Source organism: Lactuca virosa, chromosome 4, assembly GCF_052849685.1.
Source record: "Lactuca virosa cultivar CGN04683 chromosome 4, Lactuca_virosa_CGN04683_v6, whole genome shotgun sequence".
NCBI lineage: Eukaryota > Viridiplantae > Streptophyta > Magnoliopsida > Asterales > Asteraceae > Lactuca > Lactuca virosa.
In genome coordinates this window covers 414347175-414635532 of record NC_136429.1, presented here as the reverse complement: position 1 = coordinate 414635532, position 288358 = coordinate 414347175, and the positions used below count along the sequence as shown (strand labels likewise).

Genomic DNA, 288358 nt, shown 5'->3' with positions numbered 1-288358 from the left:
AAACGCATTGGTAACTCGATGTTATAAAACGTGCCTTTGTGTATGATTCAACAAGTAGTAGAACAAGCCATATGAGTCGAAGTTTATCCATTCCTTTTACCTTCGAGATAAAAGCGATATCTGTGGGCCCCTCGATGATTTAAAGATGATACATGTGAGTGCTTGGCCAAGCCAGGACTGATTTGATTTGTTCAATCAGTCAGTCATCATGAATCGCAAATCGGGAAACAACAAATGGACGGAGAGAATGATTGATAATCCATGTCTCAGTCCATATGATATCTAGAATGGAGGAATATATGATCCCTTATCTAATGGAAAAGTCATTGACAAAGGTCAGAGTTCATCGACAAGGTCAGAGTTCGACAGAAGCTTTTGAGAGCTACGATTGATGATCGGTTCCTGAAGTCATACGCAATAATAGTTTTAGACTTATCCAAGTGGGAGACTGTTGGATTAATGTCTAAGTCCATAACTATAATTGGTAAGACTTGACCCGACCCGACATGGTCCATTTGGGTTGCATGGCATCATGCATTTGGATAGACTATAATGAGAGAAATAACACTTAAGGTTGGTTAATATATTAAAAGTTCTAATATATTAATAAGGTTATTTAATTAGTATTGATCAAGAATTAATTTGGAATTAATTAAGTGATAAAAAGGAGACTAATTAAATATATGGGTTGATTGTGTAAATCATTCATTCTTATATATGTGGGCTTGTGATCCAAGATTCCTTATGTTGGACTAAGTCCATGGGGTGACCCATGGATACTCCATGGAGGTTAAAATCCATGGAGCATAAGGAATGGGTAAAGTTATGAGTTACATGGTGTAACCCTAATAGCCACCATATAAAAGAATCCCATGGCTCAAGAAATCGTGCACTAATATGTGAGTGTGAGGCTAGACGATTTCAAGGAGTGTTCAAGTTTCTCTCAAGTTATTCCAAGTGTATTTGGTGTTGTGTGAACCATTTGAGGTGTCACACTTGGGGCACTAGGCACTCAAGCTTCATGAAGACATTCTACATCAAAGAGGTATGTATTCTATCTTGTTATATTTATTATTTTGTATGCTAGATTAGGATAATACCTTGGATGTTCATAATTGTATGTATAATAGAGAAAACATAGATCCAAGGTATTTAGGGTTGCATGTACACTTAGGAGTGTTAGAATGCTCATAACCCAACAGGAATGCCATAGGCTACCCCCATGGTGTTGTATCCAAGGGCCATAAGCTCCCCCCATGGTCTTCCCAAGTGTCATGGGCTCCCCCCATGGTCTCCAAATAAGTCAGCACATATACCAATTAGCAAAATCATTGCATACTTAATTACTAAAAATCTCATATCAATTAATGGGACGGCCTTGTTGCCTTCCACCCATGAGTGTAGTGAGAAGACTCACCTCAATCTGTTGAACAATAGCTACTCGACTACCAGTCCCAAATCTGACACTGAAAATTATTCAAATAATCCTAATTAGAATTATAACACAACCTAGCCAAAAGGCCCATAATCCTAACTCCAAAAATCTCCATGAGGGCCCAAAAGTCTATCCTTCATTAATGGCCCTAGGGTTAAAGTCTGAGTCTATAATGGGCCACATAGCCCAATAAATCTCAAACATGACATCAATAGCCAAAGCAATTCTTAAGGCCCAACATCTCCAAACGGTCCAGACCTAAAGCTAAGCGAAGTCCAATTAGCCTAAAAAGTCTACCGAAGCCCAATTCCCACAGCAGAGCGAACGCCCGACGTACTACAGAAGTACGCTAAGCGTAGTGGATTCCTCGGTTGTACGCACAGCGTACAGGTCGGTATGCCCAACGTACAAGCGGAAAAAGCACATCCTCCCAACAACTCATTCAAACCGATTAAGACATTTCCAAGGGTATTAACTCATGCATGGAACCAAAGAAACCATCAAGTTTGCATTTTTATGACATAATCAAGCTAAAGGACCTCAGATCTATCTTTTCTATCATCTGGAGTTGCCCAAACTCCCAAGAGATGATTTATGAACTCAAAAGAGGACTCTTAGAAAACCCTAGCTCAATAAACAAGAAGGATTATCAAGGAGAAAGCTTTTTACCTCCACAAGCTTCCTAAGTTGCTCTAAATGCGAGATGCAAAAGCTTTTCCCGTGATCAAGCTTGCTTCCTCTTCCTTCTCTTTGCTAACACATGAAAAATGAGGTATTTGAGGAACTCACAAGCTCAAGAGGTACACACAAAGGTTTTAGGGTTTTTGGGAAAATTGAGAGTGATGGAGGCTGGTTAGGGTAAGTTCCAAATGACTTAAGAATGTTTATATAGGACACAAATCAGAATATTAGGGTTTTGGTCTTCAGGCACGTACGCCCCGCGTACGTGGTACAACTCCGCGATACGCCCTCCACAGTATGCTAAGCATACCCTTACGTACGCCCAGCGTACGAAGGGACCAATTATGTAATGAAATTTCATTCTAAGAGAAAGAAAGGTAAATACCTGGATTCCGACCGTTTACTTTTCCTCGAGATTTTGCTTTGTCCCTTCCCACTGGACGAAGAGGTGGGCGTATTTATTCGATGTTCTAAGATCAACGCCATTGTGACCATCCGATGATATTTGTTGTGAGCTCGAACATGAAGATGTTTGTCTTCTTTTTGGCGAATTAGCAATGTCTTCATCTGTTGCAAATTCCTTCCACCTAATGCTTCTTTTGAAAACTTCCCACACATGAATGAACTTAAAAGGCTTTAACATGTCATATTGGAATGTCGCATGTGTTATTTTCAACAAACTCGCTTCACTTTCACCACTATCCCATTGCTTTTCGAAGTTTGTGGAAATTCCGTTTCAATGAGTCATGATTGGCCCTTTTTCGAGTTACATTGGTCCGCCACCAGTAATTTGGAGCTAGACACATACCCTTACAAAACCGCTTTGTAACACGTAACCAAAACTAATCATGTGATTGGCCCTTTATCGTGTTGCTATCTTCGGATATGCTGACCCATTCCTTTGCTAATTTTGTCTCTTCTTTTTTACTCCATATTCTCGGATCGGTCTTCCCTTTTTTTGATTGAGGTTGTGTTAGATGCCATTTTATGCATCTTATAGTGTAGTATTTATTATCATTTTAGCATCATATTTTGTACATTTTCATTTCATTTATTTAAATAATGTTCAACTCATATCTTTTTTCAGAATTCCCGTACTACTCATGTTTTTATGTCAATTTCAGATAGTTCGAGTGGAGCAGTGCTTTGGTAGCAGTTGGATGCGCGTTTGTAGCTTAAATGGTGCTTGGATCTTATGAAGGACTATGAGGAATGCTTGCAAGATGCTTTGGTCAAGAAACTTTCAATCGAATTGATCACATGAAGATAGAATCTGCAATCTAAAGTTAAAAGAAGTTGCTGGCAGCTTTGACCCCCTATCAGTATTTTGACCATATCTCATGAAGCGTAACTCCGATTAACGCGATTTAAAATGATCTAAAAAGTAGACGAAATTTTGGACGTCATAGACTAAACATGCGATTGCATGTTGTCACTATACGATCGCATAGGGCCTTTACGCGATCTCAACTTTGGTCACTGCTTGTCTTCGAGGTTTTTTTGTGCCAAAAATTCATCCGGAGTGAAATTTCAAAATATGCGATCGCAGGTTGTGCCCATGCGATCGTAGGTTGGCCAAAATTTCTCGAAATGGTATTGTACTTCATTAAAAAGGCCCGGGACGCACTTTCTTCATTACATGTGATCGTAGGTTGTCTATATGTGATTGTCTGCGCGTCGTATTTGCTGATGGACGTATAAATACACCCTCATAGCCTTCCAGTAACCGAAGTTGGCGATTCCAGAGGTACCAGACGACGAAAATACGATTTTGGAGGCGTTTCTTCTCCGATTTCAATGATTGTTGAAGATCTGAAGACTGTGAATCATCTCCTTCAAGTGGATTAGTAAGATTAATTTTTTGATGTCTCTTTTCATTTGTTTTTATCAGTCTTTAGCGATGTCTGGCTAAACCTTAGTTTTCAGTTCTGCAAAGAGAAGTATTTCTCATGAGATTGATCATTAGATCTGGTTTTTGATTTGTGTTTCTATCTAGATTCTTCAGTTTTGTTTTTAATGAATATTTGATTTTGATTCTTGTTAGTCTGATCACCTAATTAGGGTTTAATCATTCCTGTTAATCAGTTATAGAATCCGTAAATTTTCTTATCAACTGGTAATAAGTAACAAGTAATAAATCGGTTCCGTGTTTGTGATTTGACTTTATTATAAACTGTAAAAATCATATCTTTACGCTTCCAAGCTTGCGAGAAGTATTGGGTATTGCTGGGAATTTTACAAAGAACTTAATGCAACTTTTCTAATCGTAATTAGGAGCTTGTTTGATTAAACAGTAAAAAGTTAGGGTTAAGTGAAGAGTTTGTTTTGATTAACTAATTTACGTAAAAGAGATTATACTAGAGCTTTTTAGTTTTTCTCAGTACCAGCTTAGATAGAACGCAACTTAAATAATCAGATATGGGTTAGTTGCATGATTAGGAAAGTCGCAGCAGAGCTGAAACCATTTTTATTATTGATTTTCGTTTACTTTATTATCACTGCATTTCTAGTTATTAGTTTTAATCAACCCCCCCCCCCCCCTTTATATTATGTTTCTTGACTAGATGTGTCTGATGCAAAAAGGCATTGACTTTTAGGCTGTGTCCCTGAGGATTCGACGATGCTTCCCTGTGCTATCTTTTTAGTGCATTCCAAGCAGTGATAAATTTATTTGTTTAATACGTGCGCGATAACGTGTTAAAAAATTGGTACCGTTGTCGGGGACACGGTACTGCTAATTGTTTTGTGCCAAAATCTTTACTTACAGGTAATCTAGTCTCTAGGCATGGTTGAGCCAATGACCTTAAAAACGGGTGGCTTTCCGGGAGGCAACCCGCCCGATGAGTAGTTTTTAGTTTTTATGCTTTCAATAAAGAGATGGTCGCAGTTCCAAGCAAGCTTGGGGAAATCAGAGGATCTTCAAAGTCGCTGAAATTTAGATTTTTCGCCACATTGTCGTCAAAATCAAATTTCTACCAACTTATCAGGTGCATTCACTCTTAACTGCACCTTTTTGCTTTTATTTTCTTTATTGAGCTGTTCATTCCTCTCTAAGCATTGAGGACAATGCATCATTTTAAGCTTGGGGAGGAGGTTAGTGTAAAAACTTTGCATTTTTTGTTAAAATTTTAATTTATCAGTTTTTCATTTAAAATTTTCAAATTTTATTTTTAGTTTTGCAATTTATACTGTTGCATTTGCATATAAAAAAATCGAAAACCCAAAAAAATATATTCTATTTTCTATTTTTATTTTTCTTCATTCATAATAAAAAACCCAAAATGATTTTATTTCTGGTTATTTTTATTTTTATTTTATGCAATCCAAAAAATACAATCTTTAAAATTTTTTTACATGAGATGAGGATATTATTTACATTCGATAGCTTTGTTAGTATGAAGTGTGATATATACCGAAAATAACGGTCTAATTACAATAAATTTTAAGAATTATCTTTTCAAGTGCTTTAAATGTTTTCAATATGAACCAACATAAAAGTCGCATAATCTTTACATTGGAAGTGTCTGATGAAAAAACGAACAGTGTTTTGAAAATAATTTCCTTGAATTCCTTAATAAGAACCTAGATTGGATAACCCTTATCATTCCTTGAAGTACTGAACCCTATAGTTTCTGCGCCTTTTGAGGTTGGGAGGGAACTCTTGTTATACCTACAATATATTATCATTTTTGAAGTATTGAAGATATGGTGGGCCTCAAAGTAAAATCTGTGCCCAGTCAATATATATATGTTAGAAATGGTACATCAAGCAACTTGTAGAAATCTGCAATTCAAAGTTAAATCCAAGTCAAGTTCAAGTCAAAATCAAGAAGAAAGCAAGTTAAATCTAAAGAGTTAATGAAGACGAAGAATATGTGTGGTATAATGAGATTGATCCCTCGATGGTGGAATCATAGGGGAAAGCTTTGATTTTCTATCTAAAATGGAGCTTACCGCGTTACTGGACGAGTTCGGAAAAAATGAGGGCTTAGTCAAGCTAAGTTTTTATAAACAAATTTTCGTGGAATGATTTTTAAAAATACACTGTTTTCACAAATTTAATTCAACATAAAAGTTATTTTCTCAAGCTTGGTTTGACTTATTAAATATAATTATCAATCATTAATATAAAGTATTGTGACTGTTGACTAGGTAGTGATTTCATTGGAGCTTCCTCGTTGTTAAATCTGGTCATGTGACAAAAAAGAGTGAAGTGTCTTGATAAAGTTTAATTTTTAGTTTCCTTATCTTGTTTTAGTTTTTATTCTAAATTTCTTTTTAGGTTATCTACATCTTTCCATTTGTTTATAATGTTTTATCTTTTTCTTACTTGAGGGCAAGTAAGGTTTAAGCTTGGGGAGATTTGTTAGATGCCATTTTATGCATCTTATATTGTAGTTTTTATTATCATTTTAGCATCATATTTTGTACATTAGCATGTCATTTATTTAAATAATGTTCAGCTCATGTCTTTTGTCAAAATTCTGGTACTGCTCATGTTTTTTTTTGTCAATTTCAGATAGTTCAAGTGGAGCAGTGCTTTGGGAGCAGTTGGATGAACGTTTGGAGATTTAAATGGAGCTTGGGACTTATGAAGGACTATGAGGAATGATTGAAAGATGCTTTGGTCAAGAAACTTTCAATCGAATTGATCACATGAAGATAGAATCTGCAATCTAAAGTTAAAAGATGTTGTTGGCAGCTTTGACCCCCTGTTAGTATTTTGACCATGTCTCATGAAGTGTAACTCCGATTAACGCGATTCAAAATGATCTGAAAAGTAGACGAAATTTCGGACGTCATAGGCTTAACATGAGATCGCATGTTGTCACTATGAGATCGCATGGGGACTTTATGCGATCGTAACTTTGGTCGCAACTTGTCTTCGAGGTTTTTTTTTTGTGCCAAAAATTCATCCGAAGTGAAATTTCAAGACATGCGATCGCAGGTTGTGCCCATGCGATCGCAGGTTGGCCAAAATTTCTCGAAATGGTATTGTACTTCATTAAAAAGGTCCGGGACGTGTTTTTTTCAATACATGCGATCATGGGTTGTCTATATGAGTTCGCATGCACGTCGTTTTTGCTGTTGCACGTATAAATACACCCTCATAGCCTTCCAGTAACTGAAGTTGGCGATTCCAGAGGTACCAGACGACGAAAATACGATTTTGGAGGCGTTTCTTCTCCGATTTCAATGATTGCTAAAGATCTGAAGACTGTGGATCATCTCCTTCAAGTAGATTAGTAAGATTAGTTGTTTGATTTCTCTTTTCATTTGTTTTTATCAGTGTTTAGCCATGTCTGGCTAAACCTTAGTTTTCAGTTCTGCAAAGACAAGTACTTTTCATGTGATTGATCATTAGATCTGGTTTTTGATTTGTGTTTCTAGTTCGATTCTTCAGTTTTGTTCTTAATGAATGTTTGATTTTCATTCTTGTTAGTCTGATCACTTAATTAGGGTTTAATCATTCCTGTTAATCAGTTATAGAATCTGTAATTGTTCTTATCAACTGGTAATAAGTAACAAGTAATAAATCGGTTCCGTGTTTGGGATTTGACTTTATTATAAACTGTAAAAATCCTATCTTTACGCTTCCGAGCTTGTGAGAACTATTGGGTAGTGCTGGGAATTTTACAAAGAACTTAATGCAACTTTTCTAATCTAAATTAAGAGCTTGTTTGATTAAACAGTAAAAAGTTAGGGTTAATTGAAGAGTTTGTTTTGATAAACTAATTTAGGTAAAAGAGATTATACTAGAGCTTGTTAGTTTTTCTCAGTACCAGCTTAGATAGAACGCAACTTAAATAATCAGATATGGGTTAGTTGCACGATTAGGAAAGTCGCAGCAGAGCTGAAACCATTTTTATTATTGATTTTCGTTTACTTTATTATCACTGCATTTCTAGTTATTAGTTTTAATCAACCCCCCCCCCCCCCGCCCCTTTATATTATGTTTCTTGACTAGATGTGTCTGATGCAAAAAGGCATTGACTTTTAGGCTGTGTCCCTGAGGATTCGACGATGCTTCCCTGTGCTATCTTTTTAGTGCATTCCAAGAAGTGATAAATTTATTTGTTTAATACGTGCGCGATAACGTGTTAAAAAATTGGTACCGTTGTCGGGGTCACGGTACTGCTAATTGTTTTGTGCCAAAATCTTTACTTACAGGTAATCTAGTCTTTAGGCATGGTTGAGCCAATGACCTTAAAAACGGGTGGCTTTCCGGGAGGCAACCCGCCCGATGAGTAGTTTTTAGTTTTTATGCTTTCAATAAAGAGATGGTCGCAGTTCCAAGCAAGCTTGGGGAAATCAGAGGATCTTCAAAGTCGCTGAAATTTAGATTTTTCGCCACATTGTCGTCAAAATCAAATTTCTACCAACTTATCAGGTACATTCATTCTTAACTGCACCTTTTTGCTTTTATTTTCTTTATTGAGCTGTTCATTCCTCTCTAAGCATTGAGGACAATGCATCATTTTAAGCTTGGGGAGGAGGTTAGTGTAAAAACTTTGCATTTTTAGTTAAAATTTTAATTTATCAGTTTTTCATTTAAAATTTTCAAATTTTATTTTTATTTTTGCAATTTATTCTGTTGCATTTGCATATAAAAAAATCGAAAACCCAAAAAAATATATTTTATTTTCTCTTTTTATTTTTCTTCATTCATAATAAAAAACCCAAAATGATTTTATTTCTGGTTATTTTTATTTTTATTTTATGCAATCCAAAAAATACAATCTTTAAATTTTTTTTACATGAGATGATGATATTATTTACATTCGATAGCTTTGTTAATATGAAGTGTGATATATACCGAAAATAACGGTCTAATTACAATAAATTTTAAGAATTATCTTTTCAAGTGCTTTAAATGTTTTCAATATGAACCAACATAAGAGTCGCATAATCTTTACATTGGATGTGTCTGATGAAAAAACGAACAGTGTTTTGAAAATAATTTCCTTGAATTCCTTAATAAGAACCTAGATTGGATAACCCTTATCATTCCTTGAAGTACTGAACCCTATAGTTTCTGCGCCTTTTGAGGTTGGGAGGGAACTCTTGTTATACCTACAATTTATTATCATTTTTGAAGTATTGAAGATATGGTGGGCCTCAAAGTAAAATCCGCGCCCAGTCAATATATATATGTTAGAAATGGTACATCAAGCAACTTGTAGAAATCTGCAATTCAAAGTTAAATCCAAGTCAAGTTCAAGTCAAAATCAAGAAGAAAGCAAGTTAAATCTAAAGAGTTAATGAAGACGAAGAATATGTGTGGTATAATGAGATTGATCCCTCGATAGTGGAATCATAGGGGTAAGCTTTGATTTTCTGTCCAAAATGGTGCTTACCGCGTTTACTGGACGAGTTCGGAAAAAATGAGGGGTTAGTCAAGTTAAGTTTTTATAAACAAATTTTCGTGAAATGATTTTTAAAAATACACTGTTTTCACAAATTTAATTCAACATAAAAGTTATTTTCTCAAGCTTGGTTTGACTTATTAAATATAATTATGAATCATTAATATAAAGTATTGTGACTGTTGTCTAGGTAGTGATTTCATTGGAGCTTCCTCGTTATTAAATCTGATCATGTGACAAAAAAGAGTGAAGTGTTTTGATAAAGTTTAATTTTTAGTTTCCTTATCTTGTTTTAGTTTTTATTCTAAATTTCTTTTTAGGTTATCTACATCTTTCCATTTGTTTATAATGTTTTATCTTTTTCTTGGGGAGATTTTTTAGATGCCATTTTATGCATCTTATATTGTAGTTTTTATTATCATTTTAGCATCATATTTTGTACATTAGCATGTCATTTATTTAAATAATGTTTAGCTCATGTCTTTTGTCAGAATTCTCGTACTGCTCATGTTTTTTTTTTGTCAATTTCAGATAGTTCAAGTAGAGCAGTGGTTTGGGAGCAGTTGGATGAACGTTTGGAGATTTAAATGGAGCTTGGGACTTATGAAGGACTATGAGGAATGATTGAAAGATGCTTTGGTCAAGAAACTTTCAATCGAATTGATCACATGAAGATAGAATCTGCAATCTAAAGTTAAAAGATGTTGTTGGCAGCTTTGACCCCCTGTTAGTATTTTGACCATATCTCATGAAGTGTAACTCCGATTGACGCGATTCAAAATGATCTGAAAAGTAGACGAAATTTCGGACGTCATAGGCTTAACATGAGATCGCATGTTGTCACTATGCGATCGCATGGGGACTTTATGCGATCGTAACTTTGGTCGCAACTTGTCTTCGAGGTTTTTTTTTTGTGCCAAAAATTCATCCGGAGTGAAATTTCAAGATATGCGATCGCAGGTTGTGCCCATGCGATCGCAGGTTGGCCAAAATTTCTCAAAATGGTATTGTACTTCATTAAAAAGGTCTGGGACGTGTTTTCTTCAATACATGCGATCATGGGTTGTCTATATGCGTTCGCATGCGCGTCGTTTTTGCTGTTGCATGTATAAATACACCCTGATAGCCTTCCAGTAACTGAAGTTGGCGATTCCAGAGGTACCAGACGACGAAAATACGATTTTGGAGGCGTTTCTTCTCCGATTTCAATGATTGCTGAAGATCTGAAGACTGTGGATCATCTCCTTCAAGTAGATTAGTAAGATTAGTTGTTTGATTTCTCTTTTCATTTGTTTTTATCAGTCTTTAGCCATGTCTGGCTAAACCTTAGTTTTCAGTTCTGCAAAGACAAGTACTTTTCATGTGATTGATCATTAGATCTGGTTTTTGATTTGTGTTTCTAGCTAGATTCTTCAATTTTGTTCTTAATGAATGTTTGATTTTCATTCTTGTTAGTCTGATCACTTAATTAGGGTTTAATCATTCCTGTTAATCAGTTATAGAATCTGTAATTGTTCTTATCAACTGGTAATATGTAACAAGTAATAAATCGGTTCCGTGTTTGGGATTTGACTTTATAATAAACTGTAAAAATCCTATCTTTACGCTTCCGAGCTTGTGAGAAGTATTGGGTAGTGCTGGGAATTTTACAAAGAACTTATTGCAATTTTTCTAATCAAAATTAAGAGCTTGTTTGATTAAACAGTAAAAAGTTAGGGTTAATTGAAGAGTTTGTTTTGATAAACTAATTTAGGTAAAAGAGATTATACTAGAGCTTGTTAGTTTTTCTCAGTACCAGCTTAGATAGAACGCAACTTAAATAATTAGATATGGGTTAGTTGCATGATTAGGAAAGTCGCAGCAGAGCTGAAACCATTTTTATTATTGATTTTTGTTTACTTTATTATCCCTGCATTTCTAGTTATTAGTTTTAATAACCCCCCCCCCCCTTTTATATTCTGTTTCTTGACTAGATGTGCCTGATGCAAAAAGGCATTGACTTTTAGGTTGTGTCCCTGAGGATTCGACCCTGCTTCCCCGTGCTATCTTTTTAGTTCATTCCAAGCAATGATAATTTTATTTGTTTATTACATGTGCGATAGCATGTTAACAAATTGGCGTCGTTGTCGGGGACACGGTACTGCTAATTGTTTTGTGCCAAAATCTTTACTTATAGGTAATCTAGTCTTCAGGCATGCTCGAGCCAACGACCTTAAAAACGGGCGGCTTTCCGAGAGGCAACCCGATGAGTATTTTTTAGTTTTTATGCTTTCAATAAAGAGATGGTCGCAGTTCTAAGCAAGCTTGGGGAAATCAGAGGATCTTCAAAGTCGCTGAAATTCAGATTTTTCGCCACATTGTCGTCAAAATCATATTTCTACGAACTTATGAGGTACATTCATTCTTAATTGCACCTTTTTGCTTTTACTTTCTTTATTGAGCTGTTTATTCCTCTCTAAGCATTGAGGACAATGCATCATTTTATGCTTGGGGAGGGGGTTAGTGTAAAAACTTTGCATTTTCTGCTAAAATATTAGTTTTTCAGTTTTTCATTTAAAATTTTCAAAATTTATTTTTATTTTTGCATTTTATTCTATTGCATTTGCATATAAAAAATTCGAAAACGCAGAAATATATATTTTATTTTCTATTTTTATTTTTCTGCATTCGTAATAAAAAACCCCAAAATAATTTTATTTCTAGTTATTTTTATTTTTATTTTATGCATTCCAAAAAATGAAATCTTTAAATGTTTTTTTTACATGAGATGAGGATATTATTTACATTCGATAGCTCTGTTAATATGAAGTGTGATATATACCGAAAATAACAGTCTAATTACAATAAATTTTAAGAATTATCCTTTCAAGTGCTTTAAATGCTTTCAATATGAACCAACATAAGAGTCGGATAATTTTTACATTGGAAGTGTGGGATGAAAAAACGAATAGTGTTTTGAAAATAATTTCCTTGAATTCCTTAAAAAGAACCTAGATTGGATAACCCTTATCATTCCTTGAAGTACTGAACCCTATAGTTTCTGCGCCTTTTGAGGTTGGGAGGGAACTCTTATTATACCCACAATTTATTATCATTTTTGAAGTATTGAAGATATGGTGGGCCTCAAAGTAAAATCCATGCCCAGTCAATATATATATGTTAGAAATGGTACATCAAGCAACTTGAAGAAATCTGCAATTCAAAGTTAAATCCAAATCAAGTTCAAGTCAAAATGAAGAAGAAAGCAAGTTAAATCTAAAGAGTTGATGAAGACGAAGAATATGTGTGGTATAATGAGATCGATCCCTCGATAGTGGAATCATAGGGGTAAGCTTTGATTTTATGTCCATAATGGAGCTTACCGCATTTACTGGACGAGTTCGGAAAAAAGGAGGGGTTAGTCAAGCTAATTTTTTATAAACAAATTTTCGTGAAATGATTTTTAAAAATACATTGTTTTCACAAATTTAATTCAACGTAAAAGTTATTTTCTCAAGCTTGGTTTGACTTATTAAATATAATTATGAATCATTAATATAAAGTATTGTGACTGTTTTCTAGGTAGTGATTTCATTGGAGCTTCCTCGTTTGGAAATCTGATCCTGTGACAAAAAAAGAGTGAAGTGTTTTGATAAAGTTTAAATTTTCAGTTTCCTTAATCTTGTTTTATTTTTTATTCTAAATTTCTTTTTAGGTTATCTACATCTTTCCATTTGTTTATAAATCATTATCTTTTTCTTACTTGAGGGCAGGTAAGGTTTAAGCTTGGGGAGATTTGTTAGATGCCTTTTTATGCATCTTAAAGTGTAGTTTTTATTATCATTTTAGCATCATATTTTGTGCATTTGCATGTCATTTATTTAAATAATGTTCAGCTCATGTCTTTTGTCAGAATTCCCGTACTGCTCATGTTTTTTTGTCAATTTCAGATAGTTCGAGTGGAGCAGTGCTTTGGGAGCAGTTGGATGCGCGTTGGGAGCTTAAAATGGAGCTTGGGACTTATGAAGGACTATGAGGAATGCTTGCAAGATGCTTTGGTCAAGAAACTTTCAATCGAATTGATCACATGAAGATAGAATCTGCAATCTAAAGTTAAAACATGTTGCTGGCAGCTTTGACCCCCTGTTAGTATTTTGACCATATCTCATGAAGCGTAACTCTGATTGACGCGATTTAAAATGATCTGAAAAGTAGACGAAATTTCGGACGTCATAGGCTAAACATAAGATCGCATTTTGTCACTATGCGATCGTATGGGGTCTTTATGCGATCGCAACTTTGGTCACAGCTTGTCTTCGAGGTTTTTTTGTGCCAAAAATTCATCCGGAGTGAAATTTCAAAACATGCGATCGCAGGTTGTGCCCATGCGATCGAAGGTTGTCCAAAATTTCTCGAAATGGTATTGTACTTCATTAAAAAAGGCCTGGGGCGTGTTTTCTTCAATACATGCGATCATAGGTTATCTATATGGGATCGCATGCGCGTCGTTTTTGTTGTTGGACGTATAAATAGACCCTCATAGCCTTCCAGTAACCGAAGTTGGCGATTCCAGAGGTACCAGACGACGAAAATATGATTTTGGAGGCGTTTCTTCTCCGATTTCAATGATTGTTGAAGATCTAAAGACTGTGGATCATCTCCTTCAAGTAGATTAGTAAGACTAGTTGTTTGATGTCTCTTTTCATTTGTTTTTATCAGTCTTTAGCCAGGTCTGGCTAAACCTTAGTTTTCAGTTCTGCAAAGACAAGTACTTTTCATGTGATTTATCATTAGATCTGCTTTTTGATTTGTGTTTCTATCTAGATTCTTTAGTTTTGTTCTTAATGAATGTTTGATTTTGATTCTTGTTTGTCTGATCACCTAATTAGGGTTTAATCATTCTTGTTAATCAATTATAGAATCCGTAATTGTTCTTATCAATTGGTAATAAGTAACAAGTAATAAAGCGGTTCCGTGTTTGGGCTTTGACTTTATTATAAACTGTAAAAATCATATCTTTACGCTTCCGAGCTTGTGAGAAGTATTGGGTAGTGCTGGGAATTTTACAAAGAACTTAATGCAACTTTTCTAATCTTAATTAAGAGCTTGTTTGATTAAACAGTAAAAAGTTAGGGTTAATTGAAGATTTTATTTTGATTAACTAATTTAGGTAAAAGAGATTATACTAGAGCTTGTTAGTTTTTCTCAGTACCAGCTTAGATAGAACGCAATTTAAATAATCAGATATGGGTTAGTTGCATGATTAGGAAAGTCGCAGAAGAGCTGAAACCATTTTTATTAGTGATTTTCGTTTACTTTATTATCACTGCATTTCTAGTTATTAGTTTTAATCAAACCCCCCCCCCCCTTTATATTCTGTTTCTTGACTAGATGGTCTGATGCAAAAAGGAATTTACATTTAGGTTGTGTCCCTGAGGATTCGACCCTGCTTCCCTATGCTATCTTTTTAGTGCATTCCAAGCAGTGATAAATTTATTTGTTTAGTACGTGCGCGATAGCGTGTTAACAGGTTGTTCTTCAGGCTCGGAATCAGAAATAGTTTCGGCTACAGTTGTAAAAGGCGGTTTAGATTGAAATTGGCATTAAGTTTGCGTTTGGGTTTGGGATGTTGTTCGGGGAGGGGGGGATTGAAATTGGAATTATTATGGCATTTCGAATTGTGAATAATAGCTAGGAACACCACCTACAAACACTGGGTTTTGAGATGGATCCATTTGTGGCTGGTAAGGTGATGGTGATATCAAATCGTAACGTAAAAGTGTAAATGGGTTGGTGTTGGGTTTTCTACTTATTAAATACACTCTAAACTAGGTAGCGAAAAAATCGAAACTAGGATATACCTAAGTGTACATGCAACCTATGGATCTATGGTTTCATGCTAATTAGATCTACCCTATAAAACAAAAATACAAATAATAAAAACGTACCTCTTATGTAGCCCTTGATCTCCATGCTTGAGATCTCGTCCTCCATGAAGTTTCTTGGATGAGAGGATCCAAACCAGAATCCCTCTAATGGTATCACACCCAATGACAACAAAGAGTAGAATAAAAAATAACTAGGAGAAAGGTTAATTTCACAAACCTTAAGAGGGTTAGAAATCATCCCGTAAGACGGGAAGGAATAAGGGTTGGCGAAAGTTCAAGTCAAGGTGCAAGGAAGAATGAAATCCCTAAGGTCCTATTTATAGACTTGGATCCCTTTATAGGTTTTGTACTCCTTCCCATGTGGGATGAGGAGGAAACCACGAAATTCACTCCTTTTCCCATGTGGAATGGAGTGATTTTGTCTAACCCTAATTCCATAAGGGTTCTGGAATATTCCTGACTGTCCAAATTGGTCAGTGATATTGGCTTACAGAATGGATTGACAAGATTATCTTTCGATATGACTTATTGACTATGATGTCTTTACATTTGACTCACTATCAAATGGGATGGTACTTACTGAGTATGTGTCTTATGAGCTTGTGTGACGTGGGATCCATACTCAAGGTAAGTTCACCCTTAAAATCACAAAGAGCCTCGAAAAGGGCCATCAATGATTGAATTTCGACAATGATGTCACTAATGAATCTCTTTTAGACACATTGTTTTCTTTGAAATTTAACCAACTGCAATATACTCTAAGTTTGTTAAATCCACTATGGTGTATTAGTTGGTATTCTTCCAAGCTAATACATCACCATTCAGTAATAGCACGAATTCTGACTGCGAATGAAATTGTCTTAATCAGTGTGGAAATTAGCATCAATGTAACTTTTACAATGATCTCTTCCATATTGTCAATATCATTTCCTCTGTCCCCCTAGGATACTTAAGAATGTTCTTGATCTTGATTCGCTGATTCTTTCCAGTTTGATCTAATCCAACCTTTCATGCTCAGAGTATATGAGTCATCAAATCAGGTACATGTCATGGCATATTGGATTGATCCCATAGCATAAGCATATGGTACACGAATCGTAATCTCTAGTTCAATAGTAGAACTAGGACATTGGCATTGATCAATTTCATGCCATATTTTACTAAGCACAAACCTTTCCAAGTTCTGCACGTTGAGTTTCCTCAAAAGTCCATCTACTTTGGCTTAATCGAATGAATCAGTTTGATCTATCTCCATAATGTGCGTGTTTTGTATCTCCTATGTATATCACAGTGAAACAATTTGCATACCAAGCCAAGCTTTTACACTTGCTAAGTTAGAACATAGTTTCCTATGAATCGTACATTGTCTATGTAATATATATATATATATATATATATATATATATATATATATATATATATATATATATATATGGCTCATCTATGTTTCTCGAAATTCAAATTTCTTGAACTCTCTCATTGAAACAAAGATTCCAATCACTCCCACTAGCTTTGACATATGTATGGTTTATCTTTATTTCTCGAAATTCAAACTCCTTAAACTTTCTCATTGAAATAATGATCCCACTTGCAAGATGCTTATTTCAGTCCTTAAATAACCTTATTAAGCTTACACATCCTTCACAACTTATCTTGCTTTGATTATATGTTTGTTCCTATCCTTGCTTGTCTCTTCTTGAAGATCTATTTACACCTAATCGTTAAGGCCAAGTGCTTGATCTACCAAGTTTCAACATACATGGATTAAATCTTGCTTTCCATGTCTCTCTTTCATTTTGTAGTCTTTGGTGATGGGTTTTGAGCATCCTAACAACCTTAAGATGCACATACAACCCTAAATTCTTTGGATCTATGTTTTCTCTAATTATACATGCAAAATGATTTTCCAAAGAATTCTCCTATCTAGCATACAAACATAGGTACTTGTATAACAAAAATCTAGATAGAAGACATGCCTTTTCTTGTAGATTGATTCCTTGGACCTTTAAGAGCCTAGCACCCCAAGTGTGATGCCTCAAATGCTTCACACAACACCACCTACAATGGAGGACTTTCAGAGAGAATACTTGCACTCAAAAATCAGCTATAGCTCTTCCAAGAACATTAGGGTGCCGATTTTAGGAGCCATGGGGTCTCTTATATAGTGTGGCAAAACTAGGGTTACACCATGTAATCCCTAATGTGCATGACCTTCCATATTCCTTATGCTCCATAGGTTTAAACCTCCATGGATCATCCATGGGTTGTGACATTGGTTTAGCCCAACAGAAAGAATTATGGATCATTGGCCCACATTATAAGAATCAATGATTTACACAATCGATCCCCATATATTTAATTAGTCTCTTTGATCACAAAATTAATTCCAAATTAATTCTTGATCAATTCTAATTAAATAATATGATTTCATATTAATATATTAGAACTTATAATATATTAATAAATCATAAATAACCTCTTCTCAATTGTCCATCCTTCAAATTGTATCGATGCCATGCAACCCAAATGGACCATGCTACTCTCGGGTCAAGTACATACCAAATATAGTTATGGACTTAGACACCTTATCCAACATTTGGGCCTACCATAGCTTCTGATAGTTAGTAGCTCTGATTACTATCTACCAGTGACTCATATACCTTAGTAATATAAACACTTATACAAATAGGTGTATGACGTCCTCTATCAGATCTATAAGGAAAAAGTGGAAATATGTAAGTTTCCTCACTAGCTCTTTCAATCTCGAATTGAACGCTATGTCCAACTTTAGGTTCTTTGTTGGTTGACTCTTGAATCTTATCAATGTCAATATGGCTCCCACTAGCACTTTTGGATATTTTCTACCTTTCTTGGAAGACTACCCTTCGAGTGACATACACCTTGTTCTCAAAAGGTTGTTAAACAACTATCCAAAATGCTTAATAGGTTCTCCAACAAGATACCACATCTATATTCTAAGTTCTAGATTGTCGAGCGCTTCATGATGAGCGTAAGCCTCATAATCGTAGATTTCCATATATGCAAGCAAGGGGTGAATCCTACTTCATATCTCATAGAGTGTTTCTTGAACTTTCTCAGTTGGTACATAACCAAAGGACTTCTCATAACACTATTCATAATACAATCCATGAGTTCTTAGCAAACATAGTGTAACTCATCTAATACAAAATCAACGAATGATGTGTCTCAATATCCAACTAACACTCCTAGTGGCAGTTTTTAACGTGGAGATAGATCATGAGACTCTTTCACAATTCCTTAGGTGTTCGGCAAACTTTGGACTGAGATTCTCACTATGAGTGGGTCATCCTATTGACCAGCTGATACTTAAGTTCGCTTTATGAGAGATATGAACACCTTAAAATTTCCAGACTCACATTCATACGAAGTTGGTCATACCATGTATCGTGATTAATCTGAATGGTCCATTAGTGCAAACTAATTCCAACAGATATTCCCATCACCCAATGATGCATTCATCATCTATCTTGATAAACAAGATTTTTGTTTATCATAATTCATAAGACTTGCGGTCAAATGATATCCAAAATCCGATCCAAATGGATACTTGGTAATGCGTTTCTCATTTATGTATCCAAGACTATTGTAAAGACCCAAAAAACATTACTAGAATTTTTCATTTAAAAACCATTAATTTCATTCGTTGATTGTACCAAAAGCCATTAATCATTACAGTATTCCAAAACATCATAGTACATATACATCAAGTGCATCAAGTGCGAAAATCATATGGTGAGGATGTTGTGCCATCATGTCGGGACCTTCCCTTTTGAACTTGAAGTACCTGATACCATAAACATAAACCATAAGCATAAAGCTTAGTGAGCTTCCCAAATTACCACATACAACATACATATAGTATTATAGCATGTGGTTGTGTCAGGTCCGTATCAACCCCCAGGTCCGTATCAACCTAAAATAATAGCAATTAGGTATGTCGGGTCCGAATCAACCCCCGGGTCTGTAATGAATCTAAGTCCAAACTAGCTTAATACATAAATCATACAATCATATCATACAAAATCATACGATATCATAATGTTTTTACTCGTACAATACAGTGGGTCGGCCTTGGTGCCTTCTACCCACTTAAGGTGGTAATGAAGAATCGCCTCACAGACAGACGAAAAGTTGAAAAAACACTTTGCTCTGAAACCCATGCTATACGAATAATAGTAACCAAAACTCAGACTACCATTCAAATACGTAAAATACCCCTAGGTCAAACCCTAGTCAAAATCCAGGTCAAAGTCAACTGAGTCAACCGGGTTGACTCAGTCAGTACACAAGGCGTACTCCTCGTGTATGTGGGGCGTACTTTGTAGTTGACCAAGGATCTGGGAGCTGACCTAGTACTCGCAGTGTACCCTTCGGTACACCAAGCGTACGCGGCTGCTCACCACCCCTTTTATTAAGTGCTTAATCCTTTAAGCACTTACGTCCAAATTTCAGATCTAGGAAACAAAAGATGTTCTTAACCATAAAGTTTCCAACTTTATGTTTTATCATGGCTATTAAGATCTTAACATCATAAACCCTAGTTTGTTAACCCATTAAAACCATCTAGCACTTGCATGGAGAGAAACTAGACACCAAAAATCCAACTTTACGACTTAACACCCCTCAAAACCTCTGAAAGGACAACTCAAATGCCTTGGAGTACCTTTTACTCACAAAGACCAAGTTTGGGACCAAAACGGAACAACTTTGAGCTAAAACTAGATCCATAAAATTTCTACACGAAGGTTGAAGCTTTTTACCTCCACAAGGTGCACAAGGGGGACAAGATGTTGGATCCAAGGCCTTGAGTGAAACACCACCACCTTAATGCCCTTCCTTCTACTCCAAAAGCTAAAAATAGCACCAAAAATGGCTCAACAAGCTTCACAATGAACAACCACTCTTTAGGGTTTCGAAATAAGGAAGGAAGCTGAAGATAAGAAGGTGCTTGTGGTCATAAATGTGTTTAAATAGGGCCCAAACCCTAAAATTTAGGGTTTGCACCATGGCTGCGCACGCTCGACGTACCAACATACACGCAACATACTAATTTGATACAGAGTACGCCTTGCATATGAAGGTGTACGCCCCGCGTACTCCAGCTGATTCTAGAATTATGAAATTACCACTGGGGACTAAACTTGCAAATAAACACGTTTCACTCAAACCTTTTGGATGTATTTGAATTAGTATGTATTGTGGTCAATCAGAATGTTCCATTAGTTAAACGAATTTCAACCGATATTGATGTGTTATGAGCATTTGATTTGACATTCAAAATCGTAAAGAACACAATGAACATGGTGATTTGGGTGTCAAAGAGATGTATTTGATTATGAAAGGTGTTACAAAAAAGGTTTTAGATCTAAATCTACATAATTAATACACACTCACACTCTCAATGTTACATCTCTCAAGCACACTCTAATAGTGATATGCAAACCACTATATATAGAGGTGCTACAACTACTCTCTCTCTCTCTCTCTCTCTCTCTCTCTTTCCCTCATGTCACAAGGCTTTAGTAACCACATATGAAAGTGGGTCTTCTCAAGCCAAGCCTTCACTAGTCATCTAATGGAGAACTTTGTACCCAACATTCTCCCCTCAAAGTTACGAATGGATGAATCGGATTCGATCTCCAAAATGAGTAACTTTGAAAATGAAACCTCAAGCGTGGCAAATATAGAAATGAGAATCAAATCTTGAATCTTCAGTGATTTTCCAATCCGGGTTCAATAATGCGATACATTACAATCTGAGCGTCAAAAGGTAATTTGGAGAATCCAAAACTCCAAGGATTAATTACCCAAGTTTGAGCATAAAAACACACCCTAAAAATCTTCATTATGTCCAAACCCTTCATGAGACCAGGAAAACCCAAATCACTTCAAAATTTCCAATTCAAATGACTTCGTGATCTACTCCCCCTCAAGGTCTTATCAGTCTTCAAATTCACCTAATATGAAAAATCCTAAACTTTTGACTTCGAATTCCCATATTAAAATCTCTCCCCGTTTTTATAATTGAAAAACCAAATCACTTCAAAATTTTGATTTCGACATCGGTCTTCAATGTGGAATATGCAATACAATCCTCCCCATTGATATGTGGTATAAACATTTCACACAAATCCGAAAAATCGACAATTTTGACACTTTTAGTCGAATAATGAGATTATCGGATTGCCTTGGACCTAAAAATGAACAATATATGTTTATGTTTCTGAAAAACATCTTGCAAAAATAACACTCTTGAAATCCCCCAAAAAATATACAAAAATTGGAACAATTTTAGTGTATGGGTAAAAAGTGCCATTTTATGAAGTTGCAGGGACCAGTTGCGAAACTTTTGAGCTTCTTCCACAATTTCAATTCAAGATGAACACAAGAACACACACAACACCAACAGTCGAAACCTCACTTTCGACTCAAAGATGGTAACTTTCGATCCCGAGCCATTGAACTTTCAACTATAACCCTTGATTTCGATGATTCGACTTTAGAATAGGAACTATCCCATATGAAACTTGACTTTCGTATTCGGCCTTGTTCCAATCGTTCGACCCTTCACAGTTGGAACATAAGTTTCGCTATCAAGTTTTCAAATATTTCCATCAAAACGTTGAACTTTCGATTACATCCATGCCTACCAAAGTTTCGACCTCAATCATTATTTTCACTTTCGATTCTCAAAGTTTATCAGTAATCACAATCAAAAATAATCTTTTCAACTCCCTGATTCGATATCCAGTCATCAATTTCAACCCACAAAACCAACATCACATTCGACCATGACGTTCGACCTTATCTTTGATTTCCAGTTAGCCTTAAACATTAACCTTCAATCATGGGACATCCAAAAAACTTCCAATCGAAAATAATCTTTTGGACTTTTGATTCCAATTTCTAGTCTAAATTTTTTATCGTTTCTCAAAGACTTCTCACACAAAATACGATTTTTGTTCTCAAACAGTAACCCATTTTTCAACCTTCGATTCTCAAACAGCTAGGTCCTTCGATTTCCATATCCCCACAATCTCAAACTCACATTCAATAGTAAACTTTCGTTTCGATGAAACCTTTCGATTTCACTTTCCTTCCAGATTCATCAAGGACCCAATTTTGACTTTTGACGTTCACTTTTAATTGATGCTTCGCCAAATCAATAATCGTACCAAAACACTTCAATGTTTGATTTAATAAATGATTTTCGTCTTCTGTTCATAGTATCTAAAATCAATTTAACTCTTAATCTTTGCTCCTTCTTTCACAAACCCATTGAACATTTCTATTAAACCAGTATAACCAAATCACTTTGATTTCAATTCTACAAGATCAATTAAATTCTGCCATCGATCAACATTAAACAAGCAGAACTGATATTATCATTCAAATCAATTTCGATTACCAAGCTCATGAAAGAACAAATCAAATCGGATAAAATTTGAAGATACGATCTCAATAAAACTAGATTTAATCACCAATCATTCAATTTTCAATGTACTATAATAAGTATAAATCAATTTGAAAACTAATATCGAATCAGATAAACAGATCGAACAAACAGATCGATTATCAGACAAAGTGAGATCAATCATACGAAACAAATTGAGATATACAAACTAAAAAAAATTGGAACAAATTGATGAACAGTAACGAATTGATATATCGATTTTTGTTTTATCATTGAGTTAAGATTTGGGCCATACGAACTTGACTAAACGCATTCTTAACAAATTAAAACATTTGGGATCAAAATCTGAATCAATAATCAGTAAAGAATATGAGAATTGGGCTTAAAAGTTGAATCATGAGAATTGTATTATTGGACTGAAAATTTTGATCAAAAAGAATAGATCAATGAATAAATTGGGCTCAATTTTAATGAAAATAATTGGATCAACAAGTTTTGGAATGAAAAGCAAATAGACCCAATGGAATCAAAATTATCAAAAACGATTACAAAAACATGATTGCAAGATATTTCGAAAAATTATCGACAGACTCACCATAGATCGTTCACATTGTGTTGATTGTTGTCAAATCGAGAACCGTTTCCACGAAAAGATAGCTTGATCCTTTGATACCAATTGATGTGTTATAAGCATTTGACTTGACATGCAGAATTGTAAAGAACACAATGAACATGGTGATTTGGGTGTCTAAGAGATGTATTTGATTATGAAAGGTGTTACAAAAAAGGATCTAGATCTAAATCTACATAATTAACACACACTCACACTCTCAAAGTTACATCTCTCAAGCACACTCTAATTATGATATGCAAATCACTATTTATAGAGGTGCTACAACTATTCTCTCTCTCTCTCTATCTCTCTCTCTCTCTCTCTCTCTCTCTCTCTCTCTCTCTCTCTCGTGTCACAGGGATTTAGTAACCACATATGAAAGTGGGTCTTCTCAAGCCAAGCTTTCACTAGTCATCTAGTGGAGAACTTTGTACCCAACATATATTCACATAATAATACATTTTACTCAAATATTCGAATCAACTTTGAATTATTGTTACTATATTATCTTCATGGATTTCAGAACTTTCTTTTAACATGTTAGAATGCTCTACACTTAAATAAGTCGGAACGATCTCTTGAAACATTGTATAAACAATTTGAATTATAAGATCATAGACTAAACATTTAAGAAAAGATTTGTCTTTTGATCCTATGAATTGTAGCAAGGGCTTGGCATTCATGATCAAATTTATTTTCTTCATGCTTCAGTCTTCTTACTTCATTTTAGTCACTTCACCTTCTTGCAAATGTCAGTACTTAATTCTTAGAAGTAATTTTCAATGGTATTATAAATTCATATATATGATTTAACACCAAACATAGGAGGACCAATTATCTTTTGATCCTATGGATAGTAGCATGGGCTTGTAATCCATGATCAAATTACTTTCTCCATGTTTTAGTCCTTTAACCTCAAATATATATTGGGCGTGTATACTTTCTTAGTCCCTTCTTGTTATGAAAACAAATTGCTATCAAAACAAGTCTCAGAATAAGCCGTATTTTTTCCTTGGTGTTTGGGCCTAGATTAGGTATATCAACACTAATCACCTTTTAACTCATGGGCAATTGGCTTTCTTCTTCTTGACACTTCTATTCATAATAGTAAAAATATGGGAGTGTTTTGAAGTTCGAGTTTCTATTATTGGCCATTTTAGTTTCAAAATAAAACCTCAACATACTACACAAATCCTTCATGGACATTCCAAGTTGTTCATATCAAAATCAAAGTGAACTGATTATGTGCACACGTTATGTATTCGACTAACCCTAGTAAATTCCTAACTCAACGGAATTCCATTATACTTCATATGTAAGTTTACAATGTACACTTGATAATTGCTCTTTCTAATAGATTAGAATGCAATGTTTGGAGTAACCTAGGAAAAGATTTATCAAAGGCATGATATTTCCTTTCATTTATGAGAACTATTACCAAACTACGAATTTGTACAAGATTGATCATCGTAATAGCTAATCCTTTTAGATGTTTTAAAGTATTAGATTTTAGTGGATAAGTTTATAGACATCATTCAATATTAATTTCCGTTATAGTTTGTTTTACTTATCCTTAGAAAATAATTACCCTAAATTATTTAAGAAGGTCAGGATCCATATTTGGCTTCATGATGTGTAAAAGAATGTCGTAAACACACCATAAAGTTATTTAGGTAGACAAAGCCCTTTGCCAATTTCGATCACCACGAAATTCCTAGATCTTTAAGATTCGTTGACTATCAATGGCATATTAATCTCAGATTATTTTCATTTAAAATTAATTAAGGAGTCCGCGACTCAAGTCACGCTTGAGATTCACGAGTTCAACATCATTCACTACCTATACTCTCAAATTGACGTTCCGGTTAACCACACGAGCTCCATCAACAAGTTATAAAGAGAATATGCAACTTTTATGGATATCATAAGATTCACATTCAATAGATTGTGAATTAACCATGCGAAATCACATGGTCCCCGGCTCAATTTACGTATGAGATTCACCCGTTCCATTTCATTCTCAACTATACTCAAGATTGATGTGTCGGTTAACTACACGATTTCCACCAACGGAATGTAAAGAGAATGTGCAACTCTCATGGATAATATGAACTTCACATTCTATTAATAAAACATGATTTTGGTTTATACTTATATTTCGAATACTTTTAGATTGACCATTATCACTATCAAACCGTTTTGGTAACTCCATTCTCAAAATGCAATAGGGTGGTGAGGGTGGTAAGCACAAAGCATATTAAATACCGACCTCATTAGGAATCAAAAAGACCTCCTTAAACCCCTACATCAGAATGGGTGACCCTAGTAATAGTAAGACTGATGATGTCAATATTTAATCACACGATGACGCATGTTTTAACTTTCTTATACATATAATAAACACAATTCTAATATATATATATATATATATATATATATATATATATATATATATATATATATATATATATATATATATATATATAGTTGACGTACCCCACCGGGAATCCGTCAAATACAACGGAGCCGTTAGTCTGTCAAACGAATCCTAGTGACGCACAACTAACATCGGGTCCTCATGCTCGCTCCTACCCTTACGCTCCCGTGCTTATTCCTTAGCGCCCAAGAATCAAGGCCAGAGTCGAGACAAAACAGTACCAACCCACTCGCAGGGCGACAGGTGTGGTCCCTAGAGCATCACACTTGGAAAACCTACGCTAATGGCAGCCAACCGCTTACGGAACACAGTTCACTAATCAGAGTTCACCTGGCTCTGACAAAACTTAAAAAAGAAGAAAGTATTGTCGGGGATCTGTTCCCCCTTGCCAAGGGTATAAAAGGCACCCTTCCCCCCCCCCCCAAGAGAATGGACCAAGATCTAAAACCATTTAACACTTTCTTTATGCTTTGAACCCACTCTCTTTCAGACTCCCACTGACTTGATCGTTGGAGTCTCGTTCCGGGACAACCTCCCGGACGACGACTGACGGTTCTATTTTCTTTGTTGTGATTCTCAGGTTCTTCATTTCCACCCCTCGTAAAGACGGAGTCAAGACGGTGACATATCACAATAGTTGGCACCATCCGGACGTGCACCCACTGCGGAACAACCCGATAAACAACAACACGTTCCTACAATGGTGAGCACACGCACTACGCCGACACAACATGACAACATCGGGCCATACGACGTTGTCAGGCGTAGTACGGAGACCATCAGGTGCCAATCGATTACTTCCCTAGTAAATGAAGTGCTGACACCAGAGACATAACGAAAGCAAGATGGAGTGTTCACTGTTAACAGGTCATGCAAGAAACGTGAACGAACTCGAGCAAACCATGACGTGCAAGCGCTGACCCGGCGGGTCAATAGTATTAACTTTTCGCCGGACGACCCGAGACCGCCAGAGTGGGATCCCAGAGACCTAATCCTTATAACCGCATGCATAATACACAAACACATCCAACGATTATACATAAAAAAATATAATGACAGTAGCACAGACATCTTATACGGACATTGCTTCCGACAATTACCAGAGTCATGGAAGAAAGAGTTGAATCCCCCAGCAGGTGGACCCCTGGTCGACTTCACAAGGAATAATCAAATTCGGAACAAGGACGAGATCAGCAACCATCGTCACCGATGCCCCGTACAGACGGACGTGTCACCAGATCATGGCGGCGGCGGACCTGCTCAGCACCCCCAAGAAATGCAAAGAAGACCACCCGCTAGAAAAGCACGTCATACATAATGAAAACCCTGAACAAGCAATAAAGATCAGAGCTAACCTATCGGCGGAAACCAACGCCCAACTAATCATGCTACTAACACGGTTAGTCGAGGTCTTTGCATGGCAACCCGCAGATATGATAGGTGTAAACCGAGGGATCATCGAACACAACCTTAACATCTTACGGGGCAGCGCTCCGATTAGAAAAAAAAAAGGGGGCAGGTGAGTAATAGAAACAAAGCGATTAATGAAGAAGTTTCGAAACTCATGGCTGCGAGCATTCTCCGGAAAGCAATGTTCCCCACATGGATAGTAAACCCGGTAATGGTAAAGAAGCATGATGGCTCATAGCGGATGTGCTGGAGATAGTGTCTAAGTCCATAACTGTATTTGCTATGTACTTGACCCGACCCGGCATGGTCCATTTGGGTTGCACTTCACCCGAACAATTTACGGATAATATTTTGAGAATAGTATAAGTTATGATTTATTAATATATTATAAGTTCTAATATATTAATATAAAATCATATTATTTAATTAGTGTTGATCTATAATTAATTTAGAATTAATTTAGAGATCAAAAGTATGACTAATAAAATATGGGCTCTTGTATTTATATAGTGTGGGCTAATGCTTATTTGGAATGGGCTAGGCTTGCATGGAAAGTCCATGGATACTCCATGGAGCTTTAACCCATGGATCTCATGGAAATGAAAAGACATGGGTATTAGGGTTTACATGGATGTAACCCTAATCCACCACACTATATAAAGGAGGCTTTGGTTCTTGAAATTACACTAGTTGATGTGTGAAAACTAAGAGGGCCGATTTCAAGAAGTTTGTGACTATTCTCTCAAGTTTCCAAGTTTGTGGTGATTTGTGACTTCCATTTGAGGCATCCACATTATTGGTGCTAGGGTTTCAAACTCCAAGCAATCAACTACTACTACAAGGTAAGTAATTCTACTAGTTTTATTTGATTCAAGTACCCCATGCCATGCTAGTTAGGATAAGAACCTTGGAAAAATAATTATTTGCATGTATCTTAGTCAAACATAGATCCAAGGTTTCTAGGGTTGCATGTACACCATAGGAGTGTTAGAATGCTGAAAACCCATCAGTGGTATCAGAGCCAGGTTTGTTTATTTAATACATGATGCAAAAAAAAAAAAACTTGAAAATCGAAGTTTTGTTCAAAAGCTCGTATCAAAATTTCAAGCTTTGTATATGTACTTACGATTCTTGAAATTTTTGATATGAACATTCATAAACATATGAGTTTAGAAGATCATAGAAATTATGTGCTAATAATTGATTAGATTAATTCTTGATCTTTATGTGTTTTAATGGAGTCCATAACTAGTTCTTAAGTTATGGATAACCAAAAGTCACATTTATAAATAACCATTAAAAGAACACATAGGTTACAAAAAAAATGAAGAGTCTTCATTTTTAATAACCATTAACTCATAAGTTATGAGAAATGAAATGTTTTGAAAGTTTACAAAACTTGCCCTCAAGTTTTGGAACATGTAAAGTCATATTAAAAACTTTAGTTCCAACCCTTAGAATTTTAAAAGTTAAAATTCAACCCTTATACTTTATAATATTATAAGTTAATATATATATATATATATATATATATATATATATATATATATATATATATGTATAAGATCAAGTCGTCTTACCGCTAGTACGCCTCATTCACGAAGCCGGTCTATAAGGGGGGTATAAGGTTGTTGCGTATAAAATGGCAACTTAATGGGTGTCCACTCTCACCCACCGCTTCCTTGATCAGTGGAGGGTCGTTAGCCGAACGGGTAGGACAACGACTTATAAATTCTCATTAAAAGTATAATGATAATACTAAAGTAACTAAACTTTATTGAATTCCCAATCTTAGTTATTTTAGGAAAATGTGAATAAGGTGATAATCCATGAAATTACACTTTACACTTTGTTTAAGTCGTTAGTGGAGCGTGTGTGGTTAACCGGCACACTAACTTGAACTTAACAAGGTAGGTAAATGGTGACTTAATGTTTATCATAGTATCGATGGAGCGTGTGTGGTTAACCGGAACATCGATTGAGGGGTAATACATTAAGGGTACCAAGTAATTTGCATGGTTACTTCACACCTTGTTTTGTGATCCTCGGCATCCCAGTCACAAAACTTGAAGGGCACACTCGAGATTGAAACATGCTATTGAAGAAAGTTCAATGAATCTCAAAGAATCTAGGAGTTTCTAAACCAATTAAAACCTAATTAAATATTTCGTTTTTCATGGTGGAAATTGGTGAATCGTCATTCACCTACCTTCAAATATCTTATAGCTTATATTACGGCATCCCTCTTCTAAGTTATAAAATATTGTGTTGGGTCCTAGCCTTAATATTACATTTGGGTGTTTTGTTAAGGACTATCTCTATATCTAATCTAATCTATTCCCTCTTCTTTTCAGATGTCTTCCAATAACAATGCTTCTGGCTCAAACCCTACTAGCTCCTTCTCTCTCATGAATCTTTGTAGGAGAGTCATCTTTGATGGGTCCAACTTTACAGATTAGATCAGAAACATCAGGATGGTCACTCGGTATGAGAACAAAGAATATGTTCTCGACAAGGAGCTGAAGGTACCCGAGCCAACTGCTACTCCTGAAGAGCTTGCTGAATATGAGGTACATGAAAGAGATGCTACAAAAGTGGCATGCATCATGATGGCCACCATGACAGCCGAGCTCCAAAAGTCCTATGAGGACTATTATCCTTTTGAGATGCACCAGGACTTGATGGACCGCTACCATCAAAGTGCTCATCAAGAGCGGTATGAAATAATCTCCTCCATGATAACAACCCCAATGAAGGATGGTGAACCCATCACGGGCCACATGCAGAAAATGCAAAGGTATGTGGACCGTTTACTGAAGCTGGATGTGAACTTCCCTGAGGAGTTAGCAATAGACATCATTTTGCACTCCTTGCCATCATGTTATGATCAATTCCGCATGACATATCACATGAACAAGGAAGAAGTCACCCTCAGCAAACTTCAAGGACTCTTGAAGATCGTCGAAAGTGGTCTAAAGGGTAAGTCGGTTGTTACTACTCCTACTCCTACTCCAACTGCGGCCAATGTCTTGGCAATCGGGCATGGCAAAGGGAAGAAGAGAAAGAACCCTTCTAAGGGTACCAAGGGTAAGACCCTTGAAGGCTCATCTTCAAGCAAAACCAAGAAAGGTTTTGTCACTCCTTCTGCTAACCCTAATGAGGCTGAATGCTTCTATTGCCATGAAAAGTCACACTGGAAGCGAAACTGCCCAAAGTACCAGCAAGATTTGAAGGATGGGAAAGTAAAACCCAACCATGCAGGTATATACACTATATTGTCTAATAACTCACCTCATTCTAAGTCTTGGGTCCTTGATACAGGTTGTGGTATTCACATATGTTGTGATTTGCAGGGACTAAAAAGAAGTGAGAATGTGGAGCAGGGAAAGATAAACTTGATCACGGGAAACAGGAAAGCTTCACCTGTCACCAAGATAGGAGTTTATTCCTTAGTGCTAAATAGTGGGTTTACATTAGATTTGAATAAATGTTATTATTCGCCAGAAATGGCAAGAAATGTTATTTCCTTTCATGCATTGTATAAACAAGGTTTTACCTTTTATTTTGATAATAATAATGGTAGTATTGATGCTTTCTTTAATAATGTTCTTTATTTTAAAGCATTACCTTGTGATGGCGTGTATGAAACTGTATCTGTTGTAGATAATCTAGGAAATAATGTATTGTGTATTAACTCTTCCACTAGCTTAGATAAAGCATCCTTATGGCATTGTCGTCTTGGACATGTAAGCAAGAAACGCATAGGCCAACTCCAAAAGGATGGAGTCTTGGAGTCATTTGACCTAAAGTCAGATGATAGTTGTGAATCTTGTTTGCTTGGTAAAATAACAAAGTCACCTTTTACTGGCACTTGTGCTAGGGGTGAAGGTTTGTTGGACCTCATACACACGGATGTGTGTGGACCCTTCAGAACCGCCACAAGAGATGCTAATCGGTTCTATGTGACTTTTACTGATGATTTTAGTAGATATGGATATGTCTACCTAATCAAGCATAAGTCAGAAACCTTTGAGAAATTCAAAGAGTTTAAGCAAGAAGTGGAGAATCAGTTGGGCAGGAACATTAAGATGCTTCGATCCGATCGTGGTGGTGAGTATCTTAATACTGAGTTCCTTGAGTATCTTAAGGAATGTGGGATTGTCTCACAATTGACACCTCCTAGGACACCACAGTTGAATGGTGTAGCTGAGAGGCGCAATCGGACCTTGTTGGACATGGTTCATTCCATGATGAGTCGAGCATCGCTACCAATCTCATTTTAGGGGTATGCCTTAGAGACTGCCGCCCATATCCTTAATCTAGTCCCTACAAAGAAGGTTGCCAAAACACCTCACGAGGTGTGGACTGGAAAAGTTCCCAATCTAGACCACATCAAGATTTGGGGTTGCGAGGCTTTCGTGAGACGCGAGACTCACGATAAGCTCGAACCCCGAAGCGAAAGGTGTATTTTCATCGGCTACCCACAGAAATCCTTTGGTTACATCTTCTACAAACCCAGTGATAATGTGGTCTTTGTAGCAAGAAGAGGATTCTTTCGAGAGAGAGAATTCATGAGCCAAGGAGACAGTGGGAGGCAAATTGACCTTGAGGAAATTCAAGAGTCAAGTGGTGAAGGAACCTCAAACCCTAGCCCTCAACCTCAGGAGGAAACTCCTGTTGACCCGACGGAAGAATCTATACCTCTGAGGCGTTCCACCAGAGTTAGGAATGCACCTGAGCATTATTATGGTTTTCACATTGCTATGACGTGTACTCGACCTGATGTAGCCTTTGCTTTGAGCATGGTTAGCAGGTATCAGGGGAACCCTCGCAAGGCACACTGGACTGCGGTAAAGAATATCCTCAAGTACCTACGGAGGACTAAGGACTGGGTCCTTACCCTCGGTGGCAGTGAGGACTTGAGAGTTGTAGGGTACAGTGATGCTAGCTTTCAGACTGACAGGGATAATCTCCGCTCCTAGTCGGGCTGGGTCTTTACTCTAAACGGAGGGGCAATTACTTGGAAAAGTTCCAAGCAGGAGACAGTGGCTGATTCCACTTGTGAATCAGAGTATATAGCAGCAAGTGAGGCAGCAAAGGAGGCTATATGGCTAAAGAACTTCATCGGAGACCTTGGAGTTGTACCAGCTATAAAGGAGCCAATGGAGATTTTCTGTGACAGCAATAGTGCGGTTGCCTTAGCCAAGGAACCAAGAGATCATGGGAGATCCAGACACATTGACATAAAATATCACTTCATCAGACATCGAATAGAAGAAGGAATCCTCGTGACAAAGAGGGTATCATCGGATGAGAACCCAGCAGATCCCCTCACGAAGGGACTGACTCGGGCTAAGCATCTCCAACATGCTCGGAGCATAGGGCTGAAGGATTATATTAGTTTTAGTAGTTAGATAATCTTGAAATTTGTAAAATGTAATTGACATTTGATAATAAATAAAAGCTGTTATTTATGAGTAAAGTGTTGCTATCTCTTGTCAATCGTTTACTATTATTTCTTTTTGCATGTTTTGACTTCCAGAATAATTATGTTATGGTTTATATCATATTATTCAAACTCTCCACAGTCGGTCATATGTTGGAAGTAGATATGAATCAAGACTGTCATGGGTTGGCTTGTAGAGGTCTAAGATGTTAGACAAAGCGGGGCTACAACACTCATGAGTGCTCATAAGTTCTGAGTATTGGATTCAACCCACACTCACTTGTATCACTTCATGGAATTTATCTCGAGTGATCGTGAGATGGTAATATCATATAAGTCTTCAAACCTAGAGATATGATTTTTTGCCTATGAGTTGGTTATGCATTGATTGCACGAAAACGCATTGGTAACTCGATGTTATAAACCGTGCCTTTGTGTGTAGTTCAACAAGTAGTAGAGTAAACATATGAGTCGAAGTTTATCTGTTCCTTCTAGGATTAGAAGCGATATCTGGGCCCCTCGATGATTTTGTTTTGACCTATGTACCGGGCCCAGTCAGAACTAAATTGATGTGTTCAGTTAAGTTCTATGTCAAACAAATCAGAAATCGGGAAACAAATGTTGGACAATAAGCAAGACCATGTTCCATGTATTTGTCCGGCTGATATCTAGAACAGAGGATTATATGATCACTTATCTAAAATGGCGCTTCATAGTTCAACAGAGTTTTAAGAGCTACGATTGCTGATCGGTTCTTGAAGTCATACTTGCAACTATAGTTATTAGACTTATCCAAGTGGGAGACTGTTGGAGATAGTGTCTAAGTCCATAACTATATTTGGTATGTACTTGACCCGACCCGACATGGTCCATTTGGGTTGCACTTCACCCGAACAATTTACGGATAATCTTTTGAGAATAGTATAAGTTATGATTTATTAATATATTATAAGTTCTAATATATTAATATAAAATCATATTATTTAATTAGTGTTGATCTATAATTAATTTAGAGATCAAAAGTATGACTAATTAAATATGGGCTCTTGTATTTATATAGTGTGGGCTAATGCTTATTTGGAATGGGCTAGGCTTGCATGGAAAGTCCATGGATACTCCATGGAGCTTTAACCCATGGATCTCATGGAAATAAAAAGACATGGGTATTAGGGTTTACATGGATGTAACCCTAATCCACCACACTATATAAAGAAGGATTTGGTTCTTGAAATTACACTAGTTGATGTGTGAAAAGTAAGAGGGCTGATTTCAAGAAGTTTGTGACTATTCTCTCAAGTTTCCAAGTTTGTGGTGATTTGTGACTTCCATTTGAGGCATCCACATTATTGGTGCTAGGGTTTCAAACTCCAAGCAATCAACTACTACTACAAGGTAAGTAATTCTACTAGTTTTATTTGATTCAAGTACCCCATGCCATGCTAGTTAGGATAAGAACCTTGGAAAAATAATTATTTGCATGTATCTTAGTCAAACATAGATCCAAGGTTTCTAGGGTTGCATGTACACCATAGGAGTGTTAGAATGCTGAAAACCCATCACATCGACTACTCCGACTTGAACAACGCATGCCCAAAAGACCACTACCCCTTCCCCAAAATCAACCAAAAGGTCGAATCCCTAGAAGGTTTCCAACTCAAATGCTTTCTTGACACTTACAAAGGCTACCACCAAGTCCAGATGCGGCGGGAAGATGAGGAAAAGACAGTTTTCCACACCGATCAAGAAACGTTCTACGACCAGAAGATGCCATTCGGCCTTAAGAACATCGGGGCAAGATATCAGCGACTAAGGGATAAAGTATTCGCAGAACAAATTAGAAAGAATGTAGAGGTCTATGTTGACGACATGATCATTAAAAGTCGTGGTGAAGCAACATTGCTCCGCGACGTGGAAGAGACTCTCCAGACACTAACACAAGCCCAGATGAAGCTTAACCCAGGAAAATGCACTTTTGGAGTAGAAGAGGGCCATTTCCTAGGATATCAGATAACCAAAGAGGGAATCAAGCCAAATCAGGTCAAAAACCAGGAATTCCTCGATCCAAGATCCCTCACGGTATAAAATGAGTCCATGAAATCAATGGGAGGCTAACCACGTTAGGCAGGTTCATCGCCAAGTTAGCAGAAAAAGCCCTATCGCTCTTCCAAACTCTGAAAGGGTGTGTCGACAAGAACCACTTCAAATGGACGAAGGAGGCCGACGCAGCCCTCCAATGCTTAAAGGGGGCCCTACGTCAGTTGCCAATAATAGCAAGCCCCCTCCCAGGCAAAACCCTACAAGTATACCTCGCGGCCGCTGATGAAGCCATCTCGTCGGTTCTGGCACTAGAGAGAAACAAGAAGCAGTCGCCGATACATTTCGTGAGCAGGGCACTACAAGGTCCCGAAACCAATTACCCCATCCTGGAAAAAGTAGTAATGGCACTAATCTACACGGCCAGACGCCTACGACGCTAATTTCAGGCACACAAAATCGAAGTGCTGACCAGCCACCCGATAAAACAGGTCCTATTGTGACCCGAAAAGTCGTGAGGACTGGCGAAATATACAATAGAGCTAGGGGAACACGATATAGAATACCGACTGCAAGCAAGTATCAAGGCCTTGGCCCTAGCAGACTTCCTGGTAGAAATACCAAATACGTTTAGGGGAATACCAAAGGCCTTACCTGCAGACCCGCTGGAGCCCGAAGCAAGCAAAGACGTATATGAACTACACACTGATGATGCTGCGAGTAAGGAGGGTTCGGGCGCAGGCCTATTTCAAAAAAACCCAAGGGGGGACGAAATAATATACGCCCTAAGATTCGATTTTCAAGTTTCAAACAATGAGCCTGAATACTAAGCGCTCCTCGCGAGCCTTCGCTTGGCACAAGAAGTCGGGGCGAAACACCTCTGAGCGTTTAGCAATTCACTGCTAATAATAAACCAGGTAAATGACACTTATGAAGCCAAAGATCGGAGAATGCAAAGATACCTGGAAAAGACGCAGCAGCTAGCAAACTCGTTCAACAGCTTCGAAATCAAAAAATAGCCAGGGGAAGAATACAAGAGTCAACGCTCTTATTAAATTGGCCTCAACATCCTTTGACCATTTAACCAAGAAGGTGCTGGTAGAAGTACTCGGAGAAATGAGCATCGAAAACAAGCAAGTTTATGTCATGAAAGAACTGCCAGACTGGACTAAACCATACCTAGATTACTTGCATCATGGGATCCTCCCAGATGACCCGGAAGAAGCCAGGCAGATAAAAATCAAAGCCCGCCAGTTTGCGGTGAAATACGCCTCAACTGTACAAAAGGGGGTATCTAGCACCGTAGCTCAGATGCATCTCACGCAATGAAGGCCAAGCTCTCCTGGAAGAAAGCCACTCAGGTGAGACGGGAGTGCATGAGGGGGCATGAGCGCTCATAGGGAAAATACTACGCCTAGGGCTATACTGGCCCAACGTGTACAAGGACGCGACGGGAGTCACGAAGAAATGCCCGGAGTGCCAAGCATTCTCCCTGTTCTAGAACGTACAAGCGACAACCATGACCAGCATCAGCTATCCATGGCCTTTCCACCAATGGGGCATCGATATCGTGGGACCATTCCCAACGACCCCGGGGGATTAAAGTTCCTATTAGTCGCAGTTGACTACTTTATGAAGTGGATTTAAGCGTGGCCTTTGGCCACAATCACGGGTAAGCAGATGATCAGATTCATGTGGAAGAACATCCTGACTCGGTTTGGAACTCACAGAGTCCTAATAAGTGACAACGACACCCAGTTTGAGGGTATCCCCTTCAATGAATGGTGCGAGGAGAAGCAAATCCACCATCGCTTTACCTAAAATCGAGCACCCCCAGGCGAACAGACAAACCGAAATATCAAATAAGACCATCGTGAATGGACTTAAAACATGCCTAATGAAAAAAGGGGGCCTGGACCGAAGAGCTGCCAACAGTGTTGTGGTCATACTGCACCACTGAGAGGTCAGGAACTGGAGAAACACACTTCAGTCTAACATACGGCACAGAAGCAGTGCTCCCGTTCAACATTCTGAGCGAATCCCTACGGGTGACAGACTTTGACACAAACTCGAACGAGGAAGAGCGACGACAAGACCTGGATATGCTAGATGAGAAGCATCAGATAACACAGTTGCGACAAGTAGCCTACAAAGCCCACAGGGCAAGCTGAGTGTGACCTGGGAAGGCCCGTACAAAGTAGTGGAGACAAACCCAGACGGAGCGTACACACTGGAAGCACAAGACGGAAGACCAATACTCCGAACATGGAACGCACGCAACCTACGCCACTTTTACTTATAAAATAACTGGCAAATAGTATAGCAAAAACAAAAAAAGGGGGGATATTTTCGCTCGAACTTTTAGCCTCGGGGCGACACCCAAGTCAAAGTGACAACATCTAAACCTTCGAGATTTTCTCCAAGCACTTTCCAATTAGTAAAGTCTTGCAAGAAAATAAGACTGATTTTACTCATCAACATATACGCATACGTACGCAGATGCAAATATAAAAACCAAAAACAAAAAAGAAGGGTTGCACGAATTTGCCAAACGAAATCATGGGCCGATCACCCACGCCATTTAGGGGGACCAAATCGCCAACATGAAACCACAAATCTCGAAAGGAAATGATTCCTCAGGGGGCACGTTAGTTCGACCAAACAACAAGGCCTCTAAGCTCTCGAACCAGGCGTATTCAAAGGGCATGAAGGATCATAACCTTCCCCAAAAAAAAATCTAACAGACGCGGGTCCAGGGAGCCTCGAGGTGATGACCTCGGCTCACCTTAAGCGACCACAAAAGGAATGTAGTAGGTTACCCGGCTCAGGGCTGAAGTCTGGGCCTACAAAATACTCTATGGGGAGACGCTTCCCCGAAACAAAGTCAAACATGATGACATTTCAAAAACATACAAACATTAAACACTGAAAGCATCTTGTGGTGTCAAACAAACAACAAATAACAACAACAAGCGTACAAAAAACATCCAGTAAAACATTAACCCTAACAAGACTGGGTTCACACGCCGCCCTCAACGCCGTCGTGTGGAACAGCGTCCTCCTCCTTAAAACATAGTTGGCGGAGATCATCAAGACCAAGCTCGCCCAGTCTGAAATAAGATGCGAAGTCCATCTCAGAGAAAGCCCTAATGGCAGCGTGCATGGCGTCAGTAGACCGAGCCACGACGCCTGGTTCGGATGGGTTGGAGCTGCTACCATAGGACAACACCAATGCCGTCTATTTTCCCCTCTCCACACAAGTAGCCACACACGCGACCTTCACACGGCGAATCCCGAGTGCAAACTCACTGCTCTCGAAAACACGGTCCACTACACGGACTAACCCCTTTCGAAGAACCCAAGACAAATCAGTCTCCAAGAATTTCCTTCTTGAGACCTCGGCTGCGAGCTCACTGCCTCGCAGCGCCAAACGTTCCACTAATGTCGCTTTATCCATAGCCAAATCTTGGACCTACTGAGATAGGTGGTTGACCTCCCCATCGAGAGTCACCACCTGAGCCTCAGCAGCGGTTTTCTCTGTAGATAACACAAGGCAGTGTTCATCAAAGTTACGCTGCTCCTCCTCGAGGAGCCAAACCTTCTCCGCGAGCTCCTCAAGCTCCGATTTAACGAGAGCCAACTCCGCCCAATCGGCCCCGATGTACCAAAGACGGTCGACAGTCGCCACCAAATAAGGAGCCACCTGAACAGCGGCGTACTAAAGATCATCCGCCATATGGGAATAAGAAAGGAAATCAAGGGCCTCTAGGGTAGCAGAAGGAAATCCATGATGTCACCATTCACTAGCAGGACCCTTTTCCGATAGAAGAGAACTGAGTGTAAGGTTCCACCCTGGGAGATACACACCAGGGGCACCCGAAAAGGAAGGCCCCACCTTCGACGGGACAACATCCGAAGCCGAGGGTGAGGTGGAGCAGCCTCCCACATCGATTGTTTTCCCTTGACGGTATGAACAAACTGCCTCTGGCGCTGACAACTCATCACCATCATCTTTCTCGATAACAACAGGTGACTTAGCGAGAAAAGGTTCAATGTTGTGTTTCCAGAGTAAGAACCGGCCAATAGTACCACCACCAACATCCTCCCCAAGGGCAGAATCGAGACGACCTGGAAGCTAGGCACACCTGACCCCTTAGAAGGAGAGGCAGCCTCGGCTCTCGCCACGGCAGGAGAGGCCTCGCATTTGGGAGCAGGTCTGACAGTAGCAGGAGCAAGTAGCACCTCCACCATGGGAACCTCGTGATACTAGAGATCACCCCTAAAATTCCCCCGTAATACTTGCTCGAGAGAAAAAAGATTCTCATCACCTACAACAACCACAACGCAAGACCCGCTTCAAAATGAAAAATGAAGAAAAAAGAGGGAGAAACATGACGACAAGCAAAGAGGGGGAGAGGAAGGTAACACTTACTACCGTTACTCACAAAAAACTGAGGCATATTCCCACGCGAACGCCAAGCAGTGCTCATCCCGACTGCCGCCAATATGCAGTCCTGCCAGTCGTCACCGTTAAAACAATTTCCCCTCAGTGTGTGGGCCACAGATAAACCGACACCCGACATATGGGGCGCCCGGTCTGAAACCATGGTCACACGAGGATAACCTTCACCAACCAAATCACTGTTGACCCACAGCCATCGATCCTTCCGGTTTTTTCGTGGTGTTTTCTAGTTAACTATAAAGGAATGTGTGTTGTGGCGCTGAGAAAAAGTGTGAACGCCTGAATGAGTCGACGATCCTGAATGAGTCGACGAATTAAAAAAAGACTGGAACGGTTGAAAATTAGGAACTACACCCAACGCCCAACACCCCAACTCGAACCCAACTATCTTATTCATGGCGTTCGGGGTCAGATCGTGAACAGAAAAACAATACTCCCGCATGACTTCATCGAAGAAGTCAGAAACGGGAAGAGGGAACCCGGCCTCGAAAATCGCCACCGGAATACCGACCTTCCCTGCCGACGGTTGATAAATAGTAGATCCCTCCGACGGGAACTGGACCCTATGCTTGGGCATAAACCCAAACCGGAACTGAAGAGTCTCGAACACCTTAAATGTAGGGAGAATTGCAGATCTGATGGAAGCCATCGAAAACCAGAAAGAAAAAATGTAGGAGAAAAGAGAAACGAAGAAGAAGGTTGAGACGACAGATTATGGAGAGAAGAGGCGTGTAACCGTTCCTAGAAACAAGGGACCTTTATAAACATTTCAAAAAGAAAAAAAGAGATAAAAAACCGAAACGACACTCTTTCAACAAACAACTCTATTACGATGGAAACACCTCGTAAATCGCTCCCATCCGACGAGTGTCCACACCTAAGCTGGAACTACTTAGCTACCCTAAGCAAACGTTGACGTCTACTAGCCTGGGGGATTTTTTGGCGTACCCTATGTGGAATCCGTTAAATACAACGGAGCCGTCAGTCTAACAAACGAATCCTAGCGACGAACAACTAATGTCGGGTCCTCGCACCCGCTCTTGCCCTCGTGCTCCTGTGATTATTCCTTAGCGCCCAAGCATCAAGGCCAGAGTCGAGAAAAAACAGTACCAACCCACTCACAGGGCGACAGGTGTGGTCCCTAGAGCATCACACCTGAAAAACCTAAGACAATGGCAGGCAACCGCTTACGGAACAGGGTTCACTAATCAGAGTTCACCTGGCTCTGACAGAACCTGAAAAAGAAGAAAGTACTGTCTGGGATCTATTCCCCCTTGCCACAGGTATAAAAGGCACCCTTCTCCCCCAAGAGAAGGGACCAAGATCTAAAATCCTTTAACACTCTATTTACGCTTTAAACCCACACTCTCTCTCAGACTCTCACTGACTTGATCGTCGGAGCCTCGTTCCGGGACAACCTCCCGGACGACGACTGACGGTCCAATTTTCTTTGCTGTGATTCTCAGGCTCTTCATTTCCATCCCTCGGAAAGACGTAGTCAAGCCGGTGAAATATCACAACACACACACACACAAACACACACACACACACACACACACACACACACATATATATATATATATATATATATATATATATATATATATGTGGTAAATTTAAAACTCTTTAAATTTAGTTGTCTATTATTAATTCTAACTAATTGCGAGATACAATGTAATAATTAATAAATCACAAACCTTAAGAAGGTTAGAAATTATCCCTAAGAGGGGAAGGAAGAAGGGTTGGCGAAACTTCAAGCCAAGGTGCAAGGAAGAATGAAATCCCTGAGACCCTATTTATAGCCTTAGATCACTTCCTATGTTTTCTACTCCTTCCCATGTGGGAAAAGGAGGCAACCAAGAAACTCACTCGTTTTCCCATGTGAGATGGAGTGATTTTCGTCCAACCCTAATTCCATAAGGGTTTTTGGAATATTCCTGATCAACCAACTATTGATTAACTGAATATTCAACCATTTGATTAATTAAAATTTTAATTAATTTTCGAAATATATTTCCAATTAGTTTCTAATTAATTATTAACAATCATAATTAATAAACCAATTTTTCCATTATTTATTCTATTCAATTTGGGTCTAGAGGGCAACCCAAAATGTACTTGTTATTATTAAAAATATTATCAATAGTTAATGACCTTGGACACTCTTTTCAACAGTTAGAAGCATTTTGATTTGAAACATTTCGGTTGGAAGAGTTTGGATTATTGAAAGACATTTTGATTTAAAAAGTGTGTAAAATTAAATGAATGATATATATATATATATATATATATATATATATATATATATATATATATATATATATATATATATATATATATATATATATATATATTGTTAAATAGGTTTTAGAAGAAAAAAAAAAGGCTTTGCCAAACGTTCACAAGTCCCCAACGTTCAAAAATTTCAAAAGTTACCACCGGTGGAAACCCACGGTCGATACTTTATCGGCGGAAAAAAAAAGGCACGATGCAGTATTTACTAGCCGATGAAATGAGACGCGTAAGCTTACCGGTAATGAGATCGTTACGATACCATTTAGGCTTATTTTGTTTCTTCTCTGTTGATTAGACAAACTTTCTTCATTGAATACTTGAAGATGCCGATATCTAATGCATTTTATTATGTTTTTCCATGCAATTCTTAGTGATTAACTATTTTTTATGTTTTAGAAAAATTACTGAAATGGTCATTATGGTTTGCAAAGATTTCATGTTTGGTCTCTAACGTTTTAAATTTTTTTTGCACTCAGACGGCCCCTAACACATCAATTTGTTGCGTTTTTAGTCCCTTGTAGAGGTAAAAAGACTATTTTGCCCATTATATTTTCTTTTTCAGATTTTTTTATTGTTGATTGATTATTACAAAATACAATAAAAATTTAATAGACACATGAGTCCCACTCTCAAGCCTACCTAACCGTCGCACCCTCTTATCACTCATTTGTCCCCTTAATTCTCACTTTCTCACTCTCATGTCAATTAGATGAAGGAAATGTAACCAACACCTCTGGAACTCAGCCATCCACCACCAGAACGGTCAGCTCATGGATAGCGGAACCACCAGATTGCGACTCTGAACCACTAGATTCTGACAGAAGCACAAAAATCTCTGTAATTGCCATCGACTATGTATTTGTAGACTCTTTCTTCGCATCCCTTCTCTTTACTTCGCTCTCTCATTGGAAATCGTTGTCGTCGCCATCGTCAGAAACTTCTCTTTACTCCCCTCTCTCGCCAGACACGTACATCAATTTCTCCCTACTCAATCTTCCTCCCCCTTTTTCCTCGGTCTGCTTGTTCATCTCCTTACTGAACTAAACTTGTTTGGCAGTGGTAGATGCCAGTGGTGGTGGTAGTAGATCTGGATTCAGGACACAGTGGCAGTGTTGGTTTTAGGGTGGTGGTGGAAGTTGTTGTAATCCGATGGTGGTGGGTTCAGGGGACTATGGTGGTGATGGATTTAGAGGGAGATGGTGGTGGCTTCAAGGTGAATATGGTAGTAGTATGTAGGGTTCGCCGATGTTTTTGTCTTGTCGGACTGATAATAGGCAGGAAGAAAAAGCTTGAGTGAAATCTTTAATTTGAGTTGCAAGTTATGGTTAGAGGTATGGGTGACAGTTTTCTGATGGTGAGTGGAGGAAGGAGGCTGTCCGATAGGTTGTGGGTGGTGGAGGCTGAAATCTAGTGAGTTACGGTTATGTTTTAGATAGATAAAAGAGAACAAAAACGTAGGAATGAAATAGAGAAATTGGAATTAAATGGTAGATCATATATATTTTTTATTTTTTTATTTAAGTTCTAAAATAATTAAAAAAAAATTAAAAAGAAAATATAAAGGGAAAAATAGTCTTTTTACCTCTACATAAGACTAAAAACGCAACAAAATGATATGTTAGGGACCATCCGACTGCAAAAAAAAAAAAAAAAAAAAAAAAAAATTTGGGACCAAACATGAAATTTTTGCAAACCACAGGACCATTTCAGTAATTTTATTCTTTTTTTTTTTAATGATGAAGTAGGTTGTGCACTTGCATTAGTATGGTAAAATAATAATTATATTGTTCTAAACACGTATTTGTTGTAATTGGTAATGTATCTTAGACTAGAGAGAGTGGGTGTGGTTTGAACCGCACTCTTCTTGCCACATAAGCACAAACACCGCCCCTTGGATGCGGTAGAGAGTGCAGTGCGGCCTTCCAATGGAACACTCCTTCAAACAACGTAACTAGTTCATTTTTCTTACCTCTTTCTGATTGGTCTTTTTTATTTATTAAAAAAAATAAAAAAAAATACCCAAGCGTGACACCACTCCTTAGGTGTGGTATGAAACCATACTTTTGTGGTAACGGGTGAGGTGGCGCCTACGTGTCATTACGGTTTCTTGAGGGAATACAACACCACTCCCTCCGGCCTTAGATTAAAATAAAACAAGGCCGCTATTTCTAGTCAAAAGTAGTATAATTATTGACGCAAATAATTTGTAAATGGTTGGGTAGTTGGGGGGTTAAATGTGAAGAATGATTGGAAATAGCACAAACACATTTTGATGATCAAAAGTGCAAATAATATCACTAGTCACTACTACTGCTTTAACCCATGCTCGTTGTCGTAGCGTACGCACGCGTGCTCATACTGATGTGACCTTTTTGTTAATTAAATAAAAAACAATCAGTTTAATTAGTTCTTAAGTTTTTTTTTTTTTTTTTTCATTAAAAAATCGTAGGTTTTTAAAGAAATTCGTTGAAAAAAAAAAATTTTATAAAAAAAAAAAAAACTGATTTTTTTTTCAACGAATTTTAATAAAAAGCTGCGATTTTTTATAAAAAAAATTTTGTGATCTCTAAGTATTTTTTTTATCCATTTTTATGATTTTTAGAGTTTTTGGTTTTCCATAGAACCTAAACCTATATATATATATATATATATATATATATATATATATATATATATATATAATGTTTTTATGTATTTTAAATGTACAAATGTATTTTTTACGTATTTTTATGAATCTTTAAGTATTTTTATGTATTTTGGTATATTTTTCATATCTTTTAAGTTTTTTATACAAATTTTCTTCCATATTTTTGTATACTTGAAAACTATGAACATATCTTTTACGAATTTATATGTATTTTTAAATATTTTTAAGTATTTTTTATATTATTTTTACGTATTTATGTATTTTTTTACTTCAACTTCCATAGTAACCTAACTATAGACTTTGTAAATGAAAAAAAACACTTAAGTACTTTAAAACAAACATTTTTCAAAGACGATCTTTAGCAATCAATGTCATTTTTGCAAGTAAAATCTTACATTTTTTATTTCTTAAATTCAGTTTATAGATAAACAAATTTTACAAATATATTTAGTAACGATAAATATATTTGTTAAAATTGTTCATCTATAAACTAAATTAAAAAAACATGCAAGAATTTATCTGCAAAAATGACGTTAATTGCTAAGGATCGTCTTTGAGAAATGTTTCTTTTGAAGTGCTCTAGTGCTTTATTTTCTTCATTTAAAAGTTTAATAGTTAGTTTAAAATGAATGAAAAAACATCATAAATGGTCTATATGGTTTCACCAGATCTGAAGTTTAGTCCTTGTGGTTTAAAAACATCATAGATGGTCCATGTGCTTTCAAAACTTTTGATAATCGGTCATTATTGCTAACTTCGTTAAGTTTTGTCCGTTAACTGAATGGCATTTTCGTCATTTCACTGCCACAGGGACCATTTACGACGTTTTCACTTATTAAAAAAAATGAAATAATATGCAAAGGGGGTCCCATCCTCTTTATCTCTCTTTCTTCTCTCTCTCTCTCTCTCTATCTTCTTCTTCTTCTTCTTCTTCTTCTTCTTCTTCTTTTTCTTCTTCTTCTTTTCTTTACCTGATCCGGTCAGCCAAAAACATGAACTCTAAGCTTCATTTGTTCTTCACTCATGAACATTATGAACACCAAGTGTTCAAAGACTAGCTTCCACTTCCTACTTCCCACCACAATCACCACCACCGTCTGCCTCCTACCACATTCTTCCTGCGTCTTCTTCCACATAGCTAATCTTAAGAAATTGAACCTATAGGAACAATGTTCATGCCAGAGATCGAAGAAATTGAACCCACAAAACTCCACCCATCTGCTTCTTCATCCACCCCACCTTCATTTTCAGCATCCCGTCCACCAACCTGCTTGTTTTGCACGCTTGTTCTTGAACCCTTAGCCAAAACAAAAAGTTCAGAAAAAAAAACCCAAATTGTAAACAAAAATGAAAATCTCAAATCATACATAATCGAAAAATTATTACCCCTCGACAGAAAACAAAAACTCAAATTTGAAATCCAAAATCACAAATAATACCCAAATCAAAAATCGCAAATAGATTGATGAAGAAGAGGCAACATTCATGACTAATACACCATATTCATTTGGGTTTGTTTTTTGCATGTTTGAAAACTCATCTACGGGATGAACACATACACACACACACACACCGTTCATAGATGAGGGCATGAATGTTTTTCAGAATTCGTTTCAGAGACGAGCTGAAAACCCATATTAGATTTATAGGAGACCCCTCCCTGCATAGGTTTTCTCCACCACTTCTCCTTAATCAATATCTAGTGCAACAAGACCGCAAATTTTTTCTTTTTCTTTTTTTTGATTTTTTCTGGTGTAGTAAAAAACATCAGGGGATGTCGATTATTGAAGTTTATGGAGGTGGGTGAAAAAAATGATGACTGGATGGAGTAATAAGGGTGGATAGTTAAGGTCTTAAGGTCAAGCTTGGAATAGGTAAGGTGATGAAATTTCAAAATCAGGTGCTCTTCCATCTAATAATTAGAGATTTAACGACCTTGGTGTTTAGAATAACATATGAGAGACTTGGGGATAGGATTTACAATCAAGGAGTTTTTATGTAACACCCCGGTATTCAGGTACTTCCAAACCCATCCTTATGGTTTTAATTTATGTCAATTTGGTTCCTGTGATAGAAGAAAGTGGCCATGAGAAGCCCTAGTGGCAAAACCATAATTTTGAAAGGATAAAAGTACGCCATGTGTACGAGTGTACGCTTAGCGTACTAGGACGCGCCCTAGTATGCGAGGCATACATCAACGTACGCGGGGCGTACTCATCAGACTTGGAAAACCTTAATTTTTAGGGTAGAGCCTTATATAATCCCCTTTATAGCCTCATTTCCTCCACCCTTTCAGGCTGCATCCTGTTTGAGTCGATTTTGCTAGATTTAGCCCTTGTGTGTGTGTGTGTGTTCTTAGTGTTGAAGAAAGAAGAATGGATCCTTTGAGAAGCTTTGGTGTGGGATTCAAGCTTGTAGATCTGAGAACTTCATCTCTTTGGGGAGCTCCGGAAGGTATAAAGTCTTGAACTTTACTTGTATATCTTAGAGATCTAGAAATATGGAGTTTACGAGTTTGTCCCTTTTCTTGGACTTGATGATTAAATGCTACTCTTGTTGGGTTATGAGCATTCTAACACTCCTAAGTGTACATGCAACCCTAAATACCTTGGATCTATGTTTTCTCTATTATACATACAATTATGAACATCCAAGGTATTATGCTAATCTAGCATACAAAATAATAAATATAACAAGATAGAATACATACCTCTTTGATGTAGAATGTCTTCATGAAGCTTGAGTGCCTAGTGCCCCAAGTGTGACACCTCAAATGGTTCACACAACACCAAATACACTTGGAATAACTTGAGAGAAACTTGAACACTCCTTGAAATCGTCTAGCCCTCACACTCACACATTAGTGCACGATTTCTTGAGCCATGGGATTCTTTTATATGGTGGCTATTAGGGTTACACCATGTAACTCATAACTTTACCCATTCCTTATGCTCCATGGATTTTAACCTCCATGGAGTATCCATGGGTCACCCCATGGACTTAGTCCAACATAAGGAATCTTGGATCACAAGCCCACATATATAAGAATGAATGATTTACACAATCAACCCATATATTTAATTAGTCTCCTTTTGATCACTTAATTAATTCCAAATTAATTCTTGATCAATACTAATTAAATAACCTTATTAATATATTAGAACTTATAATATATTAACCAACCTTAAGTGTTATTTCTCTCATTATAGTCTATCCAAATGCATGATGCCATGCAACCCAAATGGACCATGCCGGGTCGGGTCAAGTCTTACCAATTATAGTTATGGACTTAGACATTAATCCAATAGTCTCCCACTTGGATAAGTCTAAAACTATTATTGTGTATGACTTCAAGAACGGATCAACAATCGTAGCTCTCAAAAGCTTATGTCGAACTCTGACCTTGTCGATGAACTCTGACCTTTGTCAATGACTTGTCCATTAGATAAGGGATCATATATTCCTCCATTCTAGATATCATATGGACTGAGACATGGATTATCAATCATTCTCTCTGTCCATTTGTTGTTTCCCGATTTCCGATTCATGATGACTGACTGATTGAACAAATCAAATCAGTCCTGGCTTGGCCAAGCACTCACATGTATCATCTTTAAATCATCGAGGGGCCCACAGATATCGCTTTTATCCCGAAGGTAAAAGGAATGGATAAACTTCGACTCATATGGCTTGTTCTACTACTTGTTGAATCATACACAAAGGCACGTTTTATAACATCGAGTTACCAATGCGTTTTCGTGCAATCAATGTATAACCAACTCATAGTAACAACTCATATCTCTAGGTTTGAAGAATATAAGATATTATCGTCTCATGATCACTCGTGATAAAATCCATGAAGTGATTCAAATGAGCGCGGGTTGAATCCAATACTCAGAACTTATGAGCACTCATGAGTGTTGTAGCACCACTTTGTCCACCAACTTGGACCTCTACAAACCAACCCATGACAGTCTTGATTCATATCTACTTCCAACATATGACCGACTATGGATGGTTTGAATAACTTAATCATTCAGGAAGAGCGACTTAGTTATTCTGGAAGTCAAAACATGCAAAGTGAAACACAAGAATAAATGAATCAAATATGGCATCAAACCCTATGAATATAAATAAACACTTTTATTTATCACCATACTGATTACTCATTATTCATTGTTACGGTTTTATCAACTTTATACTTGAATTTAAAACAATAGTTGTCCCATGCTCCAAGCATGTACACTATGTTTTCTAAACACTAGTCATGCCATACACCAAGTATGCATACTATGTTTGTCTATGATCTTTACTTTGTAAAATAGATCAATTGAACATCACTCCAATGATCCTCTTTTCACAGTCCCAAATCCTTACTGCAAATGCAAGAATTCCAAATTCATGCCATTTACTGAAATCTGTTAGATTCTAAACTTATATGCATTGATCCTCTTAATGTTTATGCACAAAGTCAGAAAGACTTGACAACAATCATTACAGAGCATTCCAAAGGAGATCAGCTCCTTGGAAACATCCTTCCTTCATTAAGTTTCCTAATCTTACACAGATTGAATAATTTCTAACTTTGAAACATTTCCATATTCCATTTTGACTATCACTTCTGAACAAGAGTTGCCTCCTTACAGATTATGTCAATATGGTCCTTCCAGAATTAACATTATACTTCCAACTGTCCTTGAGCAACCAATCTTTGGTAAACCTTAGATTGTCCTCGACAATTGCTTAATCATTTTAGTCATATCAAATTCTAGACCTTTTCCCTTCATAATGCCCAGGCATTTGGAAAATTTTAGAAAGGATGAATATAGCACATGTAATCGATCCTATATCCGAAGCATATGGGACACGATTCATGATGTCTCACATAAAGACTAAACCAGTTTTTTGCTATAATATTTCCATTTCAATTTGCCAAGTTCTCAAAATTCAGATTATGAAAAGGGATGCCGTAATCATAATCGAATTTTAGAACGCAAATAATGGACCTATATATAGAATTTCCTTATGTTGAGCCATTCCAACATGAAATTCATATATATATCCTTGATTAAATACGATTAAAATCTCAATCTAAGCTTTTTAGAATTGAAAGGAAGTATAATTTCCTCTCCCTTAATTATAGCAAAACAACCTTTTCAACCCCTGCAACCTCACGAATTGAAACTTTTGTTTTCTATAATTAACATTGCTAACTTGCAACCTTTGTCATAATTATCATGCTCCCACTAACATGATGATTATTAGCATATCACTTATGCTCCCACTAGCTTTGACATGTACTTAGAAATCAGCTGACTTTCTTACCAAAGTTCAGATTTCTGATACTAGATTGTTTTGATAAAACTTTATCAAAATCATACACCTCTCTTAGATAGCTCACATGTGTGTCTAAAAAATTTTAGAACTATGAAAAGGGATGACATAATCATAGTCTCAATTGTTTAGACCTTTGCCACTTCTCACAAGTCCATGTTAGTGTGCCGGTAAACCACACACGCTCCACTAACGACTTTGAGAATGCAAATATCACAATTGCTATCTAGCTAAAATCTACTTAGTGAAAGTGTTTCCTCACCATCATTTTCATGAATCGGAGAGAAACCTTATGACACTTAGATTTAATAGTGTATGTGTTCTTATCCATGTGAATTTGTCAAAACCATAATCACAAGACAAGGTTAGTGACAAATCCAAACTCATATTGATTAAACTTGTGCAATCTTAAATTCTTGCCATTTAGCAGCTCAGGTGCCTGCCATTGCTTCCAAGTAGTTGTGCAACCAATTGAGAACTCTCAGAACTCCTATGCAAAGCCAACTTGAATAGGCACAAAAATTTCAACACGATAGGTTATAAACCTCAAGTCGTGTGCTAGTGAAGGACTTTAGGTTTTATTCTTGATTAAGTCTTGAAACTTTCAAGAGCTTTAAGACTCCCACTGTCCTCTTGACATATAAGACTCCCTTGTCAAATATTCAAGAGATAGTGCGGATTCTTTATCAAGACTAACACTTTACACAATTGGCCTAAGTTGGTCTCTGTTTTATCCAAAACATCACAACTTACCAATTTCAAATGTACAAGAGTAGATAACCTTTTACTCTTACATTTGACTAGTGTTAACAAACCCTCTTTAAGATATGTCACTCAAGTTACAATCTTGGAGTATGACTCTAAGAATTGTTTTGGAACGAAGTATGACTCATCTTTTTGATTTAACCATTTCAACAATTCATGACTCCTCTTCTTGACTTTAGAGGACCAATTGTGATATGGTATCTTAATCATTAAGATGATCATAAACATGATACTAAAGTACTCTCCCATCTTTTCAGATTTGAGAAACTTTTATCTTTCTGCCATACTTTGATTCTTCTTATTCGTTCTGTCTCACATTGAAACTTCTCCAATGCTACAGACTTATACTTAAACTTATAAGTATAACCATATTTACTGAACTTAAGTAAATCATGACGAATAGTCTTCTTGATCTTTTGTGGTGGACTTGACCAGTGCACAAGAATGTGTACTCGATCCCTTAGTCCTTTCCTTATTCACATAAGGAATTAGTCTTAATTTTCCAAGCTGAAAGTTCTCATTCATCATACTATACAACTTGCATGATTCCAAGTTTCGGTCCAATTGAACCTTGGGTGATGAGAATCTTTCCTTATTTGGTAATATTAGACACTACCACAACCGAAAGAATCAAATCCATTTTTCCAATATTGCTATCAATGGAATCTTATAAGCAACAACTTTTCACAAATGCCATTGTAAGGATACTTAAAATAAATAGAATCAAAACCTTTTTCTTTTATTTTAAAACTTTGCGGAAAAACTTATCGTTACAATCCATATGAAAACCATGTTGTTATCTATTCCTAAGCAATATAAATATCATAACTCTTAAGTAATAGCCCAAAATTCTGATCACCGAACCATGCGATTGAAATCCATCTTCGCGATCAGAATCAGCATGTACTTAATAGAGTTAGACAATGGAATTTACCTGAAGTAGAGCCAAACTTAATGACTTTAACATCCTTAGGTAAATTTGGCAGCTTCGTAACCAATGCCCCTTCCTTTGGCAATAGTTACCTATGGATCCTTGATAATAGGACTATCTCAGACTTCGTCTCTCTCTTTACCATTGGGTCAACAGAGTTGACTATGGCCGATCCCTTTCCATTGGGAAGAGACAGCTTTACTGGATATCCAATGGCATCATTGTCAATGTCCATAGCGTTTTAGGAAGTTGATCTTAGCAAATAGATAAGATCATTAAGGGTCTTGTCTTAGTCTGTTTCATAGGATTCCCAAAAGAACTCACTATGTGACTTAGAAAGTAGTTGAGCCACCAACTTTCTCAAGACTTTGACACCCAACTCTCCCAGCTTGTCAATATGTGACTACATCTCCAAGATGTGATCACACCTAGACCTTGCCTTGCCAATAGGGCTTGAGTGACCTTAAACTTTTTAGGAACTTGTGGGTTAGGGAGAATAATTGGAGGAGGTGAAAGAAGTATGATATCCATGGGACATCATCTTCATTTAGGAAAGCTTGTTTCAAGAGATTTGGGAAGATCATAAATGTCTAGACCAGACATCTTTTTGGGAGATATTCAAGATAGTTGATTTAAAGTCCTTAATATGACACCCAATATGAAATATTAAGGCTAGGACCCAACAAACTATTTTATAACTAAGAAGAGGGATGCCGTAATCCAAGCTATAAAATATTTGAAGGTAGGTGAATGACGATTCACCAATTTCCACCATGAAAAACGAAATAATTTATTAGGTTTTAATTGGATTTGAAAGTCCTAGATCTTTGAGATTCATTGAACTGTTCAAAGGCATGTTTCAATCTCGAGTGTGCCCTTCAGGTTTTGTGACTGGGATGCCGAGGATCACAAAACAAGGTGTGAATAACCGTGCAAATATACTTGGTACCCTTAATATTTACCCCTTAATCAGAGTGCCGGTTAACCACACACGCTCCACCGATACTATGATAAATATTAAGTTACCCTTTGCCTACCTTGTTAAGTCCAGGTTAGTGTGCCGGTTAACCACACACGCTCCACTAACGACTTAAGCAAAGTGCAAAGTGTAATTTCATGGGTTAGCACCAAATTCACATTTTTCTAAGTAACTAAGATTGGGTATTAATAAGAGTTTAGTTACTTAGTATTTATCATTAATACTTTTAATGAAAGGAGAATTATAGTCCTTGTCCTACCCGTTCGGCTAACGACCCTCCACCAGTCAAGGAAGCGGTGGGTGAGAGTGGACACCCATTAAACTGCCATTTTATAGGCAGTAACCTTATACCCCCCTTATAGACCGGCTTCGTGAATGAGGCCTACTAACGGTAAGACTGACTTTACTCTTATACATATATATAAATATTATTAACTTATAATATTATAAAGTATAAGGGTTGAATTTTAACTTTTAAAATTCTAAGGGCTAACTTGGAACTAAAGTATTCATAAGTGAAAACTTTTCAAATTCCAAAACTTGAGGGCAAGTTTTGAAACTATTCAAAACTAATTAATTCCATAACTTATGAGTTTAAAGTAGTTTTAATTAAAAAAAAAAAAAACTCTTCAAGTTCCATAACTTGAGGACAAGTTATGGAGGACTTTAAACTAATTAATAAAAAAAATAACTTTTTTTTATTGTAACTTATGGAACTAATTAAGGTTACACTTTTTTTTTTAATTTAATGAAGAGACTCTTCATTTTGTAACCTTTGCCAACTTTTATGAGTTTTATGATTCTTAAATGTGACTTTTCATATAACTTGAGGACAAGTTACAAAAACACACTTTGGAATCAACTCTTAGATTAAAATGGATTGAAAACAACTATTTCACACAACTTTTCTATTAATCTAAGAACCTCATAAGAACAAGATAATTCAAATCATCAATCTTCAAGAATTTAGCATGAACATACAAACTAATACCAATCTTGAAATTATGACAATTATCTTAGAAATTGGATTAGCATGAACATTACCACATCAAAAACAATATTATAAGTCTAAAAACATCTTAGGGTAATGTTCCTAGTCCAATTCCAGCCAAAACAATCGAATATATGCATCCAACTCGATTTTTCAGCTACTTTTGCAAGTATAACAAGAAAACAAGCCTAGGCTCTGATACCACTGTTGGGTTATGAGCATTCTAACACTCCTAAGTGTACATGCAACCCTAAATACCTTGGATCTATGTTTTCTCTATTATACATACAATTATGAACATCCAAGGTATTATCCTAATCTAGCATACAAAATAATAAATATAACAAGATAGAATACATACCTCTTTGATGTAGAATGTCTTCATGAAGCTTGAGTGCCTAGTGCCCCAAGTGTGACACCTCAAATGGTTCACATAACACCAAATACACTTGGAATAACTTGAGAGAAACTTGAACACTCCTTGAAATCGTCTAGCCCTCATAGTCACACATTAGTGCATGATTTCTTGAGCCATGGGATTCTTTTATATGGTGGCTATTAGGGTTACACCATGTAACTCATAACTTTACCCATTCCTTATGCTCCATGGATTTTAACCTCCATGGAGGATCCATGGGTCACCCCATGGACTTAGTCCAACATAAGGAATCTTGGATCACAAGCCCACATATATAAGAATGAATGATTTACACAATCAACCCATATATTTAATTAGTCTCCTTTTGATCACTTAATTAATTCCAAATTAATTCTTGATCAATACTAATTAAATAACCTTATTAATATATTAGAACTTATAATATATTAACCAACCTTAAGTGTTATTTCTCTCATTATAGTCTATCCAAATGCATGATGCCATGCAACCCAAATGGACCATGCCGGGTCGGGTCAAGTCTTACCAATTGTAGTTATGGACTTAGACATTAATCCAACAACTCTAAGACCAAAGGAGCTACCTTTTCAAAAGATTTGATTTGTGTTAAGTCATAAAAATGCTTTCTTGACTCATTTAGTGCTTGCATGCAAACTGTAGAGGTCCTTAGTTGTTAAGACCAACTAGGAGGATGGTTTTGAGTCTTAATGATGCATGCATAACCATAAAGTTGGAAAATTTATGGTTAAGAGCACCTTCTTGGACATGGATCTGGTTTGTGGACGTTTGGTTTGTATGGCATAAGCCTTTTTCGAAGTTGTGCATCACCACCACGTACGCTGGTGGAGGTGGTTGGCATCACGTTTTAGTCAAGGTGGTGTACGTTGAGCGTACAGTTGGGTACGCCCCGCGTACTCAGCCTGTTGGGTTTTCGAGTTTGCGCTTCAAGCTTTGGGCCACCTTTTGGGCTTGGATGCTTGGGCCCTTATTGGTCCATATGATTATGGGTGTTTTGGGCTAAGTGAAGTGTTGGACCTTAGAGTAAGGCCCAAATAGGAGTTGGTCCCAATGTGTAAAATTGGGCCAATTAGGGGCCTTGGATGGTTACTTAGTGGTTGGGCCTTTTGGAACAAGATTTGGGTCTGGGTCTTAGCCCAACTAAGGAAAAAGGGTAAAGTGGCCATTTACCCTAATAATTGACTATTAGATTAGAATGTAATCCAAGTATTGATTGGATGACTTTTATGTTGTGATAGTACGGGGATTTTAGTGAGCTAGCAGCCAGAGGCTTTCTATGTGATTCAGCAGTGTGAGGTGAGTGTTCCTCACTGTGCTTTTGGGTCGAAGGCACCAAGGCCGACCCTTTTTTATTGTTATCCTGTTTATCATATGATTGAGTATTTTAGTGATATGTTACATAGGATGATGCTATGATTAGTGATCTGTAAGATCTGTCTGCTTGTTATTAACTGGTAAATTTTGTGATTTTCTGTTTTATATATATATATATATATATATATATATATGTATATATATATATATATATATATATATATATATATATATATATATATATATATATATATATATATATATATGTGTGTGTGTGTGTGTGTGTCGACACGGTGTATGTGTGGTTGGGTTGAGGCGGACCTGCTTTGTGCTGAAGGACAATAAACCAAGGTGTCCTAGATAGACTAAAGGCCAGTGGGGTGTACTAGTCAGGCCGAAGGCCCGGAGAACGGTCCAGATGGGTTGAAGGCCCGGTGTGGCGTACTAGTCATGGTGAAGGTTCTGTGAGTGTACCAAGTAGACTGTAGGCCAGTGGGGCATTCCAATCAGATTGAAGGCTCTGTATGCATGTTGTTTATTGTTATTATGCTGTTTTGTATTGGGTTGGTACTTTGGGGGAAACTCACTAAGCTTTGGGCTTACAGTTTTTGGTTATGTTTAAGGTACCTTAGATGATCGCGGGAAGGCGAAAGCTTGATCGTGCACATCCTCATGTTTTGTTTATGATTTTGGGAAAACTCTGATAATAGATATGTTTTGGAAAACTATTTTTATAAACAAGTGATGATTTCAATTGTTTAAAAAGTTTAAATTTTTCTTGAAATTTTTGGATGTTACAAGTTGGTATCAGAGCCTTGGTTTGAGAGAATTGGATGAAACACTCGTGTGAGTCCAGTCTCAAACTAAGGAAAGGATTTTTCAAAACAATTTTCAAAAGTTTTCAAAATAATCAAGGAGGATGCAATGTGTAAGATCAGCCGGAGCCAGTAAGTGACCCTAAATTACCACACTGTTATTTGATATTGTGATACGTTAGAACAACATGCTAGTGATAGGCTAGGGATCTTCAGGAATTTGCATGATAGAATTTCCTGATTTTATGATGCCTGATAGCCTAGGGTTCTTCTTACATTGAATTGACATCATTACTGTAGTTGCTTAGTGTATGCATCATTGTCATAACCGGGAATTCTAATGCTTTGTAAAACCCTTAACAAAGATAACATTGTAGTTAAAACTTGAAAACATGTATGGTGCTTATTCAATGACCACAAAATTCCATCAAATACTCTATACAAACATTCAAATAGTAAAAAAAAATTGGAAACCCTAAAAATCCCGGTTTAAGTCCATTTTGGACTAGGATTTTCTTATTGGACCCAATGGACCAATATGCTTCCAATTTTGACTATTTTGGGATTAGAACTCTTAAATAGGCTCTAATTGGACCCACCTTCATTTATTATAACATTATGGGCCATAATGGGCCTAGAATGAAATAAAATACCCTTATTGGGCCATAACAAATCTAATTAGCCCTAAACGCCCATAAAACTCATTCTTTTATACAAATTGGGCCGTAAAACCTCTTAACGGCCCATTGGGCCAAAAACCATTAACTTGGGCTTCACATTAAGAGACTTAAGCACAAAAGGCCCAAATCCTCTTTTCTTTTCTCTCTTTCTCGGCCCAAGAGGAAAAAAAATAGAAATTAATGAAATAAGGAGGGTTAGCCACCTCCTTATTACATTATGGATTTCCATGCACCATCACAAATCTCCATGCAATCCATCCTTTCACCTCTCTCTCTTCTCCTTTTCTCCTTCTTATCTCTCGGCCAAGGAAAAACACACACACACAATTCACTTAAGCTTCTCTCAAGAACTCACAACAACTTCTTCATTTCTCCTTCAAAATTTTCGAGAGTTAGGGCTTTTCAAGAAGGTTATTCCACAATAATCATCATCATTGGTAAGTTATTGTTTAGATCCATAACCTAGTCTTTTTAATTCATCAAAACTTCTTCCTAACTCACATAATTTTTGTGACCTACTCCTTAGAAGCTTCTTAAGTTTGAAATCAACCCAAGAAATCTTGCTAGTGCCGAAAAATAGCATCAAACTCTTCCCTTTCTTCTTCAAATCGAAAACAACAAGAAAATGTGAGTTCATACCCCTCTATTTTCGGTTTTCATAAGTTTTATGGGGGAGAATACAAGTAAAATGTGTAGATCTATGTGTATGTGTATGTTATGTGTGATTTCATGTATGTATGTGTGATTTTATGTGTTTATGTGGTAAATATGTAACAAAAAGGAAAGAAATCTCGAGATCTATGGCACAAGAAGGAAAATAAACATGATCTAAGATATATTACACTAAACAAGTCAAGAAAAATTACCCTCTAAGGTTATAATAAACATATTGCAACATAAAACTCATTTTTGGACTATATTTGTCAAATAAACAAAAGTTGGGTTAAAAAATTGTCATTCACAGTTTTCTTAAGGACCAAAAGAGTCAAAACAGTTAAAATAAATGTTTTTATGAATATTATGCTCTTCAAAGGACTAGATATGTAATTTGTAGCTTAATGGGCCAATTTTTGGGCTTTTCGGCCCATAGGCCCAAAAAAATTGCGAAAATATGATTATCAAGGGATTGAAATGGTACAACTCTCAAAACAGGGGGTAAAAGGGGTAAACAAAATTATTTCAGGGGTTAAAATGATTTTTTTTTCCAAAAAGGATAAAAAATGTAAAGTTTTTGGAATTTGGGCCAAAATTGTAAAAGTTGCGAAAAACATGGACTTTATCCGAAAAACTCCCTACTGAAGGGGCTGAAACTGCCAAAGAGTAAATTTTGAGCTAAAAACATTACTTAAACAAGTCTATAGGTCAAAAATGTCAAGAAAAATGGTTTAAGGGCCTAAAATGTCTTTTTTGTTTATAAGGGACTAAAATTGTCATTTTTATTAGAAAAAGGGCTGAATGGGTCAAACCAATATTTTGAGTCAATTATTTTATTATTAAGATATTTGGGTCAAAAATACCAAATTACAACTTATTAAAATAGAATGAAAAATATACATATATTTTCAAATATCGTTATAAACAATCGACAAGTTTCGTGCCGTTGCGAATTTAACAATTGTTCAATCAAACTTCCGACAATTATACTATACCTAAAACAAGTAAATATTCAAATAGTTGGGCTTAAAAGATCCTAATCATGCTTATTGGGCATTCGTGGCCCATCGACATGAATTTTGGGCCTAACAATAATAACACATGTCTATTGGGCCTCCTGTGACCCAATACATGTTTAAGGGACCCTCAATGGCTTCTATGTGTTATTGGGCTTAGTGGCCCATTAGCATTGCTAGTAAGGTCCAATTAAATCAAATGTGAAATGGGCCAACGCGTCCTTCGTATAACCAACAACCTTAAATAACACACATAACTAGCAGGACTTTGTAATCCTCTTCTCCTCGTTTGTTAGGCTTACCTTCAATTCAAGTAAACAAATACAGGTCGTTAATCAATGGTAATCAATTTCGTTTGGATTAAGTGAGTAATAACGGGCGACACCTCTAAGTGTCGTTCGTAGTCTGTAGTTATAATCAAAGTCTCCTGGAGGGAGAGCGAGAGTTTGTGTATAGATCTATACGGGGGTGACTCCCCCACACCTCAGCTGTTCGCTACAATTAGACTCGGCCAGTATAGGGTGACAAAATCTTAAGATCAATTCCGGCGTCCGCTAGAATGCGAAGACAGATGAACTAGTCATTATCATGCATGGTTATAACGACTCACATAAATAAATGAATCCAATACTATCCGAGTAATCAAGGAAAATCATAATCATTCGTTGTGACGGTATAACAATTTGAAACAATTATATTATATTATCGCAAAACATCGGGTTTTTCGAGGAAATCAACACCCTTCACTTGTACTTTCAATAACTATAATGCAAAACTTCTCATTTATACATGTTTTGAAATCATTCATGCACAAACTTATGGATCTTCACACTTTGGTATAAACAATTGTCTTATCAGAAAATATCGGATTTTCTGGGTATTATAAACTACACAAAACATTTTTATAACAACCCTGCTTATGAACTCACCAACATTCCATATGTTGACGTTTTCAAAATAACTTGTATTCTCAAGTAACAGGTAAGCTGAAGAGTAATACCAAGTATGTTAGGATGTTATGTTTTGAAAACGCTCAAACAATTTATGCTATGGATATGTAATATTTAGACAATGTACTTGATGTGAACAATGTCAGTTGTAATGTATTAATGCATGGTGAAGTTTATGTTGTGTTTCATGTATAATCATTGTGATGATATTCAATTTGAGTCACGCGAGCCCTCGGACGTTTCCGCCGTCTGGTTCGGGGGTGTGACAGGTTGGTATCAGAGCTCTGTTTATAGTGAACTTGCATATCTAACCACACATTGATATGCAACTATAAACCAAAGAGGGACTAAAACAACTCTGAACAAAACAAATAAAACACAACGATAAAACAACTCTACTTGTACGATATAGGAAAAAGATCATAATACCAAATCAAATAAGATAATACTGACATTTCGGTTAAGTCGGGACTGTTCCTAGTTGTATTAAGGGGTGAATGTAGCCTGATCAACTTCATTTTCTCCGAAGTACAACTATTACATGCCCCGGGGAAACCTCGATGGTCGGTAAACCTAAAAACATACCCCTTTGTTACCAAGAAGAGAACATCAACTCAAAATGCATAATAATTAGAACATCTTAGGAATAATATTAGTACATTTATACACTCTCGCAGACAGTATGACCGGCTTCCATCACCCCGGAGATCCATATTTCCCTAATCAGGGGGATAACGGATGGTTGGAGGAGGAACCTGAAGAAGACCCTGAGGAGGAGTCTGAAGAGGAACCTGAGGCGGAAGTCGAGGGAGGACCTGCTGAGCCAGTGGTGGACCTGGAAGAAGAAGAAGCCGAAGAGGACTTCGAGGAGGAACCCAACGATGACGGTGATTCGGACGCGGAGTCCGAAGTCATCAACCCCCCTTACCCGACTACGGTGCCCGCTCATCGGATGGGCCCGAATGGCCCTACACCCCCCTGGGGTATCGACCTTTGGAGGTGGAGCAGACAACAGGGACAACGACCCCCGTTTGGCATGACACGCGAGTTCTACGACTTGAGGGAGGGAGGACCGGCTGATCGCGCGCTTCCGGTCATGGTGAGACGATTACGGAACACTGGCGACCTAGCTCAGAGCACCGCCGATCAGATGCACCAGATGCGTACTAGAGTTGAGCGTGCAGAACAGGAGACGCGAGAGGTTATCCGAGAGTTCCACATGAGGCAGGTGAGGTGGGAGACTCGACTCCGAGACGCGGAACGACAGGTGGCTCGCCTTCAGGGAGCGTCCACTTCCTCAGCACCACCCCCTGGCACATCCCACCATGACTAGGACTAGTCATATCCGTCTTTAGTATTATGCTTATATGATCCATGCTATGTACCATCGACTCTATGTTTAAGTGATTACACTACTCATAGAGTCGTTACGCTGCCGAACTTGCACCACTTGTGTATGCTCTTTCGAGCAAATTTTCATGTATCAAAGTACGGATATTATTAATGGAAAAATATATGTGTTCTATTGTGATGTTGTTATCTGTTATGTGTTATGTATCCATGATTGTATGTTAACATGTGAAACTACTTAAGTACATGCAATACACCTAGTTTATAGGACCACAAACTCACAAAAATCATAGGCACTCAACATCTTTCCGTTCAATGACAGAAAGATGCCTCAACGACCAACCCGTGGAAACCCTGAGCCAACCCCACCAGAAATCAACTCAGCTGCATTTCAAGCAGCTGTATCTGCTGCAGTCACCGTAGCCATGGCGCAAATCCACCAAGGGAACAATGGTGGAGGCAATGGACAAGGGGCTGGAAGTTCGAACAACGGAATGAATCAAGGAACTACCAAGACATGCTCTTACAAAGATTTCTCCAACGCCAAGCCACGAACCTTTAATGGCACGGGTGGAATGATAACCCTAAAGAGATGGATTGAAAAGGTGGAATCGGTATTTGAGATATGTGAATGCCCCGAGGAGATGAAAGTGAAGTTTGCTGCATGCACATTCGTTGACCAATCTCTCACCTGGTGGAATGGACATGTAGAGGCCATGACTCTCCCCGTAGCCAACGCCATGCCGTGGGCGGAGTTGAAAGAAATGCTGATGGCCGAGTACTGCCCGCTAGGTGAAATTCAGAAAATGGAGAAAGAGTTATGGAATCTCATCGTCCGCAACTCCGACATTGATGCATACATATCAAGGTTTAGCGAACTGTCATTGTTGTGTCCTGGCATGATTACTTCAGAGGGAAAGAAAATCGAACGATTCATCTGGGGATTAACCTCCCCAATTCAAGGAAATGTGATAGCTGCAAATCCCGAAACCTTCGACAGTGCCAAGAGGTTGGCCAAGAAACTGTACGACCACAACAACAAGAAGGGCGAGAAGCCAGGGGAAACTGAAGGCAAGAAGGAGAGTGACAACAAGAAAGGAAAGAATAATAAGAGAAAGGGGCGACAAGGCTCAGAGACGTCAAAGAAGCAACAAACAGTGACAGTCAATGCTGCAACCACCCAAGTACCCTCCACACCACATGCTCCAGTCTCAGCTACTCCAAGTGCCCCTAGGCAGTATTCCAGGAATCTCCCAAAGTGCAACAAGTGCAGTCTCTATCATAATGGCGAATGCAGGGAGATGCATTGTACCAGTTGCAATCGAAAGGGTCACACGGCAAAATATTGCAGGACCTATCCTCCCCAGAACCAACAGCAAGGAAACAACAACAACAACAACAACCGCAACAACAACAACAACAACAACAACAACACCAACAGCGGCAATAATGCGGGACCTAGCCACACCTGCTATGGATGTGGAAAGACAGGGCATTTCCGTCGAAACTGCCCCAACATCAACAACCCTGGGAATGGAGGAGCAGGAAGAATGCTGACCATGGGTCAGGGAGAAGCGGTTTAGGATCCCGCTGTTGTCACCGGTACGTTTCTCCTAAACTACACTTATGCATGCATCCTATTCGATACCGGGGCAGAACGAAGCTTTGTAAGTAATAGATTCAAACACTTGTTAAAACAACAACCCCATAAGCTTAATGAAACCTTTACGGTGGAAATAGCTAATGGGAAAACAGAATCCACTGGGGAAATCTACATCGGATGTACCCTGACCTTGAACCATCACGTCTTTCAAATAAACTTAATGCCTGTATCCATTAGGAGTTTTGATGTGATTATCGGCATGGACTGGTTAAGCCCCCAGATACCACCAACTCAAAGTCCGGGAGGAGGATATCCCCAAAACCGCTTTCCGAACTCGTTATGGACATTATGAATTTGTCGTAATGCCCTTCGGTCTAACGAATGCCCCTGCCGCATTCATGGACCTAATGAATCGAATCTGCCGACCATTCCTCGACAACTTTGTCATCATTTTCATCGACGATATTCTAGTCTATTCTCGAAGCGAAGAGGAGCACGGACGACATCTCCAGCAAATCTTAGAAACCCTAAGAACCGAAAAACTATACGCAAAACTGTCTAAGTGTGAGTTCTGGCTCCGTAGTGTGAACTTTTTAGGTCATGTTGTTAGTCAAGAAGGGATACATGTGGATCCTTCTAAGGTCAAAGCCATCGAAGGATGGGCGATCCCAACGACACCCACATAAATTCGTCAATTTTTAGGTCTCGCAGGCTATTACAAGAGGTTCATTCAGAGCTTCTCCAAAACAGCCAAGCCACTTACCTTGCTTACGCAAAAGGGTGTACCCTTTGAATGGACGGATAAGCAAGAAGCTGCATTCCGAACGCTGAAGCAAGCACTCTTCAGTGCACCGGTATTATCACTACCAGAGGGAACAGAGGACGTCGTAGTTTACTGTGATGCATCGAATCAGGGTTTAGGCTGTGTACTCATGCAGCGTGGGAAGGTGATAGCTTATGCGTCCCGACAACTAAAGACACATGAGGTGAATTATACCACCCATGATCTTGAATTGGGAGCTGTGGTCTTCGCCTTGAAGATTTGGAGGCACTACCTTTATGGTACCAAGTCCACCATTTTCACTGACCACAAGAGTCTCCAACACATTTTAAATCAAAAGGAGTTAAACATGAGGCAACGAAGATGGGTTGAACTGCTGAACGATTATGAGTGCGAAATCAAGTACCATCCAGGTAAGGCTAACGTGGTAGCTGATGCCTTGAGTCGAAAAGAATACTCGAATCATCGTGTGAAGACTCTCTCCATAACCATTCAATCCCAACTGACCTCGCAAATCATAGCAGCCCAGTTCGATGCCATGAAGGCAGAAAACAAAACAAGCGAAGCGTTACGTGGAATGGAAAAGAATTTCGAAGTGAAGGAGGACAGAGCATATTATTTCATGAACCGCATTTAGATCCCTAAACTTGGGGGATTCAGAGAAGTAGTCATGAATGAAGCCCACAAGACACGATACTCCATCCATCCGAGTTCAAATAAAATGTACTTGGATATCAAGCAACATTATTGGTGGCGTAACATGAAGGCAGAAATTGCCACTTACGTTAGCAAGTGCCTCACGTGTGCTAAAGTAAAGGTGGAATATCAGAAGCCCTCGGTATTACTACAACAACCAGTAATTCCCGAGTGGAAATGGGAAAGGATTACCATGGACTTTGTGACCAAACTACCCAAGACGACTGATGGTTTGGATACCATATGGGTAATAGTTGACAGGTTGACAAAATCCGCTCATTTCCTGCTAATAAAAGAGTCATACAAGATGGAACGACCGACAAGGATCTATATCAAGGAAATCATGAGACTCCACGGAGTGCCAATATCTATCATCTCCGATAGAGATAGTAGGTTTACTTCACGCTTTTGGCAATTGCTTCAGAAAGCTATGGGAACACAACTTGACATGAGCACTGCCTACCACCCACAAACGGATGGTCAAAGCGAGCGAACCATTCAAACGCTAGAAGATATGCTTCGCGCATGTGTGATAGACTTTGGAAGGTCGTGGGATATCTACTTGCCTTTGATCGAATTCTCGTACAACAACAGTTATCACTCAAGCATCAAAGTTGCTCCTTTCGAGGCATTGTATGGGTGTAAATGTAGATCACCGTTGTGTTGGGCTGAGGTAGGTGACACTCAGCTAGCAAGAGGACAAACACCAGGCAATGCATTAACGGGACCAGAAATCGTACGCGAAACGACCGAGAAGATAATTCAGATCAGAGCCCGACTGCAATGATCACGAGACAGACAGAAGAGCTACGCCGATAAGCAGCGAAAGCCCTTAGAATTTAAAGTCGGGGATCGGGTGTTGTTAAAGGTCTCTCCCTGGAAAGGAGTGATTCGTTTTGGGAAACGGGGAAAACTAAACCCACGATACATTGGACCCTTTGAGATTCTTGCCCGAATCGGTCCAGTGGCTTATAGACTGCAGCTACCCGCTGAGCTCAGCAGTGTACACCCCGTATTCCATGTTTCCAATTTAAAGAAGTGCTTATCCGACGAAACTCTAGTCATTCCATTAGAAGAAATCGAAATCAACGAGAACCTCCTGTTCATCGAAGAACCAATCGAAATCAAGGACAGTGAAGTGAAGCGTACTAAGCAAAGTCGCATTCCGATTGTGAAAGTTCGATGGAACGCGAAACGCGGACCAGATTTCACATCGGAACGCGAAGACTAGATGAAGCAGAAGTACCCTCACCTATGCTCGCATTCTCAAAGCTAGCCGTAAAAAGAATTTCGGGACGAAATTCCCTCTAACGGGGGGATGATGTCACAACCGGGAATTCTGATGCTTTGTAAAACCCTTAACAAAGATAACATTGTAGTTAAAACTTGAAAACATATATGGTGCTTATTCAATGACCACAAAATTGCATCAAATACTCTATACAAACATTCAAATAGTGAAAAAAAATTAGAAACCCTAAATATCCCGGTTTAAGTCCATTTTGGACTAGGATTTTCTTATTGGACCCAATGGACCAATATACTTCCAATTTTGACTATTTTGGGCTTAGAACTCTTAAATAGGCTCTAATTGGACCCACCTTCATTTATTATAACATTATGGGCCATAATGGGCCTAGAATGAAATAAAATACCCTTATTGGGCCATAACAAATCTAATTAGCCCTAAAGGGCCATAAAACTCATTCTTTTATACAAATTGGGCCGTAAAACCTCTTAAGGGCCCATTGGGCCGAAAACCATTAACTTGGGCTTCACATTAAGAGACTTAAGCATAAAAGGCCCAAATCCTCTTTTCTCTTCTCTCTTTCTCGGCCCAAGAGGAAAACAAAAAAAAATAGAAATTAATGAAATAAGGAGGATTAGCCACCTCCTTATTACATTATGGACTTCCATGCACCATCACAAATCTCCATGCAATCCATCCTTTCACCTCTCTCTCTTCTCCTTCTCTCCTTCTTATCTCTCGGCCAAGGAAAAACACACACACAATTCACTTAAGCTTCTCTCAAGAACTCACAACAACTTCTTCACTTCTCCTTCAAAATTTTCGAGAGTTAGGGCTTTTCCAGAAGGTTATTCCATAATAATCATCATCATTGGTAAGTTATTGTTTAGATCCATAACCTAGTCTTTTTATTTCATCAAAACTTCTTCCTAACTCACACAATTTTCGTGATCTACTCCTTAGAAGCTTCTTAAGTTTGAAATCAACCCAAGAAAGCTTGCTAGGGCCGAAAAATAGCATCAAACTCTTCCCTTTCCTCTTCAAATCGAAAAAAACAAGAAAAGGTGAGTTCATATCCCTCTATTTTCAGTTTTCATAAGTTTTATGGGGGAGAATACAAGTAAAATGTGTAGATCTATGTGTATGTGTATGTTATGTGTGATTTCATGTATGTATGTGTGATTTTATGTGTTTATGTGGTAAATATGTAACAAAAAGGAAAGAAATCTCGAGATCTATTGCACAAGAAGGAAAATAAACATGATCTAAGATATATTACACTAAACAAGTCAAGAAAAATTACCCTCTAAGGTTATAATAAACATATTGCAACATAAAACTCATTTTTGGACTATATTTGTCAAATAAACAAAAGTTGGGTTAAAAAATTGTCATTCACGGTTTTCTTAAGGACCAAAAGAGTCAAAACAGTTAAAATAAATGTTTTTATGATTATTATGCTCTTCAAAGGACTAGATATGCAATTTGTAGCTTAATGGGCCAATTTTTGGGCTTTTCGGCCCATAGGCCCAAAAAAAATTGCAAAAATATGATTTTCAAGGGACTGAAATGGTAAAACTGCCAAAAAAGGGGGTAAAAGAGGTAAACAAACTATTTCAGGGGTTAAAATGATTTTTTTTCCAAAAAGGATAAAAAATGTAAAGTTTTTGGAATTTGGGCCAAAATTGTAAAAGTTGCGAAAAACTTGGACTTTAACCGAAAAACTCCCTACTGAAGGGACTGAAACTGCCAAAGAGTAAATTTCGAGCTAAAAACATTACTTAAACAAGTCTATGGGTAAAAAATGTCAAGAAAATGGTTTAAGGGCCTAAAATGTCTTTTTTGTTTATAAGGGACTAAAATTGTCATTTTTATTAGAAAAAGGGCTGAATGGGTCAAACCAATATTTTGAATCAATTATTTTATTATTAAGATATTTGGGTCAAAAATACCAAATTACAACTTATAAAAATAGAATGATATATACATATATTTTCAAATATCGTTATAAACAATCGACAAGTTTCGTGCCGTTGCGAATTTAACAATTGTTCAATCAAACTTCCGACAATTATACTATACCTAAAACAAGTAAATATTCAAATAGTTGAGCTTAAAATATCCTAATCCTGCTTATTGGGCCTTCGTGGCCCATCGACATGACTTTTGGGCCTAACGATAATAACACATGTCTATTGGGCCTCCTGTGACCCAATACATGTTTAAGGGACCCTCAATGGCTTCTATGTGTTATTGGGCCTCAGTGGCCCATTAGCATTGCTAGTAAGGTCCAATTAAATCAAATGTGAAATGGGCCAACGCGTCCTTCGTATAACCAACAGCCTTAAATAACACACGTAATTAGCTGGACTTTGTAATCCTCTTCTCCTCGTTTGTTAGGCTTACCTTCAATTCAAGTAAACAAATACAGGTCGTTAATCAATGGCAATCAATTTCGTTTGGATTAAGTGAGTAATAACGGGTGACACCTCTAAGTGTCGTTCGTAGTCTGTAGTTATAATCAAAGTCTCCTGGAGGGAGAGCGAGAGTTTGTGTATAGATCTATACGGGGGTGACTCCCCCACACCTCAGCTGTTCGCTACAATTAGACTCGGCCAGTATAGGGTGACAAAATCTTAAGATCAATTCCGGCGTCCGCTAGAATGCGAAGACAGATGAACTAGTCATTATCATGCATGGTTATAACGACTCACATAAATAAATGAATCCAATACTATCCGAGTAATCAAGGAAAATCATAATCATTCGTTGTGACGGTATAACAATTTGAAACAATTATATTATATTATCGCAAAACATCGGGTTTTTCGAGGAAATCAACACCCTTCACTTGTACTTTCAATAACTATAATGCAAAACTTCTCATTTATACACGTTTTGAAATCATTCATGCACAAACTTATGGATCTTCACACTTTGGTATAAACAATTGTCTTATCAGAAAATATCGGATTTTCTGGGTTTTATAAACTACACAAAACATTTTTATAACAACCGTGCTTATGAACTCACCAACATTCCATATGTTGACGTTTTCAAAATAACTTGTATTCTCAGGTAACAGGTAAGTTGAAGAGTAATACCAAGTATGTTAGGATGTTATGTTTTGAAAACTCTCAAACAATTTATGCTATGGATATGTAATATTTAGACAATATACTTGATGTGAACAATGTCAATTGTAATGTATTAATGCATGGTGAAGTTTATGTTGTGTTTCATGTATAATCATTGTGATGATATTCAATTTGAGTCACGCGAGCCCTCGGACGTTTCTGCCGTCTGGTTCAGGGGTGTGACAATCATGACCATGCATAACTAAGATACTATAGCCTTAGAATGTTTGATTGGGCCTTATTTCATGTTCTTGTTTGATGAAGGGCTTAGGATAGGATCAGATATTCGACTGTCTATAGGGTCCAACGTTATGTAGGACTAGAATACACAAGTTTCCAGGGTTGGTGGAAGTTTCACGGATAGGTTGTGTGGGGTCAGCAAGCCAATTTTGAGATGATTAGGCTTTCCTTTAGGGTGTGAGGATCGAGTGTATGTTTATTCTAGTATGTATCGTTAGGTTTGTTGTGATGATCCTCTGGACTAAATGTGGGTTGGTGTGGAAGGTAGTATAGGCCCGTACTACTGGAACCACAGGACCCGTACACATAACAAGGAAGTCACAACCCCTCGGGTTTTATTGGGAGTTGGTTCCCTGTCTTGATATGCGTGTTATCTGATATTCCCGTGTTTATTTTCAGTATGGTGACGACGAGGTGAGTTGAGACAGGGTCCAGATCATGATTAGGAGCTGGCGGTCAGGGTGGGTCAGCTGCATTGGAAGACAGGATTAGGGAGATTCTCCGTGAGGAGGTTGTGGCTATTGTCAGGGATAAGATACCGGAGTTATTTGGGTCTATTAAGAATGCGATGATGGAGTTGTTTGATGAGAGATATACAACCATTGCTGAGACTACTGCTGCTGCAGCCTCAACAGCCATTGCAGCTGCAGGCGTTGGATCGGGTCGGGTTTTTCTGTATCGGGACTTTGACAATACGCTGTAAGAACAAATCAAAAACCAAGTTATAAACATAAGTTGTAAGCACAAATCATTCATCAATTATTCAAAATCAAAATTTTCAATTAGAAGTCTATCAAATCGAAGTACCTAAAACCCTCAACATAAGCTGTAAGCACAAAGCTTACTGAGTTCCCTAAAGTACCACATACCAAAACATACAATTGGGCTTAACCTGTGGTATAACCAACCCGATATACATATATGGGCCCTGCCCCGGGGTGTATTTAAACTCGATCAACACGTATGGGCCCCGCCATGCGGTTTATTTCAATCCATCAAACAAACTCATGTAAGCCACACAACAGCTAACACCCTAAATAACACAATAATAGGCCAGCATTGGTTCCTTCAACTCATGGATATTGTGAGAAAACTCAGCTCACATGTAGATGAAAATTGAATAATATGTTGCTCCCGAAATCGACCATATCGGTCAACTTCATGAATAAGAGTGACCCAAACTCCGATTACATCTCAAAATACCCAAAATAACCCTAGGTCAAACTCTTGGTCAACGTCAAAGTCAAAGTCAACAAACTCAACTTGTCGATTACACTGGGCGTACTCAACAAGTACGCATGGCGTACTAAGCGTCTAACCAAAAAACGAGGGGCTGACCATATACGCGCATCGTAGCCCTTGGTACGCCCAACGTACGCGACTGCCAACAAACTTAACCCATTAAGTGCTTAATCCTTAAGCACCTTTGTCCAAAATCCAGATCCAGACCTTAAAAGGTGATCTTAACCATAAATTTTCCAACTTTATGGTTTTGCATGACTATTAAGACCTTAATAATAAAAACGTAGCTTCTTGACCCATTAGACAACCTAGATTATGCATGGGAAGAAAGCAATGTCCAAGATCCCATTTTTATGACTTAACACACCCCTAAACATCTAAAAGGATAACTCAAACATCTTGGAGCATTCCATGCTCACAAAGGTCAAGATTTTGGACAAAAACAGACCAACTTTAAGCTAAAACTAGTTCTAAAAGAAATGCTCATCAAGGTTGGAGCTTTAGACCTCCAGAAGGTGCACAAAAGAATGTAGATGATGGATCCAAGGAATTAAGTGAAACACCACAACCTGAAGGTTCTTTATTCTTTTCCAAAAGGTCAAAAATGGAACCAAAAGGCTCTTCAAGCTTCACAAGGCACTCACACACTTTAGGGTTTCGAAATGAGGAAGGAGGCTTGAGTTAAGAGGGCGTGTGGGGCCATAAAGATGTTTAAATAAGGTGCAAACCCTAAAAATCAGGGTTTTCACCCTGGCTACGTATGCCCAACATACTTAGAGTACGCTCAGTGTACACATGCATGGCCAAACATTCCGAAAATGCCATTGGGGACCACTTTTGCAAACAAATCACAATTCAAGAGCTAAAAGAGAATACCTGAAAAATTGAGATGTTATAACTCTCCCCCACTTGAACTAGACTTCGTCCTTGAAGTCTGATGTCGTGAATAAATCAGGGTAGTGCTTTCACATCTCCACCTCAGGCTCCCACGTCCATTCGGAACCTTTGCGATGTTGCCAGTGGACCTTGACCAGAGACACTTCTTTGTTGCGTAGAGCCTTTGTCTTCCGATCCAAGAACATCACCGGTCTCTCCAAATAATTCAGGTGGTCATCAACCTGAATATCATCCAAATGTACAATTACAGACTCATCGTCCACACACTTCCGAAGCTGAGACACATGGAAGGTGTTGTGGATCTGGATGAGCTCATCAGGAAAATCCAGCCGGTATGTAACCTTGCCCACCCGGGAGGATATCCTGAAAGGACCAATGAATCTGGGGCCCAGCTTTCCCCGCTTCCGAAATTGGATGAAACCTTTCCAAGGTGAAAGTTTCAGAAGCACAAAGTTTCCCACTTGAAACTCGAGGTGCGAACGTCGCTGATCTGGATAACTCTTTCACCGGCTTTGCATGAATCACAACCTGTCGCGCACTTGCTGAATCAAGTCAATGGTCTTGAGTACCACCTCAGTACTCCCCATGGCCCAATACTTGACCTCCCCCCAACAAATCAGAGTCCTGCACCTCCTTCTATACAACATCTCAAAAGGAGGTCGGTCAATATAGGCATGATGACTGTTGTTGTAGGAGAGCTCGGCAAGTGGATGGTAAGTATCCAAACTCCCTCCAAAATCTAGTATACATGCCCGGAGCATATCTTCGAGTGTCTGAATCATCTGATCGCTTTCAACATCAGTCTGGGGGTGGTATGTTGTACTAAAATGAAGTTGAGTACCCAAGTTCTCATGAAACTTCCTCCAAAGCCCGGAGGTGAAATGAACATCCTGATCCGAAACCACGAAAACTGGCACCCCATGCCGAACTACCACCTCCCAAATGTAGATGTTAGCTAATTTCTCAGCAGATATACTCTCGGCAATCGGTATGAAACATGTACTCTTAGTCAATCTATCAAGAATAACCCAGATATAATCAACTCCACTTGTTTTCCTTGGCAGCTTTGTGATGAAATCCATGGTAATCTCTTCCCTCTTCCACATGGGAATGGGTAAGGGCTACATCTTGTCATGGGGTCTCTGATGTTCGGCCTTGACTTTCCTACAAGCCAGACACCGCTTAACAAACCGAGCTATTTCCCTTTTCATACATGGCCACCAATAACTTACGTTCAAATCCCTATACATCTTCTTGGCCCCCGGATGGATAGAAAAATTTGACTTATGCGCCTCCTACATGGCCACCAATAACTATCTACCTCACGCCACCAGGTGTTGGAACCCAAACTCTACCACACTGGGTCAACAACCCCCAACTAACTCTGAAAAATAAGGGAATCTGTCCCCTAATCTGCTTAGCCTTGCAGTTCTCCTTTTTCAATCCCTCCACCTGAGCCTTTTTGATGAAATCCATCAAAGGAGAAGTAACAACCATCCTCAAGCAGATATCCCTGATAGAAGAACTCACAACCTTACAGCTCAAAGCATCGGCCACCATATTGGCCTTCCCAGGGTGGTACATGATCTGATAATCATAATCCTTTACCACATCCAGCCATCTCCACTGCCGCATATTCAAATTCGGCTGATCCATAAAGTATCTCAAACTCTTGTGGTCAGTGTAAGTAGTACACCTAACCCCATATAGATAGTGCCTCAAAATCTTGAGGGAATAAACCACCGCCTCCAACTCCAAATCATTCATATGATAATTCGCCTCATGATGCTTCAGCTGCCTCGAAGCGTAAGCAATCACATGACCCCTCTGCGAAAGGACATCTCCCAAACAAGAAATAGAGGCATCACAATAAACCACAAAATCATCCAAACCCTTAGGAAGTGAGAGAATCGAGGCATCACACAATATTTTCTTTAGGGTCTCAAAAGCCAACTACTGATTGGGCTCCCATCAAAAAACCACATTATTCTTTGTCAAGTGGGTTAAGGGCACTACAATCTTGGAGAAGTCCTAGATAAATCTATGATAATACCCTGAGACGCCTAGGAAGCTCTGAATCTCAGATGGGGTCCTCGGAACCTCCCATCGCATCTGGACCTCGATCTTGGGCGGGTTGACCAATATACCCCTCTGGTTGACGATGTGCCCTAAGAACTGCACCTCTCGCAGCCAGAACTCATATTTGGAGAATTTGGCATAAAGCCTCTCCCTCCTAAGGGTCTTCAACACCTTGCGCAAATGCTCCTCATACTGCTCCTTGGTCTTGGAGTAGACCAAAATATCATCAATGAATACTATTAAAGACTGATCCAGCATCGGGCTGTAGGCTTGCTTCGTGAGATCCATGAACGCTGCTGGTGAATTGGTGAGCCCGAATGGCATCACCACAAACTCGTAATGACCATAAGGAGTCTTGAAGGCTGTCTTGTTCACATTATCATCACTGACCTTCATCTGATGGTACCCCGATCCAAAATCAATCTTGGAAAACAAAGGTATAACCTGAAGCTGATCAAATAAATCTTCAATCCTTGGAAGTGCGTAACGGTTCTTCACCGTTAACTTATTCAACTCCCGATAATCAATGCACATTCTGTGTGAACTGTCCTTCTTCTTCTAAAACAGAATCGGTGCTCCCTACGGAGAACTACCCAGACGAATAAAACCCTTGTCTAGCAGCTCCCGAAGTTGCGTAGACAACTCCTGCATCTGTATTGGTGCCAAGCGATATGGTGCCTCGACTATCGGAGCCGCATCGGGAACCACATCAATCTGAAACTTAACCTGCCTCTTGGGAGGCACTCCTGCCAGATCCTCAGGAAATACATAAGGAAAATACCGAACAATGGGAACTCCACTCAACTCCATCTTGCCCTAAAAAATAGAGTATCTACAACATAAGATAGGAACCCAGAACAACCCTAATGAATATATCTCCTGGCCCTTGCAGCTAACAAGAGAGCGGGTACATGTGAGGTTCGCTCACCAGGAATAACAAGTTCTCTCCCACTTGGTGTTTGAAACCTCACTAACTACCGCTCAAAGGCAGTCATAGACCCATTGGGACCCAACTAATCCATCCTGATAATAACCTTTGATCCCCGTAGAGGAATCGACACCAAATAAATAGAGTACCTCTCGCCAAATAGATTCAGAACACACCTATGATGGACCCTCGAAGCACTCACAGTAGGGGCATCCGCAATCTCAAACTCCAATGGAAAATCCAATGTCCAGGGAGCATCACAAAACTTCTTGCTAAGTGCAAGAGATACAAAAGATCGGGTAGCTCCTGACTCAAACAAAACATGGGCGGACTTACCATTGACCAGAAAGGTCCTTATACAAGATCAGATATAATCATAATCATAAATAAGGAAAACAATAAAAGATAAGGATAAATCACGTACCAGTAACCACATCTGGTGCTGCACGAGCCTCATCAGTAGTCAACAGAAATGCCATGCTCTTCACCACAGGTGCCTCCGCCTTTCCCTGGCAGCCATCAGTAATCCTCAAGGTGGCCGGCACACGCGCCGACACTGCTCCCCCTGACAATCTCACACAATCGGCTTTTTTATGGCAGGTCTGATTTTATCAAAAGCAAATCAAAGTAGTCCTCGGGCAGTCCCCAATCATGTGGCCCGACTGACCACAACCAAAACCTACTAAACCTGACACTCGACACGCCCCACTGTGTGACTTTCCACACTTACCGCAATGGCTACGACCCTACAGGCCTCTGACACATGAATCGAAAGTCTTCGGCCTCTTAACTAGTCCCACCATTGTCTGTACCTGCTCCGGCTTCCGCTTTGTCCGAAGCTCCAACTCAATCTCCCACTTACGGGCCTTCTGAATCATATCATTAAGGGTCTTGCACCGTGAAAAGTTTACAAACTCCATGATATGCTCTCTCAACATGTTATGGTATCTCATCTTCCTCATCTCCTCATCTGCAGTGTACTGTAGAACCAACAAAACCCTTCCCTTGAATTTGGCGATAATCTCCGCCACAGTCTCAGTAGTATGGCGGAGGTCCTGGAACTCCCTCGCCAGCTATTGCAACTTGATAGCTAGTAGAAACTCACTCTAGAACCTTTGCACAAAATCCTCCCAGGTTATGACTGCCACTTCCGATGACCCTACAACTCTGCTAACCTCCTACCACCAGTCTCGTGCTCGGTCCCTCAGCAGGCAGGATGCAAATCCCACCTTTTCCCCCTCAGGGAATAAACTCGCCCGCTGAGTATTCTCCATTGCAGCTTTGGCTGGCGATGGGGTCCTTAGCCCCAAAGAACTCAGGAGCTCCACATGCCTTGAAGTCCCGAAATGAGGGAATTCGAGCTCATATCTTCCCCGCAACAATTGCAGCTCGAAAAGACCTGAGCCTCTCATCCATCAACTCCATAATCCCCTCGTTGATGGTACCAAACATCACAGTAGTAGCATCAGTAACCTCAGCCGGAATGAACTCGAGCAGTCTCTTATCAATCGGTTCTATACCTAAGCCATAACCTAAACCAGAACCATAACCAGAGCCATAACATCCTCAAGTAATCATCACCATCCTCAAATTAAAACATAACATATAAACAATCAACATATAACTCGAGGGGACTTTCACTACATATGCCTCCTTAGAGTTCCCAGGCCCGTTATCATCACATGTACATATCCTGTGCTTCTAGTAGTATGAACCCAATCCTACCTTTCACACCTACCTATACCTTCCTCAAGAGAAGGCCTGATTCCTCTAAGTCACCATACTAACCATATAACAATCCAACGCTAAACAACATACATATCCTAGACTCTTCTAGGAAGTCTCAACTCTCATCGCTCGCAATACCATGAACCTCAATCAACACCGCTGGTTGCCTTATGCATGCAAGTTATACACAAAATAGGATCACATAGAATGTCAAATGATGACTATAACCTAACTCCACAACCAAACAAGGAACCGGAAATGAGGCCAACTTGATCATTCAAGGGCCGTACAATCCTGATCAAATACAACTTTGAAAGCATACACTTAGCAATTAACTCAGCCGATATCAATTCCAAGTAATACATAACATCAAGTTCTACTAGGCTATAAGGCATTCAATTCTTATATCAATCATACTACTCATAATACATAGGTATGGGTAACCTTGGGAACCGCTTACTTGAGCTCGGCTGATTGCACGCATCACACCCCTTCTTCTTAGTAGAAATCTGTTTAGAAGTCAATTTCATTTTCATTTTTTTAATGATTATCATTTCCTCAGTTTGAGTTCTGACACACTAAAGAGTGTGTCCGAATCCCACAAACCAAGGCTCTGATACCAACTTGTAAAAATCCAAAAACAATAATAAATTTTTTCATTTAGAAGTCTATCAAATCATTCATCAATTTTTCAAAATCAAACACCAAGTCATAATACTCAAAACATCATAGTAGAATTATTTAGAATGTAGAAATCATGAGGGGAGGATGCTGTGCCATCATGCCAATCCCTTCCCTTTAGAACCGGAAGTACCTGAAATCACGAACATAAGCTATAAGCACAAAGCTTAGTAAGTTCCCCAAAGTACCACATACCAAAACATACAACAGGGCTTAACCCTGGGGTATAACCAACACAATATACATATATGGCCCCGCCCTAGGGCCTTGCCTTAGGGTGCGTTTCAACCCAATCAACACATATAGGCCCCCGCCCTGGGGCCTCGTCCTTTGGTATCTTTCAACCCGATCTTACAATAGTAGGCCCCGCCGTGGAGTCTATTTCAACCCAAACATATGATAGTGGGCCCCGACCTGGGGTTTATTTCAACCCATCAAACAAACTCATGTAAGCCACACAATAGATAACAGCCTAAATAACAGAATAATGTGCTGACATTAGTGCCTTCGACCCATGGATAAAGTGAGAAAACTCACCTCACAGCCGGATGAATACTGAATAATTCGCTGCTCCGGAAATTGACCCTACTGGTCACCTTCACGAATAACAGTGACCCAAACTCAGACTACATCTCAAAAATACCTAAAATACCCCTAGTTCAAAATCTTGGTCAAAGTCAAAGTCAAAGTCATCAGAGTCAACTTGGTGATTACGTTGGGCGTACTCAACAGGTACGCCGGGCGTACTATGCGTTCGACAAAGAACGAGGGGTTGACCACGTACGTGCAATGTACCCTTTTGTACGTACAGCGTACGCGACTGCCAACCAACTCAACCCATTAAGTCCTTAATCCTTAAGCACCTTTGTCCAAAATCCAGATCAAGACCCTAAAATGTTATCTTAACCATAAAGTTTCCAACTTTATGGCTTTTCATGGCTATTAAGACCTTAATTACACAAACCCTATCTTTTTGACCCATAAGGACAACCTAGATCATGCATGAGAAGAAACCAATGTCCAAGATTCCATTTTTATGACTTAACACACCCCTAAACATCTTAAAAGGACAACTCAAACGTCTTGGAGCATTCCATGCTCACAAAGGTCAAGATTTAGGACAAATAGGGACCAACTTTAAGATAAAACTAGATATAAAAGAATTTCTCATCAAGGTTGGAGCTTTATACCTCCAGAAGGTGCACAAAGGAATGTAGTTGCTGGATCCAAGGCCTTGAGTGAAACACCAGAACCTCAAGGTTCTTCCTTCTTCTCCAAAATCTCCAAAATGGAACCAAAAGGCTCTTCAAGCTTCACAAAGCACTCATACACTTTAGGGTTTCGAAATGTGGATGGAGGTTGGAGTTAGGGGGAGTGTGAGGCCATATAGTTGTTTAAATAGGGTCCCAACCCTAAAAATTAGGGTTTTCACGCTAGCTACATACTCCCAACGTACTTAAAGTACACTCAGTGTACTCATGCATGGCCAAAAATTACGAAAATGCCTTTAGGGATCAACTTTGCAAACAAATCACAATCCAAGGGTCAAAAGAGAATAGTTGAAAAATTATGATGTTACACGTTTGTATTTGTCTTTACTGGAAAGGATTAATGATATGATATTGTGTATGTGTGGAATTCACTAAGCTATGAGCTTACCACTTATCCCTTAAAATACTATTTTAGGTACACAGGATGGTCGGGCATGATGGTACACATTGGCTCGAGGCGGGTTTTTGGAATTAATATTTAATTGGTTGTGTTTTCATAAATTTTAGAATTATAACTATTAATGTTTGGAAACAGAATTTATCTTGGGGTCTAGTATTTCATTTGTTTTGAATAAAATATATTAAATGGATGATTTATGTTATTTTAAAAAGTTAAAATTTATTGAAAATTTAGGGATGTTACAAGTTGGTACAAGAGGACAACTTGAGAGAATCAAGCTTACTTTAGTGAGTTCTGAACTCAAGTCTGCGGCTGAAGAGTTATTTTTGTAAAATAAATTTTATGGAAAATAAATGAAATAGATTGGGAAAGGTGAACGTAAGCGCAGTGTGTACAGGCAGCCAGTGCAAATCTTATTTATTATTCTCAGATATAAGATTGTATTATATATACTAGATAAACTGATTCTTCACATGCTATGTTGGATGCTTGCTATATGTTATTTGGAATTTGTACTAGTACTGATAGGTTGTTAAGTGAACGCTTTATGTTGTATGCAATAGGAGCTAAATAGATTTAGAATGAATTGTTTAGCCTAGTCCGCAATTCTTGTTTGAGTCCAACCGTTATGGTGCATGACTTTTTATTTGAATGACTATCTGGTTTTACATTGTATACAATTGTGTATTCATGAGATGAAACGTCAGGATGGGTAAAGACTCCATGATATGTAGGCTATCAGGGTGAGGGTGATTCCTACGGATCTAGGGAAAAAATAGAAAATGGTAGTATAAAGTTTATGTGATAGAATTACCTGTTAGACTGATTGCTTGAATGTTGCTTGCTTTGTGCTAAAAGAAACCTATATTGATATTAGTTAACTGTTAAGCGAATGTGTTAGGTTACATGCCATAAAAAATAAATAATTTTAGAATGTTTGATTAGAATCTGTTGCGCAACTCTTGTTTGAGTCTACCCGTTGTAGTGTTGGATCTTCCAGTCGAAAGACTATTTTTTTTTGCATGTAATTGTATTCATAATATAGTTAGTTGATATTGGTAGAAGTTTATTTCGCAGCTGATAACAGGGTGGGTGGGAGTCCAAGTAAGCTAGGAAGAGTGTTGGCATGTGCTTGTGTATGGTACATCGTTATAACTATCGGCAAGAAGTGACTTGGCTACTTCGGGATGGACCTTGGAGCAGGCATGAATCGATGTGGATGATAGTAGTAGGGCCTCTGCTATCGAAAGCACATGATTCATGCCCGAGCCAAGAGATGTCACTGGGGAAACCAAGGAGATGAGTGTAGTGACATTTACATGTGATGATGCGCCTCCTAGCGCGGGCCAGGAGCAGGATCCCCAAGTCGAGGGATCCTGCAGTTAGCCCAGCCAGGACCAGCGTGGATGCCCCAACAAGAGATCTAGCGCTCGAGCATCCCCTCAGGGCGGGATGCCCGTGCAAAAAGTCCAGCCCCGTCAAGAGCATCCCCGCTACAAGATATAGACAACAGCTCTAGGTGACAAAGAGAATACCCATAGCGCTAACGCCTCAGCCAATCGTTGGCCCTGACATAACCGGGGACACGATTAGCCAGTTAGAGTAATGGATCCTATCGGAACTGCAATCCTTGTTCCCTATACGGAGTAGCGAGGATCCTTAGTATAAAAGGGCCTCTGCCCTACCTTGAGAGGTAAGTGATATATCTCAATTCTGATAACTCTCATCCAGATATCATCCACTGACTTGACCGTCAGATAGTCTTCCCGGGACCTCCTCCCGGGAAACGGCAGACGGCCTCGCTTGTTGAGACTTTGTAGATCCCTTCGCCGATCGTAAATACTCTGAGAGCCGGTGGTCGGAGCCAAGGTCGCATCATTTGGCGCCATCCGTTTGTGTGAAAAACGATACACAAAACCACATTCCGGTTCACCCACAGAATGATGAATGAAATCTCTGTTGAATCCTCAGGGAAACAGAACAACCCGATACGGCCAATGATGTCACTAGAGCCGGTTGTCACTCCTGTGGCATCGGCAGTATGTGTCACAACCGTGAATGATGCACCGCCATTCGGCGGCCAAACACCGTCATCAGCGATGACATAACCCCAAAACACACCGCATAACCAACACCTGATGTCCATCCTCAGCAACACAACGCCGCCGATCTTTCACCCCATCGGCAGAAAAAATGCCATCAACCAAACCCCGTTACAACCGATTTTCCAAGAAATCAACAACTCACAGCAAATCGCACAAATGCTGCCTCCGGTAACATCTCAAACCACTAGTGGAGCGCCATGTTCGTCGCAATCACCGACGCTCCAACCAAACAGCACAACCAACAGTTCACAAACCACGTTCTAGGGCAGGCGCTATGCTGCCACTACCACTGCAACAGTACTAATAGCCTCCTATAACGCAACAGCTCACCATCCCATTTCACCCAAAAACCTTCTACGGCCCGACGCCGACAAACCTGGCGGCATACAACAACATGTTGGTCCAACCATACTTGGAGATGCAACAACCAAATTTCCACTACAACCAACAAACTCCAGACCACGATTGCCTCTTAATAAGCGTAACCTCACCATTCGTGAAAGAGCTCTTACACTATGAGATACCCAACAATGAAAAGTTACCCAACCTCAAAACCTACAATAGCACCACGGACCCGAATAGCTATATCGAAACGTACGAATAGACTATGACATCCCTCAAACTTGACGAACGTTTTTCGTCTATGTATTCATTACAAAAATCGATGGCAACATAGGGACATGGTTCAAGACACTCCGACCAGGAAGCATTTACAACTTTGGCCAACTAAATTACCTCTTCTTAACCAACTTCATGGAGCTGCACATATACAAAAGAGACTCACACTCCATAATCGGATGTAAACAAAAGGAGGGGGAGACAGTCAAGGAGTACTTTTCCCGGTTCACAAATGCAACCCTCGACGTTCCAGGGCACAATGAACGACTGATTGTAGGGCCATTCCCATGGGGCCTTCTCCCTGGCCCGCTTTCCCACAAGCTCATGGGAAAGAAACCCCAGACACGGGCAAAGTTGAAAGAAAAGGTGGAAAGATACTTATGACAAGAATAAGGGGAGGCCTCGAAACAAGAATATATAAATGCCATGGCAACCCCAACTGGAAAGAGCCATCGACTAGGCTGGGACAACAGGCGAGGAGGACATAGGTACCATGGGTTGAGACAGACGGTTCAGAACTTTTGCAAGAGACGACAAGCGGGGACGACGGGCATAAATATACACTATCGCCGATAAACCAACAGCGAAAGAAATGAAAATGTGCTACTGCGAATATCACAAAAGCAGAACGCATGACACAACCAACTGCTTGGTCCTGAAACGCGCAATGGAGGAAAAACAGCTAAAGAGAAAAATAGTGGAGATCGCTGGAAGCCTCTGTGCGAAGTTCGACACAGAAAATTATAAAGACAATGTTAGAGGAGGATATTTCCGCCAGGAGATCTTGACAATACGCCATAAGCAAGGAAGAACGGAACACGCAGGTGACGTAAGCGGCATCATAGAGGCGATGTGAGGCATGGTTTTCTCAACGACTAACGCAAGGCCGCCGGGCTGGAGAGGGGACGACCTACTCGTAATCCAAGGGTCCTTCTAAGACGTCAGCATTCATCACGTATATGCCGACACAAGAAGCTCAACGAATATCATATATAAGCACTGCTTTCGATTTCTCCTGGAGAAATGGAAGGAAGACTTGAAACCGGCGCCAGGCCAACTTACAGGTTTTACGGGGCATACCATATGGCCTCTAGGTAAGATTCATCTGACATTCACATTCAATAGCCACGATAAAAATAGACGCAAGACAGCCCTCATCGAATTCGTCATCAAACGACATTCATCCGAGCACAATTTCATTTTGGGACGAACAACCCCGCTTATGTTCGGGACAATATCATCCACCATCCACGTGATATTGAAATTTGGAACGAGCCAAGGGTTGGGGATAGTCATGGCGACCCCTCCACAAGTCCTAAAATGCTATGAGATCATGCAACCAAGAGAAATCTCCAAAGAATCAAAGAGGCCCCGCTCGGAAGCACCTGAAGGGAAGGAGGTCATCAACCGGGATCACCCGGACTAACCAGTCAGTATAGGGGTAACCCTGCCCCATAAAACAGGAAAAGCAATGATAGAGCTCCTAAAGAACTACAAGCATGTATTCGCATGGACTCCCACTGATATTGTAGGAGTCGATCGAGGGGTCATAGAACACAAGATGATGATCAGACCATGGACCAAGGAGACAAAACAAAAAAACGCGTCCGGGGGGAGACAGGAACAAGGCAATAAACGCAGAGGTATCCAAACTAAACAAAGCCGACATCCTATGGGAGGCAATCTTCCCAACATAGATTGCCAATCCGGTCATGGTTAAAAAACACGACGGGACATAGCGTATGTGTATCGACTACTCAAAATTAAACAAGGCATGTCACAAGGACTGCTATCCTCTTCCATAGATTGACCAGAAGGTAGAATCCTTGCATAGTTTTCTAGTGGAAATGTTTCCTAGATACATAAAAAGGATACCACAAGATTCTCACGAGCAAGGAAGACGAGGAGAAGACCGCCTTTTACACAGACCATGGTGCCTTTTGCTACCAAAAAATGCCCTTTGGACTGAAAAACGCAGACGCAACTTACCAGAGATTGGTTGATTCTCTCTTTGTCAACCAAATTGACCGGAACATTGAAGTCTACGTGGACGACATTGTCATAAAGATCCCAAACGAGCATAGGCTGCTGGCAGATGTTGAAGAAACTCTGCGGAGCCTAGAGAAAGTAAAGATGAAATTGAACCCCTCAAAGTACACCTTCGGGATTTAAGAAGGACATTTCATGGGGTATTACATATAACAGAAGGAATCCAACCTAGCCCCACCAAGATAACAAATCTCAAAGAAGTAGCATCACCCCACACACCAAGAGATGCCCAGGTCCTGAACAGTAAGCTGTCGGTGCTGATCATTTTCATCTCTAAGTCAACTGAGAAGGCGATGCCACTATTTGACAAGCTTAAAGGATGCATCGAGAAAAAAATTCCGTTCGACGCCAGAAGCCAAAGTCGCGCTACACCAAATAAAGAAAGCGTTGCATACGCTACCCACACTGGCCAACCTAATCCCTGGTGAGACGCTCCAAATGTACTTGTCAGCATCCAAAGAAGCTATGTCATCAGTTCTAGTAGTGGAACGAAAAGGAAAGCAACTCACTATCTACTTTTTAGTCGGGAGTTACAAGGAAGATAGCTCAACTAACCCATCATCGAAAAGCTAGTGCTAGAACTGGTATACACAGCTCGACGATTGCGGCAGTACTTCAAAGGGAACCAAATAGAGGTCCTAACTAGCTGCCCAATCAAACAAGTGCTCCTAAAAACAGAAACCTTAGGGCGAATCGCAAAATAGGCCATCAAGTTGGGGGAACTAGTAGACTTTTTGCTGGAGATACCAGGAGAATTGTAGAAGCAGGTACAAGAGAGCACGCTAAAAGAGCTACAACACAAAGGCGACAAACATGCTTAGACCCTATACACCGATGGGGCCTACTGCAAGGAAGGATCTGGGGCATGCCTCATGCTAACTAGCCCCACGGGCAAAGAAGTCACTTACGCCCTACGTTTGGACTTCCACACATCCAACAATGAGGCAGAGTATGAAGCCTTGTTGGCGGGACTAAGACTTGCAGTAAATATGGGAGCAGGAAAAGTGATGGTTCTAACTGACTCTGGAGTGGCCGCCAACAAAATCACGGGAGAGTTCGAAGAGAAGGATAAAAGGATGGAAAAATATGTGAAAGTCGTTCAGTAGATCACAAACTCACTCAGGAGTTTCTCCATCAAACAAATACCAAGGGGAAGCAATAGGCACACCGACACTTTGAGTAAGTTGGCATCAATAGGTTTTGGCAACTTATCCAAAGAACTCTTGGTAGAAGTACTCAAAGAGCAAAGCATCGATCAGTGACGGGTCCACTCCTTATCTACAATGCAATCCAGCTGGATGACACCCATCATAAACTACTTACAACATGGCGTCCTCCCAGACGACCACACGGAAGCCAAAAAAACGAGAATACGTGCCCCATAATACGCTATGTAGGGAGGGGTATTGTATAGGAAAGGATAAACGACCCCGTGGCTCAAATTCATAGATAAGGCATCAGGGAAACATGCCCTTCATAAAGACACCATTGGCCGGACATTCACGAAGACGCTACCAAACTCACTCGTACATGTGTAGAATGCCAAACCTTCTCCCTAGTGCAAGGTGTTCCCCCGACACCGCTAACGATCATTGTCAGCCCATGGTCATTCTACCAATGGGGGATTGACATCGTAGGACCATTCCCAGAAGCCGCAGGTAGAATCAAATTCCTAGTTGTGGTTGTGGACTATTTCACGAAATGGATAGAGGTAGAGCCATTGGCCTGTATCGCAGGAAGGCAGATGATCAAGTTTTTGTGGAAAAACATCATCACAAGTTTTGGGACACCCAAAGTCTTAATCATCAATAATGGCCTGCAGTTTGCCGAGAATCCATCTAAAGACTGGTACGCGGAGAGGGGCATCGAACAAAGATTCAAGTCCCTGGAACACTCTCAGGCGAGCGGGCAAACAGAAGTGTCCAACCGAACGCTAGTAAATGGAATCAAGAAACAACTTGGGAAAGCCAAAGGCAATTGGAGAGATGAGCTCCAAGGGGTAATGTGGTCATACAGAACCACACCTCATACAAGCACAAATGAAACCCCATTCCGCCTGACATATGACTCATAAGCAATGTTATCAACATAACTAATGATAGGCTCAATACAAACAACAAACTTATAGGACCAGGAAAACGACAAGGACTTGATAAAAAATTTAGATCTCCTTGAGGGACGCCGAGAGAGATCTAGCATGCGCAAGGCCGCATACAAAACGGATGTGGAGGGGTATTACAACCAGCTGGTAAAGGAAAAAGCTTTTTGGGAGAGATCTATCATGCGCAAGACCGCGCGACAAGTTAGGGGCGACATGGAAAGGGCCATAGAAAGTGGTCGAGATGCATCGCAACGGGTCCTACTCTCTCGAAACGATCGAGAGAGATCTAGCATGCGCAAGACCGCACGACAAGTTAGTGGTGACATGGGAAGGGCCATAGAAAGTGGTCGAGATGCATCGTAACGGGTCCTACTCTCTCGAAACGATCGAAGAGCGACCAATACCAAGGACATGGAACGTAAGGCATTTGAAAAAATTCCATTTTTAGAAGACGCTTCAAAAAACCGCTGAGCAGACCCCTATGCAGAAGCGGTAGCAGACATCGCAAAGTGAATCACGGCCGGATCGATCACCCGGACCAGCAAACGGACACTCAGTGTGGTCCGACTAGGAACCTTAGTGTTTCAAAATTCCAAACATCTTAGCATGATGACGAAAAGTATTAAATGTATCACAACGATAAAAAGCATAGTGTGTTCAATAATACAAGTGCTTATTAAAAAAAATGCATTACACAGAGGATACTAAGTGTATCCATACTTTAACATTCCATCTAGATACGTAGAGTATCCACATAAAATATAAACCTCAGTGCCTTCTCGAGATATATCAACGCATTAGAGCATGGTACATATCTCAAATAGAAATGTTGCGAATCTGAAAAGGCCAAAGAGTCCAAGATTCTATCACAACAAAAGCAATGCAGCAGTTGGGCAAAACATATACACATGAAAACATTAACACAAAAATACCAAGACACATGGTTTCATTGCATTCTGAAAAATACAAGCCACGTAGGGCCTAACAAAAGCACAAAGGAGAAGAAACAACACAAACAGTAAACCGATTTTCACGCCCCGAATGGTAGCACAATTGAACGATTCCGAATCAAAGATCACCTCCACCAGCAACACCATGTATAGCACCATCCAAAAGATCGTCACCATCATCAAAAGCACACCAGAGCCTGAGACCAACCATATCTAATTTCCCCAAACCAAGAATAGTAGCGTAAGCCATTATCGCAAATGGTAGCAGAGCATCTTCATGACTGGAAGTATGGCTTGACTGGGAATCACTACCCTCCGGGTTGTAGGTCCCGACATCTATCTCAGCTTTCAAGTCGACGCGACCAGACTCCTCACCCACAACGAACGCAATGTGAAAAATCCGGTTGACATCACTTGTAAACTCCGGATGTTCAATGAGCTTATCCATAACATGAACAACACCAACATGTAACAACCAATCACGATCTGCACACAACTAGTCCAGCTCCACTCGCATCGCATCTAACTCCCGATCATGATCAGAAAGATCACACTCTAAACTTTTGTTTTGAATAATCAAACCCTCATTCGATTGGGTCAAGGAATCAACCCGAGCTTCTAGAGACGACCGGACAACCTCCACAGACGCTTTTTCAACAGAAAGCAGATCATACTTCTCGTTAAAACCCCAAACTTCCCTCTCTAACTCCGTGACTCGACACTTCAAGTTAGCCTCGCTAGACACAAGATCAGAATGTGCTCGCTCAAGATCATCAAGCTGCTGAATCCGCCGGGAACCAACGACCAGGTAGCACATAGTCTGCACAACGGCGTAGGCCATGTTCTGAGAAAGAGCAGAGACAACCATGGCATCCATATCATCAGCGGTCGCTAGAGGAAGTGCATGACGGGCGAACTCTAGGGATTTTGCTCGAACATATTATTAGGAGTCAACATGTAGATTCCACCTCGGGACAAATAGAGACGCACCGCGGACAGGAAGCCCATGTGACCCGTCCATAGGAACGGGCTCACGGTGCGAAGACCTTGCCCCACCGGTCGACGAGCACGGGGTAGAAGGAAACCCAGGCACAATAGTCGTTGGCATGATGGGCTTCGTAGACGCCCTTTGACAACCCTCATACTATTGAATGTCATCATCGAATATCACCACCACAAATACATCAAACTTGAAAATCCACGCCACTGCATAACACGCCTCCCAATCTAGTCAGAACTATCTCCCGGAGAGGGTTCACCCATTCCTTGGACAACCATCCTCTTTGCCATGGCACGATGAACACTTGACACGATCCCTTCCTTGCTATCCTCCACCACTTTGCCTGATGGTCTATCAGCCGTCCGGCGGAATAGGGTAGTGGGCGAAGGAATGATCAGAGCTGGTCCGCTTTCTGTCGTTGAAGCCCTTTTCGAAGGCCGAGCCGGCCACTGCGGACGGCGGTTGACTAAGGTGGCGGGGCAGAGGAAGGGTCTCATGCAGGTCCACCACACGGTGCTCCAACTTCCCTTGGTACCGTTTTGGGAGGACGACATCCATGGAAACAGAACACTCAGTACATGTGACCACAATAACCGATCAAATGGTTATTATATAAAGAAAAAAAGGAGGGGGATGAGGAGCAGGAGAATAACAATATTACCGTTGGACATAGTGAAGAAAATCGACATTTTACCATGGGCACGCCAGCTCGGGCTCATCCCAACACCGGCAAGCAAGACCTCCTATAACCCATCGGCATTTACTTGAAGAGTCTTCAAGAAATCAGCAGTGGCTTGATTGTAAGGAAATAGCTTGGGAGTAACGTCTGAAAAGTTGTTCGCTCTATAGGGCTCCCGACCTAGTAACTCCCGATTGACCCATAACGATTTATCCTGTCAGTTCTTTGGTATCTTACTATCCGCAACAAGGTTGTGACCCCCACAAAGAGCAGAAAAGGTGTACTTGTCGCCATTAGCCTCAAATCGAAAGAAGTATTTGAAGACAAAGAAGTCCAGGATGATGTTGTTGGCACGACATATCATCACGAAGGCCACCATTTTATGAACCTCATTAGGAGTCAACATTTGGACGCTGCACCCGTTACAACGTATGAGCTCCTCCTGGAAGTTGGTCAAAGGTAAACAAAGGCTAGTGCCGAACGTTTTTAAGTAAATGCCGACTTCCCCAAACGGAGGAGAAGTGATCACGACACCGGGAACAGGGAATTCCACCCGTTGGCCAGAGACAAACCATACGTCTCCTGTAGGGTGTCAAACTCCGAGGTGGTGGGAACAAGACCAGCCGGAGTCGCGATAGCAAGACATTACTAGAAGAAGAAAAGGAAGATGAAGTAGAGAGAGAAAGTGGGAAAGACAAAGAGTTCCTCCCAGGATATAAGAAAGAAGACAGAAGGCAGGACTTTTCAAAAACCTGACAAGTGACATAACCGCTAGAAGGGATAAGTGGTTACATCAGTAAAATTGAAGCGACGAGCAAACGACTTTCCAACACGTGTAAATGGCCATTAAGTCCAGAACATCATAACTAGCTAGAAAACGCTATGAGTACTAGACCAAGGGACTTGATAATACGCCTCCTAGCATTGGCCAAGAGCAGGATCCTCAGGTCAAAGGATCCTCCAGTTAGCCCAGGTAGGCCCAGCTTGGACGCCCCATCAATAGCTCTAGCGCTCGGGCATTACCTCAGGGCCGGATGCCCGCGCGAGAAGTTTGGCCCCGTCAAGAGCATCCTTGCTACAAGAAAAATACAATAGCTCTAGGCGACAAAGAGTATGTCCAGAGCACTAACATCTGAGCCAATCATTGGCCCCGGCATAACAGGGGACACGATTATCCAATCAGAGTAACGGATCCTGTCGGAACAACAGTCCTTGTTCCCTGTACGAAGCAACGCGGATCCTTAGTATAAAAGGGCCTCCGCCCTACCTTGAGAAGTAAGTCATCTCTCTTAATTCTCATCACTTTCATCCATATATCATCCAATGAGTTGATCGTCAGAGCGTCTTCCCGGGACCTCCTCCCAGGAAATGGCAGACATCCTTACTCGTTATGACTTTGCAGATCCCTCCGACGATCGTAAATGCTTCGAGAGCCGGTGGTAAGAGCCAAAGTCACATCAACATGGTTATATGTTTATTATTAAACAATGGAAATCTTAATTTTACCCATTCAATTGCTAAATAGGTCTACGAGAAATGGTCCTTCTTGAGCTGCTATTGGATTGTGTGCTGATGAGACACTAAAGATGATTATGGTAGTGATGTCGTGTGTTGTTGGAAAGGAAGATCGGGAATGCTAATGAGTGAGTAGACAGAGAGTAGTGTAATGTTAAAACCAGAATAGGTAGTGATGAGTTATGTTTATTGTTGGATTAGGTGTCTAAGCCCATAACTATAATTGGTATGTACTTCACCCGAGAGTAGCATGGTCCATTTCAGGTTGCATATCACCAGGACAATTTGATAGGATGGATACTTGAGTAAGAGGTTACTTATGATTTATTAATATATTATAAGTTATAATATATTAATATGAAATCATATTATTTAATTAGTATTGATCAAGAATTAATTTGGAGTTAATTATGTGATCAAAAGAGAGTAATTAAATATATGGGGATTGATTTGGTAAATCAATGCTTCTTATAGTGTGGGCCAATTGTTATTTAGGATGGGCTAAACCAATATGGTAGTCCATGGAGGTTTAACCCATGGAGCCTAAGTAATATGAAAGGTCATGGGTATTAGGGTTTGCATGGATGTAACCCTAGACTTTGCCACGCTATAAAAGGACTCCCTTAGCACCCAAAATCGGACACTAGAGTTCTTGGAGTTCATTAGAGCCGATTTTTTAGCAAGCAACATCTCTCTCAAGTTCTCCTTTGTCCTAGGTGTGTTATGAACCGTTTGAGGCATCACACTTGGGGTAGTATACTCACCATAGGATGTTGTAGTATACTAAAACCCAACAGTGGTATCAGAGACATGGGTTGTTTTCTGTTATATTGATGTAAATGTTTGATTTTCAAAGTTGAAAGAAAAAATATAACGCCCGGTTCCCGGTATGTATTTTAAATATAAGTAATTGCATGTTTTACACCGTGACTCGACGAGTTGGAGGCCCAACTCATCGAATAGACTGGATTCTGGATGCGGGTTTTAAATAATCTACTCGACGAGTCAGGAGCCCGACTCGACGAGTAGGACTGCCTGGATGAAACCCTTAAATTTAGGGTTTGCACCCTATTTAAACACATTATCTTGTCCCACTTCAGCCTCCATCGTCTCTCACAGCTCAGAAAAGCCCTAATTCGAAGCCCTAAAGCATTTAGAGTGTTCTTGAGCCATTTTTGTGTGTTTGTGGTTGTTTGAAGCTTGAAGAAAGAAGTGGAAGCATGGTGGTTCTAGAAAAAGCAAGTAGATCCAGAGGTTTTGCTTCATTTCCAGCTCATTCAAGGTAAAAAGCTTCAACCATGACCATTTATCTCTTAGATCTCTAGTTAGGACAAGTTTCTACCTTTTCTAAGTTTTAGTAGAACCATTTTCGGGATTTTGTGGTTCTAAGGGGGTATGACTTCAGATCTGGAACCATTGAGGGTTCCCATGGCATAAAGGTGCCAACTTTATGGCCATAGGAGTCCCATGCATCATATAAACCTCATTTTAGAGCCTTTTAAGCCAAAACCCCATGTATGAACGTCAAGTTCGTAGCTTTACGTGTAATACGGACGCTAGGAGGTCAGATCTATGTTTTGGATGCATTAGGACCATCTGAAATCGACTGAATAGTTTTGGACATAGAGGGACTCGGCGAGTCGCTTATGTGACTCGGCGAGTCAGGTCACATTTTTCCCCAAAACCCCTTCTGATATCGAGTGATGTGTTGAGTTGGAAGAAGACTCAGCCAGTTGGGTTCATTATAGACCTGAAGATCAACGTACTCGACGTGTTCAAGGATGAACTCGATGAGTTCAAGGCAATATCCCAACCATATGAAGATGAACTCGACGAGTTCAAAGATAAAATTGGTAAGTCAAGGACTAAACACCTTAACTCGGATGAAGATGAACTCGACGGGTTGAAGGATGAACTCGGCGAGTCAGTTGTAGAAGGTCCCGACTTTGTTTAAAGGAGAAATCGCCGAGCCCTTGTAAGGCTCAAAGATTAGGGTCGAAGTCTTGGCGTTTTCATGATTTCAAAACTCGACGAGTTGTGGGGCCAATCGGTGAGTTCAGTCAACTGGATGTTGACTTTGACCTATAGTTGACTTTGACCTTGACCTGAGTTGAACCTTGAAAGGGTTGTGAGTATGAAATGGTAATTAAGGAAGGTTGTTATGTGTAGGAGTTTAAGAGGAGTCGATCCCAGCGCCGAGGACAGTTTAGTTACTGCACGATATTGATGTGAGTTACCTTCCAGTAGAGGTGGGTCTAAGGCACCAATGCCAGCCCACCAGTAGGTGTTTATGTATGAGATGATTGTATTTTTGATAATTGTCTGGTTTGCCACTATCTGATATGCTTTATATGCTAGGATGCTCTGTTATATGTGTTAGTAGTAGTAGGGGTGAAATAGTCCCCGGATACCGGTTGAAAAATACCGAAGGGGTAGTCAGTACCCATGCATGCCTAGCAGTATGTTTATGTTATGTTATTATGTGGTAGTGGTAGGGGGTGAAATAGTCCCTAGTAGTCAGTTGAGATAAACCGATAGGTAAGTCAAGCACCCCAGAATATCTTGACATGGGTAAGTCAAGCACCCTATAATGGTTGGACTTGGGTAAGTCAAGCACCCCATAATGGCTTGACCTGGGTAAGTCAAGCACCCCAGAATGGCTTGACATGGGTAGGTCAGGCACCCCAGAATCGCCTGGCAGTATATATGTCGTATGGTATGTGGTATGATAGGGGAACTCACTAAGCTTCGTGCTTATAGTTTTCAGTTTTGTTTCAGGTACCTCTTCAGCGAAGGGGAATGAGCCGACACGGTAGCAGCGCATCGCAAACATATGATTTCTGCATTTTGAGATCCATGGGATTGTACTCTGACATTATTACTATTTTATGTTATGGGTTTGAGACACATGACTAAGGTTTTTTGAAATGATATGAATCATTGATGTTTTTCAGTAAACTGTTTTATAAGTTACTTAATTAAAAACAAAATTTTTGGTCTTGAAAATTGGGATTTTACAAGTTGGTATCAGAGCCTTGGTTTGAGCGATTCGGAAACACCTTCGCGGGTGTCTGAACTAAAATCGAGGGTATGAAATATTTTTACAAGAAAATAGTTTTCTAAAAGTTTAAAATAAGGAGTTTTGAGAAGGAACAAGGTGTGTGATGCGTGCGACCGTTCGAGCTCAAGTAAGTTTTCCCCAGGATACCCATACATGTTATGTTATGATGTGATATGATTATGAGAACTACATGATAGATTAGGGCTAAGGATCTAGGAATGATGCCTGATATGCATGTTTTCCTTGTGTGAGAACTACATGCTAGATTAGGACTAAAGATCTAGGAAGATGCCTTATGTGCCTGCTATATGTGCTTATTGAGTCAGTAATATGATGGCCTGAATAGGATATGCTTGCTATGGTTACTCAACGCTCGAATGCTGCTTGCTTTGTGCTTTTAGGAGTTCTAGTGATCTTTAGCTAACTAGTAAACGAATATGTTAAGTTACATATTGTCACACTCTTAAACCGGAATGGCGGAAACATTTGGGGATGGATGACTTCATATGTAGTATCACAACAATGCACAATAGTAATCAAGATACAACATTCATTACAGTGATAAAATATAACTTTACATTCTTGTTCAAATCATTGTATATTTGATACAAAAAAGTATAATTAAAAGAAATAAGTATATGAAACAGCGTCTTCCTCAAAACTTGTGGGTACCTGTTTATCAATTTCCTGAAAATACAAGTAGTTTTGAAAAGAGTGTCAACAATTAAGTTGGTGAGTTCATAAGCATGTTTGTAATAGAAATCTGTTGTATATGTATTTGTGTTCTGAAATAGAATGATATGGTTCTAAATTCCCATAATACTATGAAAAGTATGTTTTCTCTGTACTAGAATAGCATTCTGGATTTATACTTGTACGAAAGCTTGTGAAATTGTAAATATCTAGATTCACTAATTATAGTTTCATTTATATATAAAACTATGTGAAGCTGTTTACTTATTCTTACACTAAACGTATAATTCAATACCAAATTGTGAGTTATGATAACCATGCTTGATGACCTAAGCATCTACTGAAACACGACGTTCTTCAGGTGTCGAAATATGGTACGACAATTGTCACCACAGGTCTGCTGACCTAGCTGATGCAAGTAGCTTTGGTGCGGGATTGTCCGTCCCGTATAGATCTATACATAAGTGCCACGCTCTCCCTCCAGGAGACTCTAGTTATTATTTTCAGGACTTTTGTTTTATACTTAAATAAGTACTTGAAGCGTGTCTCACAAATGCTATATTGATAGTTACGTGTAGAATAATGAACAATATCTTTGTAATAGATATACTGTAAATATCTCATAAATTATATTTAATATAATTTATTTGGTTAATTTCGTAAGTTACTCTGAATATGTAAAGCAATATGTAGTTCCATAAAGTATATTGATAAATATGCATGACCCATAAATTATACCTATTATAATTTATATGTTTGTTTTTGTATTAAATCCCGAACTAGTAAAGTAGAATTTTTATTTTAGTAAAAATAATAATCGTAAACTATTTGAATAATTGTTATTTATACAAGATTTCCTTGTATTTTACTTGTATTTGCCCCCTAAAACACTATAAAAATAGTGAAAATATAGGGGTATAACTCACTTGATAGTAGTCGTGATTTGAGCAGCACTTCGTTGCTAGAAAATACTTTATTGCTGAAAACCGGGCTTTGTTAGGGTCGGGTTTAGAAACCGAAAGACTCTTTTCTTGTGGACTTCCGGTGCTTCGGGATGTTCTTCGGATGTTAAATATGTTACCGGGACTTCGGGGTAGTTTAAAGTAGCTAGAATGTGTGTAAAAGTGAGAGAGGATTTGAAAAATGTAAACAAAACTCGTAGGCCTCGCATCCTATTTATAGGAGGGGTCTGGTCCTCGGTACGCTGGGCGTAGATCTAATCGGGTTCCGAGCTTCGGTCGTGGCGAGGCTACGAGATACGCGTCGAGGCTAGTCCGATTACGCGGGGGGTAATCTCTACGTACGCGGGGCGTAGTAGCTACCTGGATTCAAACGTGTCGATTTTACGAGACACGTGTTGCTTGCGAAGAAAGAGGCGACGTGGTCAATCTGAAGCCTAGCTTTCGAGTACGCTGGGCGTACTCTTGTACGCGGGGCATACTTCTATTTTCCAAACTTCAAAATTTCATATCTTTCGCATTCGATCTCCGTTTTTGACATTTTTTTTATATCCACGCGTAGGTGAGACCATGCTCTACAACTTTCGTTTATACTCCGTCAACTAATTTTAAATTTGTTTTTAAAGTTTTATTTTTAACAGGCCGGGACAGGAAATGTCCGTTAAAAAATCATAACTTCTTAATACGAAGTCAGATTTAGACGTTCTTTTTATGTGTATTCACGGGTTAACATATTCTACGACTTTCATTTAGATACCTAAGGCTAAAAAGCATTTTATTGTAAACTCATTTTTTACGTTACACAACGTTTTGTCGGTTTTATCGCGAAACTTCGATAAGTCATAACTTTTTCGTTATAACCCAAATGTCGGTGTTCTTTATATTTTCGGAATCCTTATAACAATATCTACCACTTTATTCATCCCAATCAACTTTATTTAATATTTTATTTTTGATGATCATTTTTATTACATCTTTAAAAATAATTAAATGTATATAATATTCAAATAATTTCTCTTTATTACTTTAAAACTAGTTACAACGATTGACCTAGACTATTACATTAACTTGAAATATCAGGTTGTTACATTATCCCCCCGTTAGAGGGAATTTCGTCCCGAAATTGTTTCTATTGGTATACAGCTTTGTTTTGTTCTTTTGATTTCCCTATCCATGACTTCCACTGGTTCTTCTACGAAGTGTAGACTCTCGTTTAATTCGATTTCATTGACTGGAATTACAAGAGTCTCATCAGACAGACACTTCTTGAGATTTGAGACGTGAAAAATGGGATGAATGTTACTGAGTTCATGCGGTAGTTTGAGTTTATAAGCAACCGGACCAATTCTAGCAAGAATCTCAAATGGCCGATGTACCTTGGACCTAGTTTTTCACTTTTGCCAAAGCATATCGTTTCTTTCCAGGGCGAGACCTTTAGTAAGACGCGGTCACCAACCTGGAATTCCAAGGGTTTTCGTCGTTTTTCTGCATAACTCTTCTGTCCGTCTCTAGAAGTTTTCAATCGTTCCTGGATTTGTACAATCTTTTCTGTGGTTTCTCGAATGATCTCGGGACCAGTTAGAGTACTGTCGGTTACTTGGTTCTTAGCTAGTTGCGTATCGCCCACTTCAGCCCAGCATAGAGGAGATCTGTACATACGACCATAAAGAGCTTCAAAGGGTGCAACTTTGATGCTAGTGTGATATATATTGTTGTAGGAGAATTCAACTAGTGGTAAATGGATATCCCAAGCTTTACCAAAATCTATCACACAAGCCCTTAACATGTCTTCCAGCGTTTGTATGGTTCTCTCGCTTTTCCCATCAGTATGAGGATGGTACATTGTACTCATGTCAAGATTGGTTCCCAAGGACTTTTGCACGTCCTTCCTGGGTAACTTGGTTATGAAATCCATTGTAATCCGCTCCCACTTCCACTCAGGTATTTTTGGCTGTTGAAGTAAACCTGAGGGCTTTTGATATTCTACTTTGACTTTGGCACAAGTTAAACACTTGCCCACATAAGTAGCAATTTCAGCTTTCATGTTTGGTCACCAATAGAGTTTCTTAAGGTCCAGATACATCTTGTCTGAATCCAGGTAAATGGAGTATCGAGTTTGATGGGCTTCATTCATGACAACATCTCTGTAACCACCAAACTTCGGTGTCCAGATCCGATTCATGAGATAAAGAACTCCATCACCCTTGATTTCCAAGTTCTTTTCCATTCCCCTTAAGGCTTCACCCATCATGTTCTCAGGTTTCAAGGCTTCTACCTGAGCCTCCTTGATCTGTGTGGATAGGTGGGAATGGATGGTCATGGTCAGAGACTTTACTCGACGGCCCGAGTACTCTTTCCGACTAAGGGCATCTGCTACCACATTGGCCTTTCCGGGGTGATAGCGAATCTCACATTCGTAATCATTTAGTAGCTCTACCCATCTTCGTTGTCTCATGTTAAGTTGTTTCTGATCAAAGATGTGCTGGAGGCTTTTGTGATCAGTAAAGATTGTGCATTTCGTACCATAGAGGTAATGTCTCAAGATCTTCAAAGCGAAAATCACTGCTCCCAGTTCGAGGTCATGTGTGGTATAGTTGACTTCATGGTTCTTAAGTTGTTTCGAGGCATAGGATATAACCTTTCCTTGCTGCATAAGAATGCAGCCTAGCCCTTGTTTGGATGCATCGCAGTAAACTATAAAATTTTCTGTCCGTTCTGGGAGGGATAAGATCGGTGCACTACAAACGGCTTGCTTTAGTGTTTGGAAAACAGTTTCTTATTTCTCCTCCCAGTTGAATGTCACACTTTTCTGGGTCAATGTGGTAAGTGGCTTAGCAATCTTTGAGAAGTTTTGAATGAATCTCCTGTAGTAGCCATCGAGACCTAGAAACTGACGAATCCCTTCCTTGCTGACTACATGACTTAGGAATTCCACCCTTCGAATCTAGAATTCACATTTTGAGAACTTCGCATACTATTTCTCTGCCCTTAAGGTTTCCAAGACTTGTCGCAAGTGTTGGTCGTGTTCTTCCTTACTTCGGGAATAAATTAGAATATCGTCAATGAAAACAATAACGAATTTGTCTAAGTAAGGTCAACACACACGGTTCATCAGGTCCATGAACACTGCGGGGGCATTCGTTAGACCAAAGGGCATCACTACAAATTCATAGTGACCGTAGCAAGTTCTGAAATCAGTCTTTGGAATACTATGTTCCTGGACTCGTAGCTGATGGTATCCTGATCTCAGATCAATCTTGGAGAAGAAACTTGCCCCTTGATGTTGATCAAAAAGGTCTTCAATTCGAGGTAAAAGGTATCGGTTTTTGAAAGTAAGTTTATTCAATTCTCTGTAGTCTATACACATGCGAAACAATCCATCCTTCTTTTTCACGAACTAAGCTGGTGGTCCCCAGGGTGAGAAGCTTGGTCTGATAAAGCCTTTACTGAGAAGTTTGTTCAATTAGCTGGATAGTTCCTGCATCTCTGAAGGTGCAAGACTATACGGGGATTTAGCTACGGGGGTAGCTCCGTGATTAAGTCGATTCAGAATTCGACTTGGCGTTCAGGAGGAACTCCTGAGAGATCTTCAGGGAATACATCAGGGAAATTACAGACTTCAGGAATATCTTTGATGTTTTTCACTTCTTGTGTTTTATCAACTACGTGAGCTAAGAAGGCACAATAATCTTTGCGAAGATACTTCTTGGCCTTGACGCAAGAAATGATTCGAAGATTTGCACCAGGTTTGTCGCCATAGATAACAAGGGATTCACCATTTGGTAAATTTAGCCGAATGGCTTTTTCATAATATAGAATATCGGCACGATGAGGACTTAACCAGTCCATTCCGATGATGATGTCAAAGCTTTTAATGGAGACCGGCATAAGGTCTATTTGGAAGGAATAACTGTTTAAAGTAAGTGTACACCCTATGTATATATCGTTTTTGCTCTCGGTCTTGCCATTAGCCATCTCTACAGCAAACATGTCTTTTAGGGATTGGGGATTTTGTTTTAGTAGGTGTTTGAATTTATGGCTCACGAAACTTTTCTCAGAACCACTATAAAAAAGAATGCATGCATAAGAATTATTGAGAAGAAACGTACCGGTCACCATGGTAGGATCTGTCATCGTTTCTTCATGGCCAATTGTTAGAATTCTCCGTACACCACCAGCATTCTTTGCCTTTGGGCAGTTTCTCTTGAAGTGCCCAATTTCCCCACACTCATAACAAGCTTGACTTACTCCTGCGGCGGGGACTTCAGAGATGGGTTGTGCGGGTGCTTTACAAAAACGGGCGGTGTGCCCCTTTCTGTTGCAGTTTTTACAATGCATTTCCTTGCAAACTCCCGTGTGATGGAAGTTACATTTATTGCACTTTGGCAAGGTTCCATCATATCTATTTGGGGTTGCTGGTGTAACAGAAACTGTGGTAGGAGTAGGAGTAGGAACAACATTTGGAACAATAGCAGTGTGTATTGCCATAGTTTGTTGCTTCTTAGATGGCTCTTTTGATGACTGTCCCTTTCGTTTATTCCAGAATTTCCTTTTACCTTCTCCTTCTTTGGGCTTTTCAGGAACAGTTGGTATAGAATCATGAATAAATCCATGATCTATTAATGTCTGGTCCAGATGTTTGGTACTATCAAAGGTAAGGGGATTGGCGGCTAGAACCTTTCCCTGTGTCGGGGGTGTTAATCCCCATATATACCTCTGCACCTTCTTGCTCTTCGGGGTAACCATCCCAGAACACAGTAAAGCCAGGTCACTAAACCTAGCAGTGTAAGCAATGATATCAGAGCCCTTCATCTTCAGACTCCTGAGTTCCTGTTCTAGTTTTTGCATTTCGCTCCTCGGGAAGTATTCAGCTAACATTAGTTCTTTCAAATCATTCCAACCCATACTGGTGGCTACTGAAAGAGTCAGGGATTTGACTTGGCTATTCCAGCAAGTGAGTGCTCTATCTATAAAGGTGCATGCTGAAAATTTCACTTTGCTAGACACGGAGCATGCGCTGATTTCGAATATTGATTCGATTTTCTCAAACTAACGAGTTAAAGTAGTGACACCTCCGGTGCCATCAGAGGATCGAAGTTTAGCATTGGTGAAATCCTTGTATGAACATTCCTTCGGATGATTATGACTATCCCCATGATTAGAATGATGGGCACCACTACCTGCCCCACTGTTGCCACTGGCATTGATCTTTGTTATTGTTGCTGCCATGGCGGCAGCTACTGCTGCTTGAAAGACAACAACATCATATTGTGGAGGTGGCGGCGGTGGTGGATTTGGTGGATTGTTGTTCTTTCTGTTGGACTTCCTTGGAGACATTTTTCTGCCAAAGAATTAACAATGAATAGGTGATAAGTTTTTGATAATAATTGAAAGTCGGGTGTTAATAACTAAAAATTTTAGTTTATTATTTGCATTATGACCGACTTTAAGTGTATTTTGCATTCAATTCATATATAGTAATTTATATAATAAAAGATAAACTTATGAATTTTGGTGGTGATAACCAATGTAGTAAAATTCTAGTCAATTACTTTGATATATATTGATACATAATGTTACTGGAAAGTTTGACCTTGTTACTAGTCTAAAGTACATCAAAGTTTAAAGAAAACTTAACCGCATTACATTTCCATGTTTAGTATAAAAGTCTAATAACAGGGATGGGTTATAGATAGATAAGATTAGTATTAACATATATATTCGAAGTCCTAGCTTATATCAAAATTGGAAGTAGTATAAATACTACGTGCGGCTAGTACTATGCCGAACACTGGATTCTGCTCCTTGGTGTTCTGTTTCCATTAAACGCCTTTCCAGGGCAATATGATGATCCCTTAGTGTTCTTAATTCATCTTGGCCAGCATCCAGTTGTCCTTGTAGTACTTAGGTGTGAGTTCGGGTTTGGTCATGAACTTCATCTAGACGACGAATATCAGCAGTGTTAATCTGGGCAGTTGCATTTACTTCAAGGATTCGATTTATTGAAATCCGCGCCTGATTAGTTTCGCGAGCAATGTGGTGTACTATGACAGGAAGAGCCCTATCGGATGAACTTCCTTCAGAGAGGTCATAAAAACCTCTTGCCATCCCGTAAGGAGGGCGTTGTCCTTGTTGTCGACTCCAGTGATGCAAGGCGGCCCATGCTGGTGTGGGTCCTTGAAAATCTTGTCCTATTGTGGGGTGTTGGACAGCTGGTGGGGGGTTGTAAACGTCAGGTTCTGTGTCAATGCCATCAAAATCTTCTTCTTCTTCCTCCATTGGTTCCTCTTCGTCTTGTACTATTTCTTCTAGATCCTCCTCCGGGTCTTCTTCAATCCATCCATAATTCCCTTGACCATGGAAGTAGGGATCCCCAGGTGGAGGATATCCTACCATAAAGTCTATACGAGAAATTAAAGGTAAGATGCATAGAAATAATGTAGTTTTATAATATTACAAAATACTCCTACAATATTTTAAATTTGTGTTCTAGAGTTCTTCTTTATGAGTAGAGTTCGGTAAGTTTTAGACTTGTCGCAACTCTACCATCACTCCCAAACACATGTTGATCATATCTCAAATCAATATAGTTGATCAGGCTATATTTATCCCAGATATGATTACATAACTGTCCAGGTTTAACTGCAGTGTCCATCATCCAAATACTTTTATGTAGTTATTACTGTGATAGTATTTCTGTATGTGTGACTGTTAGTATACTTCTTATAAAATACTTATAGTTGATCAGGCTATATTTATCCCAGATATGATTACATAACTGTCCAGGTTTAACTCCGGCCCCATTGTATTTATAGTTATTTATATTTTATGAATTGATATACTGAGATCACTATAAACAATGCTCTGATACCAATCTTGTTGGATTAGATATCTAAGCCCATAACTATTATTGGTATGTACTCGACCCGAGAGTAATATGGTCCATTTGGGTTGCACTTCACCGAAACAATTTGTATGGATAGTCTGTTGAGAATGGTATGTCTATGGTTTATTAATATATTATAAGTTATAATATATAATTATGAAATCATATTATTTAATTAGTATTGATCGAGAATTAATTTGGAATTAATTTAGTGATAAAAAAGAGACCAATTAAATTGATGGGTTTTGAGCATTCTAAGACTCCTAAGTGTACATGCAACCCTAGAAAACCTTGGATCTATGTTTGTCTAGAAATACATGCAAAATACTTTTTCCAAGGTTCATAATCCTATCTATCATACATGGGGAACTTTAACATAAAAGATGGCTAGAATTACATACCTTGTAGTTGATTAGATTCCTTGGAAACCTTGAGAGCCTAGCACCCTAAGTGTGATGCCTCAAATGTCTCACACAACACCAAATGCACTTGGAATAAACTTTGAGAGAGAATGTCACACTTAGAAATCGGCTTGCCCTCTTGCAACTACTTCTGTAACCGATTTTGGTAGATAACATATCCTTTATATAGTGTGTTACAATTAGGGTTACACCATGTAAACCCTAATGTAACATGGCTCTTCATTTCCATGACCCATGGGTTCGTTACTCCCATGGAGCATCCATGGAGCATCCTATGGACCTTAGCCCAACTTGATAATCCATGGAGCCTTTAGCCCACTATACAAGTTATGGATGATTTACATAATCAACACATATATTTAATTAGTCATCTTTTGATCACTTAATTGATACTAGATTAATTATTGATCAAAACTAATTAAATAATATTATTAATATATTAGAACTTATAATATATTAATAAACCATAAGTTTTATTTCTCTCATTTTAGTTTATCCAAATGCATGATGCCATACAATCCAAATGGACCATGCCGGGTCGGGTCAAGTACAACGCAGAAATAGTTATGAACTTAGACACCTAATCCAACAGTCTCCCACTTGGATAAGTCTAATAACTATAACTACAGGTATGACTTCAGGAACTGACCAGCAATCGTAGCTCCTTTCAAGGTTTCTCGAAACTGAGAAGATGATGATACGCCATTTAAGATAAGTGATCATATAATCCTCTGTTCTAGATATAAGCCGGACAAATACATGGAACAATGTCTTACTTTTGCCCAGCAGTTTGTTTCCCGATTTCCGATTTGTTTGGCATAGAACTTAAGTGAACAGATCAACTTAGTTCTGACCGGGCCCGGTACATAGGTCAAAACAAAATCATCGAGGGGCCCAGATATCGCTTCTAATCCAAGAAGGAACAAATAAACTTCGACTCATATGCTTGTTCTACTACTTGTTGAATCATACACAAAGGCACGTTTTATAACATCGAGTTACCAATGCGTTTTCGTACGATCAATATATAACCAATTCATAGGCAACAAGTCATATCTCTAGGTTTGAAGACTTATATGATATTACCGTCTCACGATCACTCGAGATAAAATTCCATGAAGTGATACAAGTCAGCGTGGGTTGAATCCAATACTCAGAACTTATGAGCACTCATGAGTGTTGTAGCACCACTTTGTTCAACATCTTAGACCTCTACAATCCAACCCATGATAGTCTTGATTCATATCTACTTCCAACATATGACCGACTGTGGATTGTTTGAATAACTTAGTTATTCAGGAAGAGCGACTTAGTTATTATGGAAGTAGAAACATGCAAAGTGAAACACAAGAATAATCGAATCAACTAGGGTCTCAGAACTTATGAATATAAGTAAAAACACCTCTTATTTATCACCATATTGATTGCACATTATTCATTGTATACTGTTTCAAACTATCAACTTTATACTTGAATTAAAAACAATAATTTTCCCATGCTCTGAGCATGTACACTATGTTTTCTAAACACTAGTCATGCCATACACCAAGTATGCACACTATGGTTGTCTCAACATTAGTTATGCACTACATCAAGTATGCACACTAAGTTTTTCTATGCTCTTTACTTTGTGAAATAGATTGATTGAACATACTTCCAATGATTCTCATTTCACAATCCCAAATCCATACTGCAAATGCACGAATCCCAGATTCCTGGCATTTGCTTAAATCTGTTAGATTCTAAACTTATATGCAGTGGTCCTCTTGTAATGATTATGCACAAAGTCACAAGGACTTGTCAACAGACACTACAGAGTATTCCAATGGAGATCAATTACATGGAAACGAAGTGTCATATTCAGTGCTTTGAACATTCTTCTTGCAATAAGTTTCCTAATCTTACACAGATTTAATGAATAGCTTCCACCTATGGGAATATTTCCATATTCCCTTTTTTAACTATTACTCTTAAACAAGAGTTACCTCCTTTCAGAATATGTCAATATGGTCCTTCCAAAATTAACGTTATACTTCCAACTGTCCCTGAGCAACCAATCTTTGGTAAACCTTAGATTTTCCTCGACAATTGCTTAATCAAATCAGTCATATCCAGTTCTACTACTTTCCCATCTTAATGCTCTAGGCATTTTTGAAAATTTAGAACAGATGAATATTATAGCACATGCAATCGATCCTATATCCGAAGCATATGGGACACGATTCATAAAGACATGATACTAGACCAGTCTTTTGCTATAATATTTCTATTTCTATTTGCCAAGTTCTCATAATTCAGATTATGAAGAGGGATGCCGTAATCATAATCGAATTTTAGAACACAAATAATGGACCCATATATAGAATTTCCTTATGTCAAGCCATTCCAACATGAAATTCATATATATCCTTGACTAAATATGATTAAAACCTTAATCTAAGCTTTTAGAATTGACGTGAAGTATAATTTTCTCTCCCTTAATTATAGCAAAACAACTTTTCCCAATTGAAACCCTTTTGTTTTCTATAATTAACCTTGCTAACTTGCACCACTTATCATAATTATCATGCTCCCACTAACATGATGATTATTAGCATAACACTTATGCTCCCACTAGCTTTGAAATATACTCAGACATCAACTGGACTTCTAGAAAAACAATACTTTATTGACTTTCTTACCAAATTTCAGATTTCTGATACTAGATTGCTTTGATAAGACTTTATCAATATCATACACCTTATCTAAGATGGCTCACAAGTGTGTCTAAACAATTTAAGAACTATGAAGAGGGATGCCGTAGTCATAGTCTCAATTGTTTAGATCTTTTCATTTGTCATAAGTCCATGTTAGTGTCCCGCTTAACCACGCATGCTCCACTAACGACTTTGAGACTGCACATATCACAATTGCTATCTTACTTGAAATCTACTTGGTGTAAGTGTTTCCTCACCATCATTTTCATGAATCGGAGAGAAACCTTATGACCCTTAGATTTTATGGTGTATGTGTTCTGATCCACGTGAATTTGTCAAAACCATAATCATAAGATAAGGTTAAAGACAAATCCAAACTCATATGGACTGAACTTATGCAATCTTAACTTCTTGCCACCTAGCAGTACAGGGCCTGCCATTGCTTCCAAGTAGTTATGCAACCAATTGAGAACTTTTAGAACTCCTATGCAAAGCCAACTGTAACTGGAATGCGCACAGAAGTAAGAGTATGTCAACACGATAGGTTATAAACCTCAAGTCGTGTACTAGTGATAAACTATAGGTTTCTTCTTCTTGATTAGATCTAAAGGCTTTTTCAAGATCTTTAAGACTCCCACTGTCCTCTTGACATATAAAACTCACTTGCCAAATATTCAAGAGATAGTGCAGATTCTTTATCAAGAGAAACACTTCGCACAATTGGCCTTAGTTGGTCTTTGTTTTATCCAAAACATCACAACTTACCAATTTCAAATGTACAAGAGTAGGACACTTTTACTCTTACATTTGACAAGTGTTATAAACCTTTCTTTAAGATATGTCACTCAACTTATAGTCTTGGAGTATGACTCTAAGACTTGTTTTGGAATGAAGTATGGCTCATCTTCTTGATTCAATCATTTCAGCAATTCTTGATTCCTTTTCTTAGCCATAGGAATGCACTAAGATGTCCTTAGAGGACCAATTGTGATATGATTTCTAAATCATTAAGATGATCACAAAACATGATACTAAAGTGCTCTCCCATCTTTTCAGATTTGAGAAACTTTTATCTTCCTGCCTAATTTGATTCTCCGTATTCGTTCTGCCATACATCGAATTTTTTCAATGCTGCAGAATTATACTTAAACTGTTAAGTATAACCATATTTACTCAACCTTAGTAAATCATGACGAATAGTCTTGACGATCTTTTGTGGCGGACCTTAGCAAGTGCACAAGACTGTGTACTGTATACCTTAGTCCTTCACTTGACTCACATATACATGTGATCAAGGAATTAGTCTTAATTTTCCAAAGATGAAAATTCTCAATCATCATACTATACAACTTGCATGATTCCAAGTTTCGATCCAAATGAAACTTGGTTGATAAGAATATTCCTTATTTGGTAAATTTGGACACTACCACAAATGATAAAATCAAATTCACATTTCCATTATTGCTAGAACTAGACAAACATCAATTTTTTTCATAAAATGTCATTGCAAGGAGATATAATTAAGATAAAACAAAATTTTATTTATTTATAAATGCGGAAAAACTTTTCCCTTACAATGCAACTTGAAATGAAAACTATGCTATTACATATTTTTCTGGCAATCTATCATATCTCCTAAGTAGCAGCTCAAAAATCCGATCTTCAACCATGCGATAGAAATCCATCTTCGCGATCAGATTCAGCATACTTTTACTCTAAGTTTTCCTTCCCTTTGCTTGATCCTGCCAAACATCAAAATGCAACTTAGTCACAATATGTAATAATAATCAGCAATTAGGAACTTAGCAGAGTTAGATAGTGGGCTTACCTGAACCAGAGTCAAACTTTTGATTCTTCTTTTCTTCCAGATCCTTCAGGTAGCTAGGGCAGTTTCGCTTCCAATGCCCTTTTCCTTCACAATGAAAACATATAGACTCTTCGGGAATGGTACAACAGGCTATTCCAGACTTAAACTTTCTCTTTACCTTCCGGTCAACCGGGTTGACCAAGGCTGATCCCTTTCAATTGGGAAGAGAAAATTTTTCTGGACTTCCAATGTTACCATTCTCCATGTCCATGGAAGTTTGAGAAGTAGATCTTCCACCCATAGTTGCTTGATTCTTGCGTCAAATCATTTCTGATTCAGCAGCAATCAGCAAATAAGAAAGATCTATTAGGGTCATGTCAAAATCTGTCATATAGTAATCTTTAATAAAATCACTATATGACTCAGGAAGTGACTGAAGAACCCAGTCAATAGCAAACTTCCTTGAAATAATAGCACCCAACATTCTCAACCTGTCAATGTATGACTTCATTCTTAAGACATGAGTGCATACAGGTCTTCCATATTTATGTTTCATTTCTAGTAGAGCTTGAGTGACATTGAACCTTTCAAGTCTTCGGGCTTGTGGGTCAGGGAGAACAATTGGAGGAGGAGGAGGAAGAGAAGTATGATTTCCATGAGATTTGGGAAGATCATTGTTGTCTAAACCAGACATCTACAATGGGAGAAATTCAAGTTAGTTGATTAACATCCTTAATATAACACCCAATTTGAAATATTAAGGCTAGGACCCAACACAATATTTTATAACTTGGAAGAGGGATGCCGTAATCCAAGCTATAGAATATTTGAAGGTAGGCGAATGACGATTCACCAATTTCCACCATAGAACGAAATATAAACTATTAGGTTTTAATTGGTCTATAGAAATTCCTAGATTCTTTTGAGATGCAATGAACTTTTCAAAGGCATGTTTCAATCTCAAGTGTGCCCTCCAAGTTTTGTGACTGGGATACCGAGGATCACAAAATGAGGTGTGGAGTAACCATGCAAATTACTTAGTACCCTTAATGTTTATCACTCAATCGATTTGCCGGTTAACCACACATGCTCCACCGACCTATGATAAACCTTAAGTCACCCTTTACCTACCTTGATAAGTCCAGGTTAGTGTGCCGGTTAACCACACACGCTCCACTAACGACTTTGACAAAGTGCAAAGTGTAATTTCATGGGATAGCACCTTATTCACATTTTCCTAACGTAACTAAGATTGGGAATTTAATAAAACATTTAGTTACTTTATAATAATCATTATACTTTTAATGAGAATTTTATAACTCCTTGTGCTACCCGTTCGGCTAACGACCCTCCACCAGTCAAGGAAGCGGTGGGTGAGAGTGGACACCCATTAAGCTGTCATTTTATAGGCAACAACCTTATACCCCCCTTATAGACCGCCTTTGTGAATGAGGCCTACTAATGGTAAGACGACTTGATCTTATACATATATATTTATATATATATATATATATATATATATATATATATTATTAACTTATAGTATTATAAAGTATAAGGGTTGAATTTTAACTTTTTAAAATTCTAAGGGTTGGAACTAAAGTTTATTAAGATGGCTTTACATGTTCCAAAACTTGAGGGCAAGTTTTGTAACTTTACAAAACCTTTCAATTCATAACTTATGAGTTATTAAAATGAAGACTCTTCATTTTTGTAACTTATGTGTTCTTTTAATGGCTTTAATACAAAGAGGCGTTTGGTTATCCATAACTTGAGGACAAGTTATGGACTCCATTAAACCCCATAAAGATCATGAATTCAACAATAATCTGATGGGTTTTTGAGCATTCTAACACTTCCTAAGTGTACATGCAACCCTAATAACCTTGAATCTATGTTTTCTCTATATACATGCAAATTTCTTTTCAAGGTTATTTCCTAACTAGCATGGCATGGGGATTACATAGAACATAAAACTTGTAGAAATACATACCTTGTTTTTGCTTGGATTCCTTCAAGACTTTGTGAGCCTAACACCCCAAATGTTGTGCCTCAAATGCTTCACACAACACCACAAGACTTGGAATAACTTGAGAGAATACTTCTAGCACTCAAAATCGGTTATGCCCTCTCTAGTAACACTAGGTCCCGATTTTGCTAGCCATAGGGTTCCTTTTATAGTGTCGTCACAATTAGGGTTTACACATGAATGCCCTTAATTGTCATGACTCTTGATTTCTCATGACCCATGGGTTTGTAACTCCCATGGACTATCCATGGAGCTCCATATGGTTATAACCAAACCCATAAACCATGGATCATAAATCCACCATAAAAGAATTGATGATTGTCATAATCAACCCTATATATTTAATTAGTCTCACTTTGATCACCAAATTAATACTAGATTAATACTTGATCAATACTAATTAAATAATACTATTATTAATATATTAGAACTTATAATATATTAATAATCATAAGTGCCTTATTCTCTCATCTAGTCTATCCAAGTATTGCAATGCCATGCAACCCAAATGGACCATGCCGGGTCAGGTCAAGTACATACCAAATAAAGTTATGGACTTAGACACTATATCCAACAGTCTCCCACTTGGATAAGTCTAATAACTATATTTGCAAATATGACTTCAAAATCCGACTAGAAATCGTAGCTCTTTCAAAGTCTCTCGGAACTAAGATGATGATGATACGCCATTTAAGATAAGTGATCATACAATCCTCTGTTCTCATGATATCAGCCGGACAAACACATGGAACATGGTCTTACTTATTGTCCAACATTTGTTTCTCGATCTCTTATTTGTTTCGACATAGAACTAAATTGAACACATCAATTAGGTTCTAACCGGGCCCGGTACATAAGTCAAAACCAAATCATCGAGGGGCCCAGATATCGCTTCTATTTCTAGAAGGAACAGATAAACTTCGACTGATATGCTTGTACTAACTACTTGTTGAATTATTCACAAAGGCACGTTTTATGACATCGAGTTACCAATGCGTTTTCGTACAATCAATGAATTACCAACTCATAGTCAACAACTCATATCTCTAGGTTTGAAGATTTATATGATATTACCGTCTCACGATCACTCGAGATAAATTCCATGAAGTGATGCAAGTGAGCGTGGGTTGAATCCAATACTCAGCCCTTATGAGTACTCATGAATGTTGTAGCAACCATTGCATTGTCTAAAGAACTTTAGACAAATCATACAAGCCAAATTCATGACAGTCTTGATTCATATCTACTTCCAACATATGACTGACTGTGGATGGTTTGAATAATATAATATATACCATAACATAATTATTCTGGAAATCAAAACATGCAAAGTGAAACACAAGAATAATACTAATCTTATATGGCCCCAACACTTTGAGTGTAAATAAAACACCTTTTATTTAAGCACCATATTGATTACTCATTATTTATGTTTCGATTAATCAACTTTATGCTTGAATTAAAACATTAGTTGTCCCATGCTCCAAGCATGTACATTATGTTTTTCCAAACAACAATTATGCCATACTCCAAGTATGCATACTATGTTTACATATGGTCCTTTCTTTGTGAAATAGATCAATTGACAATATTCCAATGATGCTCATTTCACAATTCCAATCCTCGTTGTAAATGAAAGAATACCAAACTCTTGCCATCTACTGTAATCTGTTAGATTCTAAACTTATATGCAATGATCCCCTTGTAATGACTATACACAGAAGTCACAAAGACTTTGCAACAGAAATCACAAAGTATTCCAATGGAAAACAATTCCATGGAAATGAAGTCTCAAATTGAAAGTACATTCCTTTGAACATCCTTCTTAGCATTAAGTTATTTAATATTACACAGATTCAAAGAATAACTTCCACCTATGGAGACAATTCCATATTACCATTTTGACCATCACTTCTGAACAAGAGTTGCCTCTTTTCAAAATACGTCAATATGGTCCTTACTCTATACTTCTAATTGTCCATGAGCAACCAATCTTTGGTAAACCTCAGATTGTCCTCGACAACTTTGCTTAATCATTTTAGTCATTTCCAGTTCTATTCCTTTTTCCATCTTAATGCCCTAGGCATTTGGAAAATTTAGAATGGATAAATATTGTAGCACATGTAATCAAACCTATACCCAAAGCATATGGGACATGATTTATGCTATAAAATTTTTTATTTGCCATGTTGTCATAATTCGAACTATGAAGAGGGATGCCGTAATCATAATCGAATTTTGAGAACGCAACATATATAGAATTTCCTTATGTTAAACCATTCCAACATAACATTCATATATATTCTTGACTAAAGTAGATTAAATTCTCAATCTAAGCTTGTAGAATTGGAGTGAAGTATAAAATCCTCTCCCTTAATTATAGCAAAACAACCTTTTCAAGGCGAATTGAAACTTTTGTTTTCTATAATTAACATTGCTAACCTGCAATATTTAACATAATCGTCATGCTCCCACTAGCATAATGATTACCAGCATAACACTTTATGCTCCCACTAGCTTTGACATGTACTCAGAAATCAACTGGACTTCTAGAAATCAATACTTTATTGACTTTCTTACCAAAGTTCATATTTCTGATAGTAGATTGCTTTGATAAGACTTTATCAAAAACATACACCTTTCCTTAGATAGCTCACATGTTTGTCTAGACCTTTTGCAATTCTCACTAGTTAGTGTGCCGGTTAACCACACACGCTCCACTAACTATATGAGAATGCAAATATCACAACCGCTATCTACTTAAAATCTTCTTAATGGAAGCGTTTCCTCACCATCATTTTCATGAATCGAAGAGAAACCTTATGACACTTAGATTTTATGGTGTATGTGTTCCTATCCATGTGAATTTGTCATAACCATAATCACAGGACTAGGACACTTCCAAATTCATATGGACTGAACTTGTGCAATCTTAATTTCTTGCCACCTGGTAGCACAATGCCCACCATTGCTTCCGGGTTGTTATGCAAACAATTGAGAACTCATAGAACTCACAAGCATAATCAACTTTCAACGGGAATAGACACAGAAACAAGAATATGTCAACACGATAGGTTACAAACCTCAAGTCGTGGGCTAGTGATTAACAAAACTCTTGATTTAGTTCTTGAAACTATTTCAGAATCTTTTAGACTCCCACTGTCCTCTTGACATATAAGACTTCTCTTTGTTAAGAACCATTTCTTGACAATACAAATATTCAAGAGCTAGTGCGGATTCTTATCAAGTTCAACACTTCTCACTATTGGTTTTAGCTGGTCTTTGTTTTATCCAAAACATCACAATTTACCAATCTCAAATGTACAAGAATAGGAAACATCTTACTCTACATTTTACAAGCGTTATGAACTTTCTAAAGACTATGTCACTCAAGTTACAATCTTGGAGTATTACTCCAGGATTTGTTTTTTGGAACGAAGTATGAATTATCTTTTGATTTAACCATTTCAACAATTCACGATTCCTCTCCTTAGGCAACAAACACACTAAGGTGTCCTTAGAGGATTAATTGTGATATGGTTCCATAATCACTAAGATAATCATAAAACAAAATACACAAGTAGTCTCCCATCTCTTCAGATTGGAGAAACTTTTATCTTTCTGCCTTATTTGATTCTTCTTATTCATTCTGCCATACATTGAAACTTTTCCAATGTTTCAGAATTACACTTAAACTCGTAAGCATAACCATATTTACTAAACTTTAGTAAATCATAATGAATAATCTTATCTACCTTTGTGGTGGACCTGACCAGCACACAACCAAGTGTACCCAATCTTTTAGTCCTTCACTTGACTCACATGTACATGTGAACAAGGAATTAGTCTTAATTTCCCAAAGACGAAAACTTCTCATTCATCATACAATACAAGTTGCATGATTCCAAGTTTCTATCTAACTGAAACTTGGGCGATGAGAATCTTTCCTTATTTGGTAAATTATGATACTACCACAAATGAAAGAATCAAATCGTTTTCAAATATTGCTATTAATGGAAACATATAATCAACAATTTTTCACAAATGCCATTGTAAGGATACTTAAAATAAATAAAATCAAACCTTTTCTTTCTTTTAAAACTTTGTGGAAAACTTATCCTTACAACCCATATGAAAACCTTGTTGTTATCTATTTCTAAGCAATATGTCTCAACTCTTAAGTAATAGCTCAAAATTCTGATCACCGAACCTTGCGATCAAAATCCCTCTTCGCGATCAGAATCAGCATATACTTCCTTTAAGTTTCTTCACTTTTCTTTGATTCTTAAAACATCAACATGTGACCCAGTCACATCATGCAATAAGAATCTCAAAATAGAAACTTAATAGAGTTAGACAATGGACTTTACCTAAAGTAGAGTCAAACATTTGACTTTACTATCCTTATGGATTTTTAGGTAAATTTGGCAGCTTCGCAACCAATGCCCTTCCTTTGGCAACAGAAACATATAGACTCTTTGGAAACGGTACACGGGACTATCACAGACCTAGCCTTTCTCTTTACCATTTGGTCAACCGAGTTGACTATGGCCAATCCCTTTCAATTGGGAAGAGAAAGTTTTTCTGGACTTCCAATGTTACCATTGTCAATGTCCATGGAAGTTTGGGAAGTTGATCTTCCAATCAAATTTTGCTTTACCAATGCTCCAAATCATTGCTGATTCATCATCATCAAGCAAATAGGTAAGATCATTAAGGGTCATGTCGTGATCTGTTATCAGGGAGTGATCAAGTCAACAGCCAGCAACCTTGAGACTTCGACACCCGACTCTCCCGGCTTGTCAATATGTGACTTAATCTCCAAGACCTAAGCACATATAGACTTTGTTTGCCAATAGGGATTGAGTGACTTAGAACTTATCATGTCTTGAGACTTATGGGATAGGGAGATTTATTAGAGGAGGTGGAGGAAGTGAAGTATGATTTCCAGTCCCAATAATGCATAACAAAGGGATTGATCTTTCACCTTGGTTGCCATTTGGGATATCATCTTCATTAGGAAGCTTGTTCCTAAAGATTTGGGAAGACCATAGCTGTCTAAACTAGACATCTATAATGGGAGAAATTCAAGTTAGTTGATTTAAAGTCCTTAATATAACACCCAATATGAAATATTAAGGCTAGAACCCAACAACCTATTTATAACTGGAAGAGGGATGCCGTAATCCAAATTATAAAATAGTTGAAGGTAGGTAAATGACGATTTACCAATTCCCACCATAAAAAACGAAATATAATTAAGTTTTTAATTGGATTTGAAACTCCTAGATCTTTTGAGATACATTGAACTTTCAATGGCATGTTTGAATCTCGATTGTGCCCTCTCAAGTTTGTGACTGGGATGCCGAGGATCACAAACAAGGTGTGAATAACCATACAAATTGACTTGGTACCCTTAACAATATTACCTAATCGATGTGCCGGTTAACCACACACGCTCCACCGATCTATAATAAGATCAAGTTACCCTTTGCCACTCTTACTAGTCCATGTTAGTGTGCCGGTTAACCACACACGCTCCACTAACGACTTGGTAAGGTACAAAGTGTAATTTTATGGGCTAGCACCAATTTCACATTTTCCTAAAGTAACTAAGATTGGGAATTTATAATGTATAGTTACTTTATAATTCATTATACTTTTAATGAGTATTTAAAGTCGTATCCTACCCGTTCGGCTAACGACCCTCCACCGATCAAGGAAGCGGTGGGTGAGAGTGGACACCCATTAAGTCACCATTTTATAGGCAACAATCTTATACCCCCCTTATAGACCGGCTTCGTGAATGAGGCCTACTAACGGTAAGAATGACATATTCTTATACATATCTATATAATAAAATTATAATAATAGTATAAGTGTTGATTTTTAAACTTTTTAAAAATCTAAGGTTTAATTTGGAATTAAAGTATTAAAGTGTAAGACTTTTCAAATTCCAAAACTTGAGGGCAATATTTGAAACTATTCCAAGTCTCTTCAATTTGTAACTTATGAGTTTTAATGGTTCATAAAAATGAAGACTCTTCATTTTATGAAACATCTTTAGTTCTTTAATCATAATTAAAAGAAGTGACTTTTGGTTATCCATAACTTGAGGACAAGTTATGGACACCATCATAGCCATTAAGATCATGAATTAAACACACATGGAGGTTACACATAATTCCTATGATCTTCTAAACTCATATGAACACAAATTCATGTCAAGCAATTTCAAGAAATCATATAAACATATACAATACTTGAAAATTGATAAAAGTCATGTAAAATGGGTTAACATAATCATTATCATTTTGAAAAACAGATTTTACAAGTCCAAAACAGATTGCGATAATGATCTTAATCCATTTCCAGCAACAAAACTCGATAAAACTGCCCAGCACGCTCCTACTCGTCGAGTGCATTATTCTAATCGGCGAGTAGGATGAATTTGTTCATGGACTCGGCGAGTCCTCCCCATGGACTCGGCGAGTCCAGTCGTCAGAGTGCAGAATTTTCGATTTTTAAAGCAGTTTTGCATCAAGTATATAGAAAACAAACCTAGGCTCTGATACCACTGATGGGTTTTTGAGCATTCTAACACTTCCTAAGTGTACATGCAACCCTAATAACCTTGAATCTATGTTTTCTCTATATACATGCAAATTTCTTTTCAAGGTTATTTCCTAACTAGCATGGCATGGGGATTACATAGAACATAAAACTTGTAGAAATACATACCTTGTTTTTGCTTGGATTCCTTCAAGACTTTGTGAGCCTAACACCCCAAATGTTGTACCTCAAATGCTTCACACAACACCACAAGACTTGGAATAACTTGAGAGAATACTTCTAGCACTCAAAATCGGTTATGCCCTCTCTAGTAACACTAGGTCCCGATTTTGCTAGCCATAGGGTTCCTTTTATAGTGTCGTCACAATTAGGGTTTACACATGAATGCCCTTAATTGTCATGACTCTTGATTTCTCATGACCCATGGGTTTGTAACTCCCATGGACTATCCATGGAGCTCCATATGGTTATAACCAAACCCATAAACCATGGATCATAAATCCACCATAAAAGAATTGATGATTGTCATAATCAACCCTATATATTTAATTAGTCTCACTTTGATCACCAAATTAATACTAGATTAATACTTGATCAATACTAATTAAATAATACTATTATTAATATATTAGAACTTATAATATATTAATAATCATAAGTGCCTTATTCTTTCATCTAGTCTATCCAAGTATTGCAATGCCATGCAACCCAAATGGACCATGTCGCGTCAGGTCAAGTACATACCAAATAAAGTTATGGACTTAGACACTATATCCAACATAATCAAGTAATTCCTATGATCTATCAAGAACTCATAAGAACATGAATAATCATATCAAAATTTCAAGAACATATGAACACATATAATCATGTAATTTTGATATTAGCAATTGTAAATGGATTAGAACAATCATTACACCATCTAAAACAAGTTTAGTAACACCAAAACAGTTTAGGGTAATGTTTCTAGTCCATTTCCAGCAGCAAAAGTCGAAAAACTGCATTCTGAGGCTCCTACTCCTCGAGTGCACGAAGCTACTCGACGAGTAGGATGAGTTTGGTCATGGACTCGGCGAGTCCCCCCATGGACTCAGCGAGTTTATCATGCAGACAGCAAGAAAATCGACTTTTTTCCACTATTTTGCATCAAGTATCAAACTCTGATACCACAGATGGGTTTTGAGCATTCTAACAATCCTAAGTGTACATGCAACCCTAGAAAACCTTGGATCTATGTTTGTCTAAAAATACATGCAAAATACTTTTTCCAAGGTTCATAATCCTATCTAGTATACATGGGGAACTTTAACATAAAAGATGGCTAGAATTACATACCTTGTAGTTGATTTGATTCCTTGGAAACCTTGAGAGCCTAGCACCCCAAGTGTGATGCCTCAAATGTCTCACACAACACCAAATGCACTTGGAATAAACTTTGAGAGAGAATGTCACACTTAGAAATCGGCTTGCCCTCTTGCAACTACTTATGTAACCGATTTTGGTAGATAACATATCCTTTATATAGTGTGTTACAATTATGGTTACACCATGTAAACCCTAATGTAACATGGCTCTTCATTTCCATGACCCATGGGTTTGTAACTCCCATGGAGCATCCTATGGACCTTAGCCCAACTTGATAATCCATGGAGCCTTTAGCCCACTATACAAGTTATGGATGATTTACATAATCAACCCATATATTTAATTAGTCATCTTTTGATCACTTAATTAATACTAGATTAATTCTTGATCAAAACTAATTAAATAATATTATTAATATATTAGAACTTATAATATACTAATAAACCATAAGTGTTATTTCTCTCATTTTAGTTTATCCAAATGCATGATGCCATGCAACCCAAATCGACCATGCCGGGTCAGGTCAAGTACAACCCAGAAATAGTTATGAACTTAGACACCTAATCCAACATAAATATGGACTCTTATGTGTATAGAATGGGCCAAAGTTCATTTAGGATGGGCTAAGATTGCATGGATAGTCCATGGAGTTTTTAACCCATGGATCGTATGGAAATGAAAGGTCATGGGTATTAGGGTTTACATGGATGCAAGCCTAATCCACCACACTATATAAAGAGGTCCTTGGCACTTGAAATTTGCACTAGAGTGTGAAGAAAGAGGGCATAGACGATTTTGAACAAGTGTATACTATTCTCTCAAGCTTTCCAAGTTGTTTTGGAGATTTGTGATTCCATTTGAGGCTTCCACACTATTGGGGCTAAGCACTTAAAGGTTCAAGACTTCAAGCTCCATTAAAAGGTGTGTCATCTAACTAGACACTTGTAGTATAGTTGCTCCATAATATGCTAGTTAGGAAGATGCTTTGGAATTTTGTATATTTTAATGTATAATAGTGAAAACATAGATCCAAGGCACATAGGGTTGCATGTACGCCATGGGAGTGTTAGAATGCTCAAAATCCATCAGTTGTATCACAGCCTAGGCTTGGTTTTCAATTATACTTGATGCAATTGCTAAAAAAATCAAAAATCTGCTTTCTGATAGTGGACTCGCCGAGTCCACTGGGGGACTCGCTGAGTCTAAGAGGAAATTCATCCTACTCGTCGATTAGGTTCATACAATGGACGAGTAGGAGGCCCTGAGTGCAGATTTTCGACTTTTAAGGCTAGAATTGGACTAGAATCATTACCCTAAGCTGTTTTTTATCTTATAAACCTATTTTTAATATGGTAATGATCATTCTAATCAAATTAAAAAGACAATTGTCAATAGATTCATGTTTTGTAGTAGTTTAATGGTTAGGCTAATTACATGAAAATTGTTTGATTTTAATTGTCTTCTTCATATGAGTTTAATCTAGATCATAGTTTTACTTGACATGTTTGTTTGTTTATTAGATGATCTAAATGGCCTTTAATGGATTCCATAACTTGTCCTCAAGTTATGGAAAACCAAAACTTTTTCTTTAAAAGAGTTTTTAAAGCCATAGGTTATAGAAACTTGAAGAGTTTTTTTTCCATAAATTGTTTTATGACATCCATAACTTGTCCTCAGTTATAGATTTTCAAGAGTCTTGTCATTAAAAGCCATATTAAACTCATATATTATGGATTCCAAAAGTTTTTTTTTAAATTGTTCAAAACTTGCCCTCAAGTTTTGGAATTTGTAAAGTTACCCCCCATATATACTTTAGTTCCTAACCCTAGAATTTTAAATAGTTTAAAGTTCAACCCTTATACTATTATAATATTATAGGTTTAATATTTATATATATGTATAAGAGTAAAAGTCAATCTTACGGTTAGTAGGCCTTATTCACAAAGTCGGTCTATTAGGGGGGTATAAGGTTACCGCCTATAAAATGGCAGTTTAATGGGTGTCCACTCTCACCGACCGCTTCCTTGACTGGTGGAGGGTCGTTAGCCGAACGGGTAGGACATGGACTATAATTTTCATTAAAAGTATAATGATAAATAGAAAGTAACTAAACCTTTTATAAATTTCCAATCTTAGTTACTTTAGGAAAATGTGAAATTGGTGCTAACCCATGAAATTACACTTTGTACCTTACCAAGTCATTGGTGGATCGTGTGTGGGTAACCGGCACATCGATTAGGTGATAAAATTAAGGGTACCAAGTTAAGTTGCATGGTTATTCACACCTTGTTTATGATCCTCGACATCCCAGTCACAAACTTGAGAGGGCACAATTGAGATTTAAACATGCCATTGAAAAGTTCAATGAATCTCAAAAGATCTAGGAGTTTCAATCCAATTAAAACCTAATACCTATTTCGTTTTTCATGGTGGAAATTGTTGAATCATCATTCGCCTACCCTCAAATATTTTATATCTTGGATTACGGCATCCCTCTTCCAAGTTATAAAATATTGTGTTGGGTCCTAGCCTTAATATTTCATATTAGGTGTTATATTAAGGACTTAAATCAACTAACTTGAATTTCTTCCATTGTAGATGTCTGGTTCAGACAACTATGATCTTCCCAAATCTCTTGGAACAAGCTTTCATAATGAAGATGATGTCCCGTGATTGGGTCATGGAAATCATACTTCTCTTCTTCCACCTCCTCCAATAATTCTCCCTGACCCACAAGCTCGATGACTTGAAAAGTTCAGGATCACTCAATCCCTATTGGATAGCAAACACAAAGATGGAAAGCCTATATATGCTCATGTCTTGGACATGAAGCTACATATTGACAGGCTAAGGATGTTGGGTGTCATCTTCCCAAGGAAGTTGGCTATTGACTGGGTCCTTCAGTCACTTCCCGAGTCATTTAGTGAGTTCGTTAAAGACTACTATGTGACAGATCACGACATAACCCTAATTGATCTTACCTATTTGCTAATTGTTGCCGAATCAGCAATGATTTGGCGCAATGGTCAATAAAATTTGATTGGAAGGTCTACATCACAAGTTAACATGGACATCCTAGAAAAGATTCCTTCTCCTAAGGAAAGGAATTGGGCATGGTCAAAATTTTGATCATAAGAGAAAGGCTAAATCTAAGACTGCTCCATGTGAGCCTGTATGTTTGTATTGCCAAAGACAGGGACATTGGAATCGAAGCTGCCCAGACTACCTGAGAAGTTTAATCAGAATGTATGGTTGTGCTTCAGGTAAGTCTAATATCTAACTCTGTTAAGTTTCTGATTGTTGATTCTTAATACATGATGTGACTAGGTTGCATTTTGATGTTTGGCAGGATCAAGCAAAGGGAAGGAAGCTTAAAAGAAGAGTATGCTGAATCTGATCGCGAAGATGGATTTCAATCGCATGGTTCGAAGATCGGATTTCTGAGCTACGGCTTGAGAGTCATGATAGATTGCTAGGAAATATGTAATATCATAGTTTTTCACTAATAATTGCATTGTAAGGAAAAGTTTTTCCGCATTTTATAAATAAATAAAATTTTATTTTTGTTTTATTTTATATCTCCTTGCAATGGCATTTATGAAAAATTTATGTTTGTATGTTTCTAGCAATATTGAAGATATGAATTTGATTCTTTCACTTGTGGTAGTGTCTAAATTTACCAAATAAGGAAAGATTCGCATCACCCAAGTTTCAATTGGACTGGATCTTGGAATCATGCAAGTTGTATTGTATGATGAATGAGAATTTCATCTTTGGAAAATTAAGACTAATTCCTTGTTCACATGTATATGTGAGTCAAGTGAAGGACTAAGGGGTCGAGTATACATACTTGTGCACTGGTCAAGTCTACCATAAAGATCGATAAGACTATTCATCAAGATTTACTAAATTTTAGTAAATATGGTTATACTTACAAGTTTAAGTATAATTCTGAAGCATTGGAAAAGTTTCAATGCATGGAAGAACGAATGAGAAGAATCAAATTAGGCAGAAAGATAAAAGTTTCTCAAATCTGAAAAGATGGGAGAGCACTTTAGTATCATGTTTTATGATGTGACAACCCGAAATTTCTATCTTGTATACACCATTCACTTCAATCAAAGTCAGACTTGTTTCTGCTAACTTTTAGCCCTAATTAGAGTCTGTTTTGAACATTCTGAGCTTAGTACACCAAGGAATGAGTGAAAGGAAGTGCCATTTGGATATGTAAACTACCAAGCAAGCCATAAACCCTCAAAAGAGGAGTTTACGGCCAAGACCATTGAGTTTACGGCCGTAAACTCATGGTGGCCGTAAACTCCATGCCATATATATGGTCCTTAGTCTTTTTTCTTCATTTTTACCATTTCAAGCCTAGAAAAATTGGATTCTCTCCCAAGGGTCATAAGGTTTTTGCTCCCAATCTTCAAAAATGTAACTAAATCCTCCATCTATGTGTTAATACATCTCTTCTTCTTGATTCACTCTTGAATTCATCCACAAATCTCATCTTTTGAGTCTAGATCTTCAAGATCCTCAAGAACACCAAGAACACTTAAGTGTTTTGGGCCGAAAACACCCCCATTTGCCTTCAAAACGTAATTATACTACCCTTAGCTTGTTACATACTAGAATTACTTGTTAAACAACTAGAAAACACCAAGAAATCATGAACAAAAGGGTGTTTACGGCCAAGGCAATCTCCCTTGGCCGTAAACTCTCTTTAGTGGTGCAAAGTTGCCACAACACCTTCCTAAGCCTTGGATCTAGGTCTAGAACACTTCCAAAATGAGTATAGGACCTTAACCATCAAAATGGTCCAAGATACCATGAGTTTACGGTCGTAAACTCATTGGGCCGTAAACCCATGGGCCATAAACTCATGGGGGTTTACACTTGGGCTGTAAACTCCAAAGTAAGGCCCTACAACCCTTAGATGCAACCCTTTGTACTTCTAGCACTTGAATCAAAGTATTCTCCATGTCCTAGGGTGTCTTTAATTGCTTAAATTAGTTGCTTAATCACTAATTAGATACATATATGTGTCATTATATGTTAAATAGGATCCGTGTGTGTGTTCAAGTCTTCACTTGGCACTTAGCATCCTATACAACACTTTCATCCAAACCACTCACTATAGGTGAGTTCATACCCCTTAATCAACCTTTGAAATGATTTTAAATACTTTTATGGGGGGGGGGATACAAGTTGAAACATTCTAGTTATTATTAATCACATGTGACTAATAACTAGAACAAACATAAAGATTTTCTATTACTTTCAAATGCTTATCAAACTTATGGATTTCAAATACTTCAAAACATTTTATTAAACTCTTTTAAATGCTAAATCCTTTATCAAGCTCTTTTAAACTTATATTATTGTCAAACTCATGTCTATACATATATATTTATATAAGTAAGATTTGAAGGACTTAGGACTGATAGCTCACTTTATCTCTTGTTTCTTGTTTGGTTGTGGACTTAGAGTACTCTGTTATTTGTCCGAATGTCGTTGAAATCTTAGTTATATATCATATATATGTGTTTAGATATAAAAGCTTTTACTTCAGTTCAATACCTTTGGGTAGCAAAGGCATACAAACAACATTTCTAGTAAACTATAATAGGTATAGTTTAAGAGATTACTACTCACTACGATTAGTACAATGAAACATACAAGAGTCAGTTCATTTATGAGTCGATACAAACCTACTATTATGAGAAACAATACACGATATACACTATACAAGAGAACATACTATACACTATACAAGAGAATATACTATACACTAGTACAGAGAGAACATTACTACGCTATGACTTACTTTACAAACACTGATATACAATAAATTAAATGTGAAATACTACTTCATGATACAACAATACATTGTTGCATCACTTTGTAACCAGTGTCTCCTGGAGGGAGAGCGGGCATCGTGTATATAGATCTATACGGGACAGACACTCCCACACCCCGACTGCTAGCTACAGTCCCAGCTGGTAAGGCCAAGGGGTGACAAAATGTCACCTCACTATTTTATGACGCCAGAAGGTCGTCAAGTATTCAGCCGTCGATCAGCATGGTTACAAACTAATTCACATCTAAACCTTTAATTAACAAATAAAGGCAATAGGACTCATTAACGAGTATGGTGCATTTAATACGACCTTGAGTCTTCATGTTATCATTTAATAGTCAGTAGTGTCACTGCTGAGGTAGAACATACTACTTTCCTAGTAGAGAGTAGAAATGATTGGGAGAAAACATACTTTTTCACAGTAACAAAGTACTACTATATTATTCCCACTATTACAAGTACATATACAAACATTACATTTTTATACAAGAACAAAATGTAAAACAGTCGGGCCTCGGGTAGAAGGCTACATTATTTATAAGCAGGAAATATAGGATTTTCTGGGAAAACTTTACATATTTTTCAAGGTTTTAATACAAACATATTGTGGCTTTTAACTACTAAATGACACTAAATACTTATGAACTCACCAGCATTTTATGCTGATACTCTCTTTCAAAATAACTTGTATTCTCAGGGAACCAGTAAAACAGGTACACCCACGCATCTTTTGGAGGACGACGTGGATCCAAGACTCGTCTTATTTTGATTGTACATTTTTGGTGTCATTCAAACTTACAAAAGAACACACATGTATTTAACTATTATATTAATGAAATGGATGTTATTGCTTGTTTTTACTATTATGCATTGTTATGATACTTTACATGACGTCCTCCACCCCAGGACGTTTCCGCCGTTCCGGTTTTGGGGTGTGACATATGATCATATTAATGATTATGAAATCATATCACAATTGATCCTCTAAGGACATCTTAGTGCATTCTTGTGGCTAAGAAGAGGAGTAATGAATTGTTGAAGCGGTTAAATCAAGAAGATGAGTCATACTTCATTCCAAAACAATTCTTAGAGTGATACTCCAAGATTGTAACTTGAGTGACAGATCTTAAGGAAGGTTTATAACACTTGTCAAATGTAGAGTAAAATGTTTTCTAATCTTGTACATTTGAAATTGGTAAGTTGTGATGTTTTGGATAAAACAAAGACCAACTAAGGCCAATTATGTGAAATGTTTGCCTTGATAAGAATCCGCACTATCTCTTGAATATTTGTTTGTCAAGGAATAGTTCTTGGCAAGAGAGTCTGATATGTCAAGAGGAAAATGGGAGTATTAAAAGATCCTGAAAGAGTTTCAAGAACTAATCAAGAATAAAACCTGTAGTTTATCACTAGCACACAACTTGAGGTTTATAACCTATTGCGCTGACATAATTCTTGTTTCTGTGCCCATTCCAGTTAAAGTAGACTTTACATGTGAGTTCTGAGAGTTCTCAATTGGTTACATAACAACCTGGAAGCAATGGTAGGCCCTTGTGGTGCCAGCTGGAAAGAAATTATGATTGAACAAGTTCAGTCCATATGAGTTTGAATTTGTCACTAACCTTGTCTTGTGATTATGGTCTTGCAAATTCACATGTATAGGAACACATACACCATAAAATCTAAGTGTCATAAGGTTTCTCTTCGATTCATGAAAATGATGATGAGGAAACGCTTTCACTAAGAACATTTGAAGTAGATAGCAATTGTGATATTTGCATTCTCAAAGTCGTTAGTGGAGCGTGTGTGGTTAACAGGAACACTAACATGGACTTGTGAGAAATGCCAAAGGTCTAAACAATTGAGACTATGATTACGACATACCTCTTCATAGTTCTTAAATTGTTTTGACACACATGTGAGCTATATAAGGGAAGATGTATGAGTTTAAAAAGCTTAGATAAAGTCTTATCAAAGCATCTAGTATCAGAAATCTGAACTTTGGTAAGAAAGTCAACAAATTATTGATTTCTAGAAGTCCAGCTGATTTCTGAATACATGTCAAAGCTAGTGGGAGCATAAGTGTTATGCATGTAAAATAATAATTATTATGCTAGTGGGAGCATAATTAATTATGGTAAATATTGCAAGTTAGCAATGTTAATTATAGAAAACAAAAGGTTTCAATTCGTGAAGTTGCAGGGGTTGAAAAAGTTGTTTTGCGATAATTATGGGAGAAGAATTTATACTTCATTTCAAATCTAAAAGCTTAGATTGTGAGATTTTAATCAAATTTAGTCATGATTACATTATTTGCGTTCTAAAATTCGATTATGATTACGACATCCCTTTTCATAATTCGAATTATGAGAACATGCCAAATTATAAGAAATATTGTAGCAAAAGACTGGTCAAGTATCATGTCTTTATGTGAGACATCATGAATCATCTCTTGTATGCTTTAGATATAGGATCGATTGCATGTGCTATAATACTTATTCGTTCTAAATTTTCCAAATGCCTAGGGCATTAAGAGGGAAAAAGGAATAGGATCGTATATGACTGAAATGATGAAGCAATTGTCGAGGACAATCTGAGGATTACCAAAGATTGGTTGCTCATGGACAATTGGAAGTATGGTGTAAATTTTTGGAAGGACCATATTGACATATTCTGAAAAGAGGCAACTCTTGTTCAAAAGTGCTAGTCAAAATGGGAATATGGAAATGTTTCCATAGGAGGAAGTTATTCTTCAAATATGTAAAAGATTAGGAAAAACTTGATGCAAAAAGGATGTTCAAAGGAATGTACTTTGAATGTGAGACTTCGTTTCCATGGAATTGATCTCCATTGGAATAATTTGTAATGTCTGTTGCCAAGTATTTGTGACTTTTGTGCATAGTCATTACAAAAGGACCAATGCATATGAGTTTTTACAGTAAATGACAAGAATTCGATATTCTTACATTTACGGTAAGGATTTGAGATTGTGAAATGAGCATCATTGGAGTCATGTTCAATTGATCTATTTCACAAAGTAAGGATCATAGACAAACATAGTGTGCATACTTGGAGTATGGCATAACTATTGTTTAGAAAACATAGTGTGCATGCTTGGAGCATGAGACAACTATTGTTTTTAATTCAAGTGTTAAGTTGATAAATCGAAACATTATGCAATGAATAATGTCTAATCAATATGATGATAAATAAAAGTGTTTTATTTATATACATAAGTTCTGAGACCATATTGGATTCGATTATTCTTGTGTTTCACTTTGCATGTTTTGACTTTCCGAATAACTAGATTATTCAAACTCTTCACAGTCAATCATAGTTTGGAAGTATGTATGAATCAAGACTGTCATGAATTGGGCTTGTAGATGTCTAAAGTGTTTAGACATAGAAAAAGTTGCTGCAACATTTATGATTGCTCCTGGAATGAGATTCCAGTATTGGATTAAACCCACGCTCATTTGAATCACTTCATGGATTTTATCACGAGTGATCATGAGACGATAATATCTTATATTCTTCAAACCTAGATATATGAGTGTTGTCTATGAGTTGGTTGTACATTGATTGTACGAAAACTCATTAGTAACTTGATGTTATAAAACGTGCCTTTGTGTATGATTCAAAATGTAGTTAGTATAAGCATATGAGTCGAAGTTTATCCATTATTTTTACCCTCGGAGGGATAAAAGCGATATATGTAGGCCCCTCGATGATTTAGTGATGACACCCCTAAGTGCTTGGCCAAGCCTGGACTAATTTGATTTGTTCAATTAGTCAGTCGTCATAAATCGGAAATCGGGAAACAACAAATGGACAGAGAGAATGATTATAATCCATGTCTCAGTCCATATGATATCTAGAATGGAGGAATATATGCCCCCTTATCTAATGGACATGTCATTTGACTAGGTCAGAGTTAGACAGCGGCTTTAAGAGCTACGATTGCTAGTCAGGATCTTGGAGTCATACGCAATAATAGTCTTTTGAGAATGGTATGTCTATGGTTTATTAATATATTATAAGTTATAATATATTAATATGAAATCATATTATTTAATTAGTATTGATCAAGAATTAATTTGGAATTAATTTAGTGATCAAAAAGATGCTAATTAAATATGGATTCGTATGTATATAGAATGGGCCAAAGTTCATTTAGGATGGGCTAAGCTTGCATGGATAGTCCATGGAGTTTTTAACCCATGGATCCTATGGAAATGATGTGACAACCGTCAAAATTCGAGTCGGTTCTAGATTTGACTAGACTTAGTTGCACATATGGGCACAACACATATTAGACTTAGTAACTAGAAGCTAAGTTATAACTTAGTAGAAACTTGGAAACAAATAGAAACAATGGATGGTGTACTTAGATTTCACATTGATATGTGAATTCTACTACTACTTAAGTGTAGTGACTATCCATATTTGGGTCACTCTTTGACTCGAACACCATTTCATGAATCATATTCACACATTATGCACTTGACCTAGAAGTAGAAATTAGGTCAAAGTCTCATAGAAACTTAAGTCAAAGTTGAACAGTAGGACTAGTATACTTGATTCCTCAATTTCGTTTGAATCTCGGAATCACTACATAGAATGCCAATAAACCGCTAAAAATAAATTACAAACAATATTTCTAATTTGAATAAGAGTTATGAAACTCTAAAATAGTTTGAAGTCTCAAAATTCAATAATTTTGATATCCAAAGATTTACAAACTCTCAAAAACCCTAAATGCCCTAAAAACTCACATTTATAAACTTTAACCTTAAAAATTCTATAAAAATAATCATGAACCTTATAATATGATCTTATAACAATTAAAATTATGAAAATGAATTCAAGGAAAATAAATTTTAAACTATCAACATTTATTCCTAATTAACAAGTTAAATCAATAATTTAATAAAACAAATCATGGCTTAATTCACACTTTATAAAAAAATGGGAAAATTTATAAAAATTGAGGCAAATTTATATAAAGTAAATGGAAGAGGTGGGGAGTCTCTCTCCTCATTGAAAATTCGGATCTCCCTCCCCATATCTCTCCTCTTCCCAACACAAAATCATTCTTCTTCTCTCTCACACTCCATCTTCCCTCATTCTCTCTCATTTCTCTCTCACACTCTCACACACATTTTCTCTCTTCCTCCCTCTATGAACCACGAAATTTTACAGCAAACAAGTCCAAGAACACTCATGATGCTCAAAATCTTCATCATCTAGTGGTGTTCATTAAGGTAGAACACGATTTCCTTTCATTTTCCTCCATGTTTTCAAGGTTTTTCTTGCATTTCCTTCTTCTTCTACACCTTTCTCTTAGAAAATATGTGTGCATGTTCATTCACTTCAGTTTTGATGATGATGGTGGTAGGATTTCACCCAAAAACAACATGCATGTTGTAAATGATGAAATCCAAGGACCTAAACCTAAGTCAAGATCATGAAAATGTAATTTTCTACAAGTTTTGGTGGAAAATCACCACATTCACTCTAAGTTTTCTTTCAAAAACGATTTTTGGACATTTCAAACTCATGAATGGTCTTCAAACAAACATGCATGTGATGATCTTCAAGCTTAGATGCTAGATCATCAAAGTATGTTGTTAAAAGCTTTCAAATATGTTCATGAAAGATTTATTTCCAAATAAATATCTAGAACTCCTTTTCTGACCAAATCCGATTTTTCGCAGATTCCCATCAACAAAATGAGATGTTCAACAAATTTTCAGAAAATAATTCATTTTTCTCGAATTATTATAATTATTGAAATAAAATAAGGCAATAAATCATATAAAATACTTTCGGAGGTCTATAAACCCTAGGTAAATTCGTGGATGACCCCTATGCTAAATAATGACCCCACATTAAATTTCATCGGTTTTTGTCGCTGTTTAATATGGTTTTGAATTTTCTTTTTGTTTGGCACCAATAAATCATAAAAGCACATTAGAGAATCTTAAAATGATATATAACAATTTTCGCAGTTGCTACCAGTGTTATAAGACTCAGAAAAATATTTTCAGAATTTTTCATAATGCATTCCTATTTTTCCCTGATTTTTGTATTTATAATGGCCTAAAAACAGAAAAAAATAGTTCTGCTCATCCAAAATTCATGAAAAATTTACCAGAACACCTTGTAGTACATTAGGAGGCTACATAAAAATTTTGATGATTTTTCTCTTCTGTATATTATTTTTCTCCTATTTTCTAATATTAAATACACTTAAATACACAAAATCGGATTACACTATATGAAAACCACCTTTGGTATTTTTCCCAGATTATCTACACTGTAAATGAAGTTTACAAAAATTTTGGTAATTTACTTTAACTGTTTATTATTTATTCTCCAATTAATGATTATTTATGAGGATAAAACAAAGAAAAAAAGAAAGACTAACTGAAAAATATCTTTTATATTTTTCACAGCTTCTATATATGTAATAACAGTGTTACAAAAATTTTAGACAATTTTGGAAACTGTTTTCTAATTATCTCCATTTTTATTAGAATAAATGCACAAAAATCATAAAAATTGGGTTAAACAGTTTATAAATCAATTTTTATATTTTTCCCAGCTTAAGTATGATTTTGGAAACTGTTTTCTAATTATCTCCATTTTTATTAGAATAAATGCACAAAAATCATAAAAATTGGGTTAAACAGTTTATAAATCAATTTTTATATTTTTCCCAGCTTAAGTATGTGTAATGGCAGTAATATAAGAAGTTTGGAGAATTTTCTTAACTGATTGCTATTTTTCAAGAATTTTTATCTATTTAGAGAATTAAATATAAGACAAATCAAAAAGTCAAGAAAATTTATCTTAAGGTCTTTGACTTCAATTAAAACTGAAATGCAAAGTTTAGGAAAGTTTAGAACTAAATTGATTTAGTTTTTGAATATTTAATCATTGGAATACCTCTTAAAATGTTAAATATTAACATTTCAATAATGAGAATTTTCCACTTAAATTGTTATATAACAATTGATTCTTTGAAATTTAATTTTCACAGAAAAATGTTTGTAACCTATCAATATTAAACTTTGACACATTATTGGCATAATTCTATTGTAGTAGTAAGTATACAAGTATTTGATTTCAATTAGGGACTCATTAGTGTGTAACGTCGTTGTAGGAAAAACGATAGTGGTACGAGTGGAGTGTAGATCAAGGCACCATTTGCATCATCTCAATGCATTGTGAGTATTCATCACTCCCCTATTTTCAGTTTTTATGTTTTGGGGTGGAAAAGCATGTCCTAAACTATTTATGTTCGTTGTATTTATTTGATTCGTATAAACTTGGTTGCTATATTTTGCATATTGTGAGTATTCACCACTCCCCTATTTTCGGTTTTTACGTTTTGGGGTGGAAAAGCATGTCCTAAACTATTTATGTTCGTTGTATTTATTTGACTCGTATAAACTTGGTTGCTATATTTTGCATATTGTGAGTATTCACGCACTCCCCTATTTTCAGTTTTTATGTTTTGGGGTGGAAAAGCATGTCCCGAAAAACTATTTTTTGAATGTTGTATTTAAATTGATTTGTATCAAACATGATTGCTATTTTATTGCTATGTCTCTCTATGTATGTCTATGCAACACGGAACATGAGAACTTATCGTACTAAGGCCCTTCCCTTATCTCTAACCATTAACTCTTTGAGCCAATGGTCATTATGGATAGCGCTATTAGGAATTGACAACTCCTCACTCGCCCTATTGCTGGAGTGCATGATACCATATTCATCTATGGAACGATAAGCATAGATCTTGATAGGGCTTCAGTCATAGGTTTGGTTGAGACTCATTGTTTGCTCATACACATACAAACTCGTTTCTCGTTATAGCAATAAACTTGATTATTAATTATAGCAATGAACTTTGTTTCTCATTACAACAACAAACTCTTATTACTGAAAACTTATATACATGTTTTAGCAATGAAATTGTTTGCTCCTTGTAGCAACGAAATTGATTGCTCATTTTAGCAATGAAACTTGTTTACTCATTTGAGTAACGAACTTTATCTTCCATGAGAATATGAATGTTGCATCTTATTTGGGCAACATACCTTATCTCTCATGATGACAAAGAACTTTGTTTTTACAAACTTATTTACTCATTTTAACAATATACTTTTATTATTGGAAACTTTTATCAAAAATTTGATTTCAATTCATGGAACCAGTATTATTTTGTTTATCTGTAAGTACTCACCAACTATTTTTATAGTTGACGCTCGTTTTACATGCTTTTTCAGGAATCATCGAGTAATGGCACTTAGGGACACTTCACTTTTAGGAGCATTCGCATGTGTTGTATTTCAATTTACATTTTAATTTCTTTTAAAAGTTGTTCAAACCCATCGTAAATTTGTAATGATTTTTAATACTATGGTTGGTGTTGTCTTTTAACTTTTGCTATGAAACCCTTTATACTGCCACGCCTCGTGTTTCCGCTTTAGCGGGGTGTGACAAATGAAAGGTCATGGGTATTAGGGTTTACATGGATGTAACCCTAATCCACCATACTATATAAAGAGGTCCTTGGCACTTGAAATTTGCACTAGAGTGTGAAGAAAGAGGGCATAACTGATTTTGAACAAGTGTATACTATTCTCTTAAGCTTTCCAAGTTGTTTTGGAGATTTGTGATTCCATTTGAGGCTTCCACACTATTGGGGCTAAGCTCTTAAAGGTTTAAGACTTCAAGCTCCATCAAAAGATATGTCATCTAACTAGACTCTTGTAGTATAGTTGCTCCATAATATGCTAGTTAGGATGATGCTTTGGAATTTTGTATATTTGCATGTATAATAGTGAAAACATAAATCCAAGGCACATAGGGTTGCATGTACACCATAGGAGTGTTAGAATGCTCAAAACCCATCAAATCTGTCACACCCCCAAACTGGAACGGCGGAAACATACGAGGATAGATGACTTCATGTGTAGTATCACAACAATACACAATAGTAATCAAAGTACAACATTCATTGCATTGATAAAATATAACTTTACATTCGTGTTCAAAGCATTGTATATTTAACACCAAAAAGTATAATTAAAAGACATAAGTATATGAAACCGCGTCTTCCTTAAAACTTATGGGTACCTGTTTATTGATTTCCTGAAAATACAAGTATTTTTGAAAAGAGTGTCAACAATTAAGTTGGTGAGTTCATAAGCATGTTTGTAATAGAAAGCTGTTATTTGTTCCTTTGAAAAATGCAAGTATGTTTTCCTCATAAAATCCTATGTTTTCTATTGTATATGTATTTGTGTTCTGAAATAGAATGATATAGTTCTAAATTCCAATAATACTATGAAAAGTATGTTTTCTCTGTACTAGAATAGCATTCTTTATTTATACTTGTACGAAAGATTGTGAAATTGTAAATATCTAGATTCACTAATTATAGTTTCATTTATATATAAAACTATGTGAAGTTGTTTACTTATTCTTACACTAAATGCATAATTCAATACCAAATTGTGAGTTATCATAACCATGCTTGATTACCTAAGCCTCGCTTGAAACACGATGTTATTCAGGCGTTAAAATATGGTACAACAATTGTCACCACAGGTCTGCTGACCTAGCTGATGCAAGCAGCTCTGGTGCGGGATTGTCCGTCCCGTATAGATCTATACACAAGTGTCACGCTCTCCCTCCACGAGACTCTAATTATAATTTTCAGGACTTTTGTTTTATACTTAAATAATTACTTGAAGCGTGTCTCACAAATGCTATATTGATAGTTACGCGTAGAATAATGAAAAATATCTTTGTAATAGATACTGTAAATATCTCATAAATTATATTTAATATAATTTATATGGTTATTTTCGTAAGTTACTCTGAATATGTAAAGCAATATGTAATTCGATAAAGTGTATTGATAAATATGCATGACCCATAAATTATACCTATTATAATTTATATGTTTGTTTTTATATTAAATCTCGAACTAGTAAAGTAGTATGTTTATTTTAGTAAAAATAATAATTGTAAACTATTTGAATAATTGTTATTTATACAAGATTTCTTGTATTTTACTTGTATTTCCCCCCCTAAAACATTATAAAAATAGTGAAAGTATAGGGGTATAAACTCACTTGATAGTAGTGGTGATTTGAGCAACACTTCGTTGCTAGAAAAGACTTTATTGCTGAAAACCGGGCTTTGTGAGGGCCGGGTTTAGAAACGAAAAGACTCTTTTCTTGCGGACTTCAGGTGTTTTGGGATGTTCTTCGGATGTTAAATATGTTATCGGGACTTCGGGGTAGTTTAAAGTAGCTAGAATGTGTGTAAAAGTGAGAGAGGATTTGAAAAATGTAAACAAAACCCAGAGGCCTCGCATCCTATTTATAGGAGGGGTCTGGTCCTCGGTACGCTGGGCGTACCAGCGAAGTACGCTGGGCGTAGATCTGATCGGGTTCCGAGCTTCGGTCGTGGCGAGGCTACGATATACGCGTCTAGGCTAGTCCGATTACGTTGGGCGTAATCTCTTCGTACGCAGGGCGTAGTAGCTACCTGGCTTCCGGACGTGTAGATTGTACGAGACATGTGTCGCATGCGAAAAAAGAGGCGACGTGGTCAATCCGAGGCCTAGCTTCCGAGTACGCTGGGCGTACTCTTGTACCCGAGGCGTACTTCTATTTTCCAAACTTCAAAATTTCATATCTTTCGCATATGAGCTCCGTTTTTGATGTTCTTTATATCCATGCGTAGGTGAGACTATGCTCTACAACTTTCCTTTAGACTTCATCGACTAATTTTGACTTTATTTTTAAAGTTATATTTTTAACACGCCGGGACAGGAAAAGTCCGTTAAAAAATCATAACTTCTTCATACGAATCTGAACATGAGGCAGCGTCGGTGGCTAGATGTAGTGAAGGATTACGATTGTGAGATCCTCTACCACCCGGGGAAGGCCAATGTTGTGGTTGATTCTCTTAGCCGCAAGGCAGCCCCAATCAGAGACGTTTTCTTGCGGATGATAGTGGTGACTCCGCTTTTTGGAGCATATCCGAGAGGACCAGCAGGAGGCTATGAAGGAGGAACATCGGAAGAGCGACCGTATTGTAGGACAGGTTTCGTCCTTCTACTACGATAGTAGTGGGTTGTTGACACTACACCGTAGTGTGTGGGTTCCATATCATGGAGGGGTGCGCTAGATTTTGATGGAGGAGGCACACAAATCCCGATTCTCGATTCATCCCGGGGCGACGAAGATGTACATAGATTTTCGTACTGATTACTGGTGGCCCTGCATGAAGCGGGATTTAGGCTGGTACGTCGAGAGATGCCTGACCTGCAGGAAGGTCAAGGCCGAGCACTAGAGGCCTCAGGTCCAGACGCAACCGTTGGTCATCCCTATATGAAAATGGGAAGATATTACTATGGATTTCATCACAAAGCTCCCAGGACCGCACGATGAGTGGATTCGATTAGGGTCATCGTGGATCGATTAACCAAGAGTGCTCATTTCATACCGATCCAGGAGAGCATATCGACCGAGAAGCTGGCCGATATCTACATCCGAGAGGTAGTAGCTCGATACAGAGTGCCAGTCTCTGTTATTTCTGAAGAGATGTGCGGTTCACTTTCATATTCTAGAAGAAATTTCATGACAAGATGGGTACTCGTCTGCATTTTAGCACCGCTTTTCACCCACAGACGGATGGTCAGAGCGAGCGGACTATCCAGACTTTGGAGGATATGTTGCGGGCATGCGTTTAGACTTTGGTGGTAGCTGGGATACGTCCCTACCCTTGGCAGAGTTTTCCTACAATAATAGCTACCATGCGAGTATCCACCGTCTTAGTGATATGTAATGGTATTCGCAAGCTAGTTAGGTAAGGGTAACAGGAATTCCTTATGCAGCTGATGGCGGAGAGTAGGTCGGAGAGTTACCCTAGGGTAAGCCTAGGATGAGATTAGTATAGAGAGTAGTAGTGGTAGAAGGGACTTGGTGAAGTCAAGGAATCCTTGAGGAAAGTACGGCTATATGTGGAAGGTAGTATGGGCCCGTACTACTGAAAGCAGAGGATCCATACGCGAGTCAAGGAGGGCCGTGATAGAACCAGTGAAATTGTAGTATGTGAGACCTCCTGAGGTTATGTATGACCCTGACGATTATGTGTTTTGTTTCAGAATGGTGATGATTACACGACACGGAGGAGGATCAGGTTCAGGATCAGGTTCGGGATCAGGTGTCGAGCCAGTTGATGAGACGGTGGCGGAGATTACCACCAAGTTTCGGGAGAGGGCCTTATTGGTGGCTCAGTATGCAGGAGATGAGGAGATGCGGAAGACCTGCTATAATGATTGCTAGGGCGAGGGAGAAGGAGGTTGATTTGGAGCACCTCAGGAATAGGAAGGCAGAGACGGAGCAAGTTACTAGGATTTCGGGGAAGAAACCCAAGGGATACGACACTAGGTCGAAGGGCCAGCGGGGCCATGGCCGCTACAGGAAATGCGGCGGGCCACATGAGGGAGCTTGTAGGCTGGGATCATCAGGCTGCTATAAGTGTGGCACGACTGGGCACTTAGGCAGGGATTGTACTGCGCCTACCCCCACCTTTCAGACATCAGACGTGATTTTCTTTCATTGCAATCAGAAGGGGCATAAAAAGGACAACTGCCTGAGATTGACAGCAGCAGCGGCGTCAGATCCATCGACCCTGCGGATTACGGATGGCCGACAGGGCAAGTCAGAGGCTCCATTGGTGAGGAGTCGAGCCTTCCAGTTGACTACCGAGGAGGCACACGCCGCACCCGATGTAGTGACGGGTATGATTTCTTCCCCCTAGTTTTTATTATATGTTGTTTATGATATTTATGTGCCATGGTATGTGTCTTGTTTAGGATCGTTCCATGTGAACGATATTCCAGTTCAGGTGTTGTTCGATTTGGCTGCTACCCGATCATTTGTCTCTCTTGCACTTAACAAGAGGTTCCTTAAGTATTCAGGCTTGTTGGATTGCCCTCTAGAGGTACAGATTGCTGACAAACGATCAATGCGAGCATCAGAGGTTTGCAGAGATTGTGTTTTGAGGTTGTTCGAGGAGCGTTACCTGGTAGACTTGGTTCCTATACCATTGCGTGGGAACAAGGTCATCATCTGTATGGATTGGTTGGGCCCTAATGGGGCTGTGATTGACTGCATGCAGTAGTTGGTACGCGTCAGGATCCCAAGTGGGGGGAGAGCTGGTGATTCAGGGAGAGAGACAACAGGACGGACCAGCTTTATGCTCAGCAGCGACGACTAGGCGCTACCTTTAGCAGGGTTGCGCCAGATATGTCCCCTACGTCATGGATACCCGAGAGGAGGGCAAGGCGACTGTGAGCAATGTGCCAGTGGTATCAGAGTACCCGAATGTGTTTCCAGATGAGTTACCTGGGATACCTCTGGAGCGGTAGGTAGAGTTTACGATCGATCTAGTCCCTGGTGCGGCTCCGATAGCTAAAGCACCATGTCAGTTGGCTCCTCCCGAGATGCAAGAGTTGTCTACACAGCTGCAGGAGCTGTTAGACAAGGGATTCATCAGACCGAGCAGTTTACCCTGGGGAGCCCCGATTTTGTTCATGAAGAAGAGGGACGGAGACGAGGGTCAGAGACGAGGTTGTACAGAAGACTGCATTCTGGACTCATTATGGCCACTACGAGTTTGTGGTGATGCCCTTAGGCTCACCAATGCTCCTGCTGCGTTCATGGATCTCATGAACCTTGTATGCAGACCGATGTTGGATCGGTATGTGATAGTTTTCATCGATGACATCTTGGTTTACTCCAAGATGCAGGAGCAACATGACGAGCCCTTGCAGGAGGTGTTGGATGCCCTGAGGAGGGATAGCTTTTATGCCAAGTTCTCTAAGTGCGAGTTCTGGTTGCGCGAGGTGCAGTTTCTGGGGCACCTTGTCAACCAGAACGGGATTTTGGTCGATCCGGCCAAAGTAGAGGCCGTGAATGAGATAGGAGGTTCCGAAGTCTTCATTTGAGATTCGGAATTTTTTTGGATTGGTGGGCTATTACCAAAGATTCATTTAGGATTTCTCCAAGATAGCTACACCCTTGACCCGACTAACGAAGAAAGCCATTGTATTTCGTTGGGGGCCTGAGCAGCAGGCAACGTTTGAGACATTGAGGTAGAGATTATGCGAGGCGCCAATTCTAGCCCTACCAGAGGGCATGGAGGATATTTTAGTGTACTTTTATGCATCCATTTTGGGTTTGGGCGCAATACTGATACAGAGAGGGCATATCATCGCCTAGGCCTCGAGATAGCTGAAGCCTCACGAGGCGAACTACCCGACACATGATTTTGGAGTTGGGGGCGGTCGTCTTCACCCTCAAGATATGGCGACATTACCTCTATGGGTTCAGTTGTACCATTTATACGGATCACAAGAGTCTGAGGTACCTCATGGATCAGTCAAATCTGAACATGAGGCAGCGTCGGTGGCTAGATGTGTTGAAGGTTTACGATTGTGAGATCCTCTACCACCCGGGGAAGGCCAATGTTGTGGTCGATGCTCTTAACCGCAAGACAGCCCCACTCAAAGACGTTTTCTTGCGGATGATAGTGGTGACTCCGCTTTTGGGAGCAGATCCTAGAGGCCCAGTAGGAGGCTATGAAGGAGGAACATCGGAATAGCGACCGTATTGTAAGACAAGTTTCGTCCTTCGACTACTATAGCTATGGGTTGTTGACACTACACCGTAGAGTGTGGGTTCCATATCATGGAAGGGTGCGCTAGATTTTGATGGAGGAGACACACAAATCCCGATTCTCGATTCATCCCGGGGCGACGAAGATGTACAGAGATCTTCGTACTGATTACTGGTGGCCCTGCATGAAGCGGGATGTAGGCTGGTACGTCGAGAGATGCCTGACCTGCAGGAAGGTCAAGGCCGAGCACTAGAGGCCTCAGGACAAGACGCAACCATTAGACATCCCTATATGAAAATGGGAAGATATTACTATGGATTTCATCACAAAGCTTCCTAGGACCGCACGAGGTGTGGATTCGATTAGGGTCATCGTGGATCGATTAACCAAGAGTGCTCATTTCATACCGATCCAGGAGAGCATATCGGCCGAGAAGCTGGCCGATATCTACATCCGAGAGGTAGTAGCTCGACACAGAGTGCCAGTCTCCGTTATTTCTGACAGAGATGTGCGGTTCACTTTCATATTCTGGAAGAAATTTCATGACAAGCTGGGTACTCCTCTGCATTTTAGAACCGCTTTTCACCCACAAACGGATGGTCAGAGCGAGCGGACCACCCAGACTTTGGAGGATATGCTGCGGGCATGCGTTTTAGACTTTGGTGGTAGCTGGGATACGTCTCTACCCTTGGCAGAGTTTTTCTACAATAATAGCTACCACGCGAGTATCAACCGTCCTCCCTTCAAGATGTTAGATGTGAGGAAGTGCAGGACCCCGATTTGTTGGGGTGAGGTTGGGAAGAGAGTCATGGGGAGTACCGAAGTGGTACTCTAGACAACGGAGAGTATCCAATAGGTCCGGAGCAGGCTTCAAACTGCTTAGAGTCAGCAGAAAAGTTATGCCGACAACCATCGTTCGGACCTGGAGTTCCAGGTCGGGGATATGGTTCTCCTGAGGGTGTCACCTTGGAAAGGTGTCATCTGGTTCAGGAAGCGGGTCAAGTGAGGCCCCAGGTACATCGGTCCTTTCAGGGTTGCTGCCCGGGTGGGCAAGGTGGCGTATAAGCTGGATCTGCTAAGCCGAGCTTAGACAGATTCATAGTACCTTTCACGTCTCCCAGCATCGGAAGTGCCTGGTAGACGACTCTGCAATGGTGCCTCTGGAGGATATTCAGGTGGATGACAGCCTGGACTACATTGAGCGACCAGTAGCTATCCTCGCCAGGAAGTCGAAGGATCAGAGGACCAAGAGGGTCGAGCTGGTGAAGGTGTAATGGCAACACCGTTAGGGCTCAGAATGGACTTGGGAGCCGGAGGACGAGATGAGGGAGCACTACCCCGAGCTTTTTCCAGATGCAGCAGCAGACTTCGAAGACGAAGTCTAAAAAAAGTGGAGGAGATTTGTAATGCCCGGTTCCCGGTATGTATTTTAAATATAAGTAATTGCATGTTTTACATTGTGACTCGACGAGTTGGAGGCCCAACTCGTCGAGTAGACTGGATTATGGATGCGGGGTTTAAGTAATCTACTCGACGAGTTGGGAGCCCGAATCGATGAGTAGGACTGCCTGGATGAAACCCTAATATTTAGGGTTTACACCCTATTTAAACACATTATCTTGTCCCACATCATCCTTCATCGTCTGTCACAGCCCAGAAAAGCCCTAATTCGAAACCCTAAAGCATTTGTAGTGTTCTTGAGCTATTTTTGTGTGTTTGTGGTTGTTTGAAGCTTGAAGAAAGAAGTGGAAGCTTGGTGGTTCTAGAAGAAGCAAGTAGATCCAGAGGTTTTGTTTCAGTTCCAGCTCATTCAAGGTAAAAAGCTTAATCTTGACCATTTATCTCTTATATCTCTAGTTAGGACAAGTTTCTACCTTTTCTAAGTTTTAGTAGAGCCATTTTCGGGATTTTGTGGTTCTAAGGGGGTATGACTTCAGATTTGGAACCATTTAGGGTTCCCATGGCATAAAGGTTCCAACTTTATGGCCATGGGAGTCCCGTGCATCATATAAACCTCATTTTAGAGCCTTTTGAGCCAAAAACCCCACGCATGAACGTCAAGTTCGTAGGTTTACGTGTAATATGGACCCTAGGAGGTCAGATCTATGATTTGGATGCATTAGGACCATCTGAAATCGACTGAATAGTTTTGTACACAGAGGGATTCGGCGAGTCGCTTATGTGACTCTACGAGTCAGGTCGCATTTTTCCCTAAAACCCCTTCTCATATCGAGTAGTGTGTTGAGTTGGAAGAAGACTCAGCCAATTGGGTTCATTATGGACCTAAAGATCAACGTACTCGACGAGTTCAAGGATGAACTCGGAAAGTTCAACGCAATATCCCAACAATATGAAGATGACCTCTACGAGTTCAAGGAGGAACTCGACGAGTCAAGGACTAAACACATTAACTAGGATCAAGATGAACTCGACGGGTTCAAGGATGAACTTGGCGAGTTAATTGTAAAAGGTCCCGAATTTTTTTAAAGGAGAACTCGGCGAGCCCTTGTAGGGCTCGGCGAATAGGGTCGAAGTCTTGGCGTTTTCATGATTTCGGAACTTGACGAGTTGTGGGGCCAACTCGGCGAGTTGAGTCAACTGGATGTTGACTTTGACCTAGAGATGACTCTGACCAAGGTGTTGACCTTGACTTTGACCTTGACCTGAGTTGACCCTTGAAAGGTGTTGTGAGTATGAAATGGTAATTAAGGAAGGTTGTTATGTGTAGGAGTTTGAGAGGAGTCGATCCCAGCGCCGAGGACAGTTCAGTTACTGCAAAACATTGAGGTGAGTTACCTTCCAGTAGAGGTGGGTCTAAGGCACCAATGTCGGCCCACCAGTAGGTGTTTATGTATGAGATGATTGTCTTTATGATAATTGTCTGGTTTGCCACTATCTAATATGCTTTATGTGCTAGGATGCTCTGTTATATGTGTTAGTAGTAGTAGGGGTGAAATAGTCCTCGGATACTGGTTGAATGATCCCGAAGGGGTAGTCAGTACCCATGCATGCCATGCAGTATGTTTATGTTATGTTATCATGTGGTAGTGGTAGGGGTGAAATAGTCCCCAGTAGTTAGTTGAGATAAACCGATGGGTAAGTCAAGCACCCTAGAATGCCTTGAGATGGGTACGTTAAGCACCCCAAAATAGACTGACCTGGGTAAGTCAAGCACCCCCGAATGGCTTGACCTGGGTAAGTCAAGCACCCCAGAATGGCTTGACATAGGTAGGTCAGGTACCATGGAATCGCTTGGCAGTATGTATGTTGTATGGTATGTGGTATGATGGGAGAACTCACTAAGCTTCGTGCTTACAATTTTCAATTTTGTTTTAGGTACCTCTTCAGCGAAGGGGAAGGAGCCGGCACGGTAGCAGCGCATCGCACACATATGATTTCCGCATTTTGAGATCCATGGGAATGTACTTTGACATTATTACTATTTTATGTTATGGTTTTGAGACATGTGACTAAGGTTTTATGAAATGATATGAATCGTTGATGTTTTTCAGTAAACTGTTTTATAAGTTACTTAATTAAAAACAAAATTTTTGGTCTTGAAAATTGGGATGTTACAAAAAAAAACATGAAGTTTGTCAAATTTTATGATAATTACTTGATTTTATGAAAAACTAATTATTTGTAAAATTTGAGTCATTTTACTACAATAGTTGAATTAGGTCAATTTATTAAAAGATAAAATGATATGATTATTTTATTTGTTTTAAAAGTTTGATCAAAATGTTTTTAAGGAGTTACAAATTTTGTCATAAAATTTTGGAACTCAAAAGTCTTTTTTAAATGTTATGATCTTAAGAGTTTTGAAACTTCCATAAGTTATGGATGTGAAAAGTCTCATTCATTAAATTTTTAAGTTATGAATTCCAAGAGTCTTCAAAGGTTACAAAATTTGTTATAAATGACCTTAAAGAGTTTCATAACTTGCCCTCAAGTTATGGAACTTGGAAACTCTCTTTTATGGAAATCTAAAAGTTTTCAAGAGTTACAAAACTTGCCCTCAAGTTTTGGAATTTGAAAAGTTTTTTTATGAGACATTGAATTCTAAAACTAAAGTTATTTGAAAAGTTTTCAAAAGTGTAACTCATGGGTTCATAACTTAATAATAAATTAAATAGTTTTACTTTTTTTTAGCATCTTGATATTTTGAATAATTCATATTACATATTTATGGACTTTATTAATAGGTAATTAAAGTGTTTAATTAAAAGTGAATTAATAATCCCATAATGACATGGTTTAAGTTTAATTAAATTAAGAGTATAGTTTAATTAATAGATTAAATCAGTTTATATTTTAAAAGTTTAAAATACACCCTTATACTATTATAATATTAAAAAGTCGGTCTTACCGTTAGTAGGCCTCATTCATGAAGCCGGTCGATAAGGGGGGGTATAAGGTTACTGCCTATAAAATGGCGGTGTAATGGGTGTCTACTCTCACCCACTGCTTCCTTGACTGGTGGAGGGTCTTTGGCCGAACGGGTAGGATAGGTCTTTAGTGGAGCGTGTATGATTAAAAGTATAATGAAAATACCAAGTAACTAAACACTTATAAATTCCCAATCTTAGTTACTTAGGAAAAATGTGAATTTGGTGCTAACCCATGAAATTGCACTTTGCACCTTGTTAAGTCTTTAGTGGAGCGTGTATGGTTAACCGATACGCTAATCTGGGACTGACAGTGTGTGGCAAAGGGTAGCTTGATGTTAATCATAGATCAATGGAGCGTGTGTGGTTAACCGACACATTGATTAGGTGATCTGTAACATTAAGAGTACCAATCACATTTTCATGGTTATTCACACCTTGTTTGTGATCCTCGACATCCCAATCACAAACTTGAAGGGCACAATCGAGATTTAAACATGCCATTGAAAATTTCAATGAATTTCAAAGGATCTAGGAATTTCAATTCATTTAAAACTTAATAATCAATTTCGTTTTTCATGGTGGAAATTGGTAAATCGTCATATACCTACCTTCAAATATTTTGCAATTGGATTACGACATCCCTCTTCCGAATTGTAAAATATTGTGTTGGGTCCTAGCCTTAATATTTCTATTTGGGTGTTATATTAAGGACTTAAATCAGCAAACCTTGAATTTCTCCCTTGTAGATGTCTAGTTCTGACAACTATGCTATTCCCAAATCTTTTGAATATAAGTTTTCTTTATAAAGATGATATTCCACAAGACGGTCGATGTGAAAGATTAATCCCTTCTTCGTGATGTAGTGGAACTTCACTTCCTCCACCTCCTCCAATAATTCTCCTTAATCCACATGTTCATAGATTTGAAAAGTTCAAGGTCACTCAAGACTTATTGGCTAGCAAACACCAAGATGGAAGGCCTGTGTGTGCACATATCTTGGAGATGAAGTCACACATTGACAGGCTGGGAATGTTGGGTGTCGTTGTTTCAAGGAAGTTAGCTGTTGACTTGGTTCTTCAATCACTTCCTAAGTCATATAGCGGGTTCTTTAAGGACTACTATATGGGAGATCACGACATGACCCTTATTGATCTAACATATTTGCTTGTTGTTGCTGAATCAGCAATGATTTGGCGTACTGGTAAACCAAATTTTATTGAAAGATCTACTTCCCAAACTTCCATGGACATTTACAATGGAAACATTAGAATTCCAGAAAATATTTCTCTTTCCAAGGGAAAGGGAAAAGCTAAGTCTGTGATTGTCACGTGTACCATTCCGAAAGATTCCATTTGTTTCTATTGCGAAGAGAAGGGGCATTGGTTGCGAAGCTTCCGTATCTACCTGAAGGACCACAAGGATGGTAAAGTCAAAAAGTTTGACTCTGCTTCAGGTAAGTCTGCTATCTAACTGTATTAAGTTCCTATTTGGAGATTCTTAATACATGATGTAATGTAATTACATTTTGATGTTTGGTAGGATCGAATAAATGAGAGGAAAATTAAAGGAAGGGTAAGTTGATTCTGATCATGAAGAGATGGATTTCGATCGCATGTTTCGATGATCAGAAATTTAAGTTGCTGCTTAAGAGTTATGAAAGATTGCTTAGGAATAGACAACAACATAGTTTTCATATGTATTTGCATTGTAAGGATAAGTTTTCCGCAATTTTTATAAATAAAGAAATTTTTTTGAAATTTATCTTATTTTAAGTTACCTTACAATGGCATTTGTGAAAATTATTGTTTATATGTTTCCATTGATAGCAATATTGGAAAATGGATTTGATTCTTTCGTTTGTGGTAGTGTCAAGATTTACCAAATAAGGAAAGATTCTCATCACCCAAGTTTCAGTTGGATAGGAACTTGGAATCATGCAACTTGTATTGCGTGATGAATGAGAACTTCATCTTTGGGAAATTAAGACTAATTCCTTGTTCACTTGTATATGTGAGTCAAGTGAAGGACTAGGGGATCAGGTACACTTGGTTGTGCGTTGATCAGGTCCACCACAAAGAACAATAATACTATTCGTTATGATTTACTAAAGTTTAGGAAATATGGATATTCTTACAAGATTAAGTGTAATTCTGAATCATTGAAAAAGTTTCAACGAATGGCATAACGAATAAGAAGAGTCAAATTAGGCAGAAAGATAAAAGTTTCTCCAATCTGAGAAGAAGGGAGTGTACTTGAGTATCGTGTTTTATGATTATCTTAGTGATGATGAAACCATTTCACAATTGATCCTCTAAGGACATCTTAGTGCATTTGTATGGCTAAGAAGAGGAATCTTGAATTGTTGAAATGGTTAAATCATGAAGATAAATCATATTTCGCTCCAAAATCAAATCTTAGAGTCACACTCTAAGATTGAGCCTTGATTGACATAATCTTAAGAAAGGTGTATAACACTTATAAAATGTAGAGTAACATGTTTTCTACTCTTGTACATTTGAAATTGGTAAGTTGTGATGTTTTTGATAAAACAAAGACCAACTAAGGCTAATTGTGTGAAGTGTTTATCTTGATAAGAAACCGCACTAACTCTTGAATATTTGTTTGTCAAGGAGTGTTTCTTGACAAGAGAATCTTATATGTCAAGAGGACAGTGGGAGTCTTAATGATCTTGAATAGTTTCAAGAGTAAACCTATTGTTAATCATTAGCACAAGACTTGAGGTTGGTAACCTATCGTGTTGACATAATCTTGTTTCTGTGGCCATTCTAGTTAAAGTTGACTATGCATGTGAGTTCTATGAGTGCTCAATTGTTTGCATAACAACTTGGAAGCAATGGTAGTTACTTGTGCTGCCAGGTGGCAAGAAATTAAGACTGAACAAGTTCAGTCCATATGAGTTTGGATTTGTCACTAACCTTGTCTTGTGATTATGGTTATGACACATTCACATGGATAGGAACACATACACTATAAAAATCTAAGTGCCATAAGTTTTCTCTCCAATTCATGAAAATGATTATGAGGAAACGCTTTCACTAAGTAGTTTTTAAGGAGATAGCAATTGTGTTATTTGCATTCTCAAATTCGATTATGATTACGGCATCCCTCTTCATAGTTCGAATTGTGAGAAATGGGAAAGGCCTAAACATTTGAGACTTATTGTTGTAAGTTCTAAAATTTTTTAGACACACATGTGAGCTATCTAAGGAAAGGTGTATGAATTTGAGAAGCCTAGATAAAGTCTTATCTAAGCATCTCGTATCAGAAATCTAAACTTTGGTAATGAAAGTCCATAAGTATTGATTTCTAGAAGTCCAACTGATTTCTGGGTACATGCCAAAGCTAATGGGAGCATAAGTGTTATGCTAATAAGAATGTAATTATTATGCTAGTGGGAGTACAATTATTACGTTAAGTGTTGCGAGTTAGTAATGTTAATTATAGAAAAAAAAAATTTCAATTCGCAAAGTTGCAGGGTTTGAAAAGTTGTTTTGCTATAATTAAGGGAGAGGAATTCATACTTCATTTCAAATCTAAAAGCTTATATTGATATTATAATCAAATTTATTCAAGGATATATATGAATGTTATGTTGAAAAGATTCGACATAAGGAAATTCTATAAATGGAAATGTTATAACAAGAGTCTGGTAAAGTATCACGTCGTTATGTAAGATATTATGTATCGTATCCCATATTCTTCGGGTATAGGGTCGATTACATATGCTATAACATTAATTTGTTATAATTTTCTAAATGCCTAGGGCATTAAGAGGGAAAAGGGACTAGAATGAGATATGAATAAAATGGTTAAGAAATTGTCGAGGACAATTTGAGGTTTACCAAAGATTGGTTGCTTATGGACAGTAGGAAGTATAGTGTAAAATTTGGAAGGACCATATTGACATATTCTGAAAAGAGGCAACTCTTGTTCAGAAGTGATAGTCAAAATGGGAATCTGGAAATGTTTCCATAGGTGGAAGTTATTCATTAAATATGTGTAATATTAGAAAGCTTAATGAAAGAAGGATATTCAAAGGAATGTACTTTGAATGCGAGATTTCGTTTCCATGGAATTGCTCTCCATTGGAATACTTTGTAATATATTTTGCCAAGTCTTTGTGACTTTTGTGCATATTTATTACAAGAGGATCATTGCATATAAGTTTAGAATCTAACAGATTATAGTAAATGGCAAGAATTGGTATTCGTACATTTACGGTAAAGATTTGGAATTCTGAAATAAGTTTCATTGAAGATGTTTTCAATTGATCTATTGCACAAAGTAATAACCATAGATAAACATAGTGTGCATGCTTGGAGCATGGGACAACTATTGTTTTAATTCAGGTATTAAGTTGATTAGTCGAAAGATTATACAATGAATAATGTGTAATCAATATGGTGATTAAATAAAAGGTGTTTTATTTATATTCATAAGTTCTGAGACCATATTGGATTCGATTATTCTTGTGTTTCATTTTGCATGTTTTGACTTCCCGAATAATAATATTATTCAAACTATACACAGTCGATCATACTTTGGAAGTGGGTATTGAGGCAAGACTGTCATGAATGGGCCTGTAAGATTGTCTAAGGTGTTAGACATAACACAAGTTTTCTACGGTATTCATGAGTACTCCTGTAATAAGATTTGAGTATTGGATTCAACCCACGCTCATTTGAGTCACTTCATGGATTTTATCACGAGTGATTGTAAGACGATAATATCTTATATTCTTGAAACCAAGACATGTGAGTTGTAATTTACGTGTCGGTTGCACATTGACATATGTAAACGCACCAGTAACTTGGTGTTATATAACATATTGTTGTGTGTGATTTGATGACTAATTACAAGCAAGCATATGAGTCGAAGTTTATCCGTTCCTTTTACCCTTAGAGGGATAAAAGCGATATCTGTGGGCCCCTCGATTATTTAGTGATGACAACCCTAAGTGCTTGGCCAAGCCTGGACTGATTTGATTTGTTCAATTAGTTGGTCATCTCGGAAATCGGGAAACAACAGATGGACAGAGAGAATGATTATAATTCATGTCTCAAGTCCATATTATATCTAGAATAGAGGAATATATGATCCCTTATCTAATGGACGCGTCATTGACCAGGTCAGAGTTCGTCAGCGGCTTTTAAGAGCTACGATTGCTAGTCGGGATTTTGGGGTCGTACTTGCAATGATAGTTATTAAACTTATCCAAGTGGGAGACAGTTGGATTAGGTGTCTAAGCCCATAAATATAATTCGTATGTATTTGACCCGAGAGTAGCATGGTCCATTTCGGGTTGCATATCACCAGGACAATTTGATATGATGGATACTTGAGTAAGAGGTTACTTATGATTTATTAATATATTATAAATTCTAATATATTAATATGAAACCATATTATTTAATTAGTATTGATCAAGAATTAATTTGGAATTAATTATGTGATCAGAAGAGACTAATTATATATATGAGGATTGATTTGGTAAATCAATGATTCTTATAGTGTGGGCCAATTGTTATTTAGGATGGGCTAAACCAATATGGCAGTCCATGGATAGTCCATGGAGGTTTAACCCATGGAGCCTAAGTAATATGAAAGGTCATGGGCATTAGGGTTTGCATGGATGTAACCCTAGACTTTGCCACACTATAAAAGGACTCCCTTAGCACCCAAAATCAGACACTAGAGTTCTTGGAGTTCATTAGAGTCGATTTTGGAGCCAAATACAACAAGTTCTACAAGCTACATAAAGAGGTAAGCTCTTAACTTGTATTTTATGTTTTTTATGTCAATGGTATGCTAGTTGTAGGCTTAATGCTTTGGAAACAATATTGCATGTATCATAAGAGAAAACATAGATCGAACGTATTTAGGGTTGTATGTGCACCATAGGATGTTGTAGTATACTAAAACCCAACATTTATATCAACCGAATGCCGACTACACGACATGGAGCTGAGAGCTCTGATATTGGCTCAAACAACGAGGTCCTGCATTATTGGATTGTGCTTGAGGTCTCGTAAGACCTTACTAAAAGAGTTGTTTGATATCATTATAGAAATAACGGATAGGTTGATCATCTGCTTCGAAGAGTGGGTTTCAACCATATAGAGTACTGATGGGATAATGGAGGCGTCTTAGGAGAGATGACTTAGTTAGGAGACATAGTTGGGGAAGATTAAGAAAGAGTAGGACCCGAATCTGTTAACAATTAACAAGAAAGTTTGACGTGGTTGTGTCAAGAACTGGAGGTCAGAAGAACCACAACATTTGTGGTAAGGGTGGAAGGACTCATGTGTTTGTGTGATGCAAGTCTAAATACAACATGTACATATAGAAAGGATACGCTCGTCAAGATTGCATATTGGAGATGAAGTTCTGGCAACATTGTCGTCATCATGATCACATTAGGTACTCAAGACCTTGCTAGTATGTTTAATTGTGTTAGTGTTGTTATTATGCCCTAATTACATACGTTCAGGTATGGATAGCCAGCCTTGTAAAATTTATAATGTGCCAAAGTTGGGAAGTTGTACGAGTAGGTTGTGTAGCCTTAGAACTAGTTATTCAGTTGTCTATTTGATCTTGTATCGTGAGATAGTGCTTAAAACAATTTTGACATAGGAATGAGTTTATCATAGGATCGTTTAGACTTGGCAGGAAGATGATGTTGTGGTGGGAGTTTTGGAGCACCTTCGGAAGTTATAGATAACTATTCGATTTGGATCCGATAGTGATGAAGGGACTATCTATGACAGTAGAGAGGGATTTCAAGGACATGATTGATGCGTAGTTTGTATGTCATCGCAAAAAGGTATGAGTTCAAACCCAAGCGGGGGAGAACAAATAGTACAAGGTGATGCCGTAGATGGGGATATCAATATGACTAGTCGCAAGGACTAGAAGGTACTAATAAGCATAGTTGTATCAGATATTTAGCAGTCGTGGTGGATATGTACAACAACGTAAAGGAGAAGGCAAATAAAGATGTATCGGTCATATGGGAGTTTGCTGGGGTTCGCCTTGAGAATCTATGAGATCTTTTCGTGAAAAAGAGTTCTGTCTACTTTCATATTTTGCCTAGTCACGGAGAATCTAAATCGTATCCTCCATTCAAGATAACTGGGGGTTCATGTGACAACTCGAAATTTCTATTATGTACAAGCATTCAATTCAATAGAAGTCAGATCATTTCTGGTAACTTTCAAGCTTTTTGGAATAAGTTTGAGTGTTTTAAAGTTAGTACTTCAGGAGATAACAGGAGAGAGGATGCCCTAGAGTTTATTGTGCAACAATAAAGTCCCAAAACTCCAAGAGTTTGGAGTTTACGAACTAAACAAAGGTGTTTACGGCCGTAAACCCCAAAAGGGGGTATAAATATGACACTTAGTCATTATTTACCACTTTTCACATTTTCAAGATCCAAAACCCACTTCTCTCTCAAGTATCATCCGACTTTTCTTCAAGATCTTCAACTTTGTAAGTGTTTCTATCCCTAAAAAGTTGATATCTTAATTAATCTAGTGATCTTACATGATTCCATCCGTGAAATCATTCCAAAAGTGTAGATCTTCAAGTTTCACCAAGAACACCAAGAACATACACTAGTGTTCTTAGACTCTTAGCACCTTTTCAAGCTTCTACCTAGTAAGTACTTCTATCCTAGTGTATTATAAGACTTGTTACACTTCTAATCATCAAGAAAACACCCAAGAATTAAAGGATCAAAGGTGTTTACGGTCCAAGAACACCTTGGACCGTAAACCCTAACAAAGGGGCCAAAGTGGGCCTAGTCCCTTACCAAGCCTTGGAAACTAGTCTAGACCCCTTCCTTGATGTGCTAGGAACTCAAAACAACAAAAAGACCATAAATAATTTGGGTTTACGGCCGTAAACCCAAAGATAAGTGGCCCAAGGACCGTAAACTCCATAAAGGAGTGAAATGGTGCCCTAATCACTTCCTAAGGCTTAAACATGAAGTAGGAATGCCTCTTATGACCTTTAAGGCTTCAAAACACAAAATGGTCAAAGTACCATGAGTTTACGGCCGTAAACTCATGGGTTTACGACCGTAAACTCAAGGGGTTATGGTCACAAAACCGTAAACTCCAAGGGAGTTCACCCTTGAACCCTAAACTCAAATGCAAGGTCCTACCACCCTTAGATGCAATCCTTAGTACTTATAACACTTAAATAAGGTGTTTTGCATGTCCTAGGATGTCTTAAATTTGTTAATTAGTTGTTTAAAGACTAATTGGATACATATATGTGTTATTATATGTTAACTAGGATCCTTGTGTGTGTTCAAGTCTTCACTTGACACTTAGCATCCTATACATTCCGTTAATCCAAACCACTCACTACAGGTGAGTTCATACCCCTTAATTAACCTTTTAAATGTTTTTAAATGATTTTATGGGGGGGATACAAGTTGAACAATTATAGTTATTATATCAATCACATGTGATTAATAACTACCAAACAAGTAGATTTCTTACTTTCAAACTGTGTTACCAAAGTGTTTTACTTCAAACTGTTTTATAAACTCTTTTTCATATCAAATACTTTTATTAAACTCTTTTAACTTATATTCTTTGTATCTATGTAGATATAGTTATATAATTAGGATTGAAAGGACTTAGGACTGATAGCTCACCTTACTTCCTGTTCCTTGTTTGGTTGTGGACTTAGGGTATTCAGGTTATTTGTCTGAAGGTCTTTTGAATCCTAGTTATATATCATGTATATGTGTATAGATATAAAAGGTTACCTCATTCAGTTCAATATCTTTGGGTAGCAAAGGTACACAAACATGTTCATACATTCAAACAACATTGCTAGCAAACTATAATAGGTATAGTTTAGGGAGATACTAATACTATTACTAGAACAGGGAAACATACAATGAGTCAGTTCATACTTGAGTCAATAATAAACAAACAATAGATACTATGATGAGAAACAAATAATAGATACTATGATGAGAAACAAACAATAGATACTATGATGAGAAACAAACAATAGAATACTATGATGAGAAACAAGCAATACATGCTAGACAGGGAGAGAACACACAATACAGCTAGAACATACATATACTAGAACATTATTACATTTATGTGAGCCACGTAACGGGGCATGGCACTACCTGTCATGACCGTTTTGTATCCAGAATCTCCTTAAGTGGGGAGCGTACGAGTTTATGTATAGATCTATACTGGATTGACTATCCTACACCTTGCTGCTCGCTACAGTGGGACTTGCAAGTCTACAGGTGCCAAACGTCATTTCTTACGACGTCTTACATCATCGTTTTTCTATAGAGTCGGTAGCAGGATACAGGCCGATCACATGGTACTTTAAATAACAATTGGTTTAAGGTAGTTAGTACAGCAGTAGTTACTTAATACAACACTACAGTACTATTTCATTTTCCCATTACATTTACTTTGTGATCTTCACACAATAAACAATAATGTAAAAACTATATTTTTGGTTAATGATAGTAGGATTTGGGAAAATACACACTCTTACAAGAGACACACACACAAATACTAGATGCCTTGGTAGAAGGCTACTTTTAGAAGGCTACTTTTAGAAGGCTACTTTGCGTCAATGGAGCCGAAAGCTCAGTTCGGTTGAGCTATAGAAGACTTATTGATGGTCTTGAACACCTTCGGTATGATGGCCAAAAGAGTATGACGAAACGTGATATACCACCGAAGCATGTCCGTGAAGTTCTTCTTATCTGCCTCAGAGTTCTGCTTGCACCGATGGATGATACTAATAATGTGCTCTAAGTAGTCTGTTGAGAACAGATGTTTGTCAAAAAGAGCGAAAAGAAAACGATTGGCTTCGTCTCTTGTGAACATCACCGTAAGATGTGTAGAATCAATTTGGCCCATCTTCATTTTATTTACATCTCCAGGTTTTGCTGTTGGCTTTACAGTGGGTTTCTTATTCATAACTATAGCTATCTCCTGATCCATTGCAGCTACTTCATGGATATAGGAGGCCAACATCCTCTTTAGATGATCCAGGATCGGCTCATATTCTTTCGGATTGGTGAGCAGAATGTTAAACAACAAGATCCAATCATGAGGATTCAAATTTGGAAGATCTGCTAGGGATATAACCGAAACCGAGTTTGCTGAACCTCGGGTTATTTTGAAACTAACATTGATAAACTTCCCAGCAGATGAAGGTTTCAGCACCTTGACAGTAATAATCTTCTGTGCACTCCATGTCAGGTATTGAGGCTGACCGTACTTCAAATAAAAATCGATAAGTTCGCGATCAACTTTAGGATGATGGAAAGGAACCTGAACAGTCGACTCAAAGCAATGAAATGTAAATGCCTTTAGTGTTATAGGCATGTCGAACTGTGAGTCCCTTGAATTTTCACAATCAAAAGAAGTGACAGGTTCCAGCCAGTATACGCTTGGAAACTCTATTGCCTCTTTGATGAGCGTTTCTCTTGTTCAAAGAGGAAACAAGGCCTTTTTGCAGTTTAAGGCATCTTGTTCTTCCTTGTTCTTTCTTTCCCTTTCTTCAGCTTCCTTCGCAACCCGAAGGGTTTCATCCAATTCTTTATCCCTTTTCTTTCTTTTCAGGGCTTCAGCAATTGTCTCTTCTTCTTCATCACTGTCATCATCCAATCCCTTCTTCTTATCTTGGTTACCAGAACCTGAAGCTTCATTACCCTTCAGTTCTGTTTTGACTGTGACCTTCGGTTGAGTAAATTGAGCACCTTCTCCCCCTTGTTTTGGAGGTACGAATCTCTCTGAAACACCCTTCATTTCATGTAAGAGAGCAAGGGCAGGAAGAAGTTTGGAAGTCAAATGATTCCTGATGGTCAGAGTAAGTATAGGATCATGAGCACCAAGAAGATTGGTAAGCATATTCTTGACATCCCCAACACAGCTCCGGAATACAGCTCGCTCAGTCTTTAACAGAGAAATTTCCTTTTCAGCCTGAGCTAATTGCACTTTCTGAACTTCTATAGTAGAGGCTTGGCGTGCAAGATCTTTCTTTAACACACTCTCCTTTTCTAAATCAGCTTGGAGTGTTTGAAGATGAGAAGTCACTGAGCTTAGTAGAGAACTGTTCTCATCTTGAATGGAAGAACGAACAAGCTCAAATTTAGCTTGCTCCTCTTTTAGTGATTTGGATAAGGAATCAACTGAAGCATTTACTTTGGCTGCATTTGAATCAGCATGTCCTTTGAGTGATTCGAGAAAAATCTGAGAGCTGTGAACAAGTTCTACAACTTCAGTATTGGCCTTCTTGCAAGAAGAAGTGGAATCCTCAACAGCCTTCATCGGTTTGTCAATGGCCCCAGTATATTGCTCAAAAGCGGTGTCCATAAAAGCTTTGAGCACAACATCGTTGTAGGACTTGTTAGCGGCAAGCAGTTGATCAAGCTTCTCATCAATATTCTGCAATTGTTGTCTTGAGACAGGAGCCTCTTCATCGTCATCTGTTGGAAGCCGATAGGGACTGTAATAAGTCGAGTCAAACTCAACATTTTCACCACCGAGAGTGGTACCATAATCGGTTGAAGGGGAGGGTGAAAGAGGTTTGGATGTAATAGGAGGTTCGGTTTCAGTATTCACCCTGTATCAGATACGTTGATGTTAACTGTCGATTCGGTTGTAGTGGTGGTAGTTACTTGGGAAATGATAGGAGGTGGTAAAGGAGTTGTAGAAATTGGTATAGTACTCACTGGTGGTGGTGGTGGTACAAAGGATGTTGTTTGAGATGTGGTAGGTGGTGGAATGGGAGCAACCGAAACTGGAACAGTTGTTTTCGGTGGAGATGGAGAACGAGGAAGTGTATTACCTCTCGGTGATTCATGATGATGAATTTCCTCTTCCTCATCCTCCTCATCATTGTCTGAGCTGGGAGGAGAAGGACTCTTTGATTTCTTCGCCATCTTCTTAATCTTCTTTGGAGCCGAAGAATCACCTTTATCAGCTTTTCGCTTCCTAGACTTGGCAGGTTTAGACGAAGGACCTTCGGTTGGCACTTTCTTGGTAGTTGCCATTTTTCCTCGGTTGGCAGGCTTCTCCATAGCATCCAAAGCAGCTTGCTGTTCAGGAGTCAATACTCTCGGTCCTTTGGGAGGAAGCTTTCGGTATTCAGCCATCACCTTACTTTCGGCTGACACATACCTGTACATCATCTCAGGTATGGAACAATTGTGGGAGAACTTTGTGGCATCAGAGAAGATGATCTTCTTCGTATGAAAGGTAGCCACATACGAGACCAGGGCATCCTTCATTACTTGAATCTGCAAAGAATCAATAGCCCTTCTCGTGATGATGGTCCAGAAGCGACCACAAGAAATTTCAGAGTGTCTTGTTGAAGTGTTGAGACTTTGCACCACTTGTGACCAAATAATCGACCCATAGTCGAGATTAATCCCATTGTAGAGACCATAGAGAATGGTCAGAAAACCCTTACTGGTACCATCTGACCCAGCAACCCTCTCCGCTAAACTTTTGTTGACAAGAGTAAGCAACCCATTTCACTGTGGCGTCAAACATGATTTCTTAACCTTCGTCACGGTGGTAAGAACATCAGTGTATCCCATCTCGTAGAGCATTGTAAACAGTTGAGTTGTGGTTATGAAATCGGGAGAGATAACAGAGGCATCGATGGCAAGCTTTAACAGGGAACAAAATCGCCCTTTTGAAATTGATGCCTTGTGCGAGAAGATTTGAAAGTAGATCCTCACCTTGTTCTTGTCATAGGTTGCAGTAGAATAGACTTGAGATAATAGTGACATCGGTACTGATTCCACCTGTGTGAGTGCGATAACGAGAGGAGAGTATTTGAGGCATTCAACTACGTGGAGAATGTACGAATCATACAGAAACGGGTTCAGTTGAATGATCATGTTCTGATTGGGTTTGATCACGAGCAATGAAGACGATGCAGTTTGATCTTGAACAGATGAGGAATCCGCCATTATTGAGATAAGGAAGAAGATGAACAGTTGCAGATCGCCTTGTGTATGGAGAGAATTTGAAGAAGGTAAGAAGGTACAATATGTGTGAGAAACCCTTTATATACCGTTACCAGGAGAGAGAAAGAATCTTCGTGATGATGATACGATCACTGAAACGTCGCCTGAAAAAGCGCCATGTGACAGCTTGGTTTCCCCAGATAAACGTCATCAAGCGTGAGTTTAGGAACCGTTCAAATTCACGCGCCCAAAATATTATCCACATATTGTCTTTTCAAATTCAACTTCGCTTCAGATCTGATAACATCCATTTTCGCGCCTAAAAGAAACTTCACACAGGCCATAAGAAACAACCAAAATTTTGGAAAATCACAAAGTATTTTCGTGCAAGAGTGTGCCAAAAATTAAGAAATAAAGCGAAATGTGTATAGGATGTGAGTGATGTCTGTTAGAAGACATAAAGCAGATGATTCCGGGCAAGAATCTCTTCCTTCAAAGTCAAGAGAGACATGAAGTGCTTGCGTGGTTTCCCGAAACAATACGATCGAGTGCTTGTAAAGAAACATCGAAATGCTTCTTTTAAATAATAGGCTAAGAGTGGCTTATCTTCAACCGAACGTCGATTCTTAACATAAGACCGAACGTTGGATGAAGTACTTGTGAGACTGATGTGGTCTGTTGAACAAGTAGGTTGGATATAATTTGCTGTGACTGAAGATGTTATATAAATCTCAAAATCAAAACCAAATTGGATCTTTTTGGGAAGAAATGCGTTGGTGTTAGACAATTTCATAAAAGACCACTCAAAAATAAAATGAGATTTTGTCAGGTAACAAGTAAGATCTTGAATATAAAGATTCACCGTCAATTCATTGTTGGTGTTGGATTGTGGGTTTCACTCAGTACGTGGTTTACGTATCTAATATCATAAACACAGAATTAATGCAACCATAAACCTCAGTGGTAAAAGCTGAGAGTCTCAAGGGTTACAGTGGTGAACCGAAAGTTGATGGAGAATGTAAGGAGGGTGTTAGATGCATTTTATATGCATCTTTTAGCACAATTTCCTATGTATTTCATTATAAAAAGCCAACTAATTCCGGATTATTCTTATGTATTTCGTGTTTCATGATTATTTTGAAGAATGCCCGTACTGCTTACGTTTGTTATGATTTTTCAGGACCATTTGGAGCACATGGATGATTGCGCAAGTCCGGGATGCGTTCGTGGATGCTTAGGAGCTTAATTGGAGTCTAGACCAAGGAAGGATACCGGGAAATGATCAAGAACTGCTTGGAAGGAGGAATGACGATCAAAAGAGCCAAAAGAAGCAACTTGCGATCGTATCTTCTATCCTTGCGATCGCAGGTACAGTGTTTTGACAGCTAAACGTATAAATACAACCTGATACTCTTCCAGTAACCCTAATTGGCGATTCCTGGCGATTCAGAGGCGATTTTCAGAGGTTTCCAAGTGAAGAACGCAGATCTAAAGGAGACGATTCGATTTTTATTCGTAGTTTAGTAAGATTTATCGTTTAGACTCTATTTCCACTGTTTGTAATCCGTTTTTAGCCATGTCCGGCTAAAAACTCAGATTTCAGTTTCGCAAGACGTAACCTTTTCGTATGATTAATCATTAAGCACTACGTTTGGCTATGATTACTATTTAGTTTGATCATTTTTGTGTTAAATTGAATGTCTGATTTTGATTTCAGTTTCTGTTGGCCACTTACATTGTTTGTAAATCATTCTAGTCATCTAATTGTTTAGATCCGTAATTGTCTAGACTAATTAGTAAAAAGTGACAAGTAATAGATTAATTCTTAGATTAGGTTTAAGTCTGATATGAATTGATCAAACAAGTTCTAACGCCTCCGAGCTTATGAGAGGTATTGAACTTTACTAGGAATTACATTGTGTCTTATGCAACTTTTCTTTGTTAATCAAGAGCTTGTTTGGTTAATTCAGTAAAAAGTTAGGTTTAATTTAAAGAACTTATCTTGATTAAACGATTTTTGTAACAAAGGTCAATAGAGCTTGTTAATGAACTTTAGTACCAGTTTAAACAAGTGCATAGTTAATTATTGTGTTGAAGGTTAATTATATGATTAGGGGTGTCACCGCGAAACTGAAATTCCTTTCTCTCATTTGAATTTTCATCACTTTAAATTTAGTCATTTTCTTGTCATTTTCAATCTGTGTTGGTTTAATTTTCAAAAACAAAACCCCCCTTTTTTATGTTTATTGCATTCATCAAGAATCAGTTCACACCTTACGCAAAGAGGTGTAAACATTAGGACGTGTCCCTGAGGATTCGACCCTGCTTACCTGTACTACCTGTTAGTGCAATAAAGCAGTTTATCTTATACTTTTATTTGTTTAAATCATGTACGACATCGGTTATAACAAATTGGCGCCGTTGCCGGGGACACGATAAAACACTAATAGTTTTATGCCAAGATCTTCACGTACAGGTGATCTGGTTTTAGATCCAGAGATTGAGAAGACTGCTAGGAAGCTGAAGAAGGAGGCAGAACTCTGGAAGCAACAAGCAGGAACCTCATCCATCGCCCCCTCACATTCTAAAACACCCACACCACAAGGCACTCCCTTGTGGAACGAATCTGAAACCTCATTTCAACCTTTCCCAAAAGCACCACCTACCTCACCAATTAACAGCCCGTTCAAAACCTACTCCCCACCCCCTTCAGACAAACTCGAACTCACAGACTCTTCTGAAACTGAAACAGAATTCACTATGAGTGACAACGGAGACGATGCTGAAAAAACTCTACGAGAATAGGCCACACAAGAGGTTACCCAACAACCTTTGTGTATCACCTTTCCAGAGGCTCAAAACTTTGAGCTCAAATCCGGTTTAATCCATTTGCTGCCCCCATTCCGAGGCCTTGTGAATGAAGATCCTCACAAATTTCTCAAGGAGTTCCATGTCGTCTGTTCTGGAATGAAGCCTCATACGGTTACTGAAGACCAAATCAAATTAAGGGCATTCCCCTTCTCAGTTCAAGATGCAGCAAAGGAATGGCTATATGACCTCCCGTCTGGTTCAATAACGAGCTGGAACGAACTCGCCAAACTTTTCCTTGAAAATTATTTTCCTGAGGCGAAGGTGTCAAATCTACGCAGAGAGATTCTGAGTATAAAGCAAGGCAAAAGAGTGGCTCTCCATACTTATTGGGAGCGATTCAAGAAGCTGTTAGTCCGATGCCCACAACATGGCATTAGTGATTATCAGTTGTATCAGTGTTTCTGTGAAGGATTGATACCTATGGAGAGGCGACTAATAAATGCATCTAGTAGAGGGTCACTTTCAGACATGACACCAACAGAGATCAGGGCATTAATAGAGAAGCTAGCCAATGAATCAAAACATTTAGCAACTGAGGAAGAGTGGTACCCAGACCATCCAAGAGGAGTCAAGGAGATGAGCAACGCCCACCTGGAATCCCAGATTTCAGAATTAACTAATGTTGTCCTTTTGTTGACAAAATAAAAAGGTATTGAACCAACGGTCAAACCTTGTGGGATTTGCTGTAAAACCGGGCACCCAACTGATATGTGCCCATTACTTCAAGAAGATACGGAAGTTGTGCAGGCTATGGGAGGATTTCAGCAAAGGACATTTGATCAACATCGCAATAACCAAGCTTGGGGAGGGCCTCAAAATAACAATTTCCAGCCAAGACCTCAACAAAACTTTCAGCAAAGAAACCAATACCAAGCTCCACCTGGATTCCAACAATCTTTTCAGCAGAATCAGCACCAAAGCAATTTTCAGCAACCACCTGTTCAGTCACAAGCTAGCAGTTCTAGCATGTCTTTGGTAGACATAGTTAAAAGTCTTGCTACCAGTACCCAAGCTTTCCAAAATGAAACAAAGTCCAGTATCAAAAATCTGGAGCAGCAGGTATCACAACTCGCGAACTCCATGAGCAAACTAGAAGCACAAACCCAAGGAAAATTCCCATCTCAGACTGAGAAGAACCCGAAGCACAATGCTTGTGCTGTCACCCTCATAAGTGGTAAAAACTACAAAGGACCAGATCAGAAAGAAGATGAGGAAGAAGAGATCGTGATTGAGCAAGAATCTGAGGCAACTGAAGAGGTGTAAACATTAGGACGTGTCCGTGAGGATTCGACCCTGCTTACCTGTACTACCTGTTAGTGCAATAAAGCAGTTTATCTTATACTTTTATTTGTTTAAATCCTATACTACCTAAAGTGAAAATCACCCCTCGTCCTTTTCCCTCAAGACTGAAAAACACGAAAAAAGAAAAGGAAGATAAAGAGATTATGGATTTCTTCAGAAAGGTTGAGGTAAATATTTCCCTCCTAGATGCAATTAAACAACTACCCCGATATGCTAAATTTTTAAAAGAGTTCTGTACGTCAAGAAGAAAATTAAAAGGCAACGAAACAGTTAAAGTAAGCGAGAATGTCTCAGCTGTTTTACAAAAAAGGCTACCCCCAAAGTGTAACGATCCAGGAGTATTTACTGTTCCTTGCAAGTTGGGGAACCTCTCAGTTCCCCGAGCTATGTTGGACTTAGGAGCTTCTATAAGTGTGTTTCCATACTCACTTTTTAAAACTACCGGGGTAGGGCCTTTAAAAAGAACATGAGTTCTCATTCAGTTAGCTGATCATTCTCTGGTGCACCCAAAAGGTGTGTTGGAAGACGTTTTGGTTCAAGTGAATGAACTCATATTCCCAGCTGAGTTCTATGTTTTGGATATGGGAGATGACGACTCACCAAACTCAAGTTCCATTCTTTTGGGGACACCATTTCTAAAAACTGCCAGAACCAAAATAGATGTTTATGATGGTACCCTTTCAATGGAATTTGATGGTGAAGTTATCAACTTCAATATTTATGATGCCATGTGTTATCCTGATGATGTTTCAGCCCTTAATTTTATTGATGTAATTGAACCACTAACTGCAGAATATTTTGAGATTGCTAACCGTGAGTCACTAGCATTAGTGCTCCACAGAAACTTGTCTATTCATGCAGCTCAGGTTATACCAGAAAATTATGTGGTTGATAGAGAAGTTCAAGAAATGGCAGCTCATATGGACCAGCAGAGAAAGTTGAGGTATGGTACCCAAACTCTTAAATTACCAATTTCTAACTCCAAGCTTTTCCCTTCTGTAGTGCAAGCCCCCATCTTGGAGCTGAAGACACTTCCAGAACATCTGAAATACGCATATCTTGGAGAAAAAGAAACTTTACCAGTTATCATATCCAACATGGTGTCAGAAAAAGAAGAGTTAGAGCTGATCAGAATTCTGAAGGAGTATAAAAGCGCAATTGGGTGGACTATTGCAGACATCAAAGGACTCAGCCCATCTCTATGCATGCACAAAATTCTGATGGAAGAGGATTATAAACCATCGTGAGAAGCCCAACGCAGATTAAACCCACCAATGATGGAGGTGGTTAAAAAAGAAGTTATGAAGTTACTGGATGCTGGGATGATATACCCAATTTCTGACAGCAAGTGGGTCAGCCCAGTTCAAGTTGTTCCTAAGAAGGCTGGAGTGACAGTGGTAGAGAACAAAGAAGGAGAGCTGGTTCCGACTCGGGTTCAGAACGGATGACTCATTTGTATTGACTACAGAAAATTAAACGCAGCCACCCGGAAAGATCATTTTCCTCTCCCATTCATAGATCAGATGCTAGAGAGACTTGTTGGGAAATCCCATTACTGCTGCTTAGATGGATTTTCAGGTTTCCATGAGATTCCAGTTGCTCCAGAAGACCAGGAGAAAACGACCTTCACCTGCCCTTTCGGGACATTCGCGTATAGGCGTATGCCATTTGGACTCTGCAACACACCTGCCACCTTTCAAAGGTGTATGGTTAGTATATTTTCTGAGTATGTCAAAAACACCATAGAAGTCTTCATGGATGATTTTACCATCCCTGGAGACTCATTTGATATTTGTCTAAAAAACCTCACAAAAATTTTACAAAGATGTATAGAAACAGACCTGGTCTTAAATTTTGAAAAATGTCACTTTATGGTTGACCAAGGTCTGATTCTAGGACATATTGTTTCAAAAAGAGGTTTGGAAGTCGATAAAGCAAAAATAGATGTTATAAAGAGCTTACCCTACCCGAAGAATGTTCGGGAAGTGCGTTATAAAGACTTTTCAAAGATATCAGTTACCATGTGCCAGTTATTGCAGAAAGATGCTGAGTTCGACTTCAATGAAGATTGCAAGAAAGCTTTTGATGTGCTGAAAAATCTTCTTACTTCTGCCCCCATCATTCAGCCCCCAGATTGGAGTTTACCATTTGAGATAATGTGTGATGCCAGTAAGACTGCTGTTGGAGCTGTTCTAGGACAGAGAAAAGACCGGGTCCCCTACGTTATATATTATGCATCAAAGACTTTGGACAACGCGCAAGCAAACTACTCCACCACTGAAAAAGAGTTGCTGTCAATTGTTTTTGCACTGGAAAAATTCAGACAGTATTTGTTGGGCACAAAAGTCATAATCTTTTCGGATCACGCAGCCATTCGTTACCTTCTTGCCAAAAAGGACTCAAAGCCAAGGTTGATTAGATGGATTTTGCTGCTATAGGAATTTGATATAGAGATTAGGGACAAAAGTGGGAGAGAAAATTTGGTAGCTGATCACTTGAGCCGACTCACCCCACCTGAAGACCCGACACCGATCCGCGAAACATTTCCTGACGAGCATCTATTCGCTGTTCAGAACCCTCCTTGGTTTGCTGATATTGTAAACTATTTGGTCTCCAGAGAACTCCCTTCAGATCTCACCCGAGCCCATAAAGATAAAATCAAGAAGGAGGTGAAAAGATATGTTTGGGACGAGTCGTATTTATGGAAGCACTGTGCTGATCAGGTGATTAGAAGATGTGTACCTCAAGATGAAGTCAAGTCAATCCTGAATTTCTGCCATTCAGAAGCTTGTGGAGGGCATTATGGTCCGCAACGAACCGCACGCAAGGTCTTGGACAACGGTCTTTATTGGCCTCATATTTTTCGTGACTCCTTCCTATTTTGCAAAACCTGTGAAAGATGTCAAATGACTGGGTCTTTGACATCTCGTAATCAGATGCCACTTACTCAAATCTTAATATGTGAAATCTTTGACGTTTGGGGTATAGATTTCATGGGTCCGTTTCCGCCTTCTTTCGGGTTTGTGTACGTCTTACTTGCTGTGGATTACGTGTCCAAATGGGTCAAGGCAATAGCTACGCGAACCGACGATGCCAAGTTTGTGGTTGATTTTGTCAAGACAAATATATTTTCTTGGTTTGGGACTCCAAAAGCCATTATTAGTGATCAGGGTACGCATTTCTGCAACCGCACCCTCGAAGATGTCCTCAAGAAATATGGTGTCACACATCGGGTATCCACATCATATCACCCGGAAACCAATGGACCAGCCGAAGCTTCAAACAGACAGATTAAGGGCATTATAAAGAAAACCATCAATCCGGTCAAGAAAGATTGGAGTATTCAATTGGAGGATGCGTTAAGGGCTCACCGGACAACATACAAGACTTCTATCGGTATGTCACCATATCGAATAGTTTTTGGCAAACCTTGTCGATTACCGGTTGAATCGTAGCATCGAGCACATTGGGCTGTCAAGAATCTGAATATGAGCATGGATGAGGCTGGTAAGAAAAGAAGATTGGATATTCAAGAGTTAGAAGAAATCAGGAATGATGCTTACGAGAACGAGGCAATCTATAAGGAGAAGACGAAAGCGTTTCACGATAAGATGATCTCGCGAAAGGTATTTACTACCGGTCAAAAGGTACTCTTATACCATTCTTGTTTCAAACTTATTTCTGGTAAATTGAGGTCTCGTTGGGTGGGGCCTTTTGTTGTTACTAACGTGTTTGATCATGGTGCTATAGAAATTAAGAGTGAACAAACAGGAAATATCTTTAAGGTGAATGGCCATCGTCTCAAACCATTTTACGAAGGGTTCCAAGTCACAAATGAAGAAGTGGAGGTAGTCAAGGTCCCGACTTACCGCAACTAAGGGAACCAAGTAACAATGTCGAGCCAACGACAGTAAAAAACGGGCAGCTTGCTGGGAGGCAACCCGAGCATTTGTTTTGATTTTAATTCTGCAACTTGTTTTTAATTTATGTGTGTTTTTAGCTTTTTAGGGTGCTTCTTTTTAATTGAATCGTGTTTTTAAAATAAAAAGGAACAGAGAGATTTTGTAAAAAGTTGAAAAATAAGGTTTTGGTGGAACCTGCGACCGCAAGTCCAGTCTTTGCGATCGCAGGTTATGCAGATTAGGGTCGCAGCACGTCAACGAAGTTTTTTTGGGACAATTTTTTCACATAAATAACAAACCTGCGATCGCAGGTTCTGCCCTTGCGATCGCATGTATCAGTCTTATAGCCCGGGACGCTTTTGCATATTTTTTAAAAATCGATTCGAACACTATTTACCAAACCTGCGATCGCAGGTACAATCCTTGCGATCGCAGGTATAAAAATTTTCACTGGGTTTCTTTTTAAATGGTAAAACGACATTAGTTGGAGCATTTTTTCAAAAACCTGCGATCGCAGGTGTGCCCCTTGCGATCGCAGGTATCATTTTTACTTCGTTTTTTACCATTACAAACATCGAGAAACGTGCCAACGGTTATATTTGACCAACCTGCGATCGCAAGTCCTCCCCTTGCGGACGCAGGTTTCTATTTCCCAATAAATAATGATCGCAGGCCTCATTTGTTACCACCACATTTCAAAAACACTCTCTGAAATCCTCTATTTTTCGAGTTCCTTCACCACAAACACCCAAATCGCTCGTTTTTCGTCCAAATCAAGAAAAAAAGGTATCAATCTCTTCTATTTTACTCCTACAACATCTTTACGGTAATGAAATCATGTTTTCACGGTTGAAATTCTCCAAAAATCTCATTTTGTTCATTTTGAAATTTGAATTTTTGTGAGTTCTTTTTCAGATCTACGTTCCGTTACTCATCCGTAGGCCACGAAAAGTCGAAACGTTTGCTCACGACGCAATTCAGAAGAGATTCATCCGAACGGTATTTCAAAAATCAAAAAAAATTTCGGCACGAAAAATATACGGCTGCTCAGCGCACAGTCAGGTATTTTCGTTCTGAAACTGAATTTCTGTTTTTGTTATATATTGTGCGGTTGTTTGGGAGTAGTTAGAAATACTTATTTTCATATTATTATATTTTTACCTAGAAATTGTGCCTACCTTGTCCCAATTCACCTTGAAAAATGTCCCCTCGACCATCTCGTTCACGCAGACAGGTTGACGCTCCGCAGTCGTCATACACAGTCCAGGTGGACAATGTCACTGTAGATTTAGGTTCACAGGCCGCACTTGACTGTTACCAGCGGCTCCTTGACCGCGAGATTATGCCACAGGCCTGGGCCCCTAGCCGCTCACTCATGCGGGACTCCATATTGATGATGGTGTTCACGCTCTTTTTGCCAATATTGGTTGGGAGCGCCTATTATCTGCTGATTTTGCCACTTGTCCCCTACTGACCCGAGAGTTTTTAGTTACGCTTAGTGCGGTAAATCATGAGGGAAACATAGCCTTTCGTGTTTTTAGCACCCCTCACACTATTCACGTCGACCAGTTATGTACTTTCTTCCATACCCTCATGTCCTTAAGACTAGATGGCCAAGAATCAGAATCGACGCCACACCTATATCCTTTACCCAGCCATATCCTATGCAGACTGACTTTCAGGATCAGCCCCCAACCACTCAGCCATCTCACCCTCACCCCAACTCTCCTTTCACTTACCAGCATTACCTTGACCTCCGTGGGGATATTGCTTCCCTTCAGCAGATGATGACTGGTCTTCGCCTTGACTATCAGCAGTATAGCACTCAGGTTACCGACTATCATGACGAGCTCTTAGGTCTGCGCGACGATTTCCGCGACCAGTTCTTCCGTCGCTATGCTCCCCCGTCCGAGTAGTCGTTTTCCACTCCTCCCTAAGCATTGAGGACACTGCTTAATTTTAAGCTTGGGGAGGGGATTTCCTATCTTTTTGTAAAAAGTTTTTATTTTGTAATTCAAAAAAAAAAAAATTTAGAAAAGTTTAAAACATCCAAAAAAATTAGAAAACTTTAAAAAATCAAAAAAGATTTTTCATTTATGTTTCTTTTAATTGTCATCTTATTTCTTCCTAGTTTTTTTATTTTGTGTTAAAAAAAAAATTACGAGATGATGGCGATCTTTACATACGATAGCTCCATGAAAGTGGGATACTGAAAATTGAAAATGAAAAAACCCGAAGCGACTTGATTGTTGTTGGAAGTGTAGAATCAACTGTCATAACCAGGGGACCCAAGACACCGTGATTCGAGACCCCGGTCTTAGATAATAAAAAAATAGCGTACTGAAACGTTTTATGGGCGGTAATAACAGCTCTAGGATGATTTGCTTATTAATGTTTAAAAAGAATCTTTATCGGCAACTCTGAACCCACAAAACATGGCCCTATTTGTTGACACGTGTTACCCTCGCGGTAATAGAGAGCTTAAGTATCAGATCCACACAGTCAAAATGAAGAAAGGGTACAACATTATATCTAGTACCCAAACCAAAGAATTTCAAGCGCTCAATTGAAGAAACTTCAAGAAACTTCAAGAAATGAAGTTCAGAACGAAGTGTAAATCAAAGTTCAATCAAGTTAGAAGCCGTTCCAAAGTTACATCTGGCGAATAAAGAACTATGTGATATGATACTTGTGGCTCTCGAAAAAGTGAAAGCATAGAGCTCGGGCTCCTACGGGGGTTGGCCCTTGCTGCTTCGGCGAAAGCTGATTTGGTCGTGCGGGTTCTTAAGGATGCGTCGATTCTGATTCTTGGCCATCTAGTCTTAAGGACATGAGATCCAGACTATGTTATTTTCGCTCATAAAACTAATTAAGGTGCAAAGTTTAAATAAAACTAGAGTTGGATTATTGTGTTACATGGATTTGTGGCCTTCCTTACCTTGGGAGTCTGTGATACATGAAAGATAGCAGGATGGTTGTTTTGGTGTTAGTGATTGGAGCCCAGTATCGATGTAAAGTCTGATCGTAAAAGAAAAAAAATTTAAAAATAAAAAAAATTATAAAAAAAAGAGAAGCATGTTTCATTTTAGTTGTTCGTTTTTCATTTGCATACCATTTTAGTCATTATTCATTTTCTTTATCTTTGCATGCATGTTTTATGTTTAGCTTTGGTAGTTCTTGTTATTTAAGTTTTTGTTTTAGTTAACGTGTGTCTAGGTTGTTCCGCTATTGCCTTTAGCCTCAATTATGTTTCCTAAGTTATCGTTTCCTTACTTGAGGGCAAGTAAGGTGTAAGCTTGGGGAGGTTTGTTAGATGCATTTTATATGCATCTTTTAGCACAATTTCCTACGTATTTCATTATAAAAAGCCAACTAATTCCCGATTATTCTTATGTATTTCGTGTTTCATGATTATTTTGAAGAATGCCCGTACTGGTTACGTTTGTTATGTTTTTTCAGGACCATTTGGAGCACATGGATGATTGCGCAAGTCCGGGATGCGTTCGTGGATGCTTAGGAGCTTAATTGGAGTCTAGACCAAGGAAGGATACCTGGAAATGATCAAGAACTGCTTGGAAGGAGGAACGACGATCAAAAGAGCCGAAAGAAGCAACTTGCGATCGTATCTTCTATCCTTGCGATCGCAGGTATGTCCTTGCGATCGCAGGTTTGATCGCAGGTTGCCTTCGAGGATTTGTCGAGCCAAAAAAATTCATCAGTAGAGAAAAAGAGATACTTGCGACAGTCCTTGCGATCGCAGGTTGGCCAATTTGCGTCGAAATAGTAACGTACTTCATTAAAAAATTCCGTGACGCACTTTTGGGTGATACATGCGATCGCAGGTATGTCCTTGCGATCGCAGGTACGGTGTTTTGACAGCTAGACGTATAAATACAGCCTGATACTCTTCCAGTAACCCTAATTGGTGATTCCTGGCGATTCAGAGGCGATTTTCAGAGGTTTCCAAGTGAAGAACGCAGATCTAAAGGAGACGATTCGATTTTTATTCGTAGTTTAGTAAGATTTATCGTTTAGACTCTATTTCCACTGTTTGTAATCCGTTTTTAGCCATGTCCGGCTAAAAACTCATAGTTCAGTTTTGCAAGACGTAACCTTTTCGTATGATTAATCATTAAGCACTACGTTTGGCTATGATTACTGTTTAGTTTGATCAATTATGTGTTAAATTGAATGTCTGATTTTGATTTCAGTTTCTGTTGCCCACTTAAATTGTTTGTAAATCATTCTAGTCATCTAATTGTTTAGATCCGTAATTGTCTAGACTAATTAGTAAAAAGTGACAAGTATTAGATTAATTCTTAGATTAGGGTTAAGTATGATATGAATTGATCAAACAAGTTCTAACGCCTCCGAGCTTATGAGAGGTATTGAACTTTACTGGGAATTACATTGTGTCTTATGCAACTTTTCTTTGTTAATCAAGAGAAAATAGAGTAAGAAATAGACTTAAAAAAATAAACAAAATTTACAGCCGAAACCAAACCTTAAAAGAATGAAGCGAAATAAGCTGAGCGTTCGGTTCATTTCGGTTCCTTAAAATTCCGGAGCCGAAATAGACCGAGCGTTCGGTTCATTTTGGTTCCCGAAAAATATGGAGCCGAAATAGACCGAGCGCTCGGTTCATTTCGGTTCCCGAAAAATCCGGAACCGAAATAGACCGAGCGTTCGCTCTATTTCGCTTGTCTAATTTTTAGAGAGAGATTTGAGGGTTCGGTACCGACTCTGCTTCCATCATTCCCAACCTTGTAAAATTTTATTGAAGCTTGCTTCTGGTAAGGCTTTAGTGAATATGTCAGCCATTTGATCTGAGGACCGAACGAAACGTACTTCCACATTCCCATCTTCTACATGGTCCTTGATGAAATGGTATCTCAGTGCAATATGCTTTGTCTTTGAGTGTTGCACTGGATTGTGGCATATTCTTATCGCATTTTTTGAGTCACAATAGAGAGGTATTTTCTTCATGCTTAGTCTGTAGCCCCTCAGTTGGCTTTGTATCCATATCACTTGAGAGGTACAAGATGCTGCAGCTATATACTCAGCTTCGGCTGTTGAAAGAGACACACATGTTTGCTTCTTGGACTGCCAGCTAACAAGTTTACCTTCAAGGAATTGGCATCCACCAGTTGTGCTCTTTCGGTCCAGACCACATCCTCCAAGATCGGTGTCAGAAAAGGCTTGAACAAAAAATCTTGATCTAGCCGGGTACCAAAGACCGACAGAGGAGGTTCGCTTCAGATAATGAAAAATATTTTTCACTGCCACCATGTGAGGTTCTCTTGGATTAGCTTGAAATATGTCACAATAACAAACATAAAACATAATGTCTGGTGTACTAGCCGTTAGATACATAAGAGACCTATCATTTGACGATAAAGTGTTACGTCAACAGCAGGATTTTCCAAAGAATGTGTTAACTTTGTGCCAAACGCCATTGGAACCTTCACTTTTGAATCTCCCATCATACCGAACTTTCCCAGCAAGTTCTTCGTGTAGGCCTCCTGGTTGATAAAAATACCTTCTGGTCCCTGTCTTATATTCAAACCAAGGAAAAAATTAATCGGACCCATTGCGCTCATTTCAAATTTAGTCTCCATCAACTTCCTGTATTCAGCCGTTAAGCTAGGATTCGTGGAGCCGAAGATGATGTCACCGACATAAATCTAAACTATCATTAGATGTTCGCCTTCTTTCTTTCGAAGAAGGTTGGGTCAACCGAACCTTGCTTGAATTTAGACATTTTAAGAAAGCGAGTTAAAGTTTCATACCAAGCCCTCGGTGCTTGCTTCAGACCATATACAGCTTTATCTAACACATAGAAGTGATCAGGGTATTTCTCATTCACGAACCCAGGTGGTTGCTCAACATACACCGTTTCTTCTAGTTCTCCATTCAAGAAAGCACATTTCACATCCATTTGGAAAACATCGAAGTTTTTATGAGCAGCATATGCCAGAAAGATTCTAACTGATTCCAACCTTGCTACAGGAGCGAAGCTCTCCTCATAATCTATCCCTTCTTCTTGGCAGTATCCCTTCACCACAAACCGAGCATTATTGCGTATAACGTTCCCCTCTTCGTCCAACTTATTCCTGAAGACCCATTTTAAGCCGACCACTGAAGCATCCTTTGGAGTGGGAATCAACCTCCAAACTCGATTACGTTCAAACTCATGGAGTTCATCTTGCATGGCTTGTACCCAATCAGCGTGATCAAGTGCAGCATTTACCGTCTTCTGTTCAACTTTGGATACAAACGAATTAAACATACAGAATTCAACATTAGAGAATAATGCAGTTTGTTTCGCTTTCAATTGAGAACGTGTTAGAACCCGTTCAGATGATTCACCGATTATTTGTGCTTTGGGATGATCCTTAGTCCATTTCATCAGAGGAGGGTAATTTAGGCCATAGGCTGGATCCAACTCTGCATTTACTTCTTCTTCAAGTTCTGATTGATCAACTTCGTCATTTGTATTCTCTTTCTCCCCCTCAAATGGCGAAGCGTATCCCTTGTTAGGTTCAGAATATTCTTCTTTTGTTATAGTTGGATTCTCCCCCTCGATTGGACTATTATTGGGTGGGATCGGAGTTGGATGCTCCCCCTCATCTGGACTTTTATGGGTTGGGGATGGAGTTGGATGCTCCCCCTCGAAAGACATATCGGTTGTCTTTGGTGCAGATTAACCCTCCCCCTTGAACGTTGAGCTGTTGTTTGGAGGGTCAATTGAGGGTTGACCTTCAGTCGGTTTAGGAGGTTCATTTTCCATTTCTTTTGCAGCTTCATCAATGATCTTTTTCAGATTGTCGATTTTGGTGTCTGCTGCTTTCGCCTCTGAGTGTGTAGCCTTTTCTGGTTCATCAAATAGTCTTATGTACTCTTCAAACAGGTTGGAAATTGGAACCGAGACTTGCCCTTACTCAGGAAATATTTCCCCCAAGGCACTTTCGCTTCTTTGAACTTTCTTCATGTAGTTGTCATCAAAGGTTACATAGTATGTTTCTTCAATATGTTTGGAACGTTTGTTTAAAACTCTCTATGCATTTGAACTGAGTGAATAGCCAAGAAAAATTCCCTCGTCGACTTTGACATCAAACTTGTTTCGGTTCTCTTTGGAATTGAAAATGAAGCACCTTGAACCAAACACGTTGAAAAATTTAACGTTAGGCTTTCGATTGTTTAGAATCTCATACGGAGTGATAGAGAATTGTTTGTTGAGTAAGGAACGGTTCTAAGTATAGCACGCGGTTGCAACTGCATCAGCCCAGAAGTATAGCGGAAGAGAAGCGAAGCTTAGCATGGTTCGAGCTGCCTCACATAAATAACGGTTTCGTCTTTCAACAATCCCATTCTGTTGTGGTGTATAGGGGGCCGAGAAGTTGTGAGATATCCCCTTTTCAGCCAGAAAGTCCTCAAAATCTTTATTCTTGAATTCAAGCCCATTGTCACTTCTGATATTCCTCACCATCTTTCGCAGCTGCACTTCCACTTGCTTGATGAACGTCTTCAACTTGGGAGTTGCGTCTGATTTCTGTTTAAGAAAGAAAACCCAGGTGAAGCGTGAAAAATCATCTACGATTACAAGAATGAACTTACTACCACCGAAGCTTTCGATAGCCGAAAGTCCACATAAGTCAATATGCAGAAGTTCAAGAGCTTCAACAATCTTTGTATTGATAAGTGTAGGATGGGTCTTTCTGCTTTCTTTTCCCATCTCACACGCTGCACATAGGTGTTCCTTATCAAACTTGAGAAGAGGAAGGCCTCGAACATGATTACCAAGCACCAACTTATTAATGTCTTTGAAGTTCAGGTGTGATAGGCGTCGATGCCACAACCAGCTTTCATCAGTGTTCGCCTTTGACAACAGGCATATTACTGGTTTTCCTCGAATTGGGTTGAGATTTAAAGGATACATATCTCCCTTGCGTCCATACTTCAACAGAACCCTTTTAGATTGCTTCTCAATAATTTATGATCCCTCATCATTGAATGAAACCTTCAGTTATGTTGTTTGTTTTGCAGTGACCCCTGTAACAGCATATACCTGATTATTTGAACCTTTTGATAAACCATTGCTTTCTCTTTGAGTTTCTGTGGCATGTCCTTTGACAGGCGAGCGTATTCAACCGAGTTTTCAGATATGAGGGGTTTCTCATTCTCGGTTTCGCTTTTCATAAACTCAGAACAATCAACCACGTCTTCTACCGAGATTTCGCTCATCTCACTTTCCTCATCAAATTCAGACGTATTTTCTATATTCATTTTATGTTCTGAAATTAATTTGGAGCTAGACGAGTCAAATGATTGAATGGTATCAGACTTAATTTTTAACCTATCATTTTCATCTAAAAGATTTTTGAGCATACATTTATGTTCCTTAGAGTCAATGAAGGTCTCTATTTTGTCCAGTCTGATTTTGTAAGCGATGGATGTCTCTTCTGAGGACATTATGGATTCACATTCAGCAATGACCTCCTCCTCCATAAATTCAAGGAAGGGTAAGATCATTTTATGAATCTTTTCCCTATTTCACAACTTAAGTGCAACTAAGCAATATTTGTATATAAGCGTTTAGCAATTAAACAAAAAAATTCCTTTGCTTCAAAAACTTTAAATTATCTCTTTGCAAATAAATAATTTCATCCCTATCCCTATTTAACTCCGTCTCCTTCAGCTCAATCCACATCCTTCTCTCCTCACTCTTTGAAGACACCCTACTGAGTTGGTCAGTTAGGTTAGAGTTCGCTAAGCGAGTTTGCATGACACTACCACTTAAGTTAGAATATTTAAATTTTAATTCATTTAATTCTTCTTCATAATTTGTTACAGGAACTTTAAGTGATTCAAGAATGGATTGTACCTTTTTGATCAGCCGATCACAGTCGTTGATCTTCTCACTCACAGGCTTGGCTACAAAGCACTTGTCCTCAGTTAGGTTCGGCTCCTTACTCGCACTTTTGATTGGTCTACCAGTTGTAACCATCAAACATTTTCCAGCCGAACCTGTATATTTCGCCACATATGCTCTTCCATGTGTGGGCTTTCTCACTTCTTCATCCTCAGAATCGGTTGAGCAGACTTCAACGCCACCGAACTCATCTTCATCCACATTTTCCAGCACAATCAAGGCATTCATTGAAATGTTAGTTGCCTTCTTTTTATTGATCTCTTCCAAATTCCGCATGTAATATGCGTCATCATCTTCACCATCTCTTTTCTCAGCCATCTTCCTCAGCACGCAATCTTTGGCAAAGTGGTTCTTGCCATGACAGTAATTGCAGTCGAAACCAGAGTCTCCTGCAAGCTTGCTCTCCTTCTTGTCGTCATCAAGTATTCTTTACTTCATCTATCACCTTCTCAGAGCTGTAACATCCCTGCCAGTTGCAGTTCTTATTGACAGGGAACTTCTTTCGTGCAAACCTTTTTTGGATTGGCGACCATCATTGCATACTCTTCGCTTGCCTTTTGAGACAAGGGCTAATGATCCCACACCCAAAACTACCTTCGCCTCCTTGGTTACCACACTCTCATGGGATTTAAGTATGCCCACAAGTTTCGCTAGTGAGTAAGATTTGAATTGTTCGTGAGCTTTCGTTGTTGAAACCACTGCCATCCATTCTGGTCTCAAACCATTCATGAAGGTTACCTTCTGCTCGATCAATTTTCTTTCTATACCATGCTTGATCATCTTGCTAAGGAGATGATTGAGGCGATCGAAGGTTTGTATCAGTTTCTCTTCAGGTTTTTGTTCGAGAACTCCTTCAACCTATCCCAGATTTCTTTAGCCGTCGTGCATGAACCAACTAACCGAAAAATGTCAGATTACAGAGCGAATCCGATCATTCTCATGGCCTTCACATTACATAGCAACATGTCCTTTTCATCCTGTGGCATATTATCTACATCCGCCACGAGCTTATTATATTCCTTTTGAGTCTTCACTGTGATGTTCGTTCCAGAGTGAACGAACGGCCCAAGTGTGATTGCTTCCCAGATGAGATAACCATTATCTTCAGATCCAACCACGTAATCTTCAAAGTGATGCGCCCATACTTCATAGTCTTGAGTTTAAAGAATGGGTACCCTTGTAGTGAGACATGGTGAGCCTTTCCTTAGAACCGCTAGAATCTGACCTGTAAACTTTAGATTAGGGTTTTATCAAACACAAGAGTTACCGTCGACAGGAAGAAGACGGCTTCTTTATATTCGATAAAAGCGGAAACCCTAAAGAATTATTAATACAGAAGGAATGTGTATTGATCACACAGTCTCCTGCTCTGATACCAATTGTTAGAACAAAGTTCTAGTAGGATCGATAGATTCTAAGCAGAAAAACAATTAAAGACGTAATGATGAACACCAGAATGGTTTAACTGATGTCGAATGATTAAACTTTAACACCTCAGAAGAGCTCGATTAAGAACTTCGACTGTAGAGGTGTTTAGGGTTACAAAGCAATAATAACTATAATCACGTTTGTTTCTAAGGCATACATGCATGCACTATTTATAGCTAAACCCTATAATAATCATGGATGGACAGGCCCAATCCGGATATACAATACTAAGCCCATGACGCAACATAACTTACTCAACACATGGTTAAGGATTTCGATAACTATATACCTTACTATCCCAGTAAACTAAATGTAATTGTTGATGCTCTTAGTTGGAAATCGGCTATTAAGCCACTTCGAGAGTGCTGTCTACGAATGACAATGTTTACCCCTCTGTCGGAGATGTTGGAAAAGGTATAGGAAGTGATGTATTTGGAAAAGAATGCTAAATGAGAGAGTTTGAAGCGATATTCCAATGTTTTATCTAGAAAGTCGGGGTTTATTCGACATAGTATGACCCGGTCTATATGTTGTATAAGGTGTCTATGTACATAACTTTATTTGGTATATACTTGAGCCGACCCGGCATGGTCCCTTTGGGTTGCACTTCACCCCAACTATTCTATGGTTAAACCATTGAGAACTGTATGTTTATGATTGATTAATATATTATACGTTATAATATATTAATATGAAAGCATATTATTTAATTAGTATTTGATCATAAATTAACTTAGAATTAATTTGGTGATCAAAAAGATGACTAATTAAATATGGGCTATTGTATTTATATAATTGTGGGCTAATACTCATTTGGAATGGGTTTGGCATGCATGGGAGTCCATGGATAGTCCATGGAGCTTTTAACCCATGGGTCCTTGGAAAGGAAGAGTCATGGGTATTAGGGTTTACATGGATGTAACCCTAATTCCACACACTATATAAAGCGGCTTATGATGCTTGAAATTGCACTACGAAGTGTGTGGAAGAAAGGTGGCCGATTTCTACAAGCAAACATACACTCTCATAGTTTTTCCAAAGTTTGTGGTGATTTGTGATTTCCATTTGAGGCATCCACATTATTGGTGCTTGGCTCTCAAACTCCAAGGAATCAACTCATTATTGAAAGGTATGTAATTTGTCTAGCTTTTATGTTTAAAGTTCCCCACGCCATGCTAGATAGGTTATGAACCTTGGAAAACCAAATTTGCATGTATTCATAGTAAAACATAGATCCAAGGTTTCTAGGGTTGCATATATACCATAGTAGTGTAGGATGCTCAAAACCCTTCAGTGGTATCAGAGCCTAGGATTGTTTTCTTGAATACTTGATGCAAACTGTTGAAAAATCGAAAAATTGAGCTGTCTGGGCAGTAGACTCTCCGAGTCCATGGGGGGACTCGACGAGTCTAAGTGAAAATCCATACTACTCGTCGAGTAGGTTCCTGCACTCGACGAGTAGGAGGCTCTAACTACAGTTTTTCGACTTTTGCTGCTGGAAATGGAATAGAAACATTACCCTAAATAGTTTTGGTGCTTTAAAACTTGTTTTAGATGGTGTAATGGTTATGCTAATCCATTTACAATGGCTAATATCAAAATTCCATGTTTTATATGTGTGCATATGATCCTTGAAGTTTTGATATGATGTTCATGTTCTTATGAGTTATTGTTAGATCATAGGAATTACTTGTTAAATTGTTTAATGATTAATTCTTGATCAATTATATGTTTTAATGGAATCCATAATTTGTCCTCAAGTTATGGATTTCCAAAGGTCACTTTCTTTAATGTACATTTAAAACACATAAGTTACATAAAAAATGAAGAGTCTTCACTTTTATGAACCATTAACTTATAAGTTATGAAATGAAAAGTTTTGAATAGTTTCAATACTTGCCCTCAAGTTTTGGAATTTGTAAAGACACACACACTTTAATTCCAACCATTAGGATTTTAAAAGTTAAAATTCAACCCTTATACTATTATAAGAATAATGGTTAATATTTATATATATGTATAAGATCAAGTCGGTTTACCGTTAGTAGGCCTCATTCACGAAGCCGGTCTATAAGGGGTTATAAGGTTGTTTCCTATAAATTGGCACCTTAATGGGTGTCTACTCTCACCCACAACTTCCTTGACTGGTGGAGGGTCGTTAGCCGAACGGGTAGGTCAATGACTTTAATTCTCATTAAAAGTATAATGATTATTATAAAGTAACTAAATGTTTTTATAAATTCCCAATCTTAGTTACTTTAGGAAAATGTGAAAATGGTGTAAATCCATGCAATTCACACTTTGTACCTTACCAAGTCATTGGTGGAGCATGTGTAGTTAACCGGCGCACTAACTTGGACTACTAAGGATAACAAAGGGTGACTTAATGTTTATCATAGATCGATGGAGCGTGTGTGGTGAACCGGCACATTGATTAGGTGATAATATTAAGGGTAACAAGTGAATTTGTATGGTTATTCACACCTTGTTTTGTGATCCTCGTCATCCCAGTCACAAAACTTGAAGGGCACAATCGAGATTGAAACATGCCATTGAAAAGTTCAATGAATCTAAAAAGAATCTAGGAATTTCAAAACCAATTAAAACCTAATAATTTATTTCGTTTTCATGGTGGAAATTAGTGAATCGTCATTTACCTACCTTCAAATATATTATAGCTTAGATTACGACATCCCTCTTCTAAGTTATAATATATTGTGTTGGGTCCTAGCCTTAATATTACATTTGGGTGTATTATTAAAGATTCTATATATCTAATCTAAACTTGGCTTTCTTCTATTCAGATGTCTTCCAACAATGCTTCAGGTTCTAACCCTACCAGCTCATTCTCTCTCATGAACCTTTGTGGGAGAGTCATCTTCGATGGTTCCAACTTTATGGATTGGATCCGGAACATCAGGATGGTTACTCGTTATGAGGTCAAGGAATATGTCCTCGACAAGGAGCTTAAGGAACTAGATTAGACTACTGCTACTCCTAAGGAGATCGCTGAATACAGGACGCATGAGAGAGATGCCACCAAAGTGGCATGCATCATGATGGCCACGATGACAGCCGAGCTCCAAAAGTCCTATGAGGACTATTACCCTTTTGAGATGCACCAGGACTTGATGGAAAGGAACCATCAGAGTGCTCGTCAAGAGTGGTACGAAATAATCTCCTCCATGATAACAACCCGCATGAAGGATGGTGAACCCATCACGGGCCACATGCAGAAAATGCAAAGGTGTGTGGACCGTTTGCTGAAACTGAATGTGAACTTCCCAGAGGACTTGGCAATTGATATCATTTTGCACTTCCTACCCTTTTGTTATGATCAATTTCGCATAACATACCACATGAAAAAGGAGGAATTTACACTCAGCAAGCTTCAAGGACTTCTGAAGACCGCCGAAAGTGGTGTTAAAGGTTAGTCGGTTATTACTCCTACTCCTACATCAACCCCTGTTTTAGCTATCGGGCAAGGCAAAGGGAAGAAGAGGAAGCACCCTTCGAAGGGTACCAAGGGAAACTCTCTTGATGGCTCCTCATCAAGTGGAACCAAAGGTGGTTCTACTACTCCTTCTGCCATCCCTAAGGATGCTGATTGCTTCTATTGCTCGAATAAGGGGCACTGGAAGCGAAACTGCCCAAAGTACTTGCAGGATGTCAAGGATGGGAAAGTGAAACCATCTCATGCATGTATTTACACTATATTGTCTAATAACTCACCATATTCTAACTCTTGGGTCCTTGATACAGGTTGTGGTATTCACATATGTTCTGATATGCAGGGCCTAAGAAGAAGTGAGGATGTGGAGCACGGGAAGATAAACTTAATCATGGGGAATAGGAAGGCTTCACCTATTACCAAGATTGGAGTTTATACTTTGTTGCTAAGTAGTGGGTTAAATTTAGATTTGAATAAATGTGTTTACTCGTTTGAAATGGCGAGGAATATTATTTCTTTTCATGGTTTGTGCAAACAAGGGTTTACCTTTTCGTTTGATAATGAATGTGGTAGTATTAATGCTTTCTTTAATCATGTTCTTTATTTTAAAGCATTACCTTGTGATGGTGTGTATGAAACTGTGTCGGTTGTATATAACCTAGGAAATAATGTGTTGTGTATTGATTCTTCAACTAGCTTGGATAAAGCATCTTTGTGGCATTGTCGTCTTGGACATGTAAGCAAGAAATGCATAGGCCAACTCCAAAAGGATGGAGTCCTGGAATGATTTGACCTAAAGTCAGATGATAGTTGTGAATCTTGTTTGCTTGGGAAAATGACAAAATCACCCTTCACTGGTACTTGTGATAGGAGTGAGGGTTTGTTGGACCTTATACATACTGATGTATGTGGACCCTTCAAAACCGCCACAAGGGATGCTAATCACTATTATCTGATTTTTACTGATGATTATAGTAGATATGGTTATGTCTACTTAATCAAGCATATGTCAGAGACATTAAGATGCTTCGATCCGATCGAGGTGGTTAGTATCTTAGTACAGAGTTCCTCGACTATCTTAAGGAGTGTGGGATTGTCTCACAATTGACACCTCCTAGGACACCACAGCTGAATGGTGTGGCTGAGAGGCGTAATCGGACCTTGTTGGACATGGTTCGTTCCATGATGAGTCGAGCTTCGCTACCAATCTCTTTTTGGGGGTATGCCTTAGAGACTGCCGCCCATATCCTTAATCTAGTCCCTACAAAGAAGGTTGCCAAAACACCTCATGAGATGTGGATTGGGAAAGTACCCAACTTGGAACACATCAAGATTTGGGGTTGCGAGGCTTTTGTAAGGCGTGAGACTCACGATAAGCTCGAACCTCGAAGTGAGAGATGTATTTTCATCGGCTATCCACATAAATCCTTTAGTTACCTATTCTACAGACCCAGTTAGAATGTGGTCTTTGTGGCATGGAGAGGGGTCTTTCGTGAGAGAGAGTTCATAATCCAAGGAAACAGTGGGAGGCAAATTGACCTTGAAGAAATTCAAGAGTCAAGTGGTGAAGGAACCTCAAACCCTAGCAATCAACCTGAGGAGGAAACTCCTGTTGATCCGACTGACGAATCTGTACATCTGAGGTGTTCCACAAGAGTTAGGAATGCACCTGAGCATTACTGTGGTTTCCATATTACTGCGGAAGGTGATACACTTATCAGTGATAGTACACTGGTAAATCTGGATGAACCTAACAGCTACACAGAAGCCATGGCAGGCCCTAAGGCTGCTAAATGGAAAGAGGCTATGGACAGCGAGATACATTCCATGTATGAAAATCAAGTTGGAACTTGGTTGACAATGTACCAGGTCGTAAGACAGTCAGGTGCAAATGGATCTTCATGAAGAAGACCGACATGGATGGTAATGTACACACTTATAAGGCGCGATTGGTTGCAAAAGGCTTTTCTCAAACTCCGGGAGTTGATTATGATGAGACCTTATCACCAGTAGCAAAGATTAAGTCTTTTAGGGTTATGTTAGCCATTGTTGCATTTCATGACTATGAAATATGGCAAATGGATGTCAAAACCGCTTTCCTTAATGGGAAGTTGGCTGAGGATGTTTACATGAGTCAACCAGAGGGTTTTGTCTACACAGAGTACCCTAATACACCGTGTAAGCTTGAAAAATCCATCTGTGGATTGAAACAAGCACCTCGCAGATGGAATCTCTGTTTCGATGAGAAAGTCAAAGAGTTTGGCTTCTCGAGAAGTGAAGATGAGTCATGTGTATATGTCAGAGCTAGTGGAAGTATAGTTAGCTTCTTGGTGTTGTATGTAGACGACATACTACTCATAGGAAATGACATCCCAACCTTGCTGAGGTGAAGTCCTGGCTTGGGAAGTGTTTTGCTACGAAGGACCTTGGAGAGGCTGCCTGTATCCTAGGGATAAAGATATTAAGAGATAGGAGTAAAAGATTAACTGGACTTAGTCAGAGTACCTACTTGGATAAGGTGTTGAAAAGGTTCAACATCCAGAATTCCAAGAAAGGAGAATTACCGATCCAAAGCAATGCCAAACTGAGCAAGGCTCATAGCCCGAGTACAGAGGCTGAGATAGCTGAGATGAGTTGATTACCATTTGCTTCCGATGTTGGCTCGATCATGAATGCTATGACTTGTACTCATCCTGATGTGGCCTTTGCATTGAGCATGGTCAGCAGATATCAGGGGAACCCTGGCAAGGCTCGCTGGACTGCGGTAATAAATATTCTCAAGTACCTGTAGAGGACTAAGGGTTGGATCCTTACCCTTGGTGGGAGTGATGAATTGAGAGTAGTAGGGTATAGTGATGCTAGCTTTCAGACTGATAGGGATAACTTTCGCTCTCAGTCGGGCTGGGAATTTACTCTAAATGGAGGGGCAATCACTTGGAAGAGTTCCAAGCAGGAGACGGTAGCTGATTCGACCTGCGAATCAGAGTACATAGCAACGAGTGAAGCGGCAAAGGGGGCGATATGGCTGAAGAACTTCATCGGAGACCTTGGAGTTGTACCATCTCTTAAGCAGCCTATGGAGATTTTCTGTGACAGCAATAGTGCGATTTCCTTAGCCAAGTCAGAACCTATATGATCTATGTATCGGGCCCGGTCAGAACCTAATTGATGTGTTCAATTTAGTTCTATGTTAAACTGCTGGACAATATGATCACTTATCTAAAATGACGCTTCATAGTTCAACAGAGTTTCAAGAGCTACGATTGGCGGTTGGTTCCTGAAGTAATATAGGTAAATATAGTTATTAGACTTATCCAAGTGGGAGACTGTTGGATAAACTGTCTAAGTCCATAACTTTATTTGGTATATACTTGACCCGACCCGGCATGGTCCATTTGGGTTGCACTTCACCCGAACTATTGTATGGTTAAACCTTTGAGAATTGTATGTTTATGATTTATTAATATATTATAAGTTATAATATATTAATATGAAATCATATTATTTAATTAGTATTTGATCATAAATTAATTTAGAATTAATTTGGTAATCAAAAAGATGACTAATTAAATATGGGTTATTGTATTTATATAAGTGTGGGCTAATACTCATTTGGAATGGGCTTGGCATGCATGGGAGTCCATGGATAGTCCATGGAGCTCTTAACCCATGGATTCTTGGAAATGAAGGGTCATGGGTATTAGGGTTTACATGGATGTAATCCTAATTCCACACACTATATAAAGGGGCTTATGATGCTTGAAATTTCACTACTAAGTGTGTGTAAGAAAGGTGGCCGATTTCTACAAGCAAACATGCACTCTCATAGTTTTTCCAAAGTTTGTGGCGATTTGTGATTTCCATTTGAGGCATCCACATAATTGGTTCTTGGCTCTCAAACTCCAAGGAATCAACGCACTATTGAAAGGTATATAATTCGTCTAGCTTTTATGTTTAAAGTTCCCCATGCCATGCTAGATAGATTATGAACCTTGGAAAACCAAATTTGCATGTATTCATAGTAAAACATAGATCCAAGGTTTCTAGGGTTGCATGTACACCATAGGAGTGTTAGGATGCTCAAAACCCTTCACTATATTCCTACACCGGAAGTAACAAGCATGCATGTACATTATGAAGGCCACCATTTAAATGGTCATATGTAAGAGGTACATGATGTCTACATATTGGGGCGAGTTTGGGCATCGAGTGTTGGGGAATGAAAGTAATTGTGCTTATGATGGACGAGTTGGTTCAGATGGTGCAGGGGCAGTTGGTTACTGCACGGAGTCGACACAATTAAGCCATGGAAATGAGTGATTCAGCTTCGTAGGAGAGGAAAGTTAGGACCTCAGTCTATACCTCCATACAATAGTATTGTTCGAGCGAGGAAGGATTTCCACCTGAAGGGTGATATAGTTCTATAGGAGGGTGAAGTTTGAACCTCAGTACAAAGGTACAAATAAATTATTACTCGGCCAGGGAAGGGAGCATATCACTTCGAGCTACCAGATGAGTTGAGTTTTATCGATCAAGGAGGAAGGAATAATGAAAGTCCATGGGCAACATCGAAAGAGTTCAGATTGGACTTGGGAGCTAAAGAAGGAGGTTAGAGCGCGTTATCTAGATTTGTTCACTAACATAGACTTCGATGACGAAGTCTAATTCAAGTGGGAAAGAGTTGTAACACCCTGTTTTCCGATATTCGCTTTTCGTTTAAATAAATAATAAAGAAACAAATTAATAATAATAATAATAATAATAATAATAATAATAATAATAATAATAAATAAATAGATAAGTGATTTAATGACTTAATTTGAATAAGTATATAAAATAGGGGTTGATGTTGGGGACTTAGAAACCATTTGATGTAAGGAAAACTGTTTTGAGGGTAAAATAAGTCATTATGGAAAACTTGAGGGGACATTAGGTAATTTTTGGAATTTAGAATCCCATGATCGGGATTCTTATAGAGGGGCAGCCCAAACTCTCAATTACATCAGCGTTACTAGTCTTTTTAATAGTTTTAGCCCAAAAACCCTAACCCTAAGTGTATGTGTGCCGTGAGTTGTCTAGCCGAGAAAGAGAATGAACGGAAGAAGAAGAAAGTGGGAAAGAGAAGAAAAGGAAGAGGAAGGGAACAAGTGTTGGCTTCCATTGGAGCACCTTCAATGTATGTAATCTTCCTTCTAATTCCTTGTATGATTATGGGTGAGAAAAAGAGGCAAACGGGATGAAAAGTTTGATTTTCATCATCAGAATCTGCATGTCACAAAAGGGGCAAAACGATAGACTTAGGGCTATGATTTTTGAAATCTCCCAAGCCCATTTCGTTGTTTATAAGTATGTTTCTGTAGTTTTTAGAGACAGAATGGTAGAGAAAATTCTCAAAGAGACGACGATAGAGACTACATATCAAGAGAGATGTTGGGCAGGAAAAAGAAAAGTAAAAGAAAAGAGGATTGCCTTGGTTACAATGTTTTCTATGGAATCTTTAATCCCGGTCATCATAAGTAATTAATTTTTCCAATTGTGACTGTCCCAAATTTATTGAAAGGTGTTAACTCTCTATATCTTAAAGAGTTAAGTGAAAAATCCTAACCCTAGTTAATGGGTATACTACCTCAACATTGTACTTTGTTCTTTCCAAAAAGCAATGTACTACGGAGTGTGGAATTAGAATTAATAGAAACATTTTGAATCAATGGAGTGAAAATTCTGTTAAGAACTTATTTCCACAAAATTACCCATTTTGGATTGTATCTTAGTGGGTTAAGAAGCTAACTAACCCTAAAACGCCAAAGCTATGATTTCAAGAATTTTCCCTAATCTGTCTCTATCTTTCAAAGATCATATATCGGTCATGAAAACCCCTTTTGGTCAAAATTAGTGCAAAAAGTTTTGTATGTGAGTACTCTACACTTCATTAGTTTTGACCGAAATCCAGAAATGCCTCTAACTGGGGTAAACACGACCATTTACCAGAGTGGTCCAGATTTAACTATTATGCGAGACAATTTTGTAAAATTCTCCATAAATCGTAGAAAAATCGTATGTAGGTGTGTAAGTACTAATTTTAAATCTAAGGACATTTCCTATCTTCATGTACTATAGTTGTAAAAAATATGGATTTTAAGGTAGGAAAAACAGGTCCCGATCAAACCCTAGTTTTTATGTAGAAAGCTAAAATTTAACCCCTTGGTCTATTTGCATAATTAGGGAAGATAAGTAACTAAAATTAACTTAAATCATTATTTTTAGGAAGTGTGAAGGTAAATAATGTGTGAGTGATTCATGGGTTGCTTTGGAGATTGCGTTTCTTTTGGAGGTGAGTTCCTTCTTACACAGTGTTGTGTTATATTCTCTTTACATTTGATTATGTGTGTTATGTGTTGTTTATGCGGGTAGTACTAGGCGGGGTAGACTCTAGTGCTTTACCTCACATATTGAGGATTAAGCATGGCCAGAATCGGCGCATCTGAGTGGGGATCGGGCATAGAGAATGTGTCCCAAAGGCTCGACGAACTGAGAAAGGAGGATCGGGCATGGCTAGTGTGTCCCAATGGGTTCGTGTATGGGGGATCGGGCTTAGCCAATCTGTCCCAAGGGCTTGATGTACTGAGCAAGGGGGATCGGACCTAACCAATGTGTCCCAATAGGAGTATGTCTGTTACTAACTCGTTCTTTGACATGAATGCATGGTTATGTGTTTGATACCGTTTGTATATGTGTATAGGGGTAAGAATTTTATGATATTATATTGTGTATGTGGGGAATTCACTAAGCATTGTGTTTACCCCTTTTACCTTAAAATATTATTTCAGGTAGACAGGATGGTCGGGCATGATTGTACACATTGGCTAAAGGCGGTTTTTTGGAATTAATATTCAATTGGTTGTGTTTTTTTTTAATTTTAGGATTATAACTAATAATGTTTGGAAATAGAATTGATCGTGGGGTTTGGTATTTCATTTGTTTTGAATAAAATATATTAAATGGATTATTTATTTTAGTTTAAAAAGTTGAAATTTATTGGAAATTTTGGGATGTTACACCAAGTGAGAGACTGTTGGAAAGAGTATCGAAGGTCATTAACTACTGATAATATTTCTAATAATAACAGGGTCCTTCGGGGTTGCCATCAAGACCCAAATTGTTCAGAATAAATAATTGATAATTTGGCTTATTAATTAATTGTTATGGTTAATAATTAAGTAGAAACTAATTGGAAATATATTTTAGGAATTAATTCAAGGGTAAAATATTCATTAATCAATATGTGGTTAATCAGGAATGTTCCACAACCCTTATGAGAGACAGGGTTGGACAAAATCTCTCTTGGATAAGTAAGAATTTCAAAATTTGTATCCCATCCCACATGTGATGGAGTATACAACCTAGGAAGGAATCCAAGCCTATAAATAGGGCCTTAGGTATTTCATTCTTCCTTGCTCATTTGGCTTGACTTGTTCATCACCCTTCTATTGGAATAAGTGTCCAAGGTCATAAATAATCTGATAAGGTCATGACTAAATTGATTTAACTTTATGGAATAAAAGTAAAGTACATTTTTGGTTGCCCTCATAAACATAAATATCTAGAAATGATATTAGGAGAGAGATGAAATGATTTATTAATATATTATATTATTAATATATTAATTAGAAATGGTTAGTAATTAATTTTGAATTACTTAGAAATAGTTAGAATTAATCTGGAATTAATTCAGGATTAAGTGGAATTAATTAAAGGTGCAATGATTGAATTGTAATATTTCAATACTGAACAAAAGAAACAATTATAGAACCATCCATGATATGGAAAGTTTTGGAGGAGTTTGTAGGGTTTCTAGAAGCCTCCTGATTGCTGGTAAGGAAATAATTTGATTTGGGATTAAATCTAATAATAAATTGTTCAAATATGGATTTATCTACAAGTAACCTAAACTATATATAGGATCCTTGGGCACCAAGATTTCGTGGATTATAATACCTGGAAGGCGGAGAAATAAATTCTCTTCCTCCAACATCTTTCCTCTTGTCTTTCTAGTGTTCTAGGATTTTTGGTGTGAGCAATTAGAGGCGTTCACATTATTCGTGTTTGCTTTCCATGGATTTTGAAGATCAAGAGGGTATAACATATTAGATTATGTTAAAGGTATGTATTCTAATCTAATGTTTTCTTACTAGTAATTTTGATTATAGTAGGACAAAAGTTTTGTTTCATAAAGCATCTTGCTATTAATAGTGAAAATCCATAGATCCTTTTAGGTTGCATGTACCCATATGAGTTATGTGGAATTCTACAAATACATTGCTATTATAACTTAAAAAAGCCAATAGTTGTAGTAAACCCACGCTTGTCAATTAATAGTGCATAAAGATGAAACCAGAAAACTAAAGAAAATCGATAATCTGCCATGGCCACGACGTGGTCAGTCCTCTATCGCGTCATGGGAACTACTTGAGGTTAAAAGTCGGGATTTTCTTGCCTTATTCAAAATATCTGATACTTATTAGTTATTTAATATTATTTTAAATGCTTAAACACTGAATATAATAAATAGATAAATAGAAATGCTAGATTGAAAATAAGGAAAATTTTAAAAAGGTAATTATCCTATTTTGAGATAATTAGATAATGGAATTATCCTTTAGTTAATATTTAATACTAATTAATTAAAAAATTAAATAAAGATTACTATTAAATCCTAATAGTTCAAATATTAATTAATTAAAGGTTAATTAAGTTAATAATATTTGATCCTTGTATTTTAAAAAGGTTTTAAATACACCTTATAAATATATAAGAGTTATAATATTATATATGTAACTAAAAGGTCTTTCAAATAGTTAGTAAGTGTCATTCACGAGCCCACACTATAAGAGGGATATAACGAAGCGACCTATAAATTGATCGTTAGATGGGTGCCCTTTTCACCCACCGCTTCTTTGTGTGGTGGAGGGTCATAAGCCGAAAGGGTTTGAAAAGAAATGTGAAATTGTATGCTAATTCATGAAAATACACATCATTTCTTTGTGAGTCGTTAGTGGAGTGTGTGTGGTTAACCGACACACTAATATGGGACTACAAAGTTGAAATGATGGTACATACTCAAAATTTATGATTGTTGATGGAGCGTGTGTGGTTAACCGCCATGTAAATGTGAGATCATAAACGATATCGAGGGTGTCACGTGGGTTTGAATGGTTATTCACATATTTTTTGTGATCCTCGACATCCATGTCACAAATCGAATAACATAATCCAAGCTTAATACGCCATTAATATTTCAATGAATCTCAAAAGTTCTAGGAGTTTCATTGTGATTGAAATTGGTAAAGTATTTTACCTTCCTAAAATAGATTTGAAAAGTGATTAGGACGTCCCTCTCATGTTACGAATCGTATTTACGGATCCTAGACTTAATTTAAAATTTGAGTAATAATTAAGGAATTAATCGACTTATTTAAACTTTCACTCTTAGGTTAGATGAAATCCTCTCCCACCACCCCTCACACTTTCATATTCTAAGCTCATCTTTGTTCTCCCTCGGGAATGGCTCATTTGTTATGGGATCTTCCTCGATTTTGATATTGGCAAAAATGACCATAATAAGCATATCTGTCAAATCAATAACGCATCAACTTTAAAAATGTTGTTATTCCCATAATCATGTAGATTTTTCAAAAAGGGCATCTGGCATCATTATGTCTATGTCCTCGATTTTCTAAAATGATTTTTATGAACATATGAACATATAAAATGAATTTTTAGGAACATTACCATAAGCTGTTTTTGAACCTATAAACCTGTTTTTGATGTGGTAATGTTCATTCTAATCCAATTCAAAGATAATTGTCAATAGATTCATGTTTTGTATTAGTTTAATGGTTAGTCTAATTACATGAAAAAGTTTGATTAAATTATCTTGTTCTTATGAGTTGCTTAGATTAATAGAAAAATTATTAGAAATTGTTGTTTTCAATCCATTTTAATCTAAGAGATGATTCTAAAATGTGTTTGTGTAACTTGTCCTCAAGTTACATGAAAAGTCACATTAAAGTTTCTTAAAACTCATAAAAGTTGGCAAAGGTTACAAAATGAAGAGTCTTGTCTTCATTGAATGGTTTTATGACTCCATAACTTGTCCTCAAGTTATGGAGGTTCAAGAGTCACTTCATTAAGTAGTAAAATGTGTAACCTTAATTAGTTCCAAAAGTTACAAAAATAAAGAAAAGTTACATTCTTTTATTAGTTTAAAGTCTTCCATAACTTGTCCTCAAGTTATGGAACTTGAAGAGTTTTTTAATTAAAACTACTTTAAACACATAAGTTATGGAATTAAGTAGTTTTGAATATTTTCAAAACTTGCCCTCAAGTTTTGGAATTTGTAAAGTTACTCTTCATGTATACTTTAATTCCAAATTGAACCCTTAGAATTTTAAAAGCTAAAATTCAAACTTTATGGACTTCATTAAATTAATTAAAGTGTTTAATTAAAAGAGTTAATAATTCCATAAAGACAAGGTTTAACTTTAATTAAATTAAGAGTATAGTTTAATAAATAGATTAAACCACCAAATATTTTAAATGTTCGAAATACACCCTTATACTATTATTATAATTTTAGTTATATAGATATGTATAAGATGAAGTCAATCTTACCATTACTAGGCCTCATTCACGAAGCCGGTCTATAAGGGGGGTATAAGGTTACTGCCTATAGAATGACAGTTTAATGGGTGTCCACTCTCACCCACTGCTTCCATGACTGGTGGAGGGTCGTTAGCCGAACGGGTAGGAAAGGACTATAATTCTCCCATCATTAAAAGTATAATGAAAAATACTAAGTAACTAAACACTTATAAATTCCCAATCTTAGTTACTTAGGAAAATGTGAAAAGGTGCTAACCCATGAAATTACACTTTGTACCTTACCAAGTCGATTAGTGGAGCGTGTGTGGTTAACTGGCACACTAATAAGGACTAGTAAGAGCAAAGGGTAACTTGACCTTATTATGGATCGGTGGAGCTGTGTGGCTAATCGGCACATTGATTAGGTGATAAAGTTAAGGGTACCAAGTCAATTTGCATGGTTATTCACACCTTGTTTGTGATCCTCGGCATCCCAGTCACAAACTTGAGATGGCACAATCGAGATTCAAACATGCCATTGAAAGTTCAATGTATCTCAAAAGATCTAGGAGTTTCAAATCCAATTAAAACTTAATTATATTTCGTTTTTCATGGTGGAAATTGGTAAATCGTCATTTACCTACCTTCAACTATTTTGTAATTTGGATTACGACATCCCTCTTCCAGTAATAAATAGGTTGTTGGATCCTAGCCTTAATATTTCATATTGGGTGTTATATTAAGGACTTTAAATCAACTAACTTGAATTTCTCCCATATAGATGTCTAGTTTAGACAAATATGGTCTTTCCATATCTTTAGGAACAAGCTTCCTAATGAAGATGATATCCCAAAAGGCAATCAAGGTGAAAGACTAATCCCTTTATTGAGCACTAATGGGACTAGAAATCATACTTCATTTCCTCCACCTCCTCCAATAAATCTCCCTATCCCACAAGTTTCAAGACTTGATAAGTTCTAAGTCACTCAATCCCTATTGGCAAACAATGTTTATATGTGCTTAGGTCTTGGAGATTAAGTCACATATTGACAAGCCGGGAGAGTCGGGTGTCGAAATCTCGAGGTAGCTGGCTGTTGACTTGGTTCTTCACTCACTCCCTAATGATGGATCACGGCATGACCCTTAATGATCTTACCTATTTGCTTGATGATGCTGAATCAGCAATGATTTAGAGCATTGGTAAAGCAAATTAGATTGGAAGATCTACTTCCCAAACCTATTTGGACATTGAAAATGGTAACATTAGAAGTCCAGAAAAAACTTTCTCTTCCCAATAGAAAGGGATCGGCCATTATCAACTCGGTTGACAGAATGGTAAAGAGAAAGGCTAAGTCTGAGATAGTCCCATGTACCATTCCCAAAGAGTCCATATGTGCCTATTGCCAAAGAAAATGGGCATTGGTTACGAAGCTGCCGAATTTACCTGAAACCTCATAAGGATGGTAGAGTCAAAAGTTTGACTCTACTTCAGGTAAAGTCCGTTATCTAACTCTATTAAGTCTCTTTTGGAGATTCTTAATACATGATGCAATGTAATTACATTTTGATGTTTTTGAAGAATCAAAGGAAGCTTAAAGAAAATGTGTGCTGATTCTGATCGCATGGTTCGATGACCAGAATTTTGAGTCACTGCATAAGAGTTATGAGATATTGCCTAGGAATATATAACAACAAAGTTTTCATATGAATTTGCATTGTAAGGATAAGTTTTTCCGAAACTTTTAAAAAATAAAAGAAAAATTTTGATTTTATTTATTTTAAGTATCCTTACAAAGGAATTTGTGAAAAATTGTTGTTTATATGTTTCCATTGATAAGCAATATTAGATTAAATCCTCTCCCACCACCCCTCACATTTTCATATTCTAAGCTCATCTTTGTTCTCCGTCGGGAATGGCTCATTTGTTATGGGATCTTCCTCGATTTTGATATTGGAAAAAATGACCATAATAAGCATATCTGTCAAATCAATAACGCATCAACTTTAAAAATGTTGTTATTCCCATAATCATGTAGATTTTTCAAAAAGGGCATCTGGCATCATTATGTCTATGTCCTCGATTTTCCAAAATGATTTTTATGAACATATGAACATATGAAATGAATTTTCAATTGAGTGAAATATTTCACCTAAAGGCAATGAAAGGGCGATTTGAAAATCATAAAAAGTTCCTAATTGAATTGAAATTGAAGAAAAGATTTTTTTATGTAATCAATGAAAGCTACATAGAAAAACTTGAGAATCTAAATGTTGTCCATGACAAGAGTCTTGCTATAGATCTTGTGCTTAGATCCTTCATTTGTTCTATGATAAATTTCAACTTGATTTATCATATGAATAGTATGAAGAAGAAATTAACGGGATTCTTAAAATTTATTAAAACTGAGGAAAGTGGAAAAAATTAAATTTCTTATCCAATTCCAGTTCTCGTCTTTCTGAATGTTCTTGGAAAAAGAGGAAACGTTGGAATCCTAAATGGAAAGGAATGGTTTTCGCAGGAACTTCTCATTATGAGGGAATGAAATCGGTATGTCCTCTATTCCACGTAACCATGATTCAAAAGAGGCAGGCTACAATTAATGCAAAGACAAGGATCATAGGAAACGAAGATTACACTAAGTATCTGATATTGTAAATTCAAATGTTTAACTCTACATCAAGTAGTTAAATAATCAAACTCCAAAAACAACCAATTCATATTTCCTTAATGCATGATGTGGTAATCATATTTGGATGACATTGTAGGATCTATAGGAAAAGAAGGAAGCTATGCATTAAAAGCTAAACCTAATAATTGGAATGGATGAATGTCACATGTATCCATGCTTGAGGATTTTGGGCTTGTTCTTAGTAAGGCAATTAGGATAGATCGAGTTTCTATTACTCTTTAGAGATGTCTAGAAAACCAAAATTTCATTATATGCGTTGTATAAACGTGAATTTCAATTTTCATTAGGTAATGGAAAGGTCACAATTCTAGTTAATCTAGATTGTTGTTTTATGTTTAAAACTTCTTCTTGGAATTGGAATTGATGAAATTGTAGTGTGTGTTTCTAATAATAGCAGTGATGAATTGAACATTTATTCCTATAATAGCTTATATGTTATCGCGCTCGTGGCATGATCGTCTTGGCCACATAAGCAAGAATCACATCACCAAGCTCCATTTGGAATGGACTTGGAATAATTCGAATTTGAGTTAGATGAAGAATGTGAGTCTTGTATGTTGGCAAGAAAAATTAGTCACCATTCACATGTACATGTAATAGAGACAAAGGATTGTTGGATCTTGTACACACTAATGTGTGTGGACCCATCAGACGGACCACAAGGAATGTCATATACTACTATGTCATATTTATTGATAATTTCTTTAGATATGGTTATGTTTATATGATTAAGCATAATTCGGACACTTTAAAAAGTGATAAATAGTATCATAACAAACCAGGGAATCGATTAGGCTTGAAGAGAAAGGATCTGCAATCTGAAAGAAAAAAGAGAATGCCTTAGTATTAGGTTCTACGACCATCTTAGAGATTGTGGAATGGTTTCCATATTTGGATTCCACAAGGATACCATAATGTAATGATGCAGATGAAAGGGGAATCGAATGCTATATGGTGCGATCTATGATGATTCATGCTTTGCTACTAATTAAAATTTTGGAATATACATTTGAAACCATTAAGCATATTTTGAACCTTGTAACCAACTAAGTAGGTTTTAAAGAAACCTCTTGAAATATGGAGTTGGAAGGTTCTGTCATATTTACATATGGTGGTGTGAGGTATTTCGTTAGAAGAGAAACCAATAAACAACTTGAATCAAGATCTAAAAAGTATTACATTGTCGAGTATTCTCTAAGGATTTTTGATATTTGTTACTTGTTGCTCAAAAGGAATGTTGTTGGGTTAATGTCTAAATCCATAACTACAATTGGTAAGACTTGACCCGACCCGGCATGGTCCATTTGGGTTGCATGGCATCATGCATTTGGATAGACTATAATGAGAGAAATAACACTTAAGGTTGGTTAATATATTATATGTTCTAATATAATAATAAGATTATTTAATTAGTATTGATAAAGAATTAATCTAGTATTAATTAAGTGATCAAAAGAAGACTAATTAAATATATGGGTTGATTGTGTAAATCATCCATACTTATATAGTGGGCTAATGCTCCATGGATTGTCAAGTTGGGCTAAAACCCATAAGATGCTCCATGGTGTATTTGTACCCATGGATCATGGAAATGAAAGGCCATGACAATTAGGGTTTACATGGTGTAACCCTAACTATATAATGATCTTATTCTTGGAGAAAATCGGCCACTATGTGTGTGATAGAAAGGGCTAGCCGATTTGATGAAGTGTTCCAATTCTCTCAAGTTATTCCAAGTGTATTTGGTGTTGTGTGAACCATTTGAGGTGTCACACTTGGGGCACTAGGCACTCAAGCTTCATGCAGTCATTCTACATCAAAGAGGTATGTAATTCTAACTTCATATATTCAAATGAATCAATGTTATTATGCTAGTTAGGATGAATACCTTGGAAAGTTCATATTTGCATGTATAATAGAGAAAACATAGATCCAAGGTATTTAGGGTTGCATGTACACTTAGGAGTGTTAGAATGCTCAAAACCCAACAGTGGTATCAGAGCCTAGGCTTGTTTTCAATTATACTTGATGCAAAGTGCTGAAAAATGCTGAAAAAGTCGATTTTCGAGCTGTCAGGGCACTGGACTCGCCGAGTCCACTGATGAACTCGCCGAGTCCATGAATTAAATCATCCTACTCGTCGAGTAGGTTCATACACTCGACGAGTAGGAGCCCCTGACAGCATATCTTCGAGTTTTTTTGGCTAGAAATGAACTAGGAACATTACCATAAGCTGTTTTTGAACCTATAAACCTGTTTTTGATGTGGTAATGTTCATTCTAATCCAATTTCAAAGATAATTGTCAATAGATTCATGTTTTGTATTAGTTTAATGGTTAGTCTAATTACATGAAAAAGTTTGATTAAATTATCTTGTTCTTATGAGTTGCTTAGATTAATAGAAAAATTATTAGAAATTGTTGTTTTCAATCCATTTTAATCTAAGAGATGATTCTAAAATGTGTTTGTGTAACTTGTCCTCAAGTTACATGAAAAGTCACATTAAAGTTTCTTAAAACTCATAAAAGTTGGCAAAGGTTACAAAATGAAGAGTCTTGTCTTCATTGAATGGTTTTATGACTCCATAACTTGTCCTCAAGTTATGGAGGTTCAAGAGTCACTTCATTAAGTAATAAAATGTGTAACCTTAATTAGTTCCATAAGTTACAAAAATAAAGAAAAGTTACATTCTTTTATTAGTTTAAAGTCTTCCATAACTTATCCTCAAGTTATGGAACTCGAAGAGTTTTTTAATTAAAACTACTTTAAACACATAAGTTATGGAATTAAGTAGTTTTGAATATTTTCAAAACTTGCCCTCAAGTTTTGGAATTTGTAAAGTTACTCTTCATGTATACTTTAATTCCAAATTGAACCCTTAGAATTTTAAAAGCTAAAATTCAAACTTTGTGGACTTCATTAAATTAATTAAAGTGTTTAAATAAAAGAGTTAATAATTCCATAAAGACATGTTTTAAGTTTAATTAAATTAAGAGTATAGTTTAATAAATAGATTAAACCACCAAGTATTTTAAATGTTAAAAATACACCCTTATACTATTATTATAATTTTAGTTATATAGATATGTATAAGATGAAGTCAATCTTACCATTAGTAGGCCTCATTCACGAAGCCGGTCTATAAGGGGGGTATAAGGTTACTGCCTATAAAATGGCAGTTTAATGGGTGTCCACTCTCACCCACTGCTTCCATGACTGGTGGAGGATCGTTAGCCGAACGGGTAGGAAAGGACTATAATTCTCCCATCATTAAAATTATAATGAAAAATACTAAGTAACTAAACACTTATAAATTCCCAATCTTAGTTACTTAGGAAAATGTGAAAAGGTGCTAACCCATGAAACTACACTTTGTACCTTACCAAGTCGATTAGTGGAGCGTGTGTGGTTAACCGGCACGCTAATAAGGACTAGTAAGAGTGGCAAAGGGTAACTTGACCTTATTATGGATCGGTGGAGCTGTGTGGCTAATCGGCACATCGATTAGGTGATCAAGGTAAGGGTACCAAGTCAATTTGCACGGTTATTCACACCTTGTTTGTGATCCTCGGCATCCCAGTCACAAACTTGAGATGGCACAATCGAGATTCAAACATGCCATTGAAAGTTCAATGTATCTCAAAAGATCTAGGAGTTTCAAATCCAATTAAAACTTAATTATATTTCGTTTTTCATGGTGGAAATTGGTAAATCGTCATTTACCTACCTTCAACTATTTTGTAATTTGGATTACGACATCCCTCTTCCAGTAATAAATAGGTTGTTGGATCCTAGCCTTAATATTTCATATTGGATGTTATATTAAGGACTTTAAATCAACTAACTTGAATTTCTCCCATATAGATGTCTAGTTTAGACAACTATGGTCTTTCCATATCTTTAGGAACAAGCTTCCTAATGAAGATGATATCCCAAAAGGCAATCAAGGTGAAAGACTAATCCCTTTATTGAGCACTAATGGGACTGGAAATCATACTTCATTTCCTCCACCTCCTCTAATAAATCTCCCTATCCCACAAGTTTCAAGACTTGATAAGTTCTAAGTCACTCAATCCCTATTGGCAAACAAAGTTTATATGTGCTTAGGTCTTCGAGATTAAGTCACATATTGACAAGCCGGGAGAGTCGGGTGTCGAAGTCTCGAGGTAGCTGGCTGTTGACTTGGTTCTTCAGTCACTCCCTGATGACGGATCACGACATGACCCTTAATGATCTTACCTATTTGCTTGATGATGCTGAATCAGCAATGATTTAGAGCATTGGTAAAGCAAATTAGATTGGAAGATCTACTTCCCAAACCTATTTGGACATTGAAAATGGTAACATTAGAAGTCCAGAAAAAACTTTCTCTTCCCAATAGAAAGGGATCGGCCATTATCAACTCGGTTGACAGAATGGTAAAGAGAAAGGCTAAGTCTGAGATAGTCCCATGTACCATTCCCAAAGAGTCCATATATGCCTATTGCCAAAGAAAATGGGCATTGGTTGCGAAGCTACCGAATTTACCTGAAACCTCATAAGGATGGTAGAGTCAAAAGTTTGACTCTACTTCAGGTAAAGTCCGTTATCTAACTCTGTTAAGTATCTTTTGGAGATTCTTAATACATAATGTAATGTAATTACATTTTGATGTTTTTGAAGAATCAAAGGAAGCTTAAAGAAAAGGTGTGCTGATTCTGATCGCATGGTTCGATGACCAGAATTTTGAGTCACTGCATAAGAGTTATGAGATATTGCTTAGGAATATATAACAACAAAGTTTTCATATGAATTTGCATTGTAAGGATAAGTTTTTCCGCAACTTTTATAAAATAAAAGAAAAATTTTGATTTTATTTATTTTAAATATCCTTACAAAGGCATTTGTGAAAAATTGTTGTTTATATGTTTCCATTGATAAGCAATATTAGATGAAATCCTCTCCCACCACCCCTCACACTTTCATATTCTAAGCTCATCTTTGTTCTCCCTCGGGAATGGCTCATTTGTTATGGGATCTTCCTGGATTTTGATATTGGCAAAAATGACCATAATAAGCATATCTGTCAAATCAATAACGCATCAACTTTGAAAATGTTGTTATTCCCATAATCATGTAGATTTTTCAAAAAGGGCATCTGGCATCATTATATCTATGTCCTCGATTTTCCAAAATGATTTTTATGAACATATGAACATAGGAAATGAATTTTCAATTGAGTGAAATATTTCACCTAAAGGCAATGAAAGGGCGATTTGAAAATCATAAAAAGTTCCTAATTGAATTGAAATTGAAGAAAAGATTTTTTTATGTAATCAATGAAAGCTACATAGAAAAACTTGAGAATCTTAATGTTGTCCATGACAAGAGTCTTGCTATAGATCTTGTGCTTAGATCCTTCATTTGTTCTATGATAAATTTCAACTTGATTTATCATATGAATAGTATGAAGAAGAAATTAATGGGATTCTTAAAATTTATTAAAACTGAGGAAAGTGGAAAAAATTAAATTTCTTATCCAATTCCAGTTATCGTCTTTCTGAATGTTCTTGGAAAAAGAGGAAACGTTCGAATCCTAAATGGAAAGGAATGGTTTTCGCAGGAACTTCCCATTATGAGGGAATGAAATCGGTATGTCCTCTATTCCACGTAACCATGATTCAAAAGAGGCAGGCTACAATTAATGCAAAGACAAGGATCATAGGAAACGAAGATTACACTAAGTATCTGATATTGTAAATTCAAATGTTTAACTCTACATCAAGTAGTTAAATAATCAAACTCCAAAAACAACCAATTCATATTTCCTTAATGCATGATGTGGTAATCATGTTTGGATGACATTGTAGGATCTATAGGAAAAGAAGGAAGCTATGCATTAAAAGCTAAACCTAATAATTGGAATGGATGAATGTCACATGTATCCATGCTTGAGGATTTTGGGCTTGTTCTTAGTAAGGCAATTAGGATAGATCGAGTTTCTATTACTCTTTAGAGATGTCTAGAAAACCAAAATTTCATTATATGCGTTGTATAAACGTGAATTTCAATTTTCATTAGGTAATGGAAAGGTCACAATTCTAGTTAATCTAGATTGTTGTTTTATGTTTAAAACTTCTTCTTGGAATTGGAATTGATGAAATTGTAGTGTGTGTTTCTAATAATAGCAGTGATGAATTGAACATTTATTCCTATAATAGCTTATATGTTATCGCGCTCGTCGCATGATCATCTTGGCCACATAAGCAAGAATCACATCACCAAGCTCCATTTGGAATGGACTTGGAATAATTCGAATTTGAGTTAGATGAAGAATGTGAGTCTTGTATGTTGGCAAGAAAAATTAGTCACCATTCACATGTACATGTAATGGAGACAAAGGATTGTTGGATCTTGTACACACTAATGTGTGTGGACCCATCAGACCGACCACAAGGAATGTCATATACTACTATGTCATATTTATTGATAATTTCTTTAGATATGGTTATGTTTATATGATTAAGCATAATTCAGACACTTTAAAAAGTGATAAATAGTATCATAACAAACCAGGGAATCGATTAGGCTTGAAGAGAAAGGATCTGCAATCTGAAAGAAAAAAGAGAATGCCTTAGTATTAGGTTCTACGACCATTTTAGAGATTGTGGAATGGTTTCCATATTTAGATTCCACAAGGATACCATAATGTAATGATGCAGATGAAAGGGGAATCGAATGCTATATGGTGCGATCTATGATGATTCATGCTTTGCTACTAATTAAAATTTTGGAATATACATTTGAAACCATTAAGCATATTTTGAACCTTGTAACCAACTAAGTAGGTTTTAAAGAAACCTCTTGAAATATGGAGTTGGAAGGTTCCGTCATATTTACATATGGTGGTGTGAGGTATTTCGTTAGAAGAGAAACCAATAAACAACTTGAATCAAGATCTAAAAAGTATTACATTGTCGAGTATTCTCTAAGGATTTTTGATATTTGTTACTTGTTGCTCAAAAGGAATGTTGTTGGGTTAATCTCTAAATCCATAACTACAATTGGTAAGACTTGACCCGACCCGACATGGTCCATTTGGGTTGCATGGCATCATGCATTTGGATAGACTATAATGAGAGAAATAACACTTAAGGTTGGTTAATATATTATAAGTTCTAATATAATAATAAGATTATTTAATTAGTATTGATAAACAATTAATCTAGTATTAATTAAGTGATCAAAAGAAGACTAATTAAATATATGGGTTGATTGTGTAAATCATCCATACTTATATAGTGGGCTAATGCTCCATGGATTGTCAAGTTGGGCTAAAACCCATAAGATGCTCCATGGTGTATTTGTACCCATGGATCATGGAAATGAAAGGCCATGACAATTAGGGTTTACATGGTGTAACCCTAACTATATAATGATCTTATTCTTGGAGAAAATCGGCCACTATGTGTGTGATAGAAAGGGCTAGCCGATTTGATGAAGTGTTCCAATTCTCTCAAGTTATTCCAAGTGTATTTGGTGTTGTGTGAACCATTTGAGGTGTCACACTTGGGGCACTAGGCACTGAAGCTTCATGCAGTCATTCTACATCAAAGAGGTATGTAATTCTAACTACATATATTCAAATGAATCAATGTTATTATGCTAGTTAGGATGAATACCTTGGAAAGTTCATATTTGCATGTATAATAGAGAAAACATAGATCCAAGGTATTTAGGGTTGCATGTACACTTAGGAGTGTTAGAATGCTCAAAACCCAACAGTGGTATCAGAGCCTAGGCTTGTTTTCAATTATACTTGATGCAAAGTGCTGAAAAATGCTGAAAAAGTCGATTTTCGAGCTGTCAGGGCACTGGACTCGCCGAGTCCACTGATGAACTCGCCGAGTCCACTGATGAACTCGCCGAGTCCATGAATAAAATCATCCTACTCGTCGAGTAGGTTCATACACTCGACGAGTAGGAGCCCCTGACAGCATATCTTCGAGTTTTTTTGGCTAGAAATGGACTAGGAACATTACCAGAAGCTGTTTTTGAACCTATAAACCTGTTTTTGACGTGGTAATGTTCATTCTAATCCAATTTCAAAGATAATTGTCAATAGATTCATGTTTTGTATTAGTTTAATGGTTAGTCTAATTACATGAAAAAGTTTGATTAAATTATCTTGTTCTTATGAGTTGCTTAGATTAATAGAAAAATTATTAGAAATTGTTGTTTTCAATCCATTTTAATCTAAGAGATGATTCTAAAATGTGTTTGTGTAACTTGTCCTCAAGTTACATGAAAAGTCACATTAAAGTTTCTTAAAACTCATAAAAGTTGGCAAAGGTTACAAAATGAAGAGTCTTGTCTTCATTGAATGGTTTTATGACTCCATAACTTGTCCTCAAGTTATGGAGGTTCAAGAGTCACTTCATTAAGTAATAAAATGTGTAACCTTAATTAGTTCCATAAGTTACAAAAATAAAGAAAAGTTACATTCTTTTATTAGTTTACAGTCTTCCATAACTTATCCTCAAGTTATGGAACTTGAAGAGTTTTTTAATTAAAACTACTTTAAACACATAAGTTATGGAATTAAGTAGTTTTGAATATTTTCAAAACTTGCCCTCAAGTTTTGGAATTTGTAAAGTTACTCTTCATGTATACTTTAATTCCAAATTGAACCCTTAGAATTTTAAAAGCTAAAATTCAAACTTTGTGGACTTCATTAAATTAATTAAAGTGTTTAATTAAAAGAGTTAATAATTCCATAAAGACATGGTTTAAGTTTAATTAAATTAAGAGTATAGTTTAATAAATAGATTAAACCACCAAGTATTTTAAATGTTCAAAATACACCCTTATACTATTATTATAATTTTAGTTATATAGATATGTATAAGATGAAGTCAATCTTACCATTAGTAGGCCTCATTCACGAAGCCGGTCTATAAGGGGGGTATAAGGCTACTACCTATAAAATGGCAGTTTAATGGGTGTCCACTCTCACCCACTGCTTCCATGACTGGTGGAGGATCGTTAGCCGAACGGGTAGGAAAGGACTATAATTCTCCCATCATTAAAAGTATAATGAAAAATACTAAGTAACTAAACACTTATAAATTCCCAATCTTAGTTACTTAGGAAAATGTGAAAAGGTGCTAACCCATGAAATTACACTTTGTACCTTACCAAGTCGATTAGTGGAGCGTGTGTGGTTAACCGGCACGCTAATAAGGACTAGTAAGAGTGGCAAAGGGTAACTTGACCTTATTATGGATCGGTGGAGCTGTGTGGCTAATCGGCACATCGATTAGGTGATAAAGGTAAAGGTACCAAGTCAATTTGCACGGTTATTCACACCTTGTTTGTGATCCTCGGCATCCCAGTCACAAACTTGAGATGGCACAATCGAGATTCAAACATGCCATTGAAAGTTCAATGTATCTCAAAAGATCTAGGAGTTTCAAATCCAATTAAAACTTAATTATATTTCGTTTTTCATGGTGGAAATTGGTAAATCTTCATTTACCTACCTTCAACTATTTTGTAATTTGGATTACGACATCCCTCTTCCAGTAATAAATAGGTTGTTGGATCCTAGCCTTAATATTTCATATTGGGTGTTATATTAAGGACTTTAAATCAACTAACTTGAATTTCTCCCATATAGATGTCTAGTTTAGACAACTATGGTCTTTCCATATCTTTAGGAACAAGCTTCCTAATGAAGATGATACCCCAAAAGGCAATCAAGGTGAAAGACTAATCCCTTTATTGAGCACTAATTGGACTGGAAATCATACTTCATTTCCTCCACCTCCTCTAATAAATCTCCCTATCCCACAAGTTTCAAGACTTGATAAGTTCTAAGTCACTCAATCCCTATTGGCAAACAAAGTTTATATGTGCTTAGGTCTTGGAGATTAAGTCACATATTGACAAGCCGGGAGAGTCGGGTGTCGAAGTCTCGAGGTAGCTGGCTGTTGACTTGGTTCTTCAGTCACTCCCTGATGACGGATCACGACATGACCCTTAATGATCTTACCTATTTGCTTGATGATGCTGAATCAGCAATGACTTAGAGCATTGGTAAAGCAAATTAGATTGGAAGATCTACTTCCCAAACCTATTTGGACATTGAAAATGGTAACATTAGAAGTCCAGAAAAAACTTTCTCTTCCCAATAGAAAGGGATCGGCCATTATCAACTCGGTTGACAGAATGGTAAAGAGAAAGGCTAAGTCTGAGATAGTCCCATGTACCATTCCCAAAGAGTCCATATATGCCTATTGCCAAAGAAAAGGGGCATTGGTTGCGAAGCTACCGAATTTACCTGAAACCTCATAAGGATGGTAGAGTCAAAAGTTTGACTCTACTTCAGGTAAAGTCCGTTATCTAACTCTATTAAGTATCTTTTGGAGATTCTTAATACATGATGTAATGTAATTACATTTTGATGTTTTTGAAGAATCAAAGGAAGCTTAAAGAAAAGGTGTGCTGATTCTGATCGCATGGTTCGATGACCAGAATTTTGAGTCACTGCATAAGAGTTATGAGATATTGCTTAGGAATATATAACAACAAAGTTTTCATATGAATTTGCATTGTAAGGATAAGTTTTTCCGCAACTTTTAAAAAATAAAAGAAAAATTTTGATTTTATTTATTTTAAATATCCTTACAAAGGCATTTGTGAAAAATTGTTGTTTATATGTTTCCATTGATAAGCAATATTAGATGAAATCCTCTCCCACCACCCCTCACACTTTCATATTCTAAGCTCATCTTTGTTCTCCCTCGGGAATGGCTCATTTGTTATGGGATCTTCCTGGATTTTGATATTGGCAAAAATGACCAGAATAAGCATATCTGTCAAATCAATAACGCATCAACTTTGAAAATGTTGTTATTCCCATAATCATGTAGATTTTTCAAAAAGGGCATCTGGCATCATTATATCTATGTCCTCGATTTTCCAAAATGATTTTTATGAACATATTAACATAGGAAATGAATTTTCAATTGAGTGCAATATTTCACCTAAAGGCAATGAAAGGGCGATTTGAAAATCATAAATAGTTCCTAATTGAATTGAAATTGAAGAAAAGATTTTTTTATGTAATCAATGAAAGCTACATAGAAAAACTTGAGAATCTTAATGTTGTCCATGACAAGAGTCTTGCTATAGATCTTGTGCTTAGATCCTTCATTTGTTCTATGATAAATTTCAACTTGATTTATCATATGAATAGTATGAAGAAGAAATTAATGGGATTCTTAAAATTTATTAAAACTGAGGAAAGTGGAAAAAATTAAATTTCTTATCCAATTCCAGTTATCGTCTGTCTGAATGTTCTTGGAAAAAGAGGAAACGTTCGAATCCTAAATGGAAAGGAATGGTTTTCGCAGGAACTTCCCATTATGAGGGAATGAAATCGGTATGTCCTCTATTCCACGTAACCATGATTCAAAAGAGGCAGGCTACAATTAATGCAAAGACAAGGATCATAGGAAACGAAGATTACACTAAGTATCTGATATTGTAAATTCAAATGTTTAACTCTACATCAAGTAGTTAAATAATCAAACTCCAAAAACAACCAATTCATATTTCCTTAATGCATGATGTGGTAATCATATTTGGATGACATTGTAGGATCTATAGGAAAAGAAGGAAGCTATGCATTAAAAGCTAAACCTAATAATTGGAATGGATGAATGTCACATGTATCCATGCTTGAGGATTTTGGGCTTGTTCTTAGTAAGGCAATTAGGATAGATCGAGTTTCTATTACTCTTTAGAGATGTCTAGAAAACCAAAATTTCATTATATGCATTGTATAAACGTGAATTTCAATTTTCATTAGGTAATGGAAAGGTCACAATTCTAGTTAATCTAGATTGTTGTTTTATGTTTAAAACTTCTTCTTGGAATTGGAATTGATGAAATTGTAGTGTGTGTTTCTAATAATAGCAGTGATGAATTGAACATTTATTCCTATAATAGCTTATATGTTATCGCGCTCGTGGCATGATCGTCTTGGCCACATAAGCAAGAATCACATCACCAAGCTCCATTTGGAATGGACTTGGAATAATTCGAATTTGAGTTAGATGAAGAATGTGAGTCTTGTATGTTGGCAAGAAAAATTAGTCACCATTCACATGTACATGTAATGGAGACGAATGATTGTTGGATCTTGTACACACTAATGTGTGTGGACCCATCAGACGGACCACAAGGGATGTCATATACTACTATGTCATATTTATTGATAATTTCTTTAGATATGGTTATGTTTATATGATTAAGCATAATTCGGACACTTTAAAAAGTGATAAATAGTATCATAACAAACCAGGGAATCGATTAGGCTTGAAGAGAAAGGATCTGCAATCTGAAAGAAAAAAGAGAATGCCTTAGTATTAGGTTCTACGACCATCTTAGAGATTGTGGAATGGTTTCCATATTTGGATTCCACAAGGATACCATAATGTAATGATGCAGATGAAAGGGGAATCGAATGCTATATGGTGCGATCTATGATGATTCATGCTTTGCTACTAATTAAAATTTTGGAATATACATTTGAAACCATTAAGCATATTTTGAACCTTGTAACCAACTAAGTAGGTTTTAAAGAAACCTCTTGAAATATGGAGTTGGAAGGTTCCGTCATAATTACATATGGTGGTGTGAGGTATTTCGTTAGAAGAGAAACCAATAAACAACTTGAATCAAGATCTAAAAAGTATTACATTGTCGAGTATTCTCTAAGGATTTTTGATATTTGTTGCTTGTTGCTCAAAAGGAATGTTATGGGTTAATGTCTAAATCCATAACTATAATTGGTAAGACTTGACCCAACACGGCATGGTCCATTTGGGTTGCATGGCATCATGCATTTGGATAGACTATAATGAGAGAAATAACACTTAAGGTTGGTTAATATATTATAAGTTCTAATATATTAATAAGATTATTTAATTAGTATTGATAAAGAATTAATCTAGTATTAATTAAGTGATCAAAAGAAGACTAATTAAATATATGGGTTGATTGTGTAAATCATCCATACTTATATAGTGGGCTAATGCTCCATGGATTGTCAAGTTGGGCTAAAACCTATAAGATGCTCCATGGATGCTCCATGGTGTATTTGTACCCATGGATCATGGAAATGAAAGGCCATGACAATTAGGGTTTACATGGTGTAACCCTAACTATATAATGATCTTATTCTTGGAGAAAATCGGCCACTATGTGTGTGATAGAAAGGGCTAGCCGATTTGATGAAGTGTTCCAATTCTCTCAAGTTATTCCAAGTGTATTTGGTGTTTTGTGAACCATTTGAGGTGTCACACTTGAGGCACTAGGCACTCAAGCTTCATGAAGTCATTCTACATCAAAGAGGTATGTAATTCTAACTTCATATATTCATATCAATCAATGTTATTATGCTAGTTAGGATGAATACCTTGGAAAGTTCATATTTGCATGTATAATAGAGAAAACATAGATCCAAGGTATTTAGGGTTGCATGTACACTTAGGAGTGTTAGAATGCTCAAAACCCAACAGTGGTATCAGAGCCTAGGCTTGTTTTCAATTATACTTGATGCAAAGTGCTGAAAAATGCTGAAAAATTCGATTTTCGAGCTGTCAGGGCACTGGACTCGCCGAGTCCACTGATGAACTCGCCGATTCCATGAATAAAATCATCCTACTCGTCGAGTAGGTTCATACACTCGACGAGTAGGAGCCCCTGACAGCATATCTTCGAGTTTTTTTTGGCTAGAAATGGACTAGGAACATTACCATAAGCTGTTTTTGAACCTATAAACCTGTTTTTGATGTGGTAATGTTCATTCTAATCCAATTTCAAAGATAATTGTCAATAGATTCATGTTTTGTATTAGTTTAATGGTTAGTCTAATTACATGAAAAAGTTTGATTAAATTATCTTGTTCTTATGAGTTGCTTAGATTAATAGAAAAATTATTAGAAATTGTTGTTTTCAATCCATTTTAATCTAAGAGATGATTCTAAAATGTGTTTGTGTAACTTGTCCTCAAGTTACATGAAAAGTCACATTAAAGTTTCTTAAAACTCATAAAAGTTGGCAAAGGTTACAAAATGAAGAGTCTTGTCTTCATTGAATGGTTTTATGACTCCATAACTTGTCCTCAAGTTATGGAGGTTCAAGAGTCACTTCATTAAGTAGTAAAATGTGTAACCTTAATTAGTTCCAAAAGTTACAAAAATAAAGAAAAGTTACATTCTTTTATTAGTTTAAAGTCTTCCATAACTTGTCCTCAAGTCATGGAACTTGAAGAGTTTTTTAATTAAAACTACTTTAAACACATAAGTTATGGAATTAAGTAGTTTTGAATATTTTCAAAACTTGCCCTCAAGTTTTGGAATTTGTAAAGTTACTCTTCATGTATACTTTAATTCCAAATTGAACCCTTAGAATTTTAAAAGCTAAAATTCAAACTTTATGGACTTCATTAAATTAATTAAAGTGTTTAATTAAAAGAGTTAATAATTCCATAAAGACATGGTTTAAGTTTAATTAAGTTAAGAGTATAGTTTAATAAATAGATTAAACCACCAAGTATTTTAAATGTTCAAAATACACCCTTATACTATTATTATAATTTTAATTATATAGATATGTATAAGATGAAGTCAATCTTACCATTAGTAGGCCACATTCACGAAACCGGTCTATAAGGGGGGGTATAAGGTTACTACCTATAAAATGGCAGTTTAATGGGTGTCCACTCTCACCCACTGCTTCCTTCACTGGTGGAGGGTCGTTAGCCAAACGGGTAGGAAATGACTATAATTCTCCCATCATTAAAAGTATAATGAAAAATAATAAGTAACTAAACACTTATAAATTCCCAATCTTAGTTACTTAGGAAAATGTGAAAAGGTGCTAACCCATGAAATTACACTTTGTACCTTACCAAGTCGATTAGTGGAGCGTGTGTGGTTAACCGGCACGCTAATAAGGACTAGTAAGAGTTGCAAAGGGTAACTTGACCTTATTATAGATCGGTGGAGCTGTGTGGTAATGGGTAACTTGACCTTTCTGCAAAGCTCCGGCGAGGCCAATCACCCAAGTCCCCGACGCTGGTGTGGGCCAAGCTCGCTACGGTTGTGGCGAGGTGGGCCACTACAAAAGGAACTGCCCGAAGGCAGGGAATACCGGTGGAGTGCCAAGAGTTCTGGCCATAGGCCACGAGGAAGCGATTGCCGACCCCACAGTGGTCACGGGTACGTTTCTCGTCGATAACTCTTATGCATGCATACTATTTGATAGTGGAGCAGAGAGGAGTTTCGTGAACCAAAAATTTGCTCATTTACTTAAGCAAAAATCACGAGCACTTAAAGAACCGTTCACTGTAGAAATGGCTAATGGAAAGACAGAGAGCACTAGCAATATATTCATAGGGTGTACCCTAACTCTAGATAGCCATTCATTTTCGATCGACCTCATGCCGGTCTCAATTAAAAGTTTCGACATCATTATCGGCATGGATTGGTTGAGTTTTCATCGTGCCGACATCATGTGTTATGAAAAGGTTGTTCGCCTTATTCAGCCGTCTGACGAAACTCTAGTAGCATATGGCGACAAACCCGGCACGAACCTTCGTATCATCTCGAGCGTTCAAGCTCAGAAATTCTTGCGAAAGGAATGTCGCGCAGTCCTTGCTCATGTGGTCGATGTGAGCCAAGAAACGAAAGACATTCAAAACATTCCAGTAGTACGCGACTTTCCTGACATCTTTCTGGAAGAACTCCCAGGATTACCTCCGCAACGTCAAGTCGAGTTCATAATCGACTTAGTTCCAGGGGCTACCCCAGTAGCCAAATCGCCCTATCGTCTAGCACTTGTACAGATGCAAGAACTGTCCTGTCAACTTAACGAACTGCTCAGCAAGGGATTTATAAGACCAAGCTTCTCACCCCCGGGAGCTCCAGTCTTGTTCGTCAAGAAGAAAGACGGATCGTTCCGTATGTGCGTCGACTATAGGGAGCTTAATAAACTGACCGTCAAAAATCGTTATCCTTTGCCTCGTATTGACGATTTATTTGACCAACTTCAAGGGGCGAATTTCTTTTCAAAAATCGACTTAAGATCCGGATATCACCAACTACGAGTGCTAGGAGAGGATGTTCCGAAGACAGCCTTCCGAACTCGTTATGGGCACTACGAATTCGTAGTGATGTCGTTCGGATTATCAAACGCGCCCACAGTATTCATGGATTTAATGAACAGGGTGTGTCGTCCTTACTTGGATCAGTTCGTCATCGTCTTCATCGATGACATACTTATCTACACTCGTAGTAAGGAGGAACATAGTCATCATCTTCGACAGGTCTTAGAAACGCTGCGTTCGGAGAAGCTCTTTTCGAAGTTCTCGAAATGCGAATTTTGGATCCGAAGAGTCGAATTCTTAGGGCACGTGGTTAGCAAGGAGGGAATACATGTGGACCCTTCCAAAATCAAAGCCGTTGAGAGTTGGTCAGCAACGAAGACGCCTACAGAAATTTGTCAATTTCTAGGCCTCGCTGGGTACTATCGCAGGTTCATTCAGAACTTCTCCCGCATTGCGAAACCTATTACAATACTGACCCAGAAAGGCGTGGCCTTTGACTGGGAAGAGAAGCAGGAGAGAGCGTTCCAAACGCTCAAGTGAGCCTTGTGCACCGCGTAAATACTATCCCTCCCCGAAGGGATAAAAGACTTCGTTGTCTATTGTGATGCGTCAAATGAAGGACTCGGATGTGTTTTGATGCAACGAGGTAAGGTCATCGCCTATGCCTCGAGACAGCTAAAGACATACGAGGTCAACTACACCACACACGATCTTGAACTAGGAGCAGTTGTATTTGCTCTGAAGATCTGGAGACATTATCTGTATGGAACAAAAAGCACTATTTTTACAGACCACAAAAGCCTACAACATATATTCGACCAGAAGGAGCTCAACATGAGACAACGACGGTGGCTCGAGCTACTCAGTGACTACGAATGCGAAATTTGTTATCATTCGGGTAAAGCCAACGTAGTAGCTCACGCCCTAAGTCAGAAAGAATATTCTGGTCGTAGAGTCAAATCATTGACTATGACTATCCATTCACACTTGTCCACACAAATTAAGGAAGCTTAGCTCGACGCTTTGAAACCTGAAAATGTGGCGGGTGAATCCCTGAGAGGGATGGATAAGAACTTGGAGGTCAAGGATGGCGGAGCTTATTATTTCATGGATCGGGTCTGGACCCCGAAACTCGGTGGTCTCAGAGACTTGGTCATGAAAGAGGCACACAACACTCATTATTCCGTCCACCTAGGTTCAGATAAGATGTATATGGATCTTAAAAAGCTATACTGGTGGCCTAACATGAAAGCAGAGATTGCTACCTTCGTAAGTAAATGCCTTACATGCGCCAAGGGCAAGGTCAAATACCAGAAACCGTCAGGATTACGCCAGCAACCGGAGATACCTGAATGGAAGTGGGAGCGGATCACTATGGACTTCATAACCAAGTTGCCCAAGACAACGGGTGGACTTGATACCATATGGGTCATCGTCGACAGATTGACCAAGTCCGCACACTTCCTGCCTATCAAGGAAATAGACAAGATGGAGAAGCTTACAAGAACTTACATTAGGGAGATTGTACGACTGCACGGTGTTCCCATATCCATTATCTTGGGCAGAGATAGTAGATTCACTTCGAGGTTCTGGCAGTCGCTACAAAGTTCTATAGGAACTAGGCTGGACATGAGTACAGCCTACCATCCACGGACAGATGGGCAAAGTGAGAGGACTATCCAAACCTTGGAAGATATGTTGCGAGCCTGTGTGATCGACTTTGGGAAAGCATGGGATACTCATTTACCCTTTGTCGAATTTTCCTACAACAACAGTTATCACACGAGCATAAAGGCTGCTCCATTCGAGGCCCTCTATGGCCGAAAGTGCAGATCCCCTCTATGCTGGGCTGAGGTGGGCGATACCCAGTTAGCTAAAGGACAAGTTCCTGAAAGCACTCTCACGGGTCCGGAGATCATTCGGGAAACGACTGAAAAGATCGTTCAGATTCGTGAACGATTAAAACCCTCTAGAGACCGACAGAAAAGCTACGCTGATAAACGAAGGAAACCGTTGGAATTCCAGGTGGGCGACCATGTTCTATTGAAGGTCTCACCCTGGAAGGGCTTGATACGCTTTGGAAAGCGTGGAAAGCTGAATCCAAGGTACATAGGGCCTTTCGAGATTCTCGCAAGAATCGGCCCTGTAACTTACAAACTTAACTTACCACGCGAACTCAGTAACGTACATTCTACTTTCCACGTATCGAACTTGAAAAAGTGTCTGTCCGACGAGACTCTTGTAATCCCACTCGACGAGATCGAGATCAACGAGAGCCTCAACTTCGTGGAAGAACCTGTAGAGATCATGGACCGGGAGGTCAAGAAAACGAAACAAAGTCGTATCCCGATAGTGAAGGTTTGCTGGAACACCAAGCAAGGACCTGAATTCACTTGGGAGCGAGAGGATCAGATGAAACTGAAATATCCTCATCTTTTTACTTAGTTATTTGTAACTACTTATTTTCTTAAACTCTAATTTCAGGACGGAATTCCTTCTAACGGGGGGATGATGTGACAACCCGAAATTTCTATTATGTACAACCATTCACTTCAATAGAAGACAGAACAGTTTCTGCTAACTTTTGAGCTGTGTAGAGTCAGTTTGAGTGTTTTAGAGTTAGTATTTCAAGAGATAACAGCATAGAGGATGCCCTAGGGTTTATTGTGTAGCAATAATGTCCCAAAACTCCAAGAGTTTGGAGTTTACTGCCTAAACAAGGTGTTTACGGCCGTAAACCCCAAGGGTATAAATATGGCACTTAGCCATTTTAATCACTTTTGCACTTTTCAAGATCCAAAACTCAAATCCTCTCAAGTATCATCCGATTTCCTTCTTGATCTTCAACTTTGTAAGTTTTTCTAGCCCTAATAAGTTGATATCTTACTTAATCTAGTGATCTTACATGATTCCATCCGTGAAATCAATCCAAATGTGTAGATCTTCAAGTTTCATCAAGAACACACACTAGTGTTCTTGGACTTTTAACACCTTTTCAAGCTTCTACATAGTAAGTACTCTTACCCTAGTGTGTTATAAGACTTGTTACATTTCCAAATCATCTAGAAAACATAAGGAAACACAAGATCAAAGGTGTTCACGGTCCAAGATGTTCTTGGACCGTAAACCCTAATAAAGGGGCCAAAGTGTGCCCTAGTCCCTTACCAAGCCTTGGAAACTAGTCTAGATACCATTCTTGATGTGCTTAGGACTTAAAACATCAAAAAGACCATAAACCAATTGGGTTTACGGCCGTAAACCCAAGGAAAAGTGGTCCAAGGACCGTAAACTCCACAAAGGAGTGAAATGGTGCCCTAAACATTTCCTAAGGCTTAAACATGAAGTAGGAATGCTTCTTATGACCTTTAAAGCTTCAAAGCACAAAATGGTCAAAGTACCATGAGTTTACGGCCGTAAACTCATGGGTTTACGACTGTGAACTCAATGTGAGTTGGTCCCAAAACCGTAAACTCCAAAAGAGTTTACCCTTGGACCCCAAACTCAATAACCAAGTCCTACAACACTTAGATGCAATCCATAGCACTTATAAGCACTTAAATCAAGTGTTTTACATGTCTTAGGATGTCTTAACTTGGTTGATTAGTTGTTTAATGACTAATTGGATACATATATGTGTGATTATATGTTAACTAGGATCCTTGTGTGTGTTCAAGTCTTCACTTGACACTTAGCATCCTATACTATCCGTTCATCTAAACCACTCACTACAGGTGAGTTCATACCCCTTTAATTAACCTTTTAAATGTTTTTAAATGCTTTTATGGGGGGGATACAAGTTGAACAATTATAGTTATTATATCAATCACATGTGATTAATAACTACCAAACAAGTGGATTTCTTACTTTTCAAACTGTGTTACCAAATTGTTTTACTTCAAACGGTTTTATAAACTCTTTTTCATATCAAATACTTTTATTAAACTCTTTTAACTTATATTCTGTGTATCTATGTAGATCTAGTTATATAAGTAGAATTGAAAGGACTTAGGACTGATAGCTCACCTTACTTCTTGTTCCTTGTTTGGTTGTGGACTTAGGGTATTCAGGTTATTTGTCCGAAGGTCGTTTGAATCCTAGTTATATATCATGTATATGTGTATAGATATAAAAGGTTACTTCATTCAGTTCAATACCTTTGGGTAGCAAAGGTACACAAACATGTTCATACATTCAAACAACATTACTAGTAAACTATAATAGGTATAGTTTAGGGAGATACTAATACTATTACTAGAACAGGGAAACATACAATGAGTCAGTTCATACATGAGTCAATAACAAACAAACAATAGATAATATGATGAGAAACAAACAATAGTATACTATGATGAGAAACAAACAATAGATACTATGATGAGAAACAAACAATAGAATACTTTGATGAGAAACAAACAATAGATACTATGATGAGAAACAAAGAATTGAATACTATGATAAGAAACAAACAATACATGCTAGACAGGGAGAGAACACACAATACAGCTAGCACATACATATACTAGAACATTATTACATTTATGTGAGCCACGTAACGGGGCATGGCACTACCTCTCATGACCGTTTTGTATCCAGAATCTCCTTAAGTGGGGAGCGTATGAGTTTGTGTATAGATCTATATTGGATTGACTATCCTACACCTTGCTGCTCGCTACAATGGGACTTGCAAGTCTACGGGTGTCAAACGTCATTTCTTACGACGTCTTACATCGTCGTTTTTCTATGAGTCGTTAGCAGGATACAGGCCGATCACATGGTACTTTAAATAACAATTGGTTTAAGGTAGTTAGTACAACAGTAGTTACGTAATACAACACTACAATACTATTTCATTTTCCCATTACATTTACTTTGTGATCTTCACACAATAAACAATAATGTAAAAACTATATTTTTGGTTAATGATAGTCGGATTTGGGAAAATACACACTCTTACAAGAAACACACACACAGATACTAGATGCCTTGGTAGAAGGCTACTTTTAGTAGGAAACATAGGGTTTTCTAGGGGAGTTCAAACAATTACAAACTTTTACAAACTTATACAATTACAGACTTACAAAAACTTTCATGCAAATACAGACATTAATATACTTATGATCTCACCAGCTTTAAAGCTGATAAACTCTTTCAAAATAACTTGTATTCTCAGGTCACCAGTAGACAGGTACCGGTGCCAGGTTTTGAGAAGATGGAGCTCATTCAAGACTCATCTTTTATTTTGATGTATATTTTTGGTGTCTATATAGCTTGACAGAACACACTTGTATGAAATTATATTATTAATGCAATGGATGATGTTGTTGCTTATTTACTACTTTCCATTGTTGTGATACTGAAAATGACGTCCTCCACCCCCGAATGATTCCGCCGTTCCGGTTGTGGGGTGTGACATTGGGCCCCATTAAGTCATGCATGGGTGTATAGTTGCCTACTTTACGTATTAAGTCACCTTCTAGAATCAGAGCTGAGAGTTTGACATGTTGTCTTAACCGAATAAGTGCTTAATGGAGTGGATTGGTGATATGGGCATTACGCTGGGTGTACCCCAGTAGGTACGGTGTGCGTACTGGCCCCGGAAGGAGTATGCTGAGCGTACCAGCTGAGGACGGCTCGCGTACTCCTCAGATGGACTATTGGGCTTAACATTCATGGATTGGGCCGTGCTTTGGACTTTTAGGGTTTGGGGCTTGTTGGGCCATTAGACTTCTGATTTTGGTCTGTTTCTAGTATATTGGGCTTTATTGGAATTAGGCCCATGATGGGTTTTAGGACCAATTTGGAAGATTGTACAATATATTAGGCTTTAGGATGCCATTTAGGAAGGTGGGACTTATTGGGCTTTTGATGATATTGGATTAGGCTTTGGTTTTAGGCAAAGTGAGGAAAGGGTAAAATGAACTTTTATCCTGAAGGTGGTCATCAGGCTAGGATTTCAGTTATGGGTCGTGGACCAGTTATTAATTGGATGTTATTTAATGATGTTAGCGCGGGGATTTTTCCAGACCAACAAACTGAGATTTTATCTGAGTGATTCAACATCTTGAGGTGAGTTTTCTCACTATATCCATGGGTCGAAGGCATTAATGCCGGCCTATTACTTATTATGTGGAATGCTAGTTGTCTCTATGATGCTTGCGTGAAAGACTAGGATCTATCCCCTGGAAATTGAATGAAAGACCATGATCTGGCCCCTGGAAATTATATTATAGACCTAGATTTCGCCCCTAGCAGTTGTATGAAAGACCAGGATCTGGCCCCTGGCACCTGTATGTAAGATCGAGATATGGCCTTCGGTACTGTAAGGAAAGACCACAGGGGAGGGGTATCCCACTACAATTGTATGTTTGGTATGTGGTATTTTGGGGAACTCACGAAGCTTTGTGCTTAAGATTTTTATTGTTATTGTTTCAGGTACTTTCGGTTCGAAAGCTAGGGGCCCGACTTGATCGCAACACATCCACCCATGTTTCCGGAACTTTGTGATTTTGCGATTGCACTTTGATAACTGTTTTTACCTTGTTACACTTTTGAATGCTTGGTTATGTTAAATGGTGTTTATTTTTGAATTAAAAATGAAAATTTTACCTGAAAATTTTTGGGACGTTACAAACTTCATCGTCATATGGAACAAAAAATGAGATCAATGTTACCTTTGAGAACATGATCTTTAATAAAATGGTACCGAATATCAATATGCTTGGTCATGGAGTGCTGAATTGGATTGTGAGAGATCGCAATTGCACTTTGAGATTCACAATAGATAGGAATTTGTTGAAATAGATAACCATAATCCAAAAAATGAGATTTCATCCATAGAACTTGTGAGGTGCAGCTTGCAACAAAAATGTATTCCGCTTCGACTGTTGAAAGAGAAATGCAATTATATTTCTTGGATGACCAGCTAACCAATCTTCCAGCCAAAAATTGACAAGAACCAAGTGTACTTTTTCAATCTAGTTGAAGTCCTCCATAGTTTGTGTCAGAATAGGCTTGAATAAGGAACCTTTCATTCGCAGGATACCAAATTCCGAGGTTCTCTGTTCCTTTGAGATATCGGAAGATTTGCTTGACAGCCAAAAGATGAGACAACTTAAGATTAACCTGGAATCTTGCACACAAGCATGTCGAGAACATAATGTCAGGATGAATTTCAGTGAGGTAGAATAGCGGTCCAATCTATCGCATATACTTCTTCTCATCCACATCAACACAGGATGGGTCCGAAAAGATCTTGTGTCTGAAACCGATTGGAACCTTTGCAGAGTCACAGGTGTCCATTGAATATTTCTTTAGAATCTCGAAAATGTAGTTCTCTTGATGAATAAACTGTTTGACTTCCAGTCTGAGGAAGAAGTTTAATTCATGATTCATACTTATTTGGAATCGAGTAGCCATCAATTTAGCAAAGTCAACCACCATTGTTGGAACAGTGGACCCCTAAATGATATCGTTAACATAGATTTGTAATAACATGAGACGTTACCCGTTTGTTCTTCGAAATAATTTGGGTCGAGTATCCCTCTTTTAAAAATGAAACACTTCAGAAAATTAGGGAGAGTCTCGTACCAGGCGTGATGAACTTGTTTGAGGCCATAAACAACTTTTTGGCGTTTGTAGCAGTAGTTCAGATATGAAAGATTAGGTTGTTGAAGATAAACTTCACTATCAATTTCACCATTGAGAAAAGCACTCTTGGCGTCCATTTGGTAAACTTTAAAACCTTTGTAAGCAGTATAAGTAAGAATGATTTGAAAGGGTTTTGAGCATTCTAACACTCCTATGGTGTACATGCAACCGTAGAAACCTTGGATCTATATTTTCTCTAATATACATGCAAATTTGATTTTCCAAGGTTCTCAACCTAACTAGCATGTTATGGGGTACTTGTAATATAACACTTTAGTAGAATAACATACCTTTTCTTGTGGTTGATTACTTGGAGCTTCAAGAGCCTAGCACCAATAATGTGAATGCCTCAAGTGGAATCACAAATCACCAAACCAACTTGGAAAACTTGAGATAATAGTATGCACTTGTAGAAATCGGCCCACCTTTGTTCTCACACACACTAGTGCCAATTCATGTGCCAAAGACGTCTTTATATAGTATGGTAGATTAGGGTTACATCCATGTAAATCCTAATACACATGACCTTTCATTTCCATAGGATCCATGGGTTAAAAACTCCATGGACTATCCAGGCAAGCTTAGCCCATCCTAAATGAACATATATATATATATATATATATATATATATATATATATATATATATATATATATATAATAGTCCATATTTAATTAGTCTCTTTTCATCACTAAATTAATTCTTGATCAATACTAATTAAATAATATGATTTCATATTAATATATTATAACTTATAATATATTAATAAATCATAAATATACTATTCTCAAAAAATTATCCATACAAATTGTTTCGGTGAACTACAACCCAAATGGACCATGTCGGGTCGGGTCAAGTACATACCAAATATAGTTACAGACTTAGACATCGTATCCAACAGTCTCCCAATTGGATAAGTCTGATAACTATAGTTGCAAGTATGGCTTCAGGAACCGACCAGCAATCATAGCTCTTAAAACTCTGTTGAACTATGAAGTGCCATTTAGGATAAGTGATCATATAATCCTCTGTTCTAGATATCAGCGGGACAAATACATGGAACAATGTCATATTTATTGTCCAACAGTTTGTTTCCCGATTTCTGATTTGTTTGACATAGAACCATATCGAAGACATCAATTTAGTTCTGACCGGGCCCGGAACATAGGTGAAAACAAAATTATCGCGGGGCCCAGATATCGCTTCTAATCCTCTAAGGATTAAAAGGAACAGATAAACCTCGACTCATATGCTTGTACTACTACTTGCTGAATCATACACAAAGACACGTTTTATAACATCAAGTTACTGATGCGTTTTCGTACAATCAATGTACAACCAACTCATAGTCAACAACTCATATCTCTAGGTTTGAAGACTTATATGATATTACCGTCTTATGATCACTCGAGATAAATTCCATGAAGTGATACAAGTGAGTGTGGGTTTAATCTAATACTCAGAACTTATGAGCACTCATGAATTTTGTAGCAACTTTTGCTATGTCCAACCACCTTAGACATCTACAAGCCCAATTCATGACAGTCTTGATTCATACCTACTTCCAACGTATGACTGACTGTGGAGAGTTTCAATAAAGTAATTATTCTGGAAGTCAAAACATGCAAAGTTGAAACAATAGTAAACGATTGACACAAGATAGCAACACCTTTGTTATAAATAAACAACTTTTATTTAATCATCAAATGTCAATTTAATTTTACAAGTTTCAAAAATAGCTATCTAATCTGTAAAACTAATATCGTCCTTCATCCCAATGTGCCTCGCATGCTGCAAATGCCTAACCCTAGTCAGTCCCTTCTTGAGGGGATCTGATGGGTTCTCTTATGACGATACCCTCTTTTCCACGATGAGTCCTTCTTCTATCTTCTGTCTTATGATGTGATATTTTCTGTCAATGTGTCTGGATCTGCCATGAGCTCTCGGTTCCTTGGCTAAGGCAACCGCACTATTGTTATCACAGAAAATCTCCATAGGATCCTTTATAGTTGGTACAACTCCAAGGTCTCCGATCAAGTTCCTCAGCCATAACGCCTCCTTCGCCGCTTCACTCGCTGGTATGTACTCTGATTCACATGTCGAATCAGCTACTGTCTCCTGCTTGGAACTTTTCCAAGTAATTACTCCTCCATTCATGGTAAAGAACCATCCCGACTGAGAGCGGAAATTATCCCTATCAGTCTGAAAGCTAGTGTTACTATACCCCACTACTATCAAGTCATCACTCTCACCAAGGGTAAGGACCCAGTCCTTAGTCCTCCGCAGGTACTTGAGAATGTTCTTCACCGCAGTCCACTGAGACTTTCCAGGATTCCCCTGATATCTACTGACCATGCTCAAAGCAAATGTCACATCAAGGCGGGTACAAGTCATAGCATACATGATCGAGCCAACAGCGGAAGCATATGGAAATTAACTAATCTTAACTATCTCACCCTCTGTACTCGGACTCTGAGTCTTACTCAGTCTGGCATTATGCTGGATCGGTAAGTCACCTTTCTTGGAATTCTGCATGTTGAACCTTTTCAACACCTTGTCCAAGTAAGTACTCTGACTAAGTCCAATTATTCTTTTACTCCTATCTCTTAATATCCTTATCCCTAGAATATAAGCAGCTTCTCCAAGGTCCTTCATAGCGAAACACTTCCCAAGCCTGTACTTAACCTGCTGCAAGGTTGGGAGGTCATTTCCTATGAGTAGTATGTCATCCACATACAGTACCAAAAAGCTAACTATACTCCCACTAGCTCTGACATATACACAAGACTCATCTTCGCTTCTCGAAAAACCAAACTCTTTGACTTTCTCATCAAAAAAAGATTCCAGCTGCGAGATGCTTGTTTCAATCTATAAATGGATCTCTCAAGCTTTCACACTCTATTAGGGTACTCTGCACTGACAAAACCCACTGGCTGACTCATGTAAACGTCCTCAGCCAACTTTCCATTAAGGAAAGCGGTTTTAACATCTATTTCTGATATTTCATAATCATGAATTGCAACAATGGCTAGCATAACCCTAATTGACTTAATCTTCGCTACTGGTGAGAAGGTTTCAACATAGCCAACCCCCTGAGTTTGAGTGAAGCCCTTTGCAACTAGTCGAGCCTTATAAGTGTGCACTTTCCCATCCACTTCAGTCTTCTTCTTGAAGATCCATTTGCACCCGACTGTCTTACGACCCGATACATTTTCAACCAAGTTCCACACTTGATTTTCATACATGGATTCGATCTCACTGTCCATAGCCTCTTTCCATTTAGCAGACTTGAGGCCTGCCATGGGTTCCCTATATTTGTTAGGTTCATCCAAATTTACTAGTGTACTATCACTAATAAATGTATCACCTTCCGCAGTAATATGGAAACCATAATAATGGTCAGGTGTATTCCTAACTCTAGTGGAACGCCTCAGAGATATAGGCTCGTTAGTTGATTCAACAGGAATTTCCTCCTCAGGTTGATTGCTAGGGATTGAGGTTCCTTCACCACTTGACTCTTGAAGCTCTTCAAGGTCAATTTGCCTCCCACTGTTTCCTTGGCTTATAAATTCTCTCTTGCGAAAGACCCCTCTCCTTGCCACAAAGACCACATTTTCACTAGGTCTATAGAAGAGATAACCAAAGGATTTCTATTGGTAGCTGATTAAAATACATCGCTCACTTCGAGGTTCGAGCTTGTCGTGAGTCGCACGCCTCACGAAAGCCTTACAACCCAAAATCTTGATGTGGTCTAAATTAGGAACTTTCCCAGTCCACATCTCGTGAGGTGTTTTGGCAACCTTCTTGGTAGGGACTAGATTAAGGATATGGGTGGCAGTCTCTAAGGCATAACCCCAGAATGAGATTGGTAACGAAGCTCGACTCATCATGGAACGAACCATGTCCAACAAGGTTCGATTGTGCCTCTCAGCCACACCATTAAGCTGTGGTGTCCTGGGAGGTGTCAATTGTGAAACAATTCCACATTCCTTAATATAGTCAAGGAACTCTGTACTAAGATACTCTCCACCTCGATCGGATCGAAGCATCTTAATGTTCCTGCCCAGTTGATTGTCCACTTCCTATTTAAACTCTTTGAACTTGTCAAAGGTTTCTGACTTATGCTTGATTATGTAGACATAACCATATCTACTGAAATCATCAGTAAAAGTCATATAGAAGCGGTTAGCATCCCTTGTGGCGGTTCTAAAGGGTCCACACACATCTGTGTGTATAAGGTCCAACAAACCTTCACCCCTAGCACAAGTAACAGTGAAGGGTGACTTTGTTGTTTTTCCAAGTAAAGAAGATTCACAACTGTCATCTGACCTTAAGTTAAATGACTTCAAGACTCCAGCCTTTTGGAGTTGTCCTATACGCTTCTTGTTGACATGTCCAAGACGACAATGCCACAAGGATGCCTTATCCAAACTAGTGGAAGAATCGATAGGCAACACATTATTTCCTAAGTTGTCTACAACCGACACAGTTTCATATACACCATCACAAGGTAATGCTTTAAAATAAAGAACATTATTATAAGAAGCATTAATACCACCACATTCATTATCAAATGAAAAAGTAAACCCTTGTTTGTACAAACCGTGAAAAGAAATAATATTTCTCACCATTTCAGATGAGTAACAACACTTATTGAAGTCTAACACTAACCCACTACTTAGCAACAAAGAATAAACTCCAATCTTGGTGCCATGTGAAGCTTTTCTATTCCCCATGATCAAGTTTATCTTTCCGTGTTCCACATCCTCACTTATTCTTAGGCCATGAAAATCAGAACATATATGAATTCCACAACGTATACCAAGGACCCAAGAACTAGTATGCGGTGAGTTATTAGACAATATAGTGTAAATACCTGCATGGGTAGGTTTGACCTTCCCATCCTTAATATAGTCAGCTTCCTTTGGGTTGGAAGAAGCAGTGACATAACCACCTTTTGTTCCACTCGAAGAGGAGCCATCAAGAGACTTTCCCTTGGTACCCTTCGAAGGGGTCTTCCTCTTCTTCCCTCTACTTTGCCCGATTTCCAGAACAGGGGCGGTGTTAGGAGTAGGAGTAGTAACAACCGATTTACCTTTGAGACCACTTTCGGCGGTCTTCAAAAGTCCTTGAAGCTTGTTGAGTGTGACCTCGTTGTTCATATGATAGGTCATTCGGAACTGATCATAACAAGTAGGTAAGGAGTGCAGTATGATGTCAATAGCCAACTCCTCGGGGAAGTTCACATTTAACTTCAGCAAACGGTCCACAAACCTTCGCATTTTCTGCATGTGGCTTGTGAGGGGTTCGCCATCCTTTATTCGGGTTGTTATCATGGAAGAGATGATTTCATACCTCTCTTGATGAGAAGTTTGATGGTATCTGTCCTTCAGGTCCATGTGCATCTCAAAATGGTAAAAGTCCTCATAGGACTTCTAGGGTTCAGCTGTCATTGTGGCCAACATGATACATGCCACTTTGGTGATATCTCTCTCATGAGTGCTAAAGTGAGCGATCTCCTGTGGAGTAGCAGTAGACTCATCAATTTCTTTCAGCTCCTTGTCAAGGACATATTCCTTGTCCTCGTAACACGTGACCATCCTGATGTTCCTGATCTAATCATTAAAGTTTGAACCATCAAAGATGACTCTCCCACAAAGGTTCATGAGAGAGAAGGAGCCTGTTGGGTTTGATCTTGAACCAACATTGTTGAAAGACATCTGAAAAACAAGAAAGACAAGTTTAGATTAGATATAGAATCCTTAATAAGACACCCAAATGTAATATTAAGGCTAGGACCCAACACAATATCTTATAACTTGGAAGAGGGATTCCGTAATCCAATCTATAAAATATTTGATGGTAGGCGAATGATGATTCACCAATTTCCACCATGACAAACGAAATGGGTATTAGGTTTTAATTGGATTTAAACTCCGAGATCTTTTGAGATTCATTGAACTTTTCAATGGCATGTTTAAATCTAGATTGTTCCCTCTCAAGTTTGTGACTGGGATGCCGAGGATTACAAACAAGGTGTGAATAACCATGCAAATTAACTTGGTACCCTTAATTTTTTTCACGTAATCGATGTGCCGGTTACCCACATGCGCTCCACCGATCTATGATAAACATTAAGTTACCCTTTACCACACTTAGTAGTCCATGTTAGTGTGTCGGTTAACCACACACACTCCACTAACAACTTGGTAAGGTACAAAGTGTAATTTCATGGGTTAGAACCAAATTCACATTTTCCTAAAGTAACTAAGATTGGGAATTTATAGAAGGTCTAGTTACTTTATCATCATCATTATACTTTTAATGAGAATTATAGTCCTTGTCCTACCCGTTCGGCTAACGACCCTCCACCAGTCAAGGAAGCGGTGGGTGAGAGTGGACACCCATTAAGTTGCCATTTTATAGGCAACATCCTTATACCCCCTTATAGACCAGCTTCGAGAATGAGGCCTACTAACAGTAAGACTGACTTGATCTTATATATATATATATATATATATATATATATATATATATATATATATATATACATATATATTATTAACCTATAATATTATAGTGTATAAGGGTTGAATTTTAACTTTTAAAACTCTAGGGGTCGCAATTAAAGTGTGCGTGAGACTTTACAAATTCCAAGACTTGAGGACAAGTTTTGAAACTATTCAAGACTTTTCATTTCAACAACTTATAAGCCTTAATGGTTTTAAGGAAAATAATTTTGGAATTCCATAACTTGAGGACAAGTTATGGAGTCCATTAATTGGCATTTAGATCAAGAATTACACTAACAAACAATTTGAAAATAATTCCTTTGATCTACCAAAACTCATAAGCGTGAACATTAATATCAACAAATTTCCATAATCCTATAAACATATATAAAACTTGAAACTTTGATAAATATCATTGAAATTGGATTAGCATAATCATTAACACATCAAAAACAGATTTTACAAGTCGAAAACAGTTTAGGGTAATGATTCTAGTCCAATTCCAACAACAAAACTCGAAAATCTGCACACAGGGCCTCCTACTTGCCGAGTGCAAGAACCTACTCGACGAGTAGGATGAAGTTTCACTTGGACTCGTCGAGTCCCCCCATGGACTCGGCGAGTTCACTGAACGGTGAGCAACATTTCGACATTTATCAGCAATTTGCATCAAGTATAATGAAAACAAGCCTAGGCTCTAATACCACTGATGGCGTTTGAGCATTCTAACACTCCTATGGTGTACATGCAACCCTAGAAACCTTGGATCTATGTTTTATCTAATATACATGCAAATTTAATTTTCCAAGGTTCTCAACCTAACTAGCATGTTATGGGCTAATTGTAATATAAAACTTTAGTAGAATAACATACGTTTTCTTGTGGTTGATTGCTTGGAGCTTCAAGAGCCTAGCACCAATAATGTGGATGCCTCAAGTGGAATCACAAATCACCAAATCAACCTGGAAAACTTGAGAGAATATTATGCACTTGTAGAAATCGGCCCACCTTTGTTCTCACACACACTAGTGCCAATTCATGTGCCAAAGACGTCTTTATATAGTATGGTACATTTGTTCTCCCACCTTTACTCTTTCTAACCCTTGTACTCTTTCAGACGCAATAAAAGAGCCAAACAGTTTGTATTTACTTTTTGTGTTCTTGATTCATTCTATTGATTTCTTTCTTTACACTTGATTCATATGAACTACATTTGGTATTAGAGTAGGATTCTTTCAACTGTTTTCTGGTTTTCTCGTATTTTCAAAAGTTTTGAATCACTATTTTCGATTAAGAAATATTCCACACTTTTAATTTAGAAAACCTGATCTAATCAATTGATTTGATTCGATTCTGCATTTTGTTTGATAAATGGATTGTTCTCTGATCTGTTTCTGAAAGATTCATCCATTAGATTCCATTTTCTAAAGCCTTTCATCATTTCCTTCCGTACAACAATGACGAACTTTACCTTGAACACTATTTCTGGTTTTTCTCACCTTCTAGGATCTTCAACCAAAATTGCTATGTTGATTACTGAGTATTACGAGCAATGGGCAGATAAAATGTAAATGGTATTGATGGCGATCTTTAGCACTGTATCACGAGTGGAAAATATCGTCCTCAAATGTTGGAACAAATAGGAAAAATAGGTTCTTCTGTTGATGTTGGTGTGCAAGCTGAAAAACAGAAAGCTAATGATAAGAGGTGTGTGAGTGAACTTCGCGGTGTTCTTCCACCTGTGGTTTACAATTTTGTTCGTGGTTGCAAATCAGCAAAATAAATCTGAGATTTGTTGAAAGTGAAGTATCTGGGAAGCGAGAAGATGAGGCAAAGTTCTGTTAAGCAGTCTCTACTTGAATTGGGTGAATTCAAGCAAAAGGATGGCGAAGCAATCAGATTGTACTACGATCGTCTAAACGAGTTGATCTTTAAATGCAAGTGTTATGGAGTCATACGTTCTACTCTCGTGTACAATCTCACCTTCTTAATGAAACTTCGAAAAGAATGAAGACAAATTAGGTTGATGATCAAGACCCAACAAAGCTTCGATAACTACTCGTTGGGATATCTCTATAATGTTCTGAAACCTCATAAGAGTGAGATCAACGAAATTGCTGAAGAGCGAAAAATGAATTTGGGTGGTCCTCTTTCTTTCGTTTCGAAAATGTCTGGTAAAGAGTCTGAGTTCGAGTTAGTTGAGACTGTTGGTTCTAGTGATGAGGGTTTTCTTATGATTTCGGAAGATGAATTTGTGGCATACTATTCAAACAAAAAATTCAATAAGGTCTTTAAGAAGCCATTTAATCCGAAGTTCAAAGGAAACAATGATTTCAAAGGAAATTCGTCATCTAGGAAGTGTGATAGAGAAGAGTCAAAGGTTGAGAAGAAGGAGTATAAGACTGTTGCTGAGAAGGTGGAGAAGAAGCTAAAAGGAGATTCTGGTTTCGATTGCAATTACTGCAATGATGCTTACCATTTGGCGGTTGATTGTATGCTTACGAAGAATGAGGAGAAGAAAGAAAGAGTGAAGGATGAAGCCTATTATGTCGGAAGGCTGGAGGAAGTGAGAGCTAGGACAAAGGCAATGTCACTTATTGCAAAGGGAAATGGTGATGGAGAAGAAACCTATCAAATCTGGTCATCTGGTTCCGATAAGGAGGAAATGAGGAATCCCACACACTATGATATGTATGCGAGGTTTGAGGAAGGAAGTTATGAGGAAGAGAAAGTAACAGGAAAGTTTTTGTTTCAACTGGAACAGAAAAATCTCTAATGACTTCGAAGGTACGTTCTCTTCTAGAATCCTTTGATATTCCTTTCAGTTCATATGATGCTATTTTATCTGACTTTGATGAGATTGTATCTTATGTTAATGACATTATTGTTTTTGTTAGTAGCGATGCTGAAAAATCTAAATCATTGTTGCTAGAAACCCAAAAATGTTTGGAGACAAAGAGGAGTAGAGGAGATAATCTTGAACTACAATTGAAAAATATTTCTCTAGAGAGGGATAGTGTTAGAGTAGACAATTGTGTTTTAATGAAACAACATAACATTTACTGCAATAATGCAAAACGATTGTATGCTAAACTAAGAGATCTTCATCGTTCCTCTGATGTTATTAAGGAAAAACATAGGAAATTATTGCCCTTCTTGGTATTCGAAAGGGAGAAAGTAGATTCAACATCCTATGACTGTGAGAAAAAGATCTCTGAATATGACAAAATCCCAAATGATTCTTATGCATATGGTATTCTTAAAATAGATGAATGTTTAGATGCTAATGATCTGGTACATATTGTGAATGAGACATTGACTAAGACCAAACAAATCAAAATGTTTAAAAAAGACTGAGAATTTGACATTTGACTCTCAACACAATTTTGCAGATATCAAAGATGATTCTGACAATATCAGTGAGATTGAAGAGGAGGAAACTGTTGATTGTTCTCAGTTGTCTGTCATTAATGTCACTTAAATGGGAAAGGGTAAAGAAATTTGTAATGATTCATTGGAAAAGGTTAACACTGACCAACCCTCAACCTTGAAAGCTCATGACTATGATTATGTAAAAGTCAAAGACTATGACAGTGATAGTGATGAGGATGAAACAACCATTCCCAGAGTCATTATTGATCAAGTTTATGAGGAATCAGAGAAATTTGAAAAAGTAATGAAGAAAAAAGGTCTTCATTATCTCGAATCGCACTCAGTCAAATATCCATCCTTCAAATGCACCAATGATTTGGTGCTTCCAAATCAGGTGTTTGTCGCTACATAAAATGCAGACAAAGTGAATCATGAAATCAACAAAATTGTTGATGAAGACAATAAAGGAGTTACGAAAGAAGGGTTTTTCTCAAACCAAAGAACGGTTGAAAATAATCTAAACAAGAACTCATCCACTTTTCAAAGCAAAAACCAAAAAGAATTTGGGAAGTTTAAATATAAAAAGCAAATGTTGATAAATGTCACACCCCAAAACCGGAACGGCGGAAACGTTCGGGGGTGAAGGACGTCATGTTCAGTATCACAACAATGCAAAGTAGTAAACAAGCAACAACATCATCCATTGCATTAATAATATAATTTCATACAAGTGTGTTCTGTCAAGTTGTATAGACACCAAAAATATACATCAAAATAAAAGATGAGTCTTGAACGAGCTCCATCTTCTCAAAACCTGGCACCGGTACCTGTCTACTGGTGACCTGAGAATACAAGTTATTTTGAAAGAGTTTATCAGCTTTAAAGCTGGTGAGATCATAAGTATATTAATGTCTGTTTTTGTATGAAAGTGTTTGTAAGTCTGTAATTGTACAAGTTTGTAAAAGTTTGTAATTGTTTGAACTCTCCTAGAAAACCCTATGTTTCCTACTAAAAGTAGCCTTCTACCAAGGCATCTAGTATATGTGTGTGTGTCTCTTGGAAGAGTGTGTATTTTCCCAAATCCTACTATCATTAACCAAAAATATAGTTTTTACATTATTTTTTATTGTGTGAAGATCACAAAGTAAATGTAATGGGAAATGAAATAGTATTGTAGTGTTGTATTAAGTAACTACTGCTCTACTAACTACCTTAAACCAATTGTTATTTAAAGTAACATGTGATCGGCCTGTATCCTGCTACCTACTCTATAGAAAAACGACGATGTAAGACGTCGTAAGAAATGACGTTTGGCACCCGTAGACTTGCAAGTCCCACTGTCGCGAGTAGCAAGGTGTAGGATAGTCAATCCAGTATAGATCTATACACAAACTCATACGCTCCCCACTTAAGGAGATTCTGGATACAAAACGGTCATCACAGGTAGTGCCATGCCCCATTACGTGGCTCACATAAATGTAATAATGTTCTAGTATATGTATGTGCTAGCTGTATTGTGTGTTCGCTCCCTGTCTAGCATGTATTGTTTGTTTCTCATCATAGTATTCTATTGTTTGTTTCTCATCATAGTATCTATTGTATGTTTCTCATCATAGTATCTATTGTTGGTTTCTCATCATAGTATCCACTGTTTGTTTCTCATCATAGTATCTATTGTTTGTTTCTCATCATAGTATCTATTGTTTGTTTGTTATTGACTCATGTATGAACTGACTCATTGTATGTTTCCCTGTTCTAGTAATAGTATTAGTATCTCCCTAAACTATACCTATTATAGTTTACTAGTAATGTTGTTTGAATGTATGAACATGTTTGTGTACCTTTGCTACCCAAAGGTATTGAACTGAATGAAGTAACCTTTTATATCTATACACATATACATGATATATAACTAGGATTCAAACGACCTTCGGACAAATAACCTGAATACCCTAAGTCCACAACCAAACAAGGAACAGGAAGTAAGGTGAGCTATCAGTCCTAAGTCCTTTCAATCCTACTTATATAACTATATCTACATAGATACACAGAATATAAGTTAAAAGAGTTTAATAAAAGTATTTGATATGAAAAAGTGTTTATAAAACAGTTTGAGGTAAAACAGTTTGAAAGTAAGAAATCCACTTGTTTGGTAGTTATTAATCACATGTGATTGATATAATAACTATAATTTTTCAACTTGTATCCCCCCCATAAAAGCATTTAAAAACATTTAAAAGGTTAATTAAGGGGTATGAACTCACCTGTAGTGAGTGGTTCGGATGAACGGAATGTATAGGATGCTAAGTGTCAAGTGAAGACTTGAACACACACAAGGATCCTAGTTAACATATAATAACACATATATGTATCCAATTAGTCTTTAAACAACTAATTAACAAAGTTAAGACATCCTAGGACATGCAAAACACCTTATTTAAGTGTTATAAGTACTAAGGATTGCATCTAAGGGTGGTAGGACCTTGCATTTGAGTTTAGGGTTCAAGGGTGAACTCCCTTGGAGTCTACGGTTTTGTGACCATAACCCCTTGAGTTTACGGTCGTAAACCCATGAGTTTATGGCCGTAAACTCATGGTACTTTGACCATTTTCTGTTTTGAAGCCTTAAAGGTCATAAGAGGCATTCCTACTTCTTGTTTAAGCCTTAGGAAGTGATTAGGGCACCATTTCACTCCTTTATGGAGTTTACGGTCCTTGGACCACTTCTCTTTGGGTTTACGGCCGTAAACCTAAATGATTTATGGTCTTTTTGTTGTTTTGAGTTCCTAGAACATCAAGGAAGGGGTCTAGACTAGTTTCCAAGGCTTGGTAAGGGACTAGGGCCACTTTGGCCCCTTTGTTAGGGTTTACGGTCCAAGGTGTTCTTGGACCATAAACACCTTTGATCCTTTGATTCTTGGGTGTTTTCTTGATGATTAGAAGTGTAACAAGTCTTATAATACACTAGGATAGAAGTACTTACTAGGTAGAAGCTTGAAAAGGTGCTAAAAGTCCAAGAACACTAGTGTGTGTTCTTGGTGTTCTTGGTTAAACTTGAAGATCTACACTTTTAGAATGATTTTACGGATGGAATCAAGTAAGATCACTAGATTAAGTAAGATATCAACTTTTTAGGGATAGAAACACTTACAAAGTTGAAGATCTTGAAGAAAATTCGGATGATACTTGAGAGAGAAATGGGTTTTGGATCTTGAAAATGTGAAAAGTGGTAAATAATGACTAGGTGTCATATTTATACCCCCTTTTAGGGTTTACGGCCGTAAACACCTTTGTTTAGGCCGTAAACTCCAAACTCTTGGAGTTTTGGGACTTTATTGTTGCACAATAAACCCTAGGGAATCCTCTCTCCTGTTATCTCCTGAACTACTAACTTTAAAACACTCAAAATTATTCCAAAAAGCTTGAAAGTTAGCAGAAACTGATCTGACTTCTATTGAATTGAATGGTTGTACATAATAGAAATTTCGGGTTGTCACAATAAACAACAAGTTGAACCAGTTTCTCAAAATCAAAAGACAAAAGCATAAATTTTCAATGATTAAATTCAAAAAGTTTCAAAATAAGAAGGAATTTCGATGTCAAAAGCACGAAATAAGGTTTATTGGAAAAATATCAAGTCTTTTAAGAAACAAAAACTTTATTCACAAAGATCGTCTGATTAGAAATCGATTGAAAAAGTTAAGACTTTTTCACAAAATAAGTCTTTTGGTCAGAAAAAACCCGCTCAAAAACAAAATAATTTTTCAAACGATCATTCAGAAGTTCAAAAACCAATTCGAACACCGATTGTTCAAAAACCAAGAACCGAAAATTTTGTTCAAAACTAACAAAGGAATTTTGTTCCTAATCATCAAAATGCAAGGTTTTCACAAAACAATTGTCAAAGAAATGGTTTTCAACGTAACGAACAAAGACATGTTCATAAATCTCATGCTCAAGGAAGATTTTCGAATGAACAACAAGTTTTTAATCGTACATTTGTCGGTTATAACACACTTTTTCAAAAACGATATCAAACCCATGCAAAATCATCACTTCCAAAAAGAGATTTCGAAAAGCTACAAGTTAAAGGAAAGAGAAACGAACCATTTAAACCAAAACAACCTCACTTTCCAAATCCGAATTTGAAGCAGAAAGTCAAAGCTTCATTTGTCAAAGGGAAAACTGAAATTAAGAATATAAATCATTAACTCGAAGGCAAAGGAAGGCCATATCAATCTGAAAAGTTTTCTTAAGAGGAAATCATGTATGCTTACGAAAGCTACTTGAACGATTCACAAACTGGGAGTTCTTCATCAAAGGAATCAAATCCTTCAGTTCGATAATGGAAAGAAGTTCCTAAAGCAAAAGTTGAGGCAAAAGGAATTGCTGATGAAAAAAGGGAAAGTTCGTGTTGAACCTAAACCAATGAATGATTTCATTTTGATACCTTAGTCTATATAAGTTGACTTAATCGATAGTTTGAAATCAAAGGCTCGAAGTTGGGTGTTAGGATCCTCATTGCACAATGCATTTCACTCTAATAACCAAGGACCCAAAAAGTCGTGGGGACCTAAATTCTTTGATTTATTGCAGTTATTGTGTGACGAGCAATACGATGAACACTGGTATATCACAAAAAAGAAAGATAAAAGGCTATGGGAATGTTACAAATGGACATTTTACAATCAATCGAGTGGCATACGTCGAAGGTATTCAACACAACTTGATAAGTGTTTCACAACTTGTTGTGGGCACTGGTAATCAAGTAGTCTTCAATGAGGAAGGTAATGTCTTTTTGAACAAAGAAACAAAAGAAGTCTTGCTTAAGTCTAAGAGGAAAGGTGATATGTTCACATTTGACATCAAGCCGATCGTTGGAGCTCCTCTGTTTGCTTACTTTCGAAGGATTCATCTAATAAAAGTTGGTTGTGGAATCGAAGACTCTCCCATCATCATCGACTCTAACATCATCGAACCGATGGAATATATTCACATTGATCTTTATGGACCTTCGACTGTTGAGACTCTCAACAAGAAGGGGTACATCTTGGTCATTATCGATGATTTTTCAAGTTTCACTTGGGATTTCTTTCTTCATCAGAAGTCTGAAACTGCCCAAGTAATGATTGATTTTACCAAGAACATTGAGCTCAGTCTACAAAAGAAAGTTTGGAAGATCAAAAGCGATAATGGCTCAGAATTCAAGAATCAAGTTTTTGATTCATTTTTGGCTGAACTAGGGATTACACATAATTTTTCATCTCCTTACACACCATAACAAAATGGTATTGTCAACCGGAGAAACATGTATCTATACAAAGGAACGAGGACAATACTCACCTATGCGAATCAACCTCAATAAATATGGGCAGAAGCCTTCTTGACAGCGTGTTTCACTCAAAACCGATCATTTATTCATCGTCGTTTTAATATCACCCTGTATGAAATAATTAATAATTGAGAACCAAATGTAAAATTTTTCCATGTTTTTTGTTGTAGGTGCTTCATAATGAATCTCAAAGATAACCTTTCGAATTTCAGTCCAAAGCTGATGAGGGGATATTCTTGGCATATTCGCATAACTCAGTTACATATCGGGTGTTGGATAAGTGAACAAGGAAGATTGAAGAAACTTTCTATCTAATTTTTGATGATTACTATGTCAAACATGTCGAAAAGACTTTCGAACAGAAGCCTTTCGTTACAGAAACAAATGATGAGTAAGAAATTGCTAATTCCTTCAATTTCGATTATGGCTTAATTGTTGGTGTTCCTAATAGGGCAATAGATGCAGAAGTTCATGATGATCATAATCAGATTCTTGAAGCATCAAAACATTCTGATGATTCGATGGTAACTCGGGAAGATGATGATTCACATTCTACCTCAAACTCTTAAATACATGTCGAAAGTCACCCGGAGTTGTAAGGAGATCAAGTGGAGGGGGAGCGCTCGAATTCGATATCACAAAATCATTTCAATAAGTCTAATGTTGAGGGGGAGCATGGTCCAACTAACCATTCATTTGAGGGGGAGCTTGCACATTTGAATGTTGATGTCAAGGGGGAGCATCACAATCTCAATCCAATTGACGAGGGGGAGCAAAATGGACATATACCTAGTGCTTCAAACACGCAAAATGATATTTTTCATGATGTGTCTGGTAATTTTTCCAGTGTAGGTGATGGTTCTGAAACGGATGACATGTTCAAAGGTGCACCTTTGGATTTCGATCTTGCATATCCATCACTGTACAAATGGACACGAAATCATCCTAAAGAAGAAGTTCTTGGTGATCCTCAAGCTGGGGTTTTGACAAGGGCTCAACATCGTGCTAAAAATGAGGTACTAAATGTGCACCAAGAATATTGCATATTTAATGTTTTTATTTCAAAGATAGAATCGAAAACAGTAAAGGATGCTTTGGAAGATCCTGACTGGATTGTTTCGATGCAATCTGAACTTGCTGAATTCGAAAGATATAAGGTTTGGAGACTAGTTCCGAAACCTGATGATGTTTCAGTAATATGCTTAAAATGGAATCCAGAAGCTTCGTGATGTAGCTAAAGAAAGTCATATTCTTTTTGTTGAAGAGGTGAAGAAGGTGCAGGAATCTGTTAATCTGAAAGTGGAGGCCCTCAAGTCTAAAATGTCGAAGGAGGTGGCCAAGATTGAGCAGAGTCATTCGAGTCTTCAAAACAAGATAGATGTTGTTGCTGAAGCTATCAAGAAACTTGTGGAGCATTATACTTCTTTTACTTCTAGGTTTGATACTAAGATTGATGTCGATTCGAAGGTGTTTACTAAGATGGAAGAGTTTTGGGGTGCTTGAAGGAGTCCATTTCAAAATTTGATACTTCTTATACATCTTCTATTTCTTAGGAGTCCCTATCATAAATGTTTTCTTCCTTAGAAACAAATCTTAAAGCCGAACTTGCTCCTCTTCTTAAACTTGTTAATCCGATGCCAACAGATGCCCCACCTGTTAAACTAGTGGTGCAAGGGGGAGATAAGAGGGTTGGCTCATTGAAGGATCCTGATCAAGGAAATATTTTAGGGAAGGTGATAACAATGCAAATTCCAACATCACTTCCTGTCTGTATGTCAACAACTTCAACTACGGTGAATTCAAGGCCATTAACCAAAGGCATAGTCATAGGTGCTACTGTTGGGGGTTCGAGTTCAAAGCCACCACCTTCGAAGCAAGATAAAGGTGATAGAGGAAAGGGAATTGAGAAAGTAATCTCGGAGGATGAGAAAAAGAAGAATGTTGAAAAAGAAATCGAAAAACATAGGCAAATTAATAGCATCTTGAGACAAAGGCAATGTGATCGACCAGGGCTTGATAAAGGTGATCCAAACAATAAATTTTTTTACGAAACAATTGAACAAATTGTTTCTTTTGGAAATATGCAAGTTTTTAAAAAGGTTCCGAAAAAGATCTTTGAGATCAAAAATACTGATTTCAATCAGCTGGATTTTCCCATCAATCACATGATGTTTATCTCAGCTCAATATCAGTTGGTGGATAAGTTTGATGATAAGGAAGAATACAAGAGATTAAAGTTGATATTTCATGCCTTTCTTGGAAAGAAGGAAGAGGAAGTCTGGTCCTTGGTGAAAAGTGTCAAAGTTCTGAATATTTACAAATACACATTGTTCGAAGGCTTGTTAAAGAACTTTTGATACCATGTTGTGAGGGCCAACAATGTCACTTGTGACTTCTCAATGGCAAATTATCCTCTCATGAATCTGAATGATCTCATCAACGTTGCAAAGATACTGAGTGTTGTTGATGTGTCAAAACTTCAAGTTAATAGCAAAGAAGATTTCTTGATTGGTTTTTGCTCATATCAAGCTGTTCATAGACAATCACTATGATTGTCTGGCTTTGACATATGTTGAACTTGCTTTAGCAATGAAAAGAACAGTGACAGTTCTGCAGTCGATGTTGAAAGGTCAAGGCAGTCTCAAGAATTTTGAAGATGGAGAGATTTGTCTTAAACCTTTGGGTGTTGTATAAGTTGGGAATAGCAAGAATCAAAAGATTACACAGTTTTTATTTCAAGTTGCTGATGTGGAGAGGTATATAAACTCATAGTACATGGATCTTCTTGTTCGACTTAATAATTGCAAGCAGAATATAGCATGAGATAAGGTTGAGATCCGAAAGACGATTGTTTGGTACATGGAGATTCGCAGAGTACTTCATCAAGACACAAATATGTTAAAGACATAGATTCAACACATCTCATAAAGGGGGAGATTGTTGAGTTTAAATTTTATTGTGAGGTGTTTAAGTACCATTTGGCTTGTCTAGATTCGAAGTCTGTATTTTGTATTCGAATGTATATATTACATAAGGCACTGTTTAGATTTCGAAGCTTATATGTCTAAGTCCTTATGTATTTTTTTGTATGCTTCTGTTAACTCCTATAAAGAGGGGTAGATATAGGTGTGAGAGTAATTTTGGTGAACCTTTGTGAAATTTACTCTTTCTAACACTTGTACTCTTTCAGAAGCAATAAAAGAGCCAAACAGATCGTATTTACTTTTTGTGTTCTTGATTCAATCTATACTCTGAAATCTTTCTTTACGCTTGATTCATACGAACTACAAAAATGGCTTCAGCGCAAAGATAGAGAGGAAGATTTGCAAAGTTCAGCATCGACTGATCAGCTTCAACTAGAGTTCAATTTCTTCTTTCAACAACACCGTTTTCCTGAGGAGTGTAGTGAGCAGAAAAGTTGTGTTTGATGCTTTTGTCGGTAAGAAAATTTTCAATTGTGGCATTTGTGAACTCGGATCCATTGTCACTTCATATTCTTCAAACAGGAAGTTTAATCCAAACTTTAATGCCTTTGATGAAATTTATGAGCTTGGAGGCGGTTTATAACTTTAGCCTCAAGAGGAATACCCATGTGAACCTTGTCTAGTCATCAATGTACTTTTTGTGATGTAAACTTTCTACGACAGATGGTCAACATAGATCGATATGAATATGTTCAAGATTTTCTGAAATGGATATTTCAATCAGAATGGGATGTCTTTTTTTTTTTTTTATTTCTTCCCACATTCATATGCAACACAAAGATGATCATTTTTAAATTTGAGGAGAGGTAGACCTTGACCATTTCACCAAAAACCAGATCATTCATGTATCGGAATTTAAGATGAGCAAGCCTCTGATGCCATATCCAAATTACTTAAGGAATAGCTTTTGATAGAACACAGAATTGAGGCTTTCCGATGATCATGTTGATGTCCAAAGGATATATATTCTTGTTGCGATATGATTAGATGAGACATTCTTTTCGGTCTTCTGTCATAATGTAGCTAGGCTTCTTGCAGAATTCAACCCTCCAATTTGCATCAGTGAGTTGAGCCACATTGATCAGATTATGCATGATATCCGAAACATAGGCCACATTGGAGACATAGAAATTGTATTTGGTCTGGAAGCCATAACCTCGAATTTGAGAATTCGAATTGTTTCCATAAGTAACATAACCGAGTACTATCAATATGTATGCCCACACATAAGTTTGAGACCACACATAAAATATGTATGCCCAGTCATGTGCATGGACCAAGTACTATCAATATACCATATTGTATCTTGTTCCGAAGCACAGAAAGCCTGCAAAATCAGTGAGTTTTAGAGTTTTTAAGCATCGAGTAAGATTTAGGAACTTTAGCAAGGGCTTTGGAGCTTTTTTCTGATTCCTAAACAACTGGTATTTCGCAATGCTTTCTCCAAGATTCTTTTGGAAAAAATGCAAAATGTTACAGTCCTTTCATATATCCAAAAATCATACCTAACCATTGGTTGTTTGGGCACAACTTTCTTTGGAAGAACAATTTTCCGAGATGTTGTTGGAAGAGCTATGTTTAAAGGTGTTTCAATTGAGTTTTCATATTTTTTAACTTTCCATTCAAAATTTTGTTTCGAACCTATAAAAGGTTTCTGAACATCAGTATTTTGAACATCTTTTCCTTTGTTTATAGCATTCGTAGGCACATTTGATTTCAGAAATTGTTTTGGTTTAAAAATCGAGGCATCCGAGGTTGCAATAAAAACAAAAGAAGATACTTTACGTGGAGAGTTGGTTTTATTAGATGAGGTCTCAACAATAACATTCTTCATAGTTGTATTACAAGCATCCGAGCTAACAGGAACAAATGGACTTTTAAGAATCTCAACAGACATGAAGGTATTGTGATTCCTAGTAGTTGGACCGAGTGTTTGAGGCATTTTCTTCTCATATTTCTCAAGGAACCTAGACCATTGCCTAGACCTAGTTTCTTTTTCAAGAGCTTTACTAGCTTCAGTCTTTGGATGAATAATGTCTTTCTTGTTCAGCCAAGGTTTCTACCGATATTCAGATGATGACTTAGAAGTTTGTCCAACTGATGGATTGTTGAAACGGAGCTTAGTTGGCACTAGAGTTGACTTCGAAACAACATTAGAGTTGGAGACACATGAATCGGACAAAGTGTCTTTATCGCTCTTAAGTTCTACCCCATCTGTCCCAAATTAATTGTCCACTTTTTACTTTTGAATTCTATTTTCTTTAACTTTGACCTTTAATATTTTTATTTGTGCTATATATCGCTTGATAAAACTTATAACAATGAAAAGACATTTAAAATACAATCCATTAATATATTTTACATCAAGTATTATCTATCAAAAACTAAAATATTTAAGGTCAAAGTTGAAGAATAAAGACTTCAAAAGTCAAATATGGACAATTAATTTGGGACGGGGGTAGTATATCACTATCAAGGGATGCTCAAAAGGAGTTGAATTGGTCTGAGTCATGTTCGTTTGTCTCAGGAATGATTTCCTCGTAACACAATAGTTCGGAGGACCAGAGTTCTGAACGCCAACTCCAGTACAACCTGTGCTATGTAAGGGTTCCAAAGACTGACTCATGTTTAAGGATATCAGAGGAAAAAATTATGTGGAATTAAGACATGTAATAGTAATCGTTTTAAACACAGGGATTAATGACTGATATTTGTCTGAGGTCTCATGAAGGGACGACAATGGTGAGACATGTGTATCCAAATAAGTCTGTTTCGGAATATATCTCATAAACATTAAGTTTTGAAGTTCCTTCTGGGGACGAACATCTGGCTTCAGAAACTCACTTCCAAGATCGAGTGCTTTGGAATAGGGATGATGAAAATTATGTGTCCTTCTTTCACTAGCTTCACGAATACCAATCGAATTATGCAAAGCATCAATTTTCGCATTAAGACGCATATTATCAGTAACCAATATATTTCTTTCACTAACTGAAATTTCACATTTGTCATTGAAAATAATACATTCATCCTAAGCCATTACAAGTTCTCTTTGTAACGATTCAATCTTAAGCTTGCGGTATTCAAAACATAATCTAAGTCTAGTCAACTCACATCCGACTTATCACTAACTTCTATGGCAAGCTCATAGGATTTATTGATAACTGTCAGATCTGATTGAATTTAACTTAGATTTGGTTCACAAATAGATAAATAAATATTATTATCAGTAATCATAGATTTTAGCTTGTAAATGATGTTTCGGCCAGGTGGACCATTTGTTGCCATGTAGCAGTAGTTTGGCTCAACATCGTCATCATCAGCCTCCGAACCAGAGGACCAGTAACTCTCATCACACTCAATTGATTGTATAGCCATAAGACATACATTTCCTATAGATTTTCCTTCACCTTCATCACCAGATGACCAATACTCATCAACATTCCTTAAAACCGTCGTGACTAATTCCTTTTCACTTTCTGCAAGTTCTTGTGCTCGACGAGCATAGTAAGTAGAGTCTTTCACCTTGGTTTTTTAGGAACTTCATCCAAATAGTCCTTAGCATAGTGGTTTCTAATACCACATTTGTGACATATAGCATTATCCTTCATTGAGTTCGGAACCTCCTAAGGTTCTGATGAGCGATTCGGAATGTTGGGTTGATATGCAAGTGGATTTTTAGTGGGTTTAGGGTAAGGTTGAGGATTGCTTTGGTGAGGAGCTTGAAATCTATTTTGAGAAGGTTTTTTTATTGAAATTACAAGGACGTTTGTACTTCACAGTTAGAAGTGCAAAATCTTGTTGGAAATGAAGTTTGGAATCAGCAGATTTTGGATCAAGGTTTTCATCAAAACAAATAGTTCGGAGATGGAGAGGCTGGTGCAACAGGTGGTGTAGGTTTAACAGGTGGAATATGTGGGATGGTTCCGCAAGGATCCGAAACAGATGGGTTCAGAATCAGTGGATTGACGGAGCTGACCAAAGCGAGAGGACCTCCTGGAAGTTCACCGTAGACAACACTTAACATTTCCCTATCCTTTTCCAAGGCTGTTGAAGAACTTGAGGTTGTACTCGAGTGGAGTCCGGACTACTCCGTGTGCCGTCATGTTGTTGACCACGATCCTATATCGATTTTATGCAGACGCTACAGATTCACCAGGAGTTATAGTGAAGGTTTTGACGTCGTTTACAATGGATGTCAAATGCCTATCCTTCAGGTTCTCTGATCCTTCAAACAAATCTTGTAGTGTATCCCAAATCTCCTTATTAGATTTACACAACTTAATGTTCTCAAAGAGAGATTGAGGTACACCAAAACCATTTAAGAGAAGGCGATTTGATCTGCATGAAGCTTCTCATTGTATGCTGCCATCAGTGATGATGGTCGAGTTTTCTCTTGACCCATGAGAGTAAAAACAACATCTCTAACCACTCGTCTTACGGGAACATAAAGACCTTCTTTCATTAACCTCCATAATTTTTCACCTTTTTCTTTACCAAGTAAAAACCCCTCCATTCTAACTTTCCAATGATCATACTCTTCAACAACTAGAAACGGGACACGCGTTGTGCAACCCACATTGTTTTCTATTTGCATTGAATACATTTGTTGAGATTGATTAGAAGTAGCCATTAAGGTTAAGATATTAGAGTTCAACTGGTATAGAGAGGAACTTTTATCCTAAACAAAGAAATGATTGAGATACCACGGTAAACTACAACCAACTATAATTTGTTCTTATGGATTAAAAGGACAACCACTTAGGGTTTGATACAAATTGTGAATGATAAAAGGGTGCGCGCACAAGGTTTGAGAACGCAAACCTTGAGTTAGCTTAAGGTAAATGTCTACTAATTATAAAGATCCAGTCTGGTTTGGTAAACCAGTCTTTTCTCGGAATTAAGGTAATCAAAAAAGTGCTCAAAAGTATAAATGATTAACAACTAGAAGAATGTAAGAGAGAATGATTAACTAAATACTTATGGATAGATCTGAAAAAGTTGCATGTTCACACATTATACAAAGGTGACTACTCCTTAAATAATCAAGGAGTAACAACAAGACAAATATGAACAAGTAAGTTTGGATTGCTATACTTCTGAAGATCAAAAGACTGAGACAGTCGTTGTTGATCTTATCTCATGTATTATACAATAAGACAATCGGAACAGAACAAAATAGTACTTGTAACAATAAATGCACATTACAGACTTAAAAAACACTTTAATACTAAGATACATCTCAGACTGGACTATAACTTCAGAATTGTCTTCACTTCGGAAATCATCACCTCAGATTGCTTCACCTCGGGTTGCTTAAGGATCACTTTTCATGTTTTAACATATATTACTAAGGAATACCGTAAGAATTATTGTCTATCCCGAAGATGATCCTTAGGAGAGGTCCCTTGAATTACATGCTTTAGGGACAGAAAGTGAGGATAACAAAAATAGGTAATCGGGTTGAATGATTTGATGAAATATATAATTAAAAGAATTTAATTATTGTGGGTTGAAAACCCTATGTGCTCACCCAGGCTCCCAAGCTTGACCCACTCAGTTTCTTGTATTACAGGTAGTGGCACAGGAGTACATGTATGAAGATCAGATGAGATATTTATGGATTATAGGGCATTAGATTAATAGATGTTTGTGAGGCCTGAATTATTTCCGTTTATGTATATGTACTGTATGAACGATGACATTCCATAGTTTTTAATATAAATACATTTCTTTATAAATGCTTTTATAATATCATTATAATCTTTTGGAAGAAATTTCACAACATTATTCTGTAATAAGGATACTCAGATTTTAAATAAGCATAAATAAATTAGTCTTTTCTGGCCTTGAAATTTAGGGATGTCATGTTTGGTATCAGAACATTAGTCTACTATACTTTAGGTAGTATGCTTGAAAAGACACATGTAGGAGATTATTTTAGGAAAGATGCCTAAGTTGCCTATATATGATAAATGATTTATTTTATTGCTATAAGATGCCTTGTATGCTTTAGGATGCTATTATTTAATCAGATCTATGGTCTATTCTGTACTAGATCTAGAAATTTTATGTGTTCAGGTTTCTAAATGTTTAGTTACGGTAGTAGAATTGGCATATAACTTTTCAGAGTAATTAGGAGATTTATACGTCTATCGTAAATAGAGCTTTCCATATCTTAATTCTCGTCAATATAAATTCAAAGTTGGCATTGGTGTATAGAACATCATGGTGAAAACACACAGTAGATTAGGAAAAATTAATGGAAACCAGCGGCCTGAGCCATGAGAGATTGATCGTGTGCCAAATGTAGTAGTTGCATCCAAGCCAATCATGATGTCACGAGTATAAGAAATGATACAGATGATGATAGACCATCAAATGGAGGAGAAAAGCCGTCTACTTCGGGAAAATGGAAGAGAACCTACTGCACCCATTGTGAAATGTGATTTCAATGAGGAACGGTCTGAGGAGGGAAATTACAACCCAACTGTTAGCCAAATTGATCCAAGAGTGGTTAGAAGGAACCAACCATATGGAGGAGATGATGGACATGGGTGCAAGTATATGGACTTCATGGCATCCAACCCATCGAGTCTTTCTGGAAGCCCAACATCGGTGGCAGTAATGGACTAGATCACCTAGATAGAGAGGGTGTTTGAGAGTTGCAATTGTAGCAGTAAGAAGAAGACCATTCTCACGGTCAGGCAGTTGAAGATTGGGGTATTAAGTTGGTGGAAGTTACTGACTGATAGCATGCCCAAAGGAGAAGCCAATAAGATGTCTTAGGAAGACTTTCTGGTGCAACTAATAATGCAGTAATTCTCTAAGCAGTATCTTCTAGAAATTAACAATGAGTTCTAGAATCTAAAGATGGGAAAGATGACCATCAATGAGTATGTTGCAAGTTTTCCAGAGAAAGTGATGCTTGTTCCTTATTTGGTTCCAATAGAACTCTCCAAATTCAAGAAGTTTGGTAATGGATTGCCAGCGGATTTTGGTCCAATGGTTAAACAAGAAACTACTTTGAAAGCCTCCATCTAGGCAGCTAAGAATGTTGACACCCAGATAAGAGAGAAGGGTATGGAGAGAGTTAAGGAAGGAGAGAAGAGGAAGTTTGAAGGATCTTCAAGATCCAACAAGAAAATAAGATTCCCGAAGTATGGTTACAAGATGTTTGGAGGAGGAGGTGGTGAAGGAAAATGGTGTGAGAAGTGAAAAAAGAAGCATTGTCGGAAATATAGTGAGGAGGTGACCTGTTACAAATATGGAAGGACGGATCACAATGCCAACGAGTGTACATCCAACAAGAAGGTCTGTTACGGATGTAGTGAAGAGGGGCGTATTGCAAAGGACTCTCCGAAGAAGAAAGAGGCCGCAAAGCCTAATATGCCACCAAGTCCAAAGGCAAGAGTATTCCAGATGAATCTAGAAGCGGAAAAAGAGGAAGCAGATGTCGCATCAAGTACCTTTCTAGTAAATAATTTACATGTTAATATATTGTTTGATTCTAGAGCTAACTACTCCTTTATTTCTCATAAAATTGGTAAAAGACTAGCCTTGCCTATAGATACACTAGATAATGCTCTAGTAGTAGAGGTAGCCAGTGGAAAATTTGTACCTGTTAGTGATTGTAGTAGAAATATCATCATTAACTTAAATGGGAATAAGTTCGACGTAGAACTATTGCCTATTGAGTTAAACATCTTCGACATAGTATCAGGAATGGATTGGCTTAGTGTGAATGATGTCGAGATACTATGTAGAAGGAAGATGGTGAGAGTAAACCCACCCGGAAAAGTGTCATTTATGGTATACGTGGAAAAATGCAGGGTGAACTCTGGAATCATCTCACTGATGAAATCCAAGAAATGTTTGTCTAAAGAATTTACATCATACCTAGAATTTGTGATAAATATGGAGAAAGATAAAAAGGAGATGAGGAAGATACCAATTATGTGTGGTCATCCGAAAGCCTTTCCCGAAGATCTTCCTAGATTTCCCCATAATAGACAAGTAGAGTTTGGGATAAACTTGTTACCAGGAACTACACCTATAGCAAGAGCACGTGAACGATTAGCACCAACGGAGATGAAGGGACTTATGACGCAACTTCAGGAGTTGTTGGACATGGGGTCATTAGACCTAGTTCTTCATCCTAAGGAGCTCCGGTGTTATTCGTGAAAAAGAAGGATGGAAGCCAGAGAATCTGTATAGATTAAAGAAAGTTAAATAAGGAAATAATGAAGAATAAGTACCTATTTCCAAGGATTGACGACTTGTTCGATCAGCTGCAGGGTGCTAGCTATTTCTTGAAGATCGATCATAGGTCAGTATATCATTAAATGAAGTTGAAAGAGCAGGATATAGAGAAGAAAACAATTAGAATGAGATATGGACACTATGAGGTTTTGGTTATGTCGTTTGGACTAACAAATTATCCAGGAACATTCATGGATTTGATAAGTAGGGTATGCAAACCTTGGGGGAAGTGTTGGAAGTTATAAAGAAGGTGAAGTTGTATGCAAAGTTCTCCAAATGTGATGTTTGGATTAGAGAAATGCAATTTTTAGGTCACACAATTAACGTGGAAGGTATAATGGTTGACCCAACAAACATCGAAGTAGTAATGAAGTGGGAACGACCAAAATGCCCCACTGAGATTCATAGCTTTCTGGGATTAGCTGGATATTACAGATGGTTTATCTAATGCTTTTCTTCGATAGCTGCTCCATTGACAACTTTCACCCATAAAGAAGCTACCTACATGTGGAGCGAGAGTCATGAGGAAGCTTTCGAGAAGCTGAAGAAGAAATTATGTGAAACACCGATTCTTTCTTTACCCGATGGAGTTGAAGACTATGAAGTTTACAGTGATACATCTAGTGTTGGGTTATGTTCTGTACTGACCCAGAGAGATAAAGTGATAGAATATGCATCCCGGAAATTGAATGAACTTGCAAAGAACTACCCCACTCATGATTTGGAATTGGTAGCGGTAGTCTTTGCGTTAAAGATATGGAGATATTATCTTTACGGCAGGAATTCTAAACTGTTCACTGATCATAAGAGTCTCCAGTATCTCTTTAATCAGAAGGAGTTGAACATGATACAACGATGCTAGCTAGATATACTCAAGTATTATGACTGTGAGATACTTTACCACCCTGGTAAAGCTAATGTCATAGTTAATGCTTTGAGTAGAAAGGTAAATATGGAAAGGAAAAAGGCCAAGAGTGTTAAGAATAGAAGGTGTCTCAACGATTGTGGTAATTATTAAGAAAGCTCAAGAGGAACCTTTGATGAAAAATGACTAAAAGGACGAATGTTTAGGACAAATCTTAGTGTTTGACATAAACAGTCAAGGATTAAAGGTATTCCAAAATAGAATTAAGGTGCCTAAGATAGGAGGAATGAGGGATCTTCTTATGGAAGAGGCTCACAAGACCATGTACTATATTCATCCATGAAGCACCTAGATGTATAGGGATCTGAAACCTTATTACTGATGGCCGCCGATGAAGCTTGATGTTGTTAAGTATGTGGCAGATTGTGTAACCTGCACAAGAGTTAAAAGGCAACATCAGAAACCATATGGGAGTTTAGATCTTTTACCGGTACCCATGGGTTTGTGGGAGGACATTAGCATGGATTTTGTGACTAAACTATCTTGGACGAAGAATGGTTACGACATGATTTGGGTAATTGTGGATCGATTCACAAAGAGTGCACACTTCATAGAAGCCAATGAGAGATGTCCTATGGATAAGCTTGCAAATGATTATGTGAAGGATATAGAAACACTTCATGGTGTTACTTTAATGATCGTTCCAGATCGTAATAGTTGTTTCACCTCAAGATTTTGGAAGAGTTTACAAGAAGAGATCAGTATAAAGTTGTATTTGAACAGCCTACCATCCACAGACTGATGGTCAGAGTGAAAAGACAATTCGCACACTAGAGGATACGTTAAGATCATGTACCCTGGAATTTGAAGATAATTGGGATGCACATCTACCCCTAGTAGAGTTTTGCTACAACAATAGTTACCATTCAAGCATTAAGTTGGCACCTTACCAAGCATTGTACAGACAAAAGTGTCGTAAGATGTCTTGTTGGCTGGAAGCTGGAGAGAAGTAGTTTATGGGTCCAGAGATCGTCCATCAAACTGCATAGAAATTTAAGGTGATTAGAGACAGGATGCTAGCGCCTCAAAATCATCAAAAGAGCTACAATGACAAGAAGTGACAACCAACGACCTTCGAAGTTGGAGATTTGGTATTGGTCAAAGCCTCACCATGTAAGGTACTTATAATATTTCGAAAGTGAGGAAAGCTAAGTCCAAGATTTATTGGGCCATTTAAGGTTCTTCAGAGAGTTGGTAACCAAGCTTACAAGCTGGAATTTCTAGAAGAACTGGATGGTATTCATAACACATTCCATGTGTGTTATTTGCGGAAGTTCTTGGGAGAAGTTCCCACTTTCGGAGATGAGGATTGATGAAGACAAGATGTAGAGCCCCGATTCTCAAGTATCGATTTTAAATAAGAATTTCCTAGATTCAAGGTGTACTCGATGAGTTGGTTGCCCTACTCGTCGAGTAGCAGCGGCTTGGTCCGCGTGTTTTAGTGACCTACTCGCCGAGTCCAAGAAGGGACTCGACGAGTAGGAGCTGGAGGAAAAAACCCTAATTTCCGGGGTTTTGCACTCTATTTAAAGATCACTTATTTCCCCTAACCTCTCTTACTGCTTCCCTCGAATTCAGAAACCCTAATTGTGCTTTCCCTCTATTTTTGTGTGCTTCTTATCTTGAAAGAAGATCTTTGGAGTAAAGGGGCTTGGAGTTCAAGAAGTTTGAAGCAAGGGGTTGTTGTAGATTCGGATTCTTCTCTGTTTTGGCACTGTTTTGATGGTAACAAGTTGCTACCTTGACTCTCCTTTAGTTAGATCTCTTCATTTATGGGTTTAGAGCCTTCTTGGGGTTTTTGAGGTGGTTCTTCATGTTGGGTTAAGATCTGAGGTTTGCAACCTCAGATCTGGACTCCTTTAGTCCCTCCTTGTCATAAAATATCAGTCTTTGTCAAGCTATGACCTTTCCTCCACCTTAAGCCACTCCTTTAGCTTGTTTTGGAGCGTTATCATCTTGCATGCACGTAAACTTTGCAACTTTACGTGATAATCATGCCCTAGGAGCTTAGATCTGCAATATAGAGCCTTTGCATGACTTAAAAAGCATCTGTATGGTTTAAGGATTGAAGGGACTCGGCGAGTCGCAAGGTCGACCCGGCGATTCATATGAAGATAGTCATGTACTCGACGAGTTGGATGAACAACTCGGCGAGTTTGATGAAGATTGCCTTGGGCGCGGCAAGTCAGTCGTATTACTCGGCGAGTCGGCTAGGGTTTTTCCCCAACCCTTGGATACGTGTGAACTCAGCGAGTTACGGGGAAATTCGACGAGTCAATGAAGGATTTCACGACTTCTAGAGTTCAGGAAGGAGTCCACGAGTCGGTAAACTGCACTCGACGTGTCGGGTCAACATGGACTGTTGACCTTGACTGTTGGCTTTAGCTTTGACCAAGGGTTGACCAGTTGACCTCTGGGGGTATTTTGGTAATTTGGAAATTTATGAAAAAGGGTTTTATGGTAAATATAGGTGGTGGAGTTCGTGTTGGTGATTCGAGAGTTGAGCCTATCACTTCAGTGCGACATTTGAGAGGTAAGTTATCCTCACTATATCAACATGGTCTAAGGCACCAAGGCCGGCCCTTTACAATTTACATCCTGGGTTAGGATGGTCGTTATGTTACTGCTATGCTAGATTTCATACTGGTTTAGGATGGTTGCTATGTTAAATTACATCCTGGTATAGGATGGTTGCTATGATTATTGCTATGCTGGATTTCATCCTGGCTTAGGATGGTTGTTATGTTAGATTTCATCCTGGTTTAGGATGGCTGCTATGCTAGAGATCAGTTAGATCGGTATCCTGGTTATAGGATGGTTGGCATGTTAGTGATCTGTTAGATCTGCATATTTACTTGTTTATATATATGTGCACATGTTTGTTGGTTGGGGAAAGGGTTGAGGCAGGTCCTACTGTGTGCAGTAGGCCAAGACACCCTGGGCGGACCGGGTAGACTGCAGGTCCGGGACGGGAAAATCTAGTCAGGACGAAGGCCCATCGAGCGGTCCGGATAGGCTGAAGGCCCCGAGGAGGGCGGTCCAGACGTGTCGAGGGCTCGGAGAGCAGTCCAGATAGTCTGAGGACCGGGATTCGGTCCAGTCAGACTGATGGCTCATTATGCATGATGTTTGCTTATATGTTATATGATATGAATATGACTGTATGGCGTTGGTATTTTGGGGGTAACTCTGTAAGCCTTCGAGCTTACATTTATCGATTATTGTTGCAGGTAATTATGATGATCGCGGGAAGGCGAAGGCGTGATCGTACCGCTCCTCACATTTTATGATTTTATGATTTGATTCTGGGATACTCTGACAATATACTATTTTGAAAACAAGTTTGTAATAATCATGTGTTTTGAAATGTTTTAAAAAGTTTTAAATTTGCTCAAATTTTATGGATGTTAGACAAGAGGTTAATCCGAGAGTCTGAAGCGATTGTTGACCATAAGACGAAGAAGTTACGACGTCAGATGGTCGATTTAGTTCTGTTTTTTTATGCATGATTCCGGGACGAAATCATGCTAAGGGGGGAGAGAATTGTAACGCCTGCGTTTCTTACTAGGAATTAATAAGATGACGTAATAGTTAAGGTAAACAATTATAATCTTTAAACAAAATAAATAAATAAAACTATTTGAGTGTTATGTGTTCTATGTGTAATTATTTGTAGTATACTTGCTCATAATGATATCATGAAATAGGAATAAGAATACGTGTCTAAAATAGAATACTAATTAGGCTGAATTTCATTGATGAAAGATGAAGTAGCCAAGATAAGGATTTCGGAGATATAAGGAACATTGAAGTCTGAATTCGTATACAAAAGTTATCCTTCTTTGAAGTTTTGTGATTAAACCGGCACGACTCTGTATATCGTAAAAACAAATTTTTGATCGATTAATTTTGTCCTAAGAGATCTAAACGAAGGTCGTAGTAGTCATTAAACCGAGAGTGTACATATAGAGAATGTCCAAATCTGACTTCATGAGAGGAAGTTATGATTTTTTGAAGTTTTAGCACATATGTGTTAGCATAGAAATTGAATTTTAGATCGGCTGATTGTTAGTTGAAACAATCTAAACAAGTGTTGAAGATCTCGTTAGTATGAGTTCAACGATATAAAGACAGTCGTAAACGGATTCCAGATGAGAGAGTTATGCATTTTATACGGGCATTAACAATCTAAGTCTGTGTAAAATAAATAAATTTAAAATAATCTGATGGGTCTAAATGAAAGTTGTAGATACCGTCGATAGCTATGTGTGGATAAATAGAACGTCAGACGCGGATCTTGTCTCAAGAAGTTACACACTTTTTCAATTATAAAAATCAGAACGCGCGTATGCGCGACACACATGCAGCGATGACTCTCCAGCCACTGCCTAAAACGTGTCACAATGAGAGGGTACCCTTGCTGAACAATACAGGGCACGATATGCATTATATTTGTACGCTACGCACATATAGATTTTCGGCGCTATAAATAGTTGATCACCCCCCATTCATTCCTCAAACCCTGTATATGATTCTCTCTTAATAATCTTCGGTTTTCAGCCCATCTTCCTTTAGTTTTTAGTGTACTGGTGAAGCCCAACGATCCTTGACTGCTCGCCAAGTAGTACCCATCAAGTAGGAGCCCTACGAGTGAGATATATGGACTTTGGTTAGGGGGAACCTCTGTTAGTTACGGTATACTCTAGTTCTTACAGTGTAACTTATATTTATAGTCATATGTCGTTATTATGAACCAATAAATAAAAACTATCACTAACTCCAAGTTATAATTCTAATGGATCTACGTATGAGATACATGAATAGAATGGTCATGTTGGCTATCATTAGACACATTAGACTAAGACTTAGTGGTAATGATACTTGGTCACATCAAAAGAAGAAGCTAAGTGCTGGAGTGAAGCATTGCCCAAATCGCGAGTCATCACGTTAACAGGTGAGTGCATAATAACTTCGACTTACACACATACGTAAAGTATCTAAATGATTATATGCTAAGTGTACCTAATATATGTACTTCCTAATATCCGTGCTAGATGAAATACACACACACATACATATTTTTATGCTTATATTATATATTAGGTAGAAAATGAATGATATTGATGAAATAGATTAGATGAAATGATGATAAGATGAGAGGCCTTGACTTTATAGATGATCTAGTCATCTAGCGGGGTATAGATGACGACCACGGACTATTTTAGACAGTCTAGTGGAATGCTAGCATGCTCAGAACATATAGGTGTTTTGAACTAAGTGTTCAGCAGGTGTATTCTATCCACTAATGGCTGCATTACTGACATATATTTCTAAGGAATCCCCTAAGCATTATTGTCTATCTCGAAGATGATCCTTAAGATAGGTCCCTTGAATTAGATGTTTCAGGGAGAAAAGGTGAGGATAACGGGAATGGGTAATTGGGTTGAATTATTTGATGAAAATATATAACTAAAAAAATTAAATTATTGTGGGTTGAAATCCCTATGTGCTCACCAGGCTCCCAAACCAAACCCACTCAGTTTCTTATATTATAGGTAGTGGCACAAGAGCACATGTGTGATGATCATACAAGCGATTTATGGATTATAGGCCATTAGAATAAAAGATGTTTGTAAGGCATGAATTATTTCTGTTTATGCTTATGTATTGTATTAATGATGACATCACAATGTTTTAATATAAATACATTGATTCGAAAATGCTATGATAATATCATTATCATGTTTTTCAGAACAAATTCCGCAACATTATTATTTTAAAAGGATACTCTGATTTTGAATAAGCATAAACAAATCGGTCTTTTCTAGCCATGAAATTTGAAGATGTCACACCACCAATTCATTAATGTCATCGAGCAGAGTTCTACTCTCTGTTACTATCTCTCACACACCCTTGATGCGACCCAATATCCAAACATAATTAAACTAGTAATCTTTTTTGGGTCTTAGGAAAAATTCCAATCCTCACAATCATCATAAATTTCCATCCTTTTTAATATCTTTACAAGACAAGGCAACACGCTTTCATCTTAACTCGAAGCTAAATATCTTTGGCAAACCTTAGTTAATATTAGACCAATTTACTATTCATCATCAATATATTCTTAACGATGTCATCTCGATGTAGAGTACGACTATACTATTATTGAACTTATTTGGATATAATCATCCTATATATGGCTTAGTTTAGAAACTAGACTAGGCTACATTCCATGTCATCATCTTCCAGTACCAGCTCTGTTTAGGCAATACTATCCTAATTATATTCTTTTAATACAGAGTATTAGGTATTAATATACATTTATCTGTTTAGTAATAATACTTCTATTATTATTATTATTATTATTATTATTATTATTCTTATTCATATTCTTATTCTTTTTCTTATTATTATTATTATTATTATTATTATTATTATTATTATTATTATTATTATTATTATTATTATTATGTAATAATATTATATATACATCTTAACAGATAAGGAACCATATCCGGTTCGGACAACGTAAGTCATCAAATATGCATCTACCATATATTCCATTCAATAAGCATATACATCACGTATAAACTTTCAGTACATCTTTAATACTTTTAATGGATAGCTGTATTAAAATCATGTTCATGAAAGTAACTATGCACTCATCTGATTTAGGTGGAAGATCCTCGGTAAAGTTAGTTCCTCGGCTAACACATCATCTTATCCATTCCAACATCCGAAATATGAATATTACCATGTTTCAAAATTCGTTGGTATTTATACTATTTCCCGGATTTCTAAACAATTTCAATGAATACATTGAGATCTATCAAATAAGGAATAACCAAGTAAGATCATCTCGGAGGTAGCATCCAGTTTAAAACACCTCGTTAGATCTAGCATAGAAATCACTCCCGTAAGTAGATCAATCAGTATTATGACTTGGATTTACTTATAAATATTATTTATTAATTCATAATAACGACTATGAATATAAATATAAGTTACATTTAAAGTATAATAAGTGCATCTTAACTTACAAAATTTTCAAGCAAAAACCGGAAAGTTTGCAGGCCGAACTCCGACTCGAAACTTTTATTTTCCAAGCTCTCTGATCCCTCATGGTCTTGCTAAATACTCCTAATAACTAGAAAAACCCAAGCATATAATCTCAGAAAAAATCATAGAGAAAGAAGTTAGATGTGAGAAATGATGTGCCCTTAGCTGTTATTTATATGTTGAATTCTGGGGAGGCACGATGTGCAACCAACCCAGTGTGCGCCGTGACCGTGGTAGGTAAACAATTCCTCCATGGAAAAGCTAACACATGGCAGACAGGTAGTTGTGCAGTGTCGCAATCGTCAGCTTAAGTTCCCAATCTTATATCTCTCATGCGAGTTTTATTTCCAAAGTTCTTTATATCTGCTTGTAGCTACTGACGAGTACTACAACCTTTATTAAGACTCGGCCAACTAACTCTCATTCTATCTTAAATTTAATAGTCTATGAAGATTACACTGCAAAATACCGTGTAAAATTCATAGCTTCCTCGTACAAACTCCGTTCTCGATATTATTAATATCAACAGATTGGTATTTACGACATCTTCAAATCTCTTTAACATTGTTTTACTCAACCGATTTTAATTACGATTTCTGTGTGGGACACTGCTGCACTAAAACTTTAAAATGTTATAACTTCCTCATACGAAGTAAGATTTAGACGTTCCTTATATGCATGCCCTCGAAATTAAGATTACTTCGACTTTAATTTAGATTACTTAGGCTAACAGGCAACCTATATCTGATTCATATTTTACGAGACGTTGTCGTATAAAATTGAACGCGAAACTTCGAACAATCATAACTTATTCATGCGAAGTCGAATTTAACTGTTCCTTATATCCACGAGATCGTCATCACGGCTACTATAACTTTCATCAAGACTCTTTAACCTAAATAATTATTATTCTTTGATACTTATTTATTGTAATTCATTAAATTTTTTATACAGTTTTATACAAATATGATAAGCCCATAACATTTACCCAAAAAACAGCACGCAATATATATATATATATATATATATATATATATATATATATATATATATATATATATATATATATATATATATATATATATATTGCCTAACTTACAGACATTACAATTCTCCCCCACTTAGAATAATTAGGTTCTGAAATCATACAACAACAAAACAACTCTGGATAAAGACTCCACAAGTTAGGATAATTTCTTTACTATGCACCCATAGTACTAAATCGTGTTATTTAAAACATTATGTTGTAGGCTCCTTTATGACAGCTTATCAACTTGTCGACCTAGTTTCATCATTAAATAATCAACTACGTTGATTAAAATTTCACTATAACTAAATGCTTGATTTTCATCGAAATCCCCTAAACAACCTCCCCTATCACTAAGGATTAAACGACAAAGTTCATGAACTTAATTGTTTCCTGTTCTCTTCGGCTTTTCGACTTTGTCAGCTTCAACCGTTTCAGATCATCATTTACAAAAATATTCTCACGAAATTAGAGAATAATTAAAACCTTTACTTATTCAATGTATATAGTTTCACGAAAATGTTCCTTATAGACTGATTCTCCATACGTAATGCCCATATAGGCGTACTTTCATCACTCGGTCAACTATAACCCTTGACACATCGTGGTTTTATATCATCGTGAGAAACTTAACGATAAGATCTAAGATAAGGTCATCCCAGTTACCTATAGGCATAGGTAAGGGTTTCATGTTCCATCGTGATAATTCATAACATTTTCTTAGTTTCCAACCAAAGAATCTAATAATTCTCTCTTAGCTTCTTGTGCTACAACTCTTTTAGATCTTAACGTCGACTTCGAAGTCGAGTTGCCTTTTGCGCCTTTTAATTGATGGTTAGGTTTCCCCTGCTTGGGTTTGAACCTTCACTTTCTGCTACATACAAAAAATCAAAGCAAATCCTGATTTTCATATTAATGACTTTATCTCCCTAAGGTAATATTACTACGTGTGCTTATAACAACTGATCTTCTCATTCCTCGCAATGACGGACTGATCATGATCACAAAAAGCACGAAGTCTCCTACCAATGTACATGTGTAAAAATGGTATAAGAGGGTAATACTAGCAACAATGACGGTTTCTGAACTTAGAATTTTCTTTTCCTCTTTGTTGGGACGATCGGCTTGTCGCTCTCAATTGATCAACTTGGCTACATCTATAGTATCTGGATACATACGCACAACAAGCATCCTCATGCGTCTTATCATTCTCTCTACCATAACTGTAACTCTTATAGCTTGCGAAAATAGTATCAAACTCTTGGACTTCTTAGCTGATGGCGATGATTAAACCTATAATTGTTCTTCGTCCTCTATTGGACCTTCGTTCTTAACCTTTGAGTCACAAACTCTATCTTCATCGGAGATCTCGCTCCTTCTCGAATATACTCATCCCAATATAAGGTCTTTACTTTAGCTACAGTAACATACAGAATGGTCACACTCTAATGATCTTCCATTGCACAATGCGAAAGATGCACAACGAGCAAGAATCTTGTCTTCATGCTTCAAAACTCCTAACACGGAAGACACATTCCTTCATGTTCTAATGTGGTACAATCACATCATAGTAGGCATTATTTCTAGCTATTGGCTTCTCATCCCTAACGAAAGCTGCAATTCTTTTGTCGATCACCTCGATCATCTCCATCTTCAATATTTTGACTAAATCGGTCACTACATAGGACACAGTTCTCTTTACCAATCAACTTACCTATATTTATTTTATTTGGTCTCGATCCTTTATGACCACTAGGGTATGAACAAAAATAATTTTCGTATTCATTACCAAAATACATTTAAATGAGGAAAACGGAGAAAAGAAACTCAACTACTAGAGCCTTAGTAAGCTTGTGACTCTTCCTGATTCAAGTATGGATCATGTGCTTCCGGTGGTATAGGCCTTTACTATCTTTCACACCTATGCATACTCGTCCCAAGAATTGTCTCAAAATTCACAAGTCACGACACATAAACGACAAAGAAATTTAGCACATGTGACTTTATCCAAACAAGCACATACAACGAATTTCTTTAGACTCCACTATGATTTACTTCATGTGTATGCCTGATCTAGCATATTTTATACTTGTTCTTCTCCATTTTAGCATCATTACTCCACAAGGACTTCAAATATGTATTTAGGATTGCCTTTACTTAGCATGTTATCTTTAACAACATGTTCTTCTTCCTTACTTTTGATCGTAATACATCAATAAATTATTCTATGATAGAATATAGCAACATATTGTCTTCAAGATTTGTTTTGTGGTATAATTTCATATAATCACCAACAATACTATATTCACTTATCATTACTTCTTACATTACCAAAATCCTTTATGGCTTAAAAGATAGTGATTAATAATGCCTTGATTATGTATTCAACAAAATTTCTACCTACAATCTCTTTGTATAGATTCCTTCCAGTGTCTAGTTAGCATGTCAAACTGCATCTAAATTTACTCTAGTGATATGGAGACAAACGTTCTCCAACTACTTGTACCTCATTTTGATATATAGTGTTAAATTTTATATACCTTTTGATTATTATAGCAAATAATAAAATCAAATCCTCTTCAAGTTGTTTGGAAAGAAAGCACCAAAAGCTTGAGTGCATGTAATGGCTTGTACCCAAAATGCTAGCAACTAGAAGACTTAAGGAGAGAGGAGAGGGGGAGCAAATTTTTGGCTCTATGAAAGTGAGAAGGAGACTATGAAAAATAGGTACCCTAGGGGTCCTATTCTAGCTGATAAGGAAGCCTTGGAAAATGCTAATTGAATATTACACTAATATGTTAAACTATGTAATGATCTAACTCCTTAATTATCTATAAGGAGCATTCTGGAAACCCTAATAGCAAGCCCTAAAACCGGCCACCTTAGGAGGGTTCTAGAGTCCCTCTCTTGTTCAACTATTGAACAATTATAGTTTAACCCATGCACTTTCAAATAATTCTAATTAACCCAAAATTAATTCCTATTAATTTATGATTAATTCTTAATTAATAATCACTATTTCAAATTAATATATTTATCATATAATATATTAATAAATCATTGAATTTACTTTATTATTAATTTATTAATAATATAACAAATTAACAAATTAGCTATTCTCTCCAAAATTCATTGTATTCAGTTACTAGTTACGAAGGCAACCCAAAAAGGACTTTTCTTCTAATTCAAGAATATACAAATTTAGTTACTGGTTGAAACACCTTAATCCAATAGTCTCCCACTTGGATAAGTCTATAACTACAATTTCAAGTATTGACATTGTATTAAACAGCAAAATGTGCTTTCCAAATCCACTACCATAATCTGATTCAAATCAGGCGTAGGCCCTAAGATAAGTGTGGTTCTAAAATACGCTCCATGGCGCGCCTCAAGGCGTGCCATGGCGTGAGGCGTGGTGTAGCCGTTACGAAAACATCCATGGTGGGTTTGTTAAGCGTGGCGCTCAAATAACGTGTCAAGGCGTGCCTCATCGCGATATGGTGCAAGTTTTTTTCAAGGCGCAAGTTTTTTTTGTTTTTTTGAATTTTTTTTTTTGAATTTTTTTATCAGGCCTAAAATAATTGAGTTTCTGTTAACTTTTATTTTAAATACTAATATAACACTTCTAAAAACTTGATATACTTGATAAAAATCAATAATTATATGATTTATCTCTTTTAATATATAGAAAATAGTCACGCCTTGAAAAACGCCATGGCTCGCCAAGGCTTGTCATGACTTAACTTTTACCTTTCCGCCAAGCCACGCCTCACGTTATTTAGAACCTTGAAGGTAAGTGATCAACTATTCCTTCATTCTTCATAATATCATATGGACACCTGACATGGATCAGAATCAATCTCATTGTCCAAGATTTTGTTTCCCGATTTCCTGATTTGTAAAGGCTTTAGTGGACTTCAAGTTGAACATGTCAATTAGTCCTGGCTAGGCCCATCATTATAATATCAACATCAAATCATCGAGGGGCCCAATGATATCATTTTTCCTATTAGGGAAAAAGGAATGCATAAGCTTTGATTACATAACTATAACCTTCGCTTACCAAATCATATGATGCTATGTTTTATAACATCAAGTTATTGATGTGTTTAAGAAACAACAATATACAACTGATTTGTAAATTACAACTTATGTATCTCTATTTGAAGAATAGTGGATATTATCGTCTTATAATTACTCATGACAAGATCCATCAAGTAATCTCTAAGAGTGGGTTTATCCATTACTTAAAATCTCTATTTTCAAAGTACTCTGCTTATCGTATCAATTCCAATTGCAATGTCTTAACCTCATATGATAATCTTCAATTAATTAATGACAGTCTCAATTAACCACTGACTTCCAAAAGTATAAATGATTGTGGATGTTTGAATAATTCAAATTACTCAGGAAGTAAAACATTCAAAATGAAACACAATAATAAATAATTGAATAAGGTAGTATAATACTCATAAATAATTCTCTATTATTCAATCACCAAAATCAATTACATTTATTTTGTTATAGCTTTCAAAATTGTCACCTAACTACTACTCAGAGGCTTTGTGAATGGATATGCAACAATATCTTCTAATGATAATCTCTTCACCAAAATGTGTCCTTCTTCAACCCGATGTCAAATGTAATGGTACTTTTTATCGATATGGTTGAATCTACCATGATCCTTTAGTTCTTTTGTCAAAGTAACCACGCCTTTGCTATCACAGAAGAGTTCCATTGGTTCTTGAATAGCTGGAGAGACTCCTAGATCTCCGATAAAGTTCTTCAGCCAAGCCACTTCCTTCGATGTTTCACTTGTTTCAATGTACTCTGACTCACAGGTGGAATCAGCAACCATGTCTTGCTTGGAACATTTCCATGTAACCGCTCCCTTATTAAATAAGAATACCCTGGCAGACTTTGAACAAAAGTTGTCTCAGTCTATTTGAAAGTTGGCTTTGCTATAACCACTCACGCTTAACGTATCACTTCCACCAAGAACTAGGAACATGTCTTTTTTTCTTCGTAGATACTTAAGAATTTTCATCAGCACAATCCAATAGGCTCTGCCAGGATTTCCCTAAAATCGACTAACCATGCTCGAAGCATAAGACACATCAGGGCAAGTATATATTATTACATACATGATTGATCCTACAACCGAAGCATATGGGACTCGACTCATGTCAACTATCTCTTCATCTGTACTGGGACTTTGAGTCTTACTTAATCTAACATTACTATGAATGGATAATCCTCCTTTCTTTGAATTCTCCATACCAAAATGCTTTAGTATTTTATCTAAATATGTACTCTGGCTAAGACCAATAATATGATTCTTTCTATCTCGATGAATTCTAATAACAAGAATATAAGTCGCATGCCTTATATCCTTCATAGCGAAACACTTTACATGCCAAGACTTAACTTCTTGCATAGTTGGAATATTATTTCCTATAAAGAGTATGTCATCAACATACAAGACTAGGAAGGTCACTATACTCCTATTATCTTTGACATATACGCATGAATCATCTTCACTTCTAGAGAATCCAAAATCTTTGACTTTCTCATGGAAACAAAAATTTCCAACTACGAGATGCTTGTTTCAATCCAAAAATGGATTTATCAAGCTTATACACTCTATCAGGAAACTTGGCATGTACAAAACCCTCTGGATGACTCATTTAGACGTCCTAAGATAACTTCCCAATAAGGAAAGCGATTTCAACATCCATCTTTCATATTTCATAATCATGAAATGTAGTTATAGCAAGCATGATCCTGATAGACTTTATCTTAGCTACTGGTGAAAGATCTCATCATAGTAAATCCATTAGATTTGAGTAAAGCCCTTAGAAAACAACGTGTATTTGAAAGTGTGTACTTTCCCATCCATGTCGGTATTCTTTCTGAAGGTCCATTTGCACCCGACTGTCTGTCGACCAAGTACATGATCCACCAGGTTCCATACTTGGTTATCATACATGGACTGAATCTCACTCTTTATTGCCTTCTTCTATTTAGCAGCTTCATGGCCTGCCATTGCTTCCTTATAGTTATCAGGTTCATCCAAATTTACAAGTGTACGATCAATGACAAACATATATCCATATACAGTTATATTGAAGCCATAGAACTCAGATGGCATGCTAACACTACTGGATCGACAAAGGGGTATTGAGTTCTCAACTTGTTCAACTGGAATTTCTTCTTCATGTTGAGTGCTAGTGTTGTGTAAGGTTCCTTTATTGGACGACTCTTGAATTTCTTCAAGATGAATAGAATTCCCATTGTCGTCTTTGAATATGATCTCTCTGTCGCGAAAGACCCCTCTTCGAGCTACAAAGATCATGCTTTCACTAGGTCTATAGGCCAAGTATCCAAAGGACTTTTGTGGGTAGCCAATGAAATAACACTTCTCAGCTCTAGGTTTAAGTTTTTCATGAGTCTCTTGTCTTACAAGTGCTTCACAACCCTGAACCTTGATATGTGCGAGCAAGGGAGCTTTCCATGTCCACATGTCATGAGGTGTTTTGGCAACCTTATTTGTTGGAACAAGACTCACGGTATGGGCGGATGTATCTAAGGCATACGCTCATAAATGAATAAGAAGAGAAGCTCAAATCATCATGGAATGAACCATATAATAAGTTCTGATAACGCCTCTCAGCCACACCATTAAGTTGTGTTGTTCTGGGAGGAGTCATGTCACACCCCCAAACCAGACGGCGGAAACGTCCGAGGGTGGATGACTTCATTTGTAGTATCACAACACATGCATTATAGTAATCAAAGTACAAACAACCATTGCATTAATAAGTATAAATTTTTACATGTGTTCAATCAATGTATATTGGCACCAAAATAGTTATACAAAAGAAGAAGACATGACTCAAAACAACTCCATCTTCTCAAAAGCTCGGGGAGTACCTGTCTATTGATTCCCTGAGAATACAAGTAATTTGAAAAGAGAGTAACAACATAAAGTTGAGTGAGTGCATAAGTATTTATGTTTAAAAGTATGTTTTCTGTTTCTTGAATATGTAAACTGTTCCAGAAAATCCTATATTCTCTGTTGTATATGAAAAGTAGTTTTAATCACATAAAACCATTCTGATTGTAAACTAGTGTTCTGTATTTGTATTCTTTTGTATAATCTGTAAAAGTGAGTGTGCCTGGCTTCACCAGCTGTTATTGTAAGTGAGATGTAATACTGTAAAATTGTATTATAGTAAACTGGTACATTGAAAATATACACATGTTTAGTTAATTATACACTAACTGTATTGTTAATATCGATACTGAGACTAGATGACCTGAAACAACGCTTTGAAGGCGTCAAAAATTGTTGATAACAATTGTCACTTGTAAGCATGTATGCCGGACTGTAGCTAGCAGTCTGAGTGCGGGGTTGTCAATCCCAATATAGATCTATACACGCTTGTTTCGATCCCCGACTGGATATTCTGGTTATAATATCAGGAATTTAACTATATTGTTTAAATAAATAAACAACATATATCTATTGACTCATAAAAAGCATATAGAAGTTATGCTTATAATAGAAGTGAAAACCTATTCATTCTGTAATAAATGATTGATACTATGCTTCTGAATTAGTATCCTTAACATGTATTTGAAAGATGTAAACCCTTGATTAGTTTTGAATCAAACCCTTGTTCTTGTAAAATGATGTACTCTAGTATGGTTGAATCGTGAATTAATGTTCTGTGAATCATAAATTATACCTATTATAATTGATATGTACTCTCTGAATTGATACTAATTGTTCATGAATGCAACCCCTTGCTCAACATGTTACGAAGGGTATTGAAACTGAATGAAACAACTTTTATATTTATATACATATACAAATATATATAACTAAAATTTAAACAACATTCGGACAAATAATTTTACTATAACCCCACATCCAAACAAGGAAAAGGAATTAAAGCAAATTATTAGTCCTAAGCCCTTCAAATCTTATTTATATATATATATATATATATATATATATATATATATATATATATATATATATATATATATATATATATATATGACAACCCGAAATTTCTATTCTGTACAACCATTCACTTCAATAGAAGTCAGCCTTGTTTTTTGCTAACTTTTGAGCTGTTTAGAGTCCGTTTGAGTGTTCTACAGCTTAGACCTTCAAAAAGGAAATTGTAAGACGTATACTCCAGGGTTTATTGTGCATCAATAAAGTCTCAAAACTCCAAGAGTTTGGAGTTTACGGCCGTAAACTCTAAGGAGTATAAATATGACACTTAGTCATTTTATACACTTTTTTACCATTTCAAGCCTAGAAACTCATTTCTCTCTCAAGTAGCATCCGATTTTCCTTCTTGATCTTCAACTTTTTAAGTGTTTATTGCATTAATTAGTTGATATCCTTCATCATCTAGTGATCTTACATGATTTCATCCATGAAATCTCTTCATTTTGATAGATCTTCAAGTGTTCTTCATTTCACCAAGAACACCAAGAACACACACTAGTGTTCTTGGACTGTAAACACCCTTTCAAGCTCCTTTATTTTAAGTATTCTTACCCTAGTGTGTTATAAGGCTTGTTTCACTTCTTATTCAACTAGAAAACACAAAGAAACACAAGATCAAAGGTGTTTACGGCCAAGACATGTTCTTGGGCCGTAAACCCTAATACATGGGGCAAAGTGAGCCCTAGTCCCTTCCTTAGCCTTGGATACTAGTCTAGATCACTTCCTTGAAGTGTTTAGGACCTTAAACATCAAAAAGGTCAAGAACACATAGAGTTTACGGCCGTAAACTCATGAGGAATGGTCCATGGGCCGTAAACTCTATAAAGCGGAGCAATGGTGCCACAATTACTTCCTAAGGCTTGGACTTGATCTTAGGATGCTTAGCCTTGACTTGTAAGACTTTAAAACACAAAATGGTAGAAGTTACCATGGGTTTACGGCCGTAAACCCATTAGGACCGTAAACCTAAAACCGTAAACTCATGAAGAGTTTACCCTTGGACCATAAACTCAAAAGCAAAGCCCTACAACCCTTAGATGCAATCCTTGGTACTTATAGCACTTGAATCAAAGTGTTTTTCATGTTCTAGGGTGTCTATACTTGATTAATTAGTTGTTAAATGACTAATTGGATACATATATATGTTATTATATGTTAATTAGGATCCGTGTGTGTGTTTAAGTCTTCACTTGACACTTAGCATCATATAACATCCGTTCATCCAAACCACTCACTACAGGTGATTTCATACCCCTTAATCAACCTTTTAAATGATTTTAAATGCTTTTATGGGGAGGAATACAAGTTGAACTATTATAGTTATTATATCAATCACATGTGATTAATAACTATCAAACATATGGATTTTTTACTTTTCAAACTGTGTTATCAAACAAACTACTTCAAACTGTTTTGCAAACTCTTTTACATGTTAAATACTTTCTATTCAAACTCTTTTAAACTTATACTTTGTCAAATGTGTACCTATATAGATATAGTTATATGTCACACCCCAAAACCAAGAACGGCGGAAACGTTCAGGGGTGGAGGACGTCATGTAAAGTATCATCACAGTGTAAAGTAGTAAACAAGCAACAACATCATCCATTGCATTAAAAGTAAAGTTTTAATACATGAGTGTTCTTTCATACTGGTGACCTGAGAATACAAGTTATTTTGAAAGTGTAGATCAGCATAAGGCTGGTGAATTCATAAGTATTATGGTGTCATTAATTTGGAAAGTTGATATGAAATACATGCAATTGATGATGAAACATTTGATATAAGTGTGAAAACCCTAGAAAATCCCATATTTCCTACTAGTATAAAAGGTAGTCTTATACCAAGACCCGAATGCTTTGAAGTTTGCATTTCTGTGTAAATGAAAGTTTATCCCATGTGACTATTAATATAAATATATAGTGTACCTCATCGTTTATGTGAATGTGTCACAAAATAAAAGTAAAAGGGAAATTATATAATCATTTAAGTATTATCCTTTGGTACTAGGATAAACAAGACATGGAAGATGCCGAATAGTATTAACCGTAGACATCCGTCGATGTGCATTTTTCCTCTGTAGCTAACAGCTGGGTGTAGAATGGTTAGTCCCGTATATATATAATAGTATCTACACATATAATATGTAAATGTATCTCATCATATAGTATATATGTAACAGTATCCATGTAGAAGTATCTATGTAAAAGTATCCATGTATTAGTATCTCTTCATATTGATGTATTAGTATCTCTTCATATTGATGTATTAGTATAGACTCATGAATGAACTGACTCTGGTGTAATTCCTTGTAGTAGGAATAATGTTTTGTATCCCCTAAACTATACCTATAATAGTTTACTGGAATGTAAGTTGAGTGTCCAAGTAGGTTTATACACCCTTGCTACCCAAGAGTGTTGGAACTGAATGAAGAATGAGAGCTCTCATATCAATACATATATACATGAAACATAAGTGTATAGATATGGTTTTAATATTAAGTTGAAAGAGGTTTTGTAAAACATTTAAGAGTTTTGAACAATAATAATGATGACTTTATGTCATTTTATAAAACATTTCAAAAGAAATTCATTTGATAACAAAGTATAACAGGACTGAAAACCATTGTGTTTATCACATTTTGCAGTATGTGAAATCAGTTGGTTGAAAACACAGTTATAAATCACATGTGATTGATTCTATAACATGTTGTTTTCTACTTGTATTCCCCCCCCCCATTAAAGCATTTAAAATCATTTAAAGGATTGATTAAGGGGTATGAACTCACCTGTAGTGGGTGGTTTAGATGAACGGATGATGTAGGATGCTAGGTGTCAAGTGAAGACTTGTACATACACAATGATCCTAGTTAACATATAATCAAACATATATGTATCTAATTAGTCATTTAACAACTAATTAACCAAGTTAAAACACCCTAGGGCATGAAACCACTTTGATTCAAGTGTTATAGGTACCAAAGAGTTGCATCTAAAGGTTGTATGGCAAGGCGTTGGAGTTTATGGCCCAAGGACCACTCCTTATGGAGTTTACGACCTAAGGTCATTTCCCCCATGAGTTTATGGCCGCAAACTCATGGTACTTAGTGCCATTTGGTGATTTAAGGTCCTATAAGTCAAGAGTAAGCATGCTATGATCAAGCCCAAGCCTTAGGAAGCTTTAGGGGCACAATAACACTAACATGTAGAGTTTATGGCCTAAGGACCACTTTCTTAGGTGATTACGGCCGTAAACTCTTATGGGGAGTTGTTTTGATTGTTGTTTAAGGTCTTAAACACTTCTAGGAAGGATCAAGGTTAGCATCCAAGGCTCGATTGGGTGTTTAAGGCCCAAGAACACTAGTGTGTGTTCTTGGTGTTCTTGGTGTTTTGAAGATCTAATTGAAAATCAACAATGAATGGATGAAATGATGTATAAACACTAGGTGATAGGTTATAACAACAAATCAAGTCAAGTAAAACTTACGTTTTTAGAAGATCGGGTGAAGAACGGGATGCTACTTGAGAGAGAATGGTAAGTGTTCTTGAAGGTGGAAGTGAGAAATGAACCATTTGGGGAGTAAACTCATGCCTAAGGCATGCGTTCATGGCCATGATAGAGTTCACGGCCTAAACTCCTTTTGTTTGGCCGTGAACACCTAACTACGGTGTTGGTTGGTCAATTGATATCCCGATATTCTAGAAATCACTTCGTTTTATCCGCTCGTTACATGAATAATTAATATAAATACTCAAACGGACTTTAAACCGGCTAAAATTTAGCAGAAAAGTATTTAACTTTTAATTGAAGTGTTGGACTGTAGGGTTTGTACGAATGAAAATTTCGGGTTGTCACATCATCCCCCCGTTAGAGGGAATTTCGTCCCGAAATTAGGGTTTAAGCAAATAAGTAGTTACAATTAACTAAGTAAAAAGATGAGAATATTTCAATTTCAATTGATCCTCGCGCTCCCATGTGAATTCAGGTCCTCGCTTGGCGTTCCAGCGAACCTTCACTATCGGGATGCGGCTTTGCTTCGTTCGCTTGACCTCGCGGTCCATGATATCTACAGGTTCCTCCACGAAGTTGAGGCTCTCGTTGATCTCGTTCTCGTCGAGTGCGATTACAAGAGTCTCGTCGGACAGACACTTTTTCAAGTTCGAGACGTAGAAAGTAGAGTGTACGTTACTGAGTTCGCGCGGTAGATTGAGTTTGTAAGCTACTGGGCCGATTCGGGCAAGAATCTCGAAAGGCCCTATGTATCTTGAATTGAGCTTCCCACGCTTTCCGAAGCGTATCAAGCCCTTCCAGGGTGAGACCTTCAGTAGAACACGGTCGCCCACCTGGAATTCCAACAGTTTCCTTCGCTTGTCAGCGTAGCTTTTCTGTCGGTCTCTAGAGGCTTTCAATCGTTCACGAATCTGAACGATCTTCTCTGTCGTTTCCCGAATGATCTCCGGAACCGTGAGAGTGCTTTCAGGAACTCGTCCTTTATCTAATTGTGTATCACCCACCTCAGCCCAGCACAGAGGGGATCTGCACTATCGGCCATAGAGGGCCTCAAATGGAGCTGCCTTTATGCTCGTGTGATAGCTGTTGTTGTAGGAAAAATTCCACAAGGGGTAAATGAGTATCCCATGCTTTCCCAAAGTCGATCACACAGGCTCGCAACATATCTTCCAAGGTTTGGATAGTTCTCTCACTTTGTCCGTCGGTCTGTGGATGGTAGGTTGTACTCATGTCTAACCTAGTTCCTAGGGAACTTTGTAGCGACTGCCAGAACCTTGAAGTGAATCTACTATCTCTGCCCGAGATAATGGATATGGGAACACCGTGCAGTCGTACAATCTCCCGAATGTAGGTTCTCGTAAGTTTCTCCATCTTGTCGATTTCTTTGATGGGTAGGAAGTGTGCGGACTTGGTCAATCTGTCGACGATGACCCATATGGCATCAAGTCCACCCGTTGTCTTGGGCAACTTGGTTATGAAGTCCATAGTGATCCGCTCCCACTTCCATTCAGGAATCTCAGGCTGTTGCAGTAGACCTGAGGGTTTCTGGTATTCGACCTTGACCTTGGCGCAAGTAAGGCATTTACTTACGAAGGTAGCAATATCCGCTTTCATGTTAGGCCACCAGTATAGCTTTTTAAGATCCAGATACATCTTATCTGAACCTGGGTGGATGGAATAACGAGTGTTGTGCGCCTCATTCATGACCAAGCCTCTGAAACCACCAAGCTTCGGTGTCCAGATCCGATCCATGAGGTATAAGGCTCCGCCACCCTTGGCTTCCAAATTCTTATCCATCCCTCTTAGGGTTTCACTCACCACATTTTCAGGTTTCAAAGCGTCGAGCTGAGCCTCCTTAATTTGCATGGACAAGTGTAAATGGATAGTTAGAGTCAATGATTTGACTCTACGACCAGAATATTTTTTCCGACTTAGGGCATCAGCTACTACTTTGGCTTTACCCGGATGATAACGAATTTCTCATTTGTAATCACTGAGTAGCTCGACCCACCGTCGTTGTCTCATGTTGAGCTCCTTCTGGTCGAATTTATGTTGCAGGCTCTTGTGGTCTGTAAAGATCGTGCTTTTTGTACCATACAGGTAATGTCTCCAGATCTTCAGAGCAAACACGACTGCTCCTAGCTCAAGATCGTGTGTGGTGTAGTTAACCTCGTGTGTCTTCAGCTGTCTCGAGGCATAGGCGATGACCTTACCTCGTTGCATCAGAACACAGCCGAGCCCCTGATTTGAAGCATCGCAATAGACAACACAGTCTTCTATCCCTTTGGGGAGGGATAGTATTGGTGCGGTGCACAAGGCTCGTTTGAGCGTTTGGAACACTCTCTCCTGTTTCTCTTCCCAGTCAAAGGCCACGCCTTTCTGGGTCAGTGTTGTAAGAGGTTTCGCAATGCGGGAGAAGTTCTGAATGAACCTGCGATAGTAGCCAGCGAGACCTAGAAATTGACGAATTTCCGTAGGTGTCTTCGGTGCTGACCAGTTCTCAATGGCCTTGATTTTTGAAGGGTCCACATGTATTCCCTCTTCACTAACTACGTGGCCCAAGAATTCGACTCTCCGAATCCAAAATTCGCACTTAGAGAACTTCGCCTAGAGCTTCTTCGATCGTAATGTTTCTAAGACTCTTCGTAGGTGTTGACTATGTTCCTCCTTACTTCGAGAGTAGATGAGTATGTCATCGATGAAGACAATGACGAACCGATCCAAGTAAGGACGACACACCCTATTCATTAAATCCATGAATACAACGGGCACGTTTGTTAATCCGAACGGCATCACTACAAACTCGTAGAGTCCATAACGAGTTCGGAAGGCTGTCTTCGGAACATCCTCCTCTAACACTCGTTGTTGGTGATATCCGGATCGTAGATCTATCTTCGAGAAGTAGTTGGCTCCTTGAAGTTGATCAAATAAATCGTCAATGCGGGGTAAGGGATAACGATTTTTAATGGTAAGCTTGTTGAGTTCTCTGTAGTCGATGCACATACGAAACGATCCATCTTTCTTCTTGACGAACAAGACCGGTGCTCCCCATGGTGAGAAGCTTGGTCTAATGAATCCCTTCTTGAGAAGTTCGTTAAGCTGACTGGAAAGTTCCTGCATCTCCGTTGGTGCCAGACGATATGGGGATTTGGCTACTGGTGTAGCCCCTGGCACTAAGTCGATTCTGAACTCGACTTGGCGTTGTGGTGGTAATCCCTGCAGTTCTTCTGGAAAGATGTCGGGAAAGTCGCGTACCTCCGGGATGTTCTGAATGTCTTTCACTTCTTGAATCATATCGACGATGTGAGCGAGGAATGCATGATATTCCTTTCGTAAGCACTTTTGAGCTTGGATGCACGAAATGATGCGGAGGCTCGTACTAGGTTTGTCGCCGTAGATAACTAGGGTTTCGCTGTTAGGGAGGTTAAGACAAACTGCTTTTTCAAAGCACATGATGTCGGCGTGAAGAAGACTCAACCAATCCATGCCGATAATGACGTCGAAACTTTTAATTGGGACCAGCATGAGGTCTATCTTGAAAGTATGGCCATCTAAAGTTAGAGTACAACCTACGTATATGCAGTTAGTACTTTCCGTTTTCCCGTTTGCCATTTCTACAGTGAAGGATTTATCTAGTGCACGTGGTTTTTGTTTAAGCAGGTGTGCAAATTTCTGGCTTACGAAACTTTTCTCCGCTCCACTGTCGAAAAGTATGCAAGCATATGAGTTATCGAGGAGAAACGTACCAGTAACTATTGTAGGATCAGCTACGGCTTCCTCGTGGCCCATGGCCATAACTCTTCCTACTCCGCCTGTTATCCCTGCCTTAGGGTAGTTCCTCTTCGCCACAACCGTAACAAGCTTGGCCCACACCGGCGTTAGGAACTTGGGCGGTCGGCCTGACAGGAGTCTTGCAGAAATGGGCAGTATGCCCCCTTCTGTTGCAGTTACAGCACTGTATTTCCTGGCAAGGTCCGTTGTGATGGAAGGTGCATTTGTTGCACCTCGGAAGATTACCGTCATAAGGCTTCGCGGGGTAGGGGTTAGTAGGAACAGCAGTAGGTACAACAACAACATTTACTGTAACTAACTGTTGTTTCTTCGAGGATTCTTGCGAAGCCCCGCTTTTCCTCTTGTTCCACCCCTTTTTCTTGTTGTTGTTATTGCCTTTTTGTGGTTCGGGTGTAGGAATCGTTGGGTTTTGGTGGTTTCCGTGATCTATGAGAGATTGTGCCAACTCTTTAGCGCTGTCGAAAGTAACAGGCCTGGATGCTAACACACTTGACTGGATGTGGGGCGACAGTCCCCAAATATATCTCTCTATTTTCTTGCTCTCCAGAGCAACCATATCAGGGAAAAGAATTGCCAGATCACAGAATCTATTTGTATAGGTTGATATGTTGGAACCAACCATTTCTAGACCCCAGAGTTCCTGCTCGAGTTTTTGAATTTCCCCTCGAGGACAGTACTCTCTCATCAGCATGGCTTTCAATTTTTCCCAGCTGATCGAGTTTGCCACTATTAGAGTCAGAGACTTAACGTGGCCATTCCACCAAGTTAAAGCCCTGTCAGAAAAGGTACAAGTAGCAAACTTGACCTTGTTGCCCTCTGGGCAGGCGCAGATTTCAAAGACCGCTTCTGTCTTTTCTATCCACTGCCTTAAGATCATAACCCCACCAGATCCATTGAAATTCCAGGGTTTGGCATTTGTAAAATCCTTGTAGGTGCATTCCCGGGGATGCCCATGGCTCTCGCCATGATTGGAAGGAGGTGCACCTGTTCCCGATCCACTAGGGACAAGAGTATGGATATGTGACATGGCAGCCGCTACGGCCATCGTGACAGCCGCTTGGAACATAGCAGCATCAAACTGAGCAGGTGGTGGAGGTGGTGGTGGTATCGGTGTTTCGTTATTATTGATACGCCTTGTACTTCTGTGAGGCGACATTTTTCAACTATAAGTTGAAAAGATAAAGGCAATGATAAGAATTCAATAGTATAGAAAATGAACGTGTCTCATGAACTAAATCGCCATAGTTCAACAACAGATGATAACAATTGGATAATAATTCCCATAAGATTAGGTACCTGTCAATATTACTGGAATTACAGACGTAACAAGTTCGGGAAAAATAGCCAACAGAAGGTGGCCTTACATCAACCAAGATGGGAAAAATTTTGACAGGACTACGACCTAATCAAGACCTAACAGGTCTAAGATGTACAAAGATAGGAAATTAGACCAGAGTTTTACATAACTAGGTTATATCCAAAAGAGAAGTCGATGAGATTCTATCGGCGACGAGAACTACTAGCATGAGTTCTTGATCCCGACAGCAGGCGTTTTATGTCCCTCATACGCCTGTCAGATCTTACTTGATGAGCTCGAAGTTCCCTGACTTCAGCTTGGGTTCCAGCAAGTTCTCTCTGCAGAGCTGCATTGTGGACCAGAGTCCTTTCATGAGCAGACTCTAGTTGGCGAATGCGGACTGTGTTAATGCTAGAGTTGGCGTCAATCTCCACGACTCGGTCGATAGCAGCTCGACCCTGTTCGGTGTTCCGGAAAATCCTACGAACCATGATGGGTAGGACCCTGTCAGCTGAACCTCCCTCAGTGAGGTTGTAGAAGCTTCTGTCTCCATTGTAGGGGATGGGTTGACCCTGTTCCTGACTCCGTCTATTCAAGTTTGTGGCCCACAGGGGTGTGGGTCCTTGAAATGCTGGACGAGGTTTCAGGTTTGGGTTTTGAACAGCTTGGGATAGGTTGTTGACTTCAGGCTCCGAGTCAGAACTATCAGAAAAGCCTTCAGCATGGTGATCATCCAAAGGGATTGGGTGATCATTTTCTGGCTCTTCTTCGAGCCATCCAGCATTGTCGTGGTTAGGGTAGTACGGGTCGCCGTGGGGATGGAACCCAGCCATAGTATCTACGCGAGAAAAGAGGTACAAGAAATATTTAATAGACGAACTAACTAAGATAATTATAAGATGATCTTTATCAGTTACTCCAATAGTTGTTTAGTGCATACTAGTTATATGTATTCAGGACAGGATAGACCTTCGAATAAGTGACCCTAACCCTAAGCCCCCAACCAAACGAGGACAGGACATAAAGCAAAGATTCACAGATTCTAAGTCTATGACATCCTAGATACATATAATTTTAGTGTATCCACTAAACAACTATTGGCGTACTAATAAAGACCTTTAATTCTCATATAAGTAATTATAATAACACAAAATACCCCTATGGTATTTCATTGTGGTAGTGTTGGTAAGTTTTTAGACTTGTTGCCATATCACAACCATTCTTGGGCATATGCTAATCACTCCTCGGACCAGCATAGTTGATCAGGCTATGCCACTCCCAGGACTGATCATACATCCCCGAGCTTACTTGTGATATTCAACAATCGTAATACTTTTGTTCTTGTCATTGCGACACTGATTTTAGTATGAATGCAGGCACGTATACTTAATTAAATATTTTATTATTTAAAAGTATATACTCTTGGTCAGAGTATTTTAATCCCATTGTATTTATAGTTAGTATATCTTTTATGGGTTGATATACTCAATTCACTATAAACAAAGCTCTGATACCAATCTGTCACACCCCAAAACCAAGAACGGCAGAAACGTTCAGGGGTGGAGGATGTCATGTAAAGTATCATCACAGTGTAAAGTAGTAAACAAGCAACAACATCATCCATTGCATTAAAAGTAAATTTTTAATACATGAGTGTTCTTTCATAGTAATAAGACACCAAAATATTTAATCAAAATAAAAGACGAGTCTTGTCTATGCTCCGTCTTCTCAAGACCTGGTCATCGTACCTGTCTACTGGTGACCTGAGAATACAAGTTATTTTGAAAGAGTAGATCAGCATAAAGCTGGTGAATTCATAAGTATTTTAGTGTCATTGATTTGGAAAGCTGTTATGAAAGACATGCAATTGTTGATGAAACATTTGATATAAGTGTGAAAACCCTAGAAAATCCCATATTTCCTACTAGTATAAAAGGTAGTCTTCTACCAAGACCTGAATGATTTGAAGTTTGCATTTCTGTGTAAATGAAAGTTTTTCCCATGTGACTATTATTATAAATATATAGTCTACCTCATCGTTTATGTGAATGTGTCACAAAATAAAAGTAAAAGGGAAATTATGTAATCATTTAAGTATTATCCTTTGGTACTAGAATAAACACGACATGGAAGATGTCGAATAGTATTAACCATAGACATCCGTCGATGTGCATTTTCCCTCTGTAGCTAACAGTTGGGTGTAGAATGGTTAGTCCCGTACATATATAATAGTATCTACATGTATAATATGTAAATGTATCTCATCATATAGTATCTATGTAACAGTATCCATGTAGAAGTATCTATGTACAAGTATCCATGTAATAGTATCTCTTCATATTGATGTATTAGTATCTCTTCATATTGATGTATTAGTATCTCTTCATATTGATGTATTAGTATCTCTTCATATTGATGTATTAGTATCTCTTCATATTGATGTATTAGTATAGACTCATGAACGAACTGACTCTGTGTAATTCCTTGTAGTAGGAATAATGTTTTGTATCCCCTAAAGTATACCTATAATAGTTTACTGGAATGTAAGTTGAGTGTCCAAGTAGGTTTATACACCCTTGCTACCCAAGAGTGTTGGGACTGAATGAAGAATGAAAGCTCTCATCTCAATACATATATACATGAAACATAAGTGTATAGATATGGTTTTAACATTAAGTTGAAAGAGTCTTTGTAAAACAATTAAGAGTTTTGAACAATAATAATGATGACTTTATGTCATTTTATAAAACATTTCAAAAGTAATTCATTTGATAACAAAGTATAACAGGACTGAAAACCATTGTGTTTATCACATTTTGAAGTATGTGAAATCAGTTGGTTGAAAACACAGTTATAAATCACATGTTATTCATTCTATAACATGTTGTTTTCTACTTGTATTCCCCCCCCCCCCATTAAAGCAATTAAAATCATTTAAAAGATTTATTAAGGAGTATGAACTCACCTGAAGTGGGTGGTTGTGGATGAACTGAATGATGTAGGATCCTAAGTGTCAAGTGAAGACTTGTACACACACAATGATCCTAGTTAACATATAATCACATATATGCATCCAATTAGTCATAAAACAACTAATTAACCAAGTTTAAGACATCCTAAGACATGTAAAACCCTTGATTTAAGTGCTATAAGTCATAAGGATTGCATCTAAGGGTGGTAGAACCTTGCTATTGAGTTTGGGGTTCAAGGGTAAACTTCCTTGGACTTTACGGTTTTGTGACCATAACTCCTTGAGTTTACGGTCGTAAACCCATGAGTTTACGGCCGTAAACTCATGTTTCTTGACCATTTTGTTTTATGAAGCCTTAAAGATCACAAGAAGCATTCCTACTTCATGTTTAAGCCTTAAGAAGAGGTTAGGGCACCATTTCACTCCTTTTTAGGAGTTTACGGTCCTTGGACCATTTCCCTTTGGGTTTACGGCCGTAAACCCAAATGGTTTGTGGTCTTTTGATGTTTTCAAGTCCTAAACACATTAAGGAAGGGATCTAGGCTAGTTTCCAAGGCTTAGAAGGGACTAGGGCACACTTTGGCACCCTTTTTAGGGTTTACGGTCCAAGAACACCTTGGACCGTAAACACCTTGATCTTGTGTTTCCTTGGTGATTTCTTGATATTTAGAAGTGTAACAAGCCTTATACTACTCTAGGATAGAAGTACTTACTAGTTAGAAGCTTGAAAAGGTGCTAAAAGTCCAAGAACACTAGTGTGTGTTCTTGGTGTTCTTGGTGAAACTTGAAGATCTAACCTTTTGGAATGATTTCACGGATGGAAGTGTGTTAAATCACTAGATTAAGTAATATAACAACTTATTAGTGCTAGAAACACTTACAAGTTGAAGATCTTGAAGAATTGTTGGATGATACTAGAGAGAGAATTTGATTTTGGATCTTAAAAATGTGAAAAGTGGTAAAATATGACTAAGTGTCATATTTATACCCCCTTTTAGGGTTTACGGCCGTAAACACCCTTGTTTAGGTCGTAAACTCCAAACTCTTGGAGTTTTGGAATATTATTGTTGCACAATAAACCCTAGGGCATCCTCTCTCCTGATATCTCCTGAAGTACTAACTTAAAAATACTCAAACTTATTTCTAAAAGCTTGAAAGTTAGCAGAAACAGTTCTGACTTCCATTGAAGTGAATGGTTGTACAGAATAGAAATTTCGGGTTGTCACAGCATTTCTCAACAATTTCCGTTGTGGTGGAAGTTGCACTTATTACATTTAGGGAGGTTACGAGCATAAGGCTTAGCTGGTGCAGGGTTAGCAGGAACAACAGCAGGTATAGTAGCAGCATGGACCGCTACTGACTGTTGCTTTTTCGAAGGTTCCTGAGAAGATTTTCCCTTCCTTTTATTCCAACATTTGTTGTTGTTGTTGTTATTGTTACTGTTGTTGTTTCCCTTGGGTTGTTCTGGAGCAGCAACCTTAGAGTTTTGACAGGCTCCATGGTCAATAAGCGACTGTGCCAACTCTTTGGCACTGTCAAAGGTAACAGGCCTGGAAGCAATGACACTTTCCTGAATCTGGGGTAACAGCCGTCAGGTGTACCTTTCAATCTTTTTGCTCTCTAGGGCAACCATTTGTCGACAAAGGATCGCTAAGTCACAGAACCGATTTGTGTAGGTTTTTATGTCCGAACTAACCATATTAAGACCCGAGAGCTCTTGCTCAAGTTTCTGAATTTCACCCTGCGGGTAGTACTCCCGCATCAACATTGTCTTCAAGTTCTCCCAACTTATAGAGTTAGCCACTACCAAGGTCAGTGACTTAACATGGCCGTTCCACCATGTTAGGGCTCTATCAGCAAAGGTACAGACTGCGAATTTCACTTTGCTACCCTCCGGGCAGGAGCAGATCTCAAAGATTGCCTCTGTTTTCTCTATCCATTGCCTTAACGCCATAAATCCTCCAGTCCCGTTAAAGGTCCTGGGTTTGGCGTTTGAAAAGTCCTTATAGGTACACTCTCGTGAGTACCCGTAACCTTCTCCGTGGTTGGGGGGATGCGCACCAACTCCTGATCCACTAGCATCAGTGTTGTTTATATGAGACATAGCAGCTGCGACAACTGCTGTGACCGCCGCCTGAAACATGCCAGCGTCAAATTGAGGAGGTGGTGGCGGAGGAGGTGTTGGCGCTTCATTAATGTTGACACGCCTTTAGTTTCTCCGTGGAGGCATCTTTCACTATAAAAGTTAAAATATGAAAAGATGGTAAGTTATCAAGAGTGAATACGAATTTAATATCTCCGAATTAAAACTCTTAGTTCAACATGATTCTTGTAAAGAATTGGCAATAGAAGTCAACTACAAGTACAACTTGCAACAGGATAATATGAATTTGAGTGGTTATTTTTCAAAGAGTATGAAAATACATGTCGATTGTATTGGCATATTATGTAACGCCCGTGTTTCAGGGCTAAGCATTTTAGATGATGTAATAGTCTAGATCAACTATTGTAACTCTTTTTGAAGTAATAAAGATGAAATATTTGAGTATTGTGTGAATTATGTGTATTTGTGTGCTTATTACTTATTTATAAATGTATAATAAATAAAGTATAAAAATAAGCATCAAAATTAAAGTGTGAGATAAACCTGATATCTTTACATAAAGTTGTAGTGGTCGAAACAAGGATTCCGGGGATATAATGAACGTCGAAATCCGAGTTATAACGAAGAAGTTATGACTCGTCGAAGTTTCACGACGGAACCGACACGATACCGGGAAGCGTAAATAGTGAATTTACGAAAGAGTGACTTTTAGCCTTAGCGATTTAAATCAAAGTCGTAGAATATGTTAAACCGAGAGCGTCCATAAAAAGAACACCCAAATATGACTTCGTATGAGGAAGTTATAATTTTTCGAAGTTTCGGCTTAGTAGTATACAGCCCGAAGTTCGAATATTAGATCGATCGATTTTTGGCCGACACAACCTAAACGAGAATCGAAGATCTCGTTAATAGTAGCGTAACGATAAAATGACAGACGAAAACGGAAGTCAGATGAAGAAGTTATGAATTTTTAACGACCAATCCTGTCTCGGCCTGTTAAAAATATAACTTTTAAAATAAAGTCAAAATTAGCCGACAGAGTCTAAACGAAAGTTGTAGAGTACGTTCCCGCCTACGCGTGGATATAAAGAACGTCGGAAGCGGAGCTCGTATGCAAAAGTTATTATTTTTAGAAGTCAGAGTTTGAATTTGTGAAATCTGTTTGTGAAGTTGATGACGTGGCTCAATCAGGGCCGTCGCTTGCTGATCACGGTCTGGTCTTCGGATTCAGACACCTGTACTTCGGACACCCAACGTAGCCAAGAAGCGCGTCGCGTATGAGGTACGCCCTGCGTACGAGGAGGGAGCGATGCGCGTACACCAAGCCTTCTGTGGTCCGAGGAGCAGCCACGATGCACCATCAGCGAAGCGACACGTCTCAAGCGGAACGCGCCGCGTCCGAGGCTACGCCCCGCGTAGTCCGAGGACCTCCGGCCTATAAATAGGAAGCGAAGTTTCTCGGATTTTCACACCAAAATTTACTCTCTCTCTAATTACTTTCGGTTCTGAAAATTTTTAAAATCCCAGTTTTCTTTAAAATCCGCTGTAAGTGAGCTACGCCTATGAAAATTTTAATATAGCTTTTAAATAATTATAGTAATGTTATTAGGTCCTTAAAATAATTATTTGGGCTATTATGATGAGTTATATAGAGTGTTGTTTAACGCTTATATAATAATAATAATAGCTAGACTATTAATTAGTCGCGGTTAACGTTAAAACTAAACTCTAGTGGTATTGATACTAGGTTTTGGTCAAGGAAAAATTGTTTTGAGATAACGAAGTGCTGTTCGAGTACCAAGTCACCACCTAATCAAGTGAGTGCATAGTTACTTTCATCTTACACATAGATATGAAGTCTTTTACATAAATTACGTGCTACATGTGCATATTATCTGTATACTTGATATCTATGTTAGATGAACGATTTTATACACGTTTTAAATGATTTAAACTGCATATGTATTTTATATCTACAAAATGTGTTGGGTAAAACATGGGTAGATGTAATAGTTGCTGTGTGACAAAATAAAATAATGAGAGGCCTCGTTATAGAGGTTATTGATGATCCAGTCATCTAGCGGAGTACAGATGACGACCACGGATTATTCTAGACAGTCCAGTGGAACGCTAGCAGGCTCACAACCTGTAGGTGTTTATTTGAACTGTGTGTTTACCAGCAGTACTCCATCCCCCACATGGTTGCCTTATTTGACATGAACTGCTGAGGCACCCCCGAAGCATGTGTTGTCACCCCGATGAAAGTCCTTAGACTAGGTCCCTTGTGTTAGATGTTTTAGGGACGTAAAGTGAAGATAACGGGAACGGGTAATCGAGATTGTTTGGTCTGATAAAGTTAATAAACTTATTTATTCTGGGTTGAAAACCCTATGTGCTCACCAGGCTCCCAAGCCTGACCCACTCAGTTTCTTGTATTACAGGTAGTGGCGCATGAGCATAGATGTTTGGATGAGAGATAATGGATTATAGGCATGTAAATATGAAATAATGTAGTAAGGCTTATATTGTACTGTTTATGCTTTTGATCTGTATCGAACATGACATCCCGAGTCTTTTAATGACATACATTTCTTTGCAAATGCTTTTGATAAATCTTTATCATATTTTGTTTTGGGACAAATTCCGCAACACTTTTATTTAAAAAGTTACTCTTATTTTCAAACAAGCATAAACAAAATCGGTCTTTTCTTGCCGTGAAAATGGGGATGTCTCAGTTGGTATCAGAGCATTAGTTTAAGCGAACTAGGAATTTGTAGGATTTCTAGACTTAAACTTAGAATGCTAAGCGATGATTGTGGGGTGTGAGAACTAGCTTATTTTAGGAAATGTGCCTAAAATGCTTTTATATGCTAAATGCTTTGTGCCTGATGTGCTGTTATTTGTTCGGATCTATGATCTGTTGCCGACCGGATCTGGAAACCTTATGTGTTTAGGATTCTAAACGTACGGCTACGATATTAGAACTAACATGTAAACGTTTCGGATTGATAAGGACGGTTTAAACGACTATCCTAAATAAATATCTAAATTCACCTTATTCGGTGTATAGATCAAGATGGCAAGGACCCGTAGCGGAAACATGAATGCAAATGGGAACCGAGATCAACCCCCAGTGATATAGCAAATACCATTCGTAGTAGAAGTTGCACCTGAGCCAATCACCATGGCTGGAGCACAAGACATGATGCGGGCTATGTTAGCTGAACAAAGGGAAGAAATGAGGCAAATGATGCAAGAGAATAGGGACAAAGCCACCGTGCCCATTGTGCAACAAGAGCTGATTCCCGAACAATCGAAGGAAGGAAACTATAGTAGGTCAGTGGGCCAAGCTGATCCGCCAGTAAATAGAAGAAACGGCCAAGATGATGGAGTCGAGAGAAACGGATGCAAGTACAAAGATTTTCTGACTTGCAAGCCATCGACTTTCACTGGAAAGGAAGATCCGATCGGAGTCATGGATTGGATCTTAGAAATGGAGTTAGCTTTTATGACGTGTGGTTGCAGAGGCAAACTACAGACCACATTTGCAGTGCGTCAGTTCCGAGGAGGCACTGTGCGTTGGTGGAATACCCTGGGAAAGACTCTGAGCCCCAATGAACCCCTGCAACTGACATGGGCCGAGTTTTTGGTGCAGTTCAAACGTAAGTACTGCTCAGCCCAAAACCTTCTCGAGCTAGAGAACCAATTCCTAACCCTGAAGAAAGGAAGCATGTCCATTGATGAGTACACTAACAACTTCACGGAGAAAATGGAGTTTGCCTTGCGTCTTGTTGCGGATGAGCTGACAAAGATCGAAAAGTACGCTAAGGGACTCCCATGGGAGTATGCGGTGCTTGTGCGTCAGACACATACTCTGGAGGCAGCTATCTGGGCTGCCAAGTCTGTGGAGGATATGATTAAGGGAAGAACTGCCAGCAAGGTTGAGGTTGGCGAGAAAAGGAAGTTCAAGGGGTCTGCTAAACCCAACAATAAGAAGAGAAAGTTCGGTTCAAAGAAGTTCGGGGGAGGAAATGAATCAAAATGGTGCGTGAAGTGCAAGAAGAAGCACTCGGGAAAATGCAGCGAGGAAGTGACCTGCTACAAGTGTGGGAAAAGGGGGCACTATGCCAATGAGTGCACCATGAACAAGAGGGTGTGCTACGAGTGCCGTGATGAAGGGCATATTGCTAAGGATTGCCCGAAGAAGAAAGACGCGGCAAGGCCCAACATTCCAACAAAGCCGAAGGTGAGAGCCTTCCAGATGACGCTCGAGGCTGCAAAGGAGGCAGCAGACGTCGCTTCAGGTACCTTTCTTGTAAATGGATTACCTGCCAATATACTATTCGATTCCGGGGCCAACTACTCCTTTGTGTCGCATAAATTTGGTGGGAAATTAGCATTGCCTGTAGAAAAACTTGATAATGCCCTAATTGTGGAAGTTGGCAGTGGCAAGTTCGTACCTGTTAGTAACCGTATTAGGAACATCGTCATCGACCCAAACGGAAACGAATTCCATGAGGAGCTATCACCCATAGAGTTGAACGGTTTCGATATTGTTTTGGGTATGGATTGGCTTAGCGCCAACGATGCTGAGATTCGAAGTGGGAACGTCCAATGAGTCCCACAGGGAATAATGGTTGACCCAGCAAAAATCGAAGTTGTAATGAAGTGGGAACGTCCAATGAGTCCCACAGAGATTCGAAGCTTTTTAGGATTAGCGCTTATATTACCGACGATTTATCCAAGGCTTTTCTTCGATAACTGCTCCATTGACAGCGTTGACCCACAAAGGAGCTACATATACGTGGAATGAGAAACACGAAGAGGCATTCGAGAAACTAAAGAAGAAGTTATGCGAAGCACCGATTCTTTCTCTACCCGATGGAGCTGAAGAGTTCGCAGTGTATAGCGATGCGTCGGGAGTCGGGTTGGGTTGTGTTTTGACCCAAAGAGAAAAAGTGATAGCATATGCCTCTCGACAATTGAAAGAGCACGAAAAGAACTACCTCACTCATGATTTGGAGTTGGCAGCGGTAGTATTTGCCTTGAAGATATGGAGGCATTACCTCTATGGCACAAAGTGCAAACTTTTCACTGATCATAAGGGTCGCCAATATCTCTTTAATCAGAAAGAATTGAATATGAGGCAATGACGCTGGCTGGAATTACTCAAATACTACGACTGCGAGATACGTTACCACCCTGGTAAAGCAAATGTTGTCGCTGATGCTCTCAGTCGAAAAGTCAACCTTAAGAGAAAAAGGCCAAGAGCATTAAGAATAGAAGTTGTCTCGACCATTGTGGAAAGTATAAAGAAAGATCAAGAAGAAGCTACAGAGAAGAATGACCGAACAGAAGAACGTTTGGGTAAAACATTGGTGTTCGGTACAAACAATCAAGGACTGAAGGTATTCCAAGATCAGATTTGGGTACCTAAGACGGGAGGAATAAGAGATCTTCTGATGGAAGAAGCTCACAAGACCATGTACTCGATTCATCCCGGTAGCACTAAAATGTATAGGGACCTAAAACCCTACTACTGGTGCCCGACGATGAAGCTCGATGTTGCGAAGTATGTGGCTGAGTGTGTAACATATGCAAGAGTTAAGGCACAACATCAGAAACGATACGAGAGTTTAGAACCTTTACCTGTACCCATGGGTAAATGGGAAAACATCTCCATGGATTTTGTGACTAAACTGCCCAGGATGAAGAACGGTCACGACATGATTTGGGTGGTCGTGGATCGTTTCACAAATAGTGCACACTTCATAGCTACCAACGAAAGGTGGTCTATGGATAAGCTTGCAAATGCTTACGTGAAGGAAATTGTGAGACTCCACGGTGTTCCTCTAACGATTGTATCGGATCGTGATAGTCGTTTCACGTCAAGGTTTTGGAGAAGTCTACAAGAGGAATTGGGTACGAAGTTGTGTTTGAGTATAGCTTACCATCCGCAGACTGATGGTTAGAGCGAAAGAACGATTCAGACACTAGAAGATATGTTGAGGACATGTACCCTCGAGTTCCAAGGGAACTGGGACGAGCACTTACCTCTAGTATAATTTTCCTACAACAACAGTTTCCACTCGAGCATCAAGATGGAACCTTATCAAGCTTTGTACGGACAGAAGTGTCGTACGCCATCTTGTTGGCTTGAGGCTGGAGAAAAACAGTATATGGGCCCCGAGATAGTCCATGAGACTGCTGAGAAGTTTAAGGTGATCAGAGAAAGGATGTTAGCAGCTCATGATCGTCAGAAGAGCTACGCTGACAAAAAAAGACGACCGATGACCTTCAAAGTTGGGGATTCGGTTTTGCTTAAAGTCTCACCGTGGAAGGGACTTATCAGATTCGGGAAACGAGGAAAACAAAGTCCAAGATTTATTGGACCGTTCAAAGTTCTTCAGAAGATTGGGAACCAAGCTTACAAGCTGGAATTGCCAGAAGAACTCAATGGCATTCATAACACCTTCCATGTGTGTTATCTGAGGAAATTCACGGGACAAGTTCTCGACATAATTCCAATCTCAGAATTAAGAATGGATGAGAACAAGAGGCTGATTGAAGAGCCCGGCACAATTGTTGACCGTAAGACTAAGAAGTTACGACGCAAGATGGTCGACTTAGTGCTAGTCCGTTGGAAATATTCGAATGGGCCGAATCTCACTTGGGAAACAGAGAGTGACATGATGAGTCGCTATCCGCATCTGTTTGTTGATGCATGATTCCGAGACGGAATCATCCTAAGGGGGAGAGAATTGTAACGCCCGTGTTTCAGGGCTAAGCATTTTAGATGATGTGATAGTCTTGGTCAACTTTTGTAAGTCTTTTGAAGTAATAAAGATGAAATATTTGAGTATTATGTGAATTATGTGTATTTGTGTGCTTATTACTTATTTATAAATGTATAATAAATAAAGGATAAAAATAAGCGTCAAAATTAAAGTCTGAGATAAACCCGATATCTTTACATAAAGTTGTAGTGGTCGAAACAAGGGTTCCGGGGATATAAATAACGCCGAAATCCGAGTTATAACGAAGAAGTTATGACTCGTCGAAGTTTCGCGACGGAACCGGCACGATACCGGGAAACGTAAATAGTTAATTTACGAAAGAGTGACTTTTAGCCTTAGCGATGTAAATGAAAGTCGTAGAATATGTTAAACCGAGAGTGTCCATAAAAAGAACGCCCAAATCTGACTTTGTATGAGGAAGTTATGATTTTTCGAAGTTTCGGCTTAGCAGTGTACAACCCGAAGTTCGAATATTAGATCGATCGATTTTTGGCCGACACAACCTAAACGAGAATCGAAGATCTCGTTAATAGTAGCGTAACGATAAAATGACAGACGAAAACGGAAGTCAGATGAAGAAGTTATGAATTTTTAACGACCAATCCTGTCTCGGCCTGTTAAAAATATAACTTTTAAAATAAATTCAAAATTAGCCGACAGAGTCTAAACGAAAGTTGTAGAGTACGTTCCCGCCTACGCGTGGATATAAAGAACGTCGGAAGCGGAGCTCGTATGCAAAAGTTATGATTTTTAGAAGTCAGAGTTTGAATTTGTGAAATCTGTTGTGAAGTTGATGACGTGGCTCAATCAGGGCCGTCGCTTGCTGATCACGGTCTGGTCTTCGGATTCAGACACCTGTACTTCGGACGCCCAACGTAGCCAAGAAGCGCGTCGCGTACGAGGTACAATCCCTAACTGGCTTAGCAGACTTAGACTATAACCAAAAGAGTAAGTAGTGAACGAATAGAGTATAATCTACTTCCTACTAGATCCGGCCCTGGATTTCGCTAACTGGCGTTGTATTTCATACATATGCTTATCTTGTGTTATTTGTTGTTCTCGTAGTTCTCTAACTTCGGCTTGGGGTGCCGCTAGTTCTCTCAGCATGAAATTCGTACAATCCCTTGTCGCATAATGACTGTTTTCTAGGTTGCGAATGCGAAATTTTCTGCAAAATCATCATCTAAGGGGATTTCAGGATTCTCTTCTGGCTCATCATCGAGCCATCCTCCATTTCCCTGATTGGGAAAGTACGGATCTCCGGGTAGATGGAATCAAGCCATTGTTATCTAAGCGAGAATAGGGATATAAGAAATATCAAATATAATTAGTGAAGATAGATTGTAAATACAAGATTCTACAAGAGAAACTTACAGTTAACAAATAATGAATTCTGTATGGTATAACTCCTACTGGGTCCATCTATAATTACAAAGTATATACCAATTATATATAACTTGAGTCTAATAGACCTTCGAATAAATGATTCTACTCTACCCCCACATCCAAACAAGGAAAAGGGAAGTTAAGTTAAATCACACATTCTAAGTATATATATAATCTTAATTATATATGACCGTAATATATACACTTAATATTTATAGATCTACCTGCAGGAGTCCTTTGTTTTCATATAGTTTGTTCATAGTATACAGTGCCTAAAATACTCCTATATTATTTTAACTTTATGTTCTAGAGTTCTTCTGGATATGTATAGTTGGTAGCTTTTACACTTGTTGCAACACTACCTTCACTCCCAAACACATGTTGGTCGTATCTCAAACCAATATAGTTGATCAGGCTATATTAATCCCAGTATGATTACATAACTGCCTAGGTTTGACTGCAGTGTTCAACATCCAAATACTTTTATGTTCTTACAATTGTGATATTGTTCTTGTATGTATGAGTGTTAGTATATTTCTTGTAAAAATACTTAAATTTTAAAAGTATACTTGTAGTGAGAGCTCTTAGCCCTAATGTACTTATATTTTGTATATCTTTTATGGATTGATATACCGAGTTCACTATAAACAATGCACTGGTACCAATCTGTCACACCCCCAAACTAGACGGCGGAAACGTCCAGGGTGGATGACTTCATTTGTAGTATCACAACACATGCATTATAGTAATCAAACTACAAAAAACCATTGCATTAATAAGTATAAATTTTTACATGTGTTCAATCAATGTATATTGACACCAAAATAGTTATACAAAAGAAGAAGACATGACTTGTGACAACCGTCAATTTTGGCTAAGTCAAAGTCAACTAAAGTTAACAAGTCAAACCGGTCAACTCATCTAACCCTTGTATATTAGGGTTTCCATTATGTTTCTTATTAAACAACTCGCAATCTTAATACAAAGTATCACTTAGAGTCTTCACGTGTTCGGAAATTCTAAACCCTAATCAGGGCAAGTGATGAAACTACTCGATAAAACATTATTCCTTAACCCTCGGGGGCATATAACAATCATAACAAGACTTAACGAGGTTTACAAACCTTGCGTTACAGAGCCAAACACTCAAAAAGGTCACAAAAGAAGTCTTTCCCAATCTCTTTCACCCTATCTCTCTCTACCTCAAATCTCTCCCAAATCTCTCCAAGTATGTCAAATCTCTCCCAAATCTCTCCAAGTATGTGAAATCTCTCCTAAATCTCTCTCTGAATGAGAACTCTCTCCAAGTATGTCAAATCTCTCCCAAATCTCTCCAAGTATGTGAAATCTCTCCCAAATCTCTCTCTGAATGAGAAATCTCTCCAAGTATGTGAAATCTCTCCCAAATCTCTCTATGAATGAGAAATCTCTCCAAGTGTGTGAAATCTCTCCCAAATCTCTCTCTGGATGAGAAATCTCTCCAAGTATGTGAAATCTCTCCCAAATCTCTCTCTGAATGAGAAATCTCTCCCAAATCTCTCTCTGAATGAGAAATCTCTCCTAGTGTGTGAAATCTCTCCCAAATCTCTACAAGTATGTCAAATCTCTCCAAGTATGTCAAACCTCTCCCAAATCTCTCTCGAAATCTCTCTCAACTTCTTATAATCACTCGGGGCATCCTGACCCTCGATTTAGTCGAAAACCGCTCGAAAACGGAAGTCTACGCGAAAAACAGCCTTAAGGAGTCGAACCCTCTTAAGGAGCCGAACCCTCTTAAGGAGCCGAACCCTCCTAAGGAGCCGAAGCCTCTTAAGGAGCCGAACCCTCCTAAGGAGCCGAACCCTCTTAAGGAGCCGAACCTCCCTTAAGGAACCGAAACCTCCTGAGAACCGAAACCTCCTGGGAACGGAACCTCACCTTCGGTCCGAGAGCTTGACCTTCGGTCCGAGATCCTGACCTTCGGTCTGAGAATGTTACTTTCGGCTCCTACTCCACTCTCGGTTCCCTCTACTCTCGGTTCCAATGCACCAGTCGAACCCTACCTTCGGTTCTAGTGCTGCTAAGACCGAGCCTTCGCGACCTTCGGCCCCAATTTCGGATTTTCGCCTTTTTCCCCGTTTTCGACCACGACTCCATTTTAAGCCCGTTTTTAATTATTTTAACGTGGGATTTTCACCCAAACTCGTATTTTGACATATAAAACCCTAAATATTCATATTTTAATCATATTTTGAGGAAAATCATTGCCTAAGAATAAAATCTATTTGGTGAGATATTTAGGTGGAGCGTTGACTTATCCTTTGGACAAGGACACAAGCAACTTCCTCATACCTTCATAGTACAACCCCAGTCACTATTCACTCATACCTAGTATATCATTGTCCTTTTCCCACTCTTTTTCAGCCATAATCTTGAACAAAAGCTGGAGATATCCTTATCTCTTCTCCCACTTTATTCACTCTTTCTCAAGAAGAACAAACACCCCTCTTCCACTTTCTCTCTCTAAAAATTCGAGATTCAAAGGCTAGTCTTGGGTTTTTCCTCCACATTTGGTAAGTATCTTCCTCCTACACATAGATATTCTACTATCCTTCATCCAAATCATAGATTGCTTACACAATATCGTCATATTTGTTGTTAGATCTTCAAATCTTCAAGCATCTGCCAAGTGTTCTTGAGTTGAACACTTCTTTTCTCCATCATCCATCTACTGAAATCACTCAAGGTGAGTTCATACCCCTACATTTTCATTGTTTCTTCAAGTTTTAGGGGGGGGGGGGGAATACAAGTTAAAACACCAAGAACACAACTAAACTCAAACAACAGCCTTCATCAGAAAAGTTGAGTCTTATTCACGGACTGTTTTGAATATCTTAAACTTAATATCGTTCAAAACTGTTTAACATGCAAATAGTTCAGGTTCGTACCTTTAAAATGACTACCTGCACATCTCCATACAATTTTTCTACGATTTATGGTGGTTTTTACAAAACTGCCTATCATTTCAAAAACGAATTCGGACCAGTCTGTGAATATGAACATTTTAACACAAGTTAAAGACTTCAAAAAGTCATAATAAAAATTATGAATAAACTAGACACATTTTGTGAACTCTCGGAATTTACGGATTCAGTTTTCGACTTCGTATGATTTTTCTATGATTTTTTCTAAAACAGTGCTGAAAGGTTAAAAACTAGTTAACAGCTTACAACTTTCATAACACTTTGTAGTATGTTGAGCAAAGTGTATAACCATAAGTTCTAAGTACTGAATGTATTTTCTTGTTAGTTTATCATCATAAACTGAAATTTAGTCATTCATGATAATGTTTACTCATTCATTTCGAACACATATGATAAACTACAATAAGCATAGTCTTTGGATTTTTACTACGTGAAAAAGGTTTTACTCTCAAAACAAATGGGTTCTTCATATACCACATGATAAACTATAATATTAATAGTTTAAGGATTTCATATCACCAATTTATTCATAAAAGGTTATTTTACTTCGTCCATGGAAGAGGTTTTAATATCAAACTATGTGTAAACTAGTTAACTTAAGTTGTAAGGCAATTCTCTCCCCGTACGTAAGAGTGCGGGATTTTAATTCCTGTAAGTTATAACCAGAGTCTCTTGTAGGGAGAGTGTGATAATTGTGTATAGATCTATATTGGGATTGACACCCCACACCTCGCTGCTAGCTACAGCCGGACCGGCAGGTCTGCGGGTGACAAGAGTCATAGTATCTTAACGTCCGAAAAAAGTTGTGCAGGTTATTTCTCGTCATAGTATGGTTATAGCGACTCACATAGGTAGTTAACAATCTTTCAAATTTACATGGAAAATTCTACTTTGAAAAGGGGTTTACTTGTAAATTAAACGAGTTTATGTCGATTTAAACTTGCATGAATTACTTTAAGTATGGAAAAATACTTGTTTATTCTCGGTCCTGGGATTTAGGACTACATAACTTTTATAAGGAAAATATTGGATTTTCTTTGGAAACATATTTCTATTAAAACTACATTTTATCTAGATTTGTTAGACTTCAGCTATAATTGCTAAGTGTATATGCTAGAGTTATATAAGAATTTATTCACAATCGACTTAGAATTTGTGGGCCCGCCTTATCTCCTGTTCCTTGTTTGGTTGTGGACCTAGGGCAGACCCATTATATTCAAGGGTTTATTTAACTTAAATTTTATATAACTTATGTACGCTAGGCGATTATAGAAGGAATCTATGGGTCCTTCTAGGGTTGATTATCGCATAACATAGGACCATTCATTCCACACTTAACTAAGAAAATATTGGATTTTCTGGAAATCATACTCTATCGCTTTTACAAGGAAAACGGTTTCTTCCTCAAACAAAACTCTTATGAACTCACCAACTTAATTGTTGACACTTTTCAAAACTACTTATATTCTCAGGAAATCAGTGAAACAGGAAAACATCAGCACTTTGAGGATGGGACGTTAAATCGTCAAACAGTTTATTTTGTCATCATAATGTAATTGATTTTGAAACATGTAAACATATACTATGGTGTAACCTTTTCAATTATATTTATGATGGTTGTATTTACTTTGAGCACTATTATACTCGTTGTTGTGATACTATACATGAAGTCCTCCACCCCCGGACGTTATACAAAAGAAGAAGACATGACTTGTGACAACCGTCAATTTTGGCTAAGTCAAAGTCAACTAAAGTTAACAAGTCAAACCGGTCAACTCATCTAACCCTTGTATATTAGGGTTTCCATTATGTTTCTTATTAAACAACTCGCAATCTTAATACAAAGTATCACTTAGAGTCTTCACGTGTTCGGAAATTCTAAACCCTAATCAGGGCAAGTGATGAAACTACTCGATAAAACATTATTCCTTAACCCTCGGGGGCATATAACAATCATAACAAGACTTAACGAGGTTTACAAACCTTGCGTTACAGAGCCAAACACTCAAAAAGGTCACAAAAGAAGTCTTTCCCAATCTCTTTCACCCTATCTCTCTCTACCTCAAATCTCTCCCAAATCTCTCCAAGTATGTCAAATCTCTCCCAAATCTCTCCAAGTATGTGAAATCTCTCCTAAATCTCTCTCTGAATGAGAACTCTCTCCAAGTATGTCAAATCTCTCCCAAATCTCTCCAAGTATGTGAAATCTCTCCCAAATCTCTCTCTGAATGAGAAATCTCTCCAAGTATGTGAAATCTCTCCCAAATCTCTCTATGAATGAGAAATCTCTCCAAGTGTGTGAAATCTCTCCCAAATCTCTCTCTGGATGAGAAATCTCTCCAAGTATGTGAAATCTCTCCCAAATCTCTCTCTGAATGAGAAATCTCTCCCAAATCTCTCTCTGAATGAGAAATCTCTCCTAGTGTGTGAAATCTCTCCCAAATCTCTACAAGTATGTCAAATCTCTCCAAGTATGTCAAACCTCTCCCAAATCTCTCTCGAAATCTCTCTCAACTTCTTATAATCACTCGGGGCATCCTGACCCTCGATTTAGTCGAAAACCGCTCGAAAACGGAAGTCTACGCGAAAAACAGCCTTAAGGAGTCGAACCCTCTTAAGGAGCCGAACCCTCTTAAGGAGCCGAACCCTCCTAAGGAGCCGAAGCCTCTTAAGGAGCCGAACCCTCCTAAGGAGCCGAACCCTCTTAAGGAGCCGAACCTCCCTTAAGGAACCGAAACCTCCTGAGAACCGAAACCTCCTGGGAACGGAACCTCACCTTCGGTCCGAGAGCTTGACCTTCGGTCCGAGATCCTGACCTTCGGTCTGAGAATGTTACTTTCGGCTCCTACTCCACTCTCGGTTCCCTCTACTCTCGGTTCCAATGCACCAGTCGAACCCTACCTTCGGTTCTAGTGCTGCTAAGACCGAGCCTTCGCGACCTTCGGCCCCAATTTCGGATTTTCGCCTTTTTCCCCGTTTTCGACCACGACTCCATTTTAAGCCCGTTTTTAATTATTTTAACGTGGGATTTTCACCCAAACTCGTATTTTGACATATAAAACCCTAAATATTCATATTTTAATCATATTTTGAGGAAAATCATTGCCTAAGAATAAAATCTATTTGGTGAGATATTTAGGTGGAGCGTTGACTTATCCTTTGGACAAGGACACAAGCAACTTCCTCATACCTTCATAGTACAACCCCAGTCACTATTCACTCATACCTAGTATATCATTGTCCTTTTCCCACTCTTTTTCAGCCATAATCTTGAACAAAAGCTGGAGATATCCTTATCTCTTCTCCCACTTTATTCACTCTTTCTCAAGAAGAACAAACACCCCTCTTCCACTTTCTCTCTCTAAAAATTCGAGATTCAAAGGCTAGTCTTGGGTTTTTCCTCCACATTTGGTAAGTATCTTCCTCCTACACATAGATATTCTACTATCCTTCATCCAAATCATAGATTGCTTACACAATATCGTCATATTTGTTGTTAGATCTTCAAATCTTCAAGCATCTGCCAAGTGTTCTTGAGTTGAACACTTCTTTTCTCCATCATCCATCTACTGAAATCACTCAAGGTGAGTTCATACCCCTACATTTTCATTGTTTCTTCAAGTTTTAGGGGGGGGGGGAATACAAGTTAAAACACCAAGAACACAACTAAACTCAAACAACAGCCTTCATCAGAAAAGTTGAGTCTTATTCACGGACTGTTTTGAATATCTTAAACTTAATATCGTTCAAAACTGTTTAACATGCAAATAGTTCAGGTTCGTACCTTTAAAATGACTACCTGCACATCTCCATACAATTTTTCTACGATTTATGGTGGTTTTTACAAAACTGCCTATCATTTCAAAAACGAATTCGGACCAGTCTGTGAATATGAACATTTTAACACAAGTTAAAGACTTCAAAAAGTCATAATAAAAATTATGAATAAACTAGACACATTTTGTGAACTCTCGGAATTTACGGATTCAGTTTTCGACTTCGTATGATTTTTCTATGATTTTTTCTAAAACAGTGCTGAAAGGTTAAAAACTAGTTAACAGCTTACAACTTTCATAACACTTTGTAGTATGTTGAGCAAAGTGTATAACCATAAGTTCTAAGTACTGAATGTATTTTCTTGTTAGTTTATCATCATAAACTGAAATTTAGTCATTCATGATAATGTTTACTCATTCATTTCGAACACATATGATAAACTACAATAAGCATAGTCTTTGGATTTTTACTACGTGAAAAAGGTTTTACTCTCAAAACAAATGGGTTCTTCATATACCACATGATAAACTATAATATTAATAGTTTAAGGATTTCATATCACCAATTTATTCATAAAAGGTTATTTTACTTCGTCCATGGAAGAGGTTTTAATATCAAACTATGTGTAAACTAGTTAACTTAAGTTGTAAGGCAATTCTCTCCCCGTACGTAAGAGTGCGGGATTTTAATTCCTGTAAGTTATAACCAGAGTCTCTTGTAGGGAGAGTGTGATAATTGTGTATAGATCTATATTGGGATTGACACCCCACACCTCGCTGCTAGCTACAGCCGGACCGGCAGGTCTGCGGGTGACAAGAGTCATAGTATCTTAACGTCCGAAAAAAGTTGTGCAGGTTATTTCTCGTCATAGTATGGTTATAGCGACTCACATAGGTAGTTAACAATCTTTCAAATTTACATGGAAAATTCTACTTTGAAAAGGGGTTTACTTGTAAATTAAACGAGTTTATGTCGATTTAAACTTGCATGAATTACTTTAAGTATGGAAAAATACTTGTTTAAACTCGGTCCTGGGATTTAGGACTACATAACTTTTATAAGGAAAATATTGGATTTTCTTTGGAAACATATTTCTATTAAAACTACATTTTATCTAGATTTGTTAGACTTCAGCTATAATTGCTAAGTGTATATGCTAGAGTTATATAAGAATTTATTCACAATCGACTTAGAATTTGTGGGCCCGCCTTATCTCCTGTTCCTTGTTTGGTTGTGGACCTAGGGCAGACCCATTATATTCAAGGGTTTATTTAACTTAAATTTTATATAACTTATGTACGCTAGGCGATTATAGAAGGAATCTATGGGTCCTTCTAGGGTTGATTATCGCATAACATAGGACCATTCATTCCACACTTAACTAAGAAAATATTGGATTTTCTGGAAATCATACTCTATCGCTTTTACAAGGAAAACGGTTTCTTCCTCAAACAAAACTCTTATGAACTCACCAACTTAATTGTTGACACTTTTCAAAACTACTTATATTCTCAGGAAATCAGTGAAACAGGAAAACATCAGCACTTTGAGGATGGGACGTTAAATCGTCAAACAGTTTATTTTGTCATCATAATGTAATTGATTTTGAAACATGTAAACATATACTATGGTGTAACCTTTTCAATTATATTTATGATGGTTGTATTTACTTTGAGCACTATTATACTCGTTGTTGTGATACTATACATGAAGTCCTCCACCCCCGGACGTTTCCGCCATCCTTGGTTTGGGGGTGTGACAGATTGGTATCAGAGCATTGTTTATAGTGAACTAAGTATATCAAACCACATAAGATATACAAACTATAAATGCATTGGGACTAAGGTCTTTGATTTAACATTTTCAGATAACTATACTTTTAGAAATAAATAATTTCTTGTTAAAAGTATACATGCATGCATACATACTAAGGTCAGCATCGTTCTAGAACAAAACAAAAGTTGTGATTGTTGAATGACACAAGTAGGCTTGGGGATGTATGGTCAGGTCTGGGAATAACATAGCCTGATCAACTATGTCTAACCCAGAGGTGATTAGCATGTGCCCGGGAATGGTTGTGTTGTTACAACAAGTCTAAAAACTTACCAACTATATCTACGAAGAAACGTTGAAAAACATAAGACAAACATTAAAATACTATAGGAGTATTTGGTGATACTATAATCAACTTATGTGAAAACTAAGGACCCCTATTAGTAGGTCTATAATGACTGAGTGCATACGTCAAGGTTATACATAATTAAAGATATTATAGACTCAGAATCTATGACTATTGCTCTACTTCCTGTTCCTTTTTGGTTGTGGACTTAGAGTAGAGTCATTTATTCGAAGGTCTATTCTATCTCAGATTATGTATAACTGGTATGCACTATGTGATTATAGACGTGACTGATAAGGATCACCCCCTATAAGTAATTAATTATAGGATTAGACGCATATTAATTATCTCTTCCACCCCTATTCTCGCACGGACAGCACGACAAGATCTTACATACCAGGAGGCCCCTACTTTCCAAACCCGGAGAGTTAGTGAGTGATGAGGAAAAAAGTCGGAGGTGGAGTCAGAGGTCGACAACTCTCCTCACATAGCCTGGGCTCTCGACGAACCATCTCGATTCCATCGGACCTGTGCCCCGTTGGGCAGCATTGATCGAGGGATGGAGCCGCCATCAGCAGCAGCAAATCGCCATTTGGAGACGTATTATCGTAAGCAGAGTTCATTCTACTCACAAGACCTTGTAGATTAGGTCTATGAGTATGCGTTGGTGCTACTCCCCTCCAGGTGTAGGCCCGACCCCGCGAGTTAGTGATTACACTAGTGGATAGATTTATTTGCGGTCCAAACTTTTCTTGCAATGATGTGTTGTGGACCTGCATCAGGCTCAAAACCTTCTTCTAAAAACTAAATATGCTAAAAACATACAAATAAAAGGGGCATGCGTATTATTTCATTGGGATCAATACTACTAAAATTCATAAGTTTATCATATATAGACTCTCGTTATGAACTATTTTCAGAACACCATAAACAACCGGAACACGATACACTCAGAACTAAGATAAATAACTCCCGACGTATAAAACCTTATTCAAGATACACTATCATCTCACCTTTTTAAGCCTCATAGTTGAAAGGAGCCTTTTTTGTAGACCTATGGGGGTGCGATCATACCAGCACTAATACACTGGATCCCATCAAAAATCCTCAGCTAAGTGTGTATACATCAGGGTTAATTATAATCAAGTACTAAAGACATAAAGCAAAAAATTTCGTCTTGACTCCTGTTCCATGTCTAGCAGCGAGATTAGGGTAGAGCCACTCACTCGACGATTTCACCAATACCCAATTTCAAGCGACTTACATATACCGCTCGATCATAGAGTGACCTGTCAGGGATCATGATATAAAGTATCATTACTACCTATCACAACACACTCACTACCAGTGCTAGCTGCTGTGGTATGAATCATCTACGGTAATAATAACATCTAACAAAACGGGACACACTGAAAAGAAACACAAGATACTCTATCACTCCAACGAACATTTCGTGCGAATACAGCTTAACACATGTTTTACCTAAAAAGATACTGTTGTCATCATTCGATTTCGATTGGTATAGTCCTCACTTTCCCGATTAAACGGCTACGAAAAGACCTTTCACCTAATCTCGAAAACCTTCGTCTCTCATAAACATAAATCCTACGCGGACCTTCGGGTCATCTCTAGCTGCGAAACCCCAAAACACTCACCAGGGGAGTATTATACCTTCTGAAACCTTATCACAAGTATTTCCCGGAAGACCCTTCGGGAATGTCACGAATGCAGCAGATAAGGTTCAAGCAAAAAAGCTTGGGACGAATATGGTTAGTCTACCACTACTATGTGTATACACGAGGATAATGTATAATTAAGATTCTACAGATATTGGATGTGTGCTTCCGCCCTATTTCCTGTTCCTTATCGGGTTGTGGACTTGAGGCAGAGTCACCCATCCAACAGTCTTGCCAACCTTAAGTACATACGACCTATATGCGCAAGGTAATGATAGATGGACCAGGTACGAGTCCTGCCATGAACTTCGGGACCAGGTTACCCAGGAGTGCAAGTGAACGCCCTATCATCCGAATAAGTCTAGTCGTGTAAACCGAACCCATATGTTCCCTACTGATCTAATCAAACGAGAAACACTAAAGCAGACCCTATGCAGCGCTCCGAGGAGAAGTTATCACTTATGACTTAGTACAAATTCGAGAAAGGCTGAAAGCATCTCGAGAACACGGAAAAACCCGAATAAGTTTTATCATCTATATAAAAACGCAGGGTTTTTACTAGTGAATCTATGATGGCTAGTGTAAACATTATGGTCATATATCATTAAGATTCTATGGACTTAGAATGTGTGATTCCGCCTCATTTCCAGTTCCTTGTTTGGTTGTGGGCTTAAGGCGGGGTCACCCATCCG

General features: G+C 38.0%; 1 protein-coding gene across 1 annotated transcript; it reads left to right on the top strand.

The window, feature by feature from the left end:
- The first annotated feature begins 160417 nt into the window (after positions 1-160417).
- LOC145106542 (uncharacterized) lies at positions 160418-160950 on the top strand. Its single transcript, XM_079043497.1, has 2 exons — positions 160418-160771; positions 160924-160950. The coding sequence occupies exons 1-2, from the start codon at positions 160418-160420 to the stop codon at positions 160948-160950; spliced, it is 381 nt and encodes a 126-aa protein (XP_078899623.1).
- The last annotated feature ends 127408 nt before the right edge of the window (positions 160951-288358 follow it).

Coding starts and splice junctions, on each gene's coding strand:
- LOC145106542 (XM_079043497.1), top strand. CDS start 160,418: ATGGATGAGGCTGGTAAGAAAAGAAGATTGGATATTCAAGAGTTAGAA. Junction 160,772..160,923: donor TCACAAATGAAGAAGTGGAG/GTAGTCAAGGTC, acceptor GTGTGTTTTTAG/CTTTTTAGGGTGCTTCTTTT.